We start from the raw sequence: 227,343 nt of genomic DNA, 5'->3' as shown, positions 1-227,343 counted from the left end.
GGGAGGAACAAATTCGCCTTCCCAATATTGCGGATGTTGGAAATTTGAAACAAACGCACAATGCTGGAGAAACCCAGCAGGTTGGCAGCCTCTGTGCAAAGAGAAAAGCGCAGCAGGGCAGGCAGCATCCAAGGAGCAGGAGAGATGCTGCCTGACCTGCTGCGCTTTTCCAGCAACACATTTTCAACTCTGATCTCCGGCATCTGCAGATCTCCTCTGTGCAAAGAGAAACAGATTTAACGTTTCGAGTCCGGTATGACTTTTTTTTAAAACAGTGTCCTCATTGCTGTTTGAATAGACTGAGAAACTCATCATATGACCGATTCCAGATACTGTATTTCCAGCTGCGCACACTTGCTGCAGAATACTTCTTATTTTTCAATGTAACACCTTTCACCCAACATTGTGAGAAGCCCAAGGGAGCAGGGAGGATGCCCGCTGTGGAGATGGGTTTCCAGTAGGATCTCCCAGTACCAGTTTCAACCAGCAGCAATGGAAGCAAGGCATGTCTGAATAGATACGGAGATCGTCCTGGAGCAGCCAAACAGGAAATCCTTCTGGAGGGTGAAGGAAATTTTAAAATGACAGCTAAAGTCATATTGAAAATTTTAATTACTCTCAGATAAGGGAGCTTCTGAATCCTGCTATGCCATTCAACCCAATCCTGCCTTATCTTCTGCCACCCCTTTTTGCCTGATTTAGATATTCTCGATTTATAAAGAAAATCAAAAATCTAGCCATACCTTTGTTTAAGGCAGTTAGGCGATTGTTTAGCAAGAAAAGTGATCACATTTTACCTGTTTTGAATGTCAATTTTGAATTGCTAATCGCTTCTAAATATATTCTTGTAAGTTAATCATCTGTGGAAGTCTAATAATTGTCACTAATAGGAAATATGTTATTATGAAGCTTCCACTCAGTCACTAACTTTACAGAATTGTTAGGGTGCAGAAAGGTCGTAATCAGTCTTTTGTATGCCTGCGCTAGCTGGAAGATGATGAAGGAAAGAGCTCATTAACTAAGGTTTATGAGTGAAAGTCATTACATAAAAGGGAGGTGATAAAAAGTAATGTATGACAAAATCCAATTGTCAATTTCAATTCATACTCTGTAAGCCTGCAGCCTGTGAAAATTGGAGCAAAAACAGAGGATATTCTACATTCATTACATCTGTTTCTGCCCAGTATTGAGGGCTGTTGTATGCAGTCTCAGGAGTTGGTCAGCTCATCTAGAGAAGACCAAGACTGGATGGATTCTGTGGAATCTCGAAACTGCGGAAACCATTGAATTTTGTGGCGATAATCTCTCAATAAGTATCTGGTATCTCAAACCTTGCCTAGTTTAAAACAAAAAAAGTATTATTTTCTTAAAAGACAATTACATTATTTTTGTGGTCTCATCTCGAATTGTTAGAAGCAATTGCTAATTGCTTCTAAATATATTCTTGTAAGTTAATCATCTGTATTGTAACTAATGTCAACGGACCAGTAGTACAAAGACCCAGACTAATGTCTTCAGGATATAGATTAAAATCACATCACAGCAGCTGGTGTAAATTAATACTTTAGTCTCAGTTATGGTAATTGTGAGATAATCATTGATTGTCATGAAAATACAACACCTTTTTCACTAATGTTTTTCAGGAAAGAAAATCTGTCATCCTTCCTTGGTGTAGTTAACAGTAATATAGAGGAAGACAGTAAGAATTTCTTTAGAAATAAAAGGGCAAAAGAGAGGCAAAAGTGAACATTGGGCCACTGCAAAATGATGCTAGAGATAGTGGGAGGGAACAAGGAAATGGCCGAGGGATTGGATAATTACTGCACGTGAATCTTCATGGTGGAAGACATGTAATATCCCAAAAGTTCAAGAGTGAGGTGGCAGAACTGAATATGGTGGCCATCACCAAGGAGAATGTGCTAGAAAAACTGAAAGGCCTGCAGGTGGATAAATCACCTGGACCAGATGGACTACACTCCAGAGGTATAAAGGAGATAGCTGAGAGATGGTGGAGGCATTATTGATGATCTTTCAGGAATCACTAAAATCAGGGAGGATTCTAGGGGACTGGAAAATTGCTAACATGACACCCCTATAAAAAGAGTGTAAGGCAAAAGGTGGAAAATTATGGACTGATTAACCTAACTTCGGTAATGGGTAAGTTGCTGGAATCCATTGTGAAAGATGAGATTTCTGAATACTTGGAAGTGTATGGTAAATAGGACAAAGTCAGCATGGTTTCATCAAGGGGAGGTCGTACCTGACAAATCTGATGGAATTCTTTGAGGAAGTTACAAGCAAGTTAGACCAAGGAGAGCTAATGGATGTTATCTACCTGGACTTCGAAAAGGCCTTTGACAAGGTGCTGCACAGGGGGCTACTCAGTAAGATAAGGGCCCATGGTATCAGAGGCAAGTTGCGAACATGGATAGAAGTATGGCTGTCTGGCAGAAAGCAGTGAGTGGGGATAAAAGGACCCTCCTCACGATGGTAGCCTGAGTTGTATTCCGCAAGGCTCAGTGTTGGGAACCACAACTTTTCACTTTATATATTAATGATCTAGATGAGGGAACTGAGGGCACTCTGACAAAGTTTGCAGATGATACTAAGATTGGTAGAGGGATAGGTGGCATTAAGGAGATGGGGAGGCTGCAGAAGGATTTGGATTGGTTAGGAGAGTGGGCAAAGAAGTGTCAGATGGAGTATAATATGGGAAAGTGTGAGGTCATATACTTTGGTAGGAAGAATAAAAGCAAGGAGTATTTTCTAAATGGGAAGAAAATTCAGAAGTCTGAAGTGCAAAGGGACTTGGGAGTTCTAGTCCAGGATTTTTTCAATGTTGAGTCATTAGTTAGGAAGGCAAATGCAACAATGACATTTAATTTGAGAGGACTTGAATATAAAAGCAGGGATGAAAATGTGTTGCTGGAAAAACGCAACAGGTCAGGCAGCATCCAAGGAACAGGAAATTTGACGTTTCGGGCATAAGCCCTTCATCAGGAAGGCTTCATTCCTGATGAAGGGCTTATGCCCAAAACGTCGAATTTCCTGTTCCTTGGATGCTGCCTGACCTGCTGCGCTTTTCCAGCAACACATTTTCAGCTCTGATCTCTAGCATCTGCAGACCTCACTTTCTCCTATAAAAGCAGGGATGTATTTCTGAGGCTGTATAAGGCTCTGGTCAGACCACACTGAGAGTATTGTGCACAGTTTTGGCCCCATATCTTGGGAAGGACATACTGGCCTTGGAACATGTTCAGAGGAGGGTCACGAGAATGATTCCAGGGATGAAAAGCTTAACATATGAAGAACGTTTGAGGACTCTAGGTATCTAGTCAATGAAGTTTAGAAGTATGAGGGGGATCTAATTGAAACATACTGAATACTGAATGTTCTGGACAGAGTAGATGTTGGGAAGATGTTTCCATTGGTAGGATAAACTAGGCCCCAATGGCAAAGCCTTAGAATAAAGGGAAGACCTTTTAGAACAGAAATAAAGAAAAATGTCTTCAGCCAGAGAGTGGTGAGTCTGTGGAATTCATTGCCAATGAAGGCAATGGAGGCTAGGTCATTGAGTATATTTAAGACTGAGATTGATAGTTTCTTGAGTATCAATGAGATCAAGGATTCCAGGAAGAAAGCAGGAGAATAGGGAAGAGAAACCTATCAGCTATGATTGAATGCCGGAGCAGACTCAATGGCTGAATGGCTTAATTTCTGCTCCTATTTCTTATGGTTTTATGTGATTCCACGGTAGTATTGTTGACTCTTAATTGCCCTTTGGTCCCATAAACCACTCAGTTCAAAAATAATTAGAGATTGGTAACAAATGCTGACCGGTGATATTTAGATCACTTGAAAGAATAAACAAAACATCTCTCAGCTTTCTACTGAATAGGAAACAAAGTTTCCCATCTTAGGATAGGATCACATCCCATATTAGGATGTGATCATTGTTACAATCCCAGCTGATGTTATTATTGAACGAATGAGATCCTCAACTGAAATCTGGCTTGATTGATTTTTTTTATTTCTCAAGGTAGTCTTTCATTAGAACACAAGCACAAACATTTCAGATCAGGCTTTGACAATAACCAGAAGTTTATTATGGAAAAGAAAAAAAATAGAATAAACCAAGCTATAACATGTAACACAATTTTTGTCAGATTTCAAAACATTGGAAAAATACAATCTGATCTATCCCAACATTATCACGTTATAGTACTCAAACATCAGACAGAATTTGCTCCTCTGTCATATCTATAGTTTTGACTTGACTGTTACTTTCATTTCTCACTTCTGAGAGTTTGATAGTCTCTTCCCAGAGTATTCGCATAATTGAGTTTATACTTCCTCCATTTTGAATAGCCTCTGTTGGGTTCCACACTTGTGGTCTCGAATTTTCAATCTAAAATCTTTGCACTTACCTAACCTATTTCCAAACTAACTAATTTCTTTACGAGAAACTATTACCAACATTCAGTTTCAACCATGACTTCTACAAACTGAAACCAAAAGTTTTCCAAGCTATGTGTGTTACCGAGACAAAAGAAAAATCAATTTTTGACTGTTCTAACTGAAGTTAAAAATCACACAACACCAGGTTATAGTCCAACAGGTTTATTTGGAAGTGCTAGCTTTCGGAGCACTGCTCCTTCATCAGGTAGCTGTGGAGCAGGACCATAAGACACAGAATTTATAGCAAAAGATTACAGTGTCATGCAACTGAAATGATATATTAAACATAGCTAGATTGCTGTTAAGTCTTTCATCTTTTAGAATGGGTTGCAAGTTTCGGCTCATTTATATGTAAATCCCAGAACTTCTTTTAAGTCACATCCTCGAGATAACTTAAGGTTTTATATAAAAAAAAGGTAACATCTCAGTTGAGATAATGCACTAAAAGTGTGAGATTAGAGTCTTTCTGTTTCCCAATCTTGAGTTAGACTGGTTCTATTTCCAAAGTGGAATTTATAAAATATTGCACAGATTGACTGCCTGCAGATTGTGCATTTTTTAAGTAAAACTAACTGAAAGCAGACTAATTCTCTTCAGTATAAAACCTCTCCTAAAAGTCTCCCATTGCAAATAAAAAAATCCCATTAGCATTCCATCCATTTCATACTGGTTTCAAAAAATCCATGTCGGCAGAAATTCTAACAGGTTAATCACAAACACAAACCAAAACCAAAATGCCACGAGTTAAAAATCCAAACTCTAAAATAAATTATACTAAAATATATATAAGTGGCACACTTTTCATCACACCATTTTTAATGTTTGTTTTTGCCCACCCTACTCCGATAAAATATTAAAATCTAGTTATGTTTCAGAAAGACATGATGAAACAATTTTTCATATTTTAAAATATATTTGGCATGCATTCATCTCCTGCTCTGAAAAATTGAGGTAGAATATCGGCGCAGTGAAGGTGACCTAAGGCAAACATTATTTATTAAGTGTAATGATTTAAACATTAGGAAAATTTTAATAATGGAACTTTGAGATTTACTCAGAAAAGTATAACCATATTTAGTGTGATAGTTTATTCCATGAGTTAATTAGTCTGAAGTGTGATGTAGTTAAAATAACATATAAGAGATGGCACCTTTATACATTTTTGTTGTCAAGTGTCCTTGTCTTAAAAGGACCAAATGACCTTCCTAAGCTCATAATCATGGTTTCAGCAAGACTGAAGTACTGTAAATTGAAACAAATTCACTTGATTTCACAGAGGTCATGGCACAGTAGTTCACATCTAATGTGGGTGAGTCACTGTTGTCTACATGCTTATGACTATAGGTAAAGCTTATTAGTGAGGTAAAAACAATGACTGCAGATGCTGGAAACCAGATTCTGGATCAGTGGTTCTTCCTCTAGCTTATCTCTCCATGCTTCCAGCTCACTGCCTTTATTCCTGATGGAGGGCTTTTGCCCGATACGTCGATTTTGCTGCTCGTTGGATGCTGCCTGAACTGCTGTGCTTTTCCAGCACCACTGATCCAGAAAGCTTATTAGTGGCCTGCCGTTTCCTCAGCTTTCGTTCATACCTTAAAATAATTGATGACACACACGGACCTCATACACTCTACTTTGCTTCGGAGGACCAACTAAACTTAAGGAGGATATTATCAGTTTCACCTGATGTAGTTATGTGACAACATAAGCTAAGTGCATGAAGTCTGGAATATTGAGATAGATATTCCCAGCAAGTGGTGAATACTAAAGGTAGACACCAGAAAGATGTGTGACATATCTGGAGCACACCCCTGATGAACATATTAACAAATGTAGGCCATTCAGCCCCTCCAGCTTGTTCCACCAGTCAATATCACGACTGATCTGTGGCCTAACTCCATACACCTGCCTTTGGCCTATATCCCTTCATACCTTTGCTCCAAAAAACTTTATCTCCGATTCTAAATTAATAACTGATCCAACATCCACTACCCACTTGTGAAAGAGAATTCCAAACATCTACCATCCTTTGTATGTAGAAATCATACAGATGTACTGTTTCCTCACATCTCTTATGAATGGTCTGGTCCTAATTTTTAGGCTGTGCCCCCTGATTCTAGGGGAAAGTGAGGACTGCAGATGCTGGAGCCACCAACCAATGCAAATAGTTTATCTAAGTTATCCTGCTAATTTCTTGAAGATTTCAATCAGTTCACTCTCATTCTAATTATAGAGAAAGTATAATCTCCCATCATTACTTAACCAGTGAAGTTCAGATATCATTTGTGTAAAGCTATGATTTACTTTCTCCAAGGCAAATATATCCTTCCTAAGGTGTGGTGCTTAGTTCTGCTCACAGTACTCCAAGTGAGGTCTAACCACGGTTCTGTATAACTGCAGCAGAACATACACAACCTTGTAATCCAGTCCTCTAGTTATAAAGACTAGCATTACATTAGCTTTGTAGATTATTTTCTGTACCTGTTTCTGACATCTATGCATCTGGACCCCCAATTTCTTTACACATACACTTGATTATATTGAACTCCTTCTGCCTCAGTTTTGCCCAACCATTTTATAATTTAATGGTATTTTCTGCACTGTTTACAATGTCACCTAAATTTATGTCTTCAGCAAATTTGGATGTATAACTTATGATTTGTGTCAGTCTCTTCAGAAAAGATTAGGACCTTATCAACTTCCATTTCATAGTTCGCCGTGAAACCTAATTGCAAAAATGCTGATGTTACTATGGAAGTGACTGATGTAACACTGCATTCACCCTCAGAAAGAGGAAAGAACGTGAAGAAAGAATCACAAAAATAGAATATACATAGTATCTCCTCTGTAGGTTTAACAATGCTACTTTTACTATTGCTCTAATTGGGATCAAGTAATTGCTGTTGCCTAAGGAATGAATCTAAGATATTCCTGACCCGAAAAGCAGAAAACTGCTTATGATAGAAATCTGACCTAAAAACAGGAAATGCTGGAAGTACTCATCAAGTCAGACTGCATCTGTGGAGAAAGGAGTAAAATTAATCATCAGGTTTGGAAAAAAGTTAGGAATGCAATAGATTTTAAACAAGGCATGGGAGTACAATGACAAAATGAAATTCTGAGATAGGGCGAAAGATAAGAGAAATTCAATGAGTTGATCTTCCAAGGCCAAAGGGAATGGTGATGGGGGAAGAAATAAATAAAAGTGTACCTAAACAAGCAAAGGGAACAAAATGGGTGGCAATTATTAAGGTCCTAAATTCAAAGCTGAGTCCAAAAAGCTGTAAAGTCATGGTTTAATGATTAGGACCTGTTCCTCAAGCTTATGTTGAGCTTCATTAGACTGAGGATAGTGATGTCAGCATGAGAGCAAGTTGGAAAATTATAATAACAGGCCACAAGAAGGTTGCGCTGTGGACTGAATGGAAGTGATCCATAAAGTGGTCACTCAAGATGTGTTTGATCTTTCGTTCTAAACTGTGTACACTTATCAAAAACATCTCAAAACCAAATTAACTAGTCACTTATCAATTGCTGCATCTGAGGTTGTATGGAAAATGGTTTCTAACTCTGCACATTACAAATAATGTGTTGTATATAAGGCACTTCAGGATTTTTTGAGATGCACTTCTTAAGATCTGGGCTTTCCAGCATACTCTCTCATACACAACACAAAGTCAGTTCACAACATCCAACTTGTGATTCTTATGAATTACAAAGAGGTTTCAATGGAAATATAAAAACTGTATCCTTGATGACAGGAACAAATCCATTTGTTAATTCTTGAATTAGTACTGTATTTTAATCACTTGCTAATATCTGTTCAGAGCAAAGCATAATCAGTCACAGTACACAGTTCCTTTGAGTAACTTTGCTACAGATCTCTCAAATTAAGAATGGTCAAACATTTGAAAGAATTGTAGTTGCCAAAACCCAGCTAATTATTTCTTGGAATTCAGTACATTGCCTACAAATGGAAGCATGCCCACTTTCTGTGTCTTTCAAAAGTGTAACCAACTGTTTTATAAAGTGTTTGAATGTTACAGTTTGTATTTTTTTGGAAATAGAGTCAACAATTTTCCATTCACTGGCTTATTGTGTCTGTTTGATTTCTGAAAGTGGTATCCATTGATTTTATGGAATCCCTATGGAAGCAGGCTGATCGGCTCAAAGAATTCACATCACCCCCTCCAAAGAGCATCCCACCCAGACCCACCGCCCCACCCTATCCTTACAACCCTGCATTTTCCCATGGCTAATCCACCTCGTCTGCAAACCCTTGGACACAATGGACAAATTAGCATGGCCAATTCAGTTAGTTCCAATCTCCTTCAACAAACACATTTTCCCAAAACATTTGTCGTCTTGCATTGTAATTTTAATGAATTATGTTTTAATTATTTAACCATGGAATATTCTACTAATTATAATTGTTTGAACTGTTAATCATTGTTGAAAAAAATGTGTTCTTTTGATCTTTCAATGAGAGTCTTAATTTCATACCCTCCAGTTACTAACTGAGTGTCATGGAGAAATTGTTTTTAATACTTTCAAAGCTCCTCATAATTTGTACGATCGCCTGTTGTTTCTGGGCTGCAGTTGTCTTTTGAAACAAATGCCATTGCTATCAAACCATATGACATGACAGAAGGTAATACGCCCAAACAGAATTCTAGATTCTTTTTCATAATAATGATAATCACATTTAATTTGTGTTTTTGAATAATTATTTACATCAAGAGAAAGGATTGTGCTGATCTCAATGTTCTTGTGGTCCTGCATGAATTCCCAGTAGGGCTGTTTAATTCAGTTTGAATTTCCCTGTGTCTAGTGGTATACCACAGGGTTCAGTGCTGGGTCCATTGCTGATTATTATGTACATTAATGATTTTGACATGAATGTAGGAGGCATGATCAGTAGGTTTGCAGATGTCATGAGAATTAGTAGTGTAAATAATGAGTAGGAAAGTCTTATAATAAAGGACAATATAGCTGGGCTGGTCAGGTGGGCTGAAATGTCAAATATAATTTAATCCTGAAAAATGTGAAGTGATGCATTTTGGCAGGACAACAAGACATGACAGTACACATTGAATATTAGCATCCTATGAAATAGAGGATCAGAGGGACCTTGGGTACATGACCATCCTTGAAGATAGCAGGATATGTAGATAAAGTGGTAAAGAAGGTATGTGGGATACTTGCGATAGACCTTTATTAATCAAAGTATTGAATACAAGTTCAAAGTGATTATGATGGAGCTGTCTATAACATTAGTTTAGCTATAGCAAGAGCACTGTGCAGTTCTGGTCATCACACCAAAGAAGGATGTGAAAATTTAACCCAGATGTTTCCTGGGCTAGAGCAATTTAGCTATGAAGAAAGTAGAAAGACTGGGGTTATTTTCCTGAACAGAGAAAGCGAAGGGGGATCTGATTGACGTGTACAACATTCTGAAGGGCATGGAGAGGGTAGATAAGAAGAAAAAATTCTCCTTAGTAGAAGAATCAATAGTCAAGGCTACAGTTTTCAGGTTACGAACAGAATATTTAGAGTGAGTTTGAAGGGAAAAAGATCATCCAGAGGGTTGTGGGTATCTAGAACTCACTGCCTGGCAGGCTGATAGAATCAGGACCGTCAGAATATTTTTTAAAAAACATTCAGATTAGCACTTGAAAATCTTTAGCAGAGAAGGTTACGGACCAAGTACTGGAAAATGAGATTAGAATAAATGGAGGTGCAGATGCTGGAATCTGTACCGAACCAAAAAATGCCGAAAATCACTGCGAGTCAGGCAGCATCCGTGGAGAGACAGCAAGCTAACGTTTCGAATTTATATTACTCTTCATCAGAACTGATGGATGTTTGATGACAGGTGTGGACTCGATGGGGCGAAGCGTCTCTTTCCGCGCTACAACAACTCTGCTCTATAATTCATCGCACCCCAGGGCATTTTCTCCCAATACGTTGCTAAAACCATTTCAATCTGGTTCTACTCATTTAAAACAAAACATTAATCAGTTAAGACGAGCCTAGTGAGACATGGTTCAGCTTCTACGCTATTCTCAGGATGTGACGGATACCCCCACCTACAAACTATTGAAATAAATCCTCGCCATACTCCTTCTGCTCCACAGGTGGTCCTCCGGCATCCCATGAAGCTATGCGTTCCCAATCATCCATCAGCCTTTATGGTCTTTCATGGCGGTGGCTTTGAAAGTCAAGCTCGTTGCTCAGGCAGCAGTCTTTGTAAACAAAGGGATTGAATCGATCGCGTCCGCCTTCACCCTGTTGGTCCTCCTGTATCCCAGAGTGCCACGCAGGTAGTCCTGCCGCCGGCGCTTGTAGTAGGAGCGGGAGTGAATTGAATAGATCGGTTTGTCGTGGGAGAGGTTCAAATTGTTGTAAATACTATGTGTAGGAAAGTACCAGGAAAACGATGAAAACCAAAAAAACTAAAGCGGTAAAACTCGGAAAGAAAACCAAAGGTACAAAGAGCGCGTTTCTCTTCTGTTTCAAACAGTGAAATTTGTTCGCTGTTTCGTTAGGCCGCTTTATTAGTAAGTGGTCATAAATGACTGGGAGAAAAGATGTGGAAACGACCTTAGGCGCAACCGAAATCCTAAACTGTACATCTGAAAACATGTGACGGGACACTCAGGTCTTATTGTACGAAGAGTTCGTTTTTTTTGAAATAAAAACGGAAGATGCTGATTCCAAAATACAGTGGTAATTGTTAAACTTTTTTCTGTGCAGATGCTACGAGATTTATTAAGCTTTTCCGTTTTTATTTGAGGTTTCCATCTAGCGCAGTATTTTGCATTTATTTTGTCCTCTAAAAGTTTAGTTAATCAGTTATGGTTTGCTAATCGAAGTCTGTCACCTGCACTCCTACTGGCTGCATCCCGAAGCGCGCAACTTCAGTCTGATTTCACGAGAGGACCACAAAAATGATCAGTTTGTCTAGAATATAGAACTGTACAGCACAGCACAGGTCCTTCAGCCCACAATGTTGTGCCAAGCATTTATCTAAATTAAGATCAACCTAACCTACACACTCGGAGAAAGTGAGGACTGCAGATGTTGGAGATCAGAGCTGAAAAATGTGTTGCTGGAAAAACGCAGCAGGTCAGGCAGCATCCAAGGAGCAGGAGAATCAACGTTTCAGGCATAAGCCCTTCTTTAGGAATGAGGAGGGTGTGCCAAGCAGGCTAACATAAAAGGTAGGGAGGAGGGACTTGGGGGAGGGTGTTGGGAATGCGATAGGTGGAAGGAGGTCAAGTTGAGGGTGATAGGCTGGAGAGATGGTGGGGGCAGAGAGGTCGGGAAGAAGATTGCAGGTCAAGAAGGCGGTGCTGAGTCCGAGGGTTGGGACTGAGATAAGGCGGAGTGGACTCGATGCGTTGAATGGCCTTACTTCCACTCCTATGTTTAGATTAGATTACTTACAGTGCGGAAACAGGCCCTTCGGCCCAACAAGTCCACACCGACCCGCCGAAGCGCAACACACCCATACCCCTACATTTACCCCTTACCTAACACTATGGGCAATTTAGCATAGCCAATTCACCTGATCCGCACATCTTTGGACTGTGGGAGGAAACCGGAGCACCCGGAGGAAACCCACGCAGACACGGGGAGAACGTACAAACTCCACACAGTCAGTCGCCTGAGTCGGGAAATGAACCCGGGTCTCAGGCGCTGTGAGACAGCAGTGCTAACCACTGTGCCACCGTGTCTTATGGTCTAAGATGGGGGATGGGGATATGAGGAAGCTGGAGAAATCTGCATTCATTCCTTGTGGTTGGAGGGTTCCTAGGCGGAAGATGAGGCACTCTTCCACCAGGCATCGTGTTGCCATGGACTGGCGATGGAGGAGGCCAAGGATCTGCATGTCCTTGGTGGAGTGGGAGCGGGAGTGTTCAGCCACAAGGCTGTTTGGTTGGTTGGTGCGGGTGTCCTAGAGGTGTTCTCTGAAATGTTTCGCAAGTAGGCGGCCTGTCTCCTCAATGTAGAGGAGGCCACATCGGGTGCAGCGGTTGCAGTAAATAATGTGTGTGGAGATGCAAGTGAATTTGTGGCAGATATGGAAGGCTAAGACCATTAGACCATAAGACATAGGAGTGGAAGTGAGGCCATTTGGCCCATCGAGTCCACTCTGCCATTCAATCATGGCTGATGGGCATTTCAACTCCACTTACCAGCATTCTCCCAGTAGCCCTTAATTCCTCGTGACATCAAGAATCTATCAGTCTCTGCATTGAAGACATTTAGCGTCCCGGCCTCCACTGCACTCTGTGGCAATGAATTCCACAGGCCCACCACTCTCTGGCTGAAGAAATGTCTCCGCATTTCTGTTCTGAATTGACCCCCTCTAATTCTAAGGCTGTGTCCACGGGTCCTCGTCTCCTTGCCTAATGGAAACAATTTCCTAGCGTCCACCCTTTCCAAGCCATGTATTATCTTGTAAGTTTCTATTAAGTCTCCCCTCAATCTTCTAAACTCCAATGAATACAATCCCAGCATCCTCAGCCGTTCCACATATGTTAGACCAACCATTCCAGGGATCATCCATGTGAATCTTCGCTGGACATGTTCCAGTGTCAGTATGTCCTTCCTGAGGTGTGGGGACACAGTACTCCAAATGGGGCCTAACCAGAGCTTTATAAAGTCTCAGTAGCACAACGGTGCTTTTATATTCCAACCCTCTTGAGATAAATGACAAGATTGCATTTACTTTCTAAATCACGGACTCAACCTGCATGTTCACCTTTAGAGAATCCTCGACTAGCACTCCCTGATCCCTTTGTACTTTGGCTTTACGAATTTTCTCACCGTTTAGAAAGTAGTCTATGCTTTTATTCTTTTTTCCAAAGTGCAAGACCTTGCATTTGCTCACGTTGAATTCCATCAGCCATTTCCTGGACCACTCTCCCAAACGGTCTAGATCCTTCTGCAGCCTCCCCACTTCCACTACCTGCCCGTCCACCTAACTTCATATCATCGGCAAACTTTGCTAGAATGCCCCCAATCCCTTCATCCAGATCATTAATATATAATGTGAACAGCTGCGGCCCCAACACTGAACCCTGCGGGACACCGGCTGCCATTCCGAAAAAGAACCTTTTATCCCAACTCTCTGCCTTCTGTCAGACAGCCAATCCTCCATCCATATCAGTAGCTCACCTCGAACACCATGGGCCCTCACCTTGCTCAGCAGCCTCCCGTGTGGCACCTTATCAAAGGCCTTTTGGAAGTCTAGATAGACCACATCCACTGGGTTTCCCTGGTCTAACCTACTTGTCACCTCTTCAAAGAATTCCAACAGGTTTGTCAGACATGACCTCCCCTTACTAAATCCATGTTGACTTGTTCCAATCCAGGAATTTAGAAACCTCATCCTTAATGATGGATTCTAGAATTTTACCAACAACCGATGTTAGGCTAATTGGCCTATAATTTTCCATCTTTTGTCTTGATCCTTTCTTGAACAAGTGGGTTACAACAGCGATCTTCCAATCATCCGGGACTTTCCCTGACCACTTATCCCTTGGGGCCTTGGGGGGAGGTGTGGGTGCAAGTTTTGCATTTCTTGCGGTTGTAGGGGAAGGTGCCGGGAGTGGAGGTTGGGTTGGTGGGGTGATGTGGACCTGACGAGGGAGTCGCGGAGGGAGTGGTCTTTCCGGATATCTGACGAGGGAGCTCGCGGACACATCCTCCTACTGCCCCCTTGACCATGACCCCACCTCCCACCACCAAACCATTATCTCCCAGACTATTCATAACCTCACCACCTTAGGGGATCTCCCATCCATCGCCTCCAACCTCATCGTCCCACAACCCCTCACTGCCCGTTTCTACTTTCTGCCCAAAATCCACAAACCTGACTGCACCGGCCGACCCATTGTCTCAGCCTGCTCCTGCCCCATCGAACTCATCTCTGCATACTTCGACACGGTCCTGTCCCCCTTAATCCAAGAACTCCCCACCTACGTTCAGGACACTACCCACGCCCTCCACCTCCTCCATGTTTTTCGCTTTCTCGGCCGCAAAACGCCTTATCTTCACAATGGACATCCAGTCCCTCTACACCATCATCCCCCATCACGAAGGCCTCAAAGCCCTCCGCTTCTTCCTTTCCCGCCGACCCAACCAGTACCCTTTCACTGACACCCTCCTTTGACTGACTGAACTAGTCCTCACTCTGAACAACTTCTCTTTCCAATCCTCCCACTTCCTCCAAACCAAAGGATTAGCCATGGGCACCTGCATGGGCCCCAGCTACACCTGCCTCTTCGTCGGATATGTGGAACAGTCCATCTTCCGCAGCTACACTGGCGCCACTCCCCACCTTTTCCTCCACTACATTGATGACTGTATCGGTGCTATCTCATGCTCCCAAGAGGAGGTTGAACAGTTCATCCACTTTACTAACAACTTTCACCCCGACCTCAAATTTACCTGGACCGTCTCAGACTCCTCCCTCCCCTTCCTAGACCTCTCCATTTCTATCTCGGGCGACCGACTCAACATGGACATTCACTATAAACTGACTGATTCCCCAGATACCTAGTTTACACCTCCTCCCACCCTGCCCCCTGTAAAAATGCCATCCCATATTCCCAATTCCTGTGCCTCCGTCGCATCTGCTCCCAGGAGGACCAATTCCAATACTGAACAACCCAGATGGCCTCCTTCTGCAAAGACCGCAATTTCCCCTCAGAAGTGGTTGACTACGCTTTCCACCGCATCTCCTCCACTTCCCGCTCCTCCGCCCTTGAACCACGCTACTCCAATCGCCAACAGGACAGAACCCCACTGGTCCTCACCTACCACCCCACCAACCCTCAGATACATCGTATCATCCTTCATCATTTCCACTCCCACTCCCGGCACCTTTCCCTGCAACCGCAAGAAATGCAAAACTTGTGCCCACACCTCCCCCCTCACTTCCCTCCAAGGGATCCTTCCATATCCGTCACAAATTTACCTGCACCTCCACACACATCATTTACTGCATCCGCTGCACCCGATGTGGCCTCCTCTACGTTGGGGAGACAGGCCGTCTACTTGCGGAACACTTAAGAGAACACTTCTGGGACATCCGCGCCAACCAACCCAACCGCCCTGTGGCTGAACACTTTAACTCCCCCTCCCACTTTGCCAAGGACATGCAGGTCCAATGCCTCCTCCATCGCCAGATCTTGGCAACATGACACCTGGAGGAAGAGCGCCTCATCTTCCACCTAGGAATCCTCCAACCACAAGGGATGAATGTAGATTTCTCCAGCTTCCTCATTTCCCCACCCCCCACCTTATCTCAGTCGCAACCCTCGGACCCAGCACTGCCTTCTTGACCTGCAATTTTTTTCCCGACCTCTCCACCCCCACCCCCTCTCCAGCCTATCACCCTCACGGTAACCTATCGCATTCCCAACGCCCCTCCCCCAAGTCCCTCCTCCCTACCTTTTATCTTAGCCTGCTTGGCACACCCTCCTCATTCCTGAAGAAGGGCTTATGCCCGAAACGTTGATTCTCCTGCTCCTTGGATGCTGCCTGACCTGCTGCACTTTTCCAGCAACACATTTTTCAACTCTAACCTACACATTCCTCAATTTATTGCCTTCCACGTCTTTGTCCAGCAGTCATTTAAATGTCCCTAATGTCTCTGATTCTACCAACACCACTGGCAGTGTATTCTACACACCCATCACTCTCTGCATAAAGAACCTACCTCTGACATCTCCCCTAAATCTTATGACTCCTTGTGACAGCCACTTCTGCCCTGGGGAGGTCTCTGGCTTTCTATCTATGCCAATCATTACCTTGTACCCCTCTATCAAGTCACCTTTCTTCTTTCTCTCTGGTGAGCTTACTCAACTCCTCTTCATAAGACAAGCCCTCCAATCCAGGCAGCATCCTAGTAAATCTCCTCTGCACTCTCTCGAAAGCATCTACATCTTTCCTATAATGAGGTCATCAGAACTGGACACAATATTCCAAGTGTGGTCCAACCCAGGTTTTATTGAGCTGTAGCAAACCCTCTCAAATCTTAAACTCAATCCCCTGGCTTTTTCTGCTGGAGAGAGAGAGAGAAACCCCATTTCTTGAATTTGTCCATGTAACTGATCTATCACCCATGAAACATATTAATTAATTTATTCTGGAGGATTGCCAAACCCTGATGCTCTTCCATAGAATTAAACACAACACTGTTTGGGATTGAACTAATGTATTATATAGCATAACTTCCTTTTTGCTTTATATGCTGTATGCCTCTAATAATAAAACTCAGAGTTGGACAGACCTTTTGAATTACATTTGTTACTCTGTGTTGTCATATGTCCTCTAAACTTGTGCAATTCACCAAATACACACACTCCCTCAATGTATCAAAATGTGTCATTAGTATCTCACTTTTGCATTGAATTTTATCTGCCCATTTCAGCAGTCTGTGTTATTGTGGACATTGTATAGTCCAGTGTGATTAGTACATTGATGAGAATCATACTTTTATTTATTCCCTGTTCTGAGAAAACTTTAACTTTTAATTGTAACTTTATTGAATCTTGTTGAGTATTGCTTCCTACCTAAAGCAGCAAGGTGAAAAAGTACTCCTTCTTTGAAGACTTAGGCATTTCTTTGGCATTTATATCGATTTTGATTTTGTGCAATCTTCTAATCGCTCTCCTCAAATACCTTCAATTACATTGGCAAATTTGCAACAATCAGTATTCTGTGACAGCTTAGAACACCTACAGCCAAAACTTCCAAGTTTCGAAAGATAAAAGTTACTCATATTACTGTTTTTGAGACTATTGGGAATATTTAAGTTGTGGAATAAATTAAAGAATGAAAAGTTTTCGATTGCATATTCAGCAGAGAGGTGATATTTAGATTCCAGAAAGTAACCATATAAATTGTTTCAAATAATCACAATCCTTAAAGTAATTGTAATTTTATTTTTGTTTATTTCATGTTGTAGGAATTAGTGACGTCTTGCCATCTACTAGTCTGCCACCACTTGTTGAAGGCCAGGTTCAATATTTTCTCAGGGTAACAATTAGTAAGATCTTGTGGAACATTCCCAGGCCTCCAGCTGTCCCCCTTGTTCGACTGCGCTGGTGGGGTGAAACCTCCAATGGCACCCTGTTTCGACCTGGAGATGCTTCACATATTGAACCCAAGTCTGTGAAAACAACTGCACGATATGCTGTTCGCTGTGGACAGAAACAATTTACTTCTTATCTCACAGGTTGGTTGCACTGATCCTACTTCAAACTTGAGTTTTCATTACTATTTGTTATTTTAGGATGCCCAGTTCGATTGCCAGATTTATGTCAAGTGATATTTTTGTAAAATAGTCAAAGTCTGAAATCCTCGGAACTTACTAATAGAATAAAGCCACAAGGTTCCATGGTTTTGCATAAATATGAATAAACTTTGCTCAGTTAGAATAGTAAAACAAGTGAATAACTTATTTTGTAACATTCAGAATTAACATGAAATAAGTATGGGCAACTCTATTGGAATGTCCCAGAAATACAGTAATGCGGTCAAGTCAGTTCCCATGGATGTCCCCTGTCATCATCTTTTCACCTCTCTTCCCCTGTCCCCATAACAGAATGTCTCTGAGTGTGCCCAATTTAGTAAATTTTATGTGGGGTTCATATTCTCACTTTGAAGAATTAATTTCAGAACACCCTCAAACAGTGTTCCAGCAGGAGCTGCTTGAATGACTGTTTGTCCTAGTTTCTTCCTTTCCTGGGACTGTGCCCCCTCTTGAGATTACACTCCAATACAAACATGGACACAATTTAAGCAGTTCAGCAGACTGAAATTTTAGCTTTTCAGCTGGTACTAACCTGGCTTACTTCAACATCCAGTATTCCTCAGCTACATCAAGCAAATACTTAGCCAAAACCAATAATGAAGATCCCTGATGAAGACTCACTGGACTCGAAACATTAACTCTGCTTTTTCCTACAGATACTGCCAGACTTGTGGAATTTTATAGCAATTCTGTCTTGTTTTTGATCTCTGGCATCTGCAGTTCTTTGCTTTAATAAATACCAAGCCAATGTGGATTTCTTCCACCCCAAACCCTTGGTTACACTGAAATATTAATAGCTCACATGTTTCCTCTGAGTCCCGATACCTCCCAGGACTTCTCTGAGCCCGAACTGCTCAAACTCTGTAACCGGAGCACTGTTCTTCCAGTTGGACAGTCTTCTCCCTGTGTTGACTACCTCTATCATTAATCTGCCAGGTAGTTTATCTTTTATGAACATCCTAGGTCCTGTGGTCTGGTTTTCAGTGACCTTCATCCCATGCTCTCTTTTTGCATGCTCACAATTTTGGAGATGCACCCTTGATGAATCCTGTTGCTGTGCCCTTTAAATGTCAAAAGAAATGGATAGTGTGGGAAGGCTGTCTTGTTGCTGTTCTGGGTATGTGCATAACACTGGGATTCACTGGAGCCTGAAACCAGAGAAATTCGAGTTTTGTTAAGATCCTGCAGAATCTTGACTATTATAACAAGAGCAACATGTGTATTACCAGCGAAATGAAAATAATGTGCAATCAAATGGGGAAGGCTGTGACAATGGCAATGCCATTGCAGCTAGTAATCTCAGAACCCAGAATATGCTCTTGGGAGGTGGGTTTGAATGTAAGATGGTGAAATTTGAATTCAATAAAAATCTGAAATTAAAAGCTAGCCTAATGGAGATCCTGGAACTATCATCAATTGTTGTAAGAATCTATCTGACTTATGAATATTATTGCGAGAAGGGAGTTTACCATTCTTGTTCTAGTCTGCATGTGACTTCAAACCCACTGTAATGTGAAACACCCTCTGAAATTGCTGATCAAACTATACTTGGTTCAAGGGTAATTAAGGATGGGCAATAAATCCTGGCTTTTCCACATATTATGAAAGGATAAAAAATGCTTAAAGAACACATAAAATTGAATAGTACACCAGATCGAATTATAGTATGAATTGCATTTAAAGGTCAGGATACAAATTAGGAAGGAAGCCAACAGAATGTCCATGCAAAGTATACTTAATTGTAAAATAAAGCCTTTTTGAAAAACAATAGAAATGGGTTGAAAAAATATGTTAACAACTTTCTGGGATGTGAAAGAATTGAGACAAATGAAGACAATTTAGTGTGAGTGGATTTGATCTGTAATAAAAAGGTAGTTGAACCAAATGCTTGCTTTCTGTTCCTAATGTATATTATGTTCTAATTGAATCTGTGGTGATTATTTAAGATCTTCAGACACTTGCAGCAATAATAAAAACCTTTTCAATATCTTGCCGAGGAAATTAGGGCATGTAATGATTTTTCACGCATACCATGTCTTTCTCACAGTATTGGATAAGAAGTCTACTGCATGCCTTATTTGGACAGGACTAACAATAGTCATAACATACCCAGCTTTTTAACCTTTTTACATGTTATAAGAAGTCTAATGTATGCTTCAGGTTTCTAGTGCAATATTAGTATACTTGAGGTGCAACTTGAGGTTAGCTGATTGCATTCAGGGAACCAACCCAAAAATCACATGCAAAATGAATTAAATTTATTGCCTGTCAAACATTGTCCTGATCCCTGCTGGCTTTGAGTTACCTCTCCTGCAAGTGCAGCCCTCAACTCTGAACTCCCAATTGCCATAGCTCCAGGCTTCCCAACTCCATTCTCCATTGAATTTCCTCCTTAATTTTTCTTTCTTCCACAAATCTAAAACCTGTGATCCTTGGTGCTGGTTTGAGCTTTGATTCATCCTCCCAGGTCTTCCTATTGCACCACTAGTCTCATGCAAATGAGTGTAAGACCTGGTATCAGAGACCTGGCTCACTCTATTCTGATGCAAAATTGGGGCTCCGACCCTTTCCAGGTGCTGCGCTCTAGATAATGATGATTGAACTTTTGATTCTGTTGTATTTGTCTTCAAAATCTTAAAATACAAGTGAAGTATCTTTGACCAATATTTAACAGTTTGTGGTTTTTGGATAAATAATTACATTCAAAGTAATACAAACTTCCCTTTTGATACTGTCTTATTTTTAAAGTACAAGGAAGATTAATAAGTTTCTCTTGTGATTAAAGGTTATGGTGATGTAGCAAGTATGTGGAAAGAAAATTTGTTTGGAAAGGTGCAAGTATATAAATCATTTCATTTGTAAGATTCACAGAGATCAATAGACAGCTTCTGCACAGTTCACATGCTAGTATCATTGACTAAAGAAAACACAGAGCCTGATTATTACCAACAATGTTGAAAGCAAAGACTTTGCATCTTTGTAAGATTCACTCAGTAAATATATTTACAGCATTGTTTTGTATCAATACTCTTGATTTCTGCTCAATTGAATTGTAAATCAATTGTACTAAAATTACCTTGAAATAAATTACGAATGAGATAATATTACATCTTAGAATTGACTTATTGCAATAAAAATCAAATTTTCTACAAGTTAACTTTTAAAAATACGTTGAAGTTTCATTTCCATTCACTTAAATAAGAATGATGTATTCTGTAAGTTGATTAATTAGTTTTGAAATAGACGCAAGTATACATAAGACATTTAAGTGGCCATTGGATAGACATATGGACGAAAATAGAATAGTGCAGGTTAGATGGGCTTCAGATGTGCTTTGCAGGTTAGTGCAACATTGAGGGCTGAAGGGCCTGTACTGCGCTGTTATGTTCTATAAGTAATTTAAGATGGAAATTATAGTGAATTGTTTAAAACTGTTGATATTTCAAAACAGCTTGCATGTCTTAATTTTAACAAGAAAATTTATTGATATTTTATTTTGTGTAATCACTTGTATGAATGTCTCCAACCCGATTATAAACCATTCCTCCTGGCAAAGTCTCACAGTTCAACTCATTTGTTAATGGAGTCCTGTAATAGGAAGATTCATTTTCTTCTCTTATGAGCTTCCTATAACATACAGGCCCTTTTGAAAAAAATGACATCACTTAAAGATTTAATGATGGAAAATGTCTTACTTTTTCAAGTATCTTTGGTTTCTTTTTCCAGAAAAAACACTGCCTTATGCTGCTATTGTATTTACTTGCTTTTTTTAAAGAATGTGTCCTTTCTAACTTGGTAGATATGGGAGTATTGATATTGGAGGTGATGGGAAAGCCTGACCATCTTCCTATTGGCCGAGTTAAAATAAACGGAATTCCACAGCTTTCACCAACCCATGGGATTAGTGGGTTCTTCAAAATGATTTCACCCACCTCTGAGAAACTTGGAGAACTACAGGTTAGAATTGATATTTTTATGTTAAATGTGATCTGATCAAATTTTATTGTTTGGGGCTTCGGTAGAGCAAACCCAGATGAATCATGTTATCAGGTAGTTTTATTTGCTTAAAATTTGTTTATAAACCAGTGTATAAGTTTATAAGGTATGAAATTTAGCTGTATATTAGAGTTTTGCTGCCAATTGCCTCATTGAGGTACCAGTTTTAGCCTTGTAATTGTAAGGGCTTGCGGTATTGTGTTTTAGTTTCAACCACTTACAAATACACTGTTCTCTGAGTGATATGTCTTTGGATCCAAGCTGCATTGCTTGGAGTTTCAGCACGTACTGGAGGCTGGCAGTTCAGTAATACTTGTACAGGTTATTCTGCTATAACGTGTGTTTCATTAATGCAAATTCACTATAATGCCATTGCTGAATTGGGGACACTGTTTATAAAATACAAGCTTTTAAATTGTGTTTTGGCTGTAATGCGATTACAGCGCCATACTTGAAGCACTGTTTCTAAAGCTCAACTTTTCTATAACATGGCGTTGCACAAGGACGCAACCATTCCTTTATAGAAGAAGTAACGGTACAGTGCTGCATAATGGGAGCTTTTGTCCAAGATGAAATGCGAAAGCAAGTCAAATTCTGGCCGATAATGAAAATGTGGCTCTTTGAGCAGGCAGTTCTGGTTCCTGTCCAATTTTCATCCCTCAGTCAACATTATCAGAAACAAATTAATGTGTCCATTTAGCTCACTCATTGTTTGTGAAACCTTTGAATGTGAATTGGCTGTTGGCTGTTAAATATTGGTCAAAGATACTTCACTTGTATTTTAAGATTTTGAAGACAAATATAACAATATCAAAAGTTCAATCATCATTATCTAGAGTGCAGCACCTGGAAAGAGCACCCAATTTTGCATCAGAATAGAGTGAGCCAGGTCTCTGATATCAGGTCTTACATTCATTTGCATGAGACTAGTGCTGCAGCAACAACAGCACTTCAAAATAAAGTTCAGTGGATACAAAGTGTTTCGAAAAGATGATTCAGGTAAAGGTACTTATGTGAAAGAAGGTTGTGGGTATGGGAAAAAAGCAAATCACTCACAATTCTTACATCTGCAGTCCAATTTGATTAAAGCAAACAACCTTTTTGTTGTTAAAACAAAATATTACCATTAGTGGCTTTTATTAGCTTACCATTTGAAGAATGTTCAGGATATTTTCTCTACGATGTGAATAATTCACCTCGGCTTACATTAGTATTTTAAAAGGATAGTATTTTTGGGAGGAAGGAAGAACAATATGGAGTATCCATTTGTCTTTCGGTACTCTGATATTAAAGATGTTTAAAGACCAAGCTTGGAAAATGGAACTGTTTGTTTCAATTCCACATACACAGAATATTTACAGTGTTGAACTGTAAATCGGAATATTTGCAGTTGAATTGGAGTACAGGTTGGCAGCTTCATTGCAAATTATCTGAATGAAATTAAAATTCACCACTGCCTTCTTCACTTGGCCATTCCCCATTTCACTGTCATTCAGTGTAACTGTTGTACAGTTGTGGTACAGAATTGTTATCCATTGTAACCTCACCAGCTTGCTTATCCCTCCATATACTATCACAGAGTCATAGAGCCATATAGCTCGGAAACAGACCTTTCAGTCCAATCAGTCCATGCTGAATGTAATCCTAACTAAACTAGTCCCAACTGCCTGCTCCTGGTCCGTATTCCTCCTATTCATGTACTTAACTAAATGTCTTTTAAATGTTGTAATTACACCCACATTCACCACATCCTCAGGAAGTTCATTCCACATGCGAACCACCTGCTTTGTGAAAAGAATTAACCCCCCGTCTCTTTTATAAATCTCTCTCCTCTCACCTTAAAAATGTGCCACCTAAGTCTTGAAATCCCCAATCCTAGAAAAAAGACAACTAACATTAACTCTATTTATACCCATCATTATTTTTACAAGCATCTATAATGTCATGATGAAAACCGGGAACAAAAAGATACAAGAGATCATTGACAGTCTATTGAGCAGCAAATCATTGCTAATAACTTGCTCACTAAAGCTTAGTTTGGATCCTGAAAGAATCACTTAATTCCAGACTTCATTACAACCTTGGTCCAAAGATGGACAAAGGAGTTGAATTCCTTTTAGGATCACTGTTCCGAAACAACTTACATTAACTTGAATTATAACAACTACCTTGTAAGTAGATTATTTTTTAGATTCACGGTAAACTCAGATTTTGCAGTGTCTCATGTAAACCCATAATTATTATGTTGTATTCCAAAGATATAAACATGAATTTTACGTACGTGATTCAATTCTAAAACGTGATTAGTGTTGAGTATGGTTCATAGATTTGTTTACAGGTATTATAGAAGGAACTACTTCAGCCAGTCATGGAAGAGATATGATTTTTTAAATATGTGCAGTACCAGATCATAGTCTTAATTTATGCATCTTAAAATGTTTAACAAAATGTGCCAACAAATTGTTTTGCACTGTTCTTGCTGATTATTCAAATTAACTTATGCAATTGCTATAAATTTTAGGTGTCACTTGCTCTGGAACCTCTGTCAGACAGTTACAGCAGCAGCAGTTCTGTTCCAAACACTGACATGAGTATGGATGGTGCAATTTCAGTCAAAAACTCTGCAGTATTGCATAGTTCAAAAGCAGGATCTTTTGAAAATCTCAATGAGCTTCCTGCTCTTCGTAAATCATCCATAACCAGTGCAAGTGGAAAGGAATCGCTGTCAAGTAGCACCTGTAATACCCCAAGGTAAATGGCAGCCAAATAAATTTTCAACGTGTGTTGCTTGTGATAGTGGGGGGAGTTTAATAAGGCAGGATAATGACTGGTGGGGAACCTGCCCTTATTAAGGACATGGTACGAAGGCTCACATCAGGCCTATGCATCCTGCTGCAAGTTGAGGCCCTTTGAATAATTCAGAGAGATGACCAAAAGCTTCATCAGAGAATAATTGGAGGGTTTTAAAGAGGAAAGAAGGTAGTAAAGCCAAGGTTTTTAGGAAGGACAACTGAAGGAACACTTATGATGTTGTGGCGAAAGGAGATGCATAAGTGTTCAGGAGATAAGATTGCATGACTCAAAGTTTAAAGTCAGAGAGAGGAGCTGAATTATAATGGGATTACAGAGATAGGAATTTTAATTTGATAATTTGTAAGTCCATATAAGCAAAACAATGTGTTTACTGAGTAGAACTTGAGCAATAAGGATTTTGGCTGAGTGGCCAACTTCAGTAGCAGTCATCAAGAAGAATTCAGTGGTTCACCACTGGGCTTTCAGCACAAAGTTAGGGATCTAAGATGTGAATTGACCTACTTGACCTTGATTTTAGTAATGATCAGTCGCAGTTGAATCTATCCATGGCAGAAGTGACCAGTAAAAGATTGTTGTGGAAATCAAATCCTATTTTCGTATAAAGAATTATTCTCTGCACAAGTCAATTCCTGTTTTTATGGTTTAGTTTTAAGTGGTGCTTTATTTCTGGTTTCCTTGCTTTCTTAGCCTTTAGAAGAATGAGTGGTAATCTTATTATAATATATAAGATCATAAGGGGGCTGAATGGGATGCATACCTGGGGGCTGTTTCTTCTTGTAGGGGAGACCAGTTGGCATAGTTTAAGAATAAGAAGTCACTGTTTCAATACTGAGGTATAGAACATTATTTCAGAATGTCATTAGAGAATGGAAATCCCTTCCCCAGACGTGAGTGTAGTCTGGGCCTTGAAGCTAAATTTGGTAGATTTTTCATAGAAAAGGGAGTCAAGGCTTCTAGGTGAAGGTAAGAAAATGAAGATGAGACCATAACTAGAATAACCACAAGCTCATGTAATGATAAAGCAGTCTCAAAGGGCCAAATGGCCTATTTTTGCTCCTAAGCCTAATGTTTCTCATCTTCTGACATACCCCAAGCTTTGAATGTTTTCCATCTCTTGGATGTAGGTTTGCTAGCTGAGCTGGAAAGTTTGCTTTCAGACGGTTCATCACCGTACTATGTCCCATCTTCAGTGAGCCACCGGACAAAGCACTGGTGGTGTAGTCCCCTTTCTATTTATATGCTTTGGTTTCCTTGGATTGGTGGTGTCATTTCCTGTGTTGACATCATTTCTGTTGTCATTTTTGTTATTTTTCTCAGGGGTGGTAAGTGGGATCCAAGTCAATGTGTTTGTTGATAAGAGTTCCGGTTGGAATGCCATGCTTCTAGGTATTCACGTGTGTGTCTCTGTTTGGCTTGTCCTAAGATGGGTGTGTTGTCCCAGTTGAAGTGGTGTCCTTCCTCATCTGTATGCAAGGATAATAGTGAGAATGGTTCATGTTTTTTGTGGCGAGTTGATGTTCATGTATCCTGGTGGCGAGTTTTCTGCCTGTTTGTCCAATGTAGCATTTGTTACAGTTCTTGCAAGGTACTTTGTAAATGACATTAGTTTTGCTTGTTGTCTATACAGGGTCTTTCAAGTTCATTTGCTGCTGTTTTAGTGTGTTGGTGGGTTTGTCGGCTACCATGATGCCAAGATGTCTGAGTAATCTGGCAGTCATTTCCAAGATGTGTTTGATGTAGGGGAGAGTGGCTAGGGTTTCTGGGCGTGTTTTGTCTGCTTGTTTGGGTTTGTTGCTAGAAATCGGTGGATTGTGTTCATTGAGTATGTACACTTTTTGAATACACTATTATATGTGATTTTCCTCTGTTCTGGATGTAGGTTTGCTCACTGAGCTGGCATTCAGATGTTTCGTCACCATACTAGGTAACATCTTCAGTGCTTCATCAGAGGCTGTCTGGTGGTGTAGTCTGCTTTCTATTTACATGTTTGGGTCCCTTGGTTGGTGATGTCATTTCCTGTTCTTTTTCTCAGGGGATGGTAAATGGGATCCAAGTCCATCTGTTTGTTGTTAGAAAATAACGAGAGAAAAAGAACAGGAAGTGACATTACTATAGGAAATGACATCACCACAGGAAATAACATCACCAACCCAAGGAAACCTAAACATATAAATAGAAAGCAGGCTACACTACCAGTGCTTCATCCGGAGGCTTACTGAAGATGTCACTTAGTATGGTGACAGCAAGTCTGAAAACAAATCTTCCAGCTCAGCTAGCAAACCTAAATCCAGAACCTCAACCTGAGCTACAAATCTTCTCAAAATCCACTAGTTCCTGTATGCTGCAGTGTGTGTGGTAGCTCATTGAAATAATGTGGCTTCATTTGTGGATGTTAGGTCGATTGCTTCTGTAGTTCAATATTTGGTCCATATATGTTGGTTTCCTGTAGTCACTGGTTTGAAGTTCCACATTCGCTGTTCACACTCCTGCAACATCAAGGAATGGCAAGTTTTTCTTGTTTTCCTCCTCTTTAGTGAATTTTAGGGGTGTCATTGGTGGTCTTATTTCAACAAGCCACCACACCGTGCAGCACAGAGAACTATGCAGAACAGAGAAAAATCACCTATAGAGTGTATTCAAAAAAGAATACATACCCAATGAACGCAGTCTGCCGATTTCTCACAACAAACCCAAACAAGCAGACAAAATGCATCCAGAAACCCTAGCCACCCTCCCCTACATAAAACACATTTCAGACATGACTGTCAGACTACTCAGACCCTTTGGCATCATGATAGTGCACGAACCTATCAACACACTAAAACAGCAGCGAATGAACTTGAAAGACCCTGTATAGACATAAGCAAAACTAATGTCATTTACAAAATACCTTGCAAGAACTGTAACAAACAGGCAGAAAACTAGCCATCAGGATACATGAACATCAACTAGACACAAAAAGGCATGACCCACTCTTATTAGTATCTTACATACGGATGAGGAAGGATACCACTTCGACTCTTACCTAGTATGATGACAAAGCATCTGAAAACAAATCTTCCAGCTCAGCAAGCAAACCTACATCCAGAACCTCAAATCTGAGCTACAAATCTTCTCCAAACTCGTTTTCCATCTCTGATTGCAACCAATATGTTCTGTCAGTAACGATCCACCATATTTAAAACAAGGACTTTATACATGATGGAACTGGCAACTAATCTGCTTCTTGAATCAACTAAGCCTGTCAGTCATCTTCTTACATAAGGCTGACTGTGGTCTCCCTCTTTTTGGTGGCACGAGAGTTTACTGTTCTTTTCCTCTTAAGATGACTTCTAGATTCAGATCACAGCACAACATGCATCTGCCTTTACTCTTCTAAATTCCGTGACCAGTTCTGACTCAGGCTCTCCTATGCTCCCAGCTGCTGGTGAACCCCTTTGCTTCCGGATCTGTTCTTTCCTTGTGAACTTGTCAACCAATCTCAGCTGTAAAGCTGTTTGCACTGTTTGGTGTATCACTAATGCATATAGACCATAACATCACAGTTTGCATTCTCAGAATCTGTTAGGATAGCTGATTTTAATCAGGACAAAATTAGAAATGTCGAAGTACTCCAATATTTGGGAGGAATATGTACATTTAAGTCAAACAAAAATTGAGACATAATGCAAGGACAGTAGAATCTGGTTGAAAGAGAGAAAGAGAGAAATAGTTAGTAAACATAAGAAAAAGGACCAAGTGGCACAGTGGTTAGCACTGCTGCCTCACAGCGCCAGAGACTCGGGTTCAATTCCCGCCTCAGGCGACTGACTGTGTGGAGTTTGCACATTCTCCCCATGTCTGCATGGGTTTCCTCCGGGTGCTCTGGTTTCTTCCCACAGTCCAAAGATGTGCAGATTAGGTGAATTGGCCATGCTAAATTGCCCGTAGTGTTAGGTGCAGGGGAATGGGTCTGGCTGGGTCCCTCTTTGGAGGGTCGGTGTGGACTTGTTGGGCTGAAGGGCCTGTTTCCACACTGTAAGTGATCTAAACAGTAGGTCATTGAGACCCTGCCATTCAACAAGACTAAGCCTGATCTGCCCCAGGGCTTCAACTGCTCCGTGTGCTAGCTCAGATCCCTCATATTTCAAAAATCTATCTATCCCTCTTTTAAATGAAATATCTGAAAACTTCAAATGTCAGAGGGAGAAATCGAAAGATGAATTGTTCATCATAGCACAATTTCTTTATTACACAAGAATAAGTAAAATTACAAGCTGTACTTCTGGAATGCAGTTCATTTGAATTATCCAAACTTGTTAGAAAGAGATTGATGTTCAGTGACAAAAGTGTATAATTTTCTATTTGTGTTTTTTCTTAGAGGACGAGACCATATGTATTTCCAGGAGAATGCCAAAATTACTAAGACCATTTCATCTGAAAATAAGCAGTCATTGCCTTCAGCCCCCATTGCTCATGAAGAGGCTGGTGACAAGCAGATTGCTGAACAAGTATTGCTAGCAGATAACCAATCCACCAAAAACCTTATTTCAGGTATGTTGGTTACTTGGCAACAGAATCTGCTACAAATACTGAGCACATCATAAATAGTTAATGGATTGGATTTAAATTGTTTCAGTGGTGGAGGTTTGTGATTGTTGCAGCAAGTCTGCCTCCTTTGCATTTATCCCAGCAAGTTAGGTGGCATCAGCCTACCCGCCTGCCAGTGGATCAGTGAGGAGCTTCATTCCATGTGCAGTGAGAGAAGCCAATGACAAGCAGCCAACACGACAGGTCTCTTTGTGCAGGATATTGGCAGGTACTGGGTGTGGGTGCCCTTTTGATCTGACAAGTTAGGCTCATGGGAGAGTGTGTGTTCTCTACTCCTGAAGTGTCCCTCACAAGGGTTCTCTTTAACTCCACAACCTTCAGCACAGACCCCCCTCATAAGAACTGCCAACTTGGCACTTTGTGAGCCTCCAAAAACATCTCGAAATGCGTCTCTGGCTGGTAGCTCTGCAAAGTTGCCAGTAATCCCTTTAGTGGGCTCCCTTGACATTTTTAACAAGATGTGGAGTTGCTGGACTGGGGTAAATAAAGTTAGAAGTGTCACAACACCAGGTTACACAGTCCAACGGGTTTATTTGAAATCAAAATCTTTGCTGCTTGTGCTGCTGCTTCGACAAGTGAAGTGACTTGTGATTTCAAACAAACTGTAGAACGAGAACCTGTTGTCACGTAACTTCTGATTTTTAACATTGTTATGGAAGTTGGCAAGTTGTGTAATTCAGCCCATTATTTTAGGTCTGTAACCCTCCATTAGAATGGTTCTGCTGAGAAGTCACCGATCTGAACTGTCAGTTCTATTTCTCTCTACAGTGTCTAAGACCTGCAGAGTACTTCCAGTACTTTGTTTACGGCAAATTTCAAGCCTGTGCAGTATTTTGCAGCGTTACATAGCTTAAGATATTTGAATGTAGACATGCTGAAGAACCTGGAATTAATTGCTTCAAAGGAGAGGGTTCAGGGATGATACTATTTTTAAGAAATGCAGGATTCCTAATAGCACAGATAAATCCTGAAAATTCTAGAACACAGGGCTGGGGACCTTGGGAGGGCTTGCATTTTTCTCTCTTTTAATTATGATAGTCAATATTTTCTTTATCATTTCTGCTTTTCATAAATGAATATTTCATTTCCTCCAATATAATATTGTGATATTCACCACAAAATTACCATACATAGTAGGTGTATTATAATTTTGAAAATTGCTGCTGAATGATGGCCCCAACCAATTCTTTTGTCCTGCTGTTGATGGACAAGACTGCCCTTTCTATAACAAAAACAGAAATTGCGGAAAAGCTCAGCAAGTCTGACAGCATCAGTGGAAAGAAATCAGAGTTAACGTTTCAGGTCGATTCTTCCTGAGAACTCAGACCTGCTGAATTCTTTCAGCAATTCCTGTTTTTTGTTTCTGATTTACTGTATCTGTAAGTTGGTTTTTGTGCTCTATCTATAAGCCTACTTGATTGAGGATGATCAGCCATGACCATAATGGTGGTGCAGGCTCGAAGGGCAGAATGGCCTACTCCTGCACCTATTGTCTATCAGTCAGTATAAAATATAAGTTGGATTTATTCTAAGTGTTGGCCCAGAATTTTCTGAACTCTTAGTATTCCCTATTAATTTTCTTCCCTCACCTGCAGTCCAAAAATCATTTGTACCCTAAATTACTAGAAGCCCAAATTTATAATAATGTAGTCAGGGCATCAGGATGTCTGTGATGTTTGGTGAGCAGTGGGACCAAAAATCTATTCCTTAAACAATGTGATTTAGAAGAAAGAAACAGGAACAAGAGTGGAAGAAATAGGAGTGCATCCAGGTCATATCAGATACAGAAAATGAATTCTGGGAAAGAAAAAAATGAGAGAGCTAATAAGTTTTTGATTTTTGTTTTCTTCTAAATCTCCAACAATAATGTTTGAGCATCCAATTTCAATTGTTCCTTTTTCTGGGCTGGATAGTTGTGACATTTCAGGGGCATGAATTTCATGAATAAAAACGTGCTTATGCTATTGAGTACCAACTTTAATTTTCTGTGGCTAGTTTAATTTTGATTAATGCACAATTTCAGCAAATCTGTGATACTCCTGGTTGGATGACAGTGAACCATTTTTATTGGTGAAGAATAATTTGTGGTGGTGCACAACTCATAGCACAAATTGCTTGATATCATTATTAAACATGGTTACTTTTCTAGAAAATTCTGGCCAATTATCATTACCCGTGTTCTGTTTAATGAGTTACCAGCAGATGGCACCAAACACCACTTGTTCGTGTAACATAACATTTGGCCACTCATTTTTTTCAAGAATTTACGTAGGTAATTTCCTCTACATTCTTTTTAAACAGCTAAGTGTAGCAGCATATAAATATATCACTATCTCTGTCTCTTCCCCCATCCCTTTTTATTTTGACCTCTTTCCTCAATTTTTTTTATTCATTTGGACTCATGCCTGTTTCTGGTTGCTCTTGAGATGGTGATGATGAGCTGTCTTCTGAACTACTGCAGCCCATTTGCTATAGGTAGACCCACAATACTGTTAAGGAGGGAATTTCAAGATTTTGACAAACAACACCTTTAAATTGACCACTTTCTTGCAGTTACTAATTTTTGACCAGATTACTTTCCTTGCCAAAGTTATTTACCCAGCCTAGGCCCGTTTATCCCTTCACTGTCTATTTGAATCCTTACAGTAAATGTTCTGTCTCTTATGCAGCAAAATGTGTGAACCCATGTGTGAGAGCAGTGTGCATGGTTCTGATTGCCATATTACAAAAAGAATATAAAGCACAGGCGAAAATACAGTTAAGATTTATAAGGATAAACCTAGCATTACTGAGTGTGTACAACTATGAGGAAAGTCTGAACGTTCAAGGTCTGTCCAACCCCACCCATCCTTGACTGTTGTGCCTTTATTTATTGAGGTCCCTGTACTCCTTAATATCATATATAAAACCCATCTCTTTGATTAATGACCTTGAGTTTTCTTTGTGTATGAAAGATGTAATATAAATTCACGTAGTTGTTTTAGCAGAAGTAAATCTTGGTAACTGTTTAGTGTTGTTCATTGTGCATTCTTGTTTCTAGTTCTGTTGGACCGAGGCAGCAAACTACGAAATGCAATGGTGGTTTCTGCTATGCAAACTGTTCCTGACAATGTATCTGCATTGGCGAACATTCCTTCGGTGGATCCGTATCAGGACATTGGCAAACCAATACCAAAGTAAACTTGATTAATTTTTTTGAAGTGTTGTTTTTGTGCCTTTTAAAAGTTGTAATTATTTCAAATTCAATCTGACAGCTAACCAAAAGAACCTTTTATGCACTTTAAGAGTAGGAGTTGCTGAAGTGAAAGGGAAAACATGATTTGTTAAAACACCAAACTGATTCACCATGTTTTTGATGTGTGAAATTTACAGTTTTGGTTTCACACTGTATCATAGGATCACATGGATGCGATATGTAAGTATTGACTGATTTCTCCCTTATCTGGATGGCATTAGCATGCTGACACTTCAACCTAATGGTTGTTAGTTATGTTTCATTGGGTCATTTGGTTGAGGTATGTTGCGGTCCTGTTAAACTGTGCCCTCATTATTTTTTAAACTGTGCACTATAATTGAAGTCATTACATGATGACCAAGAGTGGTAATATATATTTGGAGGCAAGTGAGGCGAGAACTAATGTCAATTCTAGGCAGGTAGATTTAATTTCCATATCTGCGGAGAGCGCTGATCTCCAGCAAGTCAGTGTATAATACTGCATTTGCTCTCAATATCCTGCATTAAGGAGGAAAACTATCTACTCAGTTGCCTTTCCCTTTTAACCAGAGCGAAGCTCTTCTTGGGGAGAAAGAGACCCAGGATCAAATAATTTGTCAGCATTTGTCCTCTACACTTACTTGCGCTTCATAACCATTTGGGCAACTAGCATCCTTGGAAATATGTAAAAGTTTTATATAAACTAGATTTGAATAATTTTGCATTTATTCTGAAGGCATTTTTAGATTGCAAAGATCAGCACTGGCTGATGAGATGGGGACAAAAATGAGGATGGAGTTTTGAGAAAATAAGCAACCAATACACCGAGATTGAATAATAGATAATTTATCAAAGGAGTATCTGACAGCATGTACACTTAGTTAGATTTTTTCTGATTTGAATGGCAAGTTGCTGAAAATGCAAATTGATCATCTCTGTGAGGGAAAGTGGGCCAGAGTGAGCAGGACAAGAAACAGTTCATTCCCTTAAACAATCAGATTTCATTGTATTAGCAACTGCACAAGGACCAGTGATAAAGCATAAACTGGTTAAATGGATTACCAGAGCTGAAAATGTGTTGCTGGAAAAGCGCAGCAGGTCAGGCAGCATCCAAGGAACAGGAGAATCGACGTTTCGGGCATGAGCCCTTCTTCAGGAATCTGCAGTCCTCACTTTCTCCTAAATGGATTACCAGATAATGCACAGAAAGAGAATAGAAGAAAAGAATAGATTATCCTTTAGTATCACCTGTACTCAAGTACAGAAGTATAGGAGTGCAGTGAAAATTTTACTGTGTCACCCCATATGGCGCCACCAGTGAAAGAAAAAAAACTGGATTAGAAAAGCTGGGAAAACAGAGAGAGAAAAAGGAACTTCTTTAAAAAATGTTTTATTAAAGCCTGACGGAATGGGTTCATCATTTATAATAGTTTATTTCAGGGCCAAAGAGGTTTACTGTAAGAATGTAACACTTTTTGCATCATAAATAAGGATACTTTGACTAAAATGGACAAGTCTTTGTTCATTTATAACAGATAAATGCAAAGCTTTATAGCATTCAAACTGTTTCAATGTTGAGGCAGGCAGTGAGATTTTTCACAAAATTAGTGCTGCAGCACCACAGTTTGAGTAGCAGTTTATGGATTTTTAAATTTTGACTGCCCTTACTTAAAATTGTGATACTGTTGGTGCAAAGAGAGCAGTATCAACATAGATTTTTTAACAAAACAATGCTATGTCCAATTTTAACTGTATTTCTGAATTTAAACAATAGAGATTTTAAAAAATGGACTTTCTAGAAAGAATATTAACCATATACTGGAAATGCACAATAGGTCCATTAGTTTCATAGAAAAGATAGGTTAATGTTGTCATTCAAGGTCTGGACTTCATGTATTCTCTTTGCAACTGCTAATAGACCTGTCCTTAAACATCTATTAAAATTGAATATACTATAGAACAGTGCAAACAAAGAATGAAAGAAAAGGTATGTTAACTGATGTGCAATCTCGTCTGTAATGAAAGATGGATGAAAATTGAGATGATATCTCATTGTGTCTTTTAAAACAAAATCCAATTCTGATTACGCTAGTTTCAATTATTTGTTTATAGCATGTGAGACCTCGGAAGACAGTTACACATCCAGGCAGACAGGCAGAGGAATGGTGCCGCAGTGCATATTCAGCAATTATTCCACTGCACTATGAATCATTTGCTTTGATTGAGCTGAGTATGGGATTTAACATGCTAAATTTCAATAAATTTGAATCTTTTGCTTGTAACAATTTTAGAGAACACTTTTATTCGATCTTTAATTTGAAGTTTAGTTTTGAATATAAAATTATGAATATTGAATAAATGCCAGTAGAAAGCAATATCACAATGCAAGTTATTTGAAGGAAAGATAGGATTACAGAACTGTTCAGTGCTTGATGATACTAAGATGCAATGTGTTATTGACTTATTGTCCAGGGTCAGTTGCAGATGATTACTCAAAAAAAACCTGTAATTGCATCATCATTATTAATCCTTGAGTAGTTGTGACCTTGTGCATCAACTGCATTAAAGTATCTTGAATATCTCACATGATACCCAGCGTAGATTAAAAAACCAATTGAACTTGAAGTCAAACTCCTTACCAAAACTTGGAGTGATTTACTGAGCAGTAAAGTTATCTTGTGTTTAGATGTCAGTTACAAGCTGCTCAATTTTACTTTTGCAATTTATGATGTCATTTGAATTGTCAGTAAGATTTTTGTTTCAATCTGAAGTTGTCAACTTATTTAAAATTGAATCTACCCAGAATAGCAGGTTGATGTGCTAAATATGCATATTGATAGATCTGTCAATTGCTTGTTATTTGTGAATTGTTCGATAAGGCACACAGTATTGGTATGGACAATTTTTTTAAAAAAAATTTCTAACTTTTAGTCCCTCTCTCTTACGTTTAAAAACTTATGAAATTACATTTTTATGCATTAGTAATGTATTTTCTGCTACAATAAACACTAATTTTATCAACTCTTTCCCTTTGTCGTCCTTTTTTTTCAGAATAGCATCTTCTTCAGGAAAGTTGCTGGAATCTGAAGCTACTTGCATAACCAAAGCTTCTTTATTGCCTTCCCCTGAGCACCCCTTAAAAGAAGCCCATCCAAACACAGACACCACAGTCATCAAATTACTCCTAGGCAGGTAAATTCTGGGAGTAGTTTTCATTTTAATTAGCTTTGTATTTCACCTTTTCATTGGTTTCCATCAGCAAGCATGGATCTATTCATTGGACCGGTTCAGTATGCCACATATTATTGATTAGAACTGAGCCCAAATGGAGATGAGACTCGGAGATTCAATTTGGTTTTTGATATTGATCGGAATTAGAATGTTAGTGCAGACATTGGGGGTTAAAACTATTTCAATGAGATGTGAGGATGAACGTAATGTGGCTCTTGGGAACAAGTAAAGAGAAGGCCTGGAGAGTAAAATTGAAAGCGGTGATGGTGATATGGTTGTTCCCTTACAGATGCCATGGAATTTGATCAGTGGTGGTGATGGTGGGAGTTGCCACCCTCTCGCAGAAGCTGGTTGAGACCCTGAGGTGGACCATTGGAGGGGCTTTTTCCCACCTCTGGTGTCCACAGAAGAGTGATCTGTTTGGCAACCACTTCCATAGCCTTAGTCCTAGTGGCATTGTTGGTGCTGAAGAGCTGTGAGCTGGCAGCTTTAGGAAGCAGGATCTCTCCCCTTGAACAGATGGCAGACTTGAGAGCAGTGATAGCCATAGATTTTCAGCCCATCAGGGCTAACTCTGCTAGTAACAGTAAAGATAAACAAGATACACAGAGAATTGTGAGGGCCAGAGTTAAGTGGGATTATGGGAACTGCAAGGAATGTCAGTTAGTTTTGGAGCGCATGTGCATGTGAATGGTCAAAATGTTGTTAATAAAATTGGTAAGCTGCAAATAATTAACCATGTTCAAATACATTGCAGTAGAAAGAACTGAAAGTTGACTCATAAAATAGTAGAATTAAATGCTTAATATTCCTGGGTACAAGATGTTCATGAAAGGAAAGGAGGGGTAATAGTTCCAATGGAGTAAAACATTGAAGTGATAGGAAGAGAACATGTCTTTGAGAAGTAAAAGACAGATTGTACTTAAAGATAAGAAACAATAAAGTGATGTCAGCCTGAGGGTATATTTTTAAATGTTATGTTTAAATAGCTTTACTAACGTAATAATCAAATGAGCAATAATATGACAGGGAGCTGCAGTGCCATGGAATGTGCATTATTTTCTATATGGGAATGTGGGACACCTTTTGTGTCCTGAACAACTACATGTGCTGGCAGTGTCAATGGCCGGAGGATTTCAAACTCCTTGGGATTTGTGGGTTTGACAAGCTGGTGTTATTAGTGCATCAACATGTTTTTGGAGTTGGTCACCCTGTAGCTTAAGAGTGAACACGCACAGAGAAAATGATAAATCAACAGAGAATCAAATTGGATTAGGCAGATGGTGCTTGTCCCATGAGAATATTATATTGTGGCGATAACAGATCTGACTCAAAAAGGGCAGAACTGAATGCTAAATATGTCTGGATATGAAGTGTTCAGGAAAGACAGGGAGCTACATAGTGAAGGCAAGGTAACAGTATTATTTAAACAATATTATGGTGCAAGAGAGTAAGGATGTCTTGGAGTGGTTGAAGATCTCATTTGTTCATAAATGTTCAGAAACAATACTGGGTGTATTCCGTAGGCACTAACTAAATGGGTTGCTCAGGGAAATAAGAGTTGAAATTTCAGAAGTGTTGACCATAATCTTTCAGTCCTCCTTAGAAACAGGCAGTTTTTTCAGAGGTCTGGAGGATTGCAAATGTTACAAATATACTCAGAATTTGATTCCAGCTTTGAGTGTCTGTGCGGAGTTTGCACATTCTCCCCATGTCTGCTGGGGTTTCCGCCAGGTTCTCCAGTTTCCTCCAGCAGTCCAAAGATATCCAGGATAGGTGGATTGACCGTGCTAAATTGTCTCTAGTGGATACGAGTGTGCAGGCTGGGTGGATTGGCCATGTAAATGCGGGGTTACAGGGATATGGTGGGGGGCCTGTGGGTGGAATGCTATTTGGAGGGTCAGTGCAAACTCAGTAGGCTGAATGGCCATTTTGTATACTGTTGGAGTTCTGTGAACTGGTGTTCCCAAGAGATTGGTATAGTTTTCCAGCTCACTAATTGAGTGTGCCACTGTCCCCAACTAAAATCTGAAATCAGCTTTCCAAAAAAAAAGGCGCCATGGTTGTTCTGTGATTAACACTGCTGCCGCATAGTACCAGAGACCCGGGTTTGATTCCACCCTTGAGCGACTGTGTGGAATTTGCACATTCTTCTCATGTCTGCGTGGATTTCTTCCCAAAGTTGTGCAGGTTAGGTGGATTGGTCATTTTAAATTGTCCATGGATGTATAGATTAGGTGGATTGGCTATGGGAAATGCAGGGTTGCAGAGATAGGACTAGTTGGGATGCTCTTCGGAAGGTTGGTGTGGACTCCATGTGCCAAATGGCCTATTTGCACACTGTAGGGATTCTATGAGCTTGGCAGTTGCGTGCAATCAGTTTAAAATTGGTGGTGTGTAGAACTATGATCCAGGAGAAATCTAGCCACTTTGATCAGCATGGATTAATGATAACGAGTCAACATGCACTTAATGTGGGCAAATTATATTTGACTAAATTGAAATTTTGATGAGATAGTGAGGTGAACGAGGGCAGTGTAATTTGTGTATATAGACTTTCAAAGGTTGTTGATAAGTAGAGACCATGAGGCTTCTCTTTCATGAAACAGAGATGACTGAGAGTTTACTCGTGAGGGTCACCATGGAAGAGGTTGCGAAGAAGGGTACTTCATGGTAACCTCAGCTAGTGTGGAAATTGAACTTGCATTATTGGCATCGCTGCATCGTAAGCCAGCCATCTAACCAACTGAGTTAATAAGTACCCATATTAGGTTGATTAGCAAACTTTATGCCCACAAGATAATAGGAGCAGTAGCAGCATGTTTCCAGAATTGGCTGAGGAATAGAAAATAAGTATGGTGGAATAGGACTAGTGTTTCAAAATAGGGATAATTTATTTACAACACATGAGGCATTATTTTCTCTGAGGGTCATGAGCTTTGTTTTATTCATCTATGGGATGTGGGTGTCAGTGACTGAGCTATATTTATTGGAGAAAGTGAGGACTGCAAATGCTGGAGATCAGAGCTGAAAATGTGTTGCTGGAAAAGCGCAGCAGGTCAGGCAGCATCCAAGGAGCAGGAGAATCGACGTTTCGGACATGAGCCTTTCTTCAGCCCTTCTGATTCCTGAAGAAGGGCTCATGTCCGAAACGTCGATTCTCCTCCTTGGATGCTGCCTGACCTGCTGCGCTTTTCCAGCAACACATTTTCAGAGCTATATTTATTGCCCATTTCTAGTTGCCCTTGCGAGTATGGTGGTGAGCTGCTTTCTTAGCTACACTCCAATGTGTTGTACGCAGACCCTTTAGGAGTTAATTCCAGGATTTTGACCTGGTGACACTGAAGGAACAGCAATATATTTCCAAGTCAGAATGGTGAGTGATTTGGAGAAGATCTAACAGTTGGTGATGTATCGCATGTATCTGCTGTCCTTGTCCTTCCAGTTATTATGAGTTTGGAAGGTGCTGTCTCGGGAGCTTTGTTGAATTTCTGCAGTTCATCTTGTAGATAGTTCACACTGCTGCTACTGAGCATCCGGGTGTGTGGGGGAAATAAATATTTATAGATGTAGTGACAAGCAATGGGCTGCTTTATCCTTGATGGCGATGAGCTTCTTGAGTTTTTCTGGAGCTGCACTCTTCCAGGCAAGAGGAGGGTATTGCATCACCCTCTTGATTTGTGCCTTGTAGATGGTGAACAAGTTTAGGGAATCGGGAGGTGAGCTGCACATTGCAGAATTCCTCGCCTCTGACCTACCTTGCAACTATTGTGTTTAGATGGCTACTCCAATTGTGGTAAATTCTAAGCTCCAGGATGTTGATAGTCAGGTATTCATTGATGACAGTATGTTTGAATGTCAGCAAAAAGCCCTCCTCTGATCTTCTGATGGAGAGAAGGCCTGAAAATGGTTAGAACTGGGACATTCATTTGTATTCTTCCTAAATATGGTTTGGAACGCTTCCTGAAAAACATACTACGAAAACTTTTACATAGAGGTGGATAGATTCTTGGTAAGCAAGTGGGTGAAAGGGTATCAGAGGTAGGTAGAAATGTGGATTTGAGTTTACAATCAGATCAACCTGATTTTATTGAATGATTGGGTAGGCCCTGGGGTAGAATGGATTACTGCTCCATGTTTGTAAGTTTATGTGGTTTTCTAAACTGGAGGGAGGTATACAGCAGGTTTCCCCAAGATTTAGTACAGGTTACTGCTATTTTGATATATGTCACTGACTCGGAATTGTGGGCACAGGTAGCAGTCTGCAAGTTTGCAGATGATCTGCAACTTGGAAGTGTACAAATACGGAAGCAAATAATAATATCCTTCAAGAAGGCTTAGACTGGTGGATGTGTGTCGATGCCGAAAGTCTGAAGTGGTACATTTTGCTTGAAAGAATGAAAAGAGACGATAAGTGTAAACTGATACACTTTTAATGGGGTTAAAGGAAATAGAGATGGCAGAAGCACTCTGTGCAAGAGGGAAAAAGTTAAGATGAACTTGTATGAAAAGTGGAGAAGAAAGAGGGAGAGAGGTGGTGTCCATCTGGGCTTCACACCCTTTAATCGATGTGAAGGCTTTGAAGAGGCTACTGAAGAGATTTACTAGAATGGTTCTAGGAATGAGAAATTTCAGTTAGATGACTAGACTGGATAGACTGGGGTTGTTCACTTTTCATAAAAAAAACTGAAAGGAGGTGTGAGAGAGATGTTTGAAATCATATAGAATTTAAGGGGAATATGTAACTCCAATGACTAAAGAGTTGATGGCAAGCGAGCCCGGATTTAGGGTGATTGGTAAGCATATGGAAATCACTGACAACTAGGTTGAATACAGATTCAATAGTAAGCTTCAGAAGGGAACTGAATATATCGCTGAGCTGGCAGGTTTGTTTTTAGATGCTTTGTCACCGTGCTAGGTAACATAATCAGTAAGCCCCTGGTTAAACACTGGTGTTCCGTCCCACTTTCTATTTATGTGCCTTGTCTGTTAAAAGTGGGACAAACACCAGTGCTTCACCAGAGGCTCACTGATGATGTTACCAGCATGGTGATACAATGCCTGAAAACAAGCAAATTTACAACCTGAACCTCAACCTGACCTACAAATCTTCTCAAAAGTCGCAAACTGAATATACATTTGAAAGAGAAAAATTTATGGAGATAATGGAAAGAATGAAGTGGGAACGATTGGATGGTTCTTGAAAAAACCAATACAGGTTGTTCTGCTTTATCTCGTGTTTTGTCAGTGTGAACTGGCTGTAATGAGATTGACAAATAGGGGGCACTGTTTCTAAAACGTGAACTTTTAAAATGTATGTTGGCTATAACACAAATACATTTGCCAACACTGTGCTATTTTGATTGTGCAATTTTTGTAGAGCGTGGGGTCTCACAAGAATGCAGCTATCACGTTATAGAAGAAATGACTGTACAGATTTTGCTTATCTGTTTTGTGATTTGGTGAAGGATGTTGGTTATACATTTCTTCTGAAAATTGTTAATACCCACTTGGGAAGGTGTTCTGATTCTTGAGCTCCACTACACCCAGAGTTGCCACAGAAGTTAATTTTATAATCAAAGTTTGCAAAATCTCTGATTTACCAGGATACTGGAATCAAGTTAACAATTATGAACTATCAATTAATGGTATATAACATTAGGAAAAGTTGCTCGATCTGAAACGTTAACTCTGATTCCTCTGCACGGATGCAGCCAGACATGAATTTTTCCAGTTTCTGTTTTAGTTTATGGTTTGTAATATACTAGTTAGAACTCTTAACATCTTCGAAAACCCTTACGTCCACAAGTAAACATACACAGACAAACAAAACAAAATTGGTTTATCAGTGGAGTAAAAGAAATGATGAAGCACAGTTCTATACCACCAATTCACCAGGTTTGTTGAGATGTTTCTTTTGCTTGCCATGACTTTGTCCAGTGTCATTGCACTTCTTCCGTGGAGTCACACTGTGATTATTACACGAACTTACAAAGCCACTTAGTTCAATGCAACAGTTTACAACAACTGGTGGGAATAAAGCACTTGACTTTCTTTGGGCTTCAGACATTTTACTGTAGAGAGAAACACACTCAACATGCCCTTTCAGCAATTGAAGGCTGCCCCTGGATCATTCACAGTCACAAACTGTACAGCTGCCCAGAAAACAATCAGAGAGTTGTCATCAGACTTTTGACCATTGGCATCCATAATTGGTCACAATTACACAGACCACCTCTTGTTCTTACTGGCTAAATCTTATTTTGGTGCTATGTTATTGCGCCCACAGTTATTGGTTTTAAAACAGTCCTTTTTGTTCTCCGTTTTAGTCTACAATCAAAAATAGAAAAATTAAAATTACACAGTCTTCCTAACCTGCCTTAACATGGGGCCAAGTTCCTGAGCCTAAGTAATATGTTTAACCATGGATGTAGCATCTCCTTGTTTTTTGGAGTAGAATGTGCATGGAACACAGATTACTGATTGCTCAGTTAGGCATGGAGTTTTCAGAAAAGCATGTTTGGGAATCAGTGAGTATTAAGCTGAGAGATGGGAAATAGGAGAAGCTGGGAGATGGGAAATAGGAGACTTTAGGTCAGTGTTAAGATTCCCCATTGGGGAACAATAAACCAGAATTACCTAATTTATCAAATGATGCACCGAAGAAGGAATTATCAACAAGATTTCATTTTTGGAACTTTGATTCGGATATGTTTAAAATGAATGTAAATCAAACACGAATTAGGAGTTGAATCTTAATAGTGATAAGTGCAATAAATGTACATCCATAACAACCATTAGCAATCCCCTTCAGCGTGTATTGCATGACCTAGCTACATGGTTTCATAATATGCTGTTTTTTATTTGTGCAGAGCAGGTCAGAAGTCTTCAACGGAAAACTGTCAACAGTTTTCACTTCTGAGTTTCATAAGTATGATTATCGTTAGCAAGGCAAACTTCTACAAATCCTCTCTCTCTCGGGTCACAAAGATCAAAGAAATGACTGTACAGATTTTGCTTTTCTGTTCTGTGATTTGGTGAAGAATGATGGTTATACATTTCTTCTGAAAATTGTTATGACCCCTTTGGGAAAGTGTTGTGATTCTTGAGCTTCACTACACCCAGAGTCGCCACAAAGGTTAATTGTATTATCAAAGTTTGCAAGATCTCCAATTTATCTGGATACTGGAATCAAGTTAACGAAGTGCTGACAAACAATCTGTCAACAGTTCATGTCATTGCAAGTAAATTCCTATCACAAATAAACAACTATGAACTATCAATAAATGGTATATAACATTAGGAAAAACCACTCGACCTGAGACGTTAACTCTGATTTCTCTGCACTGATGCTGCCAGACATGCTGAACTTTTCCTGTTTCTGATTTGATTTTGCAACTTGCCAGGGTTCCTTATCAGAAGACTAACTGTTAAAACCTGGCTTATCATTTGGCCTTTTTGGGAAAGTATTCACTTTTTAATGCCTCTGAGAATTTCACATACACATTTCTAAGTTAAAGAATCTTTTTAAGCCAGTTTACAGAAAAGTTCCTGACTTTTTTTATGTCAAACAGAGGAAAATGACCTCTTCCTGGGAGTTACTTGCTTTTTGCAAATAGTTCAATGTGCTCCTCTTTCTATCATGGTTTGACTTCTTTTTTTAACTTTTACCCTCCACCTCTTCTGCTTGTAGTTCTTCTATGTATCTGTACCTTAACCTCTTTTCTGGTCCTGCTTCCAGGATTGCCAGATCATATAGACCACATCTCATCCGAGAAAATTAATTCTTCAGTTCATTTTAACCAATATTAATAACAATTACAGACTTCACAGATCTTTGTTTACTGTTTCCAGGCAAATAGTTTCCATTCCACTTAAAATCTGCATTGCAAATAAATGTTGGAATCCATTATTATGACGGAGTAAAAGGACATTGACTGTATTATGATTTTGTAAAATTCCTTCACAAAAGGACTCTACTTGACTGTATTGTGATTTTGTAAGATAGAGTCATTGTGCTTTTGGGAAGGGTATTTGTGCTGCTGCATGTATTACAGATAATTAAGATTGTAATAAGCAAGTCAGATATTGGGGTCCTGGTAGATGTAGGGTGTTTGAATTTCCAAAAAAAATTGGTTTGAATAGAGGATGGGTTAAGTTACAAAATACCAGATAAATTCAAATTTGACTCACTCCACGTGACATCAAGAAATCATTGAAGGCAAACCTGGCAACATTCTGGCAATTCTAGTACTGGAGATGAGTGCTGCAAAAGTAGCACTATACCTTGCCAAGCTGATCCAACAGTTCCAACACTAAATTCTCCTCAGCAATGTGAAAAAGTGCCCAGGTATGTCCTGTTCCAATAAGCAAGACAAACTAACCCAGCAAGCTATTACACTATCAGTTGAATCTTGATAATCAATAAGACAATGGGAGGTACCACTCACCCGGTGATAACTTCATTGATGCTCAGTTTAGGTTCTACCAGAGTCTCACAGTATTGAAGATTTGTGCTCAAGAGCTTACCCTGCCCCTAGCCAAGCTGTTCTATTACAGTGGCAACACCAGCACCTACCCAGCAAAGTGGAAAATTATCCAGGCATGTCCTATGCACAAAAGGCAGGACAAAACCAACCCGGCCAATTACCTCCTCATCAGTCTACACTAGAACATCAGTAAACTGATGTATGTGCCATCAACAGTGTTTTGAAGCAGTACCTGCTCACTGACACCCAGTTTGGGTTTTGCAAAGGTCACTCAGTTTTTGACCATGTTACAGCCTTGATCTAAGCTGGGATTGAAGAGCTAGATCCCAGGGGTGAGATGACCTTCAAAGGCTGTCCACCATCCACAAGGCACAAGTCAGCAGTGTGATAGAATAATTTCCACTTGACTGGATGAGCACAGCTCCAATAACATTCAAGAAACTTGACACCATACAGGACTAAGGATCCACTTGATTGACACCCTAAGCACAATCACCCCTCTAACCACAAATACAGCCATTCATGCAGCACTCCAAAAGTTAGTGCTTCCAAGTGGACCTGTTGGACTATGGCCTGGTGTTGTGTGATTCTTAGCTTTGTCCATCCCAGTCCAACCACTGGCATCTCTACATGGTGTATTATGAAGATTGGCTGTTGCAGTTCTTTAGTTCGTCACTAGATGGTGCTGAAAGAACAATTTCCTGTTTATTTGAAATAAAATCTGTCTTCTCCCAATTCAAAACCCATTTTTTTGCTGAAATGTTGAGTTGCCTGTCTTACTCTTTCCTCAACTGCGTCTCTGTGATTGCAGCAACTTCTCAATTCCATGTGTTAACTCATGCCTTTAACTAATCTGTTTTATCTATAATACTTCTCACATTAAATTGAGGTCATCCAGTGTCACCTTACGCCTTAGAAATTAACATAGCTGGACTCCCTGTGCCTTGGTTTCTTTGCTAAAGTACGCTGATCCCTACTGTGCTAACACTGTTTTCCTTCCCACTGCCAAATTAGAACTGTATAAATTTCTCCCAACACTAGCAAACCAACCTGCAAGAATATTGGTCCCATTTTGGTTCAGGTGCAGACCGTCCCTTCCTTACAGGTTCTAGCTTCCCCTGAAACTGTTGGAGTGGTCCAAGAATTTATAACGTTCTCTCCTGCACTAACTCTTGAGCCTCTCATTCATCTGCCCTGTTCCCTTATTTCTGTACTTGCTAACATGTTGCACTGAGTGTAAGCCAGAAATCACATCTGTTTGAGATCATGCTGTTTAGTCTACTGCCTAACTCCCTCAATTCTTGATATAGGGCCTCATCACTCATTCGATCTATGTCATTGGTATCAATGTGTACCATGACTGCTGTCTTGTTACCCTGCTTTTCAGGATGCCCTGCAGCCACTCAGTGACATCACTGATCCTGGGACCAGGAAGGCAACACACGATCCTGAAGTCATGCCTCTAGCTGCAGAAACATCTATCAGTTCCTCAAACTAATGAATACCCTTTCACTTTTACTCCTGTTTTTTTTTTCCTCTCCCTCTGTTGTAAGCAGGCTGCTTGTGGTGCCAGAAACTTGGTTTTGTCTGTGTTCCCTTGAGGAATCAGTGCCCTCATCAGGTTTCCAAATGGAAAACCGATTTGTGAGAGGGTCCATAGGGGACTCCTGTATTACTTGCCTGGGGATTCTCTTTGACTGTTTGGTGGTCACCAATTCCCTTCTTTCCTCCAGTCCCTGGAATTGCAGTGGACCCACCTCTCTGAACCTCCTATCCACCTAACACTCAATTTTGGGTGTGTTCCATATTGTCTTCAGCCATTGCTTAAGCTCCAAAACACGGACCCAGATTTCTACAGTTAAGAAAACTTTCTGCACACACCTTGGATGACAGCAGGGTCCATGACTTCCCATATGTAGTAGGTCACATATTCCATTCTGTTGACCTCATCTACTATATCTTAATCTTGCACTAACTTGGTCTTACTTGCAAACCTTTCTAATTACTTAATCATAAAGATTTGGAGATGCCGGTGTTGGACTGGGGTGTACAGGGTTGTGGATCGCGTGGCACCGGGTTGTGGTCCAGCGGGTTTGGTTGGGGGCACTGGCTTTCGGAGTGCTGCTCTTTCATCAGACAACCACCTGATGATGGAGTGTTGCTCCGAGAGCTGGTGCTTCCAGTTGGACCTGTTGGACTACAACTTGGTGTTGTGTGATTTTTAACTTGATCGTAAAGATACTCCATTTACCTTAAATTTAGTCTACTCTTATTCTCTGAGTTTGACTTATTCCTGCTGCTTTTCAGTTAATCTTTTGATAATCTCTGAGCCCTTGGGCTTTGGCCTGCTCCTGTCCCCACTGATCTGAAAATTTCATTAGGCAAAGAAAGCAGCAGAAAAACAACTTCCTTCCCTATTTCATCTAACTCCCATTGACCAAAGTGTCGCACTCCACTCTCTGCAGGTTGCACTCGAGGCCAAACTGGGTAAGGATGGCACATCAGATTAGTGTAGAAAGGTGTGAAACAAAGTTTTTCAGATCAGCTATGTGAAGCCTTTGCTGACATCTGGATACTTCTGGCACATTTGATTAAATAATTTACAGATCAGTCGAGCAAAGCCTGACATTATAGAAGTAAGCATAGTTTTACTCACTAAGTCATATCTCATAGCCAACCTCGTGAACTCTTTCACCATCATTAGCTTTGGACATTTCCTGTCTCACAATAGTACTGTATATAGATAGGTGCACTGTGGCTCTGGGAGTCTGCAGAATCGGCTCTGGAGCCAATGAAGTTTCACTCATCGGGTCAAACATATACAAGTAAACACCTGGCTGATTACCCATGTTCCAGAATTAGCTGCTCCTTATTTTCATATGGCTACATTCTTGGCATCTTTCTACTAATATGAAAAATTCCTCACGTGTACTGTCCACCTGATGTAGGGTATTTCCAATTCAGCGATAGTCTGCTCTAAATCATTACTCACTTTGGGCCTCTCTGCTTTTGAACTCATTACAGCCTTGGTTCTAATATGGACAAAAGAGCTAAACCCCAGAGGTGTGGTGACAATGACTATTCTTGACAGCAAGACTGGGTGCGGCCTCCAGTAAAATTAAAGCTAGTGGGACTTGGAGAAAAGTCTTGACTGGTTAAATTCATATCAATCACAAAAGAAGATGGTTGTGGTCTTTGGAGGTTAAACATATTGTTCACAGTGCAACGTTGCAGGAGTATCTTAGGCTTCTGGGCTCAACAGATTGAGTTGCTCCTTCCCTTCAGTATAATATAGGAAGTGAAGATGCTCCCAGGCTGAGGCTGATAAGTGGTAAATAATATTCACATCCTGTAAGTGCCACACAATGGCTTTTTCCAATAAGAGACGATCTGACAGTCTCCCCTTGACATTCACTGGTACTGCTGAGAAAATCTATAGTCTTAAAACTTGCCTTTAAATATTTAGACTAAAATGTAATGTTGAATTATAGAACACATTTGCTGCACACTAGAAATTAGACAGGCTGGGATGCTTAGAAAAAGGGGGGAACCCAAGGTAGGCAGAAGATAAAAACATCTGTGTTCACCAAGTGATAACAAGATGCTCTCAGGCAATTAAGAACATTTACCTTAACTTGGCAAACGTGGTGCCACTGTTTAAGAAGGGTGGTAAAGACAAGCCAGGGGACTATAGACCCGTGAGCCTGACCTCGGTGGTGGGCAAGTTGTTGGAGGGAATCCTGAGGGATAGGATATACATATACTTGGAAAGGCAAGGACTGATTCGGGAGAGTCAACATGGCTTTGTGCGTGGGAAATCATGTCACACAAACTTGATTGAGTTTTTTGAAGAAATAACAAAGAAGATTGATGAGGGCAGAGCAGTAGTGGTTAACTATATGGACTTCAGTAAGGCGTTCGACAAGGTTCCCCATGGGAGACTGATTAGCTAGGTTAGATCTCATGGAATACAAGGAGAACTAGCCATTTGGATACAGAACTGGCTCAAAGGTAGAAGACAGAGGGTGGTGGTGGAAGGTTGCTTTTTAGACTGGAGGTCTGTGACCAGTGGAGTGCCACAAGGATCGGTGCTGGGCCCTCTACTTTTTGTCATTTACTTAAATGATTTGGATGCGAGCATAAGAGGTACAGTTAGTAAGTTTGCAGATGACACCAAAATTGGAGGTGTAATGGACAGCAAAGAGGGTTACCTCGGATTACAACAAGATCTGGACCAGATGGGCCAATGGACTGAGAAGTGGCAGATGAAGTTTAATTCAGATAAATGCGAGGTGCTGCATTTTGGGAAAGCAAATCTTAGCAGGACTTATACACTTAATGGTAAGGTCCTAGGGAGTGTTGCTGAACAAAGAGACCTTGGAGCGCAGGTTCATAGCTCCTTGAAAGTGGAGTCGCAGGTAGATAGGATAGTGAAGAAGGCGTTTGGTATGCTTTCCTTTATTGTTCAGAGTATTGAGTACAGGAGTTGGGAGGTCATGTTGCGGCTGTACAGGACATTGGTTAGGCCACCGTTGAAATATTGCATGCATTTCTGGTCTCCTTCCTATCGGAAAGATGTTGTGCAACTTGAAAGGGTTCAGAAAAGATTTACAAGGATGTTGCCAGGGTTGGAGGATCTGAGCTACAGGGAGAGGCTGAACAGGCTGAGGCTGTTTTCCCTGGAGGGTTGGAGGCTGAGGGGTGACCTTATAGAGGTTTACAAAATTATGAGGGGCATGGATAGGATAAATAGACAAAGTCTTTTCCCTGGGTTCAGGGAGTCCAGAACTAGAAGGCATAGGTTTAGGGTGAGAGGGGAACGATACAAAAGAGACCTCGGGCAACTTTTTCACGCAGAGGGTGGTACATGTATGGAATGAGCTGCCAGAGGATGTGGTGGAGGCTGGTACAGTTGCAACATTTAAGAGACATTTGGATGGGCATATGAATAGGAAGGGTTTGGGGGGATATGGGCTGGGTGCTGGGCAGGTGGGAGTAGATTGGGCTGGGATATCTGGTTGGCATGGATGGGTTGGACCGAAGGGTCTGTTTCCATGCTATACATCTCTATGACTCTGTGACCTCGAGGAGAATTTGACAGAGTATTTCACCAAGGATCTCTGGCAAAATTGGAGTTGGTGTGAAGCAGAGGACAACCTCCCTGCTGGTTGGAGTCATACCTGGCATAAGTGAAAGAGGTTGTGATTGTTGGTCCATCATCTCAGTCCTAGTACACCATTGAAAGAGTTCTTCAGTGTGGTGCCTCGCTCCAACCATCTTCAGCTGTTTTGTGAAAGACCACCCTTCCATCAAACGGTCAGAAGATGGTGGTGTTTGTTGGTAATTGCACATTAATTACTGCCATTCAGAACTCTTCAGATACTGAAACATTCCATCTTCATGTCCAAGCCCTGGGCAACATCCAGGCTTGGTCTGATAAATGACAATTGATATTTTATGTCATACTTGTGCCAACCAATGACCATCTTAAACAACAGCAAATCTAAATGTATCCTGTGGCATTCATTGACATTACTATTGCTAAATTGGTAACCTTCCAGGATGTAGGCATTGACCAGAAACTGAACTGGGCCAGTCATATAAATATTACAAGAGCAAGCCAGAGATTAGGTGAGTAACTAGCCTCCTGTCTCCTCAGTACTTTTCTCACTGTGTAGTGTAAAACTCCCTCTGGATTACAAGCACTTTCAACTTTGTACATATCATTAAAACATAAATATTACAATTTGCACTTCTCTGTCTAGTTGTCTCTCATTGTGTGCTGGTTCCCACCTTTTCCTGGAAGTGTCTGTATTTCACCCACGGAGGGCTCTATCTGCTGATAGTGCAGTTCTTGTACTCCTAATTGCCTTTTATATTTGTGATTCCCGTTTACTTTTACAGTATAACTGAAAATGTAACTCTACCTGAAACTGATTTAACCCCTTCAATTACAAGGGGATGAAGTTGAAAAGCAGGGAAGTCTTGGATATAACAGTATAGGGCACTGGTGAAACCTCAGTTAGAATGCTGCGGAGAGTTTTAGTTTACTTAGGAAGGAAGCAATACAAAGAAAGTTCACTAGTTTCAAACCTGGAATGATGATGTCTTATGAGGATGGACAATAAATGTAGACTTTGCCATAGATGCTTCCTTATCAGTAAAGGACAGCTTAGACAGATTGGGTCTGTACCCATTATAGTTTAGAGGAATGAAAAATGATCTTATTTAAACATCTGTGAGCCTGATGAGACTTATCAGGATAGATGTTGAGAGGAATTTTCAGTTCCAAGGAAATCTAGAACAAGGATGTACAGTTTTGTAAGACAGAGATGAGGAGGAATTTGTTCTCTGATGTTTGCTAGTCTTTCGAATTCACTTCTGTCAAGCAAACTGGAAACTGAGTAACTCAGTTATTTACCTCTGCCACTGATTGACAGAGGTAATGTTTTTGTTTTTGTCTGCAAGTTAATAGATCAGTTTCAGCCGAATGGACACAAGATGTGGTCCATCTAAAAACTGATTAGTTTTTCTCATTCGCTGGTGGGATTTGGGTGCCATTGGCTAAACCAGCATTATCCCTAATTAGCCTTGAGAAGGTATTAGTGAAGTGCCTTATTCAATGACTGAAATCCATATGCTGTAGCCATGTGCTGTAGTTTTTGACAAAGATATGGATTCTGTATTAGAATCTTTTAAAGGCTTTCATAACATTGGGAAAAAGACTAAACAAACTTTTAGCATGTTGTAGATTATTTTATTTAGTATGTTTGATAATAGCTAAATCACAACAATCTTTTACAACCTTCTTCACCTGTATACAGATTTTGTATTCATGCAAGATTCTGTTGAGACCCTCCTTAGCGAGGGGTATTGGGGTAGGCACAACAATAGAAATAGAATGATATTCACATCAGCTATAACTTTATTGGATCATGGAGCAGGCTTGAAGTGTTGCATGACCTACTCCTTTAATAGCTTATAATGTATGATTACAACCCTTTTTGCCAAGTTTTTAATTCTTCACCCAGGTTTTCTCTAGTATTTCTGTGAAATTTGTGTTATTGGAATATTTTTTAACATAAACGATCAGGTTGCTATTTATTGTTCATCTGCAATGAATTAATTTTAATTTTTAAACTTCGTTTTAATCTCTTTGCCCACAGCTCTGACTCGATCCCTCTTCATGACTGGGATGGCCTGGGCTCTCTTCCAGAGTCCCTATCTGCAGGAAGTAGTGTTTTGGATGAAAGTGAACTGAATGATCCTCATTATGATCAGAGTCTCTTGGAACATCTTTTCTACAAGAATTCTGTGAGTCATAAGAGTGCACAGATCCCAGGATTTATTGCATGCTGGTACTAGCATCTTATTTAACTGTGGTGAATATTGACTGTGGATGAATTTATATTTTGTCCTGTATGTGAAGATATACAATTTCAATAGAAGATTTTATGAATTAACATTTTTCACAATACATCTCCACAACATCTATGAAATTTCAAAATAGCTAGTTTTCATCTTTCATAGAATCCCTAGAATGTGGACAGAGGGCATTTGGGCCATCAAGTCCGCACTGACCCTCCTGAAGAGCATCGTACCCAGACCCAGCTCCCCACCTTATCCCTGTAACCATGCACTTACCATAGTTAACCCACTCAACCTGCATATCACTGGGGCAATTCAGCCTGGCCAATTCACCTAATCTGCGCATCTTTGGACTGTGGGAAGAAAGTGCAGCACCCATTGGAAACATTCACAGAAGCCCTCTGGGAGAATGTGCAAACTCCAAGGCTTGAATTGAACCTAGGTCCACTGTGAGGCAGTAATGCTAAGCACAGAGCCACTGTGCTACGCCTTATCCTTTTTTTTCTGTCTAACAGACCAGTTAAACACACGCTTTCTGATTACAACTAGTTCCATACTGGAACTAAATCCCAGAAAATGAACTGGAGCATGTGTAATGTATGAAATTGAAGTCTCTTGTTTTCTGAAAGCTGGACCCCAAACAACAAGTAAAAGCATACTTCACACTTCGTTAATTGGCTGTTATGAGATGTTAAGTTTGGGAGGGTTTTTAAGGAAAGCATTTAGGGAAAGAATAGGAGTAGGAAGTGTTAGAGCAACAAAACTGTTGAATCAACGCTAAAAGTTTGATACTGTTGGACAATCTGAAGCTGACTCAAATGGAAGGCAGTAAGTAATGATACAATATGGAGCTCTGAAAAATAATGCATCAGAAGAGTTACGATGGACAGATAGTTTTGGCTGCTGGCAGCAAGGGACAATTGAAGGCTCATCGGTTCAATGTGCAGCCCAGAGATTATCACTGACTGAACTCAACTAGTTTCTCCAAGGTTAGTGGAGTTCAATGTTTAACGCACAGGTTAAAAACTCCATATAGGCAGTCACCCAAGGCTTGAATCGAACCTGGGTCCACTGTGAGGTTCAGAATTTTAAAAAACATGGTAGTTTTTTTTCCAGAATTTGGTTTCTTTAAGTAACTGCATAATAGAAATAACATGTTCTATCAAGGACGCCCACTTACATGAAGTTTGCCAAAATTATGTTTCTTAAATTGTCAGCTTATTTATTAGAACCATGGCATGGTCACTTACAAAAAGAGAAGCCTTTGGCTTGTTTTGTCCATCTCATCCTGTGTAAGAGTATTTCAGCAAATCCTAATCCTCAATTCTTTTCCAATATTCCAATACATTTTTTTCTCTTCAGGTGGTTGTCCAATTCCTAATTGCATTAGTAGACCAGGGAACCCACTAACTGTGTAAAACAAATCTCATGTTGCATTGAAACTTTTCTAGACATTAATTTGATGTCCTCCAGTTCTTGACCCTTTTGACAATAGGAATAGTTTGTCTCCATCTATTGTATCTCGTAGAAAACTCATAATTTTTGTCACTTCTATCAAATTTTCTCTCAACTCTAGAATAACCCAGCTACTTCAATTTGTGTACAATCTGAAGCCCTTTGTCTCTGGAACTGTACTATAAATCTTTTCTGCACCTTCTCTAAAGAGTTCACTTCTAAAGTGAGGTGATTCAAATTGTACTCTACTCAACAATTAGAAACATAGAATTATGCATTACGGAAGAGACCCTTCGGCCAATTGCGTATGTACTGCCAAAACCATGCTGAATCTATACTAGACCCCCTTTCCAGCAATAGCCTACAGCCTTGGATGCAGTGAAATTTCAAATACTCAATCAAGTCCTTTTTAAAGGTTGTGAGGTCACCCACCTCAACTACCCTCCCTGGCAATGCATCCCAAGTCGCCACCACTCTCTGGGTGAAAGGGTTTGCCTCAAATTCTTTCCTAAATCCCATGCCTTCAACCTTAAAATTGTGTTGCTTTGTTACTGACCTTTCAACTAAAGGGGAGCATTTTTAAAAATTAATTCACAAGAGAGAGTCAGAGAGATGTACAGCGTGGAAACAAACCCTGCGGTCCAACCCGTCCATGCTGATCAGATCTCCCCACCCAATTTAGTCCCACCTACCAGCACCCGGCTCATATCCCCCCAAACCCTTCCTATTCATATACCCATCCAAATGCCTCTTAAATGTTGCAATTGTACCAGCCTCCACCACATCCACTGGCAGCTCAATCCATACATGTACCACCCTCTGCATGAAAACGTTGCCCCTTAGGTCTCTTAATTACACCATCTTCTGACCGTTTGATGGAAGGGTGGTCTTTCACAAAACAGCTGAAGATGGTTGGAGCGAGGCACCACACTGAAGAACTCTTTCAATGGTGTACTGGGACTGAGATGATGGACCAACAATCACAACCTCTTTCACTTATGCCAGGTATGACTCCAACCAGCAGGGAGGTTGTCCTCTGCTTCACACCAACTCCAATTTTGCCAGAGATCCTTGGTGAAATACTCTGTCAAATTCTCCTCGAGGTCACAGAGTCATAGAGATGTACAGCATGGAAACAGACCCTTCGGTCCAACCCATCCATGCCAACCAGATATCCCAGCCCAATCTACTCCCACCTGCCCAGCACCCAGCCCATATCCCCCCAAACCCTTCCTATTCATATGCCCATCCAAATGTCTCTTAAATGTTGCAACTGTACCAGCCTCCACCACATCCTCTGGCAGCTCATTCCATACATGTACCACCCTCTGCGTGAAAAAGTTGCCCCAGGTCTCTTTTGTATCGTTCCCCTCTCACCCTAAACCTATGCCTTCTAGTTCTGGACTCCCTGAACCCAGGGAAAAGACTTTGTCTATTTATCCTATCCATGCCCCTCATAATTTTGTAAACCTCTATAAGGTCACCCCTCAGCCTTCGACCCTCCAGGGAAAACAGCCTCAGCCTGTTCAGCCTCTCCCTGTAGCTCAGATCCTCCAACCCTGGCAACATCCTTGTAAATCTTTTCTGAACCCTTTCAAGTTGCACAACATCTTTCCGATAGGAAGGAGACCAGAAATGCATGCAATATTTCAACGGTGGCCTAACCAATGTCCTGTACAGCCGCAACATGACCTCCCAACTCCTGTACTCAATACTCTGACCAATAAAGGAAAGCATACCAAACGCCTTCTTCATTATCCTATCTACCTGCGAGTCCACTTTCAAGGAGTTATGAACCTGCGCTCCAAGGTCTCTTTGTTCAGCAACACTCCCTAGGACCTTACCATTAAGTGTATAAGTCCTGCTAAGATTTGCTTTCCCAAAATGCAGCACCTCGCATTTATCTGAATTAAACTTCATCTGCCACTTCTCAGCCCATTGGCCCATATGGTCCAGATCCTGTTGTAATCCGAGGTAACACTCTTCGTTGTCCACTACACCTCCAATTTTGGTGTCATCTGCAAACTTACTAATTGTACCTATTATGCTCGCATCCAAATCATTTAAGTAAATGACAAAACGTAGAGGGCCCAGCACCGATCCTTGTGGCATTCCACTGGTCACAGGCCTCCAGTCTGAAAAACAACCCTCCAGCACCACCCTCTATCTTCTATCTTTGAGCCAGTTCTGTATCCAAATGGCTAGTTCTCCCTGTATTCTGTGAGATCTAACCTTGCTAATCAGTCTCCCATGGGGAACCTTGTCGAAAGTCTTACTGAAGTCCATATAGATCACATCTACTGCTCTGCCCTCATCAATCTTCTTTGTTACTTGTGGATAGGGCAGCATTTACTGCACATCCCTTAATGCTTAGAGGGCAGTTAAGTGCTGTGGGTCTGAAGTTGTGTGTAGGCCAAACCAAATAAGGATGACTGTTTCCTTTCCTAAAGGACACTAGTGAACCAGATGGGTTTTTCCTGACAATCAACAATGGTTTTATGGTCATCATTGGACTCATAATTCTAGATATTTATTGAATTCAAATTTCACCAAATGCCATGGTAGTATTCAAATCCAGATCTCATAATAAATAAATGAGTCTCATAATAATCTAATGATGATATCACGAGACTGTTACTCCCCTTTGCTTTCTATCGATTCTATCCATATCTCTGATACTTTTATACATCTCAATCCGGTCCTCTCTCAGCCTGAGATGATGAATAATCCTGAGTTTCATCTCTTTAGGTTGTGCTTCTTAATTTGGTGCCTACCTTCTCACGCTCTCTATGTAGAATCTCCTTCTTTGTCCTGCTGATGTAGTTGGTACTGGATCACGATACCTGGATCCTCCCACTCCCAATGCAAGTCCTGTCCAGCCCTGAGAATGCATTGAACCCTGATACTAGGCAGGCAGCCTAGCTGTCTCGACATTCACTGTTTGTTGGAGAGAAAAGTGTCAGTTGTCCCCACTATATTGACCCTTGCTCATAGAGCCATAGACATGTACAGAGTAGAAACAGACCCTTCAGTCCAACTCGTCCATGCCGACCAGATATTCTAACCTTATCCAGTCCCATTTGCCTGCACTTGGCCCATATCCCTCTAAACCCTGCCTATTCATATATCCATTCAAATGCTTTTCAAAAGTTACAATTGTACTAGTCTCCACTACTTCCTCTGGCAGCTCATTCCATACAAGCACTACCCTTTGAGTGAAAGGTTGCCCTTTATGTGCCTTTTATTTCTTTGCCCTCACACCCTAAACCAATGCCTTCTAGTTCTGGACTCCCTCACCCCAAGGAAAAGACCTTGTCTATTTACCCTACACATGCCTGTCAGGGAAAACAGCCCCAGCCTATTCAGCCTCTCCCTATTGCTCAAACCCTCCGACCCTGACAACATCCTTGTGAATCTTTTCTGAACCCTTTTAAGTTTCACAACATCCTTCCGATAGGAGGGAGAATTGCACACAATATTCCAAAAGTGGCCTAACCATTACTTGTTACTTGTCCCTCCTGCACAGCATCCTGTACCACAGTGCCATAGTCAGTTACCTCACTCAACCTGTAGCTCTGACTTTCATCCAGTCAGTTAGAAAGCACTTCAAAACTGTTGGGCAGTTAGAAAGGAAAGACATCTGGGAGTTCAGAACTAAAAGGTATAGGTTTAAGGTGAGAGGGGAAAGATTTAAAAGGGACCTGAGGGGCAACTTTTTTGCACAGTGGGTGGAGCACATATGGAATGAGCTGCCGGGAAAGTGGTGGAGGCTGGTACAATTACAGCATTTAGAAAATGAATGGAGGCATGAATAGGAAGGGTTTAGAGGGATATGGGCCAAGTGCTGGCAAATGGGACTAAATTAGGTTAGGATATCTGGGTCGACATGGACGAGTTGGGCCGAAGGGTCTGTTTCCATGCTATACATCTCTCTCTGACATCTGCCCTTTGTTGTACCATACTTCCCACACTTGCATTCCTACTGTCCTGTCCCTGAATACTGACCAAAACAGATGACACAACCCTCAAATGTGTGACTGCCACCTGAAACATAGAAACCTAGTAACTGTCCTACTTCCCTGATGCGTTGTACTGTCTGTAGGTCATCATCTAGCTCGGACTGAGTGTTGAAGCTGTTTGAACTTCAAACACTTACTGCACTCAATATATGTCGATCTATCTGGGTAAGACTCTGCTTCCTGAAATGTATTAGTATTGCAGTTGGCTTTTACAACACATCAATTATACCTACGCAAGGAAAAACAGCTTAAAAATCTCATTGTTTAGATCAGAGTGGTGCTGGAAAAGCACAACAGGTCAGGCAACATCCAAGGAGCAGGAAAATTGGCGTGTTGGGCAAAAGCCCTTCATCAGGAAAATTCCATTATTTGGCCCTTAAAAATCTCATTGTCTGGCCCAATATTGATCTTGTAAAAATTATAGAAATAAGTAAACCCTTTCAATCATGAGGCTAGTAACAATCTATTTTTAAAGAAATGACATAAAACTGAATAAGGAGGGCAACACATTCATCCATCTTCACAGTCAACCAAAAAATTACAGAAGCAAATTATTTCTGAATAATAGCCTTCGTCGTCTTCTGATAAATCTGTGTAGCTAGGTGGAAACATTTCCAATAATTTTGGGGCAACCAAACTCCATTTAGCAACAACAAACTACATCAAATAGCTCAAAATGCCACCCGAGACCTCTGTGTTCGGATGTATAATGTTAAGAAACAGAGGGCAAGAGGAAATTGCAATGATTCCACTTACTCTATTTGGGGTTGAATTTGGGTACTTGCTTACCCTATGTTTCTATATGTTTTTATAAAACCTAAGTTCCCAAATGTCTTTTAACTACTCAACCTACCCTTTTCTGTTCAATGTATATTCCCAGTTCTTTCTGCAACTGCACCCCCTTTAGGGAGGTGTCGGATGCATCTCCGTGAATGATGCCAGTTGAAGATTCCTGCTGGTTTCAAAAAACAGCTTCAATATTGTACATGTGACTCCAGACCCACAGCGATGTAGTTGACTCTTAACTGACCTCTGGGCAATTCGGAATGGGCATTTAATGTTAGCATAACCAGCAGCACCTTAATCCCTTGAACAAATATATATTTTTTAAAAAATCTGGCTGCTGGGAATGGATTTGGTCTATAGCATCAAACTAATCAGAATATACGTGTGGAGTTGTTGAATTTTGATGTACATGACATTTGATTGCATAATTTCCATTTTACAATGTTAAAAAATGCAACCATCAAAGTTATTGGAAGCCAAGCTATTCAAGAGACCTGTTTTACTGTGACTAATTATGTGCTGTTTATAAATATTTTAAAAGAACTTGATTCATTCTGAAGTCGACCAACAACAGCAGAGTATGTTGTGCACTGCACCACTGAAATTAATCTGAGTTCCTAAGCTGAGCATTCTTGTTATCTGCTTTGTCCAAAGTATTGTTGGGTAGAATTAACCTGGTATTAAATATTGGTGAAAATGATTGTGTTCCCAGTGTTCTCTAATTTGTCCTTTGTCCTTTCTATAATAACACTGTAAAATGGATTTTTTAAAAATATACCAGGTTTAGCTGATTTTAGCTATCAAATGAAATTCAGTACAGTATTGTAGTAGCAATTGTCATTCAAACTGATTTTACTTCTTTGTTCTTTCTATGTAGAAATCTGAAAGTAGTGCTAGTGATTTTACTAGTGAAGATGAGGAATTCGACATCTCAAAGAAAAAACTGAAACAGCAGTCCCTTTGCAAAACTGATATCCATAACCAGCACAGTCTGTCACATAATGCCCCACATCACAATGTTACTGGTTTGAATCAAAATGGGGCAGGAAAAAGTACCAGGTAAAATAAGTTAGCAACACACTCAATGGCAGTAAATATAACAATGTATACATATTTGTTGAGTTTAATAATGTACTTTTGGATAAATTTGAATTGATGATTGGAATTGCATTTTGCTTTTGCGTATATGACCCTGAGTGCGATGTTTAAAAAAAAAACTGGTGGCATTCCTGTTTACATTGCCTAACAACCTGGCACTTGACAATGCTATGTAAGCACCTTTCTTTTGTATTTGGAAGTTTTTCTCTGATACTTAACCATTTACTTAACCATGCGGGCGGCACGGTGGCACAGTGGTTAGTCTCACAGCACCAGAGACCCGGGTTCAATTCCCGACTCAGGCGACTGACTGTGTGGAGTTTGCACGTTCTCCCCGTGTCTGCGTGGGTTTCCTCCGGGTGCTCCGGTTTCCTCCCACAGTCCAAAGATGTGCTGGTCAGGTGAATTGGCCATGCTAAATTGTCCATAGTGTTAGGTAAGGGGTAAATGTAGGGTATGGGTGGGTTGCGCTTCGGCGGGTCGGTGTGGACTTGTTGGGCCGAAGGGCCTGTTTCCACACTGTAAGTAATCTAATCTAATCATTTCTTCTTATTATTTTAAGATTAAAAATTTGGTAAAATTGATTCTCTTATTTTTTTCATTGCAAAGCAATTGGATAAATATTTGCAAACTGTCTTATAAAAATGGGTGAAAGGAAATGGAATAGACCAGGTAGGTTTAGTAGAAAAGATAGAGATGTTGCAGCTATAATGTGCTGAATGACTGCCTTAAGTATTGAAATTTTTATATTTAAATGGAATATTTTTGTAATGGTGTAGGGGAGATATCTCCATTTGTTTGTAGAAAAGTGGTTTCTTTGATCTTTGTTGTATTCCAAGATGAGTGGATCAAAGTCGCTGATGCTTGCTGGCTGGTTAAAATGGTCCAGGAGGACCCTTATAGACACCAGGACTATGATCATTTTGAAGCAAGAAGCCTAACTCCAGACTTTCCTTATCTATGATTCCAGTAGCTGTAGTGTGGTGCATACTCGCGCATTAGCTGTGCAATATTGTGAGCCACCCTCAGTTGAAGAGAAGATTGTTCAGAGAGCGTGTAACCGAGAGGAAGCTCCCCAGATCTGTGACATTCTACCTAATGCCACTATAAAATTTCAGATCTTCCTCTGCCAAACCAAAAAATCCACAGGACTGTCAGGACAAAGAATGTTATAATGCTACATTGTACCATTACACTGGCTGTGCCTCCTCAGTAATTGAGCTTCCAATATCTTGATATGTACAAATGCTGACACCTCTCTCTAAGGAATGGTCAGTCACCTCTCAGGTGTACATTGCCTATAATAGATACTGAAAATGCCTAGCCTGTCTATGCAAACCCCAGCCAGGGGAAAGACTTTGGCTCCTGCACTCTCTAGATGCCAGACGCGTCTCTATACTAATTCCATGATGTGACAGTGCAGGACTCACTGTGTGAATATCCTAGGTCCAATATCCTCCCGCTGAACCAATAGGATACTGTGTATATTCTCGAATGTGGATTCAAGCTTTAATTACACTGTCCAAATGCTAGGTCTGTGATTTGCTAGTTTAAAAGCAGGGGTATAGGCAGACACATTGCTGAAACAGGGAGTCTTTCATTAATGTCCTGAGGAAAGGACAACAGTTGCTTTCATTTCAGACAGCCATGTTAAACCTGGGAGGGCAATGAGACAAGCAGCAAATGTTGGAGTTTTGCAAGTGAATGTAGGTATTTTCTAATCAAACTGTTCAAAGATCTTATTGCAAACTCTTAGAGCGATGGGAACTGAACCTGGGTCTCCTGTCTCAGAGGCATGGTCACTACCACTCGACCACAAGAGCCTCCTGTAAGTGAATATATATGTATAAGTTCTCTTCACAACCTGTGCCTCCGAGATGCCCTCAAAATGATTTCTGATTCTTTTTCCTACACTACACCTAAGTGCACGGCTGACAGCTGGAGCTGAGGTGGAGAGAAAGTCTGCTGACTGGTTTGCCGGGGTGTCATTGAAAATTTTTGTCAAGCATTGTCTGGTGTTCAGGGCCGAGATGGTCCTGGACTGGTGAGCTTCTGCATACTCAGCCAGGTCTGCTGCAGGCAATGCAGTTACTGGCAGAAGGGAGCTGGAGGGACAGGGCACCTTGCAGTGTCATGAGATAATCTCCTGGAGAACATATCTGTCACTTTTCCTACCTGTGTATTTATTTCCTGAGCCGACAAGGGCCATCTGCCCCTTATGGAGGCAGTGAAAACTTGCAATTGTTTATTTTTTTTGAATTGTATGTGTTTAATATGTTTTCATGACATTCTTACATACAGCTCCCACCCTCTGCAAGAAGGTCCTCTACTAGATGAGCAGGAAGTGCAAGCCATTGGGTTAAGTGTTGATAGAATAACCCTGTTGGGTCGCATTTACCTTGCCCGAGTCATCATTGAGACACTAAAACTCCCTCCTGACAGCACTCAAACAACACCAAAACAAAAAGGCAGTAGTGGAAAGCCACCTCGACCAGTTCCTGGAAGAAAATGGTAATTTATGAAATATTACAGCATGTGTGGTTTATCAATTTTGCTTCTGAAATTAAAATATATAAATTTGTGACTAACTAGAATCATCTATTTTCCTTGCAGTCTCAGATTAATTCATTTACAAACGTATTTCTGAATCAGCATGTTTGGTTCCGCCCTCATGTAACAACATTCAGTACTCCCATGTACAACTAACGGACTGCTGTATTTTCATAGCTGCAGTCTTTTAGTATTAGAGGGAATAGGTGTTTAATGGTGATGGATGGATTGTTGGTCAAAAGGACTGCTTTATTCTGCATAGTGTTGAGCTGTTGAGTGGTTTTGCAGCTACAATCATGTTGGCAACTGAAAGGGATTCCAGACTTCTGCCTTTAGGCAGTGAAGAAGTTTTGGGGGGACAGATGAGCCATGCATTGGAGATTTCACAGCCCCTTGTCATGTCTAGTAGCCACTGCATTTTTATGGCCAGTTCAATAAAGTTTCTAATCAATGATGACTCCCAGCACATTACTAGAAGGTTGCATAATGGTAACGCTAATGTATATAAAGGCGAAGTGGTTAGACTCCCTCTTGTTGGACATGACCATGATTTAGTTTTTGTCATCCAATCAGTGTGAAGGTGTCCATATCTTCTTTTCACACCATTTTAGGGTCAGTTCAATGTTAGGATAGGTGGCCCCATGAGTTATGTTTTTATTCATTCACGGGATATGAGAATTGCTGACTAGGCTAGCATTTATAATCCATCCCACATTGCTGTTGTGAAGATGCCGGTGAAGTGCGACCTTGAAATGAATTAGAATTTGCTTTATTGTCACATATTCAAATGAGTACAGTGAAAAGATCACAGTCGCCACATTACCTAGGTACAGATACCTAAGATCAAATTGTTAGGGAACAAAAAAAAATAGAAAAGTTAAGAAATAAATAGTCCAGCATTATATGTCATAGGAATAAATTAGAAAAATAAAGAAGTAAAATCTTCAGAATATCAGTCTTTCCAACCCAGTTCATGCTGGCACCTAGCCTCAAAGAAGACCTCCACCAAATTGCTGTCCCCCACCCACATATAAGAGTCGCCCCACTTTAGGCACCATCTCTTCGCCACTGGATCCACTTTGCTGGTGCTGCCATCTTGAAGAGTCTGCTGCTGCTGGCACCGCTGTCCCAGATCGCTGGAGGAGCTTTGCTGCAATCGGCACTGAACGGCGGGAGAGGACTGCTGCTGCTGCCACAGGCTCCGAATGGTGAGAGAATGCACTGTGATGCCAGCCTCTTATTGTGGCCACCATCTCTGAACGCTGAAGAGAATGTTCCAGCTGCTGCCACCACCACCGATCGCTTGGAGAACATCCTTTCTTCTGCTGCTGCCTCCGATCACCAGGAAAAGCCAAGTGCGTCGTTCCGCATGCAATCCGCTCTTGCCACCAACCAACCCGCCACAGTATAAAATGAAATAAAAGACAAAAAGAAAAGGGAAATAAAGTGAGAAAGACGAGAACTCTGTGGGAAGCTAAAGAAGTGATTGCTGGGCCACTTGCTGAGATATTTGTATCATCGATAGTCACAGGTGAGGTGCCGGAAAACCGGAGGTTGGCAAACGTGGTACCACTGTTTAAGAAGGGTCGTAAGAACAAGCCAGGAAACTATAGACCAGTGAACCTGACCTCGGTGGTGGGCAAGTTGTTGGTGGGAATCCTGAGGGATAGGATGTACATGTATTTGGAAAGGCAAGGACTGATTTGGGATAGTCAACACGGAAATCATGTTTCACAAACTTGATTGAGTTTTTTGATGAAGTAACAAAGAAGATTGATGAGGGCAGAGCAGTAGATGTGATCTATATGGACTTCAGTAAGGTGTTCAACAAGGTTCCCCGTGGGAGACTGATTAGCAAGGTTAGATCTCACGGAATACAGGGAGAACTAGCCATTTGGATACAGAACTGGCTCAAAGGTAGAAGATAGAGGGTGGTGCTGGAGGGTTGTTTTTCAGACTGGAGGCCTGTGACCAGTGGAGTGCCACAAGAATCGGTGCTGGGCCCTCTACTTTCTATTATTTACATAAATGATTTGGATGCGAGCATAATAGGTACAGTTAGTAAGTTTGCAGATGACACCAAAATTGGAGGTGTAGTGGACAGTGAAGAGGGTTACCTCAGATTACAACAGGATCTGGACCAGATGGGCCAATGGGCTGAGAAGTGGCAGATGAAGTTTAATTCAGATAAATGCGAGGTGCTGCATTTTGGGAAAGCAAATCTTAGGAGGACTTATACACTTAATGGTAAGGTCCTAGGGAGTGTTGCTGAACAAAGAGACCATGGAGTGCAGGTTCATAGCTCCTTGAAAGTGGAGTCGCAAGTAGATAGGATAGTGAAGAAGGCGTTTGGTATGCTTTCCTTTATTGGTCAGAGTATTGAGTACAGGAGTTGGGAGGTCATGTTGCGGCTGTTCAGGACGTTGGTTAGGCCACTGTTGGAATACTGCGTGCAATTCTGGCCTTCCTATCGGAAGGATGTTGTGAAACTTGAGAGGGTTCAGAAAAGATTTACAAGGATGTTGCCAGGATTGGAGAATCTGAGCTACAGGGAGAGGCTGAACAGGCTGGGGCTGTTTTCCCTGGAGCTGAGGGGTGACCTTATAGAGGTTTACAAAATTATGAGGGGCATGGATAGGATAAATAGACAAAGTCTTTTCCCTGGGGTCGGGGAGTCCAGAATTAGGGTGAGAGGGGAAAGATATAAAAGAGACCTAAGGGGCAACGTTTTCACGCAGAGGGTTGTACGTGTATGGATTGAGCTGCCAGAGGATGTGGTGGAGGCTGGTACAATTGCAACATTTAAGAGGCATTTGGATAGGTATATGAATAGGAAGGGTTTGGAGGGATATGGGCTGGGTCCTCGTAGGTGGGACTAGATTGGGTTGGGATATCTGGTCAGCATGGACGGGTTGGACCGAAGGGCCTGTTTCCATGCTGTACATCTCTATGACTCTAAATGAGCAGAAGCAAAAGTTAAACAAAGAAGGAAGGCAGATGAGAGCAATTAGGCCCTGGGCAAGACCCTACTTACAGCCCTTTTACTCGGGCACCATCTTGCACTGGAGTAAATGCTGCAATCTTTTAGAGTGTCATTATTCCCACTGTGCTGATGAAAAGTCTATTTTCCACAATTTTGATCCAGTGACTGTGAAAGAATGGTATTACAGTTCCATGTCGGGATGCTGTGTGGCCTGGAGGGGAACCATCTGTCTACTGCCCTTGTTCTTCTAAATGGCAGAGTTTGTGGTTTTGGAAGGTGTTGTTCAAGGATGTAGCATCATTAATGGGTAATGGCATTAGATTTTTGAATGGCATACCTTAATTTTATGTTTCTGTCTTGTTAACATTAATGGATTAGTATATCAGTTTTGTTTGTATGCTAGGAGGCTGAAGCAATAGCAGGGACTATACTTTCACTGTCCAAGATTATTTTGAGGGTTGGAGAAGTAGTATGTTCTGCATAGACATTTGCACATTGAATAGATGTGCCCACAGTTAAATGCAAGGAAGAGTAACAGAGGTGTAGGGAGGATGTCTTGACTTTGGGTCTTTTGCAACTACAGTTACGGCCAATGTTGGAGCAATTAAAATCATGGATTTGTAAGCGTAATTAGCGGAATGCAGATATCTTTGAGGTTGTGGGATTGGAAGACTACAGGTAGGGAGGGGTGAGGCTATGGAATGGTTTAAAAACAAGGATGGGCATTTTAAAATTAAGATTTTGCTTGACCAGCAGCCAGTGCATGTGAATAAGAGGGAACAGAGATTTCTAAGTGTTGAGACACTGACTGCAAAATTATGGATGGCTTCAAATTTACAGTCATCAATGTAGTCGACCAATTCAGAGTGTGTTAGAATTGTCAGATCTAAAGATAACAAAGACATGAATGAAGGTTATAGCAGGAGTCTTCAAACATTAATTCATTTTTATTTTGGGAGTCATTTACAAAAGCATTGTTATTTTTTAATTCATGGACATTGATTCCCAGGATGTTGATTTGGGTTTCAGTGACAATAATGATATGAACAATTTATTGACTTCGTTTGGGGGAGACTTTCTTCAACAATTTTTTAAAAAAATTGATTTAAGGATTAAATTCCAATTACCATTTGTTTTTACATCCTCAGCACGTACTTTGTTGAGTATCACTTTCCTGTGGCTACACCTTCAAGAGCTGGAGGCAGAAATGTTTCCATGGCATCTGAAATTACATGGGTAGCTTCCAGCAAAGTTACACGAGAAGGTAAGGCAGATAGACTGTATTCTTTGTGCTGCATTTAATTAAACTTTGTGTGTGATTAACATTGTATCTCCAACTGTGATTCTATCTTCGGGAGATTTTTGTGGTCTCAGCAATATCATTTAAAAATGGTGGGAATGAAAAAAAGATAGCAACTTATTTCTAGCAAGTTTTGGTGAGACCTTAGAGAATAGGATAATATGTTAATGGTCCCTTTTTTAAAAATGTCAGACTTGTCTTCGCATGCAGAACAGGAAATAATGTTTAGTCGATGATAAATAGCCACAGTATTTGGCTATTACAGCCCTGTTCTATTAATTTTAAATGAAATTGTCCTATTTTCCATATTTCCTTTTGAATTTGAGATCCTTTAGAGTAGTTAGCTGAGATTTAATAATGTGTTTCCCTGAGGGTATAGGAATTTGTTTTTGGTATGAGGAGGAGGAAGAAAAGATGACCTAAAATAGAATATAGTGTGAAAACAGACCATTCAGCCCATCAAGACCAGAAACTCTCCGAAGAATATGTCAACCAGACTCATTTCCCCTACCCTATCCCTGTAACACTGCATTTTCCATGTCTAATCTAGCCTGCACGTCCCTGGGCACTATGGACAGTTTAGCATGGCAAATCCACCTAACTTGCACATCTTTGGACTGTGGGAGAAAACCAGGTCACCCAGAGGAAACTCACACAGGCACGTGAAGAATGTGCAAACTCCACACACAGTCGTCCAAGGGTGGAATCGAACCCAGGGCCTGATGCTGTGGGGCAGTAGTGCTAACCATTGAGCCACTGTGCTGCCCCAAAAAATAGATTGCCTAGAATGTTTCTCATGTAAACTTCCTGCTATGTGGAATCAAGCATGTTTTGGGGGACAGAGACAAAACCTGTTCAGCAACTCGATAGTGGCCAAGGACAAAACTGTTGCTGAGATTGCAGTGAGATAAAGGTTGACATTTAAACACCTACTGCAATGAAGAGTGCGTGCCAAACACCGGCCATAACTTAAAAGGTTTTAACTTGGTGAAGTTGCAACACAGGGCTGCTTGCATGCCAGTAGTTGAAGCAGCATACAATTGGCAGACCTATGCAATCCCAGACCCAACAGATCAGCAGTCCTGCCACATCCAATTCTAAGTGATAGTGGTCTATTAAGCAACAAACAGGAGTTGGGGGGGTTCCAAAGTATCCCTAAACTCACTAACAGAACATTGCGTGAGTGCACAAGACAAGGCTGAAACATTTTGATCTGTAAGTGCCAAGCCTATGTTGCATTTTGGCCTCCTGTACAGGTTTGAGGTATAAAAGATGCCTGTTTTTAGCCAATTTGATTCATGCCACGTGGTACGAAGAAAGATGCTGAAGGCACATGGCACTGCGTACGGCAGAACCTATGGCCCTGACAACATTCCTGCAATGCTGCTGAAGACTTGTGCTCCAGAACAGACTACACCTCTAGCTGTTCCACTACATTACAACACTGACATTGACCTAGCAAAGTAATGGAAGGTGTCACCGACAATGCTGTCAAGTAGAGAGAAAACAGTAATAACCTGCTCGCTGATGCTTAGTTTGTGTTCTGTCAGGGCTGCTCAGCTCCTGATCACATTACAGCCTTGGTCCTAAAATAAACAAAAGAGCTTCCATCAAGTTTAGGTATGAATGACTGTCCTTGATATCAGGACAATATTTGACTAAGCATGGCATCAATAAAGATTTTGTTGCTCCTTGGATGCTGCCTGAACTGCTGTGCTCTTCCAGCACCACTAATCCCGAATCTGGTTTCCAGCATCTGCAGTCATTGATTTTACCTCAATGAAGCAGTTCAAGAAGGCAGCTCCTCATCAGTTTTACAAGTATGATTAGGAATTAGTAACAAATGCTTAGCAGTAACATCCAATTCCAGTATAAAAATAAATAAAATCAAATGGAATGCTCTAAGTAATTTTTTAAAATATTTAAACTTTTCTCTATTTCTTACAGTTGTGAAGTTCCAGCAGCGTTTTGTTTTTCCTATTTGTTTTAGTGGTTTAATGATAGAGCGATGGTGGAACTCTGATCTTGTGTTCAAAATTCATTCCAAAAAGAGTACACAGAAAAAGGTTAGAAGTAAATTTATATTTTAAAAGTCTTGGTGACGTAGATGTAAGCATTCATTTTTTTTCACATAGATAACAAAAGATATAAGAAAATGCCTGGTATATAACAGTACAGAGCTGAAAATGTGTTGCTGGAAAAGTGCAGCAGGTCAGGCAGCATCCAAGGAGCAGGAGAATCGACGTTTCGGGCATGAGCCCTTCTTCATGCCTGAAATGTCGAATCTCCTGTTCCTTGGATGCTGCCTGACCTGCTGCGCTTTTCCAGCAACACATTTTCAGCTCTGATCTGCAGTCCTCACTTTCTCATAGAACAGTACCGGCCCTTTGGCCCTCGACGTTGTGCCGACCTTTTAACCTACTCTTAGATCAAACTAACCTACATACTCTTCATTTTACTATCATCCATGTGCCTATCCAAGAGTTGCTTAAATGCCCCTAATGTATCTCTGTACTTCCACTGCTGGCAGTGCATTCCACGCACCCACATTCTGTGTTAAGAAATTACCTCTGATATTTCCCCTACACCTTCCTCCAATCACCTTAAAATTATGCCCCCTCATGAAGGCCATTTCTGCCCTGGGAAAAAGTCTCTGGCTATCCACTCTATCTATGCCTCTCAACATCTTGTACATCTCTTATTAAGTCACTTCTTCTCCTTTTTCGCTCCAATGAGAAAAGCCCTAGCTCCCTCAACCTTTCTTCATAAGACATGCCCTCCAGTTCAGGCAGCATTCTAGTAAATCTCCTCTGCACCCTCTCAAAAGCTTCCACATGCTCCCTATAATGAGGCGACCAGAAATGAACACAATATGTCAAGTGTAGCCAAACCAGGGCTTTATAGAGCTGCAGCCTAACCTCAGCTCTTAAAATCAATCCCCTTGCTAAAGAAAGCCAACGCACCATGTTTCTTCTTAACAAGCTGATCAACTTGGGTGGCAACTTTGAGGGATCTATGGACGTGAACCCCAAGATCCCTCTGATTCTCCACACTGTTAAGAATCCTGCCTTTAACTCTGTAATCTGCATTCAAATTTGATCTTCCAAAGTGAATCACTTCACACTTTTCCAGGTTGAACTCCATTTGCCACTTTTCAGCTCAGCTCTGCATCCTGTCAATGTCCTGTTGCAACCTACAACAGCTCTCCACACTATCCATCGTTCCACCAACCTTAATGTCATCAGCAAACTTACTAAACCACCCTTCCACTTCCTCATTCATTCAAGTAATTTATAAAAATCACAAAGAGCAGAGGTCCCACAACAGATCCTTGTGGAACACCACTGGTCACCAAGCTCCAGGCTGAATACTTTCCATCTGCTACCACCCTCTGACTTCTGTGGGCCAGCCAATTCTGTATCCAGATAACCCTATATCCCATGCCTCCTTACTTTTTGAATGAACCTATCATGGGAAACTTTATCAAATGCCTTGCTAAAATCCATATAAACTACTCCAGTGCTCAACCTTCATCAATGTGTTTTGTCACATCTTCAAAGAATTGATGAACTGCCAAAAGATATAAGAAAATGCCTGGTATAGAACAGTACAGAGCTGAAAATGTGTTGCTGGAAAAGTGCAGCAGGTCAGGCAGCATCCAAGGAGCAGGAGAATCGACGTTTCGGGCATGAGCCCTTCTTCATGCCTGAAATGTCGAATCTCCTGTTCCTTGGATGCTGCCTGACCTGCTCTCTGAAAGCTATGCTGACTATCTCTAATCAAAGTGTGCTTTTCCAAATAGTCATAATTCCTGCCTCTCAGAATCCTCTCCAATACTTGCCCTCCACTGACATAAGACTGACTGGTCAGCAATTCCCAGGGTTATCCCTAATCCCTTTCTTGAACAACGGAATAACATTTGCCACCCTCCAATCATCTGACACTACTCTAGTGGACTGTGAGTACGCAAAGATCATCACCAAAGACACAGCAATCTCTTCCCTTGTTTCTTATAGTAACCTTGGGTATATCCCATCTGGCCCGGGGACTTATCTATCCTCATGTTTTTCAAAATTTCCAGTATATCTTCTTTCTTAACATCAACCTGTTCGAGCGTATCAGCCTGTTTCACGCTGTCCTCAGTAATGGATACTTGGCTCCAGTATTCACTAAGGACCTCCCCTACCTTTTCCAACTCCAGGCACAAGTTTCCTTCACTATCCCTGATTGGCCCTACCCTCAACCATCCTCTTGTTCCTCTCATAAGTATAGTATGTCTCGGTGTTTTCCTTAATCCTACCTTCTATGCTTTTTCATGCCCTCTTTTAGCTCTCCTAAGTTCCTCAGTTCCTTCCTGGCTAACTTGTAAGTCTCCAGAGCCCTGTCTGATCCTTGCTTCCTTCTTCCTCTTGACTAGATGTTCCACATCTCTTGTCATCCAAGATTCCTTCACCCAACTATCCCTTTCTTGCCTCAGTGGGACAAACCAATCCAGCAATCGCAGCAAGTGCTCCCTAAACAATATCTACATTTCTGACATACTTTTCTCTGAGAATATCTGTTCCACAGTTCCTGCCTAATACCATTGTAATTCCCCCCCCCCCCCTCCAATTAAATACTTTCCCATACTGTCTGCTCTTATCCTTCTCTATGACAACAGTAAAGGTCAAGGAGTTGTGATCACTATCATGGAAATGCTCTCCCACCGAGAGATCTGGCACTTGACCTGTTTCATTGCCAAGCACCAAATCCAATATGACCTCCACTCTAGTCCACCTATCTGCATATTGAGTCAGGAATAATTCCTGAACGCACCTGACAAAATCTGCTCCATCCAAACTATTTGCACGAAGGAGGCTCCAACCAATATTACGGAAGTTGAAGTCACCCATGACAACAGCCCTGTTACTTTTGCACCTTTCCAAAACCTGCGCCTCAGTCTGCTCCCCCATGTCTCTGTTGCTGTTGGGAATCTAGAGAAAACTCCCAGCAAAGTGACTGCTCCTTTCCTGTTTCTGACTTCCACCCATGCTGATTCAGTAGACAAACTTTCCTCAACGACCTCCTCTTCTGCAGCTGTTATACTATCCCTGATTAGCAATGCCATTCCCCCACCTCTTTTACCTCCCTCTCTATTTCTTTTGAGAGGAAATCCCAGCAACCATTTCTATCCCTATGGTATCCAAGTCTCCATTATAGCCACAATATTGTAGCTCCAAGTACTGATCCATGCTCTTAAATTCATCATCCTTATTCCAGACAATTTTTGTGTTAAAATAGACACACTTAACCCATCACACTGACTGTAACTTTGCCCTACTAATTGTTTATCCTTCCTCACAGACTCTCTGCACGCTGTAGCTAGGGTGATTAGCCAACATCTTTTTCCTAGGGCAGGTGAGTCCAAAACTAAAGGGCATAAGTTTAAGGTGAGAGGGAAAAAGGTTATAAAGGAGCTGAGGGGTAACTTTTTCATGCAGAGGGTGGTGCATGTATGGAATGAGCTGCCTGAAGTTATCACAATTGCAACGTTTAAAAGGCATCTGGATGGATATATGAATAGTAAGAGTTTAGAGAGATATGGGCTAAATGCTGGCAAATGGGACTAGGTCAGATTGGGATGAATGAATTGGATCACAGGGTCTGTTTCCATGCTGTTAGAATCTATGACTATGTCTTGAAATCTCCCTGAATAGGGCCAGCTACAAGTGAAACCCGAACCTAATGTCTGTTTTATGTTCATAAAGGACAGTACCTTTTCATGTTTAATTTAATAACATTGGTAGAAGCACAGGACCTTTTTTGGAAATTATTCTGTGCTGAAAATTTCTATTAAATTAAGCTTAGTCCAAGAAAAACATGTTAGGCCACTGTGACTGTTAGTAGAGTGAGGGAATGGACATGTCAGTTAAGTGAGTTCTATTTATGGCCTTGGAAGACAACATAATCATATTTTTGACTACATTCACAATAAATGGTTTGAGCTTTAAGCTTGTGTTTTATAACTTTTAACATTGTTCAATGAATATTACTTCATCCAGTTGACTTTTTTCGTTTTCTCAAAATCTGTAACTTGGGCGTGAACATCCTAATGCTGAGGAGCTGGGGTCTCAATTGCTCTTGAGGCTGTTCCATATACTAGGAACTAGCCACAAGGTCAACACTTGTTAGCAGACTGGGAATTGGATTCTTACTGATTTCTTCTCCCTCTAAAAACAAGCAAATTCTTTCTTAAAAAAAATAGGTTTTTGAAAATGCAGAAATAGCACATTGTATATTTATTACATTAAAAGGCACTTCTTAATGTACATAAATAAGCTTTATGGAATAATTTGTTCCAGTGATTATTACCTAATTTATTTTCTTTTTCATTACAAAAGCCCATTTTGATCGGTACAGCTACTCTTGCACTTAGAGCTGTCATTCAATCAGACTTGTTAAGTATTACCAATGAATTGCCTGTGGAAATGGTGTTTGACAATAAAGGACAACAGCAACCAATTGGTCCATTAAAGGTAATCATGAGAAATAATTGGAAGACAAATTGTGCATCAGTAGACAGGGAAAATTGTAAAGCAGAAGCCTAGGTCAACTCTTATGCTGTCTTAATTGAGAAATACTACAGGGGCAAGGTCTCAAATCCAACTGCCAGAAAACCGGTGATATCCAAAAATATTTTTTAAACTGCCAGGCATAATTTGTAATTGTTATTAGATGAAAAACACAACAACTGTCTTTTTGGCGACTTGCTGTATTTGGCAAGGTTATTGACTTATTGTGCCTGTTTTTTGCCCTGGTCTGAATCGATCTGTACAAAACCACCCAACTCAAAAATTGGCAAGATCCAAAATCTAGCAGAGATGTCCTGAGGTTGCTGGTTTTGAGACTGCATGTGTGAAATTGAGAGAGCAATATATTTGCAAAGACTAAAAGAAGTAAAGGATATAGCTGGGATTTCAGCAATGTGAGGTATTTTTCGAATTTGAGTAACTCGCAAGTACAAAATCACAAATTAATTGATTTAAACTACTTAACAACTAACATTAAATTAGATGCTTGAAAGAATTTTGGGCAGCAGAAAGCAGTTTATGAATTTACTGCATTAGTGAGAGAGGTCTCAGGCTCATTATCAAAGTATGGCATCAAGGAGCCCTACAAAACTGTAGTTAGTTCTACTCAGGGAGGAAACTGGTTTGAATCATACCTAACTAAAAGGAAGATGATTATGATTGCTGGGGGTCAGTTATCTCAACTGCAGGACATCTCTGCAGTAGTTCTTCTGGTTAATGTCCTAGGCCCAATCACCTTCAGCATCTTTATCAATGACCTTCCTTCCATCTTAAGGTCAGAAGTGGGGATGTTTTTTGATGATTATACAAGGAACTGTCCACATGCAAGGTAGGGTCAACATTAAGTTTGGAATGATAAGTGGCAGTAACATTTGCACTACACAGGTGCTGGGCAGTGACAGTCTCGAAAAGGAGAAAATCACATTCCATAGTGTCAACATCCTGGGGAGTTACCATTGATCAGAGATTGAACTGGACAAACCATGCAGATGTTGTGACTACTAAAGCAGGCCACATGCTCGGAAGTCTGCAACAAGTAACTCACCTCCTGTCTCCACAATGCCTTTCTACCATCTACAAGGCACAAATCAGGAATGTGATGGAACACTCTCCACTTTCCTGGATGAGTAGCTCCAATAACACTCAAATTCAGCACCATTCAAGACAAAACAGCTCGCCTGATTGACATCCCACCAACCTTTACTCCCTTTACCACTAACGGACAATGGCAGCAGTATATGCCATTTAAAAGATGTGCCTGAAGAATTCAGCAAGGCTCTTCTCTGACAATACCTTCCAAACCCGCAACCTCCCATATATTAGGATAAGGGCAGCAGGTACATGGAAGCACCAACCCTTGCAAGTTCTCCTGTCAAACCATGCATCTTCCTGACTTAGAGCTGTTTCACTGTTGCTTTACTGGTGCTGGGTCAAAATCATGAAATGCTCTTCCTTACAGCATTGAGTGTTATTCCCTCTACCATGGATTGTCATGATTTAAGAAGAATGCTCGTCACTATCTCCTTAAGTGTAATTAGGAATGGGCATTAAGTGCTGGCCTATCCAGCAATTCCCACATTGCATGAACTAATGGAAAAAGAAATCAGGGCTACATCAAGTTACCTGATATCTATTTGTTTGTAGTGAGAATGCTAAAATTGGCCATCATGACCACTGTTTCAAAGGGACAAAATAGCAAATGTTGCTATTCCTCATCGCTATTGAGTAGCAGTCACCTGTTTGAAATGAGTGAGAATGAACACTGGGTGAGACCTGTGCTGCCATCTTGGATAAAACACCAATACATGCATCTAGGCTTTGTAACAGATGACAGTTCCAGAATGGAACCATCTGGAGGGTGCCTGCTGGTCAAGAGTCAATTTCACAAGAGGGGACAGGGAGAAAATTAACAACAGATGAATTCAAATATTAACACAGCCGAAAGATTTACTGCATTCGTCTGAATTTATCATAGTCTAATTTTCTTTCTTCTTTCTTTAAAGTTCTAACTTCATTTGTTCTATAGGTGACTATCGAGCTTGTCGCTGACAACAAAAATGTTACCAGTGCTAATGCCAGATTAGCTGTTTCTCCTAAGAGGACTTGTGCTGTATCTAATCCAGCTGTATCAAAGCTTCCGGTAGAGCAGCTCAAAGATGTTGATGTTTGTCCAGTTGATCCCTCTCCTTTACGTCCACGTGCCCTTAAATTGTCAAGTAAAAGAAACGTTGAAGCTCATTTGAAACAAAGTTGTGCAAACTACATATCCAGACCGAGCTATCAAAATCATCATAATGCTTCCCCTGAATCTGCAGTGCAAAATTCAATAGAACAGTTTAATTTTTCAGTTGAAGAAGAAATGGGTTTTTTATTGCATGTTCTACTGATGGTGCCTGATGGAAAAGACTTTGTCGTGAGAGATGGCAGAATGCAGCAACAGGACAATATCTACCTAAAATGTAAGCTTTTCAGCACAGATGAGGCAACAAGATCGACAGTTAGCTGCAGCACAAGCTGCCCAGTTTTCAACTTCTCACTGGTAAGTCTTTTTTTGAGAGAGATTAACAATTAATAATAGATTACATATGTTAAGATTTTGAATAAGACATTAAGAAAGGACTTTGGTTTTGTATTTACTACAAAGCATGGAATTCCAGTAGCATAACAAAGAATGTGTACTGTGGATGGAGGAAATTAAACATGTTTCTTAGTGTAAAGTCTGATTACCATATGCCAATGTAAAACAAGCCATTTTACTGTTTGTGATAAGTTTATTTTAAACTAAAATTTGTTCATTTCCACTTACTGTGTAGAACAGTCATCATACAAGCCATTTTCATCTTCTATCTGCAGAACAAAAAATAGAAAAAACTCAGAACTTAAGGTCTTTGTGAAAAGCGGATTGTAGACATGCTGAGTTTGCGCCCTTTAGAGAGAGGCTTCATTTGGCCCAAACTCAGCACATCTGCAAATCTGTCAGAGTCTGCTCAGGTTAAATAAAGTTTATTTCTAAAGGGCCCAATTGGACCTATAAGCTTCCATCATTAGGATTTCACTATGCATTTAGTGTTCTGGATGTAGGTTTGCTCGCTGAGCTGGAAGATTCATTTTCAGATGGTTCGTCACAATACTAGGTAACATTTGCAGTGAGCCTCCGGATGAAGCACTGCTGATGATTCCTGCTTGGCTTCTTTGGGTTGGTGATGTCACTTCCTGTGGTGATGTCATTTCCTGTTCTTTTTCTCAGGGGTGGTAAATGAGTTCAAGTCAGTGAGTTTGTTGATAGAGTTCCAGTTGGAATGCCATGCTTCTAGGAATTCCTGTGCATGTCTCTATTTGGCTTGTCCGAGGATGGGTGTGTTGTCCCATTCGAAGTGGTGTCCTTCTTTATCAGTATGTAAGGATACGAGTGAGAGTGGGTCATGTTGTTTTGTGGCTAATTGATGTTCATGTATCCTGGTGGCTAACTTTCTGCCTGTTTGCCCAATGTAGTGCTCAGGATACATGAACATCAACTAGCCACAAAACGACATGACCCTCTCTCATGACCCTCTCTCATTAGTATCCTTACATACAGGTAAGGAAGGACACTACTCCAACTGAGACAACACATCCATCCTAGGACAAGCCAAACAGAGACACGCACAAGAATTCCCAGAAGCATGGCATTCCAACTGGAACTCTATCAACAAGCACATTGACTTGGACCCCATTTACCACCTCCTGAGAAAAAGAACAGGAAAGGACATCACGACCCAAGGAAACCCAAACATGTAAGTAGAAAGCAGGAATCATCAGCAGTGCTTCGTCCAGAGGCTCACTGAAGATGTTATCTAGTAATGTGACGAAATGTCTGAAAATGAACCTTCCAGCTCAACGAGCAAACCTACATCCAGAACCTTAACTTGAGATACAAATCTTCTCAAAACTCACTAGCATTTAGTGTATTCCTACCTTCTCAGTATTCTACACTTCCAGTGCACTGATTTGTACACTGGACATCACTTTATTTCCCAGTTTGACCTAATAATTAGAAAATAGCAGATTATTTACCCACCCAGATCTCCATTGTGTCTGATTTTGCAAGCAAAGGATTTAGATGTTGCAGTAAGAACAGAGAAAATAGTAAAAGAGGGAGAAGTGTGGCATTGTTGGTCAAGGAGAGTATTGTAGTTGCAGAAAGGATGTTTGGGGACTCGTCAACGGAGGTAGTATGGGCTGAGGTTAGAAACAGGAAAGGAAAGGTCACCCTGTTGGGAGTTTTCTATGGCCTCCAAATAGTTCCAGAGATGTAGAGGAAAGGATAGCAAAGATGATTCTCGATAGGAGTGAGAGAGACAGGGTAGTTGTCATGGGGGACTTCAACTTTCCAAATATTGACTGGGAACACTATAGCACAAGTATTGTAGATGGGCCAGTTTTTTCCGGTGTGTGCAGGAGGGCTTCCTGACAGTATGTAGACAGGCCAACAAGGGGCGAAGCCACATTAGATTTGGTACTGGGTAATGAGCCCGGCCAGATGTTAGACTTGGAAGTAGGTGAGCACTCTGGTGATAGCGATCACAATTCTGTTATGTTTACTTTAGTGGTAGAAAGGGATAGGTGTATACCACTGGGCAAGAGTTACAGCTAGGGGAAAGGCATTTACGGTACAATTAGGCAAGGTTTCGGAAGCATAGGATGGGAAGGAAACTGTAGGGGATGGGCACATTAGAAATGTGGAGCTTATTCAAGGAAAAGCTCCTGGATGTCCTAGATAAGTATTTACCTGTCAGGTAGGGAGGAAGCTGTCAAGCACGGGACTCGTGGTTTACGAAGGAAGTGGAATCTCTTGTCAAGAGGAAGAAGAAGGCTTATGTTAGATTGAGATGTGAAGGCTCAGTTAGGGCGCTTGAGGGTTACAAGATAGCCAGGAAAGACCTAAAGAGAGAGCTCAGAAAAGCCAGGAGGAAACATGAGAAGTTGTTGGTGGATAGGATCAGGTTAAACCCTAAGGCTTTCTATAGGTATTTAAGGAATAAAAGAATACGAAAGTAAGATTAGGGCCAATCAAGGATAGTAGTGGGAAGTTGTGTGTGGAGTCAGAGAAGATCGGGGAAGCACAAAATGAATATTTTTCGACAGAATTCACTCTAGAAAATGACAATGTTAGCGAGGAGAATACTGAGATACAGGCTACTGGACTAGGTGTGATTGAGGTTCACAAGGAAGAGGTATTAGAAATCCTGCAGAGTGTGAAAATAGGTAAGCCCCCTGGGCCAGATGGGATTTATCCTAGGATACTCTGGGAAGCCAGGGAAGAGATTGCCGAGCCTTTGGCATTGATCTTTAAATCGTCATTGTGTACAGGAATAGTTCCAGAAGACTGGAGGGGATAGCAAATGTAGTTCCCCTGTTCAAGAAGGGGAGTGGAGACAACCCTGGTAATTATAGACCAGTGAGCCTTACTTCAGTTGTTGGTAAAGTGTTGGAAAAGGTTATAAGAGATAGGATGTATAATCATCTAGAAAAGAATAATTTGATTAGGGATAGACAGCACGGTTTTGTGAAGGGTAGGTCATGCCTCACAAACCTTATTGAGTTCTTTGAGAAGGTGACCAAACAGGTAGATGAGAGTAAACCGGTTGATGTGGTGTATATGGATTTCAGCAAGGCGTTCGATAAGGTTCCCCACAATAGGCTATTGTACAAAATGCGGAGGAATGAGATTGTGGGAGATATAGCAGTTTGGCTCAGTAATAGGCTTGCTGAAAGAAGACAGAGGGTGGTGGTTGGTGGGAAATGCTCATCCTGGAGTCCAGTTACTAGTGGTGTACTGCAAGGGTCGGTGTTGGGTCCACTTATGTTCGTCAATTTTATTATCGACTTGGATGAGGGCATAGAAGGGTGAGTTACTAAATTTGCAGACAACACTAAGGTCGATGGAGTTGTGGATAGTGACGAAGGATGTTGTAGGTTACAGAGAGACATAGATAAGCTGCAGAACTGGGCTGAGAAGTGGCAAATGGAGTTTAATGCAGACAAGTGTGAGGTGATTCACTTTGGTCGGAATAACTGGAATGCAAAGTACTGGGCTAATGGTAAGATTCTTGGTAATGTAGATGAGCAGAGAGATCTCGATGTCCAGGTACACAGATCCTTGAAAGTTGCCACCAAGGTTGACAGGGTTGTTAAGAAGACATACAGTATTTTAGCTTTTATTAAGAGAGGGATTGAGTTCCGGAACCATGATATGCTGCAGCTGTACAAACCTCTGGTATGGCCACACTTGGAGTATTGTGTACAGTTCTGGTCATTGCATTATAAGAAGGATGTGGAAGCTTTGGAAAGGGTGCAGAGGAGATTTACTAGGCTGTTGCCTGGTGTAGAGGGAAGGTCTTACGAGGAAAAGCTGAGGGATTTGAGGCTGTTTTCCTTAGAGAGAAGAAGGTTGAGAGGTGACTTAATAGAGACATATAAGATAATTAGAGGGTTAGCTAGGGTGGACAGGAAGAGCCTTTTTCCAAGTATGGTGATGGCGAGCACGAGGGAGCATAGCTTTAAATTAAGGGGTGATAGATATAGGACAGATGTCAGAGGTAGTTTCTTTACTCGGAGAGTAGTAAGGGTATGGAATGCTTTGCCTGCAACGGCAGTAGATTCGCCAACTTTAAGTACATTTAAGTCATCATTGGACAAGTATATGGACGTACATGGAATAGTGTAGGTTAGATGGGCTTCAGATTGGTATGATAGGTCGGTGTAACATCGAGGTCCGAAGGGCCTGTACTGCGCTGTAATGTTCTATGTTTGTTTGAAGCCGTGAAGAGTGTAATAAATCTGTGCAAACTGATGCCTTGTTGGGTAAATAGGACTGATGGCAGTTTAAACCAGACTGTGATTGGCGACTGAAACAGAGAAGCTGAAGATGCTCTTCTGCTGTAGACCAAAACAGGTTTGAAGATAGTGACACTCCTAACTGGTATGAGTGTATCCGAAAACATCCTTTATCTGATAAACATTTGGTTCCGATGTTTCTAGATAAAAGATATTTGAGCTATAATTTACAGAAATATAAATCTGCAGCAGTTAACTGTCATTTAAAAGCGAAGAGTGTAAGAAGTAAAAATTAGGCCATGAAATTTAGTTGACCAACGTAGCCTGTCATATGAACTGTACTTCATTATTGATAATTCATTTCCAGAACTATTTGAAGTTTTGGGTATGCTAGTTTCACCTTTTTCTTTAAACCAGGTAACTCCAATCACATTGACTCCCAGATTATTGGAGAGGATGAAGAATAACATGATGATTATAGAGGTCTGGAATAAAGTGATTAACACACGGCATGAGCAACTCCTTGGCCTTGTGAAGCTACCTCTACATCAGTTTTATATATCTTTTAGGTAAATGATGTAGAGCATATGAAATGGTACTTGTGTTAAAATGTACCACACAGAGTGATGTTAATTTAGATGCATTGAAACATTCAGCTATACATCATTGGTTTCTGAAACATTACACTACCTGCTAACCCTCCTATTGTAAGTTGGAAATATATTTACCTGGTTATGGATCAGACCTCCCTCAAAACGTTTCAAGAAAGTAGTCCAGACCCTAACTTTGCTAGTTGCTTTAAGCAGGTGTATGATGGATAGTTCAGCAGTGATGCAGCTGGCCCAACCACTTAGTTTTAAACAAAACAGAATTTACTTTGCAAGATTACCAAATAAAACACAAAAGAGAACAGAATGTAGAATAACCCAAACAGATTATCCCAACTTAATGAAGCTGTTCCAATACTTGCAACAATCCCCATAAACACCCCTTTGCAAAAAAAGGAAATATCGAACACAGTTTCTTACAGGAGAGATGTCAGAGAGAGGGAGGATCAGCATGGACCTATTTGGGTCCAGCAATTTCATAAGAATGCGTGCTAAAACGAAACCAATCAGAGAAAAGCTGAGCTGGGAGAACTGGCCACACCCCTTTCATTGTACAAGTGTTCTTTTAAAACTTTAAAGCATTCACAAGTAGTTAAACTCAGGCTTTCAGAATCACTGCCTTTATAACCTGTCTGAAAAAAATGTGTGCAAACTTAGAGTAGAAGGAAGACGTTGTAGAATACAGATAAGGAGAAACATCTTCAGCGAGAGAGTGTTGAATCTACGGAATTTACTGCCATAGAAGGCTCTGAAGGCCTGTTTATTGAGTATATTTAAGACTGAGATAGATAGATTCTTGAGTATCAAGGCGATCAAGGGTTATGGGGAGAAAGCAGGAGAATGAGGTTGAGAAACCTATTAGCCATGATAGAATGGCAGACTAGACTTCATGGGCTGAATGCCTAATTTCTACTCCTTTGTGTTATGGTCTTAAACATTTTAATTTTCAGCTCCGATTTCTCACTTGTGAGGAAAGTCTGAACTTTTTATCCACTGTGATTGTTTTGTTGAAGTATCATAATTTTACTGCATTCTTCAGAAATTACACAACTTGGCTATATGCTTTGCATAAAAATAAAAATCTTTGCTGTGCAAGTATAGAGTACATGTGAAAAGATTGGAGTGAAATTTGGGAAGTCACTGTTTAACTTCCAGCTTAATGAGAGAGTACACTCTTCAGGCAAGCATGTAGAATTCCTCTGGGGTGAGGGAGTGAGTCCAGAACTAGAGGGCATAGGTTTAAGGTGAGGGGGGAAGATATAAAAATGACCTAAGGGGCAACATTTTCACACAGAGGGTGGTACGTATATGGAATGCGCTGCCAGAGCAAGTGGTGGAAGCAAGTACTATTGCAACATTCAAAAGGCATCTGGATGGGTTTATGAATAGGAAAGGTTTGGAGGGATATGGGTCACGTGCTGGCAGGTGGTACTAGATTGGGCTGGGGTATCTGGTCGGCATGGACAAGTTGGACTGAGGGTCTGTTTGCATGCTGTACATCTCTATGACTATGACTATAATCTTGTAGAATGTAGGTTTTTGATATATATTATTCATGTAGCGAGTTCCCAGTTTGAGTAAAAGAAATATCAAATAATTTCTAGGTGTTAACATGAAAATTGGAAAAAAGCTATGAGCAATAACTAGAAGGAACTTGCGATGATAGAACAACAAAATTTGATGTAATTAAAATATTTGAATCATTTGATGTCTCCATTAAACCCCAAACAAGAAATTACAAGTAATTATTTTCGTGTGTAGTTTCTTGACCATCCATTGACTGTCTTGTTAATTTGGTATTTTAAAGCTTCTAAGTTTTTGTTAATTATTTCAATGTGGTGTATGAAGGCTAATGACAGATTTGGAAAAGTGTAATTGATCAAAGCTGTAGGTGCTTTCTATTTGGTGACCATTGATTTTTTTAAAAATTTATTTTGCAAATCAAAAGGGATCCCAAGATTTCACATTTATTGCTCCAAGCTCAATATCCCGTGGTTGCCGTGGACAGCTACATGCCAATGATGGATGTTTTCACAGGCAGTCAAAAGGGCAACCTTCGTGTTCTACTAGCAATGGGAGAAGCAGACCAAATAGCAGCACTTCAGAAATTGAAAAATGATGAGGGAATATCGCTTGCTAGTGTGCAGCAGATACCTCATTTTCTGGATCAAGTGCCTTCAGTTCCTTCAAAGGTTTGATTGTTATGATATTAGTTAATTTGTGTTGTAGTCAAAAGTACACATGCCCATGTGACCTTATTTGCTTCAAGACCTAAATAAACATTTCGTGAATATGTGCCAGTTTCTAAAACCTTGTCAAAATTAAGTTATTATATTTGTAGTCTCTGACCTGTAACTATTGAGCCAAAGTGTAGCTAACGCAATGAAAGTTATTAGTGTGAAGAGATCCATTTGTTTGTGAGTCACTTTGCCTTGTGATGTGCGGAACTCTGATTACCGGTGACTTGCGCTTTCTCCCAAAATAAAAGAAAATTGATTTGTCATTCTTTCTCATTTCACAGATAAGTTTTACTATTTTGTGTTAGCAAACCCTCATGACAGCTTTTTTAAAATTCAGCTCCATAAAGAACTCAACACAGAAGAGTAGAATGATATAGCACCTTCGAAAAGTTGTTACATCACTTAGCTTTCATGCATTGTGGTGTTAGTCACCTTTCTCCAGTGTCATCTCACCACTCCTGTGTTAGTGTGCAGATGAAACCGCTTCATGTCACACCCCACCCAATGCCAACCAGTTGCATTACACCAAGACATTAGTTACCTTGAATTGTTGAAGTAATTACACTGAGAGAAACATCTTGTTTGTATTCTTCATGCACATTCTGTCAAATGTGGTATAAGCACTGTAATAGGTTTGATTTGCTAAATGTGTACGAAGCTTTTTTAAGGTTTAAAGATATGATCACGCCATATTAACATGTACTTTCTCAGTTGGACAGAAAGGAGACAAAACAACTGATAGAACATATATTTGAGATAAATGTGATGCAACTTAAAGGATTGACTCCTTTGCAATCCACTGTCTGGGGAGAAGCAGACTGCTATGTACAATATTATTTCCCAACTCAAGATGTAGATACAATAACTGAGAGAGTACCATTTGGAAATGGTAAGTACTTTTATATTCCAAAATGCTTATTTCCAATTTGGACATAGCATAATGCATTTAAAATTTTGTAGCTCATGTAAATAAATTGTAAATTCGGGGAAGAAATTTCATTAATGGAAACAACACTGGAACTTCCCAAAAATGTAAAACAAATGATCAAACACAAGATGTGAACTAGAAGGGAGTTTATCACTTTTTTTAAAAAATTACTGTCGCAGAAAAATTGATTATTCTGTAGAATTGAGGCCCCATTCCTGTGCCGTTATCCTTGGGCATGTTCCCATATCTGTGTGCTGCCTCACTATTTGCAGAAATGAGTTTAGGTTTTCATGTACCTGATGATGCTCACGCTCTGTCTGTCCAAGACCCCTCCCACATCTCCCCTAGTGTGCTATTATCATTGTGTTTTCTGTTTATTTTTAGCCTTGCAATAGCTGTAACTTGAGTCAAGCACTAGTGAGACTGAAGCCATTATTTGAGGCATTGTCATAAGTAACTGTTTAGCCTCTGGTAAGAGTGTGTGCTCTTCAGGTAAGTACATAGAATTCACCTTGGGATGATGGAATGTAGGTTTTTGCTATTTACTATTCAAGTCGTGAGTTCCCAATTTGTATAAAAGACATAGCAAATGACTTGAAAATGGATTTGCTGGCAGAAGGAATTTAGGATAACTGAAAACAAAATGTAATTAAAGTATTTGGTATGTTTGATGTAGTTAGTTCTTTGTTTAGGAGTTAATAGAAATAGGTTTTGTATTAATATTGTACTCATTGGTTAGTTTGGTGTTTAAAAGCTTCCAAGCTTTTTTTAATTACAGAATTGTCTGGAACTTTGATGTCATTTCTATCTCCTCTTTGGCAATTATCTCATTTCCCTTCTGACCTTAAACCCTGCTGGTGCATCATTCCTTTCTTTGCTGACCTGTGTTGGATTCTGGTCCCCCGCACCTCATAACTTAACACATACATCTTCTTATTTAAGTTCTTCTTAGTTTTATGTCTCATCCTTGTAGCCTTTTTTTGATTCAATCCTGGGATGAGGGTGTCGCTGGCTAGGCCAGCAGTTATTGCCCTTCTGTAATTATGCAGAGAACAGTTTAAGGTTGTTGTGGGTCTGGAGTCACATGTGAGTCAGATCAAATAAGGATGGTGGTTTCCTTCCCTTAAGGACATCAGTGAACCAGATGGATTTTTCTGACAATCGACAATGGAATCATGGTCACCATTGAGCCCAGATTATTTTTATTGAATTCAAATTCCACCATCTGCCAGGGGTTCAAACCCTGGGTCCCCAGGATATTATCTGGGTCTCTAGATGAATGGTCTAGCAATAATAACAGTAGCTAATCACCTCCTCCCTGGTAGCACAATTCAATAGATTTACTCTTCATATACTTAACACTGATCTTTTTTGCATCAGCCTTGCTTTGTCCCACTGTTGTCACACTGTTGTTCAATCACCATGGGCTTCCTTCGTAAAACCCATTTACCTGTTAAGTGTCTCTCCTCATCTAAAAGTTTCCATGAAACTCACTTCTTTGACTAGGTAAGGCAATGGCTTCATCATATTATTGCTAGACAATTAAGCCATAGATCCAGGTAATGTTCTGGAATCCCAATACACAGATGATGGAATTTGATAAAGTTTAAAAAAAAGTGGTATGATAAGTTCAAGTTGACAATGAAACTATTGTCAGCTATCAGAAAAACCTATCTGGTTTACTGGTGGCCTTTAGAGAAAGAACCCGCTGTCCTTGCCGGGTCTGGCCAATATATGACTCCAGACCCACAGCAAAGTGGTTGACTCTTAACTACCCTCTGAATAATTAGAAATGGGCAATAAATCCTCACCTGACCAGCAACACTCATTCACTATGAATAAATAAATCTTTGATCGTTTGTCCTAATAGTATCATCTCTGCCTTGGTTTTGTGTCAGATTACAGTTCTGCAAAGCACCTTGGCTTTTTTTGAACTTTGAAAAGCTATTTAGATACAAATTGTTATGTGGTGATGGGGTGATCTCGTCTTCTGAGCAAGAGAGTGGAAATGAAAACTCTGTAGTGATTCAGGTCTAATAGTGGAAATTGCAGATTTCTGTGGAGGTTGAACGGGATCAGACAAACAATTTATCTCTTCTCTGCTGTATCAACCCTTGAAATAGTCTGGAAGACTACTCAGTTCTGTCAAAATACTGAGATTGGAAGAAGGCCCACCACCACCCTCTTGGAGCAACTTAGGAGGGACAAGAGACATTTTTCTTGCCAGCAGTATCTACTTCTTTAGAAATTTTTAAATAAAAAATTGCTGCTGTATTTTTTACATCATCAGTTATAGATTCATTACATGCAACTTATAAATTTAAATTGTCTTGTGCAAATGGTTTCATTATTAAGATCTTTAACACTTGTGCCCAGATGTTCTGGAAAGTCAACTTCTGCATGAACCCAAATCTGAAACAGGTTCGTGTATTTAAATACAGTGGAGATTAATTCCTGCAGTTAAATTAAACCATTTTTTGTACTCATTGTTTTGCTACAGACATCATGTTGAAGCCTTTTCGAACATCAACCACATTGTGTGTACCAGATCCTCTGTTTAATGACTGCCAAAATCATTCTCTTCTCATCCCACTGGACCTTCCAGTGCAGAAGATACTGCTGAATACTTTTTCAAAGCAAATATTTGGAGAAGGCGGTGGCATTCAGTTTGAAGTTTGGTGTAGGTAAATGCTGAAACCATAGAAATAAGTTGATGTTATCTAGCAGGAAAATAGGACGGAGTCTATGTGAAATGTGTCATTAAATTTAAAACTATCTTAGCTAAATATGAATCCGTATTCATCTCTGGGTTAATTGCTGAAAGGTATTATGTTGGCAGAACATTTAGACCTCCAGTCATCAGATCAAATGCAAGAAGGCAAAATTTGAAGCAATCATTGCAATTTATACTACAGGAGAAAGGGGTCCTTATCCCTAAGGATCAAAAATGACTTGCAACCACTCCAGTTGGATGAGCTTTGCATAAACTTATATGTTCAGATATGTGATCTACCACAAGAGAACTTTGTGGGAAGCTAGGGAAGTGATTGCTGGGCCTCTTACTGAGATATCTGTGTCCCCAATAGCCATCGATGAGCTGTTGGAAGACTGGAGGGTGGCTAATATGATGCCATTGTTTAAAAAAGGTGATAAGGACAAGCCAGGGAACTCTAAATTGGGGAGCCTGACGTCTGTGGTGGGTAGGTTATTGGAAGGGATTCTGTGGGATAGGATTTGGAAATGCAATGACTGATTAGGAACAGTCAATATGGCTTTGTGCTTGGGAAATCGTGTCTCACTAACTTTACTGAAGTTTTTGAAGAAATGACAAAGAAGATTGATTAAGGCAGCGCGGTGGACAGTGTATGGACTCCAGTAAGGCATCTAACAAGGTTCCGCTTGGTAGGCTGGTTAGACCCCATTGAATACAAGGAGAACTGTCCATTAAGATACAAAATTTGCTCAAAGGTAGGAGACAGATGATGATGGTGGAAGGTTGATTTTTGAATTGGAGGCCTGTGACATGCAGTGTGCTGCAAGGATTGATGCTGGGTCCACTGTTTTTTATCATTCATGTAAATGATTTGGATGTGAATATGAGAAGTGTGGTTAATACATTTGCAGCTGGCACCAATATTGATGATGTAGTGGACAGCGAAGAAGGTTACCTCACAGCACAGCAGGACCTTGATCAGATGGATAAATGAACTGAGGAGTGACAGTTAGAGTTTAATTTAGATAAATGTGCGATGCTGCATTTTGGTAGGGCAGGACTTATACACCTTAATGGTAAGGTCCTGGTGAGTGTTGCTCAACAAAGAATCCTTGGGGTGCAGGTTCATAGTTCCTTGAAAGTGGAGTCACACGTAGACAGGTTAGTGAAGAAGATATTTAATGTAGTTGCCTTTATTGGTCAGTGCGTTGAGTATAGGAGTGGGAGGTCATGTTGCAGCTGTACAGGACATTAGACAGGCCACTTTTGGAATACTGCATTCAATTCTGGTCTCACTGCTATAGGAAAGATGTTGTGAAACTTGAAAGGATTCAGAAAAGATTTACAAGGATGTTGCCAAGGTTGGAGAGTTGGAGCTATAGGGAGAGGCTGAATAGGCTGGACTATTTTCCCTGGAGCATTGGAGGCTGAGGGGTGACCGTATAGAGGTTTATAAAATCATGAGGGGCATGTAGGGTGAATGGCCAAGCCCTTTTCCCCAGGGGACAGGTGGTAGATAGTGGTATAATAGTAATGTCGGTGGACCAGAAATCCAGAACTCCAGGTTCCTGTCCTTCTTTGAGGAAATTCCTGAAACAGTTCCATTGTATTCTTAGAGTTTCATGCCACTATCGAGCTCAATGTAGAACAGTTACTTTGGAGGTCTGCTTAAGGCTGGTTTTGAATCATTAGTGCCTCAAAACTGAACAAGTTGGCCTGGGAGAGGTGTTGCTGTTGGATCACTTTTCTTGCCACTAATTGGTAAGTTGACTTTAGTGGCACCATTGCCATGGAGAAAACAATGGGGAATTATTGTCCTTTCAGGTTCCCTGATTGAAAAGGTGCAAGTTCCAAAGAAGGACTTGAAATGTTCTTTCTTTCCATCTCCATAGATGCTGCCAGGCCTGCAGAGTTTCTCTAACACTACAGTTTTATTTCAAGGTTTGAGCATATTCCTTTCGCTTACAGGAAACTGTGCGTGTGGCCACTGGCTAGTGTAGATGGCCCACATTGCAAATTTACCTGAATATATTAAATTACCTTACAAAAAATTGTGGATAGTTCAAAATTTATTTCCCTTCCTAAATTGCCCTGAGTAGGTGACAGTGTGCTACCTTTTGAACTGTTGTACTCTGTGATGTTGGTAAATCCGTGACATTGTAGAGAAGGAAATTCCAGGTTTTTGACCTAATGAGGAAGCAACAGCAGTTTAGTTCCAATTCAGGATATTGTGTGGCTTGAAAGCATTTGCAGATGGTGGTGTTCTCATGTGCCTGGCCTGTTGTCTTTCTCCCAGGTTATAGAGATCTTGGATTGAAAAGTTCTGCAGTGCACCTTGTAGATGATGCAAGCATTTTCCTGTGTAGGGGCTGTGAGCATGTCAGGTGGTGGATGGGTTGCTGATGAAGTGGGCTGCTTTGTCCTAGATGATCTTGAACCTCTCGAATGTTGTTAAGAGTTGCACTTCTCTCAACAGGTGGAGAATATACTATCACACTCCTGACTTGTTTCAAGTAGATGGCAGGGAAGCTTTGGGGAGTTAATTTAATGTGAAGTTGTGTAACAAACTCATTTTATTCTCTCAGGTATTATTACCCTAATGTTAGAGACCAGCTTGTTGCCAGGAGTGTCCTACCTTTATCAAAGCTGTGTGCTATGGTAACTATGCAACATCGCAAGGAAGTTGGAGTTCAAATGTTTAGCATTCCCCTAATGCCTAGAACAGAAAATGTTGAAGGACATCCTGTGCGCTCCACCGGTACGTGAAATATTTTTATCTTTTTATTTACATCAGAGGATTGAGTATGTAGGTGAACCGATTGATATTAACTGCTTTATGATAACATTTAGTGAAGCTCTGTCATTTAAGGAGGAATGTTGAAACAAGTTGCCTATATTAACCAATCTAGAAAGCTAACTTGACCAACAGCTTCATAAAAGCTCATGCATAGTTCCAAAAGCTATCAATGTAAATTCTTTAATTACCAGCCTGTGACCTGATATTGCTGAGTTACCTGTTTAATGTTGAGGAAAACAGTTCCTGTTTCATGTGTGATGAAACAAATTGTTGACTGTGATTTTCAATTAAATCGCATTTTCTAAAAGTTAAGCTGAGACATCAAATAACCATGCAACTCTTATTTTTAATATCTTTTTGTAGACTACAAAGCTTGATTTTCTGAACGCAAATTTGATGTTGCAACACGGAGAGGGTATAATGTAATTTACCTTGAATATCATGTAATTCTTTCACATGTGTTGCAGGCTTATTGGATGTTAGTGTAAAATACAGACGTTCAGTGCAAACAACTGAGGATGCCAGGGAAGGTATCGTAGCATCTCATGCTGTGTCCCTTTCAATAAAGCTCCTCCGGGCTTCAGGGCTACAAGCTGCAGCAAGGTGAGGAAAATTAAGTAATGTTTCATCGATCTGATATTCACTTATGATTTTATTGGTGTTAAAATTTGAAATGGGATTTTTGCTTCATGCTAACAATTATTTTAAAGATCACATTGTTTAGAATTGTGACAGATTTTAATACCTGACTCTGTTTTTTCTCTTTGCATTTTTACAAACAGCTTCAGTACTCTGACTAATTAAACTTTTAAAATAAATTATTGACCAGGTAGACCTAAAGGGATGCTATAAAAATGATGCATTTGGACCTTCAAAAGTAATTGGCCACGTGCCACCAGAGAAATGTTGCCAAGATTGAGAAGGCTCAGCATATTGAGTACAGTGTGACCAAAAGAGACAGTTGAAGGGTTAACAACTAGAATATATGGATCATTGATGTTTTGCAGATTGACAAGATGCAGCTAAAGATCCATATTGGTAGCTCTCTAAAAGTTCATAAACTGTGTAGAGATGGGTTTACTGGGAACAATATCAAAATTTGCTCAAACCAGATAAGGATATAACAAACTGAATAAAACTGGAACACATGAGACAATCACAATTTGTGCACAAAATTCAATTTTGTAAAATCAATGTGATGACATTCTAATTTATTTAAGTGTGAAAAATTGATATGTATCTCAAATATGGATAGCCTCATTTGAGTGGAAGAATGGAGCTGCAGATGGTGAGATTTTGAAAGCAGAACTGTCCTTGAGAAAAGCCTTAAAAATTAATTGAATTCTGAGTTTATTGTATCAGGATATTGAAATAAATACAAGGTGGTAAATGATTAATCTGCACACGTTGATAGACCATATTTGGAGCATTGCTTGGTTCCAGGAATGACGAAGAAAGTGTTTTGGAAAAGGTATATTACAAATTCACTGGAAAGGCACCAAACACAAACTTAGTGTTGATGAGAGCTCACTTTTTGCTACTCAAGGAGCTGGTAGCTGTGACTTCTAAATATAGAACTCCCATTTAAAAAAAACTGGCAACAGTAAGGTATGATTCCTAGCTGTATAACAGTGAAAGATCAGGTGGAAAAGTCCATTAAAAGACAACATTTGCCTTCTACGTATGGGCATCAAATAGGATTTTCCATGCATACACCCTAATCCCTCTGCTTTTGCACCCCTTTTAGATTTGTACCCTTTTATTTCATGTTTAAATAGCATCTTTCACAATTTCAGGGCATTCTAAAGCACTTCACACCAATTGAAATACTTCTGTAGAGAATCCAATCTCGGCGGCTGTGTGTATGGAGTTTGCACATTCTCCCTATGTCTCCGTGGGTTTTCTCCGGGTGCTCTGGTTTCCTCCCGCAGTCCAAAAATGTGCAGGTTAGGTGAATTGGCCAGGCTAAATTGCCCAGAGTGTTCAGGGATGTGTAGATTAGGTACATCGGGGGTAAATATAGGGATGGGGAATGGGTCTGGGTAGGTCACTCTTTGGAGGGTCAATGTGAAGTTGTTGGGCCGGTGTGAAGTTGTTGGGCCGAAGGGCCTGTTTCCACACTGTAGGGATTCTACTAAAAAAAATTGTGTTAGGTAACAATCGCTAGCGAAACGCAGGATAGCATTAGAATAAATATTTTGCACAGGTGAGCTTTTAAAAGATGGAATGTTTTCCTTTAAGTAGCTACAAAGGTGGAGAGAGTAATATTTGAAAGGGATAGGGACCAGCATGTGAAAATATCAAACAGGAAAAGCAGGACTGTCAAACCTGACCAATATTGTCATAGTAGAACAAATCGTTACTTCCATCCTACCTGTCTTTTATATGTTATGAATTCAGTTTTAATATTTGCATAAATATGTACTCATACCATAATACATCAACTCATTGAATAGCTCAGTTTCTTTGTGAAAAGGAGTACATCCTGTCATCCAACTTTATTCTATATTTCAGTAATTTGTGAGCAAATACCTAGACCTTTAAAGTTGGTTAATGTAAGTCTTATTGAATCTTGTTCTTTCAGTTATTTAACAATCACAGTAAAATCTCCTTGAAGTTAATGCTTTTCTAGAGAAAAGCACTCAAACACTCTATAATAAAAGCAAAAGATCATGAATACTGAAAATCTGAAACAAAAACATAAAATTCTGAAAATGCTCAACAGATGATTGACTTTCCTGAAATATTAACTTTGTGCAAGATACAATAGACCTCATACCCTCATGTAACAACCTTCCATCTCCCATATGATTAGCATGTATTTGTATTCACTTTTGTATAAGTATACCCTAGGATAGGACTAGATCTTTACATTTAATTACTTCAACCCTGTCAGCCTTGTGATAGTATTTCTCCTCATTTGTATTTAATTGAACAACAATCGCAATTCTTGTTGTTCACACTTGTTTTGCTCTAGGTTCCTTTTGCTGAAAGATACCAATGTATTATTTAATGGCATTACAGCCCAACAGAGAACTCTATTTTTACAACATATCAGTACGTTATACAAGATATTAATTTATGAATTAACAGCTCATAATGGATGAGGAATATTGCGCCTTGTGTTTTTCAATAATTGTTTGTTAGCAGAATATAACAAGGTCAAGTCTAATATCTGTACTCAGAAGTAAGTGGTTATGGCAATGGATTTGAAATCAGTTTGTTATCTCAGCCTAGTTGCCAGTCATGCTGACCACATCTCTCAGGTCTTGTGCTACAGTTTTAGTTTCCCTACCTCTGAGCCAGAAAATCTGGATTTAAGACCTAATTGCAATAGAGGTGTATCATAACATATCCGAAAACGTTGTTGAAACATAGCATGGTTAGGAGGCACCATTGCAGATATATTATAACATTTCTCTGAAGTCTTATTTTATCTGTTCTGGGTTTTTCAATTCTGCTTTTAGCAAAATTATATGCAACTTTGCTCTGAACTTTTTTACGCAACTGTCACTTCTTGATTTATCTAATTGTTTTTATTTTGGTAGCTTTGAGAGTTCCCCTGCTATGTGGGAGTTTGAGTTGAAAGTGGAAGAAAGATGGATTTTAGTTTTTAGTTTGATAAAAGATTAATTGTTTTGTTTTTACAAAGGTCAGAAAGTCATTTTTGAACTGTGAATTTGAACATCGTTTCCAAGAAAACATATGACTTAAATGACTCGATCAGCTACCTGGAGAGTTAACTGCTGAATGTTTACAATGTTGACTTTTATAATATGAAAAAAAAAGTAGATGGTCTGCAACCACTAGTAGGTTGAGTTCAAAAGATAAGTCATCCGAGCATGAACAAAGTCTGTATGAATCTGATTCCTGAAACGTCGAATCTCCTGTTCCCTGGATGCTGCCTGACCTGCTGCGCTTTTTCTGCAACATATTTTCAGCTCTGAATCTTCAGGCAGTCAGAGTGAGTAGAGATCTCTCGACTGGCAGAATTGGAAAGAACTTCTCTACAATCAGAGCTAAAAGGAAGACATCAGGCATTGGAGCTGGAAAAAAGTCTTAAGCTTACTCTCGCAAAAAGGGTTGGGAGAAGGATTTTGAGTAAAAAAGATAAGAGTTATACTTCACTGGGGTTGAGTGACTACAAAGATATTTCTTGAAAAGGATTGAATCTTTCTTTCTTACCTGTTAATGTGCACTCTTTCCAAATTGTCTTATGTAGAAGCATTTTTTTTGTTAAAAGAACATTGACAGCCTTACGTGAATATGTTCAGTGACTGACCAACACGGTGGCTAAACTGCAAAAATGAAACTTATGGTCAATTAAATGGGGTTTCCTTCTGGATCTGACTTGTCCAGTGTTATCATCAGGAATCATAAAAGGCTTACTCTGCAACCTCATTCAATTTTTTACTGAGTATTTATCAGAATTTAGCTTCAGATTAATTAAGACAGTGTATAGTTTTGTGTTCTTTTACCCTATCTTCTCTTTTCTAGTCTTTCATTTAAATATCATAATTCTTTGAGATCTAGCTCCACATGTTTTAGCTGTCTGATATCTCACGGAGTGGTGCGAGAAAATTATATTATACTGGTTAGTTCAGTACGATGGAGTGAAGGCTCATGGAAACCTTACAGAAACCTGAGCTTTTTCAATGGAAACTGTTATTTAGAAATATATACCTCCTATAGCTGTTTACTTATTACTTATTGTATTTTTAAAATGCTACTGGTACTCATTTACTGCATCTCTCAACAAAATAAGACAGTTTTATTCCCCAAAATTGATAAAAGTCAGACCTCTGATGAATAAGCAGCGGAATTTCTAATTAATTCTCATATTCTAATTTCTGTTTGTGGAACCCTACTGTAGGCTGATTGTTAGCTATATTTTCCTATAATTAAAATATTTGACTTTATGATAAAATATTTAACTGACTTTAAAATACGAACGTCAAAGGAACCAAATAGTTGCAAAAGGTTTTCTTCCCGACTACTGCACATCATCAACATCATTTTGCTTAGATTTTTGACCAAAGTAAGTTGTCAATACTTTGTAAAAATAAAATGGAATAAGCCATCTGAAATAATTCCACAGAGTCTGGTGTCTCATCGTCAAGTTACTATTTATTCACACATGTGTAGTATATGACATTGACCCTGCTAGGTCAAATCTGACTCCTACAGTGAACAGAACTCCTGCCATTCCTGTTTATATCTGTCAGACAGAACTCCCTGTTTGGACTAGTTTAACAGCCCCAATCAGGGATCTCACAGTCTTTGACATACATCTGGCTGACTTCATTCCAACCACTAAACCAATCTTCTCCAATTTTGTAGCTTATATGACAACACATAGTTTTCTCCAACTTTCAATTCCTTTTCCTCTAACTAAAAGCAAAATTGTGCCGATGCTGAAAATCTAAAATAAAAATAGAAAATGCTGACAAACCCAGCAGATCTGTCAGCATTTGTAGAGAGAAATAATTTCAAGGCTGAAAGAGACTGGAAAATTGTTTATTTTAATGTACTTGGGTTGAACAGGTGATGAGGATGCCTGGAGTAATAGACAAGGGGGTGCTCATGGTGTTAAATGAAAGGTTGAAATGTGTAATTGTCATATTGGATACAAAACATGGACTCTGTTCTCTGTCCACCAATGCTGCCAGACCTGCTGCATTCTGCTAGCATTTTCTATTTTAATTTCTTTTTCTACATAGCTGTTCTAGTCTTTTAAATGTTGATTAAATCCACCAGTACAGATATCGTACTTATTTTGATTTATAGAGTATCTGCTACTCTGAGGAAGTCTAGTTTTTAAAATATTATATAAGATTGCATACTGTTACTTCTGCGACATTGCCAATTTAGGTTGACATTTAATTATGTGAATTACTGAAGGAGTTCTTCAATTTACAAAAAAAACCCTCCACTTGTATCTGCCTGCCTTTTCATGTGGTCATAAATATCCTATGCTCATTCAAACTTCAAATAAGGCCTCCTCACATTCTAGCTGATATTTATTACTAAAATTGCTATAAAATAGATCATTTATCTTATACTGGTCATAGACCAGTATAAGGATTGGCTATTGTGTTTGCCTATAATTGCATTGCAAATGACATTTTAGCCTGCTGAATTGACTGTAAAAAGGTTTGGGGTAATCCAGGAGTATGAAAAGCTCAATAAAAGCACTATACTTGTTTTTGCCTTTCATTACCTCTGTATTTCACATAATCCTATGTGTCCATTTTGCTTGGATTTCTAACCCAAATGAGGTATTGGGACTTGACAAAAATGAAAAATGTACAGTTTTCACAGTTTGTTATCTGACGAACGGTCACTGGACTTAAAACATAAACTTTATTTTCTCTCTACAGATGCTGCCAGACCTGTTATGTTTTACCCGCATTCTCTGTTATTGTTAAAGATTTCACAGTTTACTTTAATGAGAACTTGAGTAAACAGATAACTTAGTATGAAATTTTTCTTACACTCAACTAAGGATGTACATCGTACATTTATTCAGAGAATCATCAGGACTCCAGCAAAAATTGAAGACATTTAATTTCGACATAGAACATCAACAGTGCAATGAGTTTTGCAGCAGCTTTCAGTGCTTTCTGCATAATGATATGCAAAAATTATATCTGCATGGTACTTTTATAAGTGATCATTTGGATGCACATGTCAGATGTTGGTGCACCAATGTCTGAATTTAATAACTGGCCTTCAGAAGTCAATCTTAAAGCTAGAGTTATGAAAATGATTCCCTTTTGATTAAAAGTTCATAATTTTAATTTATTTGAAACTTGATTCCTAATCCCCTGGTAAATGAATAAATGATTTATATTTCTGTTTCTTTAAATGCAGGATTGCAGCAGAAAGGAACCAATCATTGAAATACCAATCTGAAATTGGTGTGAATACGTATGTTACAATTCGTATTTCCTTTCTGCTGGAAAACGAAAGGCAATGTACAAATGTGGTTGCCCGTACATTCTGCCCAGAATTTGATCATTCCTCTGAATTTCCATGCAACCTGGTAATGCAGAGATCCACAGGAGAGAGTTTCAGTTTGGCTGAACTACTGGAGTCATCAGAAGCCGTGTTTACTATCTACCATCAGTCTGTTACAACAGGTACCTTTTTGTCTTTTCAGAGTATACAGTATCGTTTACTGCATCCCAACATTGATTTTAAGTTTCTGCACCTGCAAAATTCCAAAGATAAACAGATGGCCACATGACTATTGCTGCAATGGATTGCCATGAAGTAGACAGTAGTAGTCCAGAACAAGTCCTCCTTTTCTACCTGTATGAAAGATTTTTTTTTAACTGTCCCATAATCTGGTTGAATGCAGAATTTATTTTGGGAAATTGTAAGCAAAAATCATGCACTCCATCGTCTATCACAAGAGGAAGGCTCTTGCAAATATGTGTATGCATATAATCAAAATTCCAAGATTGCTCGATATAATTATACTTGTGAGACAATAGACAGTAAAGAGCAATTCAATACATTTATAAATGTGCTTGCATTTGAGTGTAAACCTTTTGTCAGCCTTGACTCAGTTGTACACAAGCTCCTCTGAATTATAAGGACATGAATTCAAACTACAGTGGAAACTTAATCATATAATCTAGACTGACATAAAGAAGAGGTGCACTGTTAAATGTATCACCTTTCATAATTGAAGGCCCCATCAGCTTTCTGTGATGCACTTAAGCGATTCTATTGTAATCTTTGAAAAAAAGCTGGAAGTTTTCTGCTATCCTGGTCAAAATTTACTCTGGATTCATTTAAGAAAGAGTTGGCTAGAGCTGTCAAAGATCGTGGAATCAAGGGTTATGGAGATAAAGCAGGAAGAGGATATTGATTAGGAATGATCAGCCATGATCGTATTGAATGGCAGTGCAGGCTCGCAGGGCTGAATGGCCTACTCCTGTACCTATTGTCTATTGTCTACTCCTCAACCAATAGCAGTATTAAAGGAATAACTGCTTATTTTAATCTCTGTTGTGGGACCCTGTGTGAGAATTGACTGCCTGTTGGCCTTCAGTGTAAAGTGCAACTTCACTCTGAAGCATTTTGTTAGTTTTATAGCAGTTTGAATATTCTGAAAATGTGAAAGTATATTCATTATGTAATTTATTTTTATCTTTTTGTTATGGAGCAGACCAAAACATATTAAGACCCTAACTTTTTCATATTTTAAAGCAAGTGCCAGGAATTGTGTTCTGAATGCAATTCGATTGGTCAAACTACCAGTTTAAAGCAAAACACCCTTTATTCATACGCCTCAGTTAAAGTACAACAAAATAAAGAAAAAAAATTGCATAACTTAACTCTGTTGGAAAACTTCACAGAATGATACATTATTTAACTATCAAACAGTAACTGTTCCAATATAGTAACATCCCATAAACTTACCCTTGGAAAAAGGCAAATTCAGTAAAATAGATTATCTCACAGGCAATTCTCCAGTCCAGGAGGAGAAACATCAAGAGAACATAGAACAATACAGCACAGAACAGGCCCTTCGGCCCACGATGTTGTGCCGAACATTTGTCCTAGCTTAAGCACCTGTCCATGTACCTATCCAATTGCCGCTTAAAGGTCACCAATGATTCTGACTCTGCCGTTCCCACCACTCTCTGGGTAAAGAACCCACCCCTGACATCCCCCCCCCCATACCTTCCACCCTTCACCTTAAATTTATGTCCCCTTGTAACACTCTGTTGTACCCGGGGAAAAAGTCTCTGACTGTCTACTCTATCTATTCCCCTGATCATCTTATAAACCTCTATCAAGTCACCCCTCATCCTTCGCCGTTCCAGTGAGAAAAGGCCTAGCACTCTCAACCTATCCTCGTACTAACTGTTCTCCATTCCAGGCAACAGCCTGGTAAATCTCCTCTGCACCCTCTCCAAAGCTTTCACATCTTTCCTAAAGTGAGGCGACCAGAACTGCACACAGTACTCCAAATGTGGCCTTACCAAGGTCCTGTACAGCTGCAACATCACCTCACAACTTTTGAATTCAATCCCTCTGCTAATGAACGCTAATACACCATAGGCCTTCTTACAAGCTCTATCCACCTGAGTGGCAACTTTCAAAGAGCAATGAACATAGATCCCAAGATCCCTCTGCTCCTCCACCTTACTAAGAACCCTACCGTTAACCCTGTATTCCGCATTCTTATTTGTCCTTCCAAAATGGACAACCTCACACTTGACAGGGTTGAATTCCATCTGCCACTCCTCAGCCCAGCTCTGTGTCATATCTAACCTCAGAGAGAGAGAGCTAAGAGAGAGAGAGAGAGTAGCAGGGTGAGATGTAATGTAACTTCCAAACCCAGCTTCAAGACCCGAGCAGCTGCTCCTGAAAAATTAAAACTAGAAATCCTGGCTGTGGGAGAGCTTGACCCCACCTATTCAGGCTGCTTCTATTATTCCATCCGCAAACAAAAAAACCCCAAGGTGTCACAACCTGTTTACTTTATTGGAATTAAGCAGACAGTTAGGCGCCTCTGTCTTAAGGCATCTGTTTTAAAAAAAGGTCAAAATGCACCTCTTAAAGCCATAATATTGTTACCTTCTGTTTCATTTTATTACAGTTTGAAACAAATAATTAGTGCAAATTTCATAATTTCATTGTTTTGTTACTAGAGTTTTCTTTTCATTGTATTTGTAAACATTGTTTTCCATATTTACTATTTGACAGCTAAACAAAGCACATTTGTAATTGGTTCATCAAAGGACATTGAATTGGGATCTGTACGGATTCCCCTGTCAGCCTTGCTGACCAGACGGACAGGTAATAAGAAAGCTAGTATAATAGACGTATTGGTTTGCTACCAAAATGCGAATCTAGGATTTTACATAGAAGACTTAGGCAGTTTAATAGTTGTTAAGGAGTAACTTAATATTACTGTTATTATTGTTCCAAACGTTATGTTGATCAATTTAGCTGTAGTGGCTACTTCTTGAAAATGTATTAACTATGTAAAATGAGGCCAAACATTTTAAAGTAGAAAGTATTTGATGTCTTAATATGCTGCTCAGCAAAATAATTCACAATATGATTTCTTGACTTGGTAAGTTGGGGGTTGGGGAGGAACTTTGGATGGTGATTCAATCTTGCAAATTAAGTATGTTTGGTTAGAGTAAGAGAGCACATTACCAGATCTCCACACTGACCTATACTATGAAATATGGAACCTGAATAATTGAAATGAATTGGTTGATGTGCAGATTCTTGAGTAGAGATGTCGTATTCATTCAACTTCAAATGTAGTTTCAATATAGAAATGGGATAATTTGTCACTTGCTTTGAGAACCATTGAAGAGTTTCTGGGTTAAATAATTTTACACTAAGATCAGGTAAACTTTTATGTTATTTTTATTATTTGATTTTGATAAATGGGTAACCTTGACAGGGCTCTGAATCATCCACACAGCATGGAAGTGCAGGCATGTGGCAGTCATGTGGAGTAGGGCTGGAGAATTCCTTTCTCTGAAGGCATGAGTAAACTAGTGAATTTTTATGAGACCTTTACATGATAGTTTTCTGGATGTTACTGCATAGATTACTCAATTGTTTTAATTAATTTTTATATGATAGGCTTCAGATTTTTGGTCATGGTTATTTGGTCCATACTATGAGTATTAAACTGCTGTATCCATATTGATATGTCAGTTATTTACATGTTCTTAATATGTGCTGACAAATTATATATGTTGAATGGGCTTACAAACTATTTATTTTGTATTCTATGTGAAGGCATCTCGGGTTGGTATGCAGTGAGTCTTCCAGAGGTTATCACTTCTGCTCAGTCTTGTGGAATTCTACAGAACTTAGTCGGTGGGCTTGAGATTTCAATCCACTTTGCACATCCCAATGACAGAGAGCGTGTCATAAAGGCTGCAGAGGCACTGGACTGGCAGTGTGGAACAAATGAGGAAAAAGTTAAAGAGTGGCAATCCCCAGAAAGTAGTGTATCAATAACACTAACTGTGTCACGGATATGGCTCCCATTGCACTGTGTAACGGTGGCTGGACAAGAGCATCTAGACCAATTCACCTTCTGTTACGTTCGGTATAAATTGTATGATAGAGAGGCTATTTGTACATCACTTCAAAAGCCAGTCCTGACTGTGAACAAAAGTTGTGTTACAGTGAACTTTGATGAGGTGAAGACTATATATCTGAAAAGAGCCCAATCATTGATCTGGTACCTAAGTGAAGAAAAACTAGAAGTACAAGTCTGGTTGGCACATGGAAACAATAACAAGACACTGAGACCTCATGATACTGATCGATTAGTTGGATATTCATTCATAGATCTGTCAACCCTGGCAGAGAAATCTTCAAGAAAGCTTACAGTTAGTGGTATGTACAACCAATTTTGGATGCCAGTTCAGTTGAAGTATGTATTTATTTGATGTGTCTTACTCTTTCCAAAATCCATTTCCTGCTTTAAAGAGTTGACTTAAATTATCTTCAACCCGCTCTCCCCCCCCTCCCCAACTCCCACTCCTTAAATATAGTTTACCTGTTTTTCTTTTTGCCTTCATATTGGTTTTTTCAGATTCCATACTCTCTACGAATCTTTCTTGATATTTAAAATACTCTTGAATTTCAAAGATGTCTTATATGGAGACATAAAACAGGTTTCCTTTATGAATTGAAGGAAATCGGTAACACTTGGAAGTGATCTATCATCCTGATATTTCTCCTGTTGCAACGATAGAAGAATACTACATCATATGTATGTGCCCACTTATTCATGTATGTTCCTCCATCTTTGACAAGGACCTGGTTAGTTGAAGCATTATGCAAGTAGATGATCAATTATTACAGAAAGATGCACAATTGAAAATGGAGGGATCAACCCATCCATTACTGGCAAGTTCCTCAAGAGCGGAATTGTTTTCCGCTCATCATATTGCCATCTCCCAAAAGATGGTAGTGGAATTTTTCAGTCATGTTTTACAGGTTTTTTTCCTGTCATAATGGTGTAATGGATATTTCTCTAACTTGTTTTTATTTTGTTTCTCTTGCCTCATTTTGCTTTCAAGAATACGTTTTGTAATAATCACTATAGCTCCGTTTCTTGCTATTACAGAAGTAAATTGTGACCACTGCAAATCATATGTGCCAACTTCCTCATCTCCAATCTGCAATTCCAAAAAGCAAAACTTCATTAAAAATCTATAGATTTAAAATTTCAGAGCTTATAAACATAGATGCAAGACTTTGTTATGTAAATTTATCTTTAATAATTAATTATTTTGTTGCTTGGTGTGGGTGTTGCATTATCAGATGTAATTGAGTTGTTGGGGAATGGAATGGAGTCCTTGCAGGAAGAGGAGGAGAAGGTGTTTTGATCAAGGTAACTGGATATTGGGCTTGTCATGGCTACTGGTGAACTGTCCATCCCCAGCATCAAAGATAAACATGTCAAGGGAAAAAAGGAGGGTGACCCTGTGTAAAGATCGTGAAGATTTGGAAATTGTTGAAGTGTTGGATGGAGTCAAGAGACATTAATGGAGTTGAGTCATTAATGAACATCCTTCAGCTATTTCAAAAGAAGAGACCATTGAGATGAAGCTGAAATGATGGAAAGAGGGTCACAAGGAAAAATCCTCCCCTTTAATCAATATTTTGGTCACCAGACTTGACACCCCTAATTCAGCTAGATCTGTGTATTTTTATTCATATTTTGGAATACTTTTCCACAGTAAAGATATGAAATATCAAAGAAGAATATCATATTCAGCCCATTATGTCTGCCTTAGCTCTCTGAGTGTGCTTCGTGACTCAGTGTCATTTTCCTACCTTTCCCTATACATTATTTCTACTTGATAATCGTCTAGTGCTCTCTTGAATGCCTCATTTGAATATGGCTCAACTGCACCTCCAGGCATGTGTTCATGACCTGAGCCACTTGCTCTGTGAAAATCTTTTTCTTATATCACATTTACTATGTTTGGTTTGCATATGATTTTATTTTTGTTCCCTGTTGTTTTTAATCCTTTTAAGAACAGGAACAGTTTTGCCTTGTATACTCTGTCTAAACTTATCAGGATTTTGAAAAGTTCTTTCAAATTCCTTCATACCTTTCTCTACATCAAGGAAAGCAGTCTTAAGTTCTCCAGTCATTCTTCATAACTGAAGTTTCTCATCTCTGGATACATCTTATAAACCTCTAATATACTTGGACCATTCCTGAAGTGTGGAAACCAGAACAGCACACAATACTATATCTGAGGTCTAATTGGTATCTTCTACAGACTCCGCCTAACCTGAATGCTGATTTTATTAACTGATCCCCTACCTGCACTCTTCCACCTTTTAATGACTTGTGCACATGTATGCACAGGTTTCTGCTCCTCAACAGCTGTTAGAGTAGTAATTTTTATTATAAACAATTTCTTGATATTCTTTCTCCCAAAATGCATCCCCTTCCATTTCATCTGCAAAATGTTGACTGAATCCTCCAGCAGCACGTAGAAATAAAATACTCTGTATAAATGTATTTCACATTTTCAAGAAGAATATTTAAAAATAGGGAAGGAAGAGCCAGAGAAATTCCAAAATGTACATATTTCTCTCTATTTAATTTCTTTGCAGGCGTTTATCCACTTTTCAAGCGAGGTGCTTCTGACCTGTCAGGTGCAGCTGTAAGGTTCCACATCACACTGGCACCAAATGATCCACTACTATCTGACGACTGTACTTCTCAAAGAATAAGCTATGCAGAGAATGACCATGATTACGAACATGGTACTGAGGAAGATGTATCATTCATTAATGAAAAAGAACAAGCATCAAAAGAACACATTGATAAAGAAACATCCACAGGTTCTAATGTTGAATGCAAGAAAATGGCTAATGAAATTTCTGAGGTGGACCTAGCTAACACGTTTGCAGTGAACGTTATAGTAGAAAGAGCAATGCACATAAGCTTGAAAGGTAAGAATTTTACTACTTGTCAAAAATACAAATATTTTTATACCTCTTGTAATACTGAGTCAATGAGTCATACCATTTTCTCCACAACCAAAATATGTAATTAACTTCACAGTCGTCAGTATGAAATATTATGTGTGTAATATAGCTTAATACAGGTTGGCTGTATTTTTTTTCTTTACTATATTATATATTGCTTCTGCTTTGACACTACATAAAACGAGATATGGAGGAAAAGTGCCAGATATAAAAGAGGAATTAGCTTGCAGGTGCAGCAAGTAATTAAGAAGGCAAATGGAATTTTGGCCTTTATTGGCAGGGGTTTGGAATTTAAGTCTTGTCACAGGCATACAGTGGGTTGCTGAAGCCCCATCTGGAGTACTGAATACAGTTTTGGTCCTCATGTTTGAGGAAGGATTGCAACAATATCTAATTAAGTTCCCATTTCATTTTTTCCCATGTCATCTCTGACATCCCGTACCATTTCTCAGTCCTTTCAACCTTCTCTAACAGTCCCTATCCAAGCCCTCAAACCACCCTTTTTTCTTCAGTAATTTCCCATTCTGCCTCCCTTTTATTTTGTTATGTCATCTCATTGCCATTTCTCGCTACATACCTCCTAGACCATGCTGGCCCCTTCTTAAACTGCCCATCCATCATCACCATTCTTGTCAACAGTCAGTTAGGCTGTAGCTTCAAATATGTGACTCTCGTGTTTAGTGGAAAATCAGGAAGGCAAATAGAATGGAATCAAAAAGTGTGGCGCTGGAAAAGCACAGCAGGTTAGACAGCATCTGAGGAGCAAGAGAATTGATGTTTCAGACATAAGCCATTCTTCAGGAATGTAGGGTGGGGGGCTACTTTCCCCTACCCCCGCCCCATTCCTGATGATGGGCTTTTTGACTCTGATCTCTAGCATCTGCAGTCCTTACTTTCTCCAAATAGAATGGAATGGCCTACTTTTTCTATTTTTATGGTCTTTTTGAGGACAGTTAAGGCTGAACAGCAAGTGCTGACTTTTTCAGTGATGTCCACCCCCATGATAGAAAATTTTTTTAAAAATTAACACCACTTATTTTGATCCATGTTTAAATATGAGCTGCAGAGAATTTGTGATACGGTGCCTTTGTGATATTTATCATAGTCATTATAGTGAAAGCTCTGAATTTAACAAATTTAATAATCACTGATTGATCTAAGTTTGCTATTTCATGAATTCATAATTAGTTGGATTTTGTGTTCCAATCCAATCCAATCAAACTCTGTAAAGATCAATTTTTCAAGGTTTATATTGATTTTACTGCCTGGAACATGAATGTCAACAATTTTTATGCATTCTCTCCAGCTAGGAGCTCTGTGCAAACTTGAAGGATGTATCCTGTCTAAACACGCATCCCTTCTGTCTTTAGTAGATTCAAATCTGACAGCTGTTTTGAGCTGCAGCAGTAAAATGTCTGACTTAGTAAATGCAGTTCATCATCCACTTTGTTGACATCAGCCATGATTAATTTTGGTCAGATATTCAGACTTACTGTTCATGATCATTTCTAGATGTAGTTTGTCCATGCATATACTGTTTTATGGACAGGGAGGGATTTTCATAGCAACAGGCATAAGAGTAGGAGCAGACCACTTGATTCCTCAAGCTTGCTTTGCCATTCAATTGGATCATAGCTGAACTGATTGTAACCTCGACTTCACATTCCTGCCTATGCTGAATAACATTTCTTGCCTTTGCTTGTAAATACTCCTATCTTAAAAAAAAATTCTGCTTGCACTGCATTTTGAGGAAGTGAACTTCAAAGCTTCATGACCCACTGAGAAACAATATTTATCTTAAACACCGATCTCCACGCTCTCCATTCCCTCCCTCTCCCCTGCCCCCGCCACCACCACCAAGTTCATCTGAGATTCTCTCAGGAGGAAATATTCTTTCCACATCCATCCTGTCAAGGTCCCCAAGATCTTGTATGTATCAATAAAGCTGACACTTTCTCTCTGAAACTCCAGTGAAAAGAAACCTAATCTGGCCAGTCATTCCTCATAAGACAGCCTTATTCATTCCAGGTATTGTTCCACACTGAAAAATGATTTGCTGGAAAAGTGCAGCAGGTCAGGCAGCATCCAAGGAGCAGGAGAATCGATGTTTCAGGCATAAGCCCTTCGCTTATGCCCGAAACGTCTATTCTCCTGCTTCTTGGATGCTGCCTGACCTGCTGCACTTTTCCAGCAACACATTTTTCAGCTCTGATCTCCAGCATCTGCAGTCCTCACTTTCTCCTAATTGTTCCACACTGTCAAAAATCACACAACACTAGGCTATAGTCCAACAGGTTTAATTGGAAGCACTAGCTTTTGGAGTGCTGCTCCTTCAGGTGGTTGTGGAGGACAAAATTGTAAGACACAGAATTAATAGCAAGGCTTTACAATGTGATGTAACTGAAATTATACATTGAAAAATACCTTGATTGTTTGGTGAGTCTTTCATCTGTTAGAGTACCATGATAGTTTCACTTTTTCCATATGTACATCACAAAACTTTTTTTAAAGAAGTTACATTCTCAGGTTAACTGTAACAATTGGTGTCAGCCAGATAATATGTTGAAGGTGTTAGTCCCCTGTGTTCCCTGTCTGTGCCATAATGTTTAGACTGATTCTAATCTGAAAAGTGAGTTAACAGAATCTTGCATGGATTCATGCAGTTTTTGAGCAAAATACAATGTAACTATGCAAGTACAAATTCATTCCACAAACTTATATGTGTATGTATATGTATGCATGTGGGTTTTTGTTTGTATGTGTGTGTGTCTGCCTGTCTGTCAGTCAGGGGTGAGGGGTTGTGAGTGTGAGAGAGAGTGTATATGAGTGTAGAGTGTCTAAGTTTGTGAGAGGGTGCTTGAGTGTTTGTGTGTGTGTGTGTATGGGATGAGGTGGTTGTGAGTGTCTGTGAGAGAATGTGTATATGTGTGTGTGAGTGTAAAGCTGTCTAAGTCTGTGAGTGGATTCATGTGTGAGAGTGTGTGTGTGTCTGTGTATAGTGCAATGGTGGTCACCTGTAGCATGATAAGAACCTAAGGTCCCGGTTGAGGCTCTCCCTATGGGTATGGAACTTAGCAATCAGCCTCTGCTCGGCCACTTTTTGGTGCTGCCTGCCCCCGCCTTGGAGGATGGTCACCTGAAGGTCCGAGGTTGAATGTCCTGGACCGCTGAAATGTTCCTCAACTGGGAGGGAACACTCCTGTCTATTGATTATTGTGCGGTGCCCATTCATATTATCCACAATGTAGTTTAGTTCTGTAATTATTCCTCATTTAGGAAGGGAGCCAATAGCATTGTTTGGTTCATTTGTTCAATATTACAGATTTTGAAATGTATCACAAAGGTTTCTGCCTCTAAAACATATCTGAAGATTTCTATTTAATGTTTAAAACATTGCTGCCTGTTCATTTAAAACTTATTGATCTGTTTCTAATAATTCTCAGAGGAATGTATGTCGTTTATTTTTTCAAGACTTAGAATCTAGACACTTAATTGTACTACACTGGAAATAATTAGATATGTGATAAAAGTAGTTGCCCTTCATAAATTGAAACAAGTTAAATTGCTGTTAGCAATATACATGTTAATGGTTTATGTGCTGCATTCAGTTATGAACTTTAAAGAAGTTGTTGCAATGCTAATTCATCTTCTTGTCCCTAATCCAAATTTGGCCTTACATTGGCAAGGTTTAATGAAAGGAAATACTTCTACCAATGTGCAGCAGTTGAACGCAAGCTAGTAATTCAGGCACTGTAGCCTGCTGTATTTGTCCTTAGATACAAAAGGAGAAACAGAATCTATGCTTCTTTCGCAGCACAATCTTCTGCTTTGTGCATCCAAACCTTTTATACTGTGGGAAAATGAAGGGAAAAACTAAGCCAGAATTCAGCTTTAAATTTGAATAACACAACAGTTGATGGGGACTTGTGGATCAGAGTAAAAAGTGATCCTTTCTTCTTGCCAGTATTTTTTATCCCCTTTGGTATTATGTAGGTAACAGTTCATAGTATTGTACAATGCATTTTTATCAGAAGTAGCAACAAACTGTTGTGAGTCTAAAGATTGTTAACAAACTATCAAATCTCAGCCTGCCCTTAGTTAAAACATTATCTTAATATTTTTATATTTCCAGTCCAAGTACTTTTGGGGGCACTTGAAGCTCTACTGTACTGTCCTGAGTGAGATTAGCTAATTGAGCTGAGGATTGGAAGACTGAGAATTGAATTTGGATGATTTGAATGTATACTAACATTTTTGAAGCCATTGAATTTTTTTGAGCTGTATCAATGGTTGCAGAGTGGCCAGGAGAATGTGCATGTTAGTATAAAGGATTGATGGTCGTGCCTGTGATGTTGCTATCTCCTTAGCAACATTCAGCACTTTTGCTAAGGGAATATAATGTTGCTTTGTTGCTCTGAAGGTGGAGGCTGGTACAATTACAACATTGAAAAGGCATCCAGATGGGTATATGAAAAGGAAGGGTTTAGACAGATGTGGGCCAAGTGCTGGCAAAAGGGGCTAGATTAATTTAGGATATCTGGTTGGCATGGACAAGTTGGACTGAAGGGTCTGTTTCCGTGCTGTACATCTCTGTGACTCTAAGTGTGGCATAACTCCAGTTGGTAATGCTTGCAACATTTCTTCAAACAAGTAAGCAGGACTTGCCCAGCTCATTGTTGTGAAAATTTCACTCAAATAATCAGAAACTGAACCCTCAATTAACATTACAGAATTTCCCTTCTGTAAAAATACAACACCTATTTCACTTCTTTGGCACTCATTTTAAATATTTTCAGTTTAGTTCCTTTTTAAACACTTAATGATCATTCATGCAGTTTCTGCATTTCACTAATAAGGTGTAAGCAAACTTCTAGGAGCATAATTATAAACAAACAAGAAATAAAAATCACCTAAGCTGAAGTTTAAATATTGCAAAAGTCCACAAAAATTATCATTGAAGAAGAGAGTTGCAATGTCAGTGGTCTGAATTATGAGACGATTTATTGATTGAACTTGGATTTTTTAGACTGCAAAGGATGATCTGAGAGGTGATGTTGGACAGTGTGTGAGATAGTAAATTGGCAACACCAGAAAATTCTTCAAAATTAGCTACTTTTGGCAGTAATACTGAAGACATGATCCAATGCTAGCTGTGTCTCTAACCAAGCTGTTCCAATACAGATACCACACTGTTGTCTGTCCAGTAAGTTAGGAGAGTGATGGAATATACTTTCCACTTACCTGGATGGGTACAGCTCCAACAACACAAGAGCCAGCTCAATTGGTTGACACACCATCCACCACCTTAAACACAGTGACAGCAGTGAGTTCTTCTACAAGTTTCATTGCCAAACTCCTCCAACATTATCTTCCAAACATTTGATCTCTCCCACTTAGAAGAGCAAAGACAGCAGATGCATGGGGACACAACCACTTGCAAGTTTCTCTTCAAGCCACACACCATCCTGACTTGGAAAATGTTACTTGTAGGGGAGGGAATGGCCTAGTGGTATTATTGCTAGACCATTAATCTAGAGACTCTGGTAATATTCTAGGGATCTGGATTTGAATCCTACTGTGGCACATGGTGGAATTTAAATTCAAGTAAAGAAAAATCTGAATTAAGAGTCGAGTGGTGACCATGAAACTATTATGGATTGTAAAGAAAACTCAACCTGATTCGCTAATGTCTTTTAGGGAAGGAAGCTGCCATCCTTACCTGGCCAGGCCTACATGTGATTCCACATCCAGAGTAATGTGGTTGACTTTTAACAATTAGAGACAGGCAATAAATGCTAGCCTAGCCAGTGATGTCCACATCCTGTAATAAATAAAACGAAAATTTCTGGAAATGCGTTCCTAACAGCACTGACGAAGTATCAACAGCAGTGATTGCAGAAGGCAATTAGCAACCACCGCAAAGGCATTTTGATTTGAGCAACAAATCCTGGCTTATCCAATGATGTTGATGTGCTGTGTAAAATTAGTAAAAATCAGCAGTTAGACAAACAGACCCCTGGTTCAAAAGAGTAAAAGATGACATTTGAGTGATTAGTAAGTTAGTTTCCTGTACATGAAAAGTTCATGGAGTGATGGAATTGTGATGGAAGCTATTGGAGGCTGCAGTGGCGCATAGGGGATGGGTGATGGATATTAGAAGGAAAGTCTAGAACCTTTCTGCATGGTGGAATTAAGATCGGCCAAATAGTTGCCTTGATCCATAATTCGCAGAACAAATTCTTGATTGGAGCTATGAGTCTCCGTGAAAAATCTCCTTTTAGTTTGGTTTTAGGTGGAACCAATGTGACTCATCGAGAGCAGAAAAACTAGAAACTTGATTTTGGTTACATATTGCTCACGTGTCAGAGTCTGTTTGCAGTGTTGTGGTGCATTTTTAAGGAAGCATAACTAAAGAGTACAGTGTTTGAAATCCATAATTTGGTCTCCAAAAATAAAGATACCCTGTTGTTCATTTGAGATGCAGATTTTCACTGCATTGTGAAACATAGAAACAGAAAATAGGAACAGGAATAGGCTACCCAGCCCTTTGAGCTGGTTCCACCACTCAATATGATCATGGCAGATCTACACCCTGTTCCTGCTTGCTTCCCATAACCTTTGATCCATTTAATCCAAAGAAGTATGTCTAAATCTTTCTCTTAAAAAAAATCAATAATTTGGCTTCAACTGCTTTCTGAGGCAGATAATTCTAAAAGCTCACAACTCTGGGTGAAGACATTTCTTCTGATTCTCAGTCCTAAATGGCTGACCCCAGATCCTTAAACTGTGACTCCTGGTTCTAGACTCCCCAATCATCAGGAATATATGTTTATCTTGTCTAGTCCTGTTAGAATTTTATAGGTTTCTATGAGATCCCCCCTCATTTTTCTAAATAATCTCCAATGAATATAGTCTTAACTGATCTAGTTTCTCTTCATACATCAGTCCTGCCATCACATGAATCAATGTGGTAAACCCTCCCCAGCCAGAATATCATTTCTCAATAATGAGACTAAAACTGCATGCAATACTCTGGGTATGGTCTCACTGTTCTGAAGAAGGGCACTGAATTTAACATTATTTATTTTCTTTCTGCAGATGTTACCAGCAATTTATGTTTTTGTTTGCTTCATTGGTAGCTGTTTGATAAAGAATTAAGTACAAATTTGTGTTTTCGCATTTCAATGTTGGTATATAATTCTATAAAACTGTAATTTGTTCAGTTTCATTTTATCTGTTCTTGTGTAACCTTTATTATTATGGCGTTTTTTTTTAAAAGGTTGTCCTTTGACAGAGCAAACTGGTGTCAAACCCAGTTGCTATGTGTCATACACTACACCAGTCAGTCCCACTCCTATAACAACTCATCTGGTAGAAAATACAAACAGCCCTGTTTGGGACCATCAACAGCAAACAAGGTATGTATTGAAATGTAACTTATCAGATTTTAAGAGAAATGAGGTAACTGGCAGTTGTGAAAATGATCCAAAATAAATTGACTAGTCTTGTGTTGTGTCACCAGGTTTTTTACTTGAAAATAAAACCTGGTTCATAAGAATATAAGAAATAGAAAATTAGAGATTACACAACCCATTAAGCCTACCCTGTCATTCAGTACAATCATGATTGATCTTTAGACTCAACTCCACTTCCTTCCTGCTCCCCTGTAACTCGATTCTCTTGGAGAAAAAAGAATGTCTCTGCCTTATGTATGTTCAACAGTAGGCCAGCTACAATTCACAGGGATGCAACTTTCCAATATTTTACAACACTTTGAAGAAATTTCTCTTCATTCTAGTCCTAAATGATTTGCTCCTTATCCTGAGACTGCTATTATGATCTAAATTCCCTAGGCAGGGGAGAAGATCTTTCAAGGTCTGCCTTTTAAGTGCCTTCAGAATCTTTGTGGACTTTCAATAGGGCTAGATTCTGTTTTTTCTTATGATCAATCTTTAAACAATTTCAGTGGGACTGAGATTTTGCTGGTTGTTTTGTGGTGTTCAACTGAAGATGCTGAGACATGAAGTCATTTATATAACACTTTCAGCATTCCATTTCTAGCTATCCAGTTGTTCGCGGAGAATTGCCAGAAATGGTTTCTCTTCATCCTCCATCAATGTTGCCTCAAGAATCCATTCTTAAGCCCCCTCACCTCTTACAGGCTGTCCCTTGGCAAAGCCATCCAAAATTACATCAAATGCCATATGTGCACTTAAAGCATCCAGTTCTACCTCACTACCATCTTTCTTGGTCCCACCATTGCTTTTGATTTATCACACTGCTTGTCTGACATTCAGTTCTGCATGTGCAAGAATTTCTTTCAACTAAATATTGTTAACTAATTTTAATGTTTAAAGTGGCTTTTATTTGTGCAACTGCAGGCTGGCCAAAGAATTGTTACTGGATCCACAGCAAACTCTGGTTTTTAAAGTGTGGCATAAAGCAGGTAACTGCTATAAAACGTAATTTATTCGGCTTATTTGTTTATGTTAAGATTCCATTTCTTTAAAACTTAATCTACAAAATGTATCCACAGAATGCAAAAAATATGCATGGTGCAGAATAGAGACTAATAAATAAATTAATATTTATTTTCGATCTTTAATGTACATAATCAGAACAGGCTGAACTCTAATATATGTTGTAAAACTGAGTCGATGTAGAATGCTACACATAATTACCTTAAATGAATCACATGTCTGCAAGCATTCTAAAGCAAATTTTAGATGATAATCTGATCATAAACTGGAAAGAAAATGAAAAATGATTCATTTAATAAACAAATAAAAGAAAGTAGCTTAAAAAAAACTTGTGCCAAATTGGGAAACAGCATAGCCAAACAACAATGAGAGATTTCATTTCCAGTCATTCCGAGTCAGTGGACCATAGTTATTCTCTGTTGATTATAGCTGATCTCAGCTGAGTGGTGCACCGAAATGGTACTCTTGACCATGAACATATCTCAACTCATGCAGGAGCAAATCAGTCATAACTAATCACTATACAGTGACCCTTGCTGGAAAGTACACGTGGGCGTCAAGTGAGAATTTGGTCGGGCTCCACTGTAGTGTGCTCTCAATGGCCATTTTGCCTACAAATAGTCCCATTCTGATTGAAAGTTTGCAAAGATTCTTGATGGCTTCTCGAGCTGTGGAATTTCAAGGACATAAATCAGAAAGGAGAAAAAAGTAGAACTTTATATGAAATTTTAAAAATTATAAATTATGTGAGTGCACTGTTAATCTTAAAAGTCCTTGGAAGTGGCTATTAGTGTGTGCGATTTTTAAAATAAAGATGAGGTTAAAGGCATGTTAATGTTATCTAATAGCAATTTGGCAAGTCGGTACTATCTAGCTGTATCTTTATAAATGATTCACAGAAAAGGAGAGCCTGAGGTTAAATGACTTGCTTGTGATGCACCTTGAATCATTAGGAAGAAAGTGTTCTTTCTATGGTCAGTGACAGTGCTATAAAATGTAAATAATAAAGTCATGTCATCACATCACTTCATTATCATGTTCTAATAAATATTTTGTTTTATGTCCTAGCTATTGATCGGGTTGTAGGGTTTGCATCTGTAGATCTTTCTGCTTTATTATCTGGATTTCTATGCATATGTGGTTGGTACAATATCACTGACTTTAGTGGTCACTGCCAAGGACAACTTAAAGTAGCAATCACTCCTTTGGAAAATATCCATCACCTGAGGGGGAGAAGATGGACCCAAACACACAAACAACCAGCAGTTTCTGTAAGTACTTTTTGAAATGATTTTGTGGCAAAAATAAATACTTTGATTCTGAAGGTATGGATTAAGAACTCTGTTTTCTCTAAGCTTCATTTCCAGTCATTCCAAGTCAGAGAACCATAGTTATTCTCTGTTGATTATAGCTGATCTCAGCTGAGTGGTGCACTGAAATGGTACTCTTGACTGGAACAGTCCAACAGGTGCTGCATATCAAGCACTTTGAATTAGCTAGGGGATCATTTATGTCAACTGGTGGGTGTGGTGGATTAAAAGATGCACCATCCACAGTGCAGTGACCTCTCAGTACTGCATTGAGAGGTCCATCTCTGGAGTGGGACTTTAAACCTGTAACATTCTGATTCTAAGGCAAGCATGCTGCCACCTGAGTTAACCTGACATAGAAAATTGGAGCGGGAGTAGGCCATTTGGCCCTTCAAGCCTGCTTAGCCATTCATTATGATCATGACGAATCATCCAACCCAATTGCCTGTTTTTACTGTTTTTCCAATATCCTTTCATCCCTTTAGCCCCAGATGCTATATTCAACTGCTTCTTGAAATCGTACAGTATTCTGGCCTCGATTGCTTTCTGTGATTGTAAATTTCGCAAACTCACTGTAGTGGTTGTAACAAGGTCAGCCAGGTCGGCATATTAGAATGTGAGTTTCCTGATTGGGGCTGTTAACCTGAGTCAATAAGAGAGCCCTGGCTGACAGATATAGAGAAGCGTGTCAAAGGTTCTGTTCACTCAGAGCTGGCTCATGAGAATGCTGGATCAGTGTCAAGGACTCTCCACATGTAAATAAAGGGTGACTTGGTGATGGATACTGGCCTCTGCAGAGTTATTTCACTCACTGCTCTCTATGGAAGAAATGTCTCCTCCTCTCAGTCCTAAGTGGTTTACTCCATATCCTTAGACTGTCATCCCTGGTTCTGGACTCCTTGGCCATCAGAAACCTAATTGCAGCATCCAGCCTGTTGGAATTTTATAGGTTTCTGTGAGATCCCTCCTCATTCTTAACTCCAACAGATATAATCCTAAACGATTAAACTCCTCCTCAAATGTCAATTCTGCTATCCCATGGTAAACTTTCGCTGCATGCCTGCTACAACAAGAACATTCTTCCTCAAATAAGGAAACCAGAACTGCACAGTTTTCAAGGTGCGATCTCAGTAAGCTCCTGTATAATTGCAGAAGGCATCCCTTTACTCAAATCCTCATGCTGTGAAGGCCAGGGTACCATTTGAATTCTTTCTTGTCTGCTGTACGTCCTAACATAAGTAGTGAAGAGAACAAAACTAATACGGATTTCTGTGAATTTTCTCTATTGGCTAGCCATCAAGCATGACAGCTGCCCTAAAAAAAAATCCAAACGCAGTAATCATCCAACTAATAACTGTCTAACAAAATGCAACCTTGCTAAGCAGGTTTTGATGTGGTATTTGGTCAAAGCTTTTTGAAAGCACAGATGCAGAGTCAACTGATTTTCATTTGTCAGCCAAGTCTCCATATTTTTTAAAAACATATTCAGTTGAACTGCTAAAAATGAATTTCTGTTTTCAAGAGTCACTATTGAGATTCTTAAATGACATAGACCATTTTTGGAGATATCCTCATAGTCATACCCAGCAACTTATGTTTATGCACCACCTTTAATGTAATAAAACAACCAAAGCATTTCACAGGCACATTATAAATCAAAATTTGAGACTGAGCCACATAAGGTGATATTACATTAAAAGTGGTTAAACGTTTGACCAAAGAGAAGTTTCAATTATTGTCATAAAAGAAAGAGAGAGAGAGGTGGAGGAAATTTCAGGGCTTGGGGCCGAGGCAACTGTAAGAAGGCATTTGTTCGCTTTGGATAAAAATGATATGCAAGGTTTTGGGGGAACAGGAAATTGGTACCGGGTAAAAGTGCTCATTTGAACAACCATGATGGGCTAAATGGCCTCCTTCTATGCTATAAAACTATATGTAATGAATGGCACAGTCACCAATGGTGGATCAATTAAAATCAAGGATATTACAGTGGGCAGAGATGTTTGAGTACACATGCTGAAGGGCAGATGCATGGAAGATAAGCAAACAATTGTTAGAGTATTTAAATTGAGTCATTGCTTGAATGGAGACGATGTTAGTTACCAAGCATCTGTGATGGGTGGACAAGACTAGGCCTGAGTAAGGGCACAAGAAGCAAATGGCTTTGCATTTATAAAGAGTAGCAAGCAAGACACTAGAAGTAGAAGTTGTTGCCATAGTTCCCAAGAACCATAGGGCTCCTCTGTCATTAGAGAGAGTGACAGTTGGCAGTTTAACCTGATATCACACCTTAGACAATGCGAGAGGTTGAGAAGAAGGAACCTTCCTGAAAACCTCAACCTGTGCAGGATTTGAATGTGCGTTGCAAATCAGCTTGTCCAACCAACTGAACTAACAGACCCTTAATAAGATATGAGCCAGGAATGCATTACAATAAATGTCTAATAGTAGCAATGCACAAGGGGTACAGTGGCAGCTGAGATGTGATGAGGATGAAGTTAGGCGTTGTTACAGCAGTTAAAACAGGCAGGTAAAAAATGGGAAAAGAGGCTTGACAGGATAAACACTGAGAAGATGTCTCCCCTCATGGAAGAGGCTAGGATTACAAGGCAAAGCCCCCAATAAAGGGGTGCCAATTTAAAACTGAGATGAAAAGGAATTTCCTCTCTCGGGATTGAGTCTTTTGAACTCCTTGTGGTGGGGGCAGAATCCTTGTGTGTATTTAAGGCTGAGTCTTGGTCAGTAGGAGAGTCAAGGGTTATGGGGAAAAGATAGGAAGGTGAACCTGAAGAATTTTGGATCAGTCATGATCCTATTGAATGGTGGAGCAGGCTTGAGGGGCCAAACAGCCTACTCTTGTCCCTTTGTCTTATGGTCTTAGAGAATGTGGCCAGACTTCCGTCTCTGGGTCAGATATGTTTGAGAATGTTGCAAATAGCCCTAAACAGTGTTCAGGTTTTATGAGCATTCTATTTTTGTTCGGTATTTGATCTATCTAGTTTTGACAGGTTTTTAAAAATAACTAACTAGCCAGGGAACGAAACGTTTGCAGCAAAAACTTCCAGCTCGGCGAACAGAACCACAACAACGGACACCTGAGCTACAAATCTTCAACCAGACTTTAATAAAATCTGATTGAAGATTTGTAGCTCGGGTATCCGTTGTTGTGGTTCTGCTCGCCGAGCTGGAAGTTTTTGCTGCAAACGTTTCGTTCCCTGGCTAGGGAACATCATCAGTGCTGTTGGAGCCTCGTGTGAAGCGCTGCTTTGATGTTTCTTCCGGTATTTATATTGGTTTGTTCTTGCCGCTTCCGGGTGTCAGTTTCAGCTGCAGTGATTTGTATGTGGGGTCCAGGTCGATGTGTCTGTTGATGGATGTTCTTGCCGTTTCCGGGTGTCAGTTTCAGCTGTAGTGGTTTGTATATGGTGTCCAGGTCAATGTGTCTGTTAATGGAGTTTGGGGATGAATGCCATGCTTCTAGGAATTCTCTGGCTGTTCTCTGTCTGGCTTGTCCTATGATAGTGGTGTTTTCCCAGTCAAATTCATGTTGCTGGTTGTCCTATATAGTGTTTTGTGCAGTCCTTGCATGGTATTTTGTAAACTACGTTAGTTTGGCTCATGCTGGGTATTGGGTCCTTTGTTCTAGTGAGTTGTTGTCTGAGTGTGGATGTTGGCTTGTGTGCTGTTATGAGTCCTAAGGGTCACAGTAGTCTGGCTGTCAGTTCTGAGACGCTCCTGACGTATGGTAGAGTGGCTAGTCCTTTTGGTTGTGGCATGTCCTCGTTCCTCGGTCTATCTCTTAGGCATCTGGTGATAAAGTTGCGTGGGTATCCGTTTTTGGCGAATACCTTGTATAGATGTTCCTCTTCCTCTTTTCGCAGTTCTGGTGTACTGCAGTGTGTTGTGGCCCTTTTGAATAGTGTCGTGATGCAACTTCGTTTGTGTGTGTTGGGGTGGTTACTTTCATAGTTTAGGACTTGGTCTGTGTGTGTTGGTTTCCTGTGTACCCTTGTGGTGAATTCTCCGTTGGGTGTTCTCTCTACTAACACGTCTAGGAATGGGAGTTGGCTATCCTTTTCCTCTTCTCGTGTGAATCGGATTCCTGTGAGTGTGGCGTTGATGATTCGGTGTGTTTTTTCTATATCTGTGTTTTTGATGATTACAAAGGTGTCATCAACATATCTGATCCAGAGTTTCGGTTGGATTTGTGGTATGGCTGTATGTTCTAACCTTTGCATAACTGCCTCTGCTATGAGTCCCGAGATTGGTGATCCCATGGGTGTTCCAAAATACCATGCAAGGACTGCACAAAACACTATATAGGACAAACAGGAAGACAGCTAACAATCCGCATCCATGAACATCAGCTAGCCACAAAACGACACGACCAGCTATCTCTAGTAGCCATACACTCAGACAACCAGCAACATGAATTTGACTGGGAAAACACCACTATCATAGGACAAGCCAGACAGAGAACAGCCAGAGAATTCCTAGAAGCATGGCATTCATCCCCAAACTCCATTAACAGACACATTGACCTGGACACCATATACAAACCACTACAGCTGAAACTGACACCCGGAAACGGCAAGAACATCCATCAACAGACACATCGACCTGGACCCCACATACAAATCACTGCAGCTGAAACTGACACCCGGAAGCGGCAAGAACAAACCAATATAAATACCGGAAGAAACATCAAAGCAGCGCTTCACACGAGGCTCCAACAGCACTGATGATGTTCCCTAGCCAGGGAACGAAACGTTTGCAGCAACAACTTCCAGCTCGGCGAGCAGAACCACAACAGACTTTAATAACTAATTTAAATTTCCTGTGTGATTCACTGAGGAATTGAAAACTTTGCTGTGACAATTACTGTATTCTGCATTATCACCAGTACATGATCTGTGTAAAAGTTAAAGCTAGTTAGCTGTTTGTGTTAAAATTGTTCCAGTGCAAAAGGCTGTTTTAATGGGTTCTATAGCCAAATGTGGTAGGAAGGTTTACATTCTGAATGACCCATTTCTACTTTTTCTCCCAAAGGAATTGAAGTAGCATTTGTGTCTTTCCTCTGTAAAATAATTGATGCCTTACAGCTAATGTCACTTTTTGAAATATAGCCACCTAGTTAGGGCATTTTTCTCCATTCTTTTGAGATTCATTTTCCTAATTCTGAAGTTTTTGATGTGGAGGTGCTGGTGTTGGACTGGCGTGGACAGGGTCAAAAATCACATGGCACCAAGTTATAGTCCAACCCATTTATTTGAAATCACAGGCTTTCAAAGTGCTGTCCCTTCACCTGACATCACTAATTGCCCTGCAGAAGGTGGTGATGTCCTGCTATTTTGAACTACTGCAGCCCTGGGATGTAGCAAAATCCATGGTACTGTTGTGAAGGGAGTTTCAAGATTTTGAGCTAGTGACAATGAAAGAACAATTTTATCATTTCAAATCAGGACGGTGTCTGGCTTGAAGGAAATTTGCAGTTTGTGATATGCCTGGCACCTACTGCCATTGTTCTTCTAGGTTTTTTTTTATTCGTGAGACATGGGCGTTGCTGGCTGGCCAGCAATTATTGCCTATTCCTTGTTGTCCTTGGGAAGGTGATGATGAGCTTTCTTCTTGAATCGTTGCAGTCCACATGCTGTGCATTATACACAATGCTCTGAGGGAGTGACAGAAGGAATGGCAATATATTTCCAAGTCAGGATGGTGAGTAGTTTGGAGGGGAATTTGCAGGTGGTGGTGTTTCAATGTCTTTAATGGAATTCTAGATGTAAGTGGTCTTGGATTTAGAAGATGCTGTCTGAGGATCTTCAGTGAATTTCTGCAATGCTTCTTGTAGATGGTACACACTGCTGTTACTGTGCATCAGTGGTGGAGGGAGTGGGTGCTTGTGGATGTGGTGTCTAGCATGTAGGCTGCTTTGTCCTAAATGGTGCCAAGCTTCTTGAATGTTGTGGGAGTTGCACTCATTCAGGCAAGTAAGGAGTATTCCATCATTCCTCTGACTTGCGTCGAAAAGTGTGGCACTGGAAAAGCACAGCAGAGTCGATGATTCAGGCATAAGCCCTTCATCAGGAACGTGAGGGGTAGGAGGCATAGCTGAGAGATCAATAGGAAGGTTGGGGGTGGGGGCAAGGTAGTTTGGAAGGCAATAGATAGAGTGGGGTGATGGTGATAGGTCGAAGGGGAGGGTGGACTGGATAGGTGGGAACAAAGATGGACTGGTTGGACAGTTCAAGAGGGCGATGCAGAGTTGGATGGTTGGATCTGAGATGAAGTTGGAGCAGAGATCAGGAAACTTGTAAAGTCAACGTTGATGCCATGTGTTTGGAGGGTCACAAGGTGGAAGATAAGAGGCTCTTCCTCCAGTCGTCAGGTGGCTTGGATTTGGCAATGGAGAAGGCTTAGGACTTGCATATCGTTGGTGGAGTGGGAGGAGCAGTTGAAGTGGTTGACCACAGGGTTTTGGGGTTGTTTGGTGTGTCAGTCTCAGAAATGTTCCCTGAAACATTCTGCTCATTGGTGTCCTGTCTCCCCAGAGTAGAGGAGACCAAATTGAGAGCAATGGACACAGCAGATGAAGTGTTTGGGTGTACAGGAAAATCTCTGCCAGATGTGAAAGGATCCTTTGGGGCCTTGGATGGAGGTGAGGGGCGGGGTAGATGTATGCACAGGTTTTATACTACTTGCGACAGCACCACCATCTTGAACTGTCCTATCTGTCCATCTTCCTTCCCATCTATCCACTCCACTCTCCCTTCCAACCTATAACCATCAGTTCCCACCTGCATGTACCCATCACCCTCCCAACTATCTTTCTCCCCACCCCCACCCGCTAATTTATCTCAGCCCCCATTTCCCCACCCACTGCCACCCCCACATTGCTGATGAAGGGTTTTTGCATGAAACATGAACACTCCTGTTTTTCAGATGCTGGATGGCCTGCTGTGCTTTACCAGTGCCACATTTTTTGACTCTGATCTTCAGCATGTGCAGTCTTTATATTCCTCTATGTCTTGTAGATAGTAGATAGGCTTTCAGCAGTCAGGAGGTTGAGTTATTGCCACAATATTCTGATGCTCTGACCTGCTCTTGTAGCCACTGTGTTTATATGGCGAGTACTGTTGAGTTTCTGGTGAATGGTAACCCAAAGTTTGATAGAATGGGATTCAGTAATGGTAATGCCATTGAATATCAAAGGGCAGTGGTTGGCTTGTCACTTATTGGCCTGCCATTTCTGTAAGGCAAATGTTATTTGCCACTTGTCAGCCCAAACCTGGGTGAATATTGTCCAGATCTTGTTGCATTTGAACATGGACTGCTTCATATCATGAGGATTCTCACATGGTGCTGAACATGGTGCAATCATCATTAAATGTCCTCACTTCTGACCTTATGGTGGAGGGGATGTCATGAATGAAGCAACTGATGATAATTGGGCCTAGAACATTTCTCTGAGGTGTCCTGGAACTTAGATCCAACAACTGTAACCATCTTACAATGTGCCAGGTATGACTCCAACCAGTGGAACGTTTGCCCCCAATACCTATTGATTCCAGTTTTGCTAGGGCTCCTTGATGCCACACTCAGTCAAATACCACCTTGATATCAAGGGGTTGTCATTCTCCCCTCACATTGAATACTGACATTTGTGAAGCTGTGGACCATTGGAGGAGGCATTCATGTAGTCCTGTAGCTTCACCAGGTTTTTAGTTGTGTTTAGTTCAACACCTAGCATGCTCTTCTATATTCTCCATTGAACCCAGGTTGATCTCCTGGCTTGATGGTAGAGGTTGAGTGGGGATATGCCAGGCCATGAGGTTAGAGACTGTGGTGGAGTACAATTCTGCTGTTGATGGTCCACAAAGCCTCAAGGATGCTCAGTCTATTTATCCTATCCATGCCCCTCATGATTTTGTAAATCTCGATTAGGTCACCCCTCAACCTTTGACACTCTAGGGTAAACAGCCCCAGCCTGTTCAGCCCCTCCCTATAGCTCAAATCCTGCAATCCTGGCAACATCCTTGTACAAAGGTAAAAATCACCAGGTTATAGTCCAACAGGTTTAATTGGAAGCACACTAGCTTTCGGAGCGTCGCTCCTTCATCAGGTGGTAGTGAATCCTTGTAAATCTTTTCTGAACCCTTTCAAGTTTCACAACATCCTTCCTATAGGAAGGAGACCAGAATTGCATGCAATATTCCAACAGTGGTCTAACCAATGTCCTGTACAGCCACAACATGACATTCCAACTCCTATACTCAATACCAATAAAAGAAAGCATACCAAACGCCTTCTTCACGATCCCATCTACCTGCAACTCCACTATCAAGGAGCTATGAAACTGCACTCCAAAGTTTGTTTGTTCAGCAACACCTCCTAGGACCTTACCATTAAGTGTATAAGACCTGTTAAGATTTGCTTTCCCAAATGCAGCACCTCGATTATGTCAGACTGTTGCTTGATTAGTCTGAGAAACAGCTCTCAAGTTTGGTACTGGCCCCAGATGTTAGTATGGATGATTTTTGTCGGGTCAACAGTGCTGTTTCTGCCATTTCTATTTCAGTGTCCTATGTCAATGCCAGGTGGTCCATCTAATTTCATTTCTTTCAATAGAATTTTAATTCCTGATTTTGTTTTTAATTGAATTCAAATTCCACCATCTGCCATGGCAAGATTCCAACTCTGTCCCCAGAACATTTGTTGAGGGTCTGGGATTAATAGTCCAGCAATAATGCCACTAGGCCAATCCTTCCCCATGTGAGGAAATGGGGATCAACTTGAGAACGAGGACTTCAGGCAAATTGGACAAGTTCATTTATTTAATTCACATGTATGGAAGAAAGCCTTACAGCCAAATTTAAAGCTCATTCTGGTGGGTCACAGAACACCTTCGAGATTTATAATACAGATTACAGCAAATATTTAGAAGCTCCCATGCTTCAATCTTTATTTTCTCACAATCTTTCATTGGCATTGTCTGTTCTTTTTGCCAAGGCCTCTGATAGTATGACTTCTCCCCTGCTGACCTTGACAGTCTCAATGTCTCACTTGTTATTCATTTTTCTGTGCATTTGTAGCTCCCACATGCTTTGCTAGTTTTGTTTTATTGCTGACTATATGGCTAAAGCTTTAATCCTTAACTAATTTAACTTACAAATTGTGGTGTGCCATACATCAACTGCTGTTATCGTTCAAGATGGTAGAAATCACGTGTTTGAATTGACCTCTAATAACCTCAACCATCTTCTTTTGAATTAGGTTTGACTTCAACCACCACCACGTACTTCCTTTCCTTCCCATAGACTCAAGTTTTGCTAGGTCTCTTTGATGACACACTCTGTAAAACGCTGCCTTGATGTCAAGGGCAGTCACCCTCACATTGACCCTACAATTCAGTGCTCTTGCCCATGTTTGAACCAAAGCTGCAATGAAGTCAGAAGCTGACTATCCCTGGCAGAACAGAAACTGAATATCACTGAACAAGTTACTCCTTTACAAGTTTCACTTGGTAGTATTGTTGACAACACCTTTTATTTGTTGGCAATTGAGAGTGTACTACCAGGACACTAATTGACCAGGTAGGATTTGGCCTCCATTATGCAATATTTCAAATAGTCAGTGTTGTAGCTGCAGTGGAACAGCTTGACCAAAGTTGTGGCAAGTTCTGGAGCACAACTCTTCCATACTATTACTGGAGTGTTGTCAAGACCATAGCCTGGTAAAATCCTGTATCTTCAGCCATTTCTTCTGATTATGTGGAGTGAATCAATTTTGTTGAATATTCATATCAATGATGTTTGGTACCTGAAGTGCTGAAAATGTGTTGCTGGAAAGGCGCAGCAGGTCAGGCAGCATCCAAGGAGCAGGAGAATCGACGTTTCAGGCATGAGCCCTTCTTCTTGAGCCATTCCTGAAGAAGGGCTCATGCCCGAAACGTCGATTCTCCTGCTCCTTGGATGCTGCCTGACCTGCTGCACCTTTCTAGCAACACATTTTCAGCTCTGATCTCCAGCATCTGCAGTCCTCACTTTCTCCTGGTACCTGAAGTGGCCAAGATGAATCATCTAGTTGGGACTTCTGACTGAAGATTGTGGCAAATGCTTCAGCCTTGTCTTTTGCTATAATATGCTGGGCTCCCTCATCATTAAGGATGGAAATATTTGTAGAGCTTCTATCTTATGTTAATTGTTTAATTGTTCATAAAGCTAAAGGATGGAGTAGCAGAAGGTGTACATTTGTTCCATCAAGTTTGTTCTGCTATTCAATGTGTCATGACAGATTTGAGAGTGTGAAATCCCACTTTCCTGCCTTTGTCCATCCCCTTTCTGATTAAAAATCTGCCTATACAGCCTTGAATATTTTTAATGATCCAGCTTCAACAGCAGTAATGAATTTCACAGACTCACTACTCTGCTCAAAGAAATTATTCCTCATTTGTTTCTTAAATTTGCTCAGAATCTGAAGTCACATGACACCAGGTTATAGTGCAACAGGTTTATTTAAAATGACAAGCTTTTGGAGAGCTGTTCTTACATCAGGTGAAGTGACCTGCCCAGTCCAACACTGGCATCTCCACATTGTCTTATTTTGAGATTACGCCCTCTGGTTCTAGACTGTCCCACATGGGAAACCAGTGTGTCAGCATCTATCCTGTCAATTTGAAAATTTGATCTAGGCTAACAGACTAGAGCAATAATGAGGAAATGCTCTGTTGGAAGTGCTGAGATTTGATAAGATATTAAACTAAGGTTGTTTTCATGAACATAAAAAAGACCTTTGATATTATTTTGATGAAGAGTATGGTAATTCACCTTGGTCCTTGTCAGTATTCTCATTTTATCTGTTCATTATCTGATTGCCTCTTATGAAACCTTGCTTTGCAGCTATGTTTTCCATGTAACAAGTATGACCTTTTGGCTGTAAAGTGTAATTTCTTTCTTTATATCTGTTTCGCATTAAGTCCACATGCACTTCCCTCCCATTATGCATTTGTTAGTCAACAAACATTTCATGCTCAGGCCTGAATTCATCTGACCTTATAAACCAATGATTGAGTTGTGTCAGTAGTTGAATGAGAGCCCATCAAGGATGAGCCGTTGTGGACGCTTTTCAAAATTGAGTCTTGTTTCCTTTTCCACTGTCTATTGCTATGAACATACATACATTAAAATTCTGTTTGTCATCCTTAACTCATTTGTTTGATAGTGATATTAAGAAGTCTGCTTCAATCTCCCTTAAACTTTCACAGAAGTTTGTTTTATTATACTTCTTTGACATATTACAGGAAGCGTTTGTCTTTATATGATTTCTATAAATAATTGTATACAGCAGAGGATTCAAGACAGACTTTGGGGGAATTCTAGGAAGAACTCTTCTCTCACCTAACTTCCACTACCTGCTGACAATGTTAATCTGTTCAACATCAAGCTAGTGTCACTCAAACACTTATCAACCAGAGAAACTGCAGAGCGATTCATGCGCTATTCCAAGCGAGAAGGGAACTATAACATTCAGGAGCTATTTATAGGGTTTATTGCAGCACAGATGATTTTTTCTGAAATGATTTGAAAGAAAGGGGAAAAGCCAAACAAAGTTTGCAAGGAAACTTGGAGATACTGTTAGATCCCAAAGAAGAGGCATAGAAATTGGCCAGAAAATACAACTGACCTGAGGAGTGGGAGTAGTTTAGAACTCAGCAAAGCAGGACAAAGTGGTTGATTAAGAAAGACAAAATAGAGAATGAAGATAAGTTTGGGAGGAATATAAAAACTGACTAAAAGTTTCTATAAATATGTGAAGAGAAAACAATTGAAGAAAAAATCAGAAACAGAGCAATTTACAATGAGCAACAAAAAAATGACTGCCCATTCCACACTGTAAGTAATCTAATCTAATCTAATCTAAACTCAATACCTACATTAATTCTGTGTTCACAAAGAAGGACACAATAGTACACCAGAAATGATGGCGATCACAGAGTTTAGTGAGAGGAAGTCAGCATTAGTAGGGAAATTGATGGGATTGAAGTCAGAGAAATTCCCAGGGCCTGATAATCTATGTACCAGAGTACTTAAGGAAGTTGCCATAGAGATACTGAATGCTTTGGTAGTCATCTTCCAAGATTATAAAGACTCTGGAACGAGTCTTACAGACTTGGAATGTGGCTAATGTAACCTCTCTGTTTAAAAAGAAAGTTAGAGAGAAAATCGAGAATTGTAGGTCAGCCTGACGTTGATAGTGGAGAAAATACAAGAGTCCTTTATAGAAGATCTAGTAGCAGAAGACTTGGAAAGTAGTGGCAGTATTGGATAGAATCAGCATGGACTTAACAGAAGGGAAATCATGGAGTTATATCTCACAGAAACAGACCCTTCGGTTCAACTCGTCCGCACCAACCAGATATTCTACATTAATCTAGTTCCATTCCAATCTAGTTCCATTTCGCCAGCATTGGGTCATATCCCTCTGAACAGTTCCTATTCATATACCCATCCAGATGCCTTTTATATGTTATAATTGTACCCACTTCCTCCACTTTTTCTGGCAGTTCGTTCCATACATGTACCACCCTTTGCACAAAAAAGTTGCCTTGCAGGTCCCTTTTAAGTCTTTCCCTCTCATCTAATACTTATGCCCTCTAGTTTTTGGACTCCCTTACCCTGGGGAAATTGCCTTGGCTATTTCCCCTATCCATGCCCCCTCCCCCACATGATTTTATAAACCTCTGTAAGGTCCCCCATCGATATCTGATGTTCCAGGGGAAACACCTTAGTCTATTCAGCCTCTCCCTGTAGCTCAAACCCTCCAACCCTGACAACATCCTTGTAAATCTTTTCTGTATCCTTTCAAGTTTTAACAACATTTTTTCAATAGCAGAGTCCAATATTGAATGCAGTATTCTAAAAGTGGCCTCACCAATGTCTGTACAGCCGCAACATGACATCCCAGCTCCTGTACTCAATGCACTGACGAACGAAGGCAAGCGTGACACATGTCTTCTTCACCACCCTGTCTACCTGCGACTCCACTTTGAAGTAGCTATGCACCTGCAACCCTGGATCTCTTTGTTCGGCAGCATTTCTCAGAGCCCTACTATTAACTATATAAGACCTGCCCTGGTTTACCTCACCAAAATGCAACATCTCACATTTATCTAAATAAAACTCCACCTCATACTCCTCAGCCTGTTGGCCCATCTAATCTTTCATTTAAATACCATCTTATAATTTCAGGATATAGCAAAGCAATGGAGAATTACTGGAAAGCATGACAAGGATAAAATATGCATGCAACAAGCTGCAGGAAACACAACCAATAATATCAGATAATCGGTTTTAATAACATTAGTTAAGGGACAGGCATTTGCTGGGACAAAAGGGAAAGTAACTTTGCTTGACAATTCTACTGGAATTCTTTGAGGATTTGGCTAATATAATTGATGAGACAGATCCAGTGGATGTGGTTTATTTGGTCTTTTAGAGGTTTTCATCACAGCCGCATAAAAGAGTCTATTGTAATGGATAGATAAATGGTTGGCAGATAGAAAACAAAGAGTAGGAATAATTAGGTCTTTTCCTGAATAGCAGGCAATGACTACTCTGGTATCAGAGGGATCAGTGTTTGGATCCAGCTACTCAGACAATATATTAATGATTAGATGAGGGAATTTAATGTAATATCTCCAAATTTTCAGATGACAGAAAGCTGGATGGGATTGTGAAGTGAGAGGAGAATGTGGATATCCTTAAGTGTGACTTGGGCAAACTGTGTGGACAATGCAAACTGTGCATGGCAGTTGCCGTAATATGTAGATAATTGCGAAGTTATGCACTTTGGTAACTAAAACTGGAAAGCAAATTATTATCTGAGTCACTATAAGTTGAAGGAGGAAAATGCACGCCAAGACCTGGGTGTCCATGTTCACAAGTTGCTGAAGGTAATGTGCAGGTTTAATCAGTAATGAGGGCAAAATGCATATTGGCCTTCATAGTGAGAGGATTCAAGTACAGGAGCAGGGATATCTTGCTGCAGTTATTCAGGGCTTTGGTAAGACCACGCCTGGAGTATTGTGTGCAGCTGAGGAAGAATGTTCTTGCTATGTAGGGGACCACAATAACCCAGAGTGATTCTTCAGATGGTGGAACGAATGTATGAGGAGAAGTTAAATCTTTTAGGATTATATTTGCTGGAATATGAGGGGGATTGCATAAAAAGTTACTAAATTCTAACAGGATTGGACAGTGTAGATACAGGAAGGATATTCCTGATCGTGGGGGAGACCAGATCCAGGGGAAATAATTTAGGCTTGAGATGAGAAATTTATTCACCCACAGAGTAGTGAAAGCAGTAAAGACCAAAATATTGTATGGTTTCAAGAAGAGTTGGATGTAGCACTTTGGGCTAAAAGGATAATAGGGTGTGGGATAAAAAACAAGAACAGGCTTGAATTGGATGATCAGCCATGATCATAATGAATGGTTGAGCAGGCTAGAAGGGCGAAATGGCCTATTCCAACTCGTATTTTCTATGTTTCTAAAGTGCTTTATTTTAGTGTATTAAATATAATACTGTGACTTTAATGTTACAGATTCCTACTCTTGAATCATTATCATATAAGACCAGTGGCACATACAACTCTTTCCCCAGTCATATCTCCAAATATTCAGAACAGCTTATCACATCTTTGAATGCGGATCCTTTGTCAGCTAATGATAGGTATGTATTTGAACTAAAATTATAATGTTGCATAACAAAAATGAAAACTGTTAATTTGGAAAAGAGAGTGTTGATGTCTTTTGTGCTGTGACTGACTAGAAATTATTGACATGCTTGACAAGTAAGCTTAACTTGTGGGCAGCACAGTGGCTCAGTGGTGAGCATTGCTGCCTCACAGTGCCAACAACCCGGGTTTGATTCCATCCTTGGCAACTGTCTGTGTGGAGTTTGCACATTCTCCCCATGTCTGCATGGGTTTCCTCTGGGTGCTCCGGTTTCCTCTCACAATCCAAAGACCTGCAGGCCATGTGAATTGGCCATGCAAAATTGCCCATAATGTTCAGGGATGCCTAGGTTAGGTGTATTAGTGAGGGGTAAATGTAAGGCAATGGGTTTAGGTGGGTTACTCTTCGGAGGGTCAGTGCGGACTTGTTGGGCCGATGGGCCTGCTTCCACACTGTAGGGATTCTATAAAAATAAAGAGCTAAAATAATGAACATGGTTGAGCCATTGACAGAGATGTCTTTCGTATTAAATGTAAGATAATCAAATAGAGGCTAATTATAATTTAAATGCTGTTTCCAACATCTTAATAGATCAGTCAACATAGATATCCAAACCTCCCGCCATGAGGAACACATGCAAAATGTACGAAGGTTTCATCAGTCCTTGCAGCAAATGGAATACAGCATGCACAGTGCTGGGTATTCAGAACCACTATCACAAACTTCACGGACTACACTCTTTAGTGCTTTAAGGTAAATTCAGTGTTTATCATTTCAAGTATGCAATTACATTTTTACTTGTTCAATAAAAGATGCGGATAGATAACACTTGAGTTTGGAAAATTTTAATACCATTAGAACTTCCAGACATTTGTACTTTTTTTTTAACAGCTTGAGCAGTGACAAAATAAACTAAGTTCAGCAGTTTCTGTTACATAGTTCAGATGGAATCATAAAGTGCAGAGGCCATTCCGCCCAGGATGCCTGTGCCAGCTCCCTGAAAAACCATCCCAATTAATCCCAGTTCTTTGCTTTTTCCAAGTGTTCTCCCTTTTCGTCACTTTCATTTCAAAATGTATTTTTGATTCTGCTTCTATCAACCTTTCAGACAGTGCATTCCAGATCATCATAACTCATTTCGTAATTTTGTTTTCCTTTGTGTTGCAACTGGTTCCCTTACCATCAACATTCTGGGTGTTAGCGTGGATGAGAGCTAAACTGGACTGGCAATATAAATACAATGGCTACAAAAGAGCAGGTCACAGGTTAAATATTTGACACTTTCTGATTTCATAAAACCCATTCATCCACAAACAGGTACAAGTCAGGAGAGTGGTGCCACCTGCTTGGATCATGGCAGCTCCAACAACACCTAACAAGGAGCTTGCTCCAGCCAGGATAAAGTAGCCGACTTGTTTGGCACCACATCTACGAACATTCAGTGCTTCCACCACTGACTCTCGTTAGCAGCAGTATGCATCGTCTAGAAGATGCACTGCAGAAATCCACCAAGGCTCCTAAAATAACATCATCCAAACTGTGACCGCTACCCATATGGGGAGACAACGGCTTAGTAGTAATTATTGATCCAGAAACTCAGTTAATATTCTGGGGGAGTTTGAATTCAATAAAATATCTGTAATTAATAATTTAATGATCACTATGAAACTACTACTGATTGTTGGAAAAGCCCACCTGGTTCACTGATATCCTTCAGAGAAGGAAATCTGTCATCCTGATTCAATCTGGCCTATGTGTGATGCCAGATCCACAGCAATATGGTTGACCCTCAACTGCCATCCGAAATGGCCCAGCAAGCCACTCAGTTCTATCAATCGTTATGAAGTCTCAACAAAGAAATGAAAAGGGATGAACCACCTGACATCGATCTTGGCACAGGAAACTATAATTACTAAAAAAGCCTTATCCAACCTATAAAGTCCTCCTTACTAACAGCTGGATGCTAATGCCAAAATTGGAAGAGCTGTCTCACAGACTAGTCAAGAACCAACTTGACACAAGTGATATTCACATAATCATACCTTACAGATAATATCTGAGACACCACCTTCGCTATCCCTGGGTATCTCCTGTCACACCGCTAGGACAGACCCAGCCGAGGTGGCAGCACAGTGGTATACAGTCAGGAGGGAGTTGCGTGGGAGTCCTCAATATTGCCATGGACCCCATGATGTCTCAGGGCTTCACATGAAACAAGGGCAAGGAAGCCAACTGTGCATACCTTGTACCATCCTCCCTCAACTGATGAAGCAGTGTGTGTTTCCATGTTGAACAACACTTGGAGGAAGCACTGAGGCTGGCAAGGCTGCAAAACACACTCTGGATTGGGAATTTCAATGTCCGACACCAAGAGTGGCCCAACAGCACTACTGATCAAGCTGGCCAGGTCCTAATGGATATAGTTGCTAGATTGCGACAGCTGGTGAGGGAACCGGCAAGAGGGAGAAACATACTTCGGCCTCATTCCCACCAATCTACCAGCTGCAGATACATTTATCCATGATAGTATCAATAAGAGTAACCACTGCACAGTCCTTGTCGAAACAAAGTACCTCTTCATATTGAGGATACACTTCAGCATGTTGTATGACACTTTCACTGTGCTAAATGGGACAGATTTTGATAGATCAATCAACTCAGGGCTAGGTATCCATGAGGCACTATTGGCCACTAACAACAGCAGAACCATACTTCAACACAACCTGTAACCTCGTGGCCTGCTGTATCCTCTGTACAACTACTACCATCATGCCAGGAACTCAACCTTGGTTCAGTAGAGAGTTATATTTGCAGATACATTCTATTTTGTTCAAAAAGCACATTATCTGTAGGCAGTCAATATTTTTATAATCCATGTGACGCTTTATAAATTACTACTTTGGAAAAAGAGCCAGTCTGACTCAAGATTGGAATTATATGCAGACTCTAACCTCACACCTTTAATGCATTGTCTGAGCTGAGATGTCACTTATTTTTAATATATTAAACCTTAAATTATCTCAGAAATGTGACTTGAAGAAAGTTCTGGTATTTACATACTAATGAATCGAAACCTGCAACCCATTCTAAAAGATAAAAGACTGATCAATCTAGGTTTGTTCAATATAAATCCTCAGGACCTGATCAGATGTATTCTAAAACTCTGTGGAAAGCTAGGGAAGTGATTGCTGGGCCTCTTGCTGAGATAGTTGTATCATCGATAGTCACAGGTGAGGTGCTGGAAGACTGGAGGTTGGCTAACATAGTACCACTATTGAGGAAGGTGGTAAGGACAAATCAGGGAACTATAGACTGGTGAGCCTCACGTCGGTGGTGGGCAGGTTGTTGGAGGGAATCCTGAGGGACAGGATGAGCATGTATTTGGAAAGGCAAGCACTGATTAGGGATAGTCAACATGGCTTTGTGCATGGGAAATCATGTCTCACAAACTTGATTGAGTTTTTTTGAAGAAGTAACGAAGAGGATTGATGAGGGCAGAGCGGTAGACGATCTATGTGGACTTCAGTAAGGTGTTCGACAAGGTTCTCAATGGGATACTGGTTAGCAAGGTTAGATCTCATGGAATACAGGGAGAACTAGCCATTTAGGTACAGAACTGGCTCAAAGGTAGAAGACAGAGGATGGTGGTGGAGGGTTGTTTTTCAGTCTGGAGGCCTGTGACCAGTGAGTGCTATTAGGATCAATGCTGGGTCCTGTACTTTTTATCATCTATATAAATGATTTGGAAGTCAACTTAAGAGCTATAGTTAGTGAGTTTGCAGATGACACCAAAATTGGAGGTGTAGTGGACAGCAAAAAAGGTTACCTCAGAATACAACAGGGTCTTGATCAGATGGGCCAGTGGGCTGAGGAGTGGCAGATGACGTTTAATTTAGATAAATGTGAAGTACTGCATTTTGGGAAAGCAACTCAGAGCAGGACTTATACACTTAATAGTAAGGTCCTAGGGAGTGTTGCTGAACAAAGAGATTTCGGAGTGCTGGTTCATAGCTTCTTGAAAGTAGAGTTCCAGTTAGATAGGATAGTGAAGAAGGTGTTTGGTATGCTTTCCTTTATTGGTCAGAGTATTGAGTATAGGAGTTGAGAGATCATGTTGCGGCTGTACATGACATTGGTTAGGCCATTTTTGGAATATTGCCTGCAATTCTGGTCTCCTTCCTATTGGGATGATGTTGTGAAACTTGAAAGGGTTCAGAACAGATTTACAAGGGTGTTGCCAGGGTTGGAGTATTTGAGCTATAGGGAGAGGTTGAATAGGCTGGGGCTGTTTTCCCTGGAGCATCATGAGGGGCATGGATAGGATAAATAGACCAGCTCTTTTCCCTGGGATGGGAATAAAAGAGACCTACGGGACAACTTATTTTCACAGAAGGTGGTGTGTGTGTGGAATGCGCTGCCAGAGGAAGTGGTGGAGGCTAGTACAATTGCAACATTTAAAAGGTATCTGGATGGGTAAATGAATAGGAAGGGTTTAGAGGGATATCAGCCAGGTTCTGGTAGGTCGAATTAGATTGTCAGTTCACCATCTACAATGCACAAGTCAGGAGTGTGATGGAATATTCCCCACTTGCCTGGATGAGTACTGTTCCAACAACATTCAAGAAACTTGACACAATCCAGGACAAGCAGGTGCTTGATTGGCATCATATCCACAAGCGTCCACTCCTTCTGCCACTGACACTAAATAGCAGCAGTGTGTACGATCTAGAAGCTGCACTGCACAAATTCACCAGCCATCCTTATACAGCATCTTCCAAACTTACAACTGCTCTCATCTATAAGGCAAGGGTAATAGATAAATAGAATACCATTATCTGCAAGTTTTACTCCAAACCTTGAACCATCCTTATTGGAAATACATTGTCGTTCCTTCACTGTTGCTTGGTCAAAATCCTGGAATTTCCTTCATCGCAGCATTGTGGGTCTACCTCTTGTAGGAAGGCAGTAATTCAGGAAGTAGCAAGCAGCAAGGATTGGGCAGTAAATGCTGGCCAACCAGTAACTCCCATGACCTATGAGAGGATTTTAAAATGTAGAAGAACTGGGGCATTAAATACACCGTCCTGGCTTAGAAATATGTCTCCGTTTCTTTGTTGTTGCTGGTCAAATTCCTGGAACTCCACCATCATGCCCTAACAGCATTAAAGGTGTACCTATGTAAAATGGACTGCAATGGTTCAAGAAGATAGCTTACACCACCTTCTCACAGGAAACTAGGAATGAGCAATAAATGCTGGCCAGCCAGTGAAGCTTACATCCCATGAATGAATTTTTAAAAAAACATACAGCACCTTTCACAAGCACACATCATCCCAAAGCACCGAATACTCAATTAAGTACTTTTGAAGGGTAACCACAGTAAGGAAATATAAGAAATGCAACATCTAATTTACACATGTCAAGCTCCCACAAACTGCAATATGATGATAACCAGCTTTAGCTGTCTTTTAATATTGATGAATGAATATTTAACAAGGCACTAGGGCAATCTTTGAGAACTAATGCCATGGAAACATTTATATCCAACTAAGAAGGAGGATGGATTGTGGACTGAATGTCTCTTCCAAAATATATCACTTCTGAGAGTGCAGTACACCTTCACTCTGTTGGAGTGCCTGCCTTTGCTTATGAGTTACATTTTTGGAATGGAACTTGAGCACACAGCCTGCTACTCAGAAGCAAGAAGATTGAAGAAAATGCTAAGTTCTTTAAGTCCCTTTCTACATACTTAACTTGAAGTTATCAAACCAGCGTTCGTGCACATCAAGCGCAGTGGCCTTGAAATTTGAGAGTAGAAATTAAGCTTAATTTTAAGTTGAGATGTTTTCTAGTGAGATTGAATGGGTATTTGGACCCAAGTTGATGTATAGTATTGCATACATTTTCACATCTATCTTGCGGCTTCAGGATGAAAGTCCCGACCTGTGGAAATGGGAAAGCCTGGCGTATCTCCATGTTGTTACATTCATCAATATTTGAGTGAGAAATAACCACTGTTATTGATACATAAGCAAAATATTGCGGTTGCTGGAAATAAAAGCATAATAATGGAATAGCTCAGTAGGTCTGGCAGTGAAAAGCAGCTTGACAGGTGTGCAGTTTTATTCTTTGTTCAGTTGTACATTTTCTCAAACAAAAACAGAACTTGCTGGAGAAACTCAGCATATCTGCATTCTTACGAAGAGTTTTAATATTAACTCTGCTTTCTCCCCTCAGAAGACCTGCTGAGTTTCTCCAGCAACTTCTGTTTTTGTTTCAGATCTCCATCATCCATAGTTATTTGTTTTGTCTTTTTTCTTGATTTACCTGTGCAGTCTGTGACGTCAACTGATTTTGCTACTTAAATGTGAAGTTTCATGTGTCTTAATTTTATTGCTGTCTTGATCAGGAGGAATCTCAGCGAACTAGATGATATTCAACGATACTTCAGTGAGAAACTGTCGACATCTCCATTTTCTCGCATGATTAACCCAGCCCCACAGCAAAGAACAGATGATAATCAAATGGATGGCTGTATTAGACCCTCGCAATCTGGTAATGAGATCTTGGAGAAGTCATATAAACTGGTCACTGAATCTCGTCATTTTATGAATGGTGAGCAAAAACAAGTTTTACATTTTTAAAAAATTGATTACAGCAATTTTACTTTCTCAGCTAATTATATATGTTACTACTTTTTAATACCTAAATTCGAGTTTCCTACAGAAAAGTACATGTTAAAACTGTGCAAGTTTAATGCTATCTTCCATTACTGCAAAAATGAATTCAAGAAATTGAAAAGGAGCAATATTTTGATAAGGAAGGGATCCTGAGAGGTCTTTGCCGAATATGACTAGTGCCAAAACTGTCCCACAAAATATTCTGTTCCAACAAACGTGCGGATTGTGCAGGCTGCTAAGACCATTTTAATTGTTTGGTTTTGATTTTTTTTGCTCTTTGGATGTGGGCATTGCTGGCTAGGACAGCATTTATGGCCCCTACCTAATTTGCCCTTGTAAGTTAACCTCAATGGGATGCCTCCAATGCTGTTAGGAAGGGAGCTGCAGGATTTTGACCCAGTGACACCTAAGGAACAGTGATACAGTTCCAAGTCAGAATGGTCTGTGACTTGGAGAATAACTTGCATGTGGCAGTGTTCTCAGCAGCTTCTGCCCTTGTACTTCTAGGTGGCAGAGGTCATGAGTTTGGAAGCTGCTATTGGAAAAGCCTTGACTAGTTACTGCAGTGCATCTTGTAGATGGAACATAAAACATTACAGCTCGGTACAGGCCCTTCGGCCCTTGATGTTGTGCCAACCTATGGAACCAATCTGAAACCCATCTAACCCACACTATTCCTTTCTCGTCCAATGACCATTTAAATGCCCTTAAAGTTGGCAAGTCTACTACTGTTGTAGGCAGTGCGTTCCACGCCCCTACTACTCTCTTACTACCTGTGACATCTGTCATATATCTATCACCCCTCAATTTAAAGCTATGTTCCCTCATGCTAACCATCGCTATCTGAGGAAGAATGCTCTGTGTCCAACCTCTCTGACGTTCTGACGATCTTATATATCTCAATTAAGTCACCTGCCAACCTTCTTCTCTCTAACAAAAACAGCCTCAGACTTTCCTCGTAAGACCTTGCCTCCATACCAGGCAACATCCTAGTTAATCTCCTCTAAACCCTTTCCAAAGTTTCCATATCCCTCCTATAATGTGGTGACCAGAACTGTATGCAATACTCCAAATGTGGCTGCACCAGAGTTTTGTACAGCTGCAGCATGATCTCATGGTTCCGAAATACAATCCCTCTACCAATAAAAGCTAATACACCATATGCTTTCTTAACAACCCTACAACCTGGGTATCAACTTTCAGGGATCCATGTGCCTGGACACTGAAATCTCTGCTCATCTACACTACCAAGAATCTTGCCATTACCCTAGTACTCTGCATTCCTGTTACTCCTTCCAAAGTGAATCACTTCACAGTTTTCCACATTAATCTCTATTTGTCACCTCTCAGCCCAGCTCTGCAGCTTATCAATCTCTCTCTGTAACCTACATTACCCTTTGTCACTATTCACGACTCTACTGACCTTAATGCCATTCGCAAATTTACTAATCCATCTTTCTATGCCCTCATCCAAGTCATTTATAAAAATAACAAACAGCAGTGGACCCAAAACAGATCCTTGCGGTACCCCAATAGTAACTGAATTCCAGGATGAATATTTCCCATCAATCACCACCCTCTGTCTTTTCAGCTAGCCAATTTCTGATCCAAACCTCTAAATCACCCTCAGTCCCATGCTTCCCATGTATTTTGTACAATAGCCTATCGTGGGAACCTTATCAAGCACTTTACTGAAATCCATATACAACACATCAACTGCTTTATCCTCATCCACCTGTTTGGTCACCTTCTCAAAGAACTCTATAAGGTTTGTGAGGCATGACGTACCCTTCACAAAACTCTGTTGACTATCCCTAATCAACTTATAGGATTTATAATCATCTAGAAAGGAATGTCTTATAACCCTTTCCAACACTTTACCCACAACTGAAGTAAGGCTCACAGTTCTATAATTTCCAGAGTGTCTCTACTCCCCTTCTTGAACAAGGGAACAACATTTGCTATCCTCCAGTCTTCTGGCACTATTCCTACAGACAATGATGACGTAATGATCAAAGCCAAAGGCTCAGCAATCTCCTCCCTGGCTTCCCAGAGAATCCTCGGGTAAATTCCGTCTGGCCCAGGGGACTTGTCTATTTTTACACTTTCTAGAATTGCTAACACCTCCTCCGCATGCACCTCAATCCCATCTAGTCTAGTAGCCTGTATCTCAGTATTCTCCTAAACCACATTGTCTTTTTTTAGTATGAATACTGACAAAAAATTTTAATTTAGCACTTCCCCATCTCCTCTGACTCCAAACACAACCTCCCACTACTATCCTTGATTGTCCCTAATCTTACTCTTGTCATTCATTTATTCCTGATATACCTCGAGAAAGCCTTAGGGTTTTCCTTGTTCCTATCCACCAATAACTTCTCATGTCCACCTCTGGCTCCTCTTGGCTCTCTCTTTAAGTCTTTGCTGGCTAACTTGTAACTCTCACGCACCCTAACTGAGCCAACACATCTCATCCTACCATAAGCCTCCCTCTTCCTCATGAGAAGAGACTTAACATCCTTAATAAACCATGGCTCCCGTGCTCACCAACTTCCTCCCAGCCTGACTGATACATACTTATCAAGGACCAGCAGTAGCTGTTCCTTGAATAAGCTCCATATTTCAGTTGAGCCAATCCCCTGCTGTTTCCTTCCCCATCTATGCATCCTAAATCTTGCCTAATCGCATCGTAGGAGCCTTTCCCCCAGCTTTAACTCTTGCCCTGCAGTATATACCTATCCCTTTTCATCACTAAAGTAAACATAACCAAACTGTGGTCACTATCGCCAAAGTGCTCACTTACCTCCAAATCTTACACCTAGCTGGGTTCATTACCCAGTACCAAATCTAATATGGCCTCACCTGTTGGCCTGTCTACATACTGGGTCAGGAAACCCTTCTGCACACATTGGACAAAAACTGACCCATCTAAAGTACTTGAACTATAGTATTCCCAGTCAATATTTGGAAAGTTAAATTTCCCCATAATAACTACCCTGTCAGTCTCGCTCCCATCGAGGATCATCTTTGCTATCCTATCCTCTACATCTCTGGAACCATTTAGAGGCCCATAGAAAATCCCTAACAGGGTAACCTCTACTTTCTGTTTCTAATCTCAGCTCATACTACCTCAGGAGATGAGTCCTCAAACGTCATTTCTGCCACTGTAATACTATCCCTGACTAACAATGCCACACCACCCCCTCTTTACCACCTTTCTGATCTTACTGAACATCTAAATTCCAGAACATGTAATGACCATTCCTGTCCCTGCTCTACCCATGTCTCTGAAATAGCCACAACATCGAAATCCCAGGTACCAACCCACCTTATTCCAGTACTCCTGGCGTTGAAGTAGACACACTTCAAACCAACTTCTCGCTTGCCAGTGCCTTCTTGCAATCTTGAAATCTTAGTTCTGACCTCACTACTCTCAATATTCTATATACTCAGACTACAGTTTCGTTCCCACCTCCCTGCTGAATTAGTTTAAACCCACCTGAAGAGCTTTAGCAAATCTCCCCCCTCCCAGGTACCCCTCTGGTTCAGTTGGAGACCATCCTGTTTGTAGAGGTCCCACCTACTCTAGAAAGAGTCTCAGTTACCCAGGAATCCAAAACCCTTCCTCCTGCAGCCATGTGTTCGACTCCTCTCTCTCCCTATTCTTCATCTTGCTCGTGCACAGCATAGGCAACAAACCAAACATAACAACTCTGTTTGTTCTATCTCTAAGCTTCTACCCTAGCTCTCTGAATGTCTGCCTTAAATCCTCATCTCTCTTTCTACCTATTTCATTGGTGCCTATGTGGACCACGACTTGAGGCAGCTCCCTCTCCCCCTCAAGGATCCCAAAAACACGATCAGTGACATCATGAACCCTGGCACTTGGGAGGCAACACACCAACCGTGAGTCCCTCTTGTTCCCACAGAACCTCCTATCTGTCCCCTAACTATGGAGTCCCCAGTGACTAATGCGCTGCTCCTCTTCCCCCTTCCCTTCTAAACAACAGAGACCTGTGACCTATTGCTTACCCCTGGTAACTCATTCCCCCCCCCCCCCCCCCCAAAACAGTATCCAACACGATACACTTGTTGTTGAGGGGGATGGCCACAGGGGATCCCTGCACTACCTGCCGGTTCCTTTTCCATCCCCTAACAGTAACCCATCTACCTTTTTCTTTTACCTGTAACTCCTCTCAATAACCCCCTCTGCCTCAAGAATGATCCGAAGTTCCTCCTGTTCCAGCTCCAGTTCCCTAACGTGGTTTTTGAGGAACTGGAGTTGGGTGCACTATCCACAGATTCAGTTAGCAGGAATTCTACTGGTGACCCTTACATCCCACATCCTGCATGAGGAATATTCAACTGCCCTAACCTCCTTTCCCACTATTCTAAATTCCCAACGAGACTACTGAAAAACTAAATAAAAATAAACTAGTCTCCTTACCAATCCGGTACACGGAACCTTGTTTTTGGTTAGAGGAAGAGGATGGGTGGAGACACTACCCAAGTAGTGTTTCGGCTAAAGCAACCACCGGAATATAAAGCCTCACTTATGCAGCAGTCCCATGTCCGCTCCTGCTCAGTGTGCACTCCACCTATACATGAGGTAAGCTTTTATATCTTTTAAAATTTACCTTCCCGTCGGGCCTCTGGTCCTCACTGTCCCCCCTCCCACTTCAACTGCCGCCGAGAAAATGATGAACCATTTGATGGTTCAGATGAACTGGACGTTGCACACTGTTGCCACACTGCACTAGTGGTAAAGGCTTAAGATCCCAGCTATCTTGCCACTGGCCAGCTCAAATCATAGAATTAAAGTTGGCTTGATAGATCATATTATTAAAAATATGATGTGGTGGCCTTAAACAGAAGCACACCAGACTACAGATTTGGTTTTATCAATAAAATGAAACTTCACAAAAAATGATATGCAGTTTGAAAGATTTCAAAGCATACAACAAAACACAATAGCATCTACTCCCTAACATCATCATTTTAGAATTGCTCAAAAATATCAGAAATTTTTCTTCCTATTGAGTCTGTGCTTTATTTCTCAGTTCTTGTCCTGTGAAGTGTGAAGCTTTCCCTTGAATTCTGTCACATAACTTTGATATCTTTGACATTCCCAGATTTGAATAACCAATGTAATTGTTTAACCATGCACACCTGGTCTGGAGGTTTCGCAAGCTAAACACTTTCCCTGAGGAATCTTATTCCCTCAACTGCTATGAACAAAGTCATTTTCCAAGAGTAACAATTCTTGTGTCTATGCCCAGTCAGATCTCCTCTAAACTGCCCAAGAACTTTCCAGTCTCTGGACTTCTCTTTTTTCTTAGCTATAATCAGTCCTTGATTATTCTGAACTCAAAAGCAAGCGAATGTTTTTCAAAATTTTCTCTCTCCTGTCATAAATTCCCACAATATGAACATATTTCATGAATACACCAGGAGGCACATCCTGAAAACACTGAACGACAAACACATAGAAATTGCAGCAATCTCTGCTTTTGTTTCTGAAAACAATAACCTCTTTAATTTTTGACCCTCTTCATAAAAGTAGACATATATGTGCAATTGGTTCAAATCAAAAATCTGTCATTAATATATATAAATCACACACATTTCTTCACAAGTGAATGATGAATGTGATGAATGAGGTGTCACACTTTAGATTGTTGGAACTGCGCTAAGCCAGGCAAGTGGTGAGTATTCCATTACGTTCCTGACTCATGCCCTTTGGCTTGTGAACATGCTTTGGTAGGATAATTGGTGATTCTCACCCCTGATTTACTCTTGTCGTCACCATATTTATATGACTGGTCCAGTTCAGTTTCTGGTCAGTGATAACCCCAGGATGTTGATAGTGGGAGATTCAGCAATGTTAATGTCATTGATTAACAAGGAGCAATAGTTAGATTCTATCTTGTTGGAGTTGCTCATTGCGTGATACTTATGTGACAAGTGTTAACTGCCCATTATATGCCCCACCTGGGGGTTATCCAGGTCTTGCTGCAAATGGATAAGTTTTGAATGGTGCTGAAAATTGTGCAGTCATCAATGAATATTCCCACTCTGACTTCATAATGAAGGGAATGTCTGATGAAATTACACACTATTGATTTGAAGAACTCCTGCAGTGATGCTGTGGATCTAAACTGAATCAACCATCTTCATTTGAGTTAGATAGGACTCCAACCAGCAGAGAGATTTCCTAATACTTCCTGTTGACTCCAGTTTTGCTCATACTCATTGATAACATAAAGGTAACATTAAGTAAGGCAAGGGTAGTCACTCTCACTTCTGCTTTGGAATTCAAATTTGGACTAAATCTCAAATGAGATCAGGGCTATGGACCCAAAACTGAGCATCAGTGAGCAGGTTATTCTTTTGTATATGCCAATTGACGACCCTGTTGACAACCGCATCCAATGCTTTGCAGATAATGGAGAGTAGCTTGATGGTGTCATAATTGGCCAGGTTGCATTTGTTCTGCTTTTTGTTCATAGGACATACCCAGGCAATTATTGGGTAAATGCCAGTGTGTTTGATGTACTAGAATAGCTTGGCTTGCGACGTAACTGGTTCTAAAGCATTAGGTTTCAGTATTTCTATTGGAATGTTGTCAGGGTGGTAATTACTACAGATTTATATATCCTAAATCCGCACAATGGATGTATATTCTGGCATTCGTACTTTTTCAACACTTTAATCAAAGTCGTTTTAATACAGTTATTCAATGTTTTGAATAGTTGTTTCTCTGATTCTTTAAACATAAACTGACAGTTCAAAGCTATATCATATTTGTCCCTTTTATTTTTATTATTCATTGTTGGAGATTTTAATTACCACTTACAAAAATGCATAATTCAAACTACCTTTGAACTATATACAAAAGGCAGTTAAAATCATTTCTGAGCCCTTACCTGTCATATCTCAGAATTTGATGCAAATTTTCTGAAGTGTCACATTTAATTTGAAGTTTTCATATTGACTTGTCGTGATTACTTTTACCAGTCTGTTCAATTTAGTGGCAGAAACCCGAATAACATTTTCCTTGTTTGCTGTTTCTATATGAGGAGTAAACTAATCTAATAATGACTTAATCCATCAGCTTACCTTTGCATAAGACACCTATCACTCACCTTCTTCCAAACTCTGGGGCAGCCATAATGCACAGCTACTTCATTGTGGGATAAGTTTTTAGGATGTTCATTGATAAGTAGATTTAGATTGCATATTGATCAATCAGTGCCATTTATAGAGTGTACTAGATTCTATGTATGTTAAATCTATATGTTGGCACTTGATTGAATATTACCAACTAAACAAAAAATGCTTGATGATAAATAAAAAAAATTGGTATCATTATAATCATATACATATCCATGTTTGTCCTTTACAATAGGTCTGCAAGGTGGAAATAAAGCTGATGTTACTATTTCAATGCAGCCTTCTCAAGGTACAGAAGAAGATTGGGAGAAAATAGCTGAAAATGAACCACAACAATTACAAAATGAAAGCGACAAAACTAAGAATAAAATGTTTCTGTATGTGCAGTCACCAGAGAGGGCAACTCATTTTTGTGCTCAAGGAAATCCAGAGTTAAAAAAAAATGAAATTGATGAATATTTTGATCAAGATCATAGAAGCTCCCAGAGCAACAGTTCTGCTGTAGAACATGAAACCCAGCATTATGGTAGTGAAGGGTGTAGTGAAGAAGGATATGAAGAAGACGTGATACAACCAAGAACCTTGAATGACATGACTGTTATGACTGACAGGACAAGCCCTTGGTCGAGTATTTTCTCAGATTTGGAGGACAATTATAAGCTTGAGTGTGAAAGAGAGGCCCAGAAGCCAATAGGAAATGGAAGTCTGGCTGCAGAAGTGCAAATAAATCCTATCCATGTACATGATGAGCTGTTTATCGAGAGATTGCAAAATGAGAATTATAAACCAACCAGCAATATGGAAGCTGGTGAGTCCTCACCACATGCAGAAAGATCACAATCAGTAAATGAAGGAACAGATTTTGATTTGCCAGACAGAAATGTAATTCTCCAAAGTGAACAATTCACACATACAGGATTTCTAGAAATACAGTCCTCAGATGATCAGTACTCTGTTTCCTCAAATCCTGACAAAGCAGAAGAGCTAATGCAAGAAAATGCAAATCTTATGGAACATGACAGTTTTTATAGTAGAACGTTTTCGATCACAGATAGGAAAGAAAGAGGTTTAAAAGTAAAGAATATTCTTGAAGATTGTCACCACGCAAACAGCATCAGTGAGATTGGAAATGAAAACCACGAGTCCTCTGAAACGCAGACCCAGGAAGATTCACAGTTCTCTAAAGCAGGTGGGGAATATGTTCGGAGGATGCATGAAGAGAGTGCAAATAAAGATTCAACAGACGATACGCATTCAGTCATTTTGTATCCTTTTGTAACTATAACTGATTATATCTTGAACTTTGCAGGGGAGGCGGTTTAGTAGTAAACCAGAACCTGAGAATTTAAGTTTGTAGGCACATATGTTTGAGTAGCACTATGTTAGATGATGAAATCTGGAGTTAATAAAAATCTGGAATTAAAAGCTAGCCTAATGATCTTCACTGTAAATTGTCATAAAAGCCTATTACGTTTACTAATGTCCTTTATGGAGGGAAATCTGCTTCTGCTAGGTACCTGCTTGTGACTCCAGAACCATAGCAATGTGGTTGACTCTTATCTGCTTTCTGAAATGTCCTGGCAGGGCAATTAAGGATTGGCAATAAATGATGGGCTGGCCAGTGATGCTTGCATCCCATGAACAAATTTCCATGCACATTCATTCTGAATATATTCTAAAGAAAGGCTTTATGAAATTTTAATTCTGTGCAGTTAATCAAATGCTATGATTCTTTGTCTAATAATTGCTATTAGACATTTTGTAATTAAATAAGATAGCATTCATGGATGAATGAACCAACTCTGTGATCTAATAATTTAGTATGACGGGGGGGGGGGGGGAGATGATTAATAGCTTTTGCAAATGTTCAAGACACTTTATTAGTAATAATTGGTGGTGGTCACAAAGTTGGGATTATTATTTCAGGATTGGAATACTAAGCGCTCTGTGGTGGTTCAGAAGTTCTTTTCTAAATTCTTTAATGGGATCTGGGGATCACAGCAAGGCTAGCATTTGCTGCTTTTCCATGAATGCCCTTGAACTGAGTGACTTGCCAGGCCACTTAAGACATTTAAGGACTCAGTCACATGGTTGTGCATCTAAAGTCTCATACATGCCAACACGGATCAAAGTGGCACATTCACTTCCCGAAAGCACGTTTCGTGAACTAGATTGTTGTAAAACAAATCCATCAGTGATAATATTATGCCTTTATCACTGAGACTAGCTTTATATTGCTGATTTATTAATAAAAATTAAATTCCACCATCTTCAGTAGTGGGATTTGAAATGAGTAGGACCATGGATTACTCGGACAGTGACATAAGCACTTGTTCCACCATTCACCAGTTTTGCTCAGAATATCCAATACTGTTGTTTATTTCTCATTGATCCATCATTATTTATAGCCAGCGTAGAAATTTTCTTTTCATGTTTTAATGCATGCCGTTATTGTAATTGATGGAACAAATTGAGAATAAACACATTTGATCAAGTTTAGCATATCTGGTCAGAAAGGTTTAAATTGGGAAAGAAATGGAATTTTTTCTCATTGTGCAGTAACCTATACTGAAGAAATTATAGACTATTGTGCTCTTATAAAACTAACAAATGTTAATAATCTTTAACATCTTTATTCAGACCTGATCCAGTTATAATTCCAAACTTTTTTCTCCCACCAAGTAATTTGGAAGCTTCAATGAGGGTGCTCAATGCTGCACAATCATTCCAAACTGCTGCAGCAGATCCAGTAAGTTTGAATTGTTCTTTTGCTGTTGTTGCACTGATCAAAACTTGCATCCATTTCATTAAACATTATGTATTAACTCCATGGTACCAAGTATATTTTGTTTTAACTGGCACTTTATGAACTAGCACTCTTGCTAAAACGATAAAGATTATATGCCTCAAATACCGCAAGCTTACTGTATTATTCTGTCCTGTTATTATACTTTTTAATTTATTTATCTCAATGTAACTGAGTACACTTGTTGCTCAATCAAATGGTCACATAAAAATTCAAATATCTCCTCAAATACCATGATCCACTGGGATCTCCAAGTAATCAGATGAGGGTGCAAGTGAGAATGCACTCTGCAGATAAATTTTATCTAAGGCAAAGTTGCATTATTATTTAAGTGATTTATGTTGTAACAACGATGTGTATGCTCTTTGTATTACAGTTCTGTTACTTAATGTGTATTTTTACATTGGTTTGCGGACTCTTTGATTATCTGGAATATTTGATCGGCTTACTCCTGGTTAAATAGGTGCCAGATAATAACTGTTTATTGCACGACATATGAATCATGAACAGGATTGGACCATTCAGTCCCTGCAGCTACTTTGTCATTCAGTGACACCCTGGCTATCTGAATGTATCCTCAAATCCATGCTTACCCATGATATCTTTTCATCCCGAGAGGGCATGGTTTAAGGTGAGTGGGGAAAGATTTAAAAGGGACCAAAGGGGCAACTTTACCATGCAGAAGGTTAGTGCATGTAGGGAATGAGCTGCCAGAGCAAGTGGGATGGAGGCTGAGATAATTACCACACTTAAAAGGCATCTGAATGGGTATCTGAATAGGAAAGGTTTATAGAGTTATGGGCCAAGTGAAAGACTGTTGACTCTGCCCAATTACCTTGAACTTATCCAAGTGCTCTGTAATAACTTGTTTCGCAACAGCTTGTAACATTTTCCCTCAAAAAGATGTTTAGCTAATTGGCCTATAGTTTCCTGCTTTCTATCTCCTCTTTTTGAATAAGGGAGTTGCATTCTACTATCTTTGGCTGTGTTCAAATCAAAGGATTTTTAGAAAATTAAAACTGACACATGAACAAACATTCTGACAAGCGATTTATTCAGGATTATAGGCTGAAGTCCATCAAGATACACATAAATGCCAGCCTGCAGCTCCAATAATTTACTCAGTGCCACCACTTCTCTGGTGAATGATTTTCCTGACTTCCTCCCTCCCATCTAGTTTCTGTTGCTTCTGGGATGTAACTTATACCCATTATGGTGAAGACTGTTGCAAAATGACTGCTCAATTCATCTGCCATTTCCTTATCTTGCATTATTCTCCAGTTTCACTTTCTCTCGTGCCATCAATCACTTTGTTAACTCATTTCTTTAAATATTTATAAAGTTTAGCTATCTGTTTTTATGTTTCTGGCTAGCAGACTGCTTTGTCCTGGGTATTGTCCAGCTTTTTGAGTGTTTTTGGATTGCACTAATCCAGGCAAATGGAGAGTATTCCATCATTCTCCTGACTTGTGCCTTGTAGATATTGGACAAGCTTTTGGCAGTCATGATGTGAGTTACTTGCTGCAGTATTCATAGCCTCTGATCTCCTCTTGTAGCCACTGTGTTTAAGTGGAGAGTCCAGTTGAGTTTCTGATCAACGGTAATCCTCAGGATGTTGATCACAGGGGATTCAGTGATCATAATGCCATTCAATATCAGGAATTAGTGGTTAGATTGCTTCTTACTGGAGGTGGCCATTGCCTGACATTTGTATGACGCAAATATTACTTATCATTTGTCCTCGCAAGCCTGACTATTGTCCAAATCTTGTTGCTGCTTCAGTATCTGAGGAGTCATGAATGCCGCTCAACATTATGTAATCGTCAGTGAATATCCCCACCTCTGACCTTAGGATGGAGGGAAAGTCATTGATGATGGTTGGGCCTGGGACACTAACCTGAAGAGCTCCTGCAGCTGAGATGACTGACCTCTAACAACCATAACCATCTTCCTGTATGCCAGAGCTGACTCCTAGAGAGTTTGCGTCCTGCTACCCATTGATTCCAGTTTTGCTAGAGGGCTTCTCTATACCACACATTCTTATTGTGGACTTTGAGTAATTCAAGTACTTTTAGAAGCTATGTTTTTCTATGCTAGATTTTTTTTCACTCTTTCACTTCTGTAACAAACATTTAAAATATCTGTCCCCCAATTCATGGACACCAGCTCCTACTCCCCCCTTGACCATGACCTCACTTCATCACCAAACCATCACCTCCCAGATCATCCACAAAGTCACCACCTCAGGGGATCTACCAATAGTCTCCAACCTCATAGTCTGGGAACTCCGCACTGCCAGGTTCTACCTACAGTCAAAAATTCACAAATCTAGCTGCCCAGTTGACCCACTGTCTTAGCCAGTTCCTGCCCCACTGAACTTATCTCTGCATACCTTGACACCATCCTGCCCACCCCCCCACCCCCCCCCCGGTCTAGGAGGTCCCCACATATGTTCAGGACACCACCCATGCCCTCCACCTCCTCCATAACTTTCGTTTCCTGGCTCCCAACGCCTCCCCTTTATCATGGACATCATTCACTGTACACATCCATCCGCCATGACAAAAGCCTCCAAGCCCTCCGTTTCTTCCTCCCCTGCCAATCCAACCAGTGCCTTTCTACTAAAAAACTCATTCGATTGGCTGAACTAGTCATCACGCTCAACAATTTCTCCTTCAGATCCTCCAGACCAAAGGGATAGCCATGAGCACCTGCATGAGCCTCAGCTATGCCTGCCTCTTCGTCGGGTATGTAGAACAGTCCATCTTCCACAACTACGCTGGCACCATCCCCAACCTTTACCTCCACTACATTGATGACTGTATTGACCTCGTGTTCCCATGAGGAGGTTGAACAGTACACCACCTTCACGAACACCTTCCACTCCGACCTCAAGTTCACCTGGACCATCTCGGACACCTCCCTTAGAACATAGAAAAATACAGCGCAGTACAGGCCCTTCGGCCCTCGATGTTGCGCCGACCGAAGCCTACCTAACCTGCACTCGCCCAATAACCTCCATATGCTTATCCAATGCTTGCTTAAATGACCATAAAGAGGGAGAGCCTACCACTGCTATTGGCAGGGCATTCCATGAACTCTCAACCCGCTGAGTAAAGAATCTATCCCTAACATCTGTCCTATACCTTTCACCCCTTAATTTAAAGCTGTGTCCCCTAGTAACACCCGACTCCATCAGCGGAAAAAGGTTCACTGTCAACCCTATCTAAACCCCTAATCATCTTGTACACCTCTATCAAATCTCCCCTAAACCTTCTTTTCTCCAATGAGAACAGCCCCAAGTGCCTCAGCCTTTCCTCATACGATCTTACAACCATGCCAGGCAACATCCTGGTAAACCTCCTCTGCACTCGTTCCAATGCCTCCACATCCTTCCTATAGTATGGCGACCAAAACTGCACACAATACTCCAGATGAGGCCACACCAGAGTCTTATACTGGATCTCTCCATCTCCAATTCGAGTGGCCTACTTAACATAGACATCTACTACAAACGCATTGACTCCCACGGCTACCTAGACTACACTTCCTCCACCCTGTCTCCTGTAAAAATTCCTTATCGGCTCCCAGGAAGACTAATTGCACCATAGAAAATCCCAGATGGCCTCCTTCTTCAAGGGCTGCAGTTTCCCCTCCCATGTGGTTGATGATGCCTTCCAATGCATCTCATCCACTTCCCGCACCTCTGCCCTTTAACCTCACCCCTCAAATCGCAACAAGGACAGAACCCGCTGGTCCTCATCTTCCACCCCACCAACCTCTGGATACATTGCATCATCCTCCACCATTTCTGCTACCTACAAACAGACCCTACCACCAGGGATATATTTCCCTCTCCACCCCTATCTGTGTTCCGACCATTCCCTCCATGACTCCCGGCACCCTCCCCTGCCACTGCAAACCGTACGCCCCTCAGCTCCGTCCAAGACCGCAAAGGATGCTTCCACATCTGACAGAGATTTACCTGTACTTCCACTCACGTCATCTATTGTGTCAGTTGCTCTCAATGTGGTCTCTTCTGCATTAGGGAGACAGGACGCCAACTTGCAGAACGTTTCAGAGAACATCTCTGGGACATGTGTTCTAAATAACCCCACTACCCTGTTACCGAACACTTCAACTCCCCTTCTCACTCTGCCAAGTACATGCAAGACCTGAGTCTCCTTCACCGCCAAACTCTAGCGCGCAACGCCTGGAGGAAGAAACCTCATCTACCGTCTTGGGACCTTCCAAATACACGGGATCAATGTGGATTTCACCGGTTTCCCCATTTCCCCTACCCCCATCTTGTCCCAGATCCAACCTTCCAACTTGGCACCGTTGCAATTCTAAGAGAATGTGGCCCTCAGCTGAGGCAGGGCTGACTGTAGAAAGGTTAGGTCTCAGTGCATTGCTGCGAGTGTAGAGCGGAGGATCTTGAAGGATAACCGTTGCTAGTGTTTTCGAATCTGTAGTCTGTACTGTTTGAACCATCAGTGGAAACATGTTTCCTGCCTCCAGAGTGTCCAATCCTTTCATAATCTTATATGTCTCTATCAGATCCCCTCTCAGTCTTCTAAACTCAAGGGTATACAAGCCCAGTCGCTTCAGTCTTTCAGTGTAAGGTAATCCCGCCATTCCAGGAAATGACCTCGTGAACCTACGCTGCACTCCCTCAATAGCCAGAATGTCTTTCCTCAAATTTGGAGACCAGAACTGCACACAGTACTCCAGGTGTGGTCTCATCAGGGCCCTGTACAGCTGCAGAAGAACCTCTTTGCTTCTATACTCAATCCCTCTTGTTATGAAGGCCAGCATGCTATTAGCCTTCTTCACGACCTACTGTACCTGCATGCTTACCTTCATTGACTGGTGTACAAGAACACCCAGATCTCTTTGTACTCCCCCTTTACCTAAATTGATTCCATTTAGATTGTAATCTGCCTTCCTGTTCTTGCCACCAAAGTGGATAACCATACATTTATCCACATTAAACTGCATCTGCCATGCATCTGACCACTCACCTAACCTGAAAATGTGTTGCTGGAAAAGTGCAGCAGGTCAGACAGCATCCAAGGAGCAGGAGAATCGATGTTTCGGGCATGAGCCCTTCTTCAGGTATGAGGAGAGTGTGCCAAGCAGGCTAAGATAAAAGGTAGGTAGGAGGGACTTGGGGGAGGGGCATTGGAAATGCGATAGGTGGAAGGAGGTTAAGGTGAGGGTGATAGGCTGGAGTCGGGGTGGGGGCGGGGAGGTCAGGATGAAGATTGCAGGTTAGGAAGGTGGTGCTGAGTTCGAGGACTCCACTCACCTAACCTGTCCACGTCACCCTGTAATCTCCTAATATCCTCCTCACATGTCACCCTGCCACCCAGCTTAGTATCATCAGCAAATTTACTAATGTCATTACTAATACCGTCTTCTATATCATTAATATATATTGTAACAAGTTGCGGTCCCAGCACTGATCCCTGTGGTACCCCACTGGTCACTGCCTGCCATTCCAAAATGAAGCCGTTTATCACTACTCTTTGTTTCCTGTCAGCCAACCAACTTTCAATCCAAGTTAGTACTTTGCCTCCAATACCATGCGCCCTAATTTTGCTCACTAACCTCCTATGTGGGACTTTATCAAAAGCTTTCTGAAAGTCCGGTTACACTACATCTACTGGATCTCCCTTGTCCATCTTCAGAGTTACATCCTCAAAAAATTCCAGAAGATTTGTCAAGCATGATTTCCCCTTCATAAATCCATGCTGACTCTGACCTATCCTGTTACTACTATCCAGATGTGTCGTAATTTCATCCTTTATAATAGACCCCAGCATCTTTCCCACCACTGAGGTCAGACTAACTGGTCTATAATTTCCAGCTTTCTCTCTCCAACCTTTCTTAAAAAGTGGTACAACATTAGCCACCCTCCAATCCGCAGGAACTGATCCCGAATCTGTCGAACTCTGGAAAATAATCATGAACGCGTCTACAATTTCTCGAGCCACCTCCTTCAGTACCTTGGGATGTAGACCATCAGGCCCTGGGGTCTCGTCAACCTTCAGACCTAACAGTCTCTCCAACACCAATTCCTGGCAAATACAAATTCTCTTAAGTCCAGGTCCTTCAGCCACTCAGGGAGATTGCTTGTGTCTTCCCCAGTGAACACAGACCTGAAGTACCAAAATCAATTCTTCTACCATTTCTTTGTTCCCCTTAATATATTCCCCTGTTTCTGTTTTCAAGGGCCCAATTTTAGTCTTAACCATTTTTTTTGCCTTTCACATACCTAAAAAAGCTTTTACTATCCTCCTTTATATTTTTGGCCAGTTTACCTTCGTACCTCATTTTTTCTCTGCGTTTTTCCTTCTTAGTTGTTCTTTAAAAGCTTCCCAATCCTCCGTTTTCCCACTTATCTTTGCTATGTTATACTTTTTCTCTTTTAACTTTATATGTTTCTTAACTTCCCTCGTCAGCCACGGCCACCCATGCCTCCTCCTAGGATCTTTCTTCCTTTTTGGAATGAACTGATCCTGCATCTTCTGCATTATACCTAGAAATATCTGCCATTGTTCCTTCACTGTCATCCCTGCTAAGGTATTGCACCATTGAACTTTGGCCAGCTCCTCCCTCAGCTCCATAGTTCCCTTTATTCAATAGAAACATTGTCACTTCCGATTGTACCCTCTCCCTCTCAAATTGCAGATTGAAGCTTATTGTATTATGGTCACTAATTCCCAATGGCTCCTTCACTTCGAGGTCCCTGATCAATTTTGGTTCGTTGCACAATACCGGATCCAGAATTGCCGTCTCCCTGGTAGGCTCCAGCACCAGCTGTTCTAAGAATCCATCTTGGAGGCACTCCACAAAGTCTCTTTCTTGAGGTCCAATACCATCCTGATTCTCCCAGTCTACCTGCATATTGAAATCCCCCATAACAACTGTAGTAACATCTTTGCGACAGGCCAATTTCAGCTCCTGATTCAACTTACATCCGACATCCAGACTACTGTTTGGGGGCCTGTAGATAACTCCCAAGAGGGTCTTTTTACCCTTAGAATTTCTCAGCTCTATCCATACTGACTCTACATCCCCTTATTCTAGGTCTCCCCGTGCAAGGGACTGAATATCATCCCTTACCAACATGGCCACCCCACCCCTTCTGCCCATCAGTCTGTCCTTACGGTAGCATGTGTAGCCTTGAATATTCATTTCCCAGGCCCTGTCCACTTGAAGCCACATCTCAGTTATCCCCACAATATTGTATCTGCCAATTTCCAAAAGAGCCTCAAGCTCATCCATCTTATTTCTAATGCTTTGTGCATTCATATATAGTATTTTTAATTTGTTACTGCCCTCACTCTTCCCATCAACTCCTACTTTACTCAACCTTACAATGTAATCCCTTTTTGAGTTTGCCGCTTCATTGGTACAGTTGTCTTTCTTGACTTCCCTTGTTCACACCCCCCCCCCCCGCTACTTCGTTTAAACGTAGCTGTGTTGCAGTAGCAAACTAGCCTGCCAGAATGCTGGTCCCTAACTTATTAAAGTGCAAACCATCTCTCTTGTATAATTTATGCTGACCACAAAACATACCCCAGTGATCCAACAATTTAAATCCTTGCTTCCTGCCCCAGTTCCCCAGCCACACGTTCAAGTCCATTATCTCCCTGTTTCTGGCCTCACCAGCCCGAGGAACTGGAAGCAAACTGGAGATGACCACCCTGGACGTCTGCTTTTCAGCCGTCTTCCTAGTTCTCCGAAGTCCCGCTGTAGTATGTTCCTCCTCTTCTTCCCGACATCATTTGTGCCGACATGTACCACCACCTCTGGCTCTTCACCTTTGTCCTTCAGGATTTCCTGCACTCTGTCTGTGATGTCTTTAACCCTGGCACCAGGAAGGCAACACACCATCCTTAAATCCCGCCTGCTGCCACAGAAACCCCGGTCAGTTCCTCTCACTATGGAGTCCCCTATTACCACGGCTCTGTGTGATGTCCGACACTTCCACTCTGCCTCCACGCCAGCTTTTGATTGACAGACCTGGCCGCCTCGCAGACTGGCGGTGTCATCTGTCTCTACTGTTTCCAAAAGATTCAACTTGTTCCTGACAGGTACTTCCCCCGGGGTCTCTTGCACCTGTCTCCTCTCTGCCTTCCTCAACGTCTGCTCTCTTCTGGTATGGTTGGTGTAATAACCTCGCTGAAGACCTTGTCCAGAAAGTTCTCGTTCTCTCGGATGAGCCTAAGGTCCTCGAGTTCTTTCTTCAGTGCTGCAATATGCTCTGTCAGTAGCTGAATGTGCACACACTTATACGAGCCAGACACACTTGAGTCGTTGACCTCCCACATCAAGCACGTAGCACACTAAACCAGCTTGGCAGTAATGTCTTCACCCTCTTCAACTGTGGCATAATCATTTCACTCAACCTCCTTGTCAAAGACTCCTGAGCTAAAGCCTCACTCTTCAATCCACAGGAACTTCCTTGGACCCTCTTTTTGGGGCAAGTTTGTGGACTTTTACTTTAGGTTAGAGGAGGAGGGTGGGAGGGAGGCCCTACTTTGTAGGACCTGGGGTCCAGAACACACCCACTCAAATAACAATCACTTATCTCCCCGACCGGCTTTGCACTCCGACTTCACTTCCGCCCACCTCTCACCGCTCTCTGCTGCAAAAAAAAAATAGGTAGTGGGAAGGAAGATGGAACAGGCAGTGCTGGAAAAGCACAGCAGTTCAGGCAGCATCCGACGAGCAGTAAAATCGACAAATCCAGAACTTGGCACCTCCCTCTTGAACTGTCCTACCTATTCCATCTTCCGTCCCATCAATCCGCTCCACCTTCCTCTCTGACCTATCGCCTTCTTCCCCAGTTTCATCTACCTACTGCATTCCCAGCTACCTCCCCACACACCCCCACCTCCCCCCCGCCATTTACTTCTCAGCCCCCTTGGGCTACCCCTATTCCTGATGAAGAGCTTATGCTTGGAACATCAGCTCTCCTGTTGCTCAGATGTTGCCTGACCTGCTGTGCTTTTCCAGCACCACACTCTTCCACTTAAAATATCTGTACCTAGTACCTTGCACCTAAGATGGTGCCAAAGCAGTGAAATTACATCATGCGCACGTGACTATAAAAGCTCTTCTATTCTATCCAACTGAATGTAGCCTGAATGTCAAGGACAGTCAATTCCAGCTCTTCTCTGAAAATCAGCTGTTTTGTCCATGTTTGAACGAAGGCTGCAAAGAACTCCGAGGGTGACATGGAGCGGGTTATTGCTGTGCAAGTGCTACTTGGTAGCACTGTTGATGACATTTCCATAACTTCACTGTTAGTCAAGAGTAAGAGAAAACAGTATTGGCCGAATTGTATTTGTCTTCCATTTTGTGTGCAGGGCATTCCTGAGCAATTTTCCACATTGTCAGGTAGATGCCAATGTTTTAACTGTACTGGAACAGCTTGGCTAAGGGAGCGACAAGTTCTAGAGCATAAGTCTTCAGTACTATTGCCAGAATCTCCAGCCATTTCTTGATATCACATGGAGTGAATTGAATCGACTGAAAACAGGTATTTGTAATCCCAACTACCATCCAGATGAATCACCCAATTGGCACTTCTAGCTGAAGATTGCAATAGTGTTTCACTATTGTCTTTTGGCTGTTCCATCATTGAAGATAGACAGGCAGGAGGCTAGAAGAACATGGCAAGCCAGGCAGTATCAGGAGGTGGAGAAGTCGACATTGCAGGTGAAACCCTCCTTCAGGACTGAAGATGGGTGTGTGGGGAGCTGCAGATAAAGGGGGTGGTGGAGGCAGGATGGTGAAGTGGGGATAGATGACATGAAGCAGTGAAGTGGGGATAGATAACATTAAGCAGTGAGATTTCATTGGGTCCAGAGTCAATGTTGAGGATTCCCAGAGCAATTTCCTCCTGACTGTATGCTATTATGCCGCCACTTCTATTGGGTCTGTCCTGCCAGTGGGACAGGACACATCTCTGTATGGGATATTATCTGTAAGGTATAATTCCGTGAGTATGACTATGTTGCTTTTTTGAGCTCTTTCAATTCTGGCACAAGATTTAATCCCAGGTGTTAGTAAGAAGGACTTTGCAGGTTTGACCGGGCTGTTTCATTTTGTGGTGCCTAGTTCTGTCCGGTTTTATTTCTTTATTGGACTTTGTAGCAGTTGATACAACTGTGTGGCTTGCTTGGCCATTTCAGTGGGCAGTTGAGGGACGACCACATTGCTGTGCGTCTGGAATCACATGTGGGTCACACCAGGTGAGGATTGCAGATTTTCTTCCCTGAAGGAAATAGGCTGAGAAATGACAAATGGAGTTTAATATAAATAAATGTGAGGTCTTATATTTTGTAAAGGTAAAAACAATGACTGCAGATGCTGGAAACCAGATTCTGGAGTAGAGTGGTGCTGGAAAAGCACAGCAGTTCAGGCAGCATCCGAGGAGCAGGAAAATCGACATTTCGGGCAAAAGCCCTGTATTCCTAATAAAGGGCTTTTGCCCGGAACGTCAATTTTTCCTGCTCCTCGGATGCTGCCTGAACTGCTTGCTTTTCCAGCACCACTCTACTCCAGAATTACATTTTAGAAAGTCAAATCAAGGTTGGAGTTTCATGGTGAATGGTAGGATCTTAAGTAGTGTAGTGGAACAGAGGGATTTTGGAGTTCAGGTTCACCGAATCTCTGAAAGTGGAGTCACAGGTATTCAGGGCAGTGAAGAATGCTTTTGGCACTCTGGCCTTCATCAGTCAGGGCACTGAGTATAGAATTTGGGAAGTTATATTGCAGTTGTACAAGATGTTGGTGAGGCCGCACTATAGGAAGGATATTATTAAACTGGAAAGAATGCAGAAAAAATTCACAGGGATGTTGCTGAGCAGAAAAAATTTGCAAGGATATTACTGAGATTCAAGGGTATGGATAGGGTGAGCGAATATGTACACACACACACACACCTCTCCTCTCTTCCCCCCCCCACCCGGGGAAAGAATGAAAGGGAACCTGAGAGATAACCTTTGTACACAGGGTTTTATGCATTTGGAATGAGCTGTTAATGGAAGTGGTTGAGGCTGGTATACTAATAACATTTAAGAGGCATTTGGACAAATACATGGATAGGAAATATTTAGAAGGGTGTGTGCCAAGTGCAGGGAAATAGGATTAGCACAGATGGACATTTTGGTCAACATGGGCTAAAGGGCCTGTCCCCATGCCAAAGGACTCGATGACTATAAGGACATTAGTTAGCCGGATCAGTTTTTCTGGGAATCAACAATGGCTTCATGATCATCTGTAGATTTTTAATTCCAGATTTCTTAAAAAAATTGAAATTGTATTCCAACATATGTTGTGGCAGGATTTGAATCTGAGTGTCTGGATAAATAGTCTACTGATCGGCCATCACCTTCCCACTGGCTGGGCCAGTTCATTGGTAATTGCCAGCGGCCTGATAATGGGGGATTCCAGTAATGACAATGCAATTGACTGTCTAAGATAGGTTATAAAATTCTTATTATTTTTTATTCATTCTTGTGATGTGTACATCCCTGGCTGGGATGACAATTATTGCCCATTCCTAGTTGTTCTCGAAGCTGCATTCATTTTCAGGTTAGGATGATGAATGGTTTGCAGAGGATCTTGAAGGTGATGCTGTAATCTGCTGCCCTATCCTCCTAAATGATAATGTTCTCTAGTTTGCAAGGTGCTATCTAAGGAGTGTTATTGAATTTCAGTAGTGCTGCTATTCAGCATTGGTGATGGAGAGAGTGAATATTTTTGGGCATGGTGTCAATCTAGCAGGTTGCTTGATCTAGGATGGTATTATGCTTTTCAAAGTGCACTGATCAAGCCAAGTAAGGAGTATTTCATTACACTCCCGACTTCTAACAAGCCGAACTAAGGCCATACTGGTCTGAAAGTGCCCGATCTCATCTGATCTCGGAAACTAAGAAGACTCACGCCTGGCTAGTGCTTAGATTGGAGACTACCTGGAAATACCAGCTTCAGTAGTCATAATCAAGGACTCCTGCCACCCGGTTATACTCTCTTGCACCTCTTCCATCGGGCAGAAGATACAAAAGTTTAAAACTATGTATCAACAGATTTAAGAACAGTTTCCTCCTCATTGTTATCAGACTTCTAAATGGACCTCTCATATATTAGACTTGACCCTTCTGTGCATCTTCTGTGTAGTTGTAACACTGTATTCTGCACTCTGTTCTATTACGCTGATGTACTTACGTAAGGCTTGATTTGTCTGGTTGGCATGCAATGCAATACTTTTCACTGCATCTTAGTATGTGTGATAATAAGAAATCAAATCAAATATTGTATAGGCTTTTAGGATTTGGGAGATGAGTTACTCACTGCAGAATTCATAGCTTCTGTCCTGCTCTTGTAGCCACAGGATTTATGTAGTGAGTCCAGTTCAGTATCTGGTCATGTGAACAATCTGTGTCATTGATTATTTGATTGTCTTAAAACAAAAGAGAATTTCACAAAGTTTTTCCTGATGTGATTCTGTACCTATTTTTAAAACTCACGATGAGGATAACTTTACTAGGAATTTGATGAATATTTCATCAGGTTATTCCATAAGTTGGTACAATAAGCCTGATGTTTTTTTGTTAACTCTACTTTTTGTAAATTCTTTCCAATCAGTTAATACTAAAAGTATTTTGAAAAAACAACCTCAAAGTCATCACCTAGAAATTTAGAAGGGGATAGGAGAATCATAAATTGGTGTGTGAAGTAGTGCACTTTCGATATATATAGCAGGTGGGAATGAAGCCTAAATGGAAAGCAATGGGAGATGAAGGGTAATTTGTGTTGACAAGAAGGAGCCCACCATTGTTCTGAAACATGACTCATACTTCATTCGTGGTTTGTTTTCCATCATGTAATTTAGCTACACCCTTGTATTATAAAATCTCCTTTTGGTAGAAGAGGAATTTTGTACTGGAAAGCTGCAGTTTGATTTCTGGATTCAACTGAAATGCAACCACATAACTGGACAAAGTTGCCCTGCACACTTTTATTTCCTTAATATGTGGCTGCCAGTTCTCTTTCGCTATTTGTAGCTATGACACTTGTTTTATCGGTTATGTTTGTATAGCACTTTTAAAGCAAAGTAACAGCTATACAAGACACTGATCTGATAAATCAGGAAGAATTGTTGCCTGGGCTGATTTGCACTTTGCAAATTTCTTCCAGTAGATGACAGAGAGTGATGCAAAAGCCACAACAGTTGGATGGGAGTGCAAAATGAGCTTGCACATCTTCTCCTTTCTCATGTCAAAATCGGAGTGCCACTATCCAGCAACATTATATACATTTTGATGGGAAAAGAAATCACTTACCTTCTCAAGTGCAAATTGTTTTTAATGTACCTTCTAGAGCGTAGCTTTTGCAATGACATACCCAGGAAAGTTGTGTACACCCTTAAGTAGTTGATAATTTATTGCTACTTTGTGCTGAGGCTTAAAAAACATGTTTGTGCCAACTGTAAACTAAATTAAGTACTGAAAATAACCTGGCCTTTTCTGCTTCATGACAGGCTCCTTGCTGGAATATTATTATGTACTTTTATTACGTAACTGGTTTCTTATTACAGTATTCTGAGACACAATGTTCCATTAGTACTGTTTACTTCATTCCGGCTGCCCTGAAGGCTTACCATTGCAATCATCTCTCTTGTGAAATCTCTAGAACAGAAATATGCATTTTGAACACAGTAAACAGACTACTTTTTTAAAAAACATTATCATTATATGAAATAAATAAATGCAAGTCTCAGAAAAATATTTATTGCCCATTTGGCATAATTGCTCCATCTGTTGGAAAAATAGGATTCTTCTGTATGAACCTATTGCATTTCCACATTTCCTTAAATAGTCTTAAATAGCTTCTCGCAGAAAATTCTTAGTTTATCCACAATTTGAAGGTGGAGAGATTTCATTTATCTAGTTTCATTTCATAGCCTTAACAGGCACAAAGGTCACATATTGATAATTAGAACTAGTTGGAGCCAGATACACTTGTTTTGAAGGCTGAGGTGTCATCAGCTGTTCAACTAGTTGAAGCCAACATTTTATTTTGCGAGTCAGCTGATCAGGAAGGTAGCGAGGAAGTATGGGGGAGGGAAAGGAGCCCAGTTCGCTACTGACTGTTGCTCACTTCAGTACAGCAAGCTAATAAAATGCTATTGAAATGCAGTAACTAGTGTTCTCGAATTATATAAAGTTTAATTAAACTAAAACTCATGGTAATTTTAAATGCCACAGCTATAGGTGCACCTAATTCTGCAGCAGGTCTTTATCAAGACAAACATGAGAGAGATTTTCAGTTCAAAAATTGTTTCTATTATGCTTACATCATTCAATTTTGTTTTGAGGATGGTTCATTTTTCACACCTGATCATTTGAACGTTTTGTTATTAAGATATTATTTAATTAAACTGAAACTACAGTTTGGGTTAAGATCTCTTTACTCCATGAATTTGTATTTATCAGTGTTTACTTTAAACAATCAAGACAGTTTTATCACACGGATTCATTCTGTTATGACTGCATCCTATCCTCATACACTTCTGTTAATTAAAAAAAAAGTCAAGAAGGTGTCATGATTTGGAGAGGAACTTGGAGGCAATGGTATTTCAAAGCAACTGATACTCCTCTTCTTCTAAGTGAAGAGGATTGTAAGTTGGGAAATGCTGTGGAATAAGCCTTGGTGGTTTGTTGTAATGCAGCTTGTTGTTGGTACTACAACCACTGTGCACAATTAGTGGAGAGAATGGAAGTTTAAACTGATGGTTGGTGTGAACATCAGGCATTTTTTTGCCAAGCTTCTTGAATGTTGTTATATTTGCAAATGTTAAAGGGATGGTTGATCTTGAATGCAGAGGTTTTAAAAAGTCGAAGATAAGGAATTTGCTGTGGTAAACACAGTATTTGCGTGGCTTCTCAGTTGAATTTCTGATAGTGGTAATGTTGTTAGCGGGTGACCCAACAATTATGATGTCATTAATGTCTAGGATCGGATGGTGGGACACTTTCTTATTTAAGATTAACAGTGCCTTACACTTGAGTATTGTGTATTTCACATACAAGTTAACAGCCAAAATCTACTGTGAATGTATGTTTTCAGGGATATGTTGCATGAGAACATCAGCCGATTCACTATCTGCAGAACACTGTTGAGTCTTCAATGAACTGCTTCACTTCTGCTTTTATGAGTAAGGGTAAGGGGAGGATATGAATGTTGTTGAAGGTAGTTGGAACTAGAATGGTATCCTGTCAAATTCTTGTCACAATTTTCTGCGCTTGAGATAATTGAGCTCAAACAGCACATCTTCCTTTATACTAAGTATGATTGATGTTCCTAAATGTTTTCTCCATGATCCACATTGTCTTCAGTTTTATTTGAGATGTTGGTTAGATCTTGTTAGATATCAAATTCAATTAGTCTGATCTTGTCTCTGGAATTCAGTTCTTGGGTCCATGTTTGGACCAAATTTGTAATATGGTCTGAAGCCAAGTGACGTTTTTGGAACACAAATTGAGCATTCATGAGAATTTGTGAATTTATGCCGATGACTTGTATAATTTTTTTTTGATGATTGGCAATATTCTGATAGGATGATAATTGGCCAGATTGAATTTGTTCTGCTTCTCCGAGCAGATAAGATCAGTTGATGCCAATATTCTTGGCCTCTGAGCCACCGGCTCCAGAGGTGTGTATAACTTCTCTGAATGGATTGATAAAGTATCTAACTGTACGGAAATGTCCTAGCTGGAGCTACACAAGAAGAGCAGGTTCACAAGCTCAGCAGCTTGGTTGGCGGCAGCACATGGAGCCTTTCATTCAGTTCATTCAGACATTCCTCAGTGTCACATAAAATAAATATGAATTGATGTGAATGTGAAGGCCATGGGTGTAGATGAAGAATGTTCATCTAATCATCGCTACTGGCTAAAGCTGTTTGAAGCTGTTTAGCTCCTGGCCCACATATACTTTTTTTTTCAATACAAATTGCTAAATCCACTTCATTTACTTGACAGTGAAAACTCGAATACCATTTACACCCCTTCTGAAAATCCTGCCTCTTAAAACAAGAAGGATTTGTGGCTCTTTAAGAAAAAAAATCAGAAACTTCTCTTCAACTCAAACAATCATGCAGGGCACAGGAATCCGCATTTCTCTGTCACACATTACAATCTCAACTAACCAACAGCTTTAACCATCCTTGGGCCCAGAACCTTGCCAAGTTTCATCAAACATAGAACAGTACGGCACAGTACAGGCCTTTCAGCTCTCGATGTTGTGCCAATTTTTTATCCTACTCTTAAGATCAATCTAATCTACATACCCTTCATTTTACTATCCGTGTGCCTGTCCAAGAGTCACTTAAATGTCCCAAATGTGATGTTGTGAAACTTGAAAGAGTTCAGAAAAGATTTACAAGGATGTTGCCAGGGTTGGAGGATTTGAGCTATGGGGAGAGGCTGAACAGGCTGGGGCTGTTTTCCCTGGAGTGTCGGAGGCTGAGGGATGACTCTATAGAGGTTTACAAAGTTATGAGGGGCGTGAGTGGATAGGGTAAATCAGCAAAGTCTTTTCCCTGGGGTCGGGGAGTCCAGAACTAGAGGGCATAGGTTTAGGGTGAGAGGGGAAAGATATAAAAGAGACCTAAGGGGCAACTTTTTCATGCAGCGGGTGGTACATGTATGGAATGAGCTGCCAGAGGAAGTGGTGGAGACTGGTACAATTGCAACATTTAAGAGGCATTTGGATGGGTATATGAATATGAAGGGTTTGGAGGGATATGGGCCGGGTGCTGGCAGATGGGACTAGATTGGGATATCTGGTTGGCATGGACGGTTTGGACCGAAGCATCTGTTTCCATGCTGTTCATCTCTATGACTCTATGTATCTGACTCTATTACCACCACTGGCAGTGCATTCCACACACCCACCACTTTCTGTGCAAAGAACCTACCTCTGACATCTCCCCTAAACCTTCCTCCAATCACCTTAAAATTATGTCCCCCTTGTGATAGCCGTTTCTGCCCTGGGAAAAACTCTGATTATTCACTCTATGTTTCTCTTCACCTTGTACACCTCTAACAAGTCATCTCTCATCCTTCTTTGCTCCAATAAGAAAAGCTCTTGTTCCATCAACTTTTCTTCATAAGATATGCCCTCCAGTTTCTGGTTAATCTACTCTGCACCTTCTCAAAGCTTCCACATCCATTGTATCATGAATTGACCAGAACTGAACACAATGTTCCAAGTATGGTCTAACCAAGGCACTAAAAAATTGCAGCATAACCTCGCGGCTCTTAAACTCAATTCCCCTGCTGATGAAAGCCAGCACATCATATGCCTTCTTAACAATCCTATCAACTTGAGTGGCAACTTTGAGGGATCTATGGGCATGGACCCCAAGATCCCACTGTTCCTCCACACTGCCAAGAATCCTACCTTTAACCCGGTATTCTGTATTGAAATTCGACCTTCCAAAATGAATCACTGCACACTTTTCCAGGTTGAACTCCATCTACCACTTCTTAACTCAGTTCTGCATCCTGTCAATGTCTCATTGCAACCTGCAACAGCCCTCCATGCTATCCACCACTCCACCAACCTTTGTGTCATCATCAAACTTACTAACCCACCCTTCCACTTCCTTACCCAAGTCATTGATAAAATCACAATGAGCAGAGGTCCCAGAACAGATTTCTGTGGAACACCACTTGTCACTGAGCACCAGGCTGAATACTCTGCCTTCTAAGGACAAGTCGTTTCTATATCTAGATAGCCAAATATCCCTGCATCCCATGCCTCCTTACTTTCAGAATGAATCTACCATGGGGAACCTTTTCAAATGTCTTGCTAAAATCCATGTGCACCATATCCACTGCACTACCTTCAAAGCGTTTTGTCACATCCTCAAAGAATTCAATAAGGTTTGTGAGGCATGATCTGCCCCTCACAAAACCATGCTGGCTATCTCTAATCAAGATATGTTTTTGCAAATAATCATAAATCCTGTCTCTCAATAATTTTCCCACCAACAACGCAAGACTGGTCTGTAATTCTTGAACAGAGGAATAACATTTGCCACCCTCCAGTCATTTGGCACAACTCCAGTGGACAGTGAAGAGGCAAAGATCATCGTCAAAGGTGCAGCAATCTTTTCCCTCATCTCCTGTTGTAAACTTGGGTATTGTCCATCTGGCCCAGGAGACTTATCTATCCTTCTGTTTTTCAAAATTTTCAGCACATCCTCCTTCTTAACCTCAATCTGTTTGAGCGCATCAACCTGGTTCATGCTGTCCTCACAAATGTCAGGGTCCCTCTCAGTACTGAATATTGAAGCAAAGTATTCATTAAGGACCCCCCCACCTCCTCCAACTGCAGGCACATGTTCCCCTCCACTATCCCTATTCATTATAAAAGATTAGACCATAAAACATCAGAATGGAAGTCAGCCATTTATCTCCTTGAGTCTGCTTCACCATTCAGTAGGACTATGACTGATCCAATATTCCTCACATCCACTTTCCTGCCTTTTCCACATAACTTTTGATTCCCCGACTGATCAAGAATCTATCTCAGGGCCTTAAATGTATACAAGGACTCTTTCCCCATAGTTCTTTGTGGCAAGGAGATCCAAAGGCTCTCAACCTTCTGAAAGAAGAAATACCTCCTTATCTCAGTCTTACATTTGTATCCCTTTATTCTGAGACTGTGCCCTCTGGTCTTAGACTCTCATATGAGATGGGAACATTATTTTTCTGCGTTTACCCAATCAAGTCTCTGAAGAAATCTTCAATGAAATCAACTCTCATGTTTCTAAACTCCAAGGAGTAGAGTCCCAACCTTAGAAGAAGAATTTTAGAATCCCTACAGTGCGAAAGCAGGCCATTTGGCCTGTTGATTCCACATGACCCTCCAGTGAGCATCCCTCCCAGATACACTCCTATCCCTGTAACCCTGCATTTCCCATTGCTAACGCACGTAACCTGTACATCACTGGACACTATGGGTAGTTTAGTGTAGCCAATCCACCTAACCCTCACATCTTTGGATTATAGGAGGAAACCCACGCAGACAGTTGCCCAGGGGTGGAATCGAACCTGGGTCTGTTTAGCCCTTGTTCATAAGACGTTCCCTTCATACCGGAGATCATCCTTGTGTACCTTCTCTGAATTGCCTCCAATGAAATGATCTCTTTCCTTAAATAAGGGGACAGAAATGCTCATGATACTCCACATGTGGTCTCACCAGCATTTTGTACAGTTGCAATTAAACTTCTCTACTTTTCTCCTTCATCCTCCTTGAACTGCCTCGGGGGACTGTTCGTGTGAAGTTTGCACATTCTTCCCCTGTCTGCGTAGGTTTCCTCCGAGTACTCCGGTTTCCTCCCACAGTCTAAAGAAGTGGAGTCCAGGTAAATTGGCCATGCTAAATTGCCCAAAGTGTTAGGTGCATTAGTCAGAGGGAAATGGGTCTGGGTGGGTTACTCTTCGAAGGGTCGGTGTGGACTTGTTGGGCCGAAGGGCCTGTTTCCACACTGTAGGGAATCTAATCTAAATCTAATCTAATCTAAACTAAGGGCAAACATTCCATTGGCCTTCCTGATTACCTTCTAACAACCTTGTACTCTGCAATCTGATGCAAAGGAATTGACTATGAACATTTCTATTGTAATTTACTTTGCTGATCTTGAGGAAGGGAATTGTGAAAGTGATGTTTTGAGCTATTATTTCATTTTCCTTCCCATTCTGTTTATTCATTGCAACTTGTCTTGCCTATTGTTTGTTATATCCCAGAATTAATATTGTTTGTGTTTACACCCAGTTTTTGTCTCGCACTGGGTCAAAAGCCTATTTAATATTCTCTCAGTGAACTATTCTTTCCTCCCAAACTCTTTCACCTGTCACCCAATAAAGCAACTACTCACTTTTTCAAATATTTTTCATCTACCTCACCACTCAATTTCTACCAAATTTATCATTTATACCAATATCTTCCTTCTTTCCCGTCACCATCCAAGACTTCAATCACATGGAGCAAGTCCTGCTGTTCAACATGCTCCAATGGATGCAGCATTGATTTTTCTACTGTTTCCTAATAAATAGTAATGATTAGAGGCTTATTCTTATGTTTCTCAATCATCCTTTAACCCCTGATACCTGGACAGCCCTAACCTTTCTGTTCAATTCGCCTCAGTTGTTACTGCCCCTCCCATGCACAGTTGGCAGAAGAATATGTACAGCCCCATTACATATTTTTGGCTGAAGTGTCCACTCACTTGTACCCAATGTTCTTTTTGTCTATGGTGTATTGTGAATAATTGAAGTGATCTCCTCAAATTCCAGGAACAGCAATTACTGTTTTCTATGCTGTTGCACTTTGGAGAAAAAAAGATCAAAACAACGGAACTTCCAAAAGGAGAAAGACAGATAAAAGGTAGTGAGCACATTGTCAGTGAAGGAGAGGGAGAAAGAAACTTCCACTGCTAACTGACACAGCAGTGAATCTGTACAGTTACTGCCTTTGCTGTTTGAGTCCATATATCTCTGGACATTGGAGTGCGTCTTGGAAAAGTTAACAAACACTGAAATTTACAGCTGATTTTGGAGGAACCTGTGTGGGCAAGCTCACAGCATAGGAAAAGATAAGTTCATTGTTTTTAACATGTAACGTTGCTGCAAGTCTACAGTAGTGAGTAGAGCAGGTTCCTTCATAATTATATGTTTTATTGAGATCTGTCTCTTGACTAAATTTTAAAATATAAACCATAAGTGCTAAGTTAGCCTGGAGCACTTTTTTTATAGCTAAAAGGTGGTGCTATTTTCTGGGTCTTTAAATTGTGAAGGAGCAAAGAGGGCCTTTAGTAGAGTGATATGCTCTTCCAGTTGGAGTTTAGGGAGAGTTTCCATGTTACTGATGATTATGTCTGCAGGCCGTGGCTTTGGTTGCAAATCCTATCGGATAGTGTGGATTGGTCGGAGCGGCAGTTAGAGGCAATGAGGAATTTCCAAGAGGCTAGGGGGTGTGATGGATGGAAATTAGAGGAAGGAGAAAAGCCGCAGATACAGTCAGGTAGATGGATTAACTCCAGGAAAGGTAGGAGGGGGAGGCAGGTAGTGCAGGCGTCTTCTGTGGCTATCCCCATTTCAAACAGGTATGCTGTTTTTGGAAAATGTGGTGGATAATGGATTCACGGGAATGTAGCAAGAGCAGCCAGGTTTCTGGTATCGAGACTGGCTCTAATGTAATGATGGGTAGGTGGGGGTTCCAAGCAAGTGATTATGATAGGGGACTCTCTGGTCAGAGGCACAGACAGGCGTTTCTGTGGCCAGCAGCAAAAAAATCAGAATGGTGTGTAGCCTCCCTGATGACAGGGTCAAGGATGTCTCAGAGAAGGTGCAGAATATTCTCAAAGGGGAGAGGGACCAGAGTCTTTGTACACATTGGAGCTAATATCATAGGAAGGGAAATGGATGAGATTCTGAAGGAAAAATGTAGAAAGTAAGGCAGGAATTCAAAAAGGAAGTCCTTGAGGGTAGTACTATCTGTATTACTCCCAGTACTACGAGCTAGTGAGGGTAGGACTAGGATAATAGAGCAGATGAGTGTGTGGCTGAGGAGCTGGTGTATGGGAGAAGGATTCACGTTTTTGGATCATTGGAATCTCTTCTGGGGTAGAAGTGACCTGTACAAGAAGGATGGATTGCCCCTGGACTAATATACTGGCAGAGATTAGCTAGAGTTGCTCGGAAAATTTAAACTAGTAATGTTTGGCGGGGGGAGGACCTAAAGAAATAATGAGGGAAGAGATCAATCTGAGACTGGTACAGTTGGGAAAGCAAGCGAGTCAAACAGGCCTAACAGGGAAAGCAGATGAACTCAGGGCATGGTTAGGAACATGGAACTGGGATATCATAGCAATTACAGAAGCATGGCTTGGGGGTGGACACGACTGGCAGCTAATGTTCCAGGATACAAATGCTATAGGAAGGATAGAAAGAGGGGACAAGTTAAGAGGGGTAGTGGTGTTTTTGATAAGGGTTAGCATAACTGCAGTACTTAGGGAGGATATTTTGGTGGAACTGAGAAATAAGAAAGGGATGATCACTTTATTGGGATTGTATTATAGACACCCAGTAGTCAGTGGGAAATTGAGAAACAAATTTGTAAGGAGATTTCAGTTATCTGTTAGAGTAATAAGGTGCTTATGTTAGGGGATTTTAACTTTCCAAACATGCATTGGCAATGCCATAGTGTTAAGGGTTTAGATGGAGAAGAATTTGTTAAGTGTATACAATAACATTTTCTGATTCAGTATGTGGATGTACCTAGTAGAGAAGGTACAAAACCTCCTCTTGGGAAATAAGCAAGGGCAGATGACTGAGGTGTCAGTGGGGGCGCAGTTTGGTGCTAGCGACCATGATTCTATTAGTTTTAAAGTAGTGATGGAAAAGGTTAGACCGGATCTAAATGTTTAAGTTCTGAATTGGAGGGAGATTAATTTTGACAGCATTTAGCAAGAACTTTCAAAAGCTGATTGGGAGCAGATGTTCGCAGGTCAAGGGACGACTGGAAAATGGGAATCCTTCAAAAATGAGAGAACGAGAGTCCAGAGACAGTATATTCCTGTTAGAGCAAGGCTAGTAGGTGTAGGGAATGCTGGATGACTAGAGGTTTTAGTTTAGAAATAGAAGGAAGCATATGTCAGATATAGACAGAATAGATCATGAATCATTATAAGAGTATAAAGGCAGTAGCAGTATACTTAAGAGGGAATTCAGAAGGGCAAAAAGGGGACATGAGATAGCTGTGCAAATAGCGTTAAGGAGAATCCAAAGGGTTTTTATAAATACCTTAAGGACAAAAGGGTAACTAGGGAGAGAATAGGGATCCTTAAAGATCAGCAAGGCAGCCTACGTGTGGAGCCATAGGAGATGGGGGAGATACTAAACAATTATTTTGCATCAGTGTTTACTGTGGAGAAGGACAGCGAAGACATGGCATGTGGGAAAATAGATGGTGGCATCTTGAAAAATGTCCGTATTAGAGGCGATGGTGCTGGATGTCTTGAAATGTTTAAAAATGGATAAATCCCCAGGACCTGATCAGGTGTACCCTAGAATTCTGTGGGAAGCTAGTGAAACAATTTCTGGGTCCCTTGCTGAGATATTTGTATCATCAATAGTCCTAGGTGAGGTGCTGGAAGACTCGAGGTTGGCTAACATGATGCCACTATTTAAGAAAGGTGGTAAGGACAAGCCAGGGAACAATAGACCGGTGAGCCTGGCATCGGTGATGGGCAAGTTGTTGGAGGCAATCCTAAGAGACAGGATTTATATGCATTTGGAAAGGCAAGGACTGATTTGGGATAGTCAACATAGCTTTTGGTGTGGGAAATCATGTCTCATGAACTTGATAGAGATTTTTGTAAAAGTAACAAAGACGATTGATGAGGGCAGAGCGATAGATGTGATCTTTGTGGACTTCAGTTCAACAGGGTTCCTCAAGGGAGACTTGTTAGTAAGGTTAGGTCTCATGGAATACAGGGAGAACTAGCCATTTTGGATACAGAACAGGCTCGAAGTTAGAAGACAGAGGAGGGTGGAAGGTTGCTTTTCAGACTGAAGGCCTGTGACCAGTAGAGTACCACAAGGATCACTACTTTACTGGGTCCACTACTTGTGTCATTTATATAAATGATTTGGATGAACATACAAGGTATAGTTAGTAAGTTTGCATATGACACCAAAATTGGCGGTGTAGTGGACAGCGAAGAAGGTTACCTCAGATTACAACAGGATCTTGATCAGATGGACAAATGGTCTGAAGAGTGGCAAATGGAGTTTAATTTAGATAAATGCAAGGTGTTGCATTTTGGAAAAGCAAATCAGAGCAGGACTTGTACACTTAATGGTAAGGTCCGAGGGAGTGTTACTGAACAGAGAGACCTTGGAGTGCAGGTTCATAGTTCCTTGAAAGTAGAGTAGCAGATAGATAGGGTAGTGAAGAAGGTTCTGGATTAGTGGTGCTGGAAGAGCACAGCAGTTCAGGCAGCATCCAAGGAGCAGCAAAATCGACGTTTCAGGCAAAAGCCCTTCAGCTGCTCCTTGGATGCTGCCTGAACTGCTGTGCTCTTCCAGCACCACTAATCCAGAATCTAGTTTCCAGCATCTGCAGTCATTGTTTTTATCTAGTGAAGAAGGTGTTTGGTATACTTTGCTTTATTGGTCAGTGCATTGAGTATAGGGGTTTGGAGGTCATGTTCTGGCTGTACTGAACATTGGTTAGGAAGTAAGCTGTAGGTCCCCAAACAGTAGACACTGTATAAACCAGGAAATACAGGGACATTATAAGAAAGGCGCAACAATAATAATGAGTGATTTTAATGTGCATGTAGACTGAATTAATAAATTTGGCAAGAGAAGTCTTGAGGCGGGAGCTTATAGACTGTATTAGAAATTGTTTCCCCAATATGTTTCTCTAAAGAACAATCAGGGGTCAGGTTATTTTGGATTTAGTATTGTATAATGAGATGGGATTCATTCATGATCTTATATTAAAGATCATAGCATGTTGGAATTTCAAATTCTGTTTGAGAATGAGAAACTTGAGTCCCTAACTAGTCTGTTAGTGTTAAAGGTAATTAATTACATAGGCATGAAGACAGATTTGGCCCTTGTGCACTGAGCAAAAAAATTGAAGGGAGGGCACTTGACGAATAGTGGCAGATATTTAGGAGATATTCAACTTGTCCTTATTAAAATATATTCCAGAGAGAAAGAAAGATTCTTAGAGGGTAAAAAAAGCAATCGTTGGCTAAGCGGGAAGTTTAAAGAAGAAATAAAACAAAACTAAGGCAACTATATTGCAAAGGTTAGTGACAGGCTGGAGGATTGGGAAAGTTTTAAAGATCGACAAAGGGTCACAAAAAAAGTAACACAAAGAGTAAAGGTAATTTTTTAAATTCACTTGTGGAACGTGGGCCAGAATTTCTTGCTTGTTCCTAATTGCCCTGTTCCTGAGGTAATGGAAGAAAATTACTGCAAAATATGAAACTGAGCAAAACTTCCTAAAAGTACATAAAAAGGAAGAGAGTACCTGAAGTCAATGTTGGTCCCTTAGAGGATGAGACTGGGGCATTAATAATGGAGAATACAGAAACACTAGATGCACTAAGTCAATATTTGCCTCAGTTTTCCTAGTAGAGGACACTACTCGAAAGTAACAGGTTATTGAAAAGGATGAACTTGAAACACTTGTCATCACTAGACAGAAAATACTGATGTAACTATTGGGATTAAAAGCAGACAAGTCCCCAGGTCCTGATGGCCAAGATCCTAGGGTCTTAACGGAAGTGGCAACAGAGAAATTGGATACATGGTTTTAATATTCCAAAATTCTGTAGATGTGGAAAAGAAATTAGAAAAATTAGATTAGAAAATTTCAAATGCATCTCCCTTATTCAATAAGGGAGAGAAGCGGTACATAGTAAACTATACATCAGTTAGTCTAAAGTTTGTCATTGGAAAATCACTGGGATCTGTGTTTAAAGAAGCAGTGACAGGATATTTGGAAAGTCAGCATGGTTTTATAAGTGGTAAGTTGTGCTTATATGATCCCTCCTGCCCAATTAGCAGCCAGCCTTTTGACTTCACATGAGCTCTTTATTCCTCTGGTCTCGTTCATTGACAGGGTATCCCTGACCACTTCCCAATTCCCTCTTTCAAATCCACTTTGTGCTACAATTGTCCATTAATGTAAGAATGTCTTAAGTTGCTCATAGGTACCCCCTCAAACTACTAGCTGCCTTAGGGTCCAGAAAGGGGGTTTGTACAATGAAGCAAGAGCTATAACTGAGGAACTAAATTCATCTAGCATCTGTCTTTACCAAGCAAGATTATGCTACCAGGTCATTGTGTGTGTGGGCACGTGTGTGTGTGTGTGTTGTTGGTTTGGGGGGGGGGGGTGAAAAATTCACTTACTAGAAGGGTTTAAAATAAGGAGAAGTAATTGGATTGGCTATCTGTATTTAAAGTTGACAGGTCACTGGACTGGATGCAATAAATTCAAAGATACTAATTGAAGTGTGAGTGGAAATTGTGGAGACCCTGGTAATAATTTTTTTTATTCTTCCTTGGACGGGAAAGTTGCAAACATTACATCTTTGTTCAAAAATGATATACGGATAAGCTAAGCAATTGCAGACCGGTCAGTGGTTGAGAAACTTCTAGAAACAACAATTCAGGACAAATGCATGTTATTTAGGGACAGCAAGCATGAATTTTCTAAGTGAAGATCATGTTTATCTAACTTGCTGGTGTTTAATGAAGAGGTGATGAAGAAGGTGGTTGAGGTGTAAAAGGATTTCTAAAAGACGCTTGATAAAACGTGGCTTAAGAGACTTGTGAGCAAAGTTGGATTTCATGGGATAAAAGGGACAGTATGAATATGGATTCAAAAGTGCCTGAGTTTTGGGAAACAGTAACAGTTAATACATGATTTTCAGGCTGGGGAAGGCTTACAGTAGAATTCCTCATGATCTGTGTTTGGACTTGCTTTTCCTGATGTAAATAAATGAACTAATCTTTAATGTGCAATGCACAAATTTCAAAATTTTCAGGCAATACAAACCTGGAAGCATTATAAACTGTGAGAAGCATGATGTAGAAATCCAAATGGACATGAGATTGGCATCATGGCAACTCACTGGGTAGCACTGTTGTGTCACAGCACCAGGGATCCAATTCCAACCTTGGGTGACTGTGTGGAGTTTGTACATTCTCCCCGAGTCTACGTGGGTTTGCTCTAGGTGTTCTGGTTTCCTTCCCTAGTTCAAAGATGTGCAGGTTAGGTAAATTGATCATGTCAAAGTGCCCATCGTGTCCAGCATTGTGTAAGTTAGGTGAATTAGCATATGAAATTCAGTGGATAAGGGTGGGTCTGGGTGGGATGCACTTTGGTGGGCCGATTGGTCTGCTTCCACATTATAGAGGTCTATGATTCTATGAAACAATTTGATAGAGTGGGTAGATTGATGTTAGTCTCCAATCTATGTGGGCAAGCTTTAGTAATACGTTTTGATACAAAGAGCAAGGAGAGAGTACAAATTAAGGGTTGCAAGAGTACAGAGACTGTACTGTATGTGTTCATAAGGAATTAAAGATGGCAAAACAGGCAACAAAAACATGCAACATCCTGGGCATTATTCATAGAGACATAGAATACAAGAATTACGAAGAGTGGAAAACCACATTTGTTCATTTTTGGATATGTACCTTCTAAAATGTTTCCTAAATTCCTCTTCTCAGAATAAAGTTTCAAGTCTGAATAGAACCAGTTCCCGGCGCAGCAATCGTCCAAAACCAAGATTAACACTGACTGAACTACCGAAGGAAGAAACTGAAAGAATTGCTAAGATTTTTGCAGGGCACTTTACAGAAGAAAGCTGAAAAAAAGTATTTCATTTTAATACAATTTTAGAATCGGTAACATAATTCACAACTAAAATTGAAGATGTCCACATAAATTTCCCCTGACTTTTAATGCTGGGTCTAGAATTATTTGCTTTTTGCTAATGAGACCTGAACGTTGAATGGGATAAAGTCTATTACCAGTGATACCTTTTGCTTCTGGAAAGGAAACACAAATGTAGTTATCATGTATTATTGCATATCAGTTCAGCCTGTTTGGTCTAGAAGTTCTGCTTTCTTATGAATGATAGTACACAGAGATTTTACTTGAGATGCAAGTACAATGTTTGAATTTCCATCTTCCTCATTACCCATGGAAATTTATCTTCCTTCTTCCACAGCATCATAAATGATGTGCTAAGCAGTCTGGAACACATGATGGGCACTGTTAAGCATATGGCCCAAATGAGCAAGACAGTACATTTTCTACATTCCCCACTTCATAAAGCACTGAAATGATAAAGTTACAGCGCTTACCTTCAATGCAGTGTTTTCATTGCCCACTTGTAGGATTTTCCAATCGTTATTGTTCTGGTACATATAATCTGTTTAAATAGCTCAAATTGCATAAGCAATCTATTCTTCTCTCCCAAACCTTTACAATGAGATGTTTAAGTCTCCATAACCTTAGCTATACAGGATTCTAATGCTTGCACTGGGAACTTGCACTCATGAATTCACAGAAGTACCTCACTAACTGGAGCACATACACTGTGTATGTGAAGCTGAATACTCTGAATAATAGAAAAGTATGAGATGTACAGGGATACCGTTACATTAAAATAAGTGAACTTATAGTGTTAGTCCGTATGACATTTTGGGGGGGGTGTGGGGGGAAGAAAATGCTTGAATCGATTGCCTATTTCAGGATGAACTAGTCAGCAATCAGCAATGGATAATTGTTTTATTCCTCTTCACAATATAATTGTTGCAACTGGGTGCATTCTCCAGAACCGCTATTTACTTTGCAATAAAAACCATGGTGCAGGAACAAATGAACCAGACTTTAAATGGGTGTTACTTTTTTCAAACCTCTAATCCAGTTTGATGATCTATTTGAGAAATAGTTGTATAATTTTTTTACATTGTTATATTGGATCATATAATAAGGGAAAGCCACTGACCCTGGGGTGTATTCACAATCACTAGTGTCTCCTTTCCTGTACTTCAGTTTTAATGTTAATCTACCATTTCAATCTGCAATGTGCTTGTTTGGCCCTTATTGTATAAGAAAGAGGAAGGTGACTCAGTGCCTTTCAGATGTACACTTGGGAGCATTGCTTTGTAGTGCCAACAAGAACCAATTGGACCATTATTAATAAATTAATAATACATACAAAATAGGAGCAGGAGTAGGCCATTCAATAAAGTAATGATGGTTCTGCCCAGGCTTCAATCCCTCTTTCTCCGTAGACTTCAACACCCTGATACTTCAAAAATGTATCTACCTCTTTAAATATTTTGTGATCTAGTCTCCACAGTTCTCTGTGATCGAGAATTGTAGACATTCCATACCTTCTAGGAGAAGAAATTACTTTGCATCTCAGTTTTAAATGTGTCCCCTTATTCTGTAACTATGTTCCTTAATTTGAGATTGACTCACTAGTGAAAGCTTCTCCTTGACATCTTCCCTGTCAAGCCTCCTCAGAGTATGTTACATTAAGATCACCCCTTGTTCTTCTAAACTCTAATGAATAACTTGTTTAGTCATAAGTAAATCCTTTCATTCAGAAATCAGCCTGCTGAATCTCTTTTGAACTACCTCCAGTTATAAAATATTCCTTTTCAAATACAGAGACCACAACTGTACACAGTACTTGCCAGTGCAGCCAAGTCAAAATCTTGTACAGTTGGAACAAGACTTCCCTGCTTTTAAATTCCAAAACCAACAAAAATGGCCAGAATTCCATTTGCCTGTTTAATTACTTTCTATATCTCCAGGCTAACTTATTGTGTTTCCTGTACAATAATATGTAGATCATTCTGCTGCACATTTTTAGAATCTGTCTCAATTTAAATTAGAGTTTCTTATTTTTCCTGACAAAGTGTATGACCTCACACTTCCCGACATTAATCTCCATCTGCTGAGCTTTTGCTCAACCTATCTATTTACCCGATAGATTTCTTATATCCTCATCATAAAATGCCTTCTTATTGTCAGCAAATTTGGACACATTGCACTCTGCTCTATGTTCTTTTAAGTAAGGTCTGTGCTGTAAGTACAGAATGTCAAAATCGTAGGGCAGCTAATTGCTTTCATGTACATGGATGGGAGGACTTCATTTAGTTGGCATTGTTTTAATCTATTTGTATTTGTACGAAATTAAATCTTGTATAGTAAGCTATTAAATTTTAACATACATTTGTATCAGTTAAAAATATGTCTGGCTTTTCAGAAGTATCGCAGGACAATAAATTATTTTTCAATGTGGCACTTTTTGTTTTCTTTGTCATACACTTATCTGATTTACTGAAACCAGTTGGAACATCCTGTTGCTCTGATTGACTTGCATTAGGAATAGGAACATGCTCCATGATTCAGCTACATCATAACTAATCTTCTATTTTCAGTGCTGTCTTCTCACATTATTCCCATATTGTTTGTTATTTCCAGTATCTAGAAATTCATTGATATCTATTTTGAACATAATGATTGATCCTATGTAGCCCTTTGAGCCGGATAATTCCGAAGATTCACCACCCTCTGAGTGAAGAAATTCCTAATCTCAGACTTAAAAAGTTTGCCTGTTTTTCTGAGATGGTGCCCCTTCATTCTGGATCACATGCCAAGGGAAGCACCTTTCATAAATCTACCCTTTCTGATGTGCAGGAACTTTGCATGTTTCAATGAAATACTGTTACAATGCGATAATCTCCTGTTTTCTAAATGCTATTGGACTGTATATCACAAAAGGTACTCTAAAATAACAAATATGCTTAGTACTGTAATTACCACTGTTGATATGTTTTTACATTGTTGTACATAATGGATATCTTTATACATGTATACACTGGTGAACTTTGTATAATTTATACAAATTGATGTCAATTTATCATAGTTTCTAAAATTAATTAATCTCATTAGACATTGCAGATTCCACCCTTGGTTCTGCAAGTGTACCCAATCTTTACACTGTTGAATAAATTAATTATTGAATTTTTACTAAGCCTGGTCATTGTAACAAGTAGAATTTTGACTTGTATCTATAGTTCCTCATATTGAATTTCTGATCTCCAGTTCAGATTTCCAGCATCTGTTCTTGTTTGAGATTTAGAGTCATACTTTTACACCACAGAAGAGTCCTTTGGCTGAGCAAGTCTACCCTGACATTCCTGATGAAGAGCTTATGCCCGAAACTTCAACTGTCCTGCTCCTCCAATGCTGTGCTTTTCTAGCACCACACTTTTTGACACTGACCTATCTATACTAATCTGACTTGCCGACACTTGTCATTGTGTCTAAGACTATGGGCCATTTCCAGTATTCATCTATGTATATTTTAAAGTTTGTGAGGTTTCCCACCTGTACTATCCTGCAAAGCTGTGCATTCCTGGTTCACACCATCCTTCAGTTAAGAGGTACAACTGCTTTGTATCCACTGTGCCCATGCCTCTCATGATCAGGTCCCACCCCCTCAGCTTTCTCTGCTCGAAAGAAAATACACTGAGCTTATCTAGCCTCCCGTCAAAGCTGAAATGCTCCATCCAAGGTAACACTGCGACAGTAACTGTACATGGTACCTCAGCTGTGGCCTAACCAAAGTTTCGTACAGCTCCAGCATTACCTCCCTGCTGTTATAATCTATGACATGACTGATAAAAGCAAACGCTCATTTTGCTTTCTTAACCGGTCTATTATTCTGTCCTGTTGCCTTCAGGCATCTATGGACAAGCAGCTGAAGATCCCTCTGAGTTTCCTACCATACTGCCATTCATTACATATTACTGTGTCTTTTCTTCCAAAACACATTACCTCACACATTTCAAGGTTAAATACCATCTAACTGTCAGACCAACCAGTCTTCCTATCACCTAAGACATTCCTGACTGTCAGTCACAAAACCAAGTTTTGCATCTACATTAGGCCCTCTCGTACCTGCAGGGGATATGTTCCAAGACCTAGCACTGAAGGCTGAAACTGCAATTGGAGCAAGCCCATTCATTTAAATGGGAAATGTATCTTCCCAGTCTCCTGGTCCCTGATTCTGGAATGTTCTAGTTCATATGTTTGGGCCACAGGTAAATGAAATCGGGGTAACCAGATCTGTGGATATGGGGGCGGGAGGCAGGCGCCCTGTACTGCAAACCTAGTTTTCAGTCCACACCTCTCCCGCCAAAATCTTCACCTCATTTATATTTTTATATATATGTGTTCATGTGCAACAAGGGACCCAGAACTCAGTCACTGTACACTGGCATGCAGTCATACAAGCAACTTTCTATCACCACGCTCTGTCTCCTTCCACAATGCCAATTTTGGATTCATCTTAACAAGTGACCCTGGATCCCATGTACTTTTACCTTCCTTATCAGCCTCCCATGTGGACTTTGCCAAAGACTTTACTGAAATCTGTATAAACTTCACAACTAAACTATTCTCATTGACGTACCTGGTCACCTTCTCAAAAAATTCAATCAAATCTGTTGGACATGATCTCCCTCTGACAAAACCATGCTGACTATCCCTAGTCAAATCTTATCTCTCCAAGTGGAGATTAACTCTCTCTCTGTCTCCATAGTTTCTCTAGCGCTGATGTGAGAATGGTCTGAAATTCCCTGGTTTATCCCTTCTTGAAAAGTGGAAGCACATTAGAAGTCTTCCAGTCCTTTGGTACCTCCCCTGTGGCCAGAAAGGTATTAAAAATTTGAGTGAGGGCCCCTGTACTTACCTCCTTTACCTTCCACAGCTGCCTCGGATACAACTGATAATCTTAGACCCTCAACCTGAGAATTTGACCATTTTTAAGCCCTCCAATACCTCTTCACTCCTTATGTCAGTTTGCTGAAGAGCCTCACAGTCCTTCCCCACAAATTCCTACATCTCCCCCCTCCCAAGTGAAAACAGATGTAAACTACTCATTTAACACCCCTCCCATGTTCTCTTGTTGTTTGGTTGTTCTCTTGGTCCCTAATGGGCCCTACTCTTTCATTGGTAATCCTCTTCTCTTTCATATACTCAAAGAAGATTTTTGGATTTTCCTGAATTTTACCCACCAGTGCTTTTTCGTGTCCCCTCTTTGCTCTTCCAGTTGCTTTCTTAAGTTCTCCCCGAACTTTCTAAACTTCACAAGGGCATCTAATCATTGCTAAAAGCCTCTCTTTTCCTTCTAATCTGATTATTCATAGACATTCAGGGTTCTCTGGTCTTGTTGCTTCTACATTTCATCCTAATGGGAATGGTTGAGTTTGTACTTTCCTCATTTCCTTTTTAAATGCCTCCTACTGTTCTGCTGTAGATTTTCCCACAAGTAACTGTTCCCAAGTGTACTTTGGCCAGATCCTACCTTATTTTGACACAATCTGCCTTGCCCCAGTCCAAAACCCTTTGTGGCAGACCATCTTCTTTTCATTTCCATAACAGCTGTAAAACGGTATTATGGTCCCTATCGTTAAAATGCTCTCCCACTGTCACCTGAAACACCTGTCTGGCTTTGTTCTCCAGAATTAGTTCCAGCACAGCACCATCCTTTGTTGGATCTTCTACATGTTGACACAAAAAATGTTTCCTGAATACATTTCAAGAAAGCAGCTCCCTCTCATCCTTTACACTATGACTATCCCAATTAATTTGAGTTGCCTACCAGTATATCCCTTGGATATTTTCCCAACCCCCTTGTGTAGCTGACCACCCATAGTGCTGTGAATTTTGCTCTTGCTGAGTTCCCCAGTGGAACATTCACTGCCATTGTTTTCTAACACACAAAAATGAATACCAAGCGAAATGGCCTCTTGGGCTTGCTTCTTTGCCTGCCTTGCCCCTTTGCTCTGCCGGGTGGTCACTCATTCCCTATCTGCTGAAGCTCCTTAGTCTGCAGATGACCACCTCAGAAAATGAGTGATCCACATAGCCCTCAGCCTCATGACTGCACTTCTGTACCTCCAGCCGATGCTCAAGCTGTTCAAACTGGATGCACATCCTACAGATTTGGTCATCCAGACTGCTAGAAATAACTGGGAATTCCAACGTGCTACAAACAATACAACAGACTGGCCTGGGCTCCCCTATCATATCAGTTAAATTTAAAGAACCTTACATTTAAGAATACAGGAAAAGAAATGCTAAACCTACACCCTGAAGACCCAAATGCAAAATGCTAAGAAAAAGCACTATGGAAACGGTATAAAAATAATATTAACTAAAAGTATAAGTCACAATAGATTATAATATATGAATACTATTCTTGGCCTTGATCTCTTGGAAGAGAGATGTTTTACCATCATCAGATAAAAGAAATCAGACAAGGTTGTTGAGGGCGGCACGGTGGTTCAGTGGTTAGCACTGCTGCCTCACAGCACTAGGGTCCCAGGTTTGATTCCAGCCTCGGATGACTGTGTGGAGTTTGCACATTCTCCCTGTGTCTGTGTGGGTTTCCTCCGGGTGCTCTGGTTTCCTCCCACAGTCCAAAGATGTGCAGGTCAGGTGAATTGGCTACGCTAAATTGTCCATAGTGTCAGGTGCATTAGAGGGAAATGGGTCTGGGTAGGTTGTTCTTTAGAGGGTCAGTGTGGACTGGTTGGGCTGAAGGGCCTGTTTCTACACTGTAGGGAATCTAATCTAAACCTACACATTTTTTGTACATCTCTTGGAGTAATAGAGGCTTTATGAATAAATTGCCTTTCCAAGCATGAGTAACAATGCCTCATCTTCCAGTTTGGCACTTTACAGATCGCTGGACTCAACATCGAGATCAACAACTTCAGATTGTGAAGTTTCTCGTCCATTTTATTTCATTTTTTTTGCCTGTGCCAATCTGTATCTTGCTTATGTAGACACATAGATGTCCTTCCTTCTGCCATTCCCCACCCGCAACCACCAGCTTCCTCTTTCATCGGTATGAAACCCAGTTCTGAAGAGTCGTACTGGAATAGTTAATTGCATTTCTCTCTCCACAGATGATGTCCAGTCTGCTGAATTTTCCTGCTTTTTTTAATTTCAGATTTCAAGCATCAACAATATTTTGCTTTTATTTTAGTTGTCATTCAGTGTTTTTAAGACAAAACGTGACTTAAAATGTCACTGCATGAAAATGGCACAGTTCACCGAGTCTGAGGAAGACATAAGAGGATATCGAGGAAGGGTGTAGTATACACTTGGGGTGCAAGCTGACACCCAGAGGACATTTATTTTGCAGTTTAGGTTTACTTGGTGTCCTTCATCAAGATGAACAGATAAATACCTCAAACTGAAAGAAATCTTGTGCCACAATCAGTGAATTTGCACCACAAAGAAAAGACCACTTTGCTTTGGTCTATATTTGGAATGATGTCCTGCTCTCCTGCAGTGTCTGAATGCAAATGTTGCATCAACTTCACGGAGTTCAAATTGCAGTCAGCTCCTAATGCACTCTCCATGTTTACGCCAGTTTGTACCATGCAACCCTTGAGTGGGTATGTTTGCCCCTTGTTCAGGAGAACAGAAAGATTCTGCCTACTGATCCTGGGCAGACAAATAATTGTATTTTTCCATCTATCAACTAGGTTCTGTAACATGTTAAAATTCAATTCATATGAGTGAGTGTGGTCCCTACTCTCCAGCTGTCACTCAACCCCACACTTGCAATTTCACTAATACAATTTCATTGATTGGGTCAGTCAAAAATGAACAGGTGATTGTTACACCATGTTAGAAGGATCGCATCAATCAAAACTGGCAGAATTTAAGGCTAGTTTTATTTAACCAAGTACAAAAGGTATTATAGTAAACTTAATGAAGTCACAAAAATTATGTCCCTGAGAAGTGAGCATGCTGACCTAATCTGTCGTTGATTCCCACATCCACCCTCCTCAAGTGAGAAATGGCAGCTTGCAAATTTTACACATTTCTATCACTTATTATTTTATTTTCCTGAGGTTCTTTATGCAGAAGATCATCTTCCAAATAAATGTGGTAACCTCTGAAGATTAACCATGTATTCCCACTTAGATGAGATTTCTCTTAATTAAATTGTACAAATGTCTCTCGTAAGTCATAGGTTTAATGTTTCATAAATGGTAGTTAAAATTCTAACTTTTAATTTGATTTTTGTGGCTTTGTTTATTTGGTAATCCAGACTTGTGCTAATATTTGGTTCCAAATTGTGAATGCAATCAAGATTTCTGGACTATATTCAAACACATCTGCTAGTAAAATGAATATTGTTTAAATTAAACTAAATGGATAGCAGATCATCTGTTTTCCCCCAAAATGCAGCATTACACATAATTGTATAAATCTTTGGTTCCGGTTTGTGCCCTGCTGAAAGATCTTAAATTTCCAATGTCAGTACATCATCTCTTTGTAGTATCTTCATTATATTATTTCCCCTATTGTCCAGAGTTGTAGGATTATCCTCCATCATTTCAGCAGTTGATTTTTCCACGAGAGCTCAGTGGTCTTATAAATACGCAATGCATAAGAGGGCTTCAGTCAGCCCACATGAGATTTCCAGCTTTTAATTGTTTTTCCTCTCGCAAGCATCCATATCCCCCTCAGCAAATGCAGCCAGGGCCAGGTAGGTAATGTCTCAGAGGGTTAGGCTATTTCTGCCAGTAATCAGGCTGTGAGCAAGCTGCCTGTTATCCCACAGAGAAGATACACAGTCTGCTACTGCTTGCTCAAGTTGAGCTCTTAGGATTAGTGGCTGGAGCCAGGCCCTTGAAGGTTGCAAGATGATGTCAATGAAAAATAGATGTCAAAACTGGCTATGTTCAACTTTGGCGAGGTAATTGTGCATGGATGGTTACTTTCCACTTTTTAAAATCTCTTGCCTACCTGGATTTGACACATTGGGATCAGAAGCCAGTCAGTTTGCACAAAAATTTCTTGAATTTTTTTCACAAAAAAAAAACTTTAATATACTTTCTTTATTGTCTGGGCTGTTAAAGCTAATTACAGTGTAATTGCTTTAAGACTTTGGTAGATGCATAAAAGATATTGAAAATCAAATTGCAGAGTGTTGAAAGTTTCTCACTTGGCAATTAAGTGGATTTAAATCTTGTTAAATACCTCATTAAAATCAGCTCATCTTACCAAAGATGTCAAACAAACTAGACATTAGTGCTGCCAGCACTAGAGTTCAAGTTGCTAACTAATCTCTGGCTTGCCAAAGATATCATGCATACCATCCATAGAAGCTTCTCTGGCATTTCTCCCCACAACCACCATGGCACTTCTCCCACCCACTTGCAAAACACAGGTAGCACAGACCAGCATGTCTGAGGGCATCTGCAAAATACTAAGATATTGCTACAAGGATACTTTGCACAAGAGGAACAGGCAACCAGTTCAGGGCTTGAACCAGACAGTATCTTGGCTCACTTAGTAGTTAAATTGGACATAGATGCCATGACCATAGTCCTTCCAGCTGAGAAGGAGGTTCACCTGCTTCTCTTCTAACCTAATTTACTGCATCAGGTGCTCTGATCATTGCTACATTGAGAAGAACAAACGTGAACTAAAGGGAATGCTTTGCATACCACCACAGCTAGGCCTGGGGAAGTCAACTAGACCTCCCAGTCATTGCCCATTTTAAATTCCCCTTCCTGGCATGACCATCCTTGGTCTCCATTGCCACAACAGACCACACTACAAATTGGAGGAACATCTCACCTTCTGCTAGTCAGCTTCCACCCCAGAGAACGGTCTCCAGTTTCAAATAACCTCCTTTTCCAGCCCAGACTCCCTTCCAGCCCCTCCCTGCCACCAACTGGATTCATTCCTCCTATTGAGAAAACAGGTCAAACCTACTACTTGTCCCCACTTCACCACCCCCTTAATCCCTCTATACCCACCCCCAGTCCTGAAGGATGACACCCAAAATGTAAGTTTCTCCACCTCCTGATGCTGCCTGGCTTGCTATGTTTTTCCAGCCTCCTATTTTCCTGTCAGACAGAGCAGCAAGAAATGCATTCATTGAAGCTTCACCATCAAATCTAAAGAGATAGTCATTTTTGACCTTCTGGGAACAAAATGGTGCCAAATGTTTTTTTTCCTCTTATTGCTTTTATCAAACCACCCAATTAAATCATGAAACAGGACTATTGGTTTAAAGTTGTCCAGTGACACTACTATCACTACTCCATGAGATTAGTGCTGCTAAGTTTTAACTGCTGGCTTTTGGGATGCTTTAGAGCATAGGTGCAGCTAGATTTGACCCTTGTTCATGGTTTGCAAGTCATGCTGTATGTATATATATTAGCCATTTCCAATGCTACTATTAGAACAGACAGCATGTCATAATACTTTGCCTTTAAGTTGACGTGTAAATACAAAATTATTTCAACAAGTTTGATGCAAAGAGGGGAAGGATTATATTTAAACAAATCCGTATAAAGACACTAGATATTAGAATCTGAACTTGTACACATTTCTTACTACAAGAAAAATGTCAGCAAACCAGATTATAGTGCGGAGGTTTTTTTAAAAAGCAAAAAAAAAAATTACTGCATCATATGTTTCACTTTTAGAACAATGTAAAGATCAGAAATAGAGTTGCATTCTTGACGTGTCACAGCAAACTAAACCAGAGAAATAGCAGTGCTGTAGAAACTCAGTAGGTCTGGCAGTGTCTGTGGAGAAAGGAAGAGTTCATGTTAAGTCTAAACACTGTATAGAGATGTTAAGTTTCATTAAAGTCAAATCAAAATATTAACTCCTATAGTTGCTGCCAGATCTGTTGAGCATTCCAGAATTTGTTTTTAAATTTCAGATGACAATTTTAATTTAAGATTTTCTGGAATTAAAAGCATCCATGTTTTAACTTTGAACCAATCATTGCTTGATAATGTGGTCCTTAAAATCATACTTTGTCATTTACTTCTAGTCAAAAATGGATAAGTACAGAAGAGTACACTATACTGATTTGAGTATGGAGGGAGAGGGCCAGAGTTTGACCTAGCAACACCCTCACCCCATTAGTGAACTTTTCTTTTTTACAAAAACATTCAATATTTCAATTTGGATAACAAATCACTGGTAATGCCAGAAACCAGGAGGTACAAAGGGAAAGAATGGGGTTATTAGTTTGCTTCTATATTATTTCAGAACAGACAAGACACCTTCAAAACAAAAAAAATTCACAAAATACCTCAAATTAAGAAATAAGCCAGCAGCAAGGTATGGCATTGCCATCGACCAGCGACATGCCCACAGTTTAAACCATTCTTTAAAACAGAATGATTAAGAAATCAATGCCCTTTGATTTATATAATGTGGTAAATATTAAATTTTATATTTAAAACTATAAAGTGTGGAACATTAAAATTATTCCCAGGACTGCTTGACCAGCATCATTGCACGTTTCATCTGTTCGTAAGTGACAAACATTACCACGTTCCATGAACCTAGACGCAGGAAGGAGGGCATAAACCTGTTGCAAAATAAAAATTTTGGCTGTAATCAATTGAGAAAGTAAATTGTTCAATATCTATTTTTAAAAATGTCTCAAACAAGCAATGGATAAGAAGTGTTGAGAGTTATGGAGGCAGATTTTAAAATCGAGCAGCAGATGAGTTGTGAGGAGGCAATGGCTAGTGCTATTAATCACTGGACTGTTATTTCAGAGACCCAGGTAATGTTCTGGGGACCTGGGTTCAAAGTTCCACCATCTGCTGTGGCAGAATTGGAATTAAATATCTGAAATTGATATGAATCCATTGCCGATTGTCAGTAAAAACCCATCTAATTCACTAATGCCCTTTAGGGAAGGAAACTGCCATCTTTACCTGGTCTAACCTACAGGGACGTGATTGACAATAAGGATGGGCAATAAATATTGGTCTAGCTGGTGATGCCATCATCCAGTGAATGAATTTTTTAAAAACATTTAGCCTAATAGAGTCATGGGGACATTATCAAGGACAGTCCAGCGACTAGTAGTCTGCCAGCACAGGGTGGACTAATATCTTGTTGGAAGGGTACAAGCTACCCAAAGTGACATTGAACAGGAGTGGGAGAAGGCAAGAACAGAGTTACAAGACAAAGAATATTTGTGGATCTTGGTGGAAAACAAGGCTAGTTTAAAAACTATGAGTAGTGCTGGAGTGGGAGTAGGATAGCCCCATAACAGCTCACCTCTGGGAAAGAAAACCACTTTAATATCATAGCCAAGAGGCTTAGTTCACCAGCCAGGGGAAAAAAATTGGAGGGGGATCAAGTTCAGACATCTGAAGATAAACATTGTAGGTGTGGTGGGAAGAAAGAATAGCAGTATTATTGGAGGGTGGAAGTGAAATAAAAGATGCCCATTTAGAAGCAAGGAAACTCAAACCCAAGTATTTATAGCAATTAGGCTCTTGAACATTCACAAGTTCCATATTTATGATAAGGGCACTGCACAGAACAGTAATTGGATTGGTTTAGAATGTACTATTGGTTGGTTAGAATTAAAAATGGTATGGAAATACTCTTGATTTCAAGATCAAAAAGTCCATATGGTAAATAAAGAGAGTTACCCTTTATAGAAAGCTGTGAATCCCTCTTTTGTCAGCATGATAAAGGCACAGTTCAAGGCACTGCCATACTGGCCAGGAGCAGAGTTCATGTATCTGGTTTTTACCACATCAACGGGTGAAGCTACAATGGTTGTGCAGAATCCAGCACCAAAAGCAGCACAAAAGTGGCATGGCAGGTTATCTGCAATCAAAATCAGAATGATCAGTTTGTGCTATTAAAAGTTTTAGCCTTCTATACTGGCCATTGTGTAATGCTTACCAGTCATGAAATTATTCTTGATCAGCCCTTCTTTGATCAGATCATATGTCACTAGTTCGGAGCAGTTCACAATAGAATTGCGAATAATATTTGGCAAAGTACCTGCAAAAGTCAACCAATGCTTTTGTGACATTGGAATTAATCTCTTCATTGTGCACAAAATTGAAGTTATTCAACTATTATGAATTCTATTGGCTGCTTTTAACTAATTTTTAAAAAGCAATGAACTGACATTTTAAAAAAAGGTCAAAACCTGAGTGATTAGTTTGTGGGTTTGGGGGCTTAAAAACTCATTGTGAATCAATTTCAGAAGTGGAGACCAGCTTCAAGTATTTTCAGCATTTTTTTATTTCAGATTTTAAAACAGTCAAAAAAACGGAGTTAGTACGGCTACAAAAGTGGCTATGAAAATGGCAGACAGTTTTAAGGAAAATCCCGAGGCATTTTATACACGTACAAAAAAAAGAGCGATAATAATTAGGGAAAGGGTAGGTCCGCTCAAAGACAAAGGGAATTTATGTGTGGAACTACAGGATGTGGGCAAGGTCCTTAAATACTGCATTGGTATTCAAAGGAGAAGTAGATGAAGAGTCTAGAGATTGGTAAGTTGATATAAAAACAAAGCATTAAAGGGTAGACAATTCCTCAGCCCTGATGGGATCTATCCCAGAATGCCAAGGAAATTGCTGAGATCTTGCACACAAAAAAAATCTTTGTATTCTCCTTAGTTACAGGGGAGGTCCCAGAGGACTGGGGAAATAACTAATGTTGTTCAGGAAGCTACAGGTCAGTGAGCTTTGTCTCAGCAGTTGGGAAATTAGGAGATTCTTTAGGATAGCATTTACTCACATTTGGAAAAGATATGTATTTATAGCAATGGGTAGCATGGCTTTGTATGGGGAAGGTTTTGTCTCAAATTTGAGTTTGAGCAAGTGACAAAGATAATTGATTAGGGCAGGGTGGTGGATGTGGTCTACAAGGATTTTAACAAGGCTTTTGACAAGGTCCCTATGGACAGGCTGATACAAAAAAAGGTGAAGTCACATGGGATCCATGGTAAGCTGGTAAAAGTGAATACAGAATTGGCTTGGTCAGAAAAGAGTGGCAAAAGGGTGTTTTTAAAAAGCTGAAAAATATATATGTAACCAGTGGGGTTCCACAAAACAGTTCTAGGAACCCTGTTTGAAATATCTACAAGTTTATAGGTGACACAAGGATTGGGGAAAACTGTGGATAGGGAGGATTGCCAGAGGATGCAAAAGAACAGATAGGCTGGAAACCTGAGCAGAGAAATGGCAAGTGGATTTTAATCCAGATACAGGAAGTGGCAGAACCCTCAATAGGAAAATAGCAACAAATGGATAAGGTGGTCAAGAAGGAATATGGAATCAGTCGTGGCAGACTATAGAAAATTGGCAAGTCACCTTGTAACTATAGAACTTTATGCAATATTCATAATAGTGATCACCACACTATCAGAAGCATGTGGAGGCTTTGGAGAGGGTACGAAAACAGTTTACCAGGGTGTTGTCTGGTCAGGAGGGTCTTAGCTATTACTAGAGATGGGACAAATTTGTTGGTTTTCAATGGAATGGGGTGGCACAGTAGCTCAAGTGATTAACACTACTGCCTCATAGCACCAAGAACTTGGGTTCGATTCCAGCCTCGGGCGACTGCCTGTGTGGAGTTGCACGATCTTCCAGTCTGGAAACCTCCAGAACCCAGGTTTCTTCTGGGTGCTCAGATTTCCTCCCACAGTCCAAAGATGTCAGGTTAGGTGAATTGGCCAGGCTAAATTGCCCATAGTGTTAGGTCCATTAGTCAGGAGTAATTACTAAGTAGGTGAATTGGTCTGGGTGGGCTACTTTTTGGAGGGTTGGTGTGAACTTGTTGGGCCACAGGGCCTGTTTCATACTGTGGGGAATCTAATCTAAGAATTAGAGATGTGGATGAGCAACCTGATAGAAGTTTACAAAATTATGAGAGGCGATGTATAAAATGCATAGTCAGAGGTTTTATCTCCCCCCCCAGGGTAAACTGTCAATTAGTTAGGCTAATAAGAGAACGTCTAAAACAGGAAGTTCTTATATTAAAAAAAGGGTAATAAATGCCTGGAATTTGCTGCCATGAGATGCTGGAGGAGGTGGATACAATAGCAACATTGAAGAGGCATCTTGACAGACGCATGAATAGATCCAGGGAAGAGAGACATGGAACAAGAGACAAGGGGTGGTCAGTGCAGACTTGGTGGGCCGAATGGCCTGTTCTTTCTTTGCAGTCCTGTGCTTTGCCTTCAATCTAGGCAGTTTTTGCCTTAAAATCCATAGGTTGCATCCACCGGTCTGAGCTCGGATATTTAAATTTGACAGTCTTTCCTTACCTCTTCAGAAGTTGTAGCAAAGCAAAACAAAATTGATTCAGTCATTGAGCAGCCAATATTAGAGCCTAAATATTCCCAATTCACCCCTTCAAAGGGCTAATTAATACAAACATCCCTCACAATGGTAATGGTGGAATGCAGACCAGTCTTTAACACTAGATCCAGTAACTCAAATCAACTAGGGAAACAGTAATAAATGTATGAGACTTTCAGACCTTTCCACAATCCTGGAAGTCCTTCCTCCTTAGCGATTTTTCTGTAGGCGTCTATGGTCCCACTGTACCTCTTACGCACACCAGTTTGATTAGATTGTGCTTGAAACCTTACTTTCACCACATCGGTTGGCTGTGCCATTGTGACTGCCATGGCTCCTGTTGTGCAGCCAGCAAGCAAACGACTACCAATGGTAATAGCTGGGGACAGAAAAAGGCAAGGAGATGATTAGTGCAAGGAGAGGGAGGAGGGTCTGGAAATCACAAACTAGGACAGGATTTGGAGAGGTCACCCACACGTATATTTGTGGGGTGAATTTGTACTTGTAGAGTTACATTGTACTCTGCTCAAAAGCTGCATGAATCTATTATGGGCGGCATGGTGGCACAGTGGTTAGCACCGCTGCCTCACAGCGCTAGAGACCCGGGTTTAATTCCTGACTCGGGCGACTGACTGTGTTGAGTTTGCACATTCTCCCCGTGTCTGCGTGGGTTTCCTCCGGGTGCTCCGGTTTCCTCCCACAGTCCAAAGATGTGCGAGTCAGGTGAATTGGCCATGCTAAATTGCCCATAGTGTTAGGTAAGGGGTAAATGTAGGGGTATGGGTGGGTTGCACTTCGGCGGGTCGGTGTGGACTTGTTGGGCCGAAGGGCCTGTTTCCACACTAAGTGATCTAATCTAATAAAAAAAAAAATTCTGTTAATTCACTTTTTAGATTAGAAGAAATCAGACTAAGTGGCACAGACACCAGCATATAGGGAGATAACACCTTCAACACATTAACAATTGGTACCAGCCCAGATAAAGTTAACCTGAGAATGTAACTTTTAAAAATGTTTTGTGTTTACATATGAAAGTAGTGAAATCATCATAGGCATTCTAACAGCCAAGAGACTTCAACAATCAAGGTATTTTTTAAATGTATAATTTCAGTTACATCACACTGTAAGCCTTTGCTACAAATTCTGTGTCTTACAATAGCGTCCTCCATAACCACCTGAAGGAGCAGCACTCCAAAAGCTAGTGCTCCCAGTTAAACCGGTTGGACTATAACCTGGTGTGGTGTGATTTTTTTACTTTTTTAAAAAAGGACAGAGACTACCAAAAATCAAGGTTAGCTTGGACAGGTTCATAAAGGACAAAGAATGGTTAATTTGATATGGGAACAGTGGGGTGACGGATTGCTTGTAGGGCAAATGTTATATTGCAGCTCGGAACAATAAAATAATAGCAGCATAGCCACCCTTCTGGGTAGAATCAGTTCATGGAACCTGGGCTGGTTCTTCCTAATACAAATAGCTCCACCCTCTTTTCCACAGCCCTGGAAAACATCTCAAAATCCCTTTCAAAATTTACATCTTGCCTTCACCAAACAGTATGTGCCACATTATAACTGGTCTTTAAAATACGGTCCTCTTCTCTGCTTTACCCCTCCCCCACCACTGGCCTGTTTTTTTTTGAAGAACCATCACTTCAATTCAGAATCCAGATGAAAAGGCTTCCTCCTACTGACCTGATCAAAATCTCTAGTTTGAACATCAAATTATTTGTGTTTTTTTTAAAAAAAAGGATTAGATCATGCATTTCTAATATTTCATCAACTGAAGTTCCTTCATTCTTCCTTTTCTGATAAATCTGCTCCATGTGCCAAAAATGCATGTCATCTTTGAGACAATACTGCTGGTGAGGTCTGAAATCAGCGATTTATCATAAAAACCCTTGCTTTTGTATTCGGTGCCTCTATTACAAAAACCAAGAGATTCTGTACTCTTTATCAACTAGTCACTGAAGTCTGCACAGATATTTGGTCTTATAAAATTGTACCATTTATACTCAATTACTTTCCCTTAGAATATAGATCACCTCACACCTCAATATTAAAATTCCATCGGTATCTAGTCATTTCAATAACCTAGGTCCTCCTGAAGTCTGTTTCTAGTCTCCTCACTGTAGGTACCACATATGTAGAAGTTACCTAACAGAAAGGATGTGCCATTGAGGTGGGTGAAGAGTTAGCTTGTTTTCTCCATCTGCTCCCATTTCTCATTTTCAGCCCATACCTCTGATTAGCAGAAATGCAAAACAAAGCCAAACATTAAAGGTCTCTCCTGGTCAAAGGACTTGGTTGTATCTCCTCAGACAGAAATTGGGTCCAACTTGGCCTAGTGTTCAGAAAAAAAGTCAGGAGGATTTTTCAGCCTCAGGTAATAATGTGAAGACCCACTGGCACCTTGGTGTCTAACCTACCACACCAGGGTTAATAGCTCCATTGGAGGGACAAAAAAAAAAAAAATCCTGGAAGTGGAGCACAGAAACAGACATACCAGGAAAGAAAGGAATTAGAAAAGCATTTAGACAACTTATGCAACTAAGTCAGTGCTAAACATGCTGTTGTGTTCTCCTATGAACTCAGAGGGTGAGGAGGGAAGCCTAATGTTTGGGTAGCCGAAGGTCATCATTAACTTTGGTAGACATGGAGGTCTGTAGATGCTAGAGATCAGTGTTGAGAGTGTGTAGCTGGGAAAGCACAGGTCAGGCAGCATCTGAGGAACAGAGAATTGATGTTTCAGGCTAAAGCCTGATGAAGGGCTTTTGCCCAAAACATTGATTTTCCTGCTCCTCAGATGATGCTTGACCTGCTGTGCTTTTCCAGCAACACAAACAACTCCCTGTTAAATTTTGCCCAGGCTTGTGCCTGGGAGTGGTTACTCCATGGTCACATGGGAATATTTACACCACAAAGCAATTAAACCAAAAGACCAGGTTTATTTAAATAGTTGGAGATAATTGTATGACCATTCAAGATGTTCAGTGTGATGTCCTGTTTGAGGACATCTTGGGCAAGGTCAGCAATAGTGGCACAATGAATACAGTCAAACAGTTTTCACTGCTGCCATGCACTTACAGATCAACTACACAGATTGTTGACCCAAGTACCATTCTAGGAGTGAGTAAAGCAGTTCAATATTTTTCTTGAATCTCAGGCAAGCAAAGGGTACAGAGAGTCCTTAGAATTTCTCTACAGCAACCATCACACTAGCATTCCAAACTTAGAAACACCTTCAACAGCAAAATGCAGTGTTGGTTTGACCATGGACATCAGAAAGATAAGGTCTTCAGAATGGTTCAGGATGTTACCACACTAATCAGCTGTTAGCACTGATGGTGGGATATTGAAAGTAGTTTGTAACATCAGATTGCTGATGATTGTCAAGCTTAGAAAGATCTCGATGTTGAAACCAATGCATGATCAGAAAAGCTACAATTTGTTGCATCTGAAATGGTGAAGAACTGACAAGAGCACCAAACAGCAAGGTTTACCAATCCCACATCTTCAGTACACTCTTCTACATTATAAGATGCAGACAATATCTACCCATATTGTAGCAGTGTGCATCTTCCAGGTGGTGTACATTAACCTAAGGCTCCATTGACAGAACCTTCCCAAATGCTTATCCGCTACCAACTAAAGAGGTAAGGGCAGCATCTATATGGCAACACCTAATGCATGTTCATGTCCAAGCCACACACCAGCCTGATAATGGTACAAAAATCACCATTCACTGGTGAGACACTAATAGCATTGAGTGCACCTGTACTATATAGGCTGTACGTATACTATATATGCTCTCCAGGTGAATGAATATTGGCATAGCCAACAACACATCCCTGAGCAAATAGAAGCTCAGCAATTTCCGTCTTTACTGTCTTAATCATATTCTCAGCTTTCCCTGATACCAAGTTACCACCTCAATAGGAATCTGCAAACTAACATCATGTGCTGGTTCTAATATCTACCAGGTAGCAGACTGCTACACCAAATGTGTCAGAATACTACAGGTGCAAATGTGTTGCTGGTCAAAGCACAGCAGGTTAGGCAGCATCTCAGGAATAGAGAATTCGACGTTTCGAGCATAAGCCCTTCATCAGGAATAAGAGAGAGAGCCAAGCAGGCTGAGATAAAAGGTAGGGAGGAGGGACTAGGGGGAGGGGCGATGGAGGTGGGATAGGTGGAAGGAGGTCAAGGTGAGGGTGATAGGCCGGAGTGGGGTGGGGGCGGAGAGGTCAGGAAGAGGATTGCAGGTTAGGAGGGCGGTGCTGAGTTGAGGGAACCGACTGAGACAAGGTGGGGGGAGGGGAAATGAGGAAGCTGGAGAAATCTGAATTCATACCTTGTGGTTGGAGGGTTCCCAGGCGGAAGATGAGGCGCTCCTCCTCCAGCCGTCGTGTAGTTGTGTTCTGCCGGTGGAGGAGTCCAAGGACCTGCATGTCCTCGGTGGAGTGGGAGGGGGAGTTAAAGTGTTGAGCCACGGGGTGATTGGGTTGGTTGGTTCGGGCGGCCCAGAGGTGTTCTCTGAAGCGTTCCGCAAGTAAGCGGCCTGTCTCACCAATATAGAGGAGGCCACATCGGGTGCAGCGGATGCAATAGATGATGTGTGTGGAGGTACAGGTGAACTTGTGGCGGATATGGAAGGATCCCTTGGGGCCTTGGAGGGAAGAGAGTGTGGAGGTGTGGGCGCAAGTTTTACATTTCCTGCGGTTGCAGGGGAAGGTGCCGGGGGTGGAGGTTGGGTTGGTGGGGGGTGTGGATCTGACAAGGGAGTCACGAAGGGAGTGGTCCTTGCGGAACGCTGATAGGGGAGGGGAGGGAAATATATCCTTGGTGGTGGGGTCCGTTTGGAGGTGGCGGAAATGGCGGCGGATAATACGTTGTATGCGCAGGTTGGTGGGGTGGTAGGTGAGAACCAGTGGGGTTCTGTCTTGGTGGCGGTTGGAGGAGCGGGGCTCAAGGGCGGAGGAGCGGGAAGTGGAGGAGATGCGGTGGAGGGCATCGTCGATCACGTCTGGGGGGAATCTGCGGTCCTTGAAGAAGGAGGCCATCTGGGCTGTGCGGTGTTGGAATTGGTCCTCCTGGGAGCAGATGCGGCGGAGACGAAGGAATTGGGAATATGGGATGGCGTTTTTACAGGGGGCAGGGTGGGAGGAGGTGTAGTCCAGGTAGCTGTGGGAGTCAGTCGGTTTATAATAGATGTCTGTGTTGAGTCGGTCGCCCGAGATAGAAATGGAAAGGTCTAGGAAGGGGAGGGAGGAGTCTGAGACAGTCCAGGTGAATACTACAGGCTCATGACCACACATTATGCTTGTCATAGTCAACTGTCATTACACCAACCCAGTCTCCAGATGGAAGGTGCTCCTTTCAGGATGAGCTTATATCCATTATACACACGCCTGAAGGTACTCACCATCTGATCCATTGGTGTAGAAGTGTTTGACATAATCGTAAAGCCCAATACGCACTGATGCGAAGCTCATCTGACGTTGAAGACCAGCCACCAAGCCATTATAGAGACTTTTTGCCCCTTCAGTTTTCACAATTGTCACCATGGTACCAAAGACCCCTCTATACTTTGGAGAGGTCACATTGTTGATAGATTTGTATTCTCCTTGAATCTGAGTGCATGAACAAGACTTCTATAATTTCAGCCACAATCAAGTTGCTTATGTCTTTTAAGAAAAAAAGACAAGGAGTTTCAAACAGTTTTTTAGTTTGCATTAGTCATTTATAAAGAAAAGAAAATGCTAAACTTTAATGAATGCAAGCCCCTGTCCTGTTATGCTGGGGAAGTTGCATTCCATGGAACATAAACAGTTCTAGATTATATGAGCCAAGGTCTCAGTGCTACAAACCACAGAGGTGCTGTTTGCCTTGATTTCTGTATTGTGATACCACACCTTTGACAAGATCCTCCAGTCCCTCTACAAGATCAGCATCAAGCAAAAGTGAAAACATGCCAGTGACTATTCTGTCATGAGGGGAAAATCCATCTTGATCGTATGGGGAGGTGATGGCTTCATGGTATTATTGCTGGACTGTTAATCCAAAGGCCCAGGTAATGTTTTAGGGACCCAGGTTCGAATCCTGCCATGGCAGATGGTAGAATTTGAATTCAAAAAAAAAATCTAGAATTAAGAATCTAATCATGACCATGAATCCAGTGTTGAAAAAACCCATCTGAATCACTACTAATGTCCTCATCCATGAATAAAAAATCCATCCAGTCTCTACACCAGGCCAAAGAAGGAGGGGAAGATTTAAAATTGGGGTCAAAATTTGGTTAAAACCTTGTTCCATTATGCCTGAAAGCTACACCTAGCATTTATAGAGTTAGATGTACAGCATGCAAACAGAACCTTCAATCCAACCTGTCCATGCTGTCCAGGTATCCCAACCCAATCTAGTCTCACTTGCCAACACATGGCCCATATCCTTCCAAACCCTTCCTATTCATATACTCATCCAAATGCCTCAAATGTTGCAATTGTACCAGCCTCCTCCACTTCCTCTGGCAGCTCATTCCATACACACACCACCCTCTGCGTGAAAAAGTTGCCCCTTAGGTCTCTTACATCCAGCACTTTCTCCTCTGCAATATGAACATTTTGCAAGGTGTCACCATCTATTTCTCTGCAGTCTATCTTCCACATCCTTTTCCACACAAAATACTGATGCCAAATATTCATTTATTATCACCCCCATTTTCTGCCACTCCATACAAAGGCAATCTAGGCTTCAACCTATCTACTCTGGCAGACAGCTATCAGGACTGTGAAGATCTTTGAAAGATTTCAGATTTTATCCAGAAGGTAACTAATCCCAATATTATCCCAAACCTTTCCTAACCACAGGCAGAATGGCTCTTCAGCTTTCTTGGAAGGCAGAAGACATTTCTTTAGACCAGATACAAGGAGATAGGCTAAATGTTCAACCATAATTTTTGCTACCTTCCCCCACCCTCCTATTGTACTCTCTGCTACTTTCTCCCCATCATTTATCTTTCCACTCTGCAGGCACCATGCCTCTATTCCTGATGAAGGGCTTTTGCCCAAAACATCAGTTTTTCTGCTCCTTGGATGCTGCCTGACCTACTGTGCTTTTCCAGCACCACTCATTTGAGGCATCTAGACTCTGGTTTCCAACATCTGCAGTCCTTCTTCTTACCATATTAAGAAGAAGTTCAGGGCAGGGTTTCTGAAGAGCCAAAATTAGTTGTCCACCTCAACCAAAGAGATGGCCTGTTTGCAACAGTTAAAAGATTGTTGGACAATGTCAATTCTGACAGGTTAGAGATAGTACAAGTGACCTACAAGTTCCTGAAGAAATATACAATGGAAGACCAGAGATGCATTGGACTCTGTCATGAAGTTATCTGCAGTCCAACAGTACTCTTGCTCAGGTAATTATTTAAACAGGTAACTAACACTTGTTTCAAATGGAAATTTTGAAATTTTTGTTAACCCATGAGTTCCAAAAGTCAGATACTAAGTACAACCAGGTTGCAAAAGGATTGGGTTGAAAAATGTCAAAACTCAGTCAAAAATAAGGAGGACTTCGCCTGATAAAGAGGAGTGCTGCAAAAGCTTGCAAATTTCAATGAGCTTGTTGGACTATAACCTGGTACCTTGTGACTTCTGACTTTATAATTGCAAATGGTTGCCTTATCATGCCTGTCCTGATAAGTGAAAAAAATATCATTTACATTCTACTTTGAAACAAAGAAGATCCAAAGCTAATATCAAATCTTAAAACTTGGCATAGCTAATTCTACCCAGTTCTTTCCTGTAAACTATGAACTCTTCACAAAATGGAGCTTGGATTTCTTGTCAAGCACTTGCTGAAAGTTGGACAATTTTCTTTTTATTAAAAAACTCTCAGTGGAGAAAGTGGAGCTTTTCTTGAACTGTTCAGCACTTCTTCCCTGGAAAAAGAAGAAATTAGATTTGCTTCACTGCACCCCCCAGGTACTCCTCTATATTGGTGAGACAGGCCGCTTACTTGCGGAACGCTTCAGAGAACACCTCTGGGCCGCCCGAACCAACCAACCCAATCACCCCGTGGCTCAACACTTTAACTCCCCCTCCCACTCCACCGAGGACATGCAGGTCCTTGGACTCCTCCACCGGCAGAACACAACTACACGACGGCTGGAGGAGGAGCGCCTCATCTTCCGCCTGGGAACCCTCCAACCACAAGGTATGAATTCAGATTTCTCCAGCTTCCTCATTTCCCCTCCCCCCACCTTGTCTCAGTCGGTTCCCTCAACTCAGCACCGCCCTCCTAACCTGCAATCCTCTTCCTGACCTCTCCGCCCCCACCCCACTCCGGCCTATCACCCTCACCTTGACCTCCTTCCACCTATCCCACCTCCATCGCCCCTCCCCCTAGTCCCTCCTCCCTACCTTTTATATCAGCCTGCTTGGCTCTCTCTCTTATTCCTGATGAAGGGCTTATGCTCGAAACGTCGAATTCTCTATTCCTGAGATGCTGCCTAACCTGCTGTGCTTTGACCAGCAACACATTTGCAGCTGTGATCTCCAGCATCTGCAGACCTCATTTTTTACTTGCTTCTGATACCAGTCAGGTCTCCTCTGACCTGCCTGAAAACTTGATCTCTTTTCGAACAACTTCCAATAGAACCAATCCTCAATTATGCCAAACCAAAAACAAATAAAAATTTTATTTTTTATACTACCTGTCCCTAAGCCAACATAGTATAAATGAGCATCCATTAACACCCCAGGGCCCTGTGCTCAGTCACACTGGGTTAGGTCACTTTCAGGTAGACTGACTTACTTACTTTTCTAAAGTGTTTTAAAAGCAATCCTCATATTCCATGTTTTCATAGCTTATAAAACTCCATAGTTTTTTGAAGACTGGAAAGTGGAAGTTTGGATTGCTGTACTGCAGAGAATGAACTAACTTAACACCTTTAAGTGAATCTCACTTCCAGTTCTGATTACACAAGGACGTGAGAGCTTTGGGGAAGTTGGATTAGATACTTTGAGGCAAGCTGGTACAGATCTCCTTGGGTTTGGGGGGGGGGGGGGGGGGGGGGGGGGACTGTTTAGCAAGATGTTCTGGATTAGTTTCAACTTGCAATTTGTTAGAATGGAGAAGCAAGACAAGGTTTTCTTTCTCCCTTTCCCTTCCTCCTCCCCCCCACCCCAAAACCAGCATTAGAAGTTCAAAAAGAGAAGAACTTAGAATAATCAGCAAAATCCTAGGACTAGCCAGCTACCAAGTTTGGAGGATCACTGCAGAGGACAACAGGATTGCATTACCAAAAAACAGAACTGAGAGAAAGTCACTCAATTCTCCCTTTGTCAGACTGCTTCTTTTGTATAGATTGTTTTTAATCTCATCTCCCTGTAAGTGTTTGCCTTGTCAGTCCTATTTGAGGAAGGTGTGTGTTTGAATTTAAAGAGGATATGGTTCAAAATTTGAATATTCTTAATTACTGATCAGTTTGCTATACTTTAGAGGATACATATCCAATAAAATTTCTATGTTCTTGTTAGTTGATGAAACCTGGAGATTTAAAAATCTAATGGATAGTTGCATTATCATTACACTAGTGATTACATAGTATCTATCTTACCTAGAAGTCATCAAAACGTAAAATAACACTAGGGCTTGATTGTCAGTGCATTCTTTCTTTCAGGATCTGAACAATGCAAGTCAGGCAAAAGAAAAAAAACTGGCAAGGTACTGCAGAATGCTGGAAATCTGAAATAAAGAGATCATTTAGAGAAACACCAGGTCTGGTGGCATCTGAGGAAAACATTTCCAGTGCAGAAGGACACTTCAGAACTGAAGTGTCCATGTAAATTTAGACACTTTATTAGGGCATGGACAGGAAAGTCAAGTCAAGACCACAACCAGGTCAGCCATGACCTTAAAAGGCAGAGTGGACTGTAGTGCTGAAGGTGTCATCTAATCCAGTTTCAAAACAAGGCAACCATTTTTGCTATCAAAGCATACAAGTTCCAAATTCTTGCCATGACGTAACACTTTTGTGAAAAACAGGGTGCATCATCACATTGACATAACACTTTCCAGACAAGACTGTTGATTGAAGATTACCAATTCTGTTTATTGTCTGAATCCTTACACATTTAGAAGGCCCTTGAAGCCAAATTCCAATTACTCTTATCTAGAAGCAAACTGCTTAAATGCCACAGAATCTCAAAGGGGAAAATAATTGACTTGCATCAAAAAAGATACCCAAGACTTTCCCTTTTCCATACCAATAGAACATTGTTATTTTGGAATTCAGCTAGACAAAGATTTTAAAAGAGAAATAGCATACCCTCAATGCATTCAATTAATTGACAAATATTTGTTTGACTTCCATAACCTTTATGACATCAATTGCCTCTGCAGGCAGTTTGAGAAATAAGAACAAATCCTCCCTGCAACCAACAAATGTTCAACAAAGCTAAAATATTTTCCAGATTACTTTTCCTGCTGTGGGGGTCCACTTTAATATCATTATCCCCAAGCCCCTATGTTCTATCTGAAGGGATACTTCCGTATACTTAGCCATCTTCAAAAGGAAGACTAGCTATTATTCCCTATCAGGGAAGTAGAAATCAAAATTCTTTCAATATAAGTCAACTAAATTTGATTTATTGGCAACGATCAAACCTTTTCTGATCATACTTAGCTCTTATTTCTAATAAATTGTCCAACATAACTAAGCTACAGCCTCTATTTACCTTCTTATCTCTTTCAGGGCTACTTTAGGTCCTCTCTCTCTAATGGTTAGAGAATCTATCAATAGTACTTATTGTTTCTGGTACAAATGGTCGTCCCAGATTCAGTGATTCACAACAGCTTTCTATTATAAAGTCAGCATGGAAACAAACCCTTTGATCCAATTTGTTCATGCTAATCAGGTATCCTAAATTAGAGTCATATTTGTCAACACTTGGCCCATATCTCTTCCCATTTATATACCCATCCAGATGCCTTTTCAGTGTTATTATACCAGCCTCCACTTCCTCAGGCAGCTCATTTCATACACATACCACCCTCTGAAAAAGTTGCCCTTAAATCTTTCCATACATACCTTAAAACCGATGTGGGGGTCTAGATTAATGCTTCTGGAAAAGCACAGCAGGTCAGGCAGCATCTGATGAGCAGAAAGAAAAAAGAGACTATGTTTCTGGCAAAAGCCCTTCATCAGGAATGAGGACTTCCCTGATGAAGGGCTTTTGCCCGAAACACTGATTTTCCTGCTCCTCAGATGCTGCCTGACCTGCTGCGCTTTTCCAGCACCACTCTAATCTAGACTCTAATCTCCAGCATCTGCAGTACCCACTTTTGCCCAGTTAAAACCTATGTGCTCGAGTTTTGGACTTTTTGTTCAGTACTGATCAGATTCCCTTTATAACGTCACATGTGAACTTGCCTCCTCCCATTCTTATTTTTGCATTCCAATCATAACTACTCAATTGTTTAAGCTGTTTTTTTCCTTCATGTTAACATTGATTCTTTCAACAGTTCCTTAAATCAGTTTGTAATTCTCCACTCTTACCAACGAAGCAGTTTCAATATGCTCTCTAGACTACTGAATGAGTACTTATCAAATCTCCTCACAACCCTCTCTCCTCAAGGGAAGGACCCTACAGTTTTCAATCCATCCATGAATTGGTAGTCATCCGGAATCATTTTCTCAAATGGTCTATAATTCATTCAAGTATGATGCCAGAATAGTTCACCTTGTTTGAAATACTTTATAAAATGTTTACCATGTGATCGAAGTCTATTTAGAAAGCACAGGATTTCATAATTGTTCTTAGACTTGACCTACTCTTGGTGAATAAGGCAGGGCAGGGGACTGAGGTGTCAGTGGGGGAGCACTTTGGGGCCAACAACCATAATTCTATTTGTTTTAAAATAGTGATGGAAAAGGATAGACCAGATCTTAAAGTTCTAAATTGGAGAAAGGCATTGGGCAAGAACCTTCAAAAGCTGATTGGAGGCAGATGTTCACAGGCAAAGGGACAGCTGGAAAATGGGAAGACTTCAGAAATGAGATAACAAGAATCCAGAGAAAGTATATTCCTGTCAGGGTGAAAAGGGAAGGCTGGTAGGTATAGGGAATGCTGGATGACGAAAGAAATTGAGGGTTGGTTAAGAAAAAAAAAACAAGGAAGCATATGTCAGGTACAGACAGGATAGATCAAGTGAATCCTTAGAAGAGTATAAAGAAAGTAGGAGAATACTTAAGAGGGAAGTCAGGAGGGCAAAGCAGGGACTAGATTTGATTAGATTACACAGTGTGGAAACAGGCCCTTCAGCGGGTCGGTGTGGACTTGTTGGGCCGAAACGCAACCCACCCATACATTTACCCCTTACCTAACACTACGGGCAATTTAGCATGGCCAATTCACCTGACCCGCACATCTTTGGACTGTAGGAGGAAACCTGAGCACCCGGGGGAAACCCACGCAGACATGGGGAGAACGTGCAAACTCCACACAGTCAGTCAGTCGCCTGAGTCGGGAATTGAACCCGGGTCTCAGGCGCTGTGAGACAGCAGTGCCGCGGACATGAGATAGCTTTGGCAAATAGAATTAAAGAATCCAAAAGGGGTTTTACAAATATATTAAGGACAAAAAGGGTAACCAGGGAGAGAATAGGGCCCCTCAAAGATCAGCAAGATGGCTTTTGTGTGGAGCCACAGAAAATGGGGGAGATACTAAATGAATATTTTGCATCAGTATTTACTGTGGAAAAGGATATGGAAGATATAGACTGGAGGGAAATAGATGGTGACATCTTGCAAAATGCCCAGATTACAGAAGAGGAAGTGCTGGATGTCTTGAAACGGCTAAAGGTGGATAAACCCACAGGACCTGATCAGGTGTACCCAAGAACTCTGTGGGAAGCTAGAGAAAAGTGATTACTGGGCCTCTTGCTGAGATATATTTGTATCATTGATAGTCACAGGTGATGTGCTGGAAGACTGGAGGTTGGCAAACGTGGTGCCATTGTTTAAGAAGGGCAGTAAAGACAAGCCAGGGAACTATAGACCAGTGAGCCTGACGTTGGTGGTGGGCAAGTTGTTCGAGGGAATCCTGAGGGACAGGATGTACATGCATTTGGAAAGTCAAGGACTTATTTGGGATAGTCAACATGGCTTTGTGCGTGGGAAATCATGTCTCACAAACTTGATTGTGTTTTTTGAAGTAGTAACAAAGATTGAGGAGGGCAGAGCAGTAGATGTGATCCATATAGACTTCAGTAAGAGTTCGACAAGGTTCCCCATGGGAGACTGATTGACAAGCTTAGATCTCATGGAATACAGGGAGAACTAGCCATTTGGATACAGAACTGGCTAAAAGGTAGAAAACAGAGGGTGGTGGAGGGTTGTTTTTCAGACTGGAGGCCTGTGACCAGTGAAGTGCCACAAGGATCGGTGCTGGGCCCTCTACTTTTTGTCATTTAAGTAAATGATTTGGATGCAAGCATAAGAGATACAATTAGCAAGTTTGCAGTTGACACCAAAATTGGGGGTGTAGTGGACAGCAAAGAGGGTTACCTCAGATTACAACAGGATTTGGACCAGATGGGCCAATGGGCTGAGAAGTAGCACATGGAGTTTAATTCAGATAAATACAAGGTGCTGCATTTTGGGAAAGCAAATCTTAGCAGGACTTATACACTTAATAGTAATGTCTTAGGGAGTGTTGCTGAACAGAGACCTTGGAGTGCAGGTTCATAGCTCCTCGAAAGTGGAGTCGCAGGTAGATAAGATAGTGAAGGTGGCGTTTGGTATGCTTTCCTTTATTGGTCTGAGTATTGAGTACAGGAGTTGGAAGGTCAAGTTGTGGCTGTACAGGACATTGGTTAGGCCACTGTTGGAATATTGTGTGTAATTCTGGTCCCCTTCATATCGTCAAGTTGCACAACATCTTTCCAAGGTTCATAAAAGATTTACAAGGATGTTGCCAGGGTTGGAGGATCTGAGCTACAGGGAGAGGCTGAACAGGCTGGGGTGGTTTTCCCTGGAGTGTCAGAGGCGGAGGGGTGACCTTATAGAGGTTTATAAAATTATGAGGGGCGTGGATAGGATAAATAGACAAAGTCTTTTCCCTGGGGTCAGGGAGTCCAGAACTAGAGGGCATAGGTTTAGGGTGAGAGGGGAAGATATAAAAGAGATCTAAGGGGCAACTTTTTCATGCAGAGGATGATGTGTATGGAATGAGCTGCCAGCATGTGGTGGAGGCTGGTACAATTGCAACATTTAAGAGGCATTTGGATGGGTATAGGAATAGAAAGGGTTTGGAGGGATATGGGCCGGGTGCTGGCAGGTGGGACTAGATTGGGTTGGGATATCTGGTCAGCATGGACGGTTGGACTGAAGGGTCTGTTTCCATGCTGTACATCTCTACGACTATGACTCACTTTCTCAGCTTGCTCTCCACGTCCAGCTAAGGTGAAAAAACATTAATACACCATTTCCTTGTCTGCTGTAGAGAGATACTAAAAGAGTACTGGCTTGTTGACATCCCTGTTAGATTCTTGTAATTTACGTTTTTGGGTCAAATTCAATGCAACCTAGACTAGGATTGGGTGGGGGATAAGGAGAAAAAAAAAGGAGTTAATACAGATCATTGGAGTTCTGAAAAAGACATACCAGACTCAACACATTAACCGTTTTGTTCTCCATAGATTCTGCCAGACCTGCAGAGTTTTTCTAGCATTTGTGCTTTTATTTCAGAGTCCCAGCATCCACACTAATTTGACTTTACCAGATTTCTCCAAGATTAGCATGAGTCTGACTCAGCACTGACAGAAACACAAGTAATTGATTCAATAGTTTTGATTTCACATTAATGCTTTTCTCCATTTTGGGAGAACCCACTGCTATCGTCTTGTATAGTAGAAGACTGTGGTAATGAAGTAATAACAATAAAGAGAAAAGCTTTACAAAAGAGTTATAGGTATCAACATTGTCAAACATTAACTTTACCTGCAACCTGACTTTGGTGGTATCAAGAGGGAATGTAACAAGATCAGCCACGCAGGCTGCTGCACCAGCACCTAGAATTTTTACGCCATTTGTTGGAGGCACATCTGTCGGTTTTAATCCAACCATGTTCAAGTGCAGTCTTCATGCAGATGCCTGGGAAATTAAAACTCTTGTACATCCACTGTTCACCAAGCAAGCCTACAAGAAAGCAATATTGACAGCAACAAATCCCTCAGGTTTTGCTTTTTGCAGGGATAGCAAATAACCAGAGCACATTCAAGTAATATTTGCAGCTTATTCTCAGGTGGTGAGAAAACATTTAAAAAAGTGATTCAGTGACTAAAAGTTGTTTTTCCTTAGGAAAATTAAAATGGAAAACCCAATTTAGGAAATTACAGACAACAGAATCCACACTATACACACAATACATGCATTTCCCCATTCCACCTGAAATGGCATGATCACCAGAGAGGACAAAAGTATCCAGTTCAATTTGGGAGGAGACTTCAACACACCTGGCATTCATTATTGACTAGGACCAGAAGGGTAACTGGACCAGCACACAGCAAGTAATAACTGAAGTTGGCCCACCAACTCAAGTCTGTTCTGCCAGTTATTGATATGGTGGTTGATAGGATGATCCTCAACCCCACTATCCTGCCATATTCCTATATGGATTAAAAAAAGTCAGTCTATCTCAGCCTTGAACAGACTTAATGACCCAGCTTCTATCTTCCACTTTGGCAAAGAATTTCAGAGATACACTATCCACAGAAGACATTCCACAGTGTCCCAAATGATCAATCCTGTAGTCATATGCCCTTGTGTATCTAGATTTTTCCATAAAGCTAGAATAATTTCTCATCTTGCCAAGACCCCCACCTCCCATTCTCCAAAACTTCAAAATGAGACGGGCCTAACCTACTCAAATCTCTCAGAAGAGAATCCTTCCATACCTAAAATCAACAGGTGAACTTTCTGTATTCTGCCTCCAATGCCAATACACTAGTCATCTGATAAGGGGATCACTCTTTTCTAAATGCAATTAAACTAGTACCTTGTAGAGTTTTTGGAAGACTACCTAGTCGTTACAGGATCTAGGAGCAGGAGTAGACCATTTGGTCTTTTCAGCCTGCACTGCCATTCAATACAGTTCACTACAATGGGGTGGCCCAGTGGTTAGTACTGCTACCTCAGCACCAGGGATCCAGGTTCAATTCCAGCCTGAGTGACTGTGTGGAGTTAGCATGTATTATCTTAGATTTATGTAAAGTAACTTATCAAAAGCCTTTTGAAAATGCTAACATATCGCATCCACTGGTTTCCCTTCAACTATCCTGCTCGTTAGCTTCTAAAACTCCAGGTAAATTTGTCAGGCATTGCTTTTCTTCATGAAGCCATGCTGTCTCTGCTTGAAAAAGTGTTATACAATTCTAAATGCTCCACCATTAGATCCTTTACAATAAACTAATATTTTTCTAATGATAGTTGTTACCTATTTTCTGTCTCCTTCTCTTTTGGAAGAAATGCCTTTCAATCCTCCAAAAACAGTTACCATAAATACAAGAACGGATCAAGACCTGGAAATTTCATCAGGAGTGACAATGATTCAACCTGGACTCTCCAAAACCCACCCACCATCTACAAAAAGGTAAAATCAGGAGTGTGATGGAATACTTGCCACTTGCCTGGAAAATTGAAACTTCAACACCACAAGTAGCTTGACACGATCAGGGATAAAGCAGTGACTTAAACATTTACAGAGCATGTGATGGAGGGAGTTCAAGTATAAAATATACATCAAACTCAAACTAGCTCTATCCAACAGCACCACCCAAACACATTATGCAGGTTCTACAAGGGTAAAGGGAGTAGATGCACATTTCTCCCCAAGCCATGCATTATCCAGATTTGGAAAAACATTTTTCATTTTATTCTTTTATCAGTTTTGGTTTGGAGCTGTGAACTGACAACTTGACCTAAAGATAATGTTTGGAGCCAGTGGATAACAACTGGTGTTAAAGAGGAACACAGACAAAGCAATCTTTTGTTTATTTGGGAGGCCAGGCCTAGACGTTAATGGCATCAAAAAGATGCTTCGTCAGCAAAGAACATGATGTTTACAAAACTGAAAGCAGAAGTTGGCTATTAACCAAGTCAGTAAATGGGAAGTGGTTCTAGCAAGTCTGGAAGGCCTTATGAACAAGCTGGTGGCAAATGTTGAATGGTAACTGGGACCTTATGTAGGAGGCAATCAATCCATCAGGAAGGGGCTAGAGTTTAAATGGTTTTCTGGCTGTTGGTGCTTCAGCAGGTAGATGTGAAAATTCCTTGGCTAACCTCCCATGAGCAGCTCTTGGACGCTCAGAATAGAAAACTAAAGTTTAACTATTATTACCTTTATAGGAGTAAATTATAACAGAGACCCAAGATTGATACCTTTAGAGAGAAAATAACATCTAGGCCTGTGGAGCACCAGGTCATGAAAGTGTCAGAATCTCTGCAGTGTGGGAGCAGGCCAGTCTATCAAGTTCACACTGACCCTCTAAAAAGCATCTCACCCAGATTCCTGGAGTGTGCCCACACAGAGGGAGGACATGTATGGAATTTGCACATAGTCACCTGAGGGTGGAATTAAATCTGAGTCCCTGGCAATAGGAAGCAACAGTGCTAATCACAGAGCCAACACTTAACCCCATCTAGCCATTTAGTTATTTTCTTTTATCCCCTCAGTGTCGATCTATCTTTTGCATGAATGGAGCTAAAAGCAATAGGTTTTTAGGTTGATAGCATAGATCCATTAGATTGTTAAAGAAATTTTGCTGCACTTAATGTATTGCTAAAAAAAAGACTTAGCCATGTATACAAATCAGTGTCTGGAATTGGTTGTTTAAGAAGTCTGGCTAAGAACCATTGGGGATCAATTTTGAGGATCTTTGAAGGTTTTAACTTCACTGTAATGCAAAGACAGAGGTAGAAAGGTTGACCTGGGTCATCCATCTGCCTGTGTCCTGAGTCCTAACATCTAGAGCTTCTTAGTATGAATGTAGATATAGTCAATACAAAACAGTGGTTCAAGAAAAAGTACTTTGCCAATAAACTAAAATTGTTGACTCTCATGTGCAAGAGCAGAGCTACCAGAGAAGCACAACAGATCTGGCTGCATTGGTGAAGAAGATTCTGAAAGAAGGTCAGTGCACTCAAAATATTAACTCTACTTTCTCTCCATAGATGCTGCCAGACCAGTGGTGTTGTTCCAGCATTTTTTTTCCTGTTGTTTCAGGTCTTTAATATTGTTTTGTTGGTTATAAACCAGGTTCTTCACTTATTCAGACCCTCTCAGAGTCCTGTACATAAATGAATATTCCCAATCCAAAATTATTCAGAGTGCTTTCAGTTAATAGGGAGGAGTTTCTTGTTACTCAAGAAAAATAATACTATAGTGAACTCCTCATTAAATTTTTAAAAACCTGATTTCTAAAAAGTATTGTGCACATTGCCTTTGGCAAATCTAAACATTAGCTGGTTTCCATTTCCAAAGCCAGGACCATGATTGCAAGTGTTCACTAATCCTTAGCAAGGCAACAAGTTCTATCGTTTGCAAACAGGGTAAGGATATGGCTATTGAAGGGGCTTGCATCCTTACATCTAAGCCAGGAGAGCTGGGATCAAGTCCCATTTGCCCAAAAGAGAGTCAAGACTGAACAGGTTCATTAAAAATATCTAAAGACAAAACATGCCAAATGTAAGAATGTTGCTGAAGACTTAAAAAAAAGTAGGTAAGAAAGGAGGAAAGAGTATTGTACTGAAGGGATGTATAGACAATTGGCCAGCCTTAATCACTGCTTTATCATAGCCATGACATCTACAATTAAATAATCAGTTAAGAATTAGCAGGTTTAAGGGCTATTTGTGTTTAAATTAATGAAGTTGTACCAAGATAGTTAATCCATAAAATGAGAATTTTCTTACCTAACAGTGTCGAGATCACTGACGAGTGAGATAGTAGACTCTCACGCTTAAAAGAAACTACTCCAAAACGATTAAGCATTCCTTCAAGTTCTTACTCTACAAGTTAGTAAACAGGCTGCCTCCGTATCTATTTATACATCTCGACGGGGAGGGGCATTGATTGAATGAGAGCCTGTTAGAGGCGGGTGTAGAGTTTGTAACTTCAATCTATTGCTCACGAGTGAAGACTTGTCTCCCACTGCCCCATTGGTCCCATTAGTACCAGAATCTGGTCAAATCGGATCGTAGTCCGCTCTGAGGAGATCAGACTGGGTTTGCTGTTTGTTCCTTGTTCTTGAACATATCTGTTTGGATAGTCCAGGTTTGTAACCTGTTGGATAGGTTTCGGTTCCGGTAGAATGGTTCCTCGGGTTTTTAAAGTAAGACATACCTAGAGAGGGTGTGGATGGAGAAGAGGCAAATAGTTATTGTTTAGCATATTTAACTCCGGGCATCCATCCAATTATAGATTAATTAGTTTGCACGTACGAGGCCAATCCAGTTTGGTTTGTACATCCACAATTTAAATGGATAGCTAAGTGACTTGTTCTGATATTAGTTGGACATTGTCGATACCATAATGTTCTCGTTTGCATGATTCATATTAACACGGATAGAATGAACCAAATTCTAAATACATACACAAAAGTTAGGGTTATGTTTTCAGATTTATAATTATTTGGATTTTGAAACGTATATATTTTCAATTTGCAGAATTATTCTTAAATTAATAATTTAATTTTAATTAAGTTCTTGCCGTTGAGATCTGGTGGATTGAAACAATTTCAACTTCCAACAATATGCTCATTTTACTCATCATTTTTGTAAAGAGCCAAATGACATTACCAGCCTGTGGTTAAAGAGCACCGGGCCCAGCTATGTGCAAACTCCCTCGGACCATTCAGATGCTGAAATGGACAGACTTGTCTGCAAACAGGTCTACTTTTTACAAAAAGATAAACATAATCCAATTTAAGGTGATGTCGATTGTTTATAGCTGGTTATTAAAGATGATTGGAACGTGATGAAGAATGGTAGTATCTCTGATTGAATTCTTGTATAACTGTCACGGAGTCTACCTCCATGTTAATCCCATGTCTGGTGTGGCCTGGGATAAAAGTTATTCATAACTAATAGAGAGAGCTGCCCATCATTATCTTTAATAGACTGTGACTAATTATCTAGGTAAAAACAATGACTGCAGATGCTGGAAACCAGATTCTGGATTAGTGGTGCTGGAAGAGCACAGCAGTTCAGGCAGCATCCAAGGAGCAGTGAAATCGACATTTTGGGCAAAAGCCCTTCATCAGGAATATTTGCCCGAAACGTCGATTTCGCTGTTCCTTGGATGCTTCCTGAACTGCTGTGCTCTTCCAGCACGACTAATCCAGAATGTGGCTAACTATCTGCCTAACACCATTCTTATTCATGGAAGAACACCAGAATGAATTAGTGTGTGTTTGTGTTCACACTGAGTGGTTGCAATCCTCTTTTGGCTGTTTGGGGATTGCTTCTCAATTGTTTTGGTTTCACTTCAGTCTCCACTCCTGATCTCTGGTTTGAAGTAGTCCGATCAGGGGCAGGAATCCAAAAGTTGGGATATCATGCTGTGGGCCTGTTTTTGGGTTGGACAAGTTAGCCATCCTCTGGTCCAAGCTGAATGCTGCTGGGTGTAATCATTCTGTCAGCCCATGTCTTTCCTATTGTTTTGACTGCACTCAGCTACAGAGAAGGAACACCCAGTATCTGCTAGTATAACTGAGACTCTTTTTAATAAGTAGGGAAATTGGTATTTGGAATGGATGTGCAGAATGTCATTTAGCTTATATATTTTACTCTTCCTTTTGCTTAGCATAGAAAGGAATACAACTAATAAGTGACACTATTACTTCAAAATCAAAATGCTGTTGATGTTAGAAAAGGTTAGACAACATCCAGGGAGAGAGACATTGATTTAAAGGGCATTGACCTGAGCACCATTTCAGTTTTATTTCATGTTGATGGGGAAATCCAGTATATCTTCAATAATGCCATGTTTTTTTTAAATTGTCCACTTCTTTTGTAGACTATATACTCTGAACTTCTGTAAGGCTCATAGCTTCTTGAAAGTGGAGTCGCAGTTATATAGGATAGTGAAGAAGGCATTTGGTATGCTTTCCTTTATTGTTCAGAGTACTGAGTACAGGAATTGGGAGGTCATGTTGCGGCTGTACAGGGCATTGGTTAGGCCATTGTTGGAATATTGCGTGCAATTCTGGTCTCCTTATTGAAAAGATGTTGTGAAACTTGAAAGGGTTCAGAAAAGATTTACAAGGATGTTGCCAAGTTTGAGTTGTAGGGAGAGGCTGAATAGGCTGGGGCTGTTTTCCCTTGAGTGTCATAGGCTGAGGGGTGACCTTATAGAGGTTTATAAAATCATGAGGGGCATGGATAGGATAAATAGGCAAAGTCTTTTCCCTGTGATTGGGGAGTCCAGAACTAGAGGGCATAGGTTTAGGGTGAGAGGGGAAAGATATAAAAGAGACCTAAGGGGCAACTTTTTCACACAGAGGGTGGTGTGTGTATGGAATGAACTGCCAGAGGATGTGGTGGAGGCTGGTACAATTGCAACATTTAAAAGGCATCTGGATGGGTATATGATTAGGACTGTTTTGGAGGGATATGGGCCAATTGCTGGCAGGTGGGCTAGGTTGCGTTGGGATATCTGGTCTGCCTGGATGAGTTGGACTGAAGGGTCTGTTTATGTGCTGTACTCTATGACTCTATAAAAGATTTCAATTCATGTGCACTTCATGTCGCAATGTATAATTCGATGTCACATCCTTTTGTAGTTTTATAACAAATGAATTTACATTATTTGCTAAGTCCATGATTATTTTGAGATTCATACAGTTTTCACTTATGATTTAAGTTCAATTTTTATCACTCTGCTGTGCCATGTAAGGCAGTGCACATTAGCCCTGTGTCTAAGACACAGGTATATAGATTAGTGCTACTTTTAAGCTCCATATTGATATCATCCTAACTTTACAGCCCAATGTTCTTCCTGAAATGTATGCTATAAACTTACAGTATCATTTGAAAACACAATTTTTAAACCAATTTTATGTGCATTACTGTGCTTGAATGTAGACGGTATTATTCTTGTTAAATATTTTTAGTGTATGTTTCTTGGCCTACTACTACTGCTTAGGTCTGTCTCTCAAAGCTACTTATACACAAATCTACACCAGAATAGCAGAAATCTTTCAAAAAATGCATGGCCACCAGATTTCTGTAAAAGTGACATTTGAGGACCAAATATTCTCGAGAATCTTAGATAGTAAGGAATTTACAGGATTTGGATAAGGAAATGGAAACTTATGGTTAATAATAAGGGGTCAGAACACCAGAAGCTCTAGAAACTTTTAGAATGCAGGGGTTTAGTTTTTTAATTTATAAATTCAGAGAGTGAAGAGGGGGCATGGAAAAATACTGGCAGGTATAATAAAGGAACATCCAAAGATGCTTTCTAAATATATCAGAGGCAAGATGATAACCAAGGAAACTAACAAGGACATAAATAGCAAACTGAGTGGAGCCAGAGATGTAGGGGAGGTTTTAAATGAATATTTTACATCTGTATTTGTGGTGGTTTTTCTCTTGTGTTGGTATAGAAATCAGAAGAGGACCATGATGTACTGGAACAAATTACAGATGAGGTAGAATAAAATTGGAGAAATTTGAATGGGCATAAAATTGGAGAAGTCCCCAGTCTGCATGTGATATATCCCAGGCTGCAGTGGGAGATGAGTAAGGAATTGTAGGGGCCCTGGCATTAACTTTCAAGTCACTTCTGAATGCAACCAGCAACATTAGAGGTATGGAGGACTGCTAATTTGGTACTATTATTCAAGGAGATTGGTAGTGGTAAACCAGGGAACTACAGGCCAGTGAGCTTGATCAGTGGTAGAGAAACTATTGGGGGCTGGGGGTGGGGTAGAAGAAGTTCAGAATTAATTTACACTAGGAAATACAAAGATTGTTGGGGGAAATAGTGTCTGACAAAGTTTGATTTGAATTTTCCAAGGAGTTCTCCAGTGTTGCGGAAGAGGGTAGTGAATTGGATACATTGCCAAATTACCTTTGGAAAGGCTTTGGCAAGGACTCTTATGGAACACTGATCAAGGAGATAAAGGCTCATGGTATCCAGATCCATTTGACAATGGGATCCAAAACTGGCCTAGTGAGAGGAAACAGAGGGTGGTTGTTGGAAATTGTTGGTGTGAAGTAGCATACCACAGGGTTCAGTGCTGGGTCCCTTATTGTTTGTTGTGCACAGTAATGATCTCAACAGGAATGTAGAGGCATAATCAGTAAAATGCAGATGACTCAAAAATAGTAGGAAATAGTGAGCAGGAATGCTTTGGACTGCAGAATGTTAGATGGCTGATCAGGTGGGCACAAAGTGGCAAGTGAAATTCAATCTGAAAAGTGAGGTCATGCATTTTGGAAGACTAACAAAGCAACGGGTTGCACAATGAATGGTAGAACCTTAGGAAGTTCAGAGGGACCTTTGATGTGTGTGATCATTGATCCTTGAAGACCTATGAAATGATTACCTTTTTATTAGTCAGGCACTGAATGCAAGGTAGTGGTACTGTCACAGGACCAGTAATCCCAAGCCCCACCCTAATGTTTTGGGGACATGAGTTTGAATCCCAGATGGTGAAATTTGAATTCAATAATTGAAATTTGAATTCAATAATAGACTAATGATGACAGTATAACCATTGTCAATTATTACAAAATTTCACCTCATTAGGGAAGAAAATTTGCTGTCCTTATCTGGTCTGGCCAATGCTGTGGGTTTGGAATTACACAATGTGGATGATTCTTAACTGCCCACTGGCAAATATTGGTGTAGAGAGCAATGCTCACATCCTGTGAATATTTTGTTTTTAAAAACAAAACAAACAGGTTATAGAACTGTATGAGATATTAATTCGGCCACAGCTGAGGTACTCTATGCAAAGCCAGTCACCGAGCTATAGGAAAGATATGATTGGTCTGGAGACAATGTGGAGGAGCTTCTGCAGGATGTTGCCTGGGCTGGAGTGGTTCTGCTATGAAGAGAAGGGAGGGTAGGTGTGCTGACTTAGTGTATAAGCTTGAGGGACATGGAAAGCAACATTTCTCCTTTTTGAGGCATCAGTAACCAGGGGCAATATCTTTCAATGAGAGCAGGAGGTTTGGAGCAGCAACCCAGTGTGTGCAGTGTATCTGGAACTCATTGTCTGAGAATTGTAAAAGTACTTCACAAAAGTTAAGTAGTATTTGGATGATCACTAGAAGCACCATTTTCATATAAGGCTATGGGCCATGTGCTGGAAAATTGGACTAGTTTAGATGGATGCTGATGACCAGTTTGGACACAATTGGCTGGAGGGCCTCTTTCCATGCTACTAATCATTACGTAGACACAGCTGAAAGATTGTTTCCACAAGCAGGTTGTCTTTATACTGAAAGTAACATTTTTTTGTACTGTAAACAAAAGAATATATCTTGTTTTTTTTTTAAACAATTTTATTCTCAGAATAGTGGTGTCGCAGATTAGTGAATCACTAGTCACCCTCAAACGTGGTAAAAAGCTGCCTTCTTGAATCCTTGACGCTGTGCAGTGAAGATAATCTTAAAAGGGAGTTCCAGGGTTTTGATAATACAAAGAGAACAACGATATATTTCGAGGTTGGCATGGTTTGAGACTTGGAGGGATAAGTGGCAGTGATCCCGAAAACTTATTTCCCTTGTCCTTCTGCTGGTGGAGCTTGTGAGTTTTGGAGTTCTATGAAAAAGCCTTGGTGAGTTGCAACAGTGCAAGCTGTAGAAAGTACAGCGGCAACCACGTTCTCCAGTGATGGAGAAATGAATGGTGATGATAGTAGTTAGATCATGTGAACTGCTTTCTCCTAATATGATATACCATACAGAATCACATGCTCATAATCCTACAGTGTTCTCCCTTCAGAATGGACTAAATGTTACATCACTCTGTAAAATTGAAAAAAATTTCTCAAGGCATGTGACAACATCTCCAGATATTTATTGGAAAATTGATATATCAGCAGTCTTATCTCTGAAAACCAGGTGCTAATCAGCAAAATAGATCTATGTGTTGTTTGTTTGTTTGTGAACTGATCTCTGTAATGACTGTTCAAGTTACTCAAAATTGATAGTGTTAGTATGTGGCTCATCAAGATCAGCAGAGAGATTATTTCTAAAGAGCTGGGTAACAGCTATGAGGAAGAAGTCTTGATACATAAAAGTCCTCTTTTTGGAGAAGTGACCACAGTGATAAACCGAAAGTGATTGAAGATGGTGATCGTGCTACACGCTGTCCATACCACCAGGGAATGATAAAAGCAAAGAGAATCAGCTGCTCAAAGATGAGCAGATGGTGAGGAAGTGTACCACCTGAAAAGATTAAATGATGATGACCCTTGTGAACAAAAACAATTTTATCTCTGCATTCCAAGTGCAGTGTAGCTAAAATAGAGATTGTTTATATCCAATATGTTGAAGTTAAGGGAACTAATTATATTTTGCTGGATTAGTGGTGCTGGACCGCACAACCGTTCAGACAACATCCGAGGAGCAGTAAAATAGATGTTTCGGGCAAAAGCCCTTCCTGTATTCCTGATGTATTCAGGTTTTTCCCCGAAACGTCAATTTTCCTGCTCCTTGGATGCTGCCTGAACTGCTGTGCCTTCCAGCACCATTCATCCAGAATCTGGTTTCCAGCATCTGCAGTCCTTGTTTTTACCTAATTTATATTTTGCTGGCAATTGTTTAAAATTGCATGATAAACCAAAAGGTAGTATTCTAAAAACATTTTTTTTTCATTTAGAAAATCCGTATTCTGCTTGGTATTGATACCAAGAGAAATTGAGTAAATAAACTTTTTAGAATTAGACTAAGCCAAATATGTATTTCCAAGAAAGCTAATGCAGAGTAAGAAAGAAAAGTAATGTTAAAAGGACAACATTTTTGACAATGAGAACCTCTGTTTGGGTGATATTCCTTTGTCCCCAGCTTAGTAGGTGACCAATATTTAAATAGCTGCCAAAACAAATTCCTTTATCTCCTGGATTCTTCATACTGTATGGAAGTTAGGAAAAGGCTGGTATTTATGCAGGAGATTGGGAGGTGGTGGAGTAAACAATAGATGGAGATAGAATTTCCCATTTTTTGTTTGGCTAATAAATCCAAGGTTCCAGTTACTTCCTCTTTACCATGAATGTGCATTCCAGTTACACATCTATGTCTCTTCATGATGGTCTCAGGGTTGTCTCCTTTTTCCTGGATGGGGGGCTCTGAATCATCCTGATCCTCCTTCCCCTCCACCACAACCCTCCTCCTCTGCTTGGCTGAACTTGTCCTTACTCAGAACAATTTCTCTTCTCTTTCTTCAGGACAAAGGTGTTGCCATGGGTACCCGCATAGACCCTGGTTATATCTGTCTCTTTGTGGGGTATGTGGAACATTCCTTGTTCCAGTCCTACTCCAGCCCTCATCCATAACACCTTTTTTTTCTCTCTGGTATATTGGTGACATAATGCTTGGTGCTGCTTCCTTGTCTTGTCCGGATTTGGAAAAGTTAATCTATTTGCCTTTGAATTTCTACCCCCCCCCCATCTGGTCCATCTCTAATTCCTCCCTTTCCTCAACATCAGTTTCCATTTCTGGGGATAGGCTGGCCACCAATACCCACTACAAACCTGCTGACTTCCACAGTTACCTTGACGAGAGTCCTCACACCCTCTCTCATCACAATCCAAGGTCCTAACCACACCTTCCAGGTGAAGCAGTGATTTACCAACCCTTCACTCAATCTAATGTTCTGCATTCACTGCTCACAATGTGCTCTCTTCTACATTGGAGAAATAAAGCGCAGACTGGGTGGCCACTTTGAAAAATACTTGTGTTCTGTCTGCCAAAAAGATTCCCATTTCAGCACACCACTGTGTTCCCTGGCCAACATCTGTTTCAAGCTTGCTGTAGTTCTCCAACAAAACTCAGAGCAAGCTGGAAGAACAGCATCTCATTTTACACTTGGAAACTCTGCAGTCTTCTGGACTCAATATAGAGTTCAACAGCTTTAGGACTTGAAGTACCTTCTCCCCTGTCCTTCCCCCAACACCACACACCAGGCTCTGTCATCACATGGGCTGCTACAACAAACAACCCATTGTCAGCTACTAATTTTCATGTCCGGGAATAGCAGGAGGTGACGTTGGGACCAGGAGGTTGGCGGAAAGGTAAGTGAACAGTATAAATACTTATCTTCAAAGCCATGTGGCCTTTGTCCTGTCTGGGAGCAGCAAGAGACAATGCAGAGGTGACGTTGGGACCAGGAGGTTGCTGGGGAGGTAAGGACTTAGTATATATTTGGGCAGTGGCTAAACCCGAGATACTACACATGTGGTATCTCCCCTCCCACCCCCACCCCCACCCACCCAGAAGGAATGGACTCTGTAAGGTAAGGTTTTTTTCTTTTATATATTTAAGTGCATTGTTTGGTATTAGTTGAGTTACAGCTAAGGCTTACAATGACAGGGGACCGCAGACCCATGGAATATGCCTTTTGCTTGATGTGGGAGCTCAGGGACTTGGCTGACTTCCCTGACTCCTACACTTGCAAGAAATGTGTCCAGCTCTTGTTTGACCACATGACGGCTCTGAAGCTGCGGATGGACTCACTGTGGAGCATCCACGATGCTGAGGAGGTGGTAGATAGCACATTTAGTGAATTGGTCACACCGCAGGTTAGAATTGCTGAGGGAGACCGGGAATGGGAGACCAAAATGCAGAGAGAGAATAGAAAAGCAGTACAAGTATCCTTTGCAGTTATCTCCCCCTCTAAACATTGTATACAGTTTTGGATACTGTTGGAGGGGATGGCTCACTAGGGGAGGGCAGCAGTTGCCAGGATCATGGCACCGTGGCGGGCACTGCTGTTCAGAAGGGCGGAAAAAAGACTCTAAGGCCATAGTCATAGGGGATTCTATTGTGAGGGGAGTAGATAGGTGGTTCTGTGGCCGAAAATGGGACTCCCAGATGGTATGTTGCCTCTCAGGTACTAGGGTCACTGTTTGGCTGCAGGGCATTCTAAAAGGGGAGGGTGAACAGCCAGTTGTCTTGGTGCATATAGGTACCAACGATAGAAGTAAAAAAAACGAGATGAGGTCCTGAAACCAGAATTCGGGGAGTTAGGAGAAAAGTTAAAGAGGAGGACTTCAAAAGTAGTGATCTCAGGATTGCTACTAGTGCCACATGCTAGCCAGGGTAGAAATGAAAGAATAGGTAGATGAACCAGAAGAGAAGACTAGTAGAGGAATAGGGTCGTGAAGTTAGCATTACCAAGGGGAAGAGTAGGCAGAGACCAAATGAACGCAAAGAAACTGGTGGTGTGAAGTGTATATGCTTTAATGCAAGGAGTATAGAGGGTAAAGCAGATGAACTTAGGGCTTGGATTAGTGCCTGGGAGTATGATGTTATTGCGATCACAGACTTAGTTGAAGAAAGGGCATGATTTGCCAACTAAATGTTCCAGGATATAGATGCTTCAGACAGGACAGGGACTGAAGTAAAAGTGGTGGGGGGGGGAGGAGTTGCATTGCTGGTCAGGGGTGATATCATGGCTGTGCTAAAGGAAGATATTCTGGAGGGCTTGAGCAGTGCGGTATTATGGGTAAAGCTGAGAAATAAGAAGGGTGCAGTTACATTGTGGGGGCTGTATTACAGGCCTCCCAATAGTGAACGTGAGATAGAAAAACAAATAGCTAAACAGATTATGGAAAGATGAAGAAGTAACAAAGAGGATTAATGAAGGCAGAACAGTAGATGTGATCTACATGGAGACAGTGAGGTCTACAGATGCTGAAGATCAGAGTTGAGTGTGTGTTGCTGGAAAAGCACAGGAGGTCAGGTAGCATCCAAGGAGCAGGAATAAGGCTGGGAGCATCAGGGGTGGGGAGATAAATGGGGGGTGGGGTGGGGTGGGGCTGGGGAGAATGTAGCTGAGAGTGCGATAGGTGGATGGAGGTGGGAGTAAAGATGATGGGGGGAAAGGAAGATTGACAGAAAGGACAGGTCACGAGGGTGGTGCTGAGCTGGCAGGTTTGAACTGGGGTAAGGTATGGGAGGGGAAATGAGGAAACTGGTGAAGTCCACTTTGATGCCCTGGGGTTGAAGTGTCCTGAGGCGTAAGATAAATTGTTCTTCCTCCAGGCATCAGGTGGTGAGGGAGTGGCGATGGAGGAGGCCTGTATGTCCTCAGCAGAGTGTGAGGGAGAGTTGAAATGTTCAGCCATGGGGGTGGGGTTGATTGGTACGGGTGTCCCAGAGGTGTTCGCTAAAGTGCTCTGCGAGAAGGCTCTAGTCTGCCCAATGTAGAGGAGACCACATCAGAAGCAACGGATACAATAAATGATATTTGTGGATGTGCAGGTGAAACTTTGATGGATGTGGGAGGCTCCATTGGGGCCTTGGACGGAGGTGAGGGAGAAGGTGTGGGCACAAGTTTTGCAATTACTGCTTTGGCAGGGAAAGGTGCCAGTAGGGGAGGGTGGACCGTTGGGGGTGTGGACCTGACCAGGCAGTCACAGAGGGAACGGTCTTTGTAGAAAGTGGACAGGGGTGGGAGGGAAATATATCTCTGGTGGTAGGGTCCATTTTGTAGGTGGCAGAAATGTCAGCGGATGATGCCTGGAGGAAGAACACTTCAACCCCTGGGCATCAATGTGGACTTCACCAGTTTCCTCATATCCGTGTCACCTCCCCCATCTTAGCCCAGTTCCAACCTGCCAGCTCAGCACCGCCCTCATGACCTACCCCACCTGTCCATCTTCCTTCCCACCTATCCACTCCACTCTTCTCTCTGACCTATCACCATTACCCCAACCTCCATCCACCTATTACACTCTCACCTACCTTCTCCCCAGCCCACCCCCTTCCATTTACCACAGAGGGTGGTGGTGGAGAGTTTATTTTTCAGACTGGAGGCCTGTGACCAGTAGAGTGCCACAAGGATCGGTGCTGGGACCTCTGCGTTTTGTCATTTACATAAATGATTTGGATGCGAGCATAAGACATAACAGTTAGTAAGTTTGCAGATGACACCTAAATTGGAGGTGTAGAGGACAGCGAAGAGGGTTACCTCAGGTTACATAGGAGCTGGACCAGATGGGCCAATGGGATGAGAAGTGGCAGATGGAGTTTAATTCAGATAAATGCGAGGTGCTGCATTTTGGAAAAGCAAATCTTAGCAAGACTTGTACACTTTAATGGTGAGTTCCTTGGGAATGCTGCTGAGCAGACACCTTGGAGTGCAGGCTCATAGCTCCTTGAAAGTGGAGTCGCCAGTAGATAGGATAGTGAAGAAGGCATTTGGTATGCTTTCCTTTATTGGTCAGAGTATTGAGTACAGGAATTGGGAGGTCATGTTGCAGCTATACAGGACATTCGTTAAGCCAGTGTTGGAATATTACATGCAATTCTGGTTTCCTTCTTATCGGAAAGATGTTGTGAAACTTGAAGGGGTTCAGAAAAGATTTACAAGGATGTTGCCAGAATTGGAGGATTTGAGCCAAAGGGAGAGTTGAATAGGCTAGGGCTATTTTCCCTGGAGCATCAGGGGCTGAGGGGTGACCTTATAGAGGTTTATAAAATCATGAGGGGCATGGATAGGATAAATAGGCAAAGTCTTTTCCCTGGGATTGGGGAGAACAGAACTACAGGACATAGGTTTAGGGTGAGAGGGGAAAGATATAAAAGAGACCTAAGGGACAACTTTGTCACCCACAGGGTGGTATGTGTATGGAATAAGCTGCCAGAGGAAGTGGTGGGAGGCTAGTAAAAGCACAACATTTAAAAGGCATGTGGATGGGTATTTGAGTAGGAAGGGTTTGGAGGGATATGGGCCAAGTGCTGGCAGATGGGACTAGATTGGGTTGGGATATCTGGTCAGCATGGACAAATTGGACTGAAGGGTTTGTTGCTATGCTATCTCTGGGCTGATGATCTCTTTGTAGAGGCAACAGCATGGTGGTGATGGGAGATTAACTTTCCCAACATTGGCTGGATACACTTAGTGCCAGAGGTCTGGATGGGGCAGAATTTGTAAGGAGCATCCAGGAAAGTGTTCTAGAGCAGTATGTTAATAGTCCAACTAGGGAAGGGGTCATATTGAACCTGGTATTGGGGAATGAGTCAGGCTAGGTGGTAGAAGTTGCAATGGGGGATTTCTTTGGGGATAGTGACCACAATTCTAAAAGTTTTAGAATGTCGTAGACCAAGATGAGTGGTCCTGAGGGAAGGGTACTACAATGGACCAAGGTCAATTGTATCAAAATGTGGCAGGACTGGGAAATGTGGATTGGTGGCAGGTATTTGAAGGGAGGTCCACATTTTGATCTGAGGGAGGCTTTCAAAGATAATGTAGGATAGGCATGTCCCTTTGAAAACAAGGGGTAAGAAAGACAAGATTCATGAACTGTGGATGAAGGAGAAATCGTGCGACTAGCCAAGAGGAAAAGGGAAGTGTATATAATGTTCAGGCAGCTAAGAACAGAACAGGGTTTGGAGGAATATTAGGACAGTAGGACTAATCTTAAATGAGGAATCAAGCAGGCTAAAAGGGGTCATGAAATAACTTTAGCAAGCAGAATTAAGGAGTTTCCCAAGGCTTTGTATTCATATATAAGAAACAAGAGAGTAAATGGAGAAAGGGTTAGTCCACTAAAGGATAAGGAAAGAAGGTTGTGTGTCGAACCTGAGAAAGTGGGTGAGATTCTCAATGATTACTTTGCATCAGTGTTCACTGAGGTGAGGGACATGATGAATGTTGAGATTAGAGATAGAAGTTTGTTACTCTGGATCACTTTGACATAAGGAGGGAGGATGTGTTGGGTAGGTTAAAGGATATTAAAATGGACACATCCCCAAGACTGGATGGGATCTATCCCAGGTTGCTAAGGGAAGTGAGAGAGGAAATAGCTGGGACCCTGGTGACGTGCTGAAGGACTGGACAGTTGCTAATGTTGTCCCCCTGTTCAAGAAGGGTAATAGGGATATTCCAGGTATCTACAGACCAGCGAGGCTGATGTCAGTGGTGGGAAAGTTGCTGGAGAAGGTACTGAGGGATAGGATCTATTTATATTTAGAAGAGAATGGGCTTATCAGTGATAGGCAACATGGTTTGTTGGGGGGAAAGGAGGGGGTGGAGATTGTGCCTTATCAACTTAATCGAGTTCTTTGAGGAAGTGACCAAGTTGATAGATAAAGGAAGGACTGTAGATGTCATATATATGAGCTTTAGTAAGGCGTTTGATAAGGTTCCCCATTGTAGACTAATGGAGAAAGTGAAGCCACATGGTGTGCAGGATGCTCTAGCTAAGTGGATAAGTAACTGAACAACAGGAGACAGAGAAGTAATTGAGGGGAGTCTCTCAAAATGGAGAAAGGTGACCAGTGGTATTCCCCAGGAATCGGTGTTGTTTGAGATATACATAAATGATCTGGAAGAGGGCATTGGTGATTTGATCAGTAAGTTTGCAGGTGACACTAAGATTGGTGGAGTAGCAGAAAGCATAGGGACAGTCAAAGAATACAGGAGAATATAGATAGACTGGAGAGTTGGACGGAGAAGTGGCAGATGGAGTTCAATTGAGGCAGATGTGAGGTGATGCACTTTGGAAGGTCTAATTCTAGAATGAACTATACTGTAAACAGAAGAGCCTTGGGAAAAGTTGATGAGCAGAGAGATCTGGGGGTTCAGGTCCATTGTACCTTGAAGGTGATTACACAGGTGGATAGAGTGGTCAAGAAGGCATATGGTCTGCTTGCCTTCATCGAACAGTGTATTGAGTATAAGAGGTGGCAGGTCATGTTAAAACTGTACAAGACTTTGGTTCAGCTGCATTTAAAACACTGTACAGTTCTGGTCACCACATTACCAAAAGGATGTAAACATTTTGGAGAGTTTGCAGAGAAGGTTTACAAGGATGTTGCCTGGTATGGAAGGTGCTCGCTCTGAAGAGAGGTTGAGTTGGTTAGGATTGTTTTCATTAGGAAAAAGGAGATGGGGGGGCGGGGTGTGGTGTGGACCCTGATTGAGGTCTACAAAATCATGAAGGGTACAGACAGAGTAGATAGAGATAAGCTGTTTTCTATAATGAGAGGTCACGCGTTCAAGGTGAGAGGAGAAAAGTCTAAAGGGATACATGTGGAGGGTACTTTACACAGAGGGTGGTAGGTGCCTGGAACGCCTTGCCAGCGGAGGTAGTAGAGGCAGGCACAGTAGATTCATTTAAGGTGCATCCGGACCAATGGATGAGTAGATGGGGAGCAGAGGGATACAGATGCTTAGGAATTGGGCAACAGGTTTAGACAGTGGCTTTGGATCAGCACAGGCTTGGAAGGCTGAAGGGCCTTTTCCTGGGCTGCAAATTTTCTTTGTTCTTTTCTTTCTTTGCAATTATTATTCATTCTCCCAGACTGACCTTTACCCAATCCTTTGTCTGCCCAACTGTTTTTCTCTCATTGGCTCTATCTCTGCTGATCATTTACTCCTCCCCACTGCCCACCCCTACCTTCTGCGTGAGTTCAAACTTTTTCCTAGCTACCATCAGTTCTGAGGAAGAGTCACCGGACCCAGAACAAGAAAGTAGATAGAGAAAGGGTTAGTCCACTAAAGGATAAGACTTTCTCTCCACAGATATTGCCAGATCTGCTGAGTTTTTCCAGAAATTTGTTTTTTTTCCTGATTTCCGGTGTCCGCATTTCTTTTGGGGAGTTTTTCTTATGTATGTTACCATTTAACCTGAAATTTGCCAGTCTCACAGAATAAATTTGTCAGTACAGACATAGGTGCCAACAATGACTCTTCTGAGCCAGTGATTTTTTTCTTTTGACTTTAGTAATCAGTTAATTACACAAGTTAATAATTTAGAATGTACGGGCTCCAGGAGAGCCTTTGTGTCTTTAAATGTACACCAGTTCTGTCATGAATGTTTGACCTTGCATCAGATGAGGCTTCTAAGGTTAGTTAATAGAATCAAAACCTTAATTGTCTGTTGGAAGGTGTTTGTGAGCTAACCTTTTGGACCCCTTCTCTTTTAATGATCGAGCTATCTGAAGCTCTTTTATCCAGTCAGATTTTTAAAAACCACAGGATTCACTCTGATTCATGACACACAACATTACCAGAGCCATGTTTGTGGGCAGCACAAAAGAAACATGGGGAATTTAGTTAAGAAACCTATTCAAGATTTCCTGTTGCAAAATAAATTCACTGGGTTTAGCAAATATAAACATACTTTAAATTTATCTGCCTTGGTTGCTTGTTAAAGGCTTAATGAAAGGTATGTTCCAATCTTGTAACTTTAGTGCATAGTTATCTTTTTTTAAATGAGACAGTGATTTAATGGTAATATGACTGGATTAATAGACCCAGACTAAATCTCTGGGACAAAATCTGGAGTTAAAAACTGATCAATATTGGTAGTGCCATAACATTGTCACTAAATTTCACTTGAAACCCGACTTGTCTGATCTATGTGATTACAGATGTAGTATAATATACTTTTAATTACCCTTTGTATGGTTTTCCAGGCCCCCTCTGATCAAGGGCAAATGGAGATGGACAACATGTGCTGGCTTTGCCACATCACACAGAATTTTAAATCCTTTTTTTGGAGGTGACCTCTCACCTTTGAGTTAATTTACAGCAAGAGTGATGATACTAGTGTTAGGCAATAACCATCTCCAATAAAAGAGAATCTGGCCATCTCCCATTGATATTATCAAAATGCCTCACAATCGATATGGTGAGGGCTACCATTGACCAGCAACTGAATTGATCAGCCATATAAGTATACAGTATGAACACAGTGGCTAAAAGAGCAGTTGGAGGCAAGGAATTCTGCAGCAAGTAATTTGACTGCAGTCTCTTCAATCCCTGTTCATCATCTACAAGTATAAGGGTGTGATGGAGTACTGTCCTCACCTGGGTGAATACAACTCCAACAAATTGGAGTTGACCCAGGACAGTGGCTCTCTGTTTGGTTTGTAGCCGATCCATCACCTCCATTATTAATTCCCTTTCCCACCAATGTGTGAAGATGGCAGCAGGTATCATTGATAAGATATACTGCAGCAACTCACCAAACATCCTTCAATGACACTTTCCGAACCTCCAACCTCAACCATCTATGATAATGGCTGCTGATGCATGGGAACACTACCTGCAAATTCTCCTTTCGTACAGACACCTTCCTGGCTGTGACCGATATCTCTGTTCCTTCATTGTCATCAAATTAACAACACTGGATTTTGCTTCCTAATAACACTGTGAATGTCCCTACATCCCAAGCACTGCAATGGTACAAGAGAGCAGCTCACCAGTTGCCTTGAAGGAGCTGGGGATGGCCAATGAGGCCACGTTCCTTCCATGAACAGATTGACCGTTTGTCTAAAGGTCAAATGTATGTCAATGGTTAGGCTAGCATTCTAATGAATGAGGTATTAAATGAGTTGCTAGAGGACTGTTGCCACTTAAAGAACTAAATACCTGGATGAATCTCCAAGTGTGCGTGATTACTGGAGGGGGCAAGGCAGGAAACTCAATCTACAATAAGCAAAAAGATTGCAACAATTTTAACCTGATGAAGATGATCAGCTCTGAAGAGTCATATAGACTCTGTTAGCTTGCTGTCTCTCCACAGAAGCTTCCTGACCCACTGTGATTTCCAGCATTTCTTTGTTTCCAGCATTTGCACTAATTTACTCCTCCCCTCTCTGTGTCTCTCGCGTTAGCACTGTTGCCTCACAGCGCCAGGGACCCCAGGTTCAATTCCAGCCTCTGGCGACTGTCTGTCTGGAGTTTGCACATTCTCCCCGTGTCTGTATGGGTTTACTCCGGGTGCTCAGGTTTCCTCCCACAATCCAAAGATGTGCAGGTTAGCTGAATTGGCCATGCTAAATTGCCCACAGTGTTCAGGGGTGTTTAGGTTCGGTGCATTAGTCAGGGATGAATGTAGAGTAATAGGGTAGTGGAATGGGTCTGGGTGGGAACTCCTTCGGAGGGTCGTTGTGGACTTATTGGGTTGAAGGTTCTGTTTTCACACTGTAGGGATTCTAGGATTCTGAGTCCAAAACTGACTCTTCCACAGATGTTTCCTGACTTGCTGAATTAATCCAGCACATTGCTTTTATTTCAGGCTTCCTGCACTTGCTGTATTATATTTTTGTTTTAGGTGCTGTTTTACATGTATATTTGAATTTATTTACATATATGGCTCAAAGGTAGGGTGTTGTCTGAAAACAATTTACCTCACTTGAAAGCTGCTTGGTACATGTGGTGTTATTGCAAATAGGAGCAAATTACTGCAGATGCTGAAATCTGTCCTGAAAACAAAAACTGCTGGAGATCACAGTAGGAAATGACTAGGAAGAAAAAGGTGTTAGAGGAACAATGCCATTGTGGAAGAGCTGATGTTGGACTGGGGTGTACAAAGTTAAAAATCACACAACACCAGATTATTGTCCAACAGGTTTATTTGGAAGAATTAGCTTTCGGATTGCTACTCCTTTATCAGGTGGCCGTGGAACAGGATCTTAAGACACAGAATTTATAGCAAAAGATTACAGTGTTGTGCAACTGAAATGGTATATTGAACAAACCTAGATTTCTGTCAGGTCTTTCACCTTTTACAATGGGTTGCAGTTTTCAGTTCATTAATATATAAATCCCAGAACAACTACTTTCCAGTCACATTCTCAAGGTAACTTAAGGTATTATACATTTTTTTAAAAAAGTGACGTCTCAGCTCAGACAATGCCTGACCTCGGTGGTGAGCAAGTTGTCGGAGGGAATCCTGAGGAACAGGATGTGCATGTATTTAGAAAGGCAAGGACTGATTAGGGATAGTCAACATGGCTTTGTGTGTGGGAAATCATGTCTCACAAACTTGATTGAGTTTTTTGAAGAAGTAACAAAGAAAATTGATGAGGGCAGAGCGGTAGATGTGATCTATATGGACTTCAGTAAGGTGTTCGACAAGTTTGCCATGGGAAACTGATTAGCAAGGTTAGATCTCATGGAATACAGGGAGAACTAGCCATTTGGATACAGAACTGGCTCGAAGGTAGAAGATGGAGAGTGGTGGTGGAGGGTTGTTTTTCAGACTGGAGGCCTGTGACCAGTGGAGTACCACAAGGATCGGTGCTGGGTCCTCTACATTTTGACGTTTACATAAATGATTGGGATGCGAGCATAAGAGATACAATTATTAAGTTTGCAGATGACACCAAAATTGGAGGTGTAGTGGACAGCAAAGAGGGTTACCTCAGATTACAACAGGATCTGGACCAGATGGGCCAATGGGCTGAGAAGTGTCAGATGAAGTTTAATTCAGATAAATGCAAGGTGCTGCATTTTGGGAAAGCAAATCTTAGCAGGACTTATACACTTAATGGTAAGTTCATAGGGAGTGTTGCTGAACAAAGAGACCCTGGAGTGCAGGTTCATAGCTCCTTGAAAGTGGAGTTGCCGGTAGATAAAATAGTGAAGAAGGCGTCTGGTATGCTTTCCTTTATTAGTCAGAGTATTGAGTACAGGAGTTGGGAGGTCATGTTGCAGCTGTACAGGACATTGGTTAGGCCACTGTTGGAATATTGCGTGCAATTCTGATCTCCTTCCTATCAGAAAGATGTTGTGCAACTTGAAAGGGTTCAGAAAAGATTTACAAGGATGTTACCAAGGTTGGAGGATTTGAGCTACAGGGAGATGCTGAACAGGCTGGGGCTGTTTTCGCTGGAGCGTCGGAGGCTGAGAGATGACCTTCTAGGGGTTTACAAAATTATGAGGGGCATGGATAGGATAAATAGACAAAGTCTTTTCCCTGAGATTGGGGAGTCCAGAACTAGAGGGCATAGGTTTAGGGTGAGAGGGGAAAGATATAAAAGAGACCTAAGGGGCATTTTATTCATGCAGAGGGTGGTATGTGTCTGGAATGAGCAGCCAGAGGAAGTGGTGGAGGCTGGTACAATTGCAACATTTAAGAGGCATTTGGATGGGTATATGAATAGGAAGGGTTTGGAGGGATATGGGCCAGGGGGGACTAGATTGGATTGGGATATCTGGTCAGCGTGGAAGGTTGGACCGAAGGGTCTGTGTCCATGCTGTACATCTCTATGACTCTAATGCATTAAAGGTATAAGGTTAGAAACTGTCTGTATCACAATCTTGAATCAGACTGGTTCTGTTTCCAAAGTAGGAACTTCTTACATGTTTTGCCTGCAGATTGTGTGCTTTTTGAGCAAAATAGAATCTATCTGCAAATATAATTACACAAATTCATCCCATAGACTTTTTGTGTGTGTGTGTATGAGACTGTATGTGTTCTTCAGCCTCCTGCTTGTCCACCACCACTTCTGGTTGGGTGTTCTAGGCAGTCACTACTATTTGTGTGAAAAACCTGCCTTACACATCTGGTTTAACCCAACTTCCTCCCCACTTCCCCAATTTCCCCCCCATCGACCCAGGCTCCTTGAACCTGTGTCCTATAGTAAGTGGCCCTTCCACCCTGGGAAATAGCCTCACACTTTCTATTCTATCCACGCAATTTACAATCTTTTAAACTTCTATCAGGTCGCCCCTGAACCTCTGGTTCTGGTGAAAACAAATTCAGTCTATCCAATCTTTCTTCACAGCTAAAATCCCCCATAACATACAACATCCTGATAAACCTTCTCTGTACCCTCTCCAAAGCATCCACATCCTTCTGGTAGTGTGTTGATAGAATCAAGGAAAACCCTAAAGCTTTCTATAGGTATGACAGGAATAAAAGAATGACTAGAATAAGATTACAGCCTGTCAAGGACAGTAGTGGGATGTTGTGCATGGAGTCCAAAAAGATAGGAGAGGCACTAAATGAATATTTTTCATCCGTATTCACACAGTAAAAAGATAATGTTGTCGCGAAGCATACTGAGAAATAGGCTATTATACTAAATAGGATTGAGGTTCATAAGGAGATGGGGTTAGCAATTCTGCAAAGTGTGAAAATAGATAAGCCCCCTGAGTTGGATGGAATTTATCCTAGGATTCGCTGGAAAGCTAGGGAGGAGATTGCAGAGCCTTTGGCTTTGATCTTTATGTTGTCATTGTCTACAGGAATAGCGGAGGATAGCAAATGTTGTCCCCTTGTTCAAAAAGGGGAATAGAGACAACCCTGGTAATTATGGGCCAGTGAGCCTTACTTCGGTTGTGGGTAAAGTTTTAGAATGGACTGTGAGAGATATGAATAATTTTGATTAGGGATAGTCAACACGGTTTTGTGAAGGGTAGGTTGTGCCTCACAAATCTTTGAGTTCTTTGAGAAGGTGACCAAACAGGTAGATGAGGGTAAAATGGTTGATGTATATGGATTTTAGTAAAGCATTTGATAATATTCTGCACAGTAGGCTATTGCAGAAAATACGGAAGCATAGGATTGAGGGTGACTTAGAGTCATAGAGATGTACAACATTGAAACAGATCCATGCCGACCAGATATCCCAACTCAATCTAGTCCCACCTGCCAACACCCAGCCCATATCCCTCCAAACCCTTCCTATTCATATACCCAACCAAATGTCTCTTAAATTTTGTAATTGTACCAGCCTCTACCACTTCCGCTGGCAGCTCATTCCATACACTTACCATCCTCTGCGTGAAAACGTTGCCCCTTAGGTCCCTTTTATATCTTTTTCCCCCCTCACCCTAAACCTATGCCCTCTAGTTCTGGACTCCCCCCACCGGGAAAAGACTTTGTCTATTTATCCTATCCATGCCCCTTATAATTTTGTAAGCCTCCGACACTCCAGAGAAAACAGCCCCAGCCTGTTCAGCCTCTCCCCATAGCTCAAATCCTCCAATCCTGGCAACATCCTTGTAAACCTTTTCTGACTTAGCGGTTTGGATCAGAAATTAGCTAGTTGTAAGAAGATAGGGTGATTGTTTCTGGGAAATGTTCATCCTGGAGTTCAGTTACTAGTGGTATACTGCAAGGACCTGTTTTGGGGCCACTGCTGTTTATAGTTTTTACAAATAATCTAGATGAGGGCATAGAAGGATGGGTTAGTAAATTTGCAGATGACACTAAGGTCAGTGGAGTTATGGACAGTACTGAAGGATTTTGCAGGTTACACGGGGATATAGCTAAGCTGCAGAGGTGGCAAATGAAGTTTAATGTGGAAAAAAGTGTGAGGTGATTCACTTTGGAACGAGTAACAGGAATCGAGTACTGGGCTAATGGTAAGATTCGTGGTAGTGTGGATAAACAGAGCGATCTCAGTGTCCTTGTGGATAGCTCCCTGAAAGTTGCCACCCAGGTTGATAGGGTTGCTAAAAAGACGTATGGTGTGTTAAGCTTTTATTGGTACAGGGATTGAGTTTTGGAACCATGAGGTCATGGTGTAGTTGTAAAAAAAAGTGTGGTGCGGCCGCACTTGGTGTATTGCGTACAATTCTGGTTGCCGCATTATAGGAAGAATATGGAAGCGAGAAGATTTACCAGGATGTTGCCTGGTATGGAGGGAAGGTCTTATGAGGAAAGGTTGAGGGACTTGAGGCTGTTTTCATTAGAGAGAAGGAGGTTGAGAGGTGACTTAACAGAGACATACTAGATGATCAGAGGGTTAGGTATGATGAAGGGTGAGAGCCTTTTACCTTGGCTGGTGATGGCTAACATGAGGGAACATAGCTTTAAATTAAGGGGTGATAGATATAGGTCAGATGTCAAAGATAAGTTTTTCACTCAGTAAGGGTGTGGAAAGCCCAGCCTGCAACAATAGTACACTCGCCAGGTTTAAGGGCATTTAAATGGACTGGACAAGTATATGGATGATAATGG

General features: G+C 40.8%; 2 protein-coding genes across 3 annotated transcripts; one reads left to right on the top strand and one right to left on the bottom strand.

The window, feature by feature from the left end:
• Positions 1-10,780: 10,780 nt before the first annotated feature.
• Positions 10,781-174,083, top strand: c2cd3 (C2 domain containing 3 centriole elongation regulator). The gene is made up of 33 exons (XM_060826212.1): positions 10,781-10,946; positions 17,444-17,713; positions 21,591-21,748; positions 24,309-24,538; positions 28,962-29,134; positions 32,232-32,367; positions 35,457-35,597; positions 51,292-51,439; positions 58,631-58,812; positions 61,153-61,362; positions 65,533-65,648; positions 67,632-67,750; positions 72,065-72,199; positions 74,280-74,792; positions 79,487-79,638; positions 81,626-81,869; positions 82,629-82,806; positions 85,346-85,529; positions 88,144-88,316; positions 88,823-88,958; positions 95,229-95,497; positions 98,082-98,174; positions 99,141-99,749; positions 101,994-102,335; positions 109,651-109,789; positions 110,753-110,817; positions 111,920-112,122; positions 126,764-126,891; positions 127,488-127,649; positions 133,306-133,511; positions 140,985-142,014; positions 143,390-143,498; positions 170,912-174,083. The coding sequence occupies exons 1-33, from the start codon at positions 10,898-10,900 to the stop codon at positions 171,050-171,052; spliced, it is 7,143 nt and encodes a 2,380-aa protein (XP_060682195.1). The 5' UTR covers positions 10,781-10,897; the 3' UTR covers positions 171,053-174,083.
• Positions 174,084-181,561: 7,478 nt separating this feature from the next.
• Positions 181,562-205,458, bottom strand: LOC132816515 (mitochondrial uncoupling protein 2-like). Of its 2 annotated transcripts, none has more exons than XM_060826210.1 (7): positions 205,370-205,458; positions 201,398-201,595; positions 191,819-192,026; positions 186,579-186,776; positions 183,984-184,085; positions 183,725-183,905; positions 181,562-182,640 (listed from the first exon to the last, which is right to left on the bottom strand). In XM_060826210.1, the coding sequence occupies exons 2-7, from the start codon at positions 201,521-201,523 to the stop codon at positions 182,535-182,537; spliced, it is 921 nt and encodes a 306-aa protein (XP_060682193.1). In that variant the 5' UTR covers positions 201,524-201,595; positions 205,370-205,458; the 3' UTR covers positions 181,562-182,534. The 2 variants fall into 2 exon arrangements, with proteins under 2 accessions (XP_060682193.1, XP_060682194.1); XM_060826211.1 differs by having other exon boundaries at positions 181,565-181,840.
• Between the last annotated feature and the right edge of the window lie 21,885 nt (positions 205,459-227,343).

This window comes from Hemiscyllium ocellatum, chromosome 6 (genome assembly GCF_020745735.1).
Source record: "Hemiscyllium ocellatum isolate sHemOce1 chromosome 6, sHemOce1.pat.X.cur, whole genome shotgun sequence".
Classification (NCBI taxonomy): Eukaryota; Metazoa; Chordata; class Chondrichthyes; order Orectolobiformes; family Hemiscylliidae; genus Hemiscyllium; species Hemiscyllium ocellatum.
Note: the sequence above shows the minus strand (reverse complement) of the source record. Positions and strands in the feature narration are given on the sequence as shown.

Coding starts and splice junctions, on each gene's coding strand:
- c2cd3 (XM_060826212.1), top strand. CDS start 10,898: ATGAAAACCAAAAAAACTAAAGCGGTAAAACTCGGAAAGAAAACCAAA. Junction 10,947..17,443: donor ACTCGGAAAGAAAACCAAAG/GTACAAAGAGCG, acceptor TTCATGTTGTAG/GAATTAGTGACGTCTTGCCA. Junction 142,015..143,389: donor GATACGCATTCAGTCATTTT/GTATCCTTTTGT, acceptor ATCTTTATTCAG/ACCTGATCCAGTTATAATTC.
- LOC132816515 (XM_060826210.1), bottom strand. CDS start 201,523: ATGGTTGGATTAAAACCGACAGATGTGCCTCCAACAAATGGCGTAAAA. Junction 186,777..191,818: donor CTACACCAATGGATCAGATG/GTGAGTACCTTC, acceptor TTCTGTCCCCAG/CTATTACCATTGGTAGTCGT. Junction 183,906..183,983: donor CAAGAATAATTTCATGACTG/GTAAGCATTACA, acceptor TTTTGATTGCAG/ATAACCTGCCATGCCACTTT.